This window comes from Oppia nitens, unplaced genomic scaffold, assembly GCF_028296485.1.
Source record: "Oppia nitens isolate AA-2021 unplaced genomic scaffold, nextdenovo-longstitch-racon4-pilon3 scaffold7_pilon_pilon_pilon, whole genome shotgun sequence".
Taxonomy (NCBI): Eukaryota; Metazoa; Arthropoda; class Arachnida; order Sarcoptiformes; family Oppiidae; genus Oppia; species Oppia nitens.
Genome location: NW_026533251.1, coordinates 2,631,178 through 2,868,139, shown reverse-complemented (window position 1 = coordinate 2,868,139; position 236,962 = coordinate 2,631,178). Strand labels below are relative to the sequence as shown.

Below are 236,962 nucleotides of genomic sequence, written 5' to 3'. Positions count from 1 at the left end.
TAATTAGTGACTAAATAATGATAACTACTGTAAAATATTGTATGTTTTAAATTTCATAATAATTATTTTTTTTAAACATATCAAATGATTTTATAAAACCTTCATAAAAATATAGAAAAGAAATGTTAGTTAAAATTATATTAAAAGTAATATATATATATATATATATATATATATATATATATATATATATATATATATTATAAATATTAATTTATCATTAATTATGACTGTCGTATTTGATTACTGCTGGTTAAAACAACGTTCATAACAATTAAAAGATAACTTAATGTCTGAATTTAAAATGATTTTATGATTAAGAAATATCTATTTTTGTGATAAAATTTTATGTAAAAATATAAATATATACAATTATCCACAGACATTAGGACCTTGACTTTTGAACATAAAATTTAAACAAAAAAATATAAAAATGTATTTTATGTTTAGGACAGACATTGATTTATAAACTAATAATATTTTTTAAAACTTAAATAATACATTCAATACAATACAATAAAATTCAATAGAAATTGTTAGAACATTAAATATGTCATATTAAAGAATTGAAAATAAATTGACGTAAATTCATATATTATACTAAAATACTATTGTATTGTAATATTGAATATACTGTATGTGCTTATAATGTTTTACAATTAAATAAAACACTTACTTACTATCACTTTTAATATTACGTTTTGTTATTTTTACAAATCTTTACAAATTTTGCAATAAATTAATATTCTATTTATTATAAATATATTAAATTACCTTAAATACCAAACAATTAAAAAATATCAACAAAATTATTTGTTATTTGAATTTGTAATGTGTGTCCGTTTTTAGAATTTCTAAATTTTGACTTTGGATTCAGATATTTGATAAAATGTCATAAATGTCTAACTTCTTAGCTCTTAAACATTTTCAAAATTGTCGACAAATATATATATATATATATATATATATATTATTTTTTTCATAAACTTAATTAATATTTGAATAATAAGTAAGTGTTTAAAGTGTGTGAATGTCGGTCAGTGGATAAATGTGTAACAAAGTGTGTATTCTGGAAGTAGTTGAGTCAGAAAAACAGTTAATACAACAATTTGATAAACTTTCTAGAAGTTTGTTTAGAAATGCTATATAGCTTTCTCAGTTGGTTTAGTTTTAAATATAATTTTTTGTATGATTAACGTAAAAATCCCATTAGTTTACCCTAAATAACATTAATCTTTAACACAATAATTAACGACATTATTAATGACTATTACCGTCTGAGTACAAGACATTTCATGACAGGTAATGCTATAAGTGATAGGTTTAGTCATAATTGCTATACTCCTGGAGTTTGCTTGATTTGGGGCACAAAATCCTAGACATGTTATAAGTTTTTATTGTATATCAAATTCATGTCACTCATGATTTTTTCTCAAATTTAATTTATTATTAATTAAAATTATTTATTTAATTATTTATTTTACAGTATTGATCGATCATTTATTAATTATTGATCGATCTTATGATATTAAATTATTTATTTATTGATTGATCGATCATATAATTTAATTAATTATAACTAAATTTAGACATTTAAAACATTTATAATACTGTATTTACCATTTATCACATTTACTGTCATTCGGCTATTTTAGTTATCGCATTATCTGCCAGTGTTTGGCAGGTTTAGTGATTATTAGTTGCATATCATTATGAAATTTTTTATTAAATTTTAAAATTGATGTCTAATTAAGTTGTTAAAAACGGTAGTAATAAATAAAATAAAATAAAAATTAGACTAAAATATCAATTGATATAACGGCTCATTAAGAGGTATTTTCAAAATACACCACTTATTTCAAAAATTATTAATTGAAATTTATTTTAACAATATATATCTTATATATGAATAAATGGGATTTCATATTTTAATAATTAAAATTTTTAAAATGGCACCATTTTATGGCAATAAAATTACAAAGTTGCAAGTCAATTTTTTTCGAAACTTCCAACATATTCTATAGAATATTTGTGTAGTATTTCACAAAAAAGTTATATTAAAGTATTAATATATATTTTTTAATAAAATTCTAATTTTTATTAAAAATACATTTAGTTTCTTAAACATTATTACTAAAACTAGAAAAACATTAAAATTTTAATTAATAATAAAATTTAAAATTTTGTAAATTATAATATTTTTTAAAATTCATAACTAAACTTTGGCTTATTTTTTAACAAATTTTATATATTTATCAAATAAGTATTTATATCCTTTAACACTGATATKAWAACCACAATTTTTTAAATAAAAGATTTATACTTATTTAACTTTTAGTATAATTTAAATTATGTTATGTACAGCCGCAAATTTGATTTTTTAAAATTTATTTTTTAAAAATAATAAACGCCAACTACCCCCACACCAAATCTACATTAAAATATTTTTGCTTTTATTTAAAGTATAGAAATAGCGCTATTTTTAAAAAGTTAATGTGTTTGAGTCAGTCGTTATTAAATAATAAACTAAATTATTAATAAATAAAATAATGTAAATATTTTAAATGACTGTAAGTTAATAAAAATTGGAGTTTTATTTGCAAAAATATTTAAGTTAATTAATAAATACATTGCAATTATAAAATATATACTTTGATTATAACTCATTTTAAAATTAATATTACTTAATAAGTATTATAAAATATATAATATTTAAAATAGTTTTACAATAAATATAGAAATGTTTTATACAGTATTTTTTATAATTTAATATTAATGAAAATAATYAGATTTCGAGTAAATTTCCTTTTATTCTCTAGAAATTTCCAGAAAATATATTTTCATGTTATACTATCTATTGAATCATAATTCCACACATATTATAACCAATTGAATATTGAGTGGTATTTTGTCGAATAGTATGACTAAATTTATTAAATTCATATTTATTTAAAATTATGTAAATAAAATTTTATGCATAGTATTTAAACTTAAAATTATTATAAAATATATTTATCCCTCTAAAGGGTTAGAAAATAAAAATAAAATATTTTCAGAAAAATGGAAAGAATTTGGAAACTATTCGTTGAAAATTAATAAACCAATTAAGATATGTTACTGTACTGTATAATACATAGTTATATTTATCGTAAGGGCTATCATATAATCAATTTTAATTTAATAACTTGATTTGAATGTTATATATTATATGAAAACTTAAAAAACAATATAAACAAAATAACAGTAATTTTAAAATCTCTAAACAATAATTAGAATCAAAATATTGATTGGATTAATAAAGAAATATTGCATTAATTATTTTATTAAATTTTAAAATATAATTATTGCTTAGGTGTTTGTGTTTACTTTCATAATTATTATTATTTCAATAATTGAATAAATGGTGATAAAAAATCTTGACATTAAAGATTAGGAGTAAACTTATTAAGGAATTTCATGGCCAACTCGTACCCAAAAAAACAGGCGGCGTTTGCCGGAAAAGCTCTTAACATAACAGGTGTGGCGCCCTTATAAAGAGCTCCAATACCCTCCTCTTTGAGCATTAGTCTAAATACATCCCTAATACCATTCGGGTATTTACCCTCCGGTGCTGTTTGAAGTCTAGACTTGAGTACATCTGGAGGTATGGCTACCATCCAGTTAAAAATACCGGCCATTCCTCCAGCAAATAAAGTTCGACCAGCACTCAGATCACTTCGTGATTTGCCTTCTGGTGTTAAAACTTGTTGTAACCATTCATATGTCATGAAATACATGCCACTCGCCGGTACGTCTCGCAAAAGAGTGGCTGCCGTTCCCTTATATATGCTTCTTATTCCTCCCTCGCGATACAATTGTTTGGCACAATCGACGGGTCCCTTGTATTTGATGGGTGTCTTAGAGTCTGCTGCCTGTACTTGAATTAGACATTTGATTCTCTCTCCCGGTGCCATTATGGCAGTTGTGAACACACCCGATATCATACCCGCATTAAACAATTGAATCATAGTTAACGGATCGTCTTCTTTGGTTTGCTGTAAACGCTTTCCGATACCAAATCCAAGAAAACAGACGGCAAACATAGGACTGACACCCGTGAGGGGCGCAGCCATGCCTTTGTATAGTCCGAGTGCCCCTTCTTTGACTATAATCTTCTTCGCGCAATCAAAAGTTCCCGCATATAATGGTTTCTGTCCGGCCATTGGTAGCGGCATTGTCTGCAATCGCACTTTGATTGTGTCCAATGGATGACCCGCTGATACCAAACACATACCACCAAAACCACCGGCAAAGAAGTTCTTCAACGGAGATGTCTTCTGACCCGACATTTGTGTCTTCGTCTTATAACTTGATTATTGACACAAATTTATAAATATTCAAAAATATTGAATTAAAAAGACATCAAAACTAATGATAGAAAATATATCAAAACAAATGTATAATTGATGTCAATGTATGGCAAAAGTCAGTCAATTATTCAATTAAATTCAATATAAACTAATTGACTGTTAATTCAATTAAACACTAGACGTGGACTCAAATCAAAATAAATATCATAAGTTAGCAAACAATTAATGTTACTATAAATGAATCAATTGATTGTTATTCAAAGTGTATCACAATATTAATGATTATAATGAGTGCAACCGTTCGGTTCGGTTCTTAAAAATTGTTTCAATTCATTGCTCTATAACTACAGTATAAAGTAGTTCTAATCATAGAATATACTGTAATAACTGTATATTAATATTAATATTAATATAAGTATAACATATGATAAACATCTAAATTATTAATAAATTATTTTCAAATCAAAGTATTGGTACAAATGAGTACAAATTATGTGACATTTTTGTTGACAGTTTCTATAGAAATATTATTTTTTGAAGTCAACAACAAAAGTATTGCACGTTTTGTTGGATTCTTTTGAATGCAATGTTTGTTTGCATTTCATAATCGAGTTATTAATCGATTGAATGATATGTTAAACAAAAGACAACAATTGATCCCAAAATGAGTGCAAAGTTTGAGTTAAACGTCTGGTCCGGTGATTGGGGTTTACCATCGATTGACTACAAATGTCTTCAAATGCTTGCCTTTTGCCGCTTCAGGTAATTATCTATTTTATCATTCATTTGACTCAATGATTGATCACATTATTTGATAATTTAATTATCATTAGTGGAGTTCCCGTAAAGACAGTGATTGTAAATAATCCTTTGTTGACATCGTTGCCATCGTTTAAACATAAAAATACGCGATTATGCGATATGAAGAAACTGGTGACATATCTGAAGGAACAGAACTATAGCGCAGACTTTAATCTCTCGTCAAAAGATGTGTCGGATGTGTTGGCCTACGAGTCACTACTAAAGAGTCAATTAGAGCCGGCATTACTTTACTTGTTTTGGATGGACGAACAAAATTACGTACAACTCATGAGAGGATGGTATGCAAAAAGACTGCCTTTTCCCACAAATTACTTTATACCTAATTATTACAAGAATTTGGCCGAAAAGACAGTTCGGTCGCGATTTGGTGGCCAAGCATTGAACGGTGATATTAATAATACAATGATTGCCGACTCAGTCATAGGCGAAGCACAGAAGTGCTTAACACTACTTTCAGAGCGACTTAAAGACGAGTATTTCTTTGGCAAAAATCCGAGTTCTTTTGATGCCTTAGTTTTTGGATATTTAGCTCCACTTTTCAAAGTTCCGACACATAATAAAGTTCTTCAGAATCACATCAAGTCTTGCGATAATTTAACAAAATTTGTAAATAAAATTTTACAAAAGTATTTTCCAACCGTTAAGGAAGACAATCCAAAAGCAACACAAGACTCGGACACAACCAGTGATAATACAGATGAAAATGAATTTGCAAACAAATGGACTGACATTATATTATCCGGTTTAGTCGCTACGGCCGCTATGGTTGGATACGCGCTCTTCACAGGTCTAATCAAAATAGATGTCAACGATGAAGATGACCATGAATTGGATGAAAGCTCTAAAGTTCCTGATCTGAGAGCTATTTTCAATGATAATTATGAAGAAGAGGACGAAAATAATGAAAATTAGTTTAACAAATATTTCATAAAAAGTCATTTTCGAATATTTATTAATAGAAATATAAATACTTTTTATATACAAAATAATAAATACAATAATATATCATTTTAATTATATATAAATTTATATAATTTGTAGATAATTCTAAGTCAATATAAAAGGTAATGTTTTGATTCGTATATCAAGTGATAAACATTTAGATATGCAATCTATAGATTGTCTATTTATTACTTCAAACCACGAATTAATATGTGTTTCAAACTGTTTAATATATCTTTCTGGACAACTAAATGAATATATTTGATGATTACAGTCATCCCAATGAACACTATAAGCACAAAGAGATTGAAAGGCCAAACAATTACCATTTTGGTGATCATTATTGCTATAAATTATAGGATATCCTAAAAAGGCCCCACAAATGAAACATAAGTCGATGTGATCATCGATTATATCAATTGAAATGTTTGAATCGTTTTCATGAAGTTTAAGTTGACTTAATATATATCTTATAATAGATTTTTTGGATTCAATCTGTTCCGGTGATAATACATTTGGTAAATGAAGAGTAGGAGAGACATCAATAACAGCATTGAAAGTATTATTCAATATATATGCCAAATGTTTTGCCAACAATTGATAATTGCAAATAAATATCAAATCTTTTATATAAATAACTTTTAATTCACTTAAATCAATGTCCAACTGATGGCACAAATGGATGACATGTCTATAATCACCTAAACTTAGTTCCCATAAATACGACGGCTTTAATGATAATGAAATTGCTGTTAACTGTTGTCTTAAATCAGTTATTAATTGATTATCATATTTGTTGGTCTAATAAGTGAGTGAACAATAGGTTTAGTGATATCTTAAGACTACAATCAATGGTTTAATACTTACAGAATGTTTCATTGTTTTCATTGCTTTCAAATTAGTTAAACTTATTTTAATAGACAAACAAATTGTTTGAAACAATATTTACAATACATTTACACAGAAATTTCTAATCATTATATGGTTTTGACTGCATTTCATTGAAATGTTTATTAAAAAAATTACTAATTTTACTTAAATAATAAACTATTGATAAATAATTTTTCACAAAATTAGGACAAATGTCTCCATTATTTGATACTTCTGTCAATGTATTGAATAATATTTATTGTTTACATTTATCTAACTTTTCATATAAATAGTGACTCTCTTTATGTTTGGTTTGTATTATAATTAAGACATCAATTAAAGGGGATATAAATTAATGATTATTAGAAACAATGTATTATAGAGTAGATGTATGACATGATTGATATGATATTACAGTTAAAGATATTGAATGCTATTATTATTTTAATTAGTAATTAAAATAATAATAATTTATTAAATAATTGATTGTTTTGAATAATAATTGAAACACTCATTAATATTATTATTGATTGATTGTAATTATTTGTCAATAAATATGTTTAAATTGTGTCCATTGGTAAGTCTAACTTAATTGTTTGATTAATTTGATTATCATTTTGATTGTATTATATTTTTATAGGACTGGACTGATCTCAATCCTAATGCACCCACTTTTACACCAAGAAGTGCCAAATTAGACACAACAAGTAATGTTGACAATAGTGATAAAAAGGTGATCTTAAGTCAATCATCACAACATTTGGTGGCAATACCAACAATTTCTGGAGTCAATAACAATAATAATAATAATAATAATAATTCAAAGACAAGGGGAGGGAAAAACAAATCAAAACAAAAAAGTAGTACAAAAGCGCCTAAACTAACTCTGGAACAGTTTATAACCGAAAAGTTGACAATTGATGATAAAAATAAAAAGGGATCAACTCTTGCCATATATAGAAATCAAAGCAATTCAAAGAAGACAACTACTGTTCAAACCCCTCGTAATATTCTGGACTCTTCAGCGCCATCACGAAAGAGAGGTAAAGAAAGAGAAATACCAAAGGCTAAGAAACCAACACATCTTAAGAGAATTATTCACAACGAGAGGAATGGTTTGCTTTTACCAAAAGATAATGTTATTCAAAGTGATGGACAATCTTGTGATGAGATTTATGATTTGGAGGCTTTGAACAAACGTTTGCTTCATTTTAAATCATTTCGTGAATATTGTTGTCAACAATTAACTGAAGAGATCGATAAAATTACAATTAATCTTTTAAGTGATTTAGTTTTATTTCAAGACAGACTTCACGCAAGAGATCCAATTAAGGCATCAATGAAAAGGCGTTTGATTTATGGATTTAAAGAAGTGACTAAATATGCAAAGATTAATAAATTAAAGCTTTTAATTATTACTCCGGATATTGAAAAAATTGAGAGCAGGGGTGGACTCGACGATAGTCTACATAATCTTATAACAATTGCAGAGACAAATGAAACACATATTGTTTTTGCATTAAATATGAAAAGTTTAGGTATTGTCTGCAAAAAACAAGGAATTGTTAGCTGTGTTGGAGTTTTGAATTATGACGGATCACAGGTAAACGTTATAACTAAAGATTATTAATTCATAATTGATTTTTATATATTAATTACGATTATGTTCTTAATGTAGGATAACTTTAAGCAATTAATTAATTTATCGGAAACTGCGAGAAATGATTATAAATTAATTGCTGAACAATCTTTGGATAAATTGAAATTACTTTCACAACAAGAAATCGATGAATTAGTTAAAACACCGTCAGATATACCTAATGAATGGATACAAATTAGAAATAAGTTAATTAACCTTGATAAATTTAAAACACTTGATTATATTAAATTAAAAATTAATACAAATAAGAGTTCGAAGACTTTTAAAGCTTGAATTTCAAAATAAACTTTTCAACTAATTTTTAAATGAGTTTAAATTATATTTTAAATATACATTTTATAAGTATTTTATTATTGTATATAAATTACAATATATATATATATTTGTAAATTGTTATGATAAATACAAGTTTCGGTAATTATAAAATATATTTATAAAAGTAATTCATTAAAAAATTTTGAAATTATTTTTATTTTCATTACGTATTGTATCAAAGGAGACACAGATAACGAATGTCTCCTAAGATTTTATGTGACTATTTTAGTCAAGAATTTTTTATTAATTTTGCTTCCAATGAAATTTAAAAATTTAAAAAAACGTGCTAGGTTAGTTTTCTTTATTGATATACCCGGTTGATAATGACAGATAGCATTGCCAGAACAAACTTGTAGAAAGTATATCTAATTTATGTTACTTATTAATTTAACTTTATTAGTAATTACTTAGTTACTAATCATTCATTCTATTACCCACTCACCCACTCACCCACTCACCCACTCACCCACTAATATACTTACTCTTTAAATAAATAATGAGTTTGTGATTTTGACAAAAAATATTTGTCGACTATTTTACACATTTTCTTTAAGATATTGTCATTTGGTTTCAAACATATTTCTATTATAATATTATATTTTTCATCAAAACCTTAATTTGAACTCAAAATTATAAAAATAGCTTAAAAATAGACAATTGAGATGCAGAGGCATTGCCTTAACTGCGGTGAGACATGGGAAGCTTGCGGTCAATAATTATCTCGAGAACCGGTGGTCAGATCTTGCGGTCAAACATATAAAAGTTGTTGAGCATAAAAAGTTAGGAACTAGGGTCCACTTGAAAAAATTTTAGGTCCACCAGGGGGCCCACAAAAAAAATAAATCATAAAAAATTTGTATTAAAAAAGTGGCGGTCAGGGAGTATCTCGAGAACCGTTGGTCAGATCTTGCGGTCAAACATATAAAAGTTCTAGAGAATAAAAAGTTAGGAACTAAGGTTGAAAAAATTTTAGGTCCACCAGGGGGCCCACAAAAAAAATAAAACCCATTTATTTTAATGTAAAAAAGTGGTGGTCAGGGTGTATCTCGAGAACCGTTGGTCAGATCTTGCGGTCAAACATATAAAAGTTGTGAAGAATAAAAAGATAGAAACTAGGGTTGACATTAAAAAATTTTAGGTCCACCAGGGAACCCACAAAAAAAATAAAACATTAAAATTTTGTACTAAAAAAGTGGCGGTCAGTAATTATCTCGAGAACTAGTGGTCAGATCTTGCGGTCAAACATATAAAAATTGTAGACAATAAAAAAATAAAAATTATGGTCTACTTGAAAAAATTTTAGTTCAACCAGAATTTCAACAAAAAAAAATAAAACATTTTTATTTGGCAAAATGGTATTCAGTGATTATCTATAAAACCAGTGGTCAGATCTTGCGGTCAAACATATTAAAATTATAGAAAATAAAAAGATAGAAACTATAGTTCACTTATAAAAATTCTAGGCCAACTAAGGGATTCACAAAAAAATAACTTTTTTATTAAAAAAGTTGCGGTTAGTGAGTATTTTAAAAACCAGTGGTCAGATCTTGCGATCAAAAATATAAAAGTTGTAAACATTTATAAATTAAAAAAATGGTTAATAAGAATAATTTTTGGTCTACCAGAAAACCCATAAAAATATAACATTTTTCTATTAAATAAAAATATAGGTTTTAATTTTTTGTGAGGTTCAAAAAAATTTAAATTTTTTTAATTTAAATTATTGTTTACTTTTAAAGTTTTAAAAACTTTTAAAGGTTTGACCGAAAGATCTGGCATCTAGTTTTTCAGATAAACAATGATCAATATTTTTTTAATACAAAATTTTTGTTTTATTTTTTTGTAGGTCCCCTGGTTATCCTAGAATTTTTATAAATGAACTATATTTTCTATCTTTTTATTTTCTATAATTTTTATATGTTTGACCGCAAGATCTGACCACTAGTTCTCGAGATAATTACTAACCGCCACTTTTTTAGTACAAAATTTTCATGTTTTATTTTTTTTGTGGGTTCCCTGGTGGACCTAAAATTTTTTAATGTCAACCCTAGTTTCTATCTTTTTATTCTTCACAACTTTTATATGTTTGACCGCAAGATCTGACCAATGGTTTTCCAGATATTCACTGACCGCAGCTTTTTTAGTACAAAATTTTCATGTTTTATTTATTTTGTGGGCCCCCTGGTGGACCTAAAATTTTTTCAAGTGGACCTTAGTTCCTATCTTTTTATTCTCTAGAACTTTTATATGTTTGACCGCAAGATCTGACCAACGGTTCTCGAGATAATTATTGACCGCAAGCTTCCCATGTCTCACCGCAGTTAAGGCAATGCCGATGCAGATTATCATACAGTACTGTATACAATATTATAGTCTTATTATGATATCATAACATTAGCCATAAGCTGATCAACAAATTTTACTGAACGGTATTTTTCTAAATTAAAGTCAATTTTATCCATACATTTCATTATAAGTAAATGCTTTTTATTAGATAACTTTAAACTGATTTGTATTATTGATTGCGAAGTTACCCATCAATACTAAAAAGTAATAATAATAATACATGAAAATTATTTGTCATTATTTTCTATAACTTTTGAAATATTATGAATAAATGTGTTTTTATATTATGACACACTTAATAAAAAATAGTAAAAACTAAAATTATCGAAATAATAATAAATTAAAATATAATAAACTAAAATCACTATTTATTTGAGATTAATTTGAAATCAAATTTAATTTAAAGTTTTGAATATTTAGTAAATGTGTTGATAGATGTCGTTAATGATTGAGTGATTCAATGCAATTGGTGTGCAATCAATGCAATCAATGCTTTCAGTGTTTTAATGTATTTGTTAGCCGTTGTGCTCAACACTAACACATATACTGTAATACATTATAACGTATAGTAAAGTACTGTAAGTCTCACTCAATGTGTGAATGTTTATCACATATTCATTGAGTGATGCGTTCAATGCGTTCACAACTTGAATGACTAACCATTGATTGCATTGAATTGATTGATAGATACAGACATCGATTGATTGCAAACAAGACTTGATTTGTCACTCTTTGGTATTAAATTAACCGATTGTTCAAACATTTTGGGTGTCATTACATGTGAATCGTGTTTGCAGTTGACATATCGGTCACTGATATAGTTGTCATCAGCAGTCATAATGTCATCATCGAGTGGGACGTCCAGTGGTGCCGGTGCTCATCGTCACCGATACAAGAATCAGGGTTTGGACGCAACAGAACTTAGGAGGAGAAGAGAGGAAGAAGGCGTCCAATTAAGGAAACAAAAAAGAGATACTGAACTTTGCAAACGAAGAAATTTAGCACAAACTGGTGATGAATGGTCTCAAGGATCACAACCAGACGATTCGGGTATCATTGGCAGTCAAATCACACCCGAAATGGTGGCCGCGCTTTATACGGACGACACGGAACAACAACTTATAGCTACACAAAAATTTAGGAAACTTTTGTCAAAAGGTTTGTAAATTTAGTGACATTTGAATGATTGACAGAATAATACAAATTATTCATTTTGTATCTTATATTTGATTACTAGAACCAAACCCACCGATTGATGAAGTGATCCAAACGGGAATTGTTCCGCGATTTGTTGAATTTCTTCATAGGGATGATAACTCAGTTCTTCAATTTGAGGCTTCATGGGCTCTGACCAACGTTGCGTCTGGCACTTCATTGCAGACCCGAATGGTGATCGAAGCGGGAGCTGTTCCAGTGTTTATACGACTTTTAGAGTCAACTCAAGAGGACGTACAGGAACAAGCAGTTTGGGCTTTGGGTAACATTGCTGGCGATTCCCCCGAATGTCGAGACTTTGTGCTGAATAACGGAGCTCTCATGCCTTTACTTCAGTAAGAATAGTTAACTAAAAATAATAATAAATGTTTTATTATTACCGGTAATTGTTTTTGAAACAGATTGTTAGGAAAATCTTCACGAATATCAATGACCCGGAATGCCGTTTGGGCCCTCTCTAACCTTTGTCGCGGCAAAAACCCTCCGGCAAAGTTTGAAACTGTCAGTCCATGTCTGCCTGTTTTGGCGCGACTTCTCTTTCACAATGATAGTGATGTCTTATCAGATGCGTGTTGGGCGCTATCATATCTTAGTGATGGTCCCAATGAAAAAATTCAAGCCGTAATCGACGCTGGAGTTTGTCGCCGATTAGTAGAACTATTGATGCATTCAAACCAAAGCGTTGTATCGGCCGCCTTGAGGGCCGTCGGCAATATTGTGACCGGCGATGACATGCAAACTCAAGTAATTCTTAATTGCAATGCTTTGCCGTGTCTTCTGCACCTTTTGTCATATACTAAAGAGTCGATCCGAAAGGAGTCCTGTTGGACGATATCCAACATTACCGCCGGAAATAAACAACAGATTCAGGCGGTTATTAACTCTAATATATTTCCAGTTCTCATTGAGATCTTAACTCGCGCCGAATTCAAGACCCGAAAGGAGGCGGCGTGGGCCGTGACAAATGCTACCAGTGGTGGATCACCCGAACAAATAAAGTATTTAGTAGATCAGGGATGTATACCTCCATTATGTGAACTGTTGACTGTAAATGATCCCAAAATAATTCAAGTGGCACTTAATGGCCTCGAAAATATCTTAAGATTAGGTGATGTTTTGGCTAAAGGTCCTAATGGTAGCGGAATTAACGAGTTTGCCGTTAAAATAGAAGAATGTTATGGTAAGTGTTTAGTAAGACTTATTTGAATGAATAATATTAGCCTAATTTGAATTGTAATTTCCAGGTCTCGACAAAATAGAGTATTTGCAATCACATGAAAACGTAGAGATCTATCAAAAAGCTTTTGAAATCATCGAACGATACTTTGGTACTGAAGATGAAGAGTCAGCCATTGCGCCGACAGTCGATGATAACAATGAGTTCCAATTCGGTTCAGCCGATACTACAAACAATGAATTTAAATTTTAATTTGATTTTATTAATTAAGCACTTGTTTTAGCAAAAGATGTATTGATTAGTCAGTAGTTCAGATGTTTATTATTATTCGCAGCTTTTTATTTCAATTTTAATTATAATTCAAATGATTCGATTAGTTTGAAATAGTCTCCAAATTAATGTTAATTAACTTTAATTTTTTAAACAAATTAATTTCTAATTTGGTTTCAATTAAATTGTTTAAAAACATCTTTTGCTTTTATATTTGTTATAATTGTGAGACAAAACAAGACATTAATAATACAACATTTAATGAACGCCAACAACATATTAATAATGATAATATAATAATAATAATAATAATGAAAATTATTGAATTAAACCCAATATTATATACAATTAAAATTGATAATATTATGTCTGAAATACAATGTTAAAATAACTTACAAAATAAATACACATTTTTCAAATGTACAGATTATTAAAAAATTACTAATAAAGTGTCAAATTATATTAAATATAAATAAAAAATATTTTAAAATCTCAAAGCATATTGCTATTTGTTTTTTAATGATTACAATAACGCAATTAAGTTAATTTTTAACCTAGTTTTCTATTACAATATTGTTTCATTATAGAGATTCATACATTGATTTTATCAAATACTGTATTACCTTACGTACAATTTAAGATTACCGGTAAATTAGATCATATTATCACTAACATCACTAATTAGTTAAATTAAGGTAAATCATGATCTAATATAGATCAGAATATAAATTTTTATCAATCAATATGATTAATCTTTTAATTAATTTTTTTTTAAATTTTGAGTTAACATAATATACAATAATAATAATAAATTTATAATGTTATCATACAGTATACAGTGTTGAATCATAAGATTGGGTTATGGATCAGTCAGTAAATTGCACAATAAATTAATTTAATGATTTCTTATAATAGGCCGGATTTTTGCCAAAAATTGGCAACGGATGGGCTTCTGTATTGAACACCCATTCCTCAAATGAGACTAAATCGTCGGTAGAAAATATAAGATATAAATATTTCAATGTTTCGGCCAAAAGAAAGCTTTGCTGAACGTCGTCTTTAGGACCGTTTACGTCGTAAACGTTTTTAATACCAGAATATCCCGTCTCTGTTCTGCAATATTTATAGATAGCCTGTGTCGCCTCCCACGCCCAGTCTCTATACTTGTTGTCGTGGGTTAGTCGCCACATGTAAAACCATCCCTCAATCACTTCAGGTCTTTGAATGTAATATTTCTCATTTGGTCTAATAATATAAAAATAATAATTATATATAAATTAAAATACAGTACTTTAAAAATTTCAATTCAATACCTGACAGCTTTTGCTTCAATATTATCAGTAAATCTGAACGATTCGGGACCTATTCCTGTGTCAGTTCTTGCATATGACTCGTGACATGTATGGGATAGTTGTGCCCCTAATTCCAAGTAATGATTTTTCAGTTGTGCATCAAGTGATTGACCACTGAGTGCAATAAGTCCAGTGATAAAACAGGCCAAATGATCCATTTTGTGCTCAAGTCTATCGTATTTCATTTCGGCGATATATGTTAGACCTGATCGAGACTTTTGTACTAAATTCTTGTCTATGGCTGCAATGGCCTCATCCCACATATGACGCGCTTCCATGTCTTTACCACCCGATTGGATCCATTCTTTCAAAAGATACTCATAAAAGCTATCTCCCAGAGCTCCCACTGATATATGTGCTAATATTTAAATGATAAAATTAATTATATTTTTTATAGATTATAAATATTGAATTATATTCTTTATAAATATTTAAAATATCTTTTTTGATAATCTAAAACAATTGTTATTAAAATTCAGATTAATTTTAATAATATCGATAACGTGAGTCAATATAAGTAGTAATAGTTTAAAATAATAAAAAAAACAATTAAATTACAATTTTGTTATTTAAAATTTAAGTTTAAAAAATTAATTAATTAAAATATCTGCATAAAATGAATTCATTTAATATTTGCTATGTGATATACAGTATAATAAATTTTATTGTTTATTAAGTCTATTAAATATAGACTACTGGTATATAATAATTTAGATTAAATATTTGAATTAAATTATAATGTATATACTGTATTAACTACAGTAGTGTTGATTTAATTTTTTTTTTGTAATAAAGTGCTTATCACTTATAAGTTAGAGTATTGAATACATTTAATAGTACATAAAAGTAGAGTATCATTGTATAATATAGTATTATAATATACAGTATTAATACTTAAATAAAATTAGTAAATATTAATTGTAATGATAATATGCATCTATTATTATGTTAATAATGAGGGCAGTTATGCCCTACGGGTAGAAATTATAAAAGGAGCAGAATTATAATATGCCTAAACATTATTTATTATTATATTAGAAACACTACTAATTTAATAATATATAACATTACTGTTGTTAACACACATTGCAATCAATATATTGTGATTTACATAAAATTATTATCAAATTATTGCTATAAATCAATAAATAGTAGTTTAATAAATAAAATTATAAATAAAAATCGATACATACGTTGACCAAATTGACCGGTTTTAGGACTAATATAGTTTGGATATAACCCTCCGTGAGGTTTAGGTAACTCATTGAGTCTATGCCTAATGCTTATGACTTTATCTTTATATGTATTATCGCCAGTAATATCACTTAAATATAGGAATTCCAAGTGAAGAGTACCGACTTCTGATAATATAGAGCTGGACTGTGAGGCCCAGACATAGTTCTTACTCGAACCGGTCGACGGGTTGACCAGAGCGTGAGGTAATCCCGTCGGTGTATTGAATGCGGGCAACATTCGGGCGGCTATTGAATTAGCCTTTTCTAAAAACATGTCATCTTTAGTAAAGGCATAACATGTGAGAAGTCCGCCAACGAAACGAATAACTGTCTCAAAGACTGAGACTTCACTATTGATTTCATCGAAGTTTAGATTCTGTTGAATCCAATCGCGACCTTCTTTGAACTCATCCTTCATTCCCATTATGAACAATGTGTCCAATCCATCAACAATTGTGGCCCCTTTTCATTGATAACAATCATTAACAATATCGATAATAATTGATATATCAGTACCTAATTTGGTTGTTCCAAAAATGCCGGCCGAGTGTCCCTTCTTTGAGATCGGTTTCAATTCATTCTCACCCCAGGCATAGGTCTTGTAGTGAACCCACGCCTCTCTCATCATTTCCTTAATAAAGTCTCTCTTTTTCCTCACTTCGGGATCGCTATCTTCACCATTGGGTAATACTAGAGGTTTCCAGTTATCATCGAAGTCCTCATGTTTTTCAGTCAAGTCTTGAGGCAAAGCATTTTCATTAGGTTTCGGGAGTACGGCATTCAATTGACTTAAATTATAACTAAAATGTTGACTAATTTTGGCCCGAAGTCGCTCCGCGTCTTCAAACTTAGCTCTGGCAGTGTGTGTGTCATGACCTCCCAATGCGTGACCCGACTCTATTGGCGGCACTAATCCTAAGAGATCGGGCCCTAAATTATCGGCCGGTTTGATGTATTTGTAAACATTGCTGGCCTTAAGTTCAGGAAGAAAGGCCACACCAATAACACTGAACACAATGAAGACAATCACCACTAAAACCAATAAATATTTCTCACGTATTCTTAGTATTGATCGACCATTTGGTGATAAAATCGGGAATTGAGTTGAGCTTCGGGAGTAATGAGTTGGCAAAACATTTCGACCCGACATCTCTGACCGCAGTCCTTACTATCGGTTGATTACCAAATGTTGCATAAATGTTGATAATTGTTTGATTACTTTAAAGTCTTCAATTAGATGGTTATTGATGTGTCCACTATGTTGTGGACACTCATGTGATAATTGACACAAAAACTGTAATACACTTCACTATTATAATATTAATACAGTATATCCTACAGCAGTATTGTACAGTATATACAGTGTATACTGTATGTTGTTATTATCATATATTAGTTATTAGATGTGATTTTTAATGCTTTTATATTGATTAACAGGTATTACTATACAGGTATCATATTGTATAGGCATTACATCTACAGTATAATAGGTATTCAACATTATAATAATGTACTGTAAATGTAATTATAACAGTAAATACTTTAAATAATTTCAATAACATATTAACAATAAGTATAATATATTTTATTAAATAAATGATATATTAATTAATTATGAATTTTGTTGATTATTGACATTTTTAAAAATTATTATAAATTATTATGTGAATCGAGGTTTTTAACTTTTACCGGTAAATATTTTGCAAAATAAAACTAATAAATTCAATATATTGTTTGTAGATCAGCCTAATAATTGTTTAACTGAACACTATTACCGTAATATAAAATATTAGTTTAAAAATTCATTTTAAATTACAGAATTTTTTTTATATAGATTTTAAATCTACCAAAAATATTTAATTATTTTTAAAAAGTTACCAATATCAAATTATTTTGTTAGTAAAAATTTATTAAAATTAAATGTAAAATTACAATTAAAAGCTGCATTAAATGCAAAATACAATTACCGGTAATGGCACAATTAAAGGCTTAAAAATTACAATCTTATTATTTTTAAAAAATGAGTTATAAAAAATTATTAAAATATATACATATATACTGTACTGTATATATCCGCATACATATATTGTATGATAAATTTATATTGATATACAATATATCCTAAGTTGTATATAGAAAAATATTAGCTGTCAGTAACATTAAAATAGAAAACTAAACTAATATATACTAATGTAATAAATAAATATAATATATTTGATTATTTATATTACATTAATTACTTATTGTATATTAAAAAATATATAACAAATAATAAATTATGCGTTAACTATACAATCATTAATATTTAAAGGATTGAAATTAAAAATCCATTAAAATGTATGAATTGTTTAAACACAGGTCTCGGCGTCTGATTCTGTAATTCGCGATAAATTCCAAAAACAATTAACATTTGTGTCTATTATCAAACAAATCAAATATAAATTACCGGTAATTGAAAAATAATAATAAATTATTTCAGAATGTATGACAAACCATTGCCATTGAGTTGACTTCTTTTTATGAGTAGATCCATAGATCGATGATTGGGTATTATAAGTGTAGTCCTTTCTCCTGCAGCAGAGTTATGATTGCCCACAGAATCGGTAACCAAAAGAAGTTTTTTGACGACATCTTTACCAAGAATATTGTCTATAAGTGATTGTAAGTAAAGATCACAAGAAATTGAAAGTTTGAGTTTATCTCTGTTCCAAATCATAAGACGAGATTCTTCTAAGGCAACAATTGACACTTCGTATGTTTCTTGAGTGCCGACACCAAACCATTCGGGAGAATCAAGAAACTGATGGCTATCTAAAATGTGTAGCGGTTTGCCATTTCTTATCACAGATACTCTTCCGGACAACAATAGTGTCAGTCTATCGACTCGAGTCTGACCTTCGATGGCATAGATATCGTTTGGTTTAAGTGTTTGTATTTCACGAGTGCAGTCATATATCTGTTTAAATACATTTCGCGACACTTTTAACGGCTGAAACAAATTTCGATAAACCATTTCCACGTCGTGTGGAAACCTATTGACAATTAAAGCTAAATAAATAAATAAATGAATGATAAAAATGCATTAATTATATAAAGACCTAACAAATGGATGTAATTTCCAGATAATGATAATGACATGAATGGCATTAATTGTGGTAAACAAGACATTCCAGACAATGATATCGGCCTCACAGGTCACGACCCACGCCCACAACCAAATCAATAGACAACCAATGGTAAGACAAACGCGAAGATATAATACACCGTATATACCATTGGTTGACAAGAAAGCCATCAAAAGAAATACATTTGCCGTTTGAAACAATACATCATTTGATGTCTTGAACAGAGACTCTAAACATACCGACAGCGGCCGCGACAGATATATTGTGCCAAACGTGGCCACCGTTGATATGTTACGACTCATAACATAAGCTCATTACACAATATACACACATATAATCTAATCACTCATGGGATCAAACTCTTTGGTGATAATCAAAGAGACTTTTTTGTGGATAACTTTGTTTCAAATCACATGTTATTTGTTTGACTCAATGTTTCTAATGTTTATCAATAACTTTAAAATAATTATAATTCAAACGTAACGTTATATATGAATATTTAATACATTTTATCATTGAATTGAGCGCTAAAACTGATAATAATATTAAATTAAATGTTATTTAAGTGTCAATTGATTGATGTGATCGTCATTTTCATCGATAATGTCTTTCAAATCTAATAAAAGTCATTCAAAACTCAATTCATTTGACATCAAACTCGATGACCAAATGCAACAAATGGGTCAAACAATTGGTAAATGTATTGATGAAGACCTGTCACTACTTAAACCAACTATCGATTGGTCACAATTGGCTCAACAAATGCCTGAATCCAAGAGGTGATCATTTCATACATTTATTTATCATATTTGTTATTAACTTGTGATTACATATATAGACAATTGAAGAATCAGATGATGACTTCATCAGAGATTATATCACAATTGGATAAAATCAACGATAAAATCCAAACCTTAAACAATAAATCCAAACAAATTAATGTCACCGAAAATGAATTAAATTTGCATTCATTGAGTGCTAATAATAATCAATTGAATTGTTTATTACCGACATTCAAGAAATTGGTCGACAACTTTGCCGATAAATACAATAAACAAGCAGTCGATGGAAATGATTCTTTGAATGACAAACTCATTGATGTGGAAGAAGAAAGGGTAAAGACATTGCTAAGAGTGTCACAACAAATGCAACAATTGTATCAAATGGATAAACATTTAAATACTTTCAATAAAATGTAATCAATATTTTAATAATCTATTCATAAAATATTTATTTTTTTGTAACTTTAAGTTATAATTTATAACACAAATTATATTATCTTAAAAAACAACTACAGAATAAAGTGACAAAATTTTACATAAAGTCTAAAACCTTTCAAAAGTGATGATTAGTTCGCAATGATTTGTTTGAGGGAACAGATCCACGGGTACGGCATTTATCGGCACAAAAGGTGATCCCAAGTGAGAGTTGTGTCTGTTGGATGGCACACACAAGTGTACAAAATTTCTTAAAGCATAGCCTTCCGGTTTACACGAGACATACACTATCTTTCGGATAAAATTTAATTCACGCAAAATGTTTATAACACTCGGATGAAGACCAGCTCTGGTAGGGTTTGCGACAACTACTATATTATCTGAATATAATTCATCGACAAGTTTTGGTAGTTCACGTTCAACTGTTCCGGAAATAAAAACGGCATTTTTGATACCATTAAAGGCGGCATTTTTCTTGGCATCATTAATGGCTGATTGGGATGAATCGATGCCAACGACCCGACACACATCTGATGCCATCAATATGGCCAGAGTTCCCGTACCACAACATATATCCAGAACTGTTGTTTTTTTGTTAACATTTAACTCTGACATTATAGTCTTGTATAAGACTTCAGCGGCAGTTGTATTGATTTGAAAGAATGAATCGACTGATATCTCAAATTTCTTATCAAAGAGTGATTCAGTGATAGTTTTATCACCAAAAATGTTAATAAACGGCGATTTTTCATCACTAAGTCTGGTATGTCTTGAGGCCTGAAAATAAAAGGATTTGATTCTGCAATCGTCTTCAAAGAATTGTCTCAATTGATTCATTTCATCATTGAGTTGCTCTTGTGATAGTTGTTGTGGATGGAGAATAGCGGTGACCATGTGATCACCTAAACAATTAGATCTAATGTGAAAGCGTCTCCAATGACCTCCGAGTCCATAGTTTTCACACGAATCATATTTAGTGATATATTTGAGATAACTTTGAAACTTTTCGGCAATACTTAGATGCGATTCCCGACTGACAACAATATGATAGGGCTCTACACAATACACCTGTTTATTAACAGATGGCTGGCCTACAAAAAAGCCGAGCGTCCGGTTATAACCATCAATTCCTGGCCATATACTAAACTCATCTTTGTTACGGTATCTTTCAACAATTGGTGATTCTTTGACCCGTTCCAGAGGACAGACAAGTCCATCACCCGCACAAATAACCGGTGAATTGATTTCACGCAACCGTTTGCCAAACGATTGCAAGATTTTCTTGTTTTTCGTGTATTTAATACCCAATTGTTTGTCGTATGACTTCCCATATAAAGGTGTTATAATTTGGTTAAGGATTTCAAACCTATTTTCAGGAGTTATATGATATGGAAGTGGTATGAGATCACCAACTTTTGACAACTTTCTCAATGTTGACATATTGTCATCAATTAGTCAATTGATATCTTATATTTCGATGTCAGACCACTTATCAGATCTGATGACACTTTAATTGTCTTAAAATTTGAAAATAATCACAACTTTGTTGACAACAAACACTACGTTATGTTTATTATTGTTTTATAACATCACGTGTTTTCTAAACATATGACAAATGTTTTGCTATTCAATGAAATGGCAAAAAACAGTCAAACCATTGAATGCCATTCATTATCATTAGTTGATAATCCAAAGTGTCTTATATTAAGATATTATGACAAAACAAATTTAAAGTATAGGAAACTTATTGTTCCCATCCGTGACCACATCACCGACCAGACAGTGGACAACACATGCGATCAATTGATAGCTAGACATAAGCCATATTTGGATCAAGTGTCTCGACATCACATAATAAATTTGTTAAGACATCTAATCCGTAAAGACAATAACAATGCCATTGCCATCGATGACATCAAGTCAGCCAATGAATTGTCATTTAATGAAGACGACGAAGAATTTGTTTTTTGAAAGCGATTGTATTTTGACTTTAGGCGACGGAAACTTCACTTTTTCTCGATATTTATATCAATCTTTTAAATGTAAAATAATAGCCACAGATGTTGTAGACAATCATAAATCTAATTCATTGATAAAAGACAATCGTGAATATCTTATAGATAACGGACATAATGTCTATTTGGGAGTGGATGCCACTAAACTCGAAGAATATCCGCTATTGATGTGTCGAAATGATATATCTTATATTATCTTTAATTTCCCTCATGTTTTGACTAAGAAAATGAAAATTGGATTAAATCGTCAGCTATTAAAAGAGTTCTTTGAAAGCGCTCAAAGATTTATTGGCGATAAAAGTATTAAAGTTATGGTTAGTCTCTGTAGCGGTCAAAGTGGTGTCAATGATATTGAAGAGACTGATCGCAAGTGGTCTGATTCGTGGCAATTGCCAGAAATGGCTACAAATGGTAACTTTGTTATCATTGATTACAATGATTTTATGTTTGACTACCAGTTTATTGGTTATCGATTGAATAATATTTCATTTAATACTAATTTTGCTAAAACTTTTACTTTAGAGAAAAGAGATAATATTTGTATGAATTTTGGGAAATTATCACATATTTTATTAAATAATAATAAGAATTTATTCACCAATTATTTAGTAATACAATTGCTTAATGACTTGAAAGAAAAGGTTTATGGATTACTTGAAACACAATCTACTATTGATTATAACACTAATATTTGTCCTTTTATTAAACATTGGATTGTATTTAATTATAATTTAATTATACTAAACAAACTAAGAAATTATTTTAATAAAAACCTAATTTATGAAAAAAACGTAATTAAGATAAATGAAACACAAATAGGAAGTTATGATGAATTATACATTAGATTAAATGTCGAACAATTATCTCAATTATTGTTTAAAATAACTGATTCAACAATTTTATGGTCAAAATATCTTTATTTTGATGAAAACGATAAAACTTATAAAACTGGAAACATTTTTAATAAACAACACATTCACGACATATCATTTTGGGTTAATTGCGATTCATATTATGAAAACCTATTGAAAACTATTTTAAATATTTTTGGTACTCTATTGAAGTCAATTGAATTGAAAGATTCATTTGAATTTAATTCAAAAATATCTAAATGTTATCGAATTGTTTACCAATCTATTGATTGCGGACTAAGTCGACAAAAATGTAATGAAATGCAAATTAAAGTCAGAGATTGTCTGACTGTTAACTTTGGATTTAATCTAAGATAATATTTGTTTAATTTATTGGGTTAACTGTTTTTATTAAAATTATTTAAATATTTCATAATTTTGTTATTTGATATGTCTGTTATTTAATAAATACATTAATTTTAATATTAATTAATTTCTACATAAATTTTTGGTTATGTGTTTATTTTAAATAATAATTTATGAAATTTGTTTTTTGATTTAAAAATTGATTTAATTTTAAGCCTTCAAATTATATAGTGATTAGTAATTAAAACATCTTTGTATTCGTAAATTAAGTTTATTATCTGATTTTTACTATAAATTAAATTACTATTAATTTGATTTTTTCGATAAAATATCAGAAATAAGGTTAACTTTAATTATTTTCCTTATATTTACAATACATAAGTAATTTAAAATACTTTTATACTGTAGTTATTCTTGAGCTACTCAGTAAAAATAAAATTATGTATATTTATTATTTATTTTTTTTAATTAAATTTTCATATTTGACAAAATATTTTTATTATCAAAATTTATAATATAGCTTTGAATTTTATTAGATAATTATATATAATTCAAGATATATAAGATAATAAATATTTGAATTATTATTAAAATAAGACTTACAATAAATAGTAATAAATATGTTTTATATCAGGGTTAAGTAAGGGGGGGGGGGGGTAGGGGGGGGTAAGGCCAAAATACCCCCCCTAAGATCGAGAAATTGGGATTTTACCCCCCCAGACTTTTTGACCAAATTGAAAAAATTGTCGCTTAAAAACGAGGAGAAATGACCCCCCCCCCCCTAAAATTTCGGCGCCGAAGGCGCCGAAAATTTTTTTGAAATTTATAAAAATTTTAATTTTAGTTGATACTATTTTAGTAAGTGTTTTTATGTTTTTAATATTTATAAAAATCTAATTATTGATTAAAAATAGTTAAAATAACGTTAAAAGTCTTCAAAAAATAACATTATTTTAATTAATGGGAATTTATACGGGAACTTGTGGGAATTTTATTGAATTTACATGGGAATATTCGGGAACTTAAGGAATTTTTAGGGAATTTTCTCTAGACCCCCCCCTTGATTTTGGATTTTTGAAAAAATTGCCGTTTAAAAATGCAATAAAAATCTTACCCCACCCAATACCCCCCCCCAAGATTTTTTGAGAATTTTGTAAATTTTACCCCGGTCTACCCCCCCCTAAAATCCAAAACCTTGCTTAACCCTGGTTTTATATATAATTATCAAATATGACAAACCATTTACAAAATTTCATAGAAGAATGTGGCCTTAAATTGACGGAAATAGTAATGTTATGATTGATTACAATCTGTTATCGATATTCAGTATAACATAATCTACTCGACAGGTCATACATCACAATCTATGTGCAAACCATGTCTTCAAAATTTAATAGTTTAATATTTTTGGCAAACTCTACAGCTATTTAATCCATTAAATAACTGTAATTACAATCAAAAGTTTTAACATTTAAGTTAGTTTTAAGAAAATACTTTCAAATGTTTGAAAACTAATTTAAATATCCATACATTATATTCAAATCATTGTGTGTATGACATATCATACACTGTGTGTATGTGTGTATGTGTGTATGTGTGTATGTGTGTATGTGTGTATGTGTGTATGTGTGTATGTGTGTATGTGTGTATGTGTGTATGTGTGTATGTGTGTATGTGTGTATGTGTGTATGTGTGTATGTGTGTATGTGTGTATGTGTGTATGTGTGTATGTGTGTATGTGTGTATGTGTGTATGTGTGTATGTGTGTATGTGTGTATGTGTGTATGTGTGTATGTGTGTATGTGTGTATGTGTGTATGTGTGTATGTGTGTATGTGTGTATGTGTGTATGTGTGTATGTGTGTATGTGTGTATGTGTGTATGTGTGTATGTGTGTATGTGTGTATGTGTGTATGTGTGTATGTGTGTATGTGTGTGTGTATGTGTGTATGTGTGTATGTGTGTGTGTGTGTGTATGTGTGTATGTGTGTATGTGTGTATGTGTGTATGTGTGTATGTGTGTATGTGTGTATGTGTGTGTGTGTGTGTGTGTGTGTGTGTGTGTGTGTGTGTGTGTGTGTRTGTGTGTGTGTGTGTRTGTATGTATGTATGTATGTATATATGTATGTATGTGTGTGTATGTGTCGATAATAGTAGAAATAGGATTTATTATGATATACGTTATATACAGTGTATATAAATATAGAACCGTTGAATATATGATATAAACATAACTTATATTTGAAAGCAATGCCAATCTATAGTAACCTTCAATTCTAGGAATAGAAAGTCCTTTTCTAATGACACTATGGTTACAGACTTACATATAATCTATAATATCATACATATTATATGTATAATACTGTTTAATATAATACCCTTTAACTTATAATAAATTATATTTTTTGGAAATAAATATACAAATAATATTTGATTAAACGCTTTTTTAAAAATATTTATCTAATTACAAAATAGTATATATTATTATTACTTTACAATAATTTGTTATTCTTGTAATTTGTATTTACAAAATGACAACACAAATAATACATAGATTATGACATTTTTGGGGGTATTTTAGATATTTATACCTTCATGTAAATTAATGTTAATTATTAATTATTTACATAAACTCATTTTAAAAATATAGTAATTTTATGTGAGATTTAGGTATATCATTGAATACAGTATAAGTGTATAAATAATGCTATAATAAATTTTATATAATACATTATACTGTTACTGTATTACTGTATGTAAAAAATCATAGCATTCATACCAGTGGATAAATCCGAGTGTTTTAATTGTCTAAACTTATTGGCATTATTTGACATTATAATTATAGCTATTTCTTTTAAACTACTGTCTGTAAGTGCAAATAATACCAGGGATTAAATGTGAAACTATTGGGTTAAATGTGATATTTAGTAGTACTATATTAGTACCAAACCAAATGATAATGAATTATCAAATTAGCCCCACTATTGAAATTATTAAAGTTTTTTAGTGTTTGTAATTACCCCCCATTAAAATATGTCATTTATTGATCCGTCTATTTAATGCCAAATAATGGTCTACAATAAATAATTTTTAATTTAATGGCCGGTCTGAAGCTGATTATCGTATTAATTATTATTTCTATCATTATTGCATTAATTAATTAGTTTTTAAATTATCTTTACAATAATTGCTTTTAATTGGCTTTTAATAGTTTGTGATTACAATATTACAAATGTTTTTAAAGAATACCAATAAGTTATAGACAATTAAAACACTCGGATTTATCCACTGATTCAAACCATGAATTAAATTATTGACTAAACTCGTAAATAGCATATACTGTACTATAGAATGATAGTCTACAGTAAATTTATATACAGTATTAATACTACTATACGGTATATATATCTTATAGAGATCTCAATAATTGTATCCTAAAAATATTTACTATAATATAATTTTTAAAAATATATTTGATGATAATAATAATAATAGGATTTACTAAAAATAATATTTAATTAAAAATATATTGGCATAAAAAATTGAAACATTTTAAAAACTACGCCCTAAACACATGTTTTAATTTTTTGGATTTTAAATTTTGACGAGTCATTTAAAATTATTATATTTTATAATTTATCCTCATTTTGTACACATGATTGACACCAAATTATTAACAATATTTTGTTCAACATTTTGAGACATTTGTATGAATTTTAAAAAGTATTTATAATTCTTATAATAAATTATTTTACATTATAATTAAATAATAAGATGTTAAGAAAAACAGTTATTTTTTATATTAAAAATCTAATTTTTTACAACGTCTAAAAACATTTCTAAATTATTTAGCTTAAATAGTTTATTTCAAACTATATTTAAAATAGTTAATAAAAATTATTATATATTAATAAACTTAAATAATTTTTAAAATATAATTATCAATATAAATATTTAGAAATTAGATTGAATTAAATGTTTAAAATTAATTTAGATAAGCATTAGTAAATTGTATCAAATGTTTTTATTTACATAATTTAATTTATTAATGTATACTAATTTGAATTAACTCTTTAAATATAACTGAATATATTTGAATTATTGTTTGGATGAAATGAGTTTAGATTTGCGATCAAATGTATACAATAATAAATAAATTTTAAAACTGTTAAAATATAATACTGTATATAATATATTGTAAATTATATTACATAATATCGATATATGCAGTTATTATAAAGTATAAATATAATACTGAATTTATTATAATAAAATCAAATCAAATACATTATTTTTTAATTTGGATAAAAACAGAAATTTAATAAATAATAAAATTAGTAAAATTAGTAAAATTGTTAACTTAGAAACTTAAATTTATTTAAATTGTAATATGTAAAAAAAAGTTATAACAGATAATTATTACAAAAATATAAAATTGCATAAAAATTATAAATAATAATATAACCTTGTTTGAAATATCTCACCTAAAATTAATTAGTGTTATAAATATGTTTAAATAGTAATTTTCTAAATTATGATTATTAACATTAAAATATTTGTAAAGAAAAGTGACGCCAATTGAATGTTGACTGCATTGAGAGCACTGTTAGGCAAATACCGACCTCTAAACTGAACACAGAATCGTATTCTGTGTTTAGTTTAGATTAGCATTCATTCACATTCACTGTTAGTCTGAGAGAGAAATAGATGTCTAATACTATATAACTGTATCTGAATTTTGTTAGAAAACTTGAGTATAAATTTATTTTTATTTTAATCCATAGAAAAACTTTAAAAAACTACACTATTGTCACAATTATTGACTTGACATTAATGTTATTAATATAGTTTATTTTAAACGAGTTATTTCATGTGATATTATTATTATTATTTTATAAATAAAAAAATTAATTTTCATTCATAACAATACTATTTTTTATAATAATAATAATCAAACGTCAAATTATTAATGAGTTATTCCAAAATCAATGATTTAATTGGTGTTTGAATCGCCCACATAATCAATAAATTTTATATTGTAAGAGATATAACATATAATTCAAGGTTTTTCTAAAATATCAATATTTCAAAGCCTTTACTCTTTTTTTTATCTTAAGATTTCTTCCGAAATATTCATCGATTAGTCTTTGGTTTTGAGACTTGTAATCAACGACACAATTGTCTGATCCATTATTTCTTGAAATATGGTAAACATATGCGAAAGTAACGGCAAATTAGTATCTAATGGAACTAATAGTGAGAAACAAGTGATTATGAAACAGTCAAACGGCAATCATTGTACCGATTTTGTGGCCAAAGTCAACAAATCTGATGACGTATGGGAAACAACAAATGTTGAACAAAATAAAATTGATTCATTCACTATACATACCTGTGCTATAGTGATAGCCAGTGCTACTATCAATGGTACCATATTTGGAGTGGTCAACAGTTTCGGTGTACTCTATGTATACCTATTAGAGAAGTTCAGTGCTCAACAAAAGGTTCAATTTCTCGAACCGCTAATAGGTTTGTGTTTATACTTTATTATCATTTCTTAAAATAACTTATTTTACATTAATTTTGCAAATATTTGACTAAAATATTTACTATAACTCATAGATAACTATATTGTTATGTAATCTTTAAAACTTTAGACTGTAAAGCTATTATAAATTAATTGACAGTTATTATATATAATCTAAAATATTTCTTCAAAACACTTGTTAAGTCAATCAATTCTTTATTGCAAATTATTTTTAGATCAATTATTCATTTTTATCTACAATAAAATATAATAGACTTTTAAAACTTTTAAAATTAAACTTTTATAGTAATTTAAATAATTGTTCATAAATTAATATATTTACAATACATTATATAACTAAGCTTATATTCTTTAACTCATTTACCCTCCGATTATTTTTAACAAATTTCTTGGACTTAAAGATAAGAACTTTAGTTCAAAATACTCGTTAATATCTGTTTAAAAATATTATAAATATATATAACAAGAGATCTAAAAGGTTCACCACTTTATGTGGTTTTGGCGATAATTCAAGAGCCCGTCAGTGAATATAAAGACACTCTGTTTAATGTTTTAATTGAAATCAAAAGTGATTTTTTACAATAAAAGTAATTTAAATAAACTATAATTATCATTATAAAATTGAATGAAATTTTTTGTTATGAAAGTGTGTGGTGTATTATAATTTATATTATAAACTAAATCATATACAGTATTAATTGACACATTAGAAATATAAAACAGTATATGAATTATTATCTCAAGGATAAAAACAGGCCATCATTTAAATAATTATTGATATTTTATCAAACTTTTTAAAAAAACATATTAATATAAAATAAACATTTATTTTTATTAATCCCTTATAAATCCATATCTATATTAATATATAATTAAAAAGCGTTAAATTATTCATTGTTATAATACTTCATAATCAATAAACGATTCTCAATCTATAATATCTGTAATATTAATACTTAATGTATAGTACAATACTGTATAATATACAGTGTATATACTAATTTCATTAAAATTTTTATAATTCAAATATTTGATTAAAATATATTTATTTATTCAAAAATTATTAGTTTTTTGAAAGGTATTTACACTTAAAATTATATAACATTTAAAAATAATGTAAAAAATTATTAATCATTTGCAAAAAAATGTTTACAATGAATATATATTATAATTATATATTTATATTATTTTTTATATTATCAACATTTGGATACAATATACAGTGTGATACACTGTATTATTATAATAATAGATAAATATGTACTGTATATTCAGTATATACTGTATATATAAATTGGTAAATATTTATTTAGAAATACAAATATCCAAAAATAGATCTCAATTTTAGTTGTAATCCATTATTCGAGTTGTTTTTGAAAACATTTAATTTAAAATACTTTAAATAATTGATTGTTAATAGAATCGGTTAAATGCAATAAATTTCTACACAAATCACTGATTCTATTATTTCCTATTTTAAAATTGTCTTTTGAATACTTGCCATAAATGTAATGTTTAGTTAAATATGTATTTATTTATTATATGCAAAGTTTTTTTTTGTTGATATATCATGTCGTGAACCTTTAAAAAAGTAATTTTGTATAACATTAGTCAAAAACATATAAATAAATAAAATTGCTTAAAGAATATTATTTACAATAAAAAAAATCAATTTTTAAGTTTGAATATAAAAATGGCATTATTTGGTATTAATATAATAAATTGAATGTTAATATTATATTATGTATAGTATTGCCAGAGAGACTGTCTAATAGCTTATCTTTTAGTCTAATAATCAATATTTAATATTAAATAACTTATTATTAGACGCTAAACATAACATAAATTTTTACTAAATAATAGATAAGGTTTCACAACTCGGACTCATCTCAATCAATAKAAACATTATTGAACACTATATTATTGAAAATAAATCAATTATTAAAATATAAAACATAGATTTCAATGTAAATCAATGTTTACAAATTTATTGTACAGTAATTATGATGTAATGATAATAAAAATTGCAGAATCGGAAACTTAAATTATAATCAAATTAAAAATTATCTATTAATTGATTAAATTCTAGACAAACATAAAGGGTTTCGTGTAATTATGATAGTAATTAATACCATTATATGTCAATTTATGTCAATACAAATGAAAAATTATAACAACTTATACATGTATTAATATACAGAAAATTATTTATATTTATTAGAATTTAGTAAATAATAACCAAATTTTTACAATTAGTTTTTGAAAATTACATTTAAGTAATATATATGTAGATATTTATAATGATTTGTTATAAAGTTTTTTAGAGTAATTTATAAATACTAATGGTCTGAAAACAACTACAACTATAAATAATTGGCAAATTTGGCATTTGTCTGATATGTCAAAAATAAATTATTAATCATTGAAATGAATGATTGCATTTAAACTGATATGAATGCCCAGTCTTTTTGACGACAATTTATATAACTATTTGTGATCAACTCAATGATAAAATGTCTAAAACTGATATCAAATATTTTTTATTTACATTATAGCGGGTGTCGGCTCCGTATGCGTTGGTCTCATATTTTTTTGCTCAATATTTGCCTCATTATTGACCGATCGCTTCGGTATTCAGAGGATATGCTTTGTTGGTGGCCTATTGGCCACCGTAGGCATGTATAGCAGCTCATTGTCTACTAATTTGACACAATTATACATAACATATGGCATAATATTAGGATTGGGAGCATCACTTTCATACGCTCCTTCACTTGTTATTTTAGGCCATTATTTCAAAAGACGTTTAGGTTTAGTAAATGGTTTGGTAACGGCTGGTAGTGCTGTCTTCACCGTAATTATGCCAATAATGCTTAAAATGTTAATTGAAAGCAAAGGCATTAATGGCACTCTTGAGTACTTATCATTACTGATGTCAGTGCTAATGGTATGTGCGCTTACATTCAAAGAAAATCTATCATTTAATGGCAAACCTAAAGTCACTAATGAAGAAGTAGTTAAATGCAAACGGAAGGGCTTAATGAAGAGTTCGCTTTACAAAAACAAGTTATATATTTTGTGGGCCATAACTATATTATTATCACTGTTTGGCTATTTTGTGCCGTTTTTTCATTTGGTAAAACACGCCAATGATGTGCACTCGGAGTTTAAGGGAGAAATACTGGTCACATGTATCGGTGCCTTCTCTTGTTTGGGTCGCTTCATAACCGGACCCATTGCTGACATATCAAACGTCAATCGCATTATTTTACAGCAAATAGCCTTTTGCTCGATAGGCTTATTGACGATTAGCATAACAATCGCCAATAGTTTTGGACTTTTGTTAATATGTTGTGGTTTAGGACTTTTTGACGGTTGCTTTATATCAATTCTGGGACCGATAGCTTTTGATTTAGTCGGACCTGAAAATGCCAGTCAAGCCATTGGTCTACTCTTGTGTTTCTGTTCATTGCCACTCACTGTTGGCCCACCCATAGCTGGTAAGCATATATATATATACACAAAATATATCTTATATATACCGTATACTACAATACAATTAAATAACTTAATTTCAATTATTTGCTTCAAATAATAGCTTATTTATATGATGTGAACGGCAATTATAATCTGGCTTTTGTGTTGTCCGGCATTCCTCCACTGATCGGCGCTTTCCTTATGATATTCATTCTTAAACTTCAGAGAAATATTAGACAAAAAGTCAAACTTTCCTACGAAGACACTAATGCTTATAAGTCGGTGTCGGGTAATGGACTCAAAGAGACTAATAACAAGTTATGTGTAACACTAGTCAACAATGATGTATAATATTATTCATATAATAATTAAGTAAAGGTTTATAAATTATAATCAACAATATTATCAAAAAAAATATAATATATTATTAATTTTGTTTATAAAATCTAATGATATTATATTTGAAATAAATTACTCTTAAGTGCCATAAATATAATGAGATTTATTTTAATGAAATGTCAAACAAGTGTTAAATTAAAATCAATTAAAAGACAAATAAAAGAAACTATTTTATACAAAGCAATCCTTGTATTTCAATAACAAATGTTTCAAAACGTCGTTTGAATGTTGCCCTGTGAGCTCTGACACCATCGAGTGCTAGTCCTTCCATAAGCTTTTCAAAAGCTGTTTGTAGCTGTTTTTGGATCACTTCCTCTTTGCCAGAAGTAATGATTTGTTGCGCCAACTCTTGATATCTCGAGGGAAAGCAACAGATGAGTGAAAAGAGAGCGTTGGCCACACTCTCTCTCATAGTCACATCATTACTGGTTCCGCATTCAAATAATGTGAACTCAAAGATCAGCGCCAGAAATGGTTCAACAAGTCTGACAATTGTCACGAATTTGTTTGGTTCGCGCATAGCATGAGTTCCCAACACTGAGATTATTGTCAGACAATTGCTCTTTATTTCATTACCGAACCTATTATTTAATTAATAAACATTAAGTCAATTACAATTCAATACTTAATATAATCTATTGAATAATATTTAATTATTTATATCTATTGTAAACAAAATTACTTGACTCCAATCTAATCAATTAAATAATTTGATATTTATATATATATTTATAAACTCAACTTTATATAACATAAACTGTCCTAAATCAGTGACAATCATAAGTCATATGAATTAACAAAACTGCAAAAATATCATTTTTAATGTTATCTCATATCTATGTCAATATTAAGCATAAAAAATCTATTTTTGATATATTATTACCGTAATTATTAAGTTATAATATAAATGTAATTATCTTGAAAATTAATCAAAATGCTAAATAAATACTTTAATTAATAACAAAACATCTTTTGTAAAATAATTTGATATGTCATTAACTTACGTTGATTTGAGAGCGAGTTGAACGCTCTCTACAATTGATTGCATCAGAGGATCGGGCAATCCTTGGAGTCTTTCGGGATCTTCACATAAAAAGACAATCAGCTTATAATAGCTTTGACACAATTTGGGAAATCCTAACAATTGTGCGCTCATTAATGGCATTATTATATTGAGACCAACAAAAACAATTTGAGTGGCGCTTATACTTGAGTTCTGGTCTCCCTTTACGTCGTGAAACCATTCAATAAAGTCTTTGGCCGCTAAGTCATTAAGAAAGTTTAAAATCACTAAAATGTCATTATATGCCTCTTCGTCATCAATGGATTCTCGTGAAGAACGACAAGAATTATGTTTAGCGTATTCATTAAGTATAGCTATGGATGTGTTATAAAATGTTAAGACATCGTTATCTGATAGATAACAGAGTATCCGATTTGTCAGTTGTCCCAAAAGGTTAAGAATTGCCAATACAATAGAGTTATAATTATGTAAAATTGATAACATTTTTGGTAAATCCATAAAAATAGGTGATATAAAATTGGGCCAAACATTGTTTATATTGACAGCAGTCGTACCACAAGCTATACCTTCAAGACATTCATAAAGTTCAACAATAGCTGTTCTCAATGGTTCGCCGAGACTTTGCTCTTCAATCGATGTCTGAATTTTTCGGTAGCGTTCGACTAACGGCTGGAATAATTGGTCATAAAGTTCGGGATTGTATGTAACGATATGGACAAACACTTGATATATATTTCTACGAGTAGTTATCGATAGGTTTTGTAATTCATTAGTTGAGTGTTTGGTTAATAACTTATTCATATTAACGCAATTGTATAGAGCTTTACATCTTTCAACACAATTCTTGACGAAATGGACTAATGTTTGGGACGATTCTTCAGTTACCTGAGCCTCACTCGACCAATGAATCAATTTTGTGATTATATGATCAACAATTAAATTCAGTACATTATTAGCATAGATAGAGTCGCGTCCAAAACACGTGTTGAGAGCGATACTCATTTCATTATAATCGCTCTCATTTGGCAACAAATATGTTAACATAAATCGCGATATGAATAAAGTTAGAGATAGTGATACCTGAGGACTGACCCATTGATTCATATTATTTTCACACAAGTATTTCTCCATTTGACATAATTTTAAAAATATAGTTATAATTCGTACAATAGGATCAATATTAGATGAGGAAAATGCATCCAAATTTTGCAAACATTGTAACGTTTGACTTAAATCTGATTGAATTGCTATAGAAAATGACATCACTTGTGATGGTATCATCTCCCGTTCCCCATAGTATACATAATTGGTTTGAGTCAATACATTTGCTGTTATTAAAATAAGCCAATGAATGTCTTCACTCAAAGCAGTCCATTCGTACATTTTTTCTTGTGATTGTCCATCACGTCTGAGACATGTCTCAAATTGATTGACACGAAGGGAGAGAATTTGAATCAAACAATTAATTGAATGATTGGTATCAATCCGTGCTATAGAGCCGATTGCATTCAACTGTTCGCCGTATAAAACAATATCATTGTCTTCAAACTCTTGTATGTCATCTTCAACATCATTGATAGGCTGTCTTAAACCCTCGGGTCGGCTCAAATGTATTCGAATATATGCTTCAAATATTGGTCGCGTCCAGACTGATAACGCATCTAACTTTATCACACTATTAGATCCATTGTTTGAATTATCTGATTCTTCATTACGATTAACTCTTTCAATAATGGCAATGACAGACATCCATGCGTTCAATAGATTGTCAATTGATAGCTTGTAGCGATCAAACTCTTCTTCATCTTTATTGCTCAATGAATCACAGAGTAATTTGCAGGTAATCTGTGCCATCATCTCAAGAAAAGACTTCAATAAATCCATATCAACAAAGTTTATTTGATCTCTTGATTGAAGTCGTATACAAATGCGATTGATTACAGCACTTAATGGGACCACTTCTGTGATAGTGATTGTATCGCATATTTGCTTTACTAAACCTATTGTACCCGATATTATAGCTTTTAAAAATTTAGATCTGCTTTCGGCATTTATAAGAATTGGTCCATTAAGTGATGACAATTGATTAATACATTGCAATGAATAGTGCATCAGTTTGTCGTCATTTGTCTCTCTAAGACATAAATGAATTTCCATGAAAATTGATATGACGTCTCCATCAAGCAGTACTTCCTTCCAGTCAATGGCCGGTTGAAGAACTGGATTCTCAATAGAGTCGACATGTTTTGCATATTGAGATGAGAATATAGTGATGACATCGAAATTCCACGAAAGAATAAAATCACAAATCCGTAGCAATTTTGTCGATAATTGTGTCCATTCGCCACTCGGAGGTGTTGTCCGCGATATTCTTAAATGAGTCATTAGTGTAGAGACAACACATCTAAATATACTCTTGAGATGTGTGTTTTCAAATTTTTTCTTTGACCTCAAATGTGTGGCCCACGAGAGGCCAAAATCGGACGCACGGGTTGAAGATGAGTACTCGTTAAGCACAGACAACAATGATGTACAGCATATGATTCTTGATGTGTGATCACTGTTAACATTGGATAGTGTTTCGTATAAAAATGTCAATATCTGTGCCAAAGATTGGGAATCATTTCCCTCATCGATTGCAATACGCTTTACAACAATAGCGCAAACCATTAAAAGCTGTTCGCAAACAAATGGTTCCAACGGATGACTATTAACATAATCATTGAGATATTTAAGAAGTATTTTTCTTTGATCTTCATTGAGATACTGCCAGTCTCTGATGACACCATTCTTGAGACACACGCCTGTCTGAAACTGGACGAAAGGCACGTGTGATGTCTCGAGGATATCGCGACACAAATCAAACGGACACTTTGTCTTCTGAAAGTCAATGAACACCTGTTGTGCGCCATTCCTCTGCTCTGTTGTCACACAGTTTGGCGGTGCCTAACAATCCACACAAACATATCAATTAGGTATCAATAAGTGGTCACAAAATACATACCAATAGCATTTGGGCACAACTTTCCAACTGTTGAATAATATTACCGTTCATTGTCTGGTCTGTCGTCAATCGGTGGTCACATACATCGGGTCACTGTCTCATCATATGTTTGGTCAAACAGTCCATTCATTTCAAGTTATTATCGATGCAAACAAATGTTGCGATCGGAGTGAGAGTCCACTCAGCTATACATCCAATGTTTGCCACAATATATACACTGTTTGTTACAATCCTATGGATGCCATTCATTATATTTCTATGTAAATAATGTATAAATAAATACATCAATACATTACATATACTCTATTTATGTGACACATGTTATAACAGATTTAATAAGTTATATAATATACTAATTGTAATATAAATATAATATAATATATTATAATAAATAAATATAACATATCATAAAATTAACAATTCATTTACTAAATAATGTTATATCATATTTCATTCAATTATCATTGATATTAATTTACATTTTACTTAAAATAACTGTTAACTATTGAAATAAATATCAAAAAATAGAGATCACATAATAACTTCATTTATAAATAAAATATAATAAATTGTTTTTAATTCATTTTCAATTTTTATATATCAATATTTTGAATATTTTTTTCAAGTTTTATAACATGGATTATTAATAGGATGAACGTTATGTTTTAAATAGTTATAAAATATTGCTATTTGCAAATTGCAATCTAAAAATTACATTAAATAAATTTATGGTAATATACTGTACATTAATTTAAAACAATTAGAAATTATGTATTGAATAGATTTTTAAAAAATTATGTTTGAGAATAGAGTGCAATAAATACTGTATAGTTGTTAGAAAATATAATATAACTTAAATACTTAAAACAAATGAGAATTTTTTGTAATGATAACAAAATTACCATTAAATGTGAAGTTTTATAATAATTTAACTATAAATAAATACTATACTTTACTCTAACTGTTATATAGTTTGACAATAATTGTTATTATTAGTCAATTAGTTTTTACTTATTTAAAAAAAATCATATTTTATAAAATTCATAAGCTATAGAATTTTATTTCTATTGGAAGAGTATTTATTGTAATAAATTATAATTATAAACTATTGTATATTTGTTTTTTATTTAAAATATAGACATTTAATGATACTTTTTAAATATAAATACCGGTAATTATATATGTTTTGATAACCATTTTTCAAACTGGTGTCAAACTACAGTATAATATGCAATAGCTTAGCCAAAATAATCTTTCAAACATTAAAAAATTTATAGCAAAACTATATTGATTAGTAAATTAAGCAATAAAAATGTTGACACTATAATACATGTTCACTCAACCCATGCCGACCTCCCGTATCGCGTACAGCACTGGTATCCAAAACCAGTGCATATGTGGTGACAACCGGTGACCATTGAAACGACAGCCTATTGGACACATTATTACTAGTTTAGTGATTTGCAAGTGTTTTCAACCAAAAATGAAAATAAGAAAAACTTTTAATTTAATTTATTGTATTTTTAATTTAAATGAAGAAATTTTATTTAATTGATGTTTGATATTAACGATATTGTCGTTCAATTATAATTAATTACTTAATTAAACTCAGATAAAGTTTAAATGGAAAATCTTTTATTAAAAGTTTAAATTTTAAACTCAAAATCAAATGTTTGAAACGTTATATACAGTATATTCATAATTAACAACATTGTAAGCAAAATAATAAATTTTAAACAGTAATTGTTATTTTAATTGAAAATAATTTGCTTAAAATTTTGGAAAATTTATTAGTTTTAGTTATAACTAACTATAAAATTCAGTTTTATTTAGTATGAAATGTTAATATTTTTAAAAATCTTAGTATTAGTACTAATAATTAAAGATTTGTCAAATAGTTTTTGATAATTACATTAAGTAATACTGTAGTTAACCTCAACATTGAAAGTGACCCCACTTTGGGTAAAATATTTGCATAGTTTAGTCAAATGACTAATAAATAAAATAAATAGTTTTGTATTGAATTACAACACTATTATTGAAGTGTTGAATGTTTTAGTATTAAGTGTTAGCCAATGACAGCACTCATAGCTTTCCCTTTAATAACATAACAAATGTCGCAACAAATGATTTAAAACAATATTTTTTAGTAAATGAATTGAATTTGAAGTAAATTTATGGAAACATTTGAATAATGATTAGTCTATTGAATGCTATATTTATTTCAATTCATTTACAAAATAGCATTCAATTGATGACTTGATTTGTTGTCATTAAGTGATTGTTAGACCACTTGTTATACTATTAATTGATTGTTTGACGCCATGAGTCTTGTCTTGAATTCAACGATTGATAGCCAAATTGTGGCCAAAACATCGGCAATTAGTTGCAGTCAATCGCCGAGAACTGAATTGTATAAAAATAAAGAGAAGTGTCAAAAGGTATGGAACTATTAAATTGTGATAATTATAACAAATAACTAATGATTATAACAATATATTGTCAGCAATTAAGACGAAGACGTAGTGAAACTGTTGTTGAACTGAGAAAACAAAAGAAGGAAAACATTTGCGACCAAAGAAGGAGTATTTCAGTTCTTGATTATTGGTCCGATGAAACCATTAATGATGAAGAAGACGAAGAGCTAATGGCACTAAATATAAATGAAGTGCTCATGACTTTGACTGTGGCCAACGTTTCAGACATATCACCGAAATATATAAAATATTTGCGACAATTTATACAAAATAGTAGAGAACCGCAAAACCTTGAGAGTTGTGAACAGAAAGTGGAACAGATTCTAGTCGTTACTCAAGTGATGACTGAACTGTTATCCGACAAAATGGTGACGAAATTAATTATTTGTATCAAAAGTGATGACTCTTCAATGGCTCTTCTCCAAGAAGTATTATCACTATTGGCTCTCATATGTTCCTATGGTAAGGATGAGGTGATAGTGTTGGTCAAAGCCGGTATAGTTAATGATTTACTGTCACTATTAAAATACGATAATTTTAAAGTTATCGACGAAGCAGTTTCTGCTCTGACATTCATTTGGGATTCTTGTACTGAAATGCAAGACTTGATTACTAACACGAATTTCCTTAAATCAGTAACTGATTTGATTGATTCAGAAGCGTCAGTGAGTCCATCAAAGTTAGTGAAAAATGATCCGAGAATATCGTTAATGCGGACCATTTCGTGGTCACTCTTAACTTTGTGTCAAAATCGAAATCTTAGATCATATCTATTGGCACACAATTTGATTTCCTATTTTCAGAAACTTCTTCATTATTTTGATGATAAGGTTAAGACATATGTCTTAAAAGCACTTTCAGCCACTACTGAAAGGATTGCCGCCATTAGCGATGATAATTTGTCTCCAGTTCTTAAGATTATTCATTCAATTGTTAGTAATATAACACTCTTCGAGTCGATTATACAGCTTTTATTGGCAAACGATAACAATATAGTATTTTATGCCATCCGTATAATTGGTAATATTATATCGTGGGGCGAATCATACACACAAATTGCAATTCAGGCCAAAATATTGGACAGATTTAATTGTTTACTGAATCATCAAAACTCGAAAGTGCAGAGAGAGGCCGCGTATACTGTCTCTAACATAAGTGCCGGAAATTATTGTCAAATACAAGCTATTATTGATTCAAATCTTATGCCGGCAATTGTTGAACTCCTATATATGGGTGACTACCGAACTCAAGTAGAAGCAGCACATGTATTGCTCAACATTACTTCAGTTGGATCAGCTCAACAAATTGCTTATATTATCAATATTGATAAGAAAGTTGAAAATATGGACTCAGTTGACGCAATGGCCACTTTGTTGACAGCAGTTGATGTCAAAACAATTAATAATTGTTTGAAATTTTATGATAACATTTTGACTTTTGCTAAACGAATAAATATATTAAACGAAGTGATAAAAAAATGCGAAATCTCTTCAGTTGTCTATTACATTGAAGAACTGCAAAATAACAGAAACACTGATTTGGCTAATTTGGCGACACATCTGATGGATGAATACTTCTCTAAAGATATATCACTTGAAGAAGAAATGTTATTAAATACTAGTCTCAACTCCGATGATATGATATCTGAACAGAATTTTTCATTTTGAATCTTCATTTATATCTGATTTAAAATATTAATCTTTATTTTGTTGATTGTTTTATATTTTTAATTAAAAATGAATAGAAATTAATATAATATAACATATGAATGTAAATTATGTAAAAAATATAACTAATTATTATTGTTTTATATTGTATTAAAATGTATTTTACTATATACAACATTTATTTAAAAAATAAGTAACAAATTATTTATTAATTAAAAATTATTTAGTTTTATACTTTCATTTGTATCATTGATTTCGATGCCATGATTTCCACTACTTCTCAACAATGGTGTCAACAAAGAATTATTGACTGGTTTTTGATTACCTTTAAGTTTACTTAAGATAATAGCTATGATTAAACCTATTGTGAATGTAAAGGCAGAGAACCACATGTAAGACAAGTTATATAATGAAAATGAATTGTTTTGGTTGAGAGGTTGTTGTGGCAAACTTGAGGTTAAGTTATTAAACATATTGTTTGGACATTCTTGTGTTGATCGAGATAATGGTATCGGTTTTGAAGCGAATAAAACGTTACCGATTCCGATCCAAAAGCCGACGATTAAACTAATAACAAATCCTATTAAAGTACCGAATGAATTACATCCGGGACAACACATACCGGCTGTAAAAAGCATTAATAAGGGTCCGCCAACCACTCCAAAGATTATAAGTGACGCCTGAAGTATAGCTGGCATTTGGTCGGCCAATACTGTCAGTGAAACACAAAGACATCCATAAAACATAACCAAAATCTTTGAGGCAATTATTTCAAATTTTTGTGACAATCGATCTCTAAAATGTGGTTTTATATAATCTTCTAACGAGACGGCAGCCAATGAATTAACAAATGAAGAAACCGAAGATAAAGAGCCGCTAAAAATGCCAGCAATTATAAGACCTGGAAGGCCTGGATATGTTGCCAACGACTTCATCACAAAATATGGCATCAATTGATCAGATTTTAATATTTCATTTTCAAGCAATGGATCGCATTTCCAGAAATTGGCAAAAATAACTAATCCGGTAAATGCTGTGATCAATGATAACATTGAAGTGAGAATCCAACTAATGGTAAGCGCTCTATATTGAAAAATTATTGAAATCAAATCAAATTAATTATTATTTAATAATAAATAAAATAGTTATTTATTACTTTTGAGATTTTCTTAAGCTTTTTAGTGTCAATAGTCTCTGAACTTGTGTTTGATTGACTCCATAAAGTGATACATATATAAATACCCCACCAATTGTTAGTGACCACAAACTTTGTCGAGTGAATGGGTTTGGATCTAAGCTATAATTGATTTAAGTATTGAATATTTAATTATTAATATCGCATATTAAAGAATAACATTGAATAACAAAGTTATTAATTTTTAAAAAATATATTTAATTGTTTAGAAATTAAAAGAAATGTTAAGAATGAATGTAATACTTGATTAAATTTAATCGGTTAGACACGAGAGCCCTGTGCCAGACAACATCAATCCCTCCGACATCAACAGTGCCTTTAATTATGATAGCAATTAATGCGGTAAACATAAGTATCGATTGAAAGACATCCGTCCAGATGACAGCCTTAATGCCACCAATAGTGCAATAAAGAGTACAGACAAAACCTACTGAGATAATAGCTGTCCATTTAGACAGACCTGTGACCGCACTGAGAGCCAGTGCCGGCGCGTACAACACTATTGACATATAGACTATCATTTGTGTTGTGAATACCAAAGAAGCGGTGATTCGTACGGTTCGGTTAAATCGTTTTTCTAAATACTAGAAATAAAATTAATTTTAAAAATTTAAACAATTATTTGGCTAATTTTAAAGAAAAACCTCATAAATTGAAACAACTTTGAGTTTATAGAAAACAGGCAAAAATATGAGTCCAGCGATTGGAGTACCGATAATATAAGATATGTTTATAATGATAAACTCAATGCCAAACATATATATCTCAGCGGTAACTCCTAAAAGAGTGATCGCCGACATAAAGCTGGCCATCAGTGAGAATGCCACCGGAATTACAGACATTTGTTTGTTTGCCAACAGATATTCTTCTGTTGTTTGCTGTCGACCTCCACTGAGTTTGTAATAAATACCAATCAATGCTATTTGAAAATAAAGTAAAGATTTAATAAATTATAAGAATTACATTTAACAACAACTGACCAGAAATGACAAGCATTAGTCCAAACACTGTGTAATCAATGACTGATAAGTGATTCTTCTCTAAATCCATCTTTCTTTAGACTAAAAGATACTTAAAAACTAAATGTTAAAAAATATTTTGTTTTCTAATTATATTATTTGATTTATCGTTTAATATTATGTAATACTATATCCATAATACATATATGTATAATATTCACGAAATTAAAAATATTGAATTTTGTTTGAAAATAAATTTGATTTGTAATGAAAACTACTGTTTTCTGTATATATATTATTATAATAACTCGTGTATTAAATATTCTAATGAATACACATTTTCACGCAGAAGTCGTTGCTATCATTTGAAAAGTCATTTAAAGAGTGGTTTGACAAGAATTTGAAGACCTGTTCATAGATACCACTCTTTGTGTTAAATAAAATATTCATATTTTAAGTGATGTTTAATTTGCAGAAAAGATTTTACTAAAATTTCTGAATAGATTTAATTTTATAATTTAAACTAACATTTTAAAAATTAATTTGCTTTATAAACAAAACATATTTATTTTGTAAAATTAAAATAAGTCTAATGTACTTATTTTAAATCAAATCATTAATAATTGCTATAAATATTATAATTATCAAATATTTTCTTAAATTAAACTTTATTTATTTAAGTCTTACTTAAATTGATTAATGTTTATTTAATTAATATTTTTCAAAATTTAGCTAAATATAAATACAAGATTTTCAGTAATATTATTTTTTTGTGAAATAATTAATTACTCAAATAAATATTATACCAGATTATTAAACTACCAAAAATTTTACAAAAGTATCTTAATTTAACAACTTTAAAATTAAAAAAAATACATTTATTATACTCCATAATTTAATACTGTATAAAATTATTTTATATTATTGCAATAAATAGTAACAAAAACTTAAATATTTTGCATAAAATTTCATTGAAATATTCAAAAATCAATTTGAAATCAATAAATTTAGACATACTATTTAAGAATACCTCTTAAAATATTAAAATACAGTTTAATATAACAATGTTTTTTAGGGTTCAATAGGTGGTAGCACAAGGAAATAGATTCCCTGGGAATTCCAAGGGAGCAGAAAACATAGGGAACTTTTGGTAAATAAAAAGAGGAATGCTATTTGTAGAATCATAAATATAATATAAATATATTATATGATCTAATGTATTATCATTCATAATAAGGTATTTATATTCTAATATAACTATTTAATACAGTATATAGAATGTGAAAACAAGTACAAAATGCCATATAAAACATCAAATTATATATAAATATATACAGAATATTAAATGTATTATTTAATAATATTGTTTTTTATAGTTGAAGTTAAACAATTATATACAGTCTCTCTCTCTCTCTCTCTCTCTCTCTCTCTCTCTCTCTCTCTCTCACCCATGAAATGCTCAAAAGTGATGAAAAAACTGATATCACTGTTACTGTGAATACAGTAGTGGTGTCTGACTCGGCGTTGATAATGGCCTCAGATTGAGACGGAAAACACTCGAATGTTCCGCAAATTGTGACCGTTTTTCACCGAAAACTGTCTTCAATTATAAGTTTTAAATAAAAAGTTTATAATAATCTGTTGTGAAGACAACATAAAACTTCATAAATTATTATTAATATATTATTTACATATAATATCATCAAAACTATTAGATATAATTATATTTTAAGATATAATTTTTTGATTAATCAGTGAATTCATATATTATAATAAGTATTCAATAAATAAAATAATAAAAAATATATATAATAAAATTTATTAATTTGATATATCATTACCAATAAATATAAAAATAAATAATAATTCTTTAGTACATTTGTAAGTTTATTATACAGTATATTACCTAAACATATAAAAGATTTATATTATAATCTATAAATTTAATACTGTATTATGGCTTGTAATGGTGTGATTGATAATATTACCGTAAACTATAACTTGTATAATAAAATTTCAAATACATTAGATATTAAAATATCATTAAAAACTACAATATTTTATGTACTAATAAATACTATAAAATTGACTAATTGTTTAAATTTTTTAATTTAATTACTGTTTCGATTGATAAAATTAATATTAGTATTTATTAATTTTGTAATATTTTGAGAGTAACTAAGTGTCTTAAAAAATAATTGAAATACTAAACTTATCTATACTTATTAACATACATAAGCTTAGAACTTTGCATTTATTTGCATTATATGTACCATAATTTAACAATTAATTATTATCGGGAATTTCAGATATATTCTATCTTTAGTTATAACTTTTAATTTAAAAGTTAATGCTATTTAAATATATGTTTAGTCTGTATTATTTTATCATTTCTTGTTACGATATAAAAATAATTAAAATTTAATAAACTATTTACAAGCAATGTAAGTTTAATAAAAAAAAATGGTAATACATTTTAAAAATTATTTTTAAACAATTTAATTACAATTTATTAAAAGTCGTTTAAATTTAAAATTCTATTTTTATTTGTAATATGATATTACATTAATTATATTAATAATCTACATAATTATATACAAATTTAATTTAAATATTTAAATCATTTACTAGGAAGACATCACTTAAGAATCCTTATGTTGACAATCTTGCATAACGTAATACAGTTTAAACAAATACTATTGTTTGGGAAAATACAAAAATTATTTTAAATTATAAAAATAAATGATTTTAAAAATCATGTGTAAAATTGTAACAATATTTTATTTTAAATAACTTTTTGAATTTAACCTCAAACGACAATGTAATAATTGAACGGATATTATAGCATATAATCTTTGAAAGTATTGATACTCAGGACTAGAGATGCAATATTTCACAATCTATTTAATATTAGAGTTTAAATAATATTATTAATATTTTGTAAATTCATTGTTTTATAAATATTGCATTTATTTTTTAATGTTGATTACTTAATGTTTGATAGAATTATGTAATTGAAAAAATTATTTTATTAAGTACTTAAAATTTTATTATAAATAACACATTGTTCCTATGTTCAACATAATTACATTATGAAAACGTATGATTGTATGTACAGTAGTTTACTTTTATTTTATAAAATTTAATTTTTTAAATTTAATACTTTTCTCCTAACTAACCCATTTGAGATTAAATACTTCTAAAATTTATATGTTATAATATCTCTTTTATGATTTCACAATTAAAATTAAATTTATTTTAATCTAGTTCAAATATAAAGTGAGTTATTTAAATAAATATTGATATTTCATATAATTTTCAACATGATTTTCACGATAATTCAAATTAAAGTTGAAATTGAAATTCAAATATTGTTTACAATACTAAATTCAAAAATGTTTTATATAATAATATAATAATTTGATAAATTAAAATGTCATTATGAATTGTCATGATTTGCATTAATTTTAACTGAAAACTTTTCAATGTACAACATTTTATACAAATATAGACAAAGTTATGATACACACGACATAACTGAAACAATAACATATATAATAGGTTTGACTGTAGTAATAATTAAAACATGAATCTATTTTATTAGGATTTGGACAAATTTTCATTGAAGGAAGTTCCCAATTAAAAATAGCTTATTTTTCTTTAAAATAAGTAATACATTTTTACTGACTTATCTAAAATTTTCATATAGCCTTAAATCGTAACTAATACTTATAACTTTGCTTGCTTATTTTGAAAATATTATGAATATTAAAAAATATGACTAACAATTAAATTAATTTATTTTAACATATAATAAGATAAAAATAAGAGAAATTATATAATAAATTAAGAAATTACCGGTAGATTTAAAAATGGATTAGATTTTAATAAGTGGTATCACATAGAGTTTTTGAGAACTTCCTCTGGAACTTATGGAAAATATCTTTAAAAACTAAATTAACAAAAACTTTAATTAAATAATATTGTACATAAAAAGTGTTTCCATTTTTAGCTGTTAGAATTAATTAATTTTTAATAATAATAATAATAATTATTGTTATTATTATTAATTTTACGCAATTTATAGAAGAATAAGAAATTTTTAAATGATGTATATTAACAATCATTTGCCGAAATATGCTATAATTATTATGATAATAATTTATAATGATTTAAAATTATTGTAAATTTTATATCATTTTACAATTTATTGTGTATCTGCTAATTAGTTTTATATTTAATTTTTAATTAATATTTAATATTTTTGTTGTTTTATTTTATGATTTTTAAATATGTACACATTTTAAATATTAATAATTAACATACTGTATTTGTTAATTTCATTAATTATTATGTTAATAATTGGCACCTATATATTATAATAATACTTTACATAATATATTTTATAATAAAAATGCAATTTTACAAAACATTTGTTATTTAGTGTGTTGTTGTATTAGATTTAATTTTATCTACAAATAAATATAGTTTAATACTAATTTATCTATAAATGCTTTTTAATTTTAAATTGATTTACTTGACAATGTCTAATCACAGTAATAATTATTTATAATAAACCATATCTGTTATTTGACACATATTTAAAACATTAAAGCATTTATATTAACTCAAATATTTTGTTAGTTTTTAATCACAAGATTTATATTCTGTAACAAAATTAGCAATTTATTAGAAGAACATTCTTTGCATTAATTATTTACTATAAAATATTGTTTTATATGACAGTTATTTTCTATTGTAATATTGATAATATTAACTAAACATTTGAGCAAATTTTTTACAGTAATCTATTTTTTTAGTAATTTAACTATTTTTTAAATATTAAATGTATTAATATTATAGATCATAAATCATGTCATACTCTTCACTGAATTATGTATTTTCGTCGCATTTTTATATCCTAATTAAAATACTTTCTTAACTATACATTAAATGTAATATTTTATGTTTAATTCACGCAACATTGTAATTAAATCCAATGTTGCAAATAAAAATTTTCATCAATAATAAATATAAAATAATCAATGTATATATTAAATTTAATTTTAAAAAGTTTTGAATAAAATAATTTATAATGAATATCGTTGTAACGTAATGACTTTGTATAGATTTTTCAAATATTAATCACTAATGTTTATCATAATTAAATACTTTAAAATAAAAATTTAAAACAACACTAACATACATATAAAGAAACCCTTTATACTCATAAAACTATTTGGACTACAATTTGGACTTTTATTATTAATCACTTTGTTTAAAATGTTAAAATGCTATAAAATATGTCTAAAATAAGTAAACAGAAATATGCAAAAATTTATCACATTATATTATTAATAAAATTATTTCTAATTATCTTAAAGAAAATTATAAATATTGATTTCTTTTCAAAAAATGAGAATTTTATTCAATGAATATATGTAACTATGTATCAATTGTTTTATTTTCATTAGGATGTATTAAATAATATTAAAAGTAATATTTAGTTTATAATTTACTAATGGCTTTCACAGTACGATAACTAATTTAATTTAAATTTTACTTAAAATGTTAACATTTTGTTTTTGAATTACTTATATACTATTATTAAAAATATATCTGTAACATATTTAAATTGAAAATGGTTTTCATACTAAAATTTATTTAAAGTACAATATATAATATTTTTATATAAAGTATTATAATTTATTATCTTTTATACTCATCATTCATAATAATCTAACATTTTTTATCATAACATAGTATAAATATCAATCTATTTTAATCTATTGAAAAATTGGTTTACTTTCTTTATGTTATAAATAAAATATTTAGCATTTCTATAACATAAAGGCACGCAAACTATTTTTTTAATGAACAGATTTCTCGTAATAAATAAACAAATTTTTAAATAAATAGAAAACTATTCTTTGAATAAATTTGAAAATATTTAGATCTATAGCCGATTTGTAAACAAATTACTGTATTCAACAAAACAATTACTTTAGGTCTCACTTTCTTTGTGCACTTTTTCCCTTTTTATCCACTTTTTTGCTTTAATCCAAGTGTCACTCAATCGTGAGGACAGGGATGATGAATGATTAGTTGGTTGCAAAATGTTTGGACAGATATCATCGCTTTCAACATTCTCTATGGATGATGAAGAAGATGATGAAAAAGATGCTGAAGAAGTAACTTTACTTTTAGAAGTTTCTATCGATTCATCAGTATTTGATGATAATTCTTGAAGTTCTTCAGTTTCATCAATTGGCAAAAGTAGAGAATTTGGTCGCGAAGTACCACTTCTCGAACCAGTTTTAGATGAACGCCGGTGTCGATGAAGACTTCGGCTATATTTTCGCTTACGATTGAACTCCCATTGAAATGATGTTGCATTGGATTTAGAGGAACAGTTGTCTATAGAGGAACTCAATGTATTTGGCAAACTTGAAGATGAAGAACAATTTGGTGATAATTCTGTAGATTTGGCTTTAGTAGTATTATCAATACAATGCTTATGGAGCACACAATTAGATCCACCCGATCTTGAATAGGCCTACAATTTATAGAATACATTATGTGCTAACTTCTATAAATGTAATATTTCTAACATAACTGACTTTTTTGTGACTATATCTTTCAAATATTTGGTGAAATGAATTTATAGAATATATGTGAATGTTTGACAAAATAATAACATTTGATATATTATAGTGAGTTTGGAATTTGCTATAATATATAGTATATAAATATTATACTACAGTATAAGTCAAATACAGTATTATAACTAATAATTTATAAGTCATATTACGATTGTGTAAAACATACTGTATTACCAAATCGACTTCAAACTATTTACACCAATTTTTTAAATATCTTAATAACTACATATATAATACAATTAAATTAGATTTACTTTTTAAAATATATAATAATATAAATCATTTATAATATTTCAAATTTGTTATTGTTGCAAAAGTAATATAAAAATTATGATTAATTAAATTTTCTATATTTTTAAAAACTTAATTTACTCTTTTCCTGTTAACATATACCGTATTAATAAATTTAATATAAAATATTATCATTTAATTGTAGGTTTTTATATATTTTTTATTTTAAAAAATAAAATTATATTATATTATATTATAGTATATTACTTTATTTTCGGTTATATAATACAATTTTGTAAAAATTCTTTAATTTTTACTAAATTTATAGTAAAATGCTTTGTAAATTATTATAAATTTTTTTTAGTTATTCATTAATATTTTATCATTATAATTACTATAAATATCAAAATAATTATTCAATTGATTTAATAAAATAGAGTATATAAACTCATTACACTATTGTATATAAAAATAATATAGTATATAAATTATTAATAAAAAACTATTTATAATACTTTATATTTAGTTTATTATTTAATGATAGTAAATGACAATAGCTCTAAAAGTTTATATAAATTATTAAATTATATAAAAAGTCAATCATTACCTCACAAGGACTTGACACAGGACTTTGTCCATTGGGATCGTAACCAAACTCAACGTAATGTCTAACAAAAACGGCTCTCTGTTCACGAAATACTTCAGTGACGGGTGAGACGGGACTACTGGCCGGAGAGATATAGAATGGGTTTGTATTGACATAATTACGACCAGTTCTTAACACATGTCCGGTGTTGAGACCTCCGCGAGTCGTTTGTTTAAGTCTTAATATTTTTGACCGACAAATAACACACCGTAAGGGAAGCATTCGCTGACTGACAACCATTTGAATTGTTTTAACAAAACATTTACGACAAACAACTCTATGACCACAAGGATAGGTCTGCATCGTAGCCACAGAACTGATGCATATAACACACTATATATATATATTTATACAAATAATATGTGTATTAATTAATTATAAATATTTAATTTGATTTCATTTAATATTAATTTCATTGAATAATTTTAAATGTAAATATACTCTGTATCTTTTATAATTTTATATATAACACATTAAATATATATAATTTATGCAGTATATATATCAGTTTAACTATTGAAATACAGTATAATTGAAAGTTTTATAAATACTTGTCAATACAATTTAATAAGTATTTGATTAAATTGATTGATTAAAAATTTAAATATAATGTATATAACTAAGTAACATATAATTAATTATTTTAAACATATTCCAATAGTTAATTAAGCTATTTTTAAAATACTGTAACTTTAAATATTACAACAAAATTAAATTTATAGTCCTATAATGTTAATTTTTAAAATAGTATATTTAAATTATTTTGACTATTATTTAGTTGATTAATGTAATGTTAAATTAACGTTAACAGTTATATAACACTAATAAACATATTGATAAAAAATAATAAAAAAATAAATAAAAATACAATATTCTCTATATTTTATATTTATATAACACTGAATATAAAATGTTAATCCATTATACAAATGTTTATTATGTCATATATGTACTCAATTGTCTTTATTTTTATCTTAAAATGTTAACTTGAGTACAATAATGTTGAAATATTGAGACATTCATTTATAGTGTGATTTAATATTGATTAGTCTAATAAATTAATAAAATAAAGCTATTGTACATTATTTTACTGTATTAATATTGTATAATAGTGATGCTTTTATGAGAGTATTCATTGAGTAGTTTTACATTAAAAGTGTTAATAACATATAGTATAAGTAATAGTCATATAGTAGTGTAATCACTGGCAATAATGTAAAAGCAAATATATAATTAAATATTCGCATTGCATGCTAAATAAAATATATTGTGTTATACAGAATAACTTATACTATTATTACTACTATTCAATAATAAATACAAATAAATTACTATTTGTCCTAATTTGCTGAATGACAGCAACCAAATAAAATTTTGTTTAAAATACTCTGACAAATATAACTAATTGATTGATTGATTGATTAATAATCAATATTTGAAGTAATTATTAACTGAAAATTAATACAATAAACTTAATACTTAGTTATATAAATGAAATATGATCACTAATACAAAAAAATGCCATACAAATAAATAACAGTGAAAATTAATTTAAACATTAAATAATTATTATTAATTAAAAAGAAAAATAAAAAGAAAAATATAAATATAAATAAAATATAAATATAAATAATTTATAATTTTTAGCTTGTTAAACTATCTCTATATATCACATGTCTATATTAATATAATTTCTAAAAAACAATTTAACAAATTAGCCCAAATACTGGACACCAATGTTATTACTAAATTACTAATATTAAGCAAACATTTTGTAGTATTGTATGATATTTATAGTCTATAATAAAAAACAAAATGTCATTTAATAATAACTCATTGAAAGCATAGTATATAATTTAAATGTATCATGCTAAGTTATGTTTTGATAATTTATATAAAAAAGTAGCTATTGGTCTGAAATGCGTGATATGTCATAATGGGCTGATTGTCGTAAAAATCTAATTTAAGCCTAAATTTACTCATCACTTGACAAAAGAGTTTTTCTCCATTTTTATATGTATGTATGTATGCGTGTTTGTTTGTGTGTGTGTGTGTGTGTTTGTGTGTGTGTGTTTGTGTGTGTGTGTGTTTGTGTGTGTGTGTGTGTGTTTGTGTGTGTGTGTATGTGTGTGTGTAAGAGATGTCACATTACTTAATATTGACGTTTGAAAGCTAATGCATCTTCTCATGCATTGTTTGCTTAGTGAACACAATTGTCTCAAATAATGTGCCAAAACTGTTAGCATTTATAAGAAAAGTTAGCTCTAAAAGTGAGTGCAATTATTTTTATCCATTAAAAACATATTAAAAGAGAGAGCATTTCTATTTTTAGTATTATTTCTATATATTTTTTACTCTTTAATCGATTACTGCATATATATCTCTACATTATATACCATATACTGTATACTGTATACGGTTTGTGAGCATTAGATCATTGATTGAAAGGATTGTTGTATTTCTGTGAATATTTCAGTTCAATATTTTCTATTGAATTCCCAGTGATTGTCACTCTACTGTATGTCTATATATTTGATTTGGTGTCATATGATTTGGCCGCATATTTCATTGATTTGTAAAAATGTAATAAAATTAAAATATTTACACACTAATGATTTCTATTTTATTAAACAGTATTTTCACTTTATTTAATATAATATTGACAGTTAAATAACTATACAATATCTATAGTATTTGAAAATATTAATGTTGTTTATAAAACTTTGACATTTATTGAATCTTAAATCCTTATCGATCAATAATATAATGCAACCAATAGTTGGGTCATTTGATAAGTGTCTTATAATTTAATGGCTAAACTTTTACTAAAATCTATTTTAATAGATATATAGTAAACAATATAAATGAATAGATGGTGACCTACCTCTTCATCCGGTGATGTCGCCAATTGCTGGTCCGTCTCATCTTCTAACTTAAGAAGCAATTTATCCTTTAAATCAAAGTATAGACAAAAATCAATACAAAAACTAACAGACAAACAAATATTACAATCAATAGTAGTCTAAGTAATAATATCAGCATTTCTTTGACTCAATCAATGAATTCAATGATTGTATAGATCTTATAGAGAGTATTGAGTTTATATCTAATTTTGAATCCATTTATAATGTTTAATACTGTTTTCATAAATATGACAAAAAAAATTATTATAAATTATTATATAGTAACTGAATTGATTATTTTTAAAATATAAAATATTTATTTCTTTAATTACAATTAATACCGAAAATATCGTTAAAATTATACAACAAATATTAAATAATAAAATAATTTACAATTTAAAAAATTAGTATTAAACATTCATTAGTAGTTTATTCATAAACATTCGTTGATTATCATAGTATTTATTTATACCAATATACAAGTATTTTTATACATTTGTTATTAATATATAAATAACAAATTAATATTAATTTAATTAAAAAATATTATATAAACCCGTTAAGTTCATAACATATCATATTTAATAATAATTATTAAATAAAGTATTATCATAGCCAATATAATTATTATATTAGTTTATGTAAATATATTGCATTTTTAATGTGTATCAAATTTATAAAACTTTAGTTAATAATAATCTTTTTAATAACAAAATATTAATATTTAGTAAAAACATATACTTTAATTTTCTATCAAATATAAAATCTTATTTTATAATGACATATAAAAGTTTCATTATAGTGATGTTTAGATTTTTAAATTACATAAATATATATTTTACTAACTTATTATTAATCATTTAATTTAATAATAGCAATGACAGATATTTAACTTTTTATAAATTTTGTTTTTGATATTCTATTCTTATATTTTGCTAAATTTTTATAAAATATGTGCAAATCTGTGATAAACTATAAATTATAAAAATTATAAATATATATTTTATATGAATTATATTCCAGTATATATACTGTATATATATTAAATATAATATTTGTATATTAAATATATTATAAATTTTGCAAAATTATTATAAAATATAACAAAATATACTATTAGTTTTTATAATATATTATAGTATAATGTCTAATGATAAAACAGAGTGGATTTTGTTTGAAATTCATTTATAATATTAAATTTATATATAAATCTATTACTTTAATGGAATATTTTAAGTTAAATTTAAAATATTAACCTTTGTATTCAATCAAGAATTTTGAAAAATAAAATACTATTCATATAAGTTTCAAACCATACAAAAACCCAAACACTATATTTAAGGTAAATATAAGTTTAATTAATTTCAAGCTTATAACATACTCATAGTAATAAATTTGATTATATTTAAAGTAGACACTCCACCCATTCATATATGATATCTATCATTATATTATCATTTCTGTAACACTTATTATTGAATTTATAGCTCATTAATAATCATTTGGTGACATTTCTAACGATAATATTATTAATATGATTTTTGAATTGTTTATCATTAATATATTTCATAACATTAATATTTAATAATAAGTAGTGTCATTTTTGAAACGGAAATTTGTTGACAAAAACTATAAAATTAATTAAACAATGTATCTTATTTGATATAAAATTTACTACTAGTTTACATATTTAATATAATAATCATTTACATATTTGCTACTATTGTAATATTTCTATTGTATTTTATATAAATTATGTTTTGCTTTTAATCAATTATAAAATAATGTTTACTCTAATGATTAGCTGATGTTATATTATTAGAATAATTAACATTACAATTATGTAACATTTCTAAATAAATAACCTATAATATACTCTAAAATTATTATCAACAAAAAAAACTATTTAATTAGTTGTGTAATATATTCATACTTAATTAATTTGATTATTTTAGTCAAATATTTTTAGGGCATAAAACTTTAAAATGTTAAATAAAATAATAAAAAAATTTTCTAAATATTTCGAATAAATTCAATGATATATTAAATGTACAACTATTTCAATGTATCTATATTTATGTCTTAATAAATGTCGATTTTATACACAATCCATATAAGTATTAATTCAATTCAATTGGGAAAAATTCAGTTCATAACAAATGTCATTCAAGATATATTACAGTAGAGTAGAGTACAGTATAGTATAGTACAGTACATACATGAATAAGTAGAGTACAGAAATACAGTTAAGCCGTAATACAAACTATCGTAAAAATATCAAATATACTCAATATAAATGTATAAATGTGTGGATTTTATATTTGTGTCTTAAGAAAATTTCAATTTATAATGTATTTTATATAAATAAAATGTTGCTTACTCGCTCAAAACTATATATTTACAAATTAAATAAAAAAACATTTTTTCAACTGACACATACATAACATTAAACATTTTATTAAAATTTCTATTTATAACACATTCAAGACATTTGAATTTTAAAAACAAAATCAATGAATAAAAAAATAAAAGTTAATAATATGTAGTAATAAGAGTTAGGATATATGATACAGTAGATACAACTATATTATATTAATAGTTTGTAAAAGATTAATACATTTAATCATTTTGTGTACATTATTATATAAATAAAAAATGCATTTTGAAAACATTAATAAATGAATTTACAGTAAGACAGAGATAAGCACTAAACCGTAAAAATAGGAGCAAATAATTGATATAATATTAACTATTCATACAAATGAGTTTTATTATACTGTATGCTAAATCATTATTAAGTTTAATGAGTTATTGAGAATTAATAATTAATAAATTATATAATTATCATATCATCAAATATCTCAAAGTTATATTAATTTTTTTAATAGCCCTATATTTATGTAAATGACATGTTGTTAGCCATTGATTACACAAAAAACAACAATAAAAGTCACAAATTAATATATATATAATTTATATGCAATATGTTATACAATATATAACATAAAAAGCAAAGTAAATATTTAACAAATGACAAGAATAGATAAAATTGAAGTATTTAGGGATAAATGATTGAAATATATATAAACTTACAATTTTATGGTTTAAATGTGTTAATTCTTGTTCAGTCACTCTTTTTGAATCCCTTTCCAATTCATATGGTTTAGGATCAGTTGATTTAGTTTTGAAGCCAAGAAACATAGGGGTGAATATATTAGACAGGAATTGACTAAAATTAAATGCCAGACAATTATTGTTAACAGTATTAGGCATTGAATAACTGTTAAGTGATTGCAATAATATTTTCTCAAAAATATATGAGCCTTAATGTTGACTCAAAATCTAGTAGTCTATCATTATTTGGTTGATTGGTTGTTATATATGATAAATAAATATAAGGTATGTCATTAAAAAAGACTGTTTGAATGATTAAAGTACATAGACTTGAACAGTGATGATCATAACAAATAAGCCGTGATTGCCTTCATAGGCTGACCAACATTATTAGTAGTGCCTTCCAATGTATTGCATATATCACATAACACACTATACTATCTTATATAGTGGTAACGCATGCCCACCATTGTGCCCAACATTACGGCAAAAAACAACTGTTCCCATAATCTTCTCTCTATTGATTCGTTCATCGACTTTAATGCTCTGCACTACTCTTTCATCCAAATGATTCCCTTTTCTTATATAATATATATTATAATAATAATAACTTATCACTTCTCATATAATCCTTAACATTATTCATTTTATAAATGAGAAACTCATTACTATTGAGATAAATGAGATGAAATTTATACTCAAATGTCACTATAATTTTATTCACGATATTATTATTTTTGAATTAGTTATTATATATAAGTTTTACAACTCATTAAACATTCAATTCTGTATAATTTCAACTCATTTTCTATAAATATTGTTTATATATTTAAAAAAAGATTTCTTACAGAATATTCTGCTGTTGTATTAAGTAGGTTATAAATACAGTACAATATATATACATACCGTATATACAGTATATATTATAAAGCATAGAATAAATTGTATCAATAATTTTTTTGCTTAACCAATAGAGAAATGCAAACAAAAAACTTGAAGAACATTAACAGTTGTAATGTTTATTAGCTTTTTTAATGTTTGTGTTAATGATTTTGATTTTTATATTTAGCCCTAAGATGTCACAAAAATATAGTATATTACTAAATACAGTCTATTATATTATAAATATAATATGCTTACACAAGTTGTTTGACAATTTCGCCCACAAAAAAAATATTTATTGTATTAGATTATCTCATTTAGCACTTAATAAACGCCATATTTTTATCACTCATTTCTTTGAATTAATATAAAATAATATTAGAAATTTTCATTTTAGAAATATTGAATTAATAAATTATCATATTATATTAAATAAAATATGATATAATGATTATGCCTGCATAAATCTAAATAATTAATTTTATTACTTTATAATATAAAAAATATAATTAGAAAATTTATGCTGAACTTTTAGTTAGTTATTTTATATAATAATTAACAAATAAACAATATTAATGTAGATATAGTTAATAATTTTTAATTAGTAATATTTAGTTACAGTTTGAAAATACATAGTATATACTTAAATAAACAAATCAATAATTTATTTGATTTGAAAAATAAACAAATGTATAATTTTTAATAAAAAACTTTAAAAACAATTATAATTATGAATTAATATTTAATTGCATTAATTCATTAATCAAATCTTGTTCTTTACTAATCTTTTCCATTTGATTCTTCTCTAATGTTTTTCCTGAATCTATCTGTTCCTTCAAATCTTTTATTTGTTGCAATTTTTTCTCCAAATTCTTTATTTTCTTTTCGTTTTCATTCAATGGTATAGCCTTTGACTGTGGTTTTTGTGAGTTATTATTATTATTATTATTTGACTGTTTTGTATCTTTTCTCAGATGAGGCGGAATATACTTCTTGGGTTCGACAGGTTTTGATACAGATTGTCCTTTCGGTATTACAATTTGTGGTTCACTAAATTGATTAGAGGGTTGCCATACAATATCATAAAGTTCAGTATTGGTATCAAAAATATTTTCATATTGTTTGACTCCATTATAAGTCCAAATCCGGAACCCATTTCCAACCCGAAGTCTAGGCGCTGTAGTTGCTGTTAAAATATGTTTGCCATCGGGTGACCAATCCATATGAGTAGTATCGGGTGCATTAAACTCGGAAATAAGTTGTTTTTGTTTGAAGTCCCAAACCTGAACACCACCCCTAAGATTGCCAAAACCTGCGAGTGATACCAAATTACCAAAACTATTGAAGCAAATAATGTTTCGACTTCCTTCTCCAAATTCAAACATTATTTCCGATTTATTGTTAAAAAGTGATGTTTTTGCCGGCATATAACCATAAATGACACAAAACATTGAACTATCGGGTGTCCAACAAGTATTATGAATGGGTCCGTCTTTATTAAGGCTTACTATAAATGTCTCGCCTTTTATGTTCAAATAGTGAAGAGTTTGTTGTCCGTAATAACTTTTGCCCGTTTGGTCGACTTCTGTTGAACACAACAATAGCAATGCGTTTCCTATTATATAAAAATTACATATCAATAAAAATTATCATATAATATAAATCAATTAAATAGTCAATTGTGTCCAACCCTTTTGGTTCCACTTGAAGTCCACATAATCTGCTTTATAGAAGCTTTTGTTAGCGATGGCCATACCCTCAAAACGCGGGTATTGATAAATGCGGACAAAACTTGGCTGACCCTTAGCTCCAACAGTATAACAGGCAATGTAATGACAACCCGTTTGACTGTCGGTCACCACTGAATAATTGGCCACTTTTTGTGAACACATCCGATGAACATATCGTTCAAACCTATTGTTTTCATAGATATTTAATTCCATATTCACGTGTCGGACACAAATCGATTCATCATTAGTCCAGTGCGGACACCATCGACTCGGCTTCTTCTGAGGTAAGGCTTAATATATATTGTAAAACATGTGATTTTAGTCATCAAAATATAGCAAAGAAATGATATTTGATTACCACTGCTGAGTGATTGAGTGGCGATATCATAAAGATGAAGATTATTGACATTGTTTTGATTGGATGGATGCCAAGTGGACAAAATGGTCCCTTTCGGTGATAACTTGACATAATTCATATTCTCATTCTTCTCGAAGATGGTCTGACAGTCGGGAAGTGTCACTACTTTGATACCACTATTATCAGCAAAAGCCAGATATTTGCCATCAATAGAGACATCAATACATCGGACATCATTTCGTTGACTCAAAGAGTTGATCTCTGAATAAGGTTTGTCTCCCTTTACTAAAGACAAACCCTTAGATCCTCTTAATATGACATTTGTTTCGGCCATTGATTTGTTTGTTAATTATAATTAAAATCAATTAAATGTTTAAATAAATAGTAAAACCAGTGATGAAAGCATTGATAAACTCAATCCAATTGAAGTCAATTACGTTCACAACTAATAAAACCCTTTAATGTTTAGATGTATTAAATGTCAATGTATTACACATTTTCATAATTGTTATTATATGACGTATTTTATGTTAAGAATCAAATAAAACAATTGAATATTTCCGGCATTTATTCAAAACAACATTTTTATTGTGTTTTGAATTGTAATTAAAGTGACAAACAATGGCATCAATTGATCCCATTGTCGACCATAGGATCACTCAAAGTGAAGACATAATCGATGAATGCAATCAATGCGTCGATTATATGTTGGATTTGGTCTCAATGTCACTCAGTTTTGAAAGCACTGATCCCAAGAGGTCAGACAATTTGATGGTCAATGAATCAGACGACCAATTCATGATTGAAGCCAAAGATTTAATGGATTATATGCTTGAATTGGTTTCATCTGCGGTATCGGCCAACACTGTCAACGGCCCTACTAATGGATCCATGGATGACGATAATGATATTGAGATAATAGAAGTGGACAAAGCAGATGAAGATAAAGATATTGAAGTAATTGATTTAACTGACAGTCAAACAGATGATAGTTGTGATCTTTGTTTGGTTTGCGGTCAGAACAAAGAGATCAAGTTTAAGATCAAAATGAACGATAAGATTCTTAGTTGTTGTTCAATGGATTGCGTGGAAACCGTTAAGACAACAGATAGTTGTTCCGTGTGTTCGGCTCTAATCACAGGTGGAGTACAAGGATTTCGGCCCAACTTTAAGGCCAATTCAACGCTTTGTAATGAAGAATGTCTTGTAAAGCATGACATCGATGCCCAACCAAATACTCATTGTTTTACATGTCGTAAGCCATTAGTTAAAGATAAAGTAATATATTATTGGCAAACAATGGAGTTTTGTTCGGCTGCTTGTGTTCAGACACGACAACTAGTGTTTGGCGCAAAATGTGCCAAATGTTCGACTTCTGTCAACAGGCAATCATTAGGCAAATATTCAGTTCGTTTCGGTGATGTTATCAAACAGTTCTGTGTCGGCACATGTCTTGAGGCATATAAAAAGTCATTAAAAGTGTGTGCTTTTTGTCAGAAAGATCTCAAGTTTTGTCAGACTATATGTATTGCAACGTTTGGTTTCGGAGAGAAAATGCGTATTCGAGAGTTTTGTGACCAGATTTGTAAAACCCAATACACATTAATGTTGAACTCGAGGAATGCCGCGCAAACACTCTGCTCTCAGTGCAGACGAGAGTCGGACACGAAAAATGTTACCGAATTTATGTATAAAAATAAAAAGTATACCTTATGTTCACCGATATGTGTGGCGGCATTCAAATATGACAACAAATTGAAGACTATATTTTGTGAGAACTGTCACAAATACGGCTGGACTAACACTTATAGCAAAACAACTGTACATATCCTTCACTTTACTGGTGCCACTCATGTGTTCTGTACCACAAAATGTATGTCAATGTATGTCTTAAAGAACCGTAAGATTGTTGCCTGTCTTTGCTGTAAAGTTAAGAAATATAACTTTGATTTAATTGAAAGATATGATTGGGATAGAAATGAATCCCGACTTTTCTGTTCATTGAATTGTTTGACACTCTTTGATATTGCCGAAGAAGAGACTGTCAAACTTGGACCCTATAATACCCAGAAGTTTGTATGCAATCAATGTAATAATTATCAGTGGCCACAGTTTTTCTTAAGAACAGATAATAATGTTAAACATTTCTGTTCATATCAATGTGTCTTTCAATATCAACGACAATCACTTCCAGATTCATTAATAGCTACAGATGTGAGAAATGGAAACACATTTGAAAATAACAATCCTTTAATGTCGGGTCAAAGCCGAATGTGGACGCCGTCCATATACGGCAATAAGAAACCGCAGTCATCACAAAATGTTACATTAAGTCAAATGCAACCAAATATATTGCAAAGAATAGGTCCTCAAAATGTGGTTTTTGCTAATATCAATACAACAAAGACATCAACTGAACCTGTGGTTAGCACAAGCATATCATCATCTGATTTAATAACAAGCAATACAACTACTGTAACAACAGAAGCAAATAGTGTTGCAAATGGTGTCAAAACAATTATAAAGGAAATTATCAAAGAGACTAAAGAAGTGATTGTCAAAGTTCCAGAAGCAAAGCTTGTAAGAAATAAATGCATTCAATTTCGACCACCGATGCAAACTAAAGCTACTTCTTGTCGACCATTTCAAGTGGACCAAGAAGTACAGACTGATCCCATACCTAAAGTTATTTGTCCACTTTTACTACCAGTGCCAATGTTTGTTCCCATACCAATTTCATATATGCAACCTCTGGCTTTTCCTATTCCTTTGCCGATTCCATTTTTCTTTAAACCGGATCCACCGCCTCCTCCCGTACCCGAACCCGCTTTAGAGGTTGAATCACAAAATGAAGATCAAACGCTCAACAAAGTCGACGATTTCTTTGATAATACTTTTGATAACACAGACTTAAATCAAACCGGTTCTAAAAGAAAGTCAAGAAACAATACCGAAGGAACAGCTTCTAAACGGGGAAGAAAATCTGAGGTAACGACAAGAGGTAAATCTAGAGGAAGAGGAAGGGGTCGTGGAGGATCAAGAGGACGAGGACGTGGCCGCGGTCGCAAAAAAGATGAATGGGAAACTGATTCTGAAGATGATATTGATGAAGAAGCCATTGAAGAGTCTGAAGTTGAAGATGAAAATGAATCATCAAATAGTAATAGTAATGCCTATCAGCCACAGGGTCTCGAATATCAACAAGAGTTTCAGCCAGACTTTGGTACATTAGATTTATCAGCAATTGTTGATTCAACCATTTTTGACAACAACACACCCAGAGGTCGTGGAAGAGGACGTGGCAGAGGAAGAGGAAGTGCACAAACATCAAGTGGACAAAGAGGTCGCAAGAAACAAGAAGAGGAAGATTTGGGTTCAGTTTTAGAAAGTCAATTGAGTACAAACACTTCAAATGCAGGAATAAATGCATTTAGAATATGGTTGAGACAATCACAACAATACTTTCAAACACAAAATGTTCTTCAATTACATCAAAATATATTGAGTGAAATATTTTGTAAATTTGTTGAAGAGATCTGTGAAGTTCACGGACAAGAATATTCTGCTGATTATATTTATTTGCTTTGTCTCGATCTTCAAAAATATTTGGCGGATAATAATCGTTTGGATAATATTTTTATGGATCCGGCGTACAAACAGTTCATACATGCTATACATACCAGACTTATTGGTTACAATCCACAGCTTACTTGTATTCAAGAAGAAAATCTTTGGGATTGCGGACAATTAGGCGCTCATTCGCCTACAGTATTGCTCAATACAGTCATGTATTTGTCGACCAAATACTTTCATATGACTGAACTCGACGAACACACGTCCTTCTCGTTTTCAAATCTAAGCAAACAGTGGGCCAATGATTCCTCACAATGTCTTATATACCAGTCCTCGAAACGTGGAAGAAGAAAAAGAACGTTAACCTTATATGAAAACGTTGAGAATCAGCTGAGATGTCCCGTTAAACTATTTGAGTTTTATCTATCAAAATGGTATTATTGATTGATATTAATTTGCTATTTTGTTAATAATATTTTTCTTTATTTTAGTCCAGAAAATGTCACTCAACGGCGAGATATGTTTTATTTATATCCAATTGAAGGTTGTGTTCCCGATAGTCATACCTGGTATTCATCGAATCCATTGACTAACGCATCGGTAACTAAAATGTTGCAAAGGATTCTATTTGTCAGAGAAATTGTTGCCATTTCTTCATCCAATTTATAAATTATGGTATTTTATTATCATTACTATTATCATTATTATTAATATTATTATAATTAAACTGGAATTTAATTTAATAAAACATTTACTACATTACCGTTAAATTGTGTTTTTTCTCTCTGATATGGAAATGTCTAAATCATGGGGAATAATGCGAGTTTTGTACCATATAAAAAATTTAGTTTTTTACTTTGTATAATTATTTACTTTTTAATTATTACCATAGGTGGTAAAAAATGCGAGTTTTTTACTGTATGAAAATGTTATTTTTCATTTTTTTTTTTGAATTCCATATGGGGAAAAACACGATTTTACTGTAAGTTAAATTATAAATATAAATGTTACTTATAATTAAACACCTTTTTATATGACATTTTTGTTATATCTAGGATTTAAAATATTAATTAACGAATTAAAATATTTTTATTTAACGAAAAATAAGCATTATTTAAATGACCAGTATTAATTTATATTTTTACTATTTTATTAAATTGTAAATTTTATATTCCAAAATCTGTTTAAAAATATACGGTAAATATTTTCAAAATATACCAATACTTTATATACCAATTACGATAACATATAGATAATCCATTAGATATAACCTAATATTAATAAAAATAAAATATTCAAAAGTATTTCAAAGTTTAATTGTTATTCAAACTTATAATTGTGAAAATATGTATTATAAAAAAATGCAAAAATATTTACCGTAAGCTTAAAATACAGTATAAGATAATTCCATATATTAAATAATTTTTATCATTTATGTAATAATAATCTAAATTAATTTTTTTAACAAATTCTGATTGTATAACTTATTTGATATTTTTGACAATTATTAGTATAAAATCGAAATTAATTGATTTAATGAAAACATTTGTTTAATTGCAATTTTTGAACCGACAATAAAAATATTATTGCAAAACATGCATTTTAAAGCATGTATTAAAATTTAAAGCATTAAAGCAAGCATTTACTGTATAGCATTTATTATATAATGCTAAAGACTATTACCATTACTTTATTATAATTGTAATGTTTTGATTTATAATCTAATGATATTGTTTTATTAATTGAGTACAACATCAGTCTTATGCAAAATATAATTGATATATTAATTTAATTGTTTGTTTTGAAACAATATTTTTACTGATGGTTCATAAAACTTCATTTGTTACGAAACATCTATCAATTATCGTAATATGAAATGTTTTGATTTAATTGTTTTTTTTTCATTAAGTTTGTTGACTATAATAAATAATTGATTTACCATTTGTTAAATCAATTAATTTTGATTTATAAAAATGAAATAATAATTACTAAAAAATGCTAATAAGTTTGTTTTATTTGCCAACACTTTTATAAAGATTCAATTATTTGATAAAATGTGAATTAATAGCAAACTGACTGATTGCATGTTATTATTTTGACCATGGTCAGTTTAGATACATATAATGACAAACCATAGGGGAAGTCAAACACAACCCTATAATTATTTCCTATTAAATAATAACTAATTATATCTTTGCTAAATTGTAACAATATTTTAAGTCAATATTAATTAAATGTTTTACAACTTTATTATTTTTTTTAATTATCCGACAATTTGTAATACAAATTATAATGAATATATAATAAATTTTAAATTAAAAAATAAATTGTTTTAATTTAATTAAAAGTATTTACCGGTATTTTTGTATTCAATTAGAGATCAAATGATTATGTAATCATTGTTTGCGTTATTTATTTGAAGCACACATTCATTAGGAGTTTATTAATAATATAAACACAAAAGTGATTGACTTTTCAAAACTAATGGACAACACGTGTGAAGACTTTCTGGCGTTTGAGGTTTGATTTAATTCATATGTGAGTCGAAGATCTCATTATAAATGAATGAATGGTATGTCTTGTGATAGGAGGCGCTAAAGAAAAGTCGCAAAATTGATGACAATATCATTCATTTGTTGAATACATCGATTCCTACCGACTCTTTCGCCGTCGGATCCACTAATGCAGGAAAACAGTGTCAAGAATTGTATCAACAGGTTTGACATCTTATTGTTTGCCACATTGTTATAACTATTGTCTTAAATTGGTTCATAGCTTCAGACATCATATTCACAACGAGAGAAATCAATTAAACACTGTATTAGTGTTGTCTCAGATCGGGTCAAATCTATTAAATCTCAACGACAACAAAATGAAGATGATATGGATGTCTTAAAGTCTTTACGTAAAGAACAGACTAAACTTAGACTTATGCAGAATGAGCTTAATGTAGAAGAAGTGGTTAGAGATAGGACTGTAAAGGTTTGAATTTATGTCACATCTTGTATATCACTATAACTGATCCATTATTATAATCCAAAGGTTTTTTACGATAGATGTCGATCTTTTTATAAGCCTAAAGACATGAAAATTTGACCACTATTTGCGACTATAAGAATCTTAAATTTTTATAACATATATTAGTAATAATTAAATTAGACTTAAGTTTTCAATTTGTAGTTTATTTGTAAAACTAATCATATTTTATAATTATTTTGTAACACAATTTAGAAATCATTTCAATATATTATTACTCATTAGAGTGACAATTGTTTTAACAATTGAATGGTTTGAGTAATAAATAGATTTTTGTTTTACTATAAAATTAATGTCAAATGAGTTGACAATAAAATCTAAGCAATAATTTGTAAACATTTTGTAAATATTTGTTATTTTTGTCTATAATTTTTGTGGAAGTCTTCATTGATTTTTTCAATAGATTCTCCTCTTTTGATGGCTCTCTTAGCCATAAATGAGGTGCCAATGAAGCCGACGATAGCCATTGCCATCATTAAGAGTGATCCGTGAACTCTAGCCTTATTGTGGACTTTCTTCATCATTGTTTCACTGATCAATCAATTGTTACAACATTTAGTCTAATATTTCTAACAAATGATAATTTAATTGTTGATATCATATGTCTCTCGAAGACATTATCCATAATTACTTACTTAACTGAAGGAGGAATGGCATCCTTTGACGGATACTTCTTATACCAGACTAACAATTGTCTGTCAATTAGATTAGGGATGTGTTCCTTGAAGTGAGTCATCTTGAGATGAGTCGATGTCTTCACCAATTGATCACTTGATTTACTTCTTGTGCCAAAACTGACGATAAACTCTAAATTGTTTTCAATTATTACGAAATGCACAACAAATGTGAGAGTCGTTCAGTAAAAATGTTACGAATTATTGTTTTCATAACATTTTACACATATTTTATATGTAAACAAATTTTAGGGAATATTTTTCAGTAATGATATATATGAATGACTAGAAATAAAATGATCAAAATGATCATGTTCATTTATTCATTTATTCATTTATTATATAAATAATAGTTAATAATAGTTAATAATAGTTAATAATAGTTAATAATAGTTAATAATAGTTAATAAACTGTATTTAAATGTTACTTAATGTTAACTCTATTGCGACTAACAGTGACTATAATAGTCATCAATTTATTATTGATTTTATACACCGTTTATGTCTTTTATTACAAATTCTCTGCAAATTTTCCGACAATTGCTGAGAGTGTCCAACAAAATGTACAAAATATTGATATAATTGATATTAAAAACAATAATGTCTTGAATACATCACATTTGATGACTATTGAGATTTGGTCGAAGGCCGCGATTGGTCTTTATTTATGGCAACACATACTTCGTGGCCAAATCGAGACCCGAACTGAAAACAATGCATATATATCGGGTTCAGTCAAAGTTAATGAATTTAAATTTAAGTTCAGAAGTGGTCCGCTGTTGATAACAGAATCATTGCAACACTTATCCGCACAGAATCTGATTCTTGTACTCAATGGCAGAGACAAAGATAAGATTAGATTTGCTACCGAATGGATTGAAGGCGTGAAGATAGTTAAGGACAAGATTGCTAACATAGGAATTGTTATGTTAGGCGATGAAGACTGTCATAACAATTGGATCAAACCATACATTGAATCCAACGGAGGATTTATTAAATTCTTATTCGTTGTCTACGACTGGAAAGCCATAGATAATCACGATATATATCAATGGCCATTAGGTTTGGCCACTTATCGCAATTTTCCTAATCCGGATTTCAACAAAATTAATTTTCAGGCGAGTCGTCCGTATGTTTGTAATTTTGTGGCCACTATTTATCCCGATTCTTCACGACAAGAGTTAATAAATATATTAAATAATAAATATCGAGATATTTGTATAATAAAAGTAAGATATGAATGGCAACCAAAAGAGACAACTGATTCACTTAATTATTATGTGGAAGCACTCCGTCTGAGTGACCTAACATTGAGTCCGATCGGTCGGAATCACGAATGCTATCGAATATTCGAAGCCTTGTCTTTCGGATCGGTTCCTGTCGTTGAAGAGAATATGAATCACACAAAGAAAACAAGTTGTGATAAAAATGAAGCCTATCGTCTTCTTAAAGAAGCCAATGCGCCATTGATTTATGTGTCCAATTGGACACAAGATTTACCAAATATATTATCAAACGAATTAAATTTAAGTCTTGAATACAAAATACAAAGACGTTTATATATTATTAAATGGTATTCAAAGTTTAAAACATTAATTAAATCTCAATTTCTAAAAGTAATAAATGAGAAATTTGTTTAAATGGTATTTAAAATGAAATCTTTATACAAAAATAACAAAATAATTTTATAATTTGCACTCAACTACTACTCGATCCATGAGCTGAACGAGAAGTACAATGGGATTCAAATTTATCCTCCAATACGGAGAGTCTTTGCTCGATAACCAAAACACTATCTGTAAGTGATTTCAGTTGATTTATAAAGGTTTTGGTTAAAGACTCGGTATTATCTGAATGCAAATGATCTCCACTATTATCGATGATATCTTTATTAGCGATGCTATCGATATGTCTTTGTCCACGATTTGAATTTTTATAAATATCTTCAGAATTAGATCGACGAAGAGCTGACTTGAGTGGCATTTTGTTGCCATTTGTTACCGGTGTTTGATTTCTACTCGACTTTGGTGTCGATAAAGGAGTTGATTGGTATTGATGTCTATTTGAATGACTTTTGGGAACAACTAATGGTTCGTTAATGTGTTCCTCAATATGTGAATAATCATCGGTTCTGTCTTTATCGCCACCGATTAGATTACTTTTCCAAATCATTATTTGTTTATCATTACCAGCGGTAGCAAAATAATTACCATCTCTTGTAAAGGCACAGCAATTCACAGCACCGTTGTGTGCCTTTAATGTGAATAGACCTCTGCCTTCAAGTAAATCAAATATTTTTGAAGTTTCATCAGAAGAAGCGCTAATCAGATAATTGCCAGAAGAATGAAAGTCAGTTGCATTGACAGCACCGGTATGTGCGGCGTAATACTGAATCATCTTTTCCTTTCTTAAGTCCCAAATACGAATCGATGTGTCGGCACTTGAAGACGATATAATATGTTCGCAATTTGGATGCCATTCAAGTGATATAAAATGAGTTGATTTACGTCTTGATGTCAATTGAATGACAGCTTCTTTAGTTCTCACGTCCCAAATACTGATGAGTCCGTCGTCACCACACGAGCCGATCAAATGAGGATTAAGACGTGAATATCGTGAATGTCTGACCCAATTGGTGTGTACTCCAGATAGCGATGCAATGAACTTATTTGTGGCATTTGGTGACCATATCTTAACTGTTTTGTCATCACTTGCTGTACAGAATTGTGTGTAATCAGCGTTAGTATCGACACTACGAATAGGCGATGAATGGCATCGATAGACCACCGATTCGTTCTCAGGATATCTGCCGTTAATTTTATTCATTCGCCATAAACGGACGCAACAGTCCTTTGAAGACGAAAGCAAATAATCATTTGCAAAGGCGACAGACATTACAGAGTTTGTGTGACCGACCAATCGGTAACAAATCGACTGCTTTTCGTCCACTGACCACAACATCACCGTATTATCATCTGATCCCGAAACCAATTGTTTGCCATCACTCGAGAAACTAATCCAATTAATTGCCTGTCGGTGTCCTTTGAGTGTCACCTCAACACTCGGATCCAAGAGATCGTTGTACGAGAAATCAGACATTTCGTGACCAATATTGGGATCAACTAATCACTCATCGATTCAAACATACATTGAATTGAAGCGCTCAAAACAATCTATTTTATAGAGCAATGCTTTCACACTCTTTCATACAATTTGTCTTATTTTTACACTAAATTGTTGTCAATATTATTGTATCACTTAATTAACACATTGTTTTCATTACACTGACATTTGGATCAATTGAAGACATTTGTGGATAACTGACTATCACTACAAATATCAATGACTTTTAGTGTCGGGTAATGAACGGTATTGTCAAAGTCAACACTCTATACACATATAGTTATTACATGAGTACTGTTTGAATGCATAGATGTCTCCATTGATATGATTCTAATGTATTAATAGAGTACTGTATTAGTGTTGTATTAATTGAGTAGTATATTAGTGTTGTATTAATACATTTAGATTATTATTATTATTATAAGTGAATTGTTGTAATCAATGACAATAAGAATGTGTTAACTATAGCGTTGAGTCATACATGAGATACAGTGTTTGTGATGTGAGTGAGGACTGCATTGACTGTACAGTACTGTAGACTCACTACTCTATTGATTCAATGCTATCCAATGTATGACTGTATTGAATACTATTGACTATAACTCTACTGTAAAGTTGATTAACATTAATGGTATTGAAATGATTGATACAATCAATGATTGATTGATTGCTTTCTCTATAATTGCAGTGATTATTGACTCCGAGTTATAGTTCATTGATTGTCGACTAACTGTCACTACATTTGATTGCATAGACATTGCTATGAGTGTTGTCTTTGATTATTATAAGTGATAAACAAGTGGTCCATTGATCGGACCAATTGGATGGACACATAAACAAACAAACATTTTGACAACAAATGTCTTCAACACATGTCATGACAGTTAAAGATGTCATTTGAGTGCAAATAACTACAAATAGTTTGCATTAATCAGTGGTTTATTAATAACTATAATAAAAGCAATAATTAATAGATTTGTTGTCAATAATTAGCGACAAAATCTATAGGAATTCCTGTCGACGATAACTACCAGTGCTTAACGTCATTGAAATAATTGATATCATTTACAGAACATCCATATAATAAACTAATTAGTCATTTAATAGACTTATATTGAAGATGTCTTTTTCCAATCAGTCGAGTTTTAAGCCATCGAAGATGAAAACAAAACGCTTTCGTCCCAAACACCAAAAGGCAAAACTATTTCGGGCGTCGGAACCGTTGTTATCGGTGTTCATGTGGGGCGTCAACCATACGATCCACGAGTTAACACATGTGAACGTACCGGTCGTTTTAATGCCCGATGACTTTAAAGCGCACACCAAAGTTAAAGTGGACAACCATTTGTTTAATAAGGAGAATATGGCCTCACATTTTAAAGTCAAAGAGTATTGTCCACTAGTCTTTCAGAACCTGAGAGAGCGCTTCCAAATTGATGACACCGATTATGTCAACTCACTGACCAAATACCAACCCTTTGCACATAACGGTGGCGGCAAATCTGGCGCCAAGTTTTACGAATCATACGATCATCTCTTTATTCTGAAGACACTGACCAGCGATGAGGTGGAGTCAATGCACCACTTGTTAAAAGAATATCACCCTTATATTGTCGAAAGACACGGCAAGACATTACTTCCTCAATACTGTGGAATGTATCGGTTGACAGTTGAAGGCACCGAAACATATATTGTTGTTATGAGAAATATTTGCTCTTCTGGTCTAACAGTTCACCGTAAATATGATCTCAAAGGTTCAACCGTTGATCGCGAGGCCTCAGAGAAGGAACGAGGAAAAGGTAATCCCATTTTCAAAGATAATGATTTCATGCGCGATGGCGTCCGTATATTTATGAGTGAAGAACGCAAACGCAAGTTCTTGGATATGCTCGACGCGGACACAGCCTTCTTATGCCACAAAAATATTATGGATTATTCACTTTGTGTTGCCATTCATGATATGGATAAGGCTGAACAAGAACTTATGGAATGTGCACCCAATGAAAAACATCAACAGTCAGCTGAAGAGGATGAAGGCGAGTCCAGTGGTGGCGATCAAGTGGCTGAACCACATGCCGCTGTGCCAACGCCTCCTGATTCTCCCGAAACTCACCACAAAGCATCAGATGCCAGTGAGAACGACCTGCCCCTCAGTGCCACTATCGACCCCTCCCGAGATATTTATGCTATTCAGTCAAATGCTGGTAATTAAATTGAACCAATCATTTAAAAAAAAAATTCTCTTAAAAAATTTTATTATATGTATTGTCTTTCAGAGAGTACTAAACGTGAAATATATTTCATTGGTTTGGTGGATGTGTTAACTCAGTTTGGTTTACGTAAACGTACGGCACAAGCGGCCAAAACGGTAAAACACGGACCAACTGCTGAGATCTCAACCGTACATCCGGAACAATACGCCAAACGGTTCAATGAATTCATTGCAAAAGCAATTGAATAGATTTTTAATCAAATGATGTCTTTTGATAATCGATTTAATTGTTGTATTTAGTTATATAATACGGTTGCAGACATTTCGACATTTGGCAAAAATCATATAATTCAATACAAAACCTCAATTTAGTCATCAAATTCACTGTAAAATAGTGTTTGTAATTTTGTCACACAAACACAATCATAACATTTCATTGCCTCAGTATTAGAGCAACAAATTTTAGTCAATTGGTTAAAATCAATGTTTTTATTTAATTTATAGTGTTTATATATATATATATATATATATATATATATATATATACTGTATATTTATATATGGGTATACACTGGATATAATTTATTATTTAAAATTTTGCCGGTATATACAAAGTATCAATTAATGATAAATAATCTATAGCTGTATCGTATGTAATATCCTATGCATATACCGTATATATAATTTATAAAATATCACACAATCCTAATGTTTATTAATTAACTTTTTGTATTAATTGTTGTATTGACAAAAGGGGGTGAATTTGCGTCCCTTACTGTAGACTGTGCCGACTGGACTGTCTCATTGTTATGAGTTCCGTCACAAAAGGGTCGGTGTGTGGTTTGCTTACAATTACAAAACCAGTATTCCTTAGTCTCAGTACACTCCCATCGAACGGGTCTTAAAGGGATCTTTAAGTGAAGGTTTTTATGAGTTCCGTCACAGAAGGGCTGACCAATAAAATGACAAATTATTTATTTATTAATTAATATTACATTTGATTGTTCAGACCATTCAACAAAATATCAATTTTTACTATCAAAATGCTAAATATGTAGTCATTTATATTTGTCTCAATTTTTATCTATTTATTTATATAATGACTGATTATAATGGAGTGAATAAAAAACAGTAAATCTATTGTAAAATAACTTAAATACAACTCTTTAGTGATTTATGTGAAAAATGTGTTTTCAATTACTTTGTATACTATAATAAAATCTTTTGAATGTAAATATAATTATTATAAAACAAATCAATTAAATGACTTACTTGTCGATGACTTCGACCACAACTACACCATAAGTAAGCCTTTCCTTCTTTGCAAAGATATTTGTGAGGCTTTTTGGCGTAAATACAACCCATTTCTTGCTGTGAGTACTCATTGTAACGCTGTTTGTCCTTCAAGTCTGTCAACTCTTTCTTGATTTCCACAGTTTTAGGGTCCGAGTCGTCGAAGACCTTCTTCGATAGCCATCGTTTGGTTGACAAACAGTACATCCATTTGCTCACACATCTCGATGATGACAATTGTCGCACCAGTTGTGACATTATATTTGTTTTGTGTGAAGATATCCGACAAATAATAGATTGAATTCAAGTATTAATATATAATATTAACGTTAAGTTTATTTTGAAAATGTATTTAATTTTGATTAAATAAATTCAAAACAATGTTTATATCGTATTAAACAATTGAAACATAGATTTCGCCACTCATTCAATGATTACACCAATAATAATAACACGTGTTTGAAGTCAATAGCGATAATAGTATTAAATTTATATTTCATATGATATTAAATGTAATAAATTGACTAAATTTAGTACCAATTGATGACAATTTGAAAGCAACTAAAAGATCGTTAATAACACTATTGTTTGCATTCATTGCATTTGTTATGAAAATAATATTACATTTATTGTAATACAAACTATTGTCTTATTAATAGTAATATTAATTAATTGATTTGTAATAATAATAATAAAACATTTGGACATAAGTTAAGACCAAAAAATGAAAAGCAGAAGAATTGACAGAAAAAATGCCAGAAAAGAGAAGAAACAGAAAAGACATTCTCATTATTTAAAGAAGAAATACGATATAAATATTAATATTAGTGACAATTGTGAACAATTAAGTGATGTCAAGACATTGACAAAGAATAGACAAAATAATGATAAGAAAGAGAAAGAAGTGAAAGAAATGAAGACAAATTTGAAAGTGAAGAACAAAGAGACAAATATACCAAAAATGACTTTTATTCAGAAGAAAGAGATTGAAAAAGAAGAGCGAGAAATAAAAAGATTAGAAAAGAAATTGAAATTAAATAGAAGAAGAAAGAAGAAGAATACCAATGAAAAGACAGTGACATCACTGCCAAAGTCGTTCAAAACTGAAGGTTTGGATTATATTCTTGAAGTAATTGATTCATATAAACAACAAGAGAGTAATGATGAGTTGGACTTAAACGACAAGAAAAGCCATAAAATAAGTAATGATAATATCTTAAGCGATGAATCAGACATTAGTGAGGAAAGTGATGACGAAGACAATGAAGATGAATATAGTGATAATGAAGAAGAAGAAGAAGACACAGACAATGACTTAGTGTCAAATGTCAGCGACGATTTGATAAGTGAGATAAATAGTGATAATGAATTGCAATCAGAAGAGATTCAAGTGATGACAAAATTAAAAAAGAAAACTAAGAAGAAAAATGATAATGAATTGAAAGAAGATATCTATGGGTTTCTTAGAGATAGCAAAGGAAATATTATAAAACCAGAAAAAAGTGTCAAAAAAACTATTGAAAATTCTTGCGTATCAATTGATAATCAATTAATGAGACAAATGAGAGGTGCACTCAACAGATTGACTGTTAATAATGTGCTAACAATTAGTTCACAAATTAAAGATTTTTATCAACAATTTAGTCGTCACGATGTCAATGAAGCACTTGTATTGTGTATCAAGAGTTCAATCATTGATTTGGAGTACAATTCATCACAAAAACTGACGACTGAAATATCAATATTAGTATCGATTTTGTATTTTCTTAGTGGCGATGAAGTCGGTGGACATGTTATCCATAGTTTAATAGTTAAATTCGATGAATTGTTTCACCAAATCAATACCAATGACACGAAAATAATGGATAATTTACTTTTACTTATATCTAATCTATATCTTTGTGGTTTAATTGACTCATTACTTATATATGAAATAATGATGAAATTATGTGACAATTTTAATGAGAAATGCATTGAATTAATTAATCAGATCTTAAAAGCCATCGGATTTACTCTTCGTAAAGATAATGCCATTAAAATGAAAGAATTGATTCTTCAAATACAGAATTTAGCTAAAAATGTTGATAAAAGTAGTTTAAGTGGACATCGGATTGAATTTCTATTGGAATCTTTGATTGCCATTAAAAACAATAATATGACAAAATTCAGAGGATATGGAACTGTAGTTGATTTACAACTCATAGAAAATACATTGAAGAGTACCATCAAAAAGATAAGAGTCAACAACATTATTGGTACATATGATGCCATTCTTCAAAGTTCTCACTGGTATTCATATACTATTAATTTTGAATCGACTAATTCATTGAACAATAATAAGAAACAAACAAATTTCTTAGACAACAATAAAAGCGTTTCAAATGAATTAAATGATAGACTTGTGAGAGCTTTGCGATTGAATACTCCTTTGAGAAAAACAATAGTAATGTGTTTGACTTCTGCTAATGACTTCATTGATGCCACTCATCGATTGATATCAACGACCAAAAAGCAGTTTTCAGAAGTGACTAATGTATTGATTCACATATCCATTCATGAGAAGCATTTTAATCCATTTTACTCCCATTTATTACAACACTTAGGCAAATGTGACCGAAAATATAAAGTGAGTCCAATATCTCAAAACAGACAATATTTATAAATTGATTTTCATTTATTTTATTTATAGTTAGCCCTAGACTTTGCCATTCGCGACAAGATTTCTGAATTACAATCTTTACAAACGAACCAACAGTTTGTTTTGTCACAACTAGTCTTAGATTTACTGAAGTTGAACGCACTATCCATTACTTGCTTAAAGGTAAACATTAATTGAATCATTTTTCTGACAAAATTACTGATCCCTTACAAAACAATGACAATAACTTTTGTTTGTATTGTTTAATTGGTTGGTAAACAGGTGGTCCACTTCACTGATATGAATGAAACGTTAGTCCTATTTATGAAAAACATTTTATTGCCGATTCTTGAAAGCGAAGAACTTATACAACAAATTCTTTCAAAAATTGCAAACAAAGATTCGTTTGCGACGGCTATTCGTCTTTTTATTGATTGCTTTATTGATCAAAAATATCGCACAAAATTGGATTTAAAGCGTTTTCAAATCAAATTATCATAAATTTGTAACTAAATTATTCTTTATTAATAAAACTAATTTTTATAATTAAAGTTAAGTTTAAAAAAATAAAAACAACAATTAATTTTTAAAGAAGTAGTTTTGCTACGTTTTGACGGCATTGACCTCCAGTTTCCAAGAAGTGTTTTTTGATACCTTTATATAATAATAATAACAATCATTGAGTTTATAGTTGGTATCAAAATAAATCAAATGACAAACCTTTTTAAGTGTATTTCTTCCCCCAAAGCTTTTGATTTCATTGAGCAGCTGATCCCTGACATTCATATTATTGGGTGGTTCGACATGTTTTACTTTTGGCACTTCTCCACCATTTCGGACTACTTTATCACTGTTCCATCCTTTCGTTTGATACGCTTTTGTATTGGTTTTCGGAAGTGTATTCGCTCCAAATGTTTTAATTGTTTGTGGAACTGGTGGTGGTATTGGTGGTGGTATTGGAGGCATCGATGCTATTACTGGTGATGGTATTGGAGGTGGTATTGGAGGTGGTATTGGCGCCACCGATGCCATTGCTGGTGATTGTATAGGTGGTGGTATTGGTGGCGGTACTATCACTGCTTGTGAAGGCTCTTCTTTATCATTAATTTTAGGCTTAGTTTCATTTATAGCAAACTTTACTTCTTTTAAACCACTTTTACTATCATTTATCTCATAATTTAATTTCTTTTTCAAATCATTGTTTTCTTTAATTTGTATTGAATTTTGTTTATTATCAGTCAAATTATTGTTAAATTTTTTTTGTGAAGTAAATTGTTTTGTTATAACATTATTATTATTATTAGTAGTAGTAGTAGTAGTAGTAGTAGTAGTACTCGTAGTAGTATTAGTACTATTATTGTTATAAATATCAGTAAAATTCTTGGAATTAAACCGAATGACAGACTCAGAACCGGGTTTAATAGTAATAGTTGTTCGCTCTTTGATTGATTCAGCTCTTTGTGGTGGCAATTGAGGAGAAGGAGATCTACTTTTCAATCGTTCCTCATTTTGTGCAATTAATGATTGAACTTTAAATTTAGGTGATTGTAAACCATTTTCAGATGATTTAATTGTAGTCGCATTCATATTAATTTCATCAGATTTTATAGATATCTGTGAGACATAGCGTTCCTGACTTTTAACGGGTTGTTTGACATCATTGTCTTCCAACACAGTATTCTTGTTTCCGCTCCACGAATGGATGCGATTAATCTTAGGAGCACTTGTTATCAGTGTCTGTATTTGAGGGGAACGGATAGGCTTTGTAGTGGTTGACGATGTAATTGTTGTCGAAGTCGATGTAATATTTACTTTTGACTTGTTTTGGGTGATCGAAGGTCTGATTTTTTCTTCCTTTTTTAAAGAAGGAAAAGTAGCAAATGATTCGGCCTTTGGATTAGCAACAGATGATGACATTGACTGTTCTGTTCGCTTAGTATTTAGTTTGTCTTCATAAATGTCAACTTCTCTCTTATAGGAACCAATCGAGAAGTTCGCCAAACGAACTCGTGGTTTACATAATTGTTTGACTTCATCAGTGATTGACATTTTTTCTTCAGATGTTGGACTTGGGGACGTTGAATACGAAGAAGACAACGAAGAAGACAATGGTGATAGCGGTGGCGTTGGTATTTGACTTTTAATGACTTCAACACTTGTTTTGCTATCGCTTTCTGAAATCTTTTTAAAATTATCACTTTTAATGTCTTTTTCGGTTTTATTTTTATAGTTATGTGCTGTAATTGAAAGTCTTGGTGTGGGTGATGGCGTTGGCGATGGTCTCTCACTTCTTATTGATTTTATATTTGAAATTTCATCGTCTGTTTTCGTGACAGAAATTGTAATATTTTTTTCATTTTTTGTATCAATAGTTAATTGTCTTTTATTATCACTAATATTATTATGGTTTTCAGATCTCTTACTATTATCGACTTCTTGTGTAATATTCAACTGAATAGACTGTTGACTTTCGATGTTATCACTTGACTCTAATCGATCCAATTCTTCATTAAGTGATTGTAAAGTCACTTCAATTTCTTTGTTGATTAGTTCTTCGTCACTAATATTTGACTCATTGTTTGTCGTTTGATTGTATTTTATAAGTTCTTCAAAATCTTGCGATTTTTTCTTTTCTATAGTTTCAAGTGATTCTTCATTTGTCTGTAAATAATCTGATTTGCAATCAATCAATGGTTGACTCAATATAGACTTTTCGTTAGCACTTTCATCAATAGATTCACTTAAAGAGCTGTTCTCATCATATATGCTGTTCTGAAACGGTGACGGCGGTGGCAATGGTATCGACAGCTCTGCTAAATCTATTTCGCGATTTCCTGTAAATACAGTTTATATAAATATATAATATTTAAAGATAATAAATACCACAACTATTGCTAAGTTACTAAAATTAAGTAAATATTTAAAAATGTTAACTGTTTTAATGCAATACAATGTCAAAGCTATATAATAATTGCATTCAATACTGTATCCTATATTAGATATACAGTAATATAATTTAAACACATTATAGCTATAATTTTAGAATTTGTATCAATACAGATGTAGTTTAATATAATATTTAAGCTTTTATTTAATTGTATATTATTAATATATTTTCATTAACAAAATTTCTTAATAATTTAAATTATGAAACTTATGTTAAATTAAATGTCATTTTAATATTTGTCTAAAACTATCAAATACTGTACAATAGTCTTAAACACATCTACAAAGCATTTGTATAAAAATGAGTCATAAATTGTATTCAAATTTAACATACAATACAATATTTAACTTGATTTTTATTAATAAGATTTATCTATAATACAGTATTATATAATAAACAATATTTTTATACAAATGCTCTGTATATGTGTTTAAGACTATTGTACAGTATTTGATAGTTTTAGCCAAATATTATAATGACATTTAATTTAACATACGGTAAGTTTCATAATTTATAGGTGGGTATGTGTGGTCTTAAATCTATGAATAAAATAATTAAAATAAACCAATTTTCTATTTATCGTAAAATATATTTAATATTACTAACTTTTACAAAACTAAATAACTAATAAATCATATATTTATCTTAGAGTAGATAAAAATATATGTAATAATTTATAAATATAATATAAATGAGTAAATGTACAAAAATTATTTTACAAACGTTGTATTACTAAATAAAAATTAGTATATAATTAAAAAATATTGTTATAAAGTTAATATTCATTTAATAGTTTACATGAAAAGTCAGTTATTAAGAAAATAAACTAAATATTTAGCAAACCTTCTCTGTCTTCATGCTCTTCCACCACCTGTGAAGTGCATTCATTATCATCTAAATCAAGTGCAGGTGATATATAATTGATTTCAGCTACTGATTGCTTATCCAATGATTTAAAAGATGTTTCATTGATTAATAGCTGACTATTGTCTGCTACCATCTTATTGATGGTTTCATTAATCTTTAAATTATTGTTAATATGTCCCACATTCTCATCAATGTCTTTACTATCGATAGTTCTATCAATTGAAGACAATTTAAGACTTACTTTTTCGACATCTCTCACATAGGTTTGTGTTAAATTTGACAATTGTTGTGAACTATCTTTAAGTTTACTCACATTTCTATCTTCTTTGTCATCATTTTTAATATCATTATTATTGCACTGATTTTTGTCAACTATTGACTCAATTGTGTTAATTTCTTTGTCTTGTGGTATACATTCATCAGAGTTAAAGCTAACTGTATTGTCTGAAATTGATTGTATGCTCTTATCTTCATTTGACTGATCGTAAGAGCAATTTTTAAAGTCTTGCAGAGGTGTTGATGAGCCGTTAGTTTGTGTGATAACAATAGGGGACAGACTTCTGTTATTAATTGAAGACGCGTTACCACTACTGGATGAGGAAGAAGTTGAAAGTGGAAGACTCACTTCACTCATACATTCGAGAACTGATTTACTTTCGTCTGAATTGAAATCATTATTTTTACCATTAATATCAGCTAATTGTTGAACTGATTGTTCACTTGTAATGCTTGGCGGCGGTGGAGCGCGACGTTTCTTCGCTGTTATCTTACAGTTGGTACTCGACGTTGACTTCTGTGTGACAGCACTTGCCTTTAAGCTATCTTTTGGCAGATTTGTTGATTGTTCGGGAGAGTCACTACTACTGAGAACAGATTCGTGATAACCACTTGAATCTGAACCTGAATTTTGTCTGACGTGTGAAACACCATTTGAGAGAACCTTAAGAACGGGTTTGCTTTCAATAATAGTTTGTGACAAATGATCGTCTTTTTGTTCATTTAAGTCAGTTTTCTGAATGTTTGTCTCATTTTTGTCTTTAAATGAATTCATTGCTGATGGCGACAACCTATTTGGAAGTGTAGCCGATGAAGACATAGGCGGAAGTGGTGCCTGTCTTTTCTTTTGTGGCTTAGAACCAGTTGGCGTGTGATTTACTATTGATTTTTCATCCATTGTTGTAAAGTCTGGATTTGATTGACTTATAATCAATGAATTGATAGGCTTTTTAAGTGAAGCAACGGAAGAATTATTAGACAGATCGATCTGAGAAGTGCTGTGAGCGACAAATTGCACCTCAATTTGAGATAATGCCTTATTTGAGATGAGAGTCACTTCATTGAGTGTATAATAAGCTAAAGTTTTATTGGCGTCCAAGACTTGAGGTGTTTGATTGTTGGTCACAATACGAACCAATTGATATTTATTGGCGTCCAATGATTTTTCACTACAAATTATTTGTTTTATCGCAGCAATGGTAGCATTGGGTGTAACTCTTAATACCATTAATTGATTTCGTGGCAAATTTACCTGAAGTCTAAATGTAGTTTGAAATGGTATACCAGTTGAAGGAGAGTTACTTTTTAATGAATTATTTTTAATAGGTTTAGGAGTTATTGCAATTTGGTTGACATCGAGGGAACCGATGGGTGTACTCGCTTTAAACTCACGATCACCGACACAAATGGTATAATTAGCGGCATTGAAGCGATATTGTGTCGATATGTTGACCAATAAGTCAAGCATTGGTGTCCGTCTCTCAACATTAATCACAACATTATTAGCTTTGTTTGGGAGCTTAACATTGAGGTCCATCCGACCCTCAAGAAGTTCATTGATAGCACAACTGTCATCACTAGTACAGCTCATTCTGCCATTAGATTTAGTTTGACTTTTATTACTTTCTAATTCAAAGTCAATACTTGTTATCACTCCTCCACTACCACTGTTTCGCTCACTTCCCACTGATGAGGAAGACATTGCACTTTTCATATTGGATGTGCTGTTCAAATAAAATAGATAAACAATAATAAGTCAACAGTTTTTATTTATATATAAATTTTTAAATTAATGTTTCAAATATTTATATTTAATTAATAGACTTAACATTTGAAAAACATGATCTGTCAATAAAACTATTATAAGAATGTTAATTGTTTATCATTAATATTAACAATTTAATAGTCTTATAATTTTTATTAAACATTTTATTAACATTTTATTGCAGACCAAAACCAAGATTATTATTTTATTTCATAGTAATTAAGTTATTTTTATTATATAATTTAATTTATATATACTACAGGTATAAACACTGTAAACAATCATTAACAACATTGAAGTTCATATCCTTATAATAGTGACAACCTGTGGATACACCTATTTTTTGTTAGTTTAGTATAAATTATATTTATGAAAGTTTACAACACATTTAAGTGGACCTTAATCTTTGATAATAAGATCAAAACTATTATCATATTATTTTATGACATTCTTTATGCGCTTAAAAAAAAGTAACAGTAATTTTATGATTATTTCTACTATATATTAATATATTTAATAAATATTAGTTATGATAACTCATTTTTTACTAACTATATAACGAAATAAATGTCTACATAAATATTTTTTACAGATAATTAAAACATAAAACAATTTCTATAAAGAATTTTAATAAGTATATCTAAAATTCGTTATTTTATTAATATTATTATTATTAACAAAATATTATGAAAGTTTACTATAAATACTTTAGTTTCAAATTTTTAATACAATATAATAATACAGTAATATTTGCATAACAATAATCACATCGATCTCGTTTGATATACACTATTATAAAAGGAGTGCCGCTTTTCTCAAACTTATTATTTACTATTATATTATTATTTTTAAATCATTAAAATAAGTATTCAATCACATGAAAGCATTCAAATTTTATTTATAGCATTAAATTGTTGAATATATTTATTATCTTTTAAAATAAACTCTTTTTGAGTAATTGTAGTGCGATTATCGTATATATTTACCAAAATAATAATTTAGATAAAAACAATAATTTTTATATAATAATGTATTTATAAACTATAATATTACAGATTACATAAAATTTATAAACACACAAAACTCATTTGATTTTATGATTATTATTGATTACTAGTATATCATATATTAATCTAGTTTTGATAATGAAGAAATATTTTTCACAATAATTTATAAATTATTATTACATAACATATAATAAATATAAACTTTACTATTTATGGTAGCTATAAGTAATAAATAATTATATATTGTCTAAAAAACTAAGTTTGGTTTTAGAGATATATTAAGTAAATAGAAGTTGTAATCCATAAAAGTAAATCTCATTACAAAAAAAAACATCCAAAAACAAAATATTAATTTCAATCTAATTAACATTTAGTGTTATATTATATGTGCAAAAGCTATAAATATTAATACAAGTATTTTATATTTGTTATTTACTTTTTTAATATTATATCTTAAATATTTATATTAATTTGTGTTTTACTTTTAAATTGTTATATATATATATATATATATATATAGTAACTAGACTGGGAATAATTTTTAATAAATAACTATAAATAAAAAATATTTTAACTAATAATAATAATTTTATATTAAATTAACTAACATTTATAAAATTAATGTTTATTAATGTATAAAAAGTTAAAGTTTTATATTTGAATCAATAAATTTTACATAAAACTTATCAAAATAAAAGTTATTAAATTGTATGGAAAAAATTATAATTTCAACAGACGTTTAAAAATAATAAAATGAAAATATAATATCAATATATCTATTTATGAATTGCTTGGTTACTAAAATTTTTGTAAAAATATTGAGAATAATAATACTACCGGTAATTACATTAAAATCATGATTAGACATATTTATTTACTTTTGACATTTTGAGTCAAAAACTTATATTTTACATAATTATAAATAATTATTTAAACAAATATATAATTTGTAAATATAATAGATATTTTTGATAATTCTAGTTTTGGTAAATAGTTTTAATTAAATAAAATAATTATATACTAAATATATTAAATTTTTACATAAAAATACTTTTATTTCTACACCATTTTCTAAATAAACATATTTATATAATAACTATACAAATACTAAGATATAAGTTGTTTATAAGCATAATGTAATAATTTCCACTTTTATTTATTATACAATTAACAATTATTATTCAAAAGCAAAAAAAATACAGTACTGTATAATACAAATAAGTAATGTATTAAAGGATCAACAAAACAAAGTAAACCATTTGTTTGTTTGTTTTTAATATTGACTTAAAAGGAAAACAAAGCCATAAATAAATAAATTATAAATATTTAAGGAAAATATTTAGACTAAGATTGTAACCAAAGTTATTATCTATAATAAAGTATAGTATACTTGTATGACATAAATATTTTTATTAGAGTCGAGTAACTAATAAGATATTAGTAATAACTGAATATATATTTTTTAAAATTTAGTCAAAAGATTTAAGTGTTTTGGGATTTTGGGATAATTAATACAATAAATTGTCAATAATTGTGAATTTTAAAATCAAAAGTACTCTTATAATAATAATATTTGACTTTTACTAAAATAATATTATAATTGACTTACAATTATTATTGATTAGCAGTGGATTATTATATTTAGAGACCAATTAAATTAATATTCAAATACATACAGATCTTAATCAACCATTTCTTATAACAATTGTGCACCAGTTGTGTCAATTGTCTGACAAATATGTATATTATGTAACTCTATAACAATAGTAACAATACTGTAGAAACACTACTTTATGGTAACATTTAAACGTAAAAATATAAATTACATGTATTAGAGTAAATGTTTTTAATAATTTCATATACTAGTGTTTATTAACACTTTTATTATTTAACAAAATTGATAAAAATTGATATTAAAATTATTATTTTATCATAAACGCAACAAAACTTTATGGCACATTTATTTAATTAAATTTGTTGTTTTTAAATCTATTATATATTTTTATCATAGAGTCATTCATATGACAATTGAAATCTTAAACAAAATTTTTTTGAGGAAACATTTTGCTAAAATATATAGAAATAACGTTTATATTATAAACTTTAATATTAATAAGTTTGATGTGTAAAAGTAAATGCAATTATTTTTAAGTATTGCATAAAAAATCAACAGAATATTTTGAAATCAAGTTTATAATAATTATAAAAAGTTATAATTATGTAAAAGTTATATACGGTTATAGAGTGACTGTAGAGGCGTTTGGAGCCAACAAAATCCCAATCAAATGTTTAGATTTTAACCATTAAATGCATAATTCAATTAATTGTCAGTCAGTGTGTGTTTGTATATAATATTATTGGCAATGAATACAAGTTAATAAATAAATGAATGAATCTAAGAGTGGGTTTTAAAATATAGTAAAAAGTGTATAAAATGCGTGATTTGTTTGCAATTTATTTTTCATACACAAAAACGGTTACCAAAAAAATTAAATTATAAATCTATTGTTATTAAATTAGTAATATTACCTAAAATTAAATTATTAACCACATTATACTATATGTCCTTCAAATGAAACAATAAATTTATGCTAATTATGTACCACATCTGGTACTTCTTGTAGTGGTAACTGTTATCGTGACATAACTCTATCACCTCAAACATCCCAATGCAAAACAATTGAAAGAAATTTAAGATTTTATTGTTTGTCTTCAATTATTATCAATTAAAGCCAACAAAATTCAATTAGTCATTGCATTTCTAAATTAATATGTTTTATCACTATCTGAAAAATAAGTGCCTTTTGTGTGTAGAGCCGACTATTTAGGGTTTCTGTAATTAGTTAATAACAGTTAAGCAAAGACAAGGACACGACCTCAACCTTAGACACGACCTTTCAAGGCTCAAATCATGCCATCACTTCAATACATATTTAAGGCTCGGCTTATCATTAATTTAATGCTTAACTCAAGTCTAGCATATTGTGGTCAATCCTAGTGCTCGTTGGAGCCCAACTGAGCACTGATGTTGAGGTAAATAATAATATATAAAAAGTGATTATTTTGTTTCCTAATCATAGACTCTTGTATTTAAGCAAACCTTTGAAAATCCTGTTTTTACTTTTTTTGATACTTTATTTAAGCGATGCTTCATTTGAACGATATATTCTCAACCGTCTCAAAGTCACTGAACCTCACAAACGATAGGAATGTAGTCTTTATAAAAGCTTATATATGTTGAGAGTATGTGTGTGTTATGTAATACCAAAATATTAAGTATATTATGCAGTCCTGTCAGGAAAATAGCAAACAATTTACAAAAACCCGCCAAAGGCTAGAATTATCATTAAAAACAAAACTGAGGGCAATATAAAAATTGCTTAAATATTCATTTTTTAATACTTATATATAAGTATTTACTGTATTATTCAATACTAATCCATATATTTGTTGCATGTTTTCAAAATACTAAATAATTTATTTTATATTTGCGATTCATATGAAAGTTATCAACAATTTCTCTATTTAAATATTTCATAAATAACTTAAATTATAAAAATTACATTATATTACATTAATTCATTAACCCATTCAATATTATTAGCATTTATAAATTAAAATTTGAGATACGCTTACAATTTAGTAATTTCAAAATAATTGACAACTGCTTCTTACAAATTAAAACTCTTATTAATCTCATGTAATTTTTTAAAAATATTTATTCAGTAAAAAATATGATTAATGAATTAAATTATTAAAAATGTTAAAACTATTCAAATAATTAGTTGAACAAACAATTTAGTGACGATTTAGTCCAACAAACACGTCAAAAGTTTGGGCCATTATTTATAAAGTAGTAAATATTATTGAGTAATAAATTTTAAAATATCAGACAATTTTTTAAAGGAAATACTGTATATACTATATATACTGTAAAATATTATTTAAAACATTTCCTTAAATAAATAACAAAATAAATAAAATTATAACTTAAATATAAATAACTAAAATAAATTAATAAAGTATTTTTTAATATTAAATACTTTTAAATATTTCAAAATACATTTTTAAGAAATTGTATAAAAATTGCTATTAAAAAGCAGATAATAGCTATAAATTATTGTAACTTAAATCGTCTACAATTTTTCTGGCTTTGTATCAAACAATTAACGTAAAATCAATCAATAATTTTCTACAATATAAGGATTGGTTGGGTTTTGAAGGGTTTTCTTTCAATTTATTTAAAGTTATGAATATTTTCTTAATATTCGGTATTTTCTTCAAAATTGATTATAAAAACAAATAAACGTAAAAATATTAAAATAAGAAAATTCCATATTATATGAAACATATGATACCATATCCAACAAATACATTCATATATTTACTTATAAATTTATTTAAAAATTTAATGTTATATTATGTTAATAATATATAAGTCTTATATAATAAATATTTAAAAAATGTATTTTATTTAGACTATAATTACAGCAAAATAATTTATATTAAATTGTTTTTGAAATATGGCATTTTTTAAAATTTAATATAATATTTTAACATTATTTATTGATAATCTAAAGCATTTTGAAATAATTAAGAAAATGTTTTAACATATTTTTATATTATTTTAACAATATTTAATCGATAGCTCATGTAGTTTTTGAGATAAGGCACATACCTTTTCATGCATACTATTTTTAGTGTTAAATTTATATACAGTAATAATTCATTAAATCAATTGCTAAAAAATTACCATTAATTTGATCATTGGGTCTATTTCTTGATACACTTTTATCTATTGTCAACTATAATACTTTGAAATACTTGAATACTTTATTATATTATATTGGATTTAATTAATAATCAAAATTTAATTGTAAATATTATCTTTTATTCATTTAACATATTTTTACTATAAAAATATTAAAGGTTAATACTGTAAATAGAAAATTCATTGAATATATTAAGTTTAATATTAATATATCGCATTTTCAATTATAATAATAATATTGTATTAACTGATAATAAAGTAAATATTCAATAAATATATTATAAATGCATAATAATGTTAAATTCGTGTTTTGAGAAAAAAATTAAATAACATTTAAACAATAATAATTCAATAGTTACTACAATATTTAGTTGTATCTTATAGTAAACCAATAATTTTAAAAATATTTAGCTTTTATAAATTGCTTTCAAAAAAGTTTATTATTATTTTTTACCTTACAATAAGCTGTAAGTTTATAAAGCAAATAAACTAATATTTAAAATTTAAAAATCACAATTAGTTTAACCCAATATCCAACTCACAATCAATATGTTTATCATTTAAATGTTTTAAAATATTAATACTGTATATTATGTAATAAGTTTTATATTACTTAGTATTATTTAAAAATATCAAAATGTAATAATTAAACATTAGTTTTGTGTACATACCGTAAGTTAACATAAGTGACATGTTTTTAATACTTTATATTAAATACTATACATTACGTTCACATATTTAAGTGTTAACTTATAATCAACTTCTCTGTTAGATTTTTCATTAAAATAGTGATCGTTTTTGTATTAATTGTTTTATATACATGTAGTTATTGTCTTTTATTTGTCTGATAAGTTTGAATTAATTATGTATTAATTATGTTAGCATAAAATTAAATATTTTAAATATTTATGTCACAAAACAGTCATTCAATATTAAGTTATTAAATTAAATAAATTATAAAACATAATATTAAATCAGTGAAGAATACAGCATTTTATAATGAATACAATGTACTTGTTTTATAAAATTGCATTTTAAGCTAAATAATAATATTATTATTAATTTTAAATATTATTATTATAGAAGTACGATATTTTTGCAATTAATAAAACACACTATTATACAGTAGTTAATACAATACTTAAGTTTGATTTTTGATAGCTTATCAAACTTGAACTAATTTATATTATAGGTAAATATTTTTATTAAAATGTTGTACACGTATATGAAAGATATGATTTTGCAATATTGCTATATTTATAATTCTTTTTAAACAAACAAATAACTTAAATATTATATAAATGAAATTCTTGTTATATTATATCTTATTAAGTAAATTAATGGATATCTGCTGTTTTCCATTTTTATGAAATATAACTATTAGTAATCACTAATTAATAAAATATAATATTATATATAAATTTAAATATAATATATTTTATAAAAAACAACTTATTTACAATAATTTAGAAAAATACGTCAAATTATATTTACAAACCATAAGCAAAGCACATATGATTAGACTTACCGATGAAGACAAAATGTTGGACATGAGGTGCAAACGTTACCCATACTAATCATAATTTGGTTGATTGTAAGTGTCATTCAAAATGCAATGAATGGATAATAAAATTATTTTTAAATAATATTTTTCACATCAAATGAACTCATATCTGAAAGTTGACGATAAAGTTCACAATCAATTGAATACTACTTCAGTACTGAAATGTCACACACAATCATTTCATCTCTATTTTCTTGTCATTTCTATCGTTGATTTCATATTATTTTCAATTCAAAACACTACTGTATTTCTGATATTTTGCAAATATATGAGTAAATCAATTATATATTAAATCTTATAAAACATATGAGAATACATATAATGTTGTTATTGCAATAATTAATAGGAGTGACTGTATTACTACTACTACTACTAGTATTGAATGTATTGATAAAAAAGTAATTGAGTTTCAGTTTCTTGTGAACAGATGAGGAAAACTCGACAGATTGAGGGCTTATATACAATAAGATAACAAACAATAGTTAAGGTATTTACAGCACTTGTTGTCCAATGCCAGCAATGCTCAGGGATGAGGTATGAGCGGTGAATATTAAATATATGATTGTATGAGACATTTACTGTATATACAGTACTTATATGTTATATAACAAAGTTATGGACGGTTTATAAAATAGGAACGTAAGGAATGTAATGCCATTTGTGATCATAAAAATAGATGAATACATTTGGATATACATAACATATTACACGCTATTATTCACAACTATTTGAGAGCACAGGGTCTCAATACTGAGCACTTGGAGTCAGGACATTGAGTTTAGACACGTTTTTGCTCTTTGCTTACGGCATATGTTAGGCTGTTTTGTTGCACTTATATTACTAACAAACAGATATTTACTAATAAAACCAGAGATTTTTCAAAACAACTTTTGCTTACAAACACATGTTTTTTATATTTAACTATTACTAAAGTAATATATATTAACTGAATACTATATAACCATAGATTCAATGTGGACCACATAATAGTATAAGAAAACAATACGATATGAGGTAAATAAGCAATGGTATGGCCAAACAACCGGTGCTAAAAAAGTTACCTGTTTTTCGTGTATATACAGTATATTTATCAGGTTTATTAAGCTCTCGACTCAACTCAAGGGCAATGAATGATGGATTTGAAAAAAGCAATGAATGGCAAACTCATCGATGCATTTGACGGCACAACACATATAAAACTTACAGCACTTATATTAACGGAACTACACTCTCATGAGTTACTATTTCGGGATATATTGTGTTTCACTTATAATTTCATATTATGTCAAACAGTATTTAGTTATCATAGTCTATAACTTATCTTTATTTTGGATACCATTAAACAAATTTATATGATATAAAATTAACTATTATTATAAAATATACACTACTACTTGTAAATTTATATAACTTTACTATATTTCATAATTATTATATACAGTATATTAAATAATGATGACTATCAATTTAACGTTTACATAGCAAAATATAAGTATCACATAAACTGCTGATTATTTATACTTTAAAAGTTTAATTAGTAAATATTATTTTTATTGATTATATTGATTTTGTTAATATATTGAAACAACGCTATAATATAAATCAAGGTTTATTTATCAAACTAAACTTATTTATACTTCTATATACATGAATATTATAAAAAATATACAGTAAACTAATTTTGATAATTATATCATCTCTGATTTATTCAAGTTGTTTATTATATAATTATTTTTTGATCAAAAAATTTTTTTTATGTATTAATTTTTACATTTTATATTATTTATTTACAAGTAGTATAATTATGCTAAAATAATAAATTATACTTAAATTTATTTTATTGTATATTTATTAATTATATAAAAATATATATTTCGTTTTTATATTAACATTTTTAAAATTTAAAAATTATTTTAAAGTACTTTAAAATTAATTTTAGTTAAAACTTGATTTAAATAACACATTTTTAAGATCACATAATATTATATAAGTACTGTATAATACAATATTAAACAATACATAAACTTGAATATAATTTATTCTATGTGTTGACTTAATAATTATATAGTAATCAAATAAAAATGATAAAAATGATAGTATCATCTTTTCAATTAAAAACCACAAATTATCTAAAACTCCAAAGATATTAATAAATACAATACAAATACAATGCAATGCAATGTAAAACTTGTTACTTAGTTCTCATAACTTTTTAGAAACATTTGTTATTTTGTATTGAATTTACATTCAATTGAAATCGTATATAAAGGCTAACAGTTTTATAAGAAAGACCTATTGCTTATTATAAAGCTTTAATTGTGATAATATTTACACAACAATTGTTTAAATGACCTCATATTTACTTTATTATTATTATATGATATTTGATGTAATGTAATGTATTTTAAAAGTCATTCATTATTATTATTATTTACCATTTCTACTGTACTTTTAATATTAAAATGTTATAATAAAATAGTTCATAGGATTCAAGAAATTTAAAAAAATAATCAATCAATTTAGTACTTACTTTATTTAAAACATTATATGATATGAAATACATCTTCATATTTGATAAAATTCAAGTCATTTTCCACTTGAAAAACAAGTAAAATAAAAGTTTGATTGCATAGAAAAATATGAAATATTTGATGAAATAAAAAATGTAAAGTCATTAAACGTATAAATGATGAGTTGCTTGAAAGGAATGGCTATTATTTGGTAGACATGGGGTGGTTGTAGTGGTTGTAGTGATTGGTCTGATGATGACAGAGCTCACAGAGTTGATGGCTAGTGAAGGCACTGATAGAGTGGTCGCTCAAACAACTTGTTAGTCGGTTTGCAATCAAACAATGTCTTTGATAGCACTTTTGGTTGAATGGAGACCTAAGATAATAAAGTGATTGCATGAGTGACTCTAACAATGGCTTACAAGACATTAAGTAAAGTTAAAATTGGACTTAAACTCACTTTATTGCTGACTCCCGGCTTTACATTGCAGTTATTATAATACACTCATCACTTAACAGAATAAATGTGTTGCGGACTTGTTATACGAGTTCATCCAATGCATCCCAACCCCAACCCCACCAACCCATCCAACACACAACTACATCAACACTGCATTACAGCCCAACCCTTAATATTACGAATTCTGGGACAAACACTCCAAACATATCGGTGTGAATGAGTTTGAATGAGGCCTTATATATCATAATACAGTACATGTAGTTATATATATTTATATTTATGAATATATGCTTTAAGCTATTATGAAATCAACAAAAAATTGTATTAATTATTAATTTCCCTTATTTTTCAATAGTTTGTTTGCCCACTCTATACCTCATTTTATTACAACTAACAAAACAACTTTACTTGTTGTCAATTTCAACAAATGATTGCTTATATTTTTATTACTTATTAAAACTTTATTTATTAATTGAAAGCTCAATACTTCCGAAAAGTATTTCTTAATTAAATAATTTAAACAATATATATTGTGTTTGTATTGTATTTACTAAATATAATATAATATACTCCATATACTATTTAATATATACTATATATATATAAATACTCCAATTTTTATTTGTATTAAATACAACATTTATAAATTCATTGTTTAAATGTTTTATAATAATAGTAATGTATTGTAGTTTCTGTTAAACATTTGTTTAACTAAGTCTATAGGAGTCTATTAAGTAAATCATTAATTCAAGCTATTTCAAGACATTTTTTTATTAAATTACTCCCACTATAATATTTAATGATATTAAATATCACATAACAATTATGTATATCTAAAGTTATAAATTATATATTATAAAATATGAAAATAAATAAATATCATAAAGACAAGTTGTATGAATGTTATGAATAGTATATCAATATCTTGCAAAGTGTTACAACAAAAATATATTTGCTCTCAATTTTTTCTCTATTTCTAATTTTCTGTTATTTAGTATTAAAATATTTGTATTGAAGGCTCTATAATATAAAAATTTAAATAATGGTTTGAAATGAGATCATTGGCGTCATGACTGTCATGTCTTTGCATTTGAATTAAACTCGAAATTAATTGATTTTAAGAATTCAATGTCAAAATCAAACAAAATTTATAGCTCTTTCGTGTTTAATGTCAAATATATTCAAACAATCAAACGTCTAATTTGTATTACTTAATATTTTTATTTTTTATTATATCCCATGATTAAAATAGTTAATAATTTTAAATCTACAATAATAGCAATATAATTTTGATAGATACTATATGCATATTATATTAAATAATTATAAAATATTTTAAGCATGTTACATAGATTAAATTGAGATTTAAAAGTGATTTTGATTACCTCAATAAATATCCATTATGTCAAATAGTTTTAAGTATTTGACAAATAAGTTTACTTAATAAGCAATTTACTATAGTTTATTTTAACTCATGCTATTATATTTAAATTTTCACACAATTTAAAATATTCAAAAGTGATAGTACTGTTATCATGTATTTAAAAAAGTTTATCATCTTCTATCTATATTATATGTAGTGTTGGTAATTTTTCGCAATTCAATTTTCGATTGCCGCAATTGCGGAAAATTGCATGAAATTGCTTGAAATTGCGCGCATGAGGGAATGTATAAAAATTAACTTTGACAACGTTAAAAATTTAGTTTACTATATATTAAGATAATTTACTAATTTATTATTATTTTTACATGGCTTTTAGATGGCAACATTTTATGATAAAATAATTAAAAATTATATAATTAATTTATGTTTTTATTGATATTCCTTTACCATTTAAATTTTGTTAAATTTTAAAAAATTATAAATTGTTCTATGTTACAATTGCGATTTTCGCAATCGAGCTTTTTGCAATTGCGGCAATTTCACGCAATTTCCGACCAATGCAATTGCGCATTTTGCAATCGGTACATCACTAATTATATGATATATAATATGTATTAATTTTAATATTATATTAAATTACTGTATAATTAGTATTAAGAAATACCTAATTTCTATAAATTTCTCTGACAAAGATGTCTTATTTTTAACAAAATTAGTAATTATAATAAAAAATTAAAAGATACAAATGTTAAAGTATCAGGAGCAATTTACTTAAGTTAACTACAATTCATAGAATTTTTGAAAATGTAATTTAATTAAAAATTAGATTTAAAAAATAAAATAATAACTCAGTATTATATTAATATTAACAGTTGTTAAATAAATAACTTATTAACATATTATAATTAATTAAATAAACTAAAATGAATATAATAAAAACAACTAATTTTAATAAAAATCATAAAATTCTAATACAAATTATACTTTTCTCATATTAATATATATATATATATATTCTCAATATTTTGTATAATTTGTGTAAATTTTGTGACCTTTAATGTCTTCAATAGTTTCAATAACTTAATAAATATTAATAAATAAACATCAGTAATTAATTATTTTTAATAAATAAATTATTAAAATTTAGTTAAAAATTTATTAAAAATTATTTTTATAACAAATATAAATAATTTATAGAAAGTTTACTCTTTTAATTTTTAAGTAATAAATAAATAAAAATTTATTATTTATATAATTTTCTAATAAATATTGAATACATTATATAATAGGTATCTTCAAACTAATGACATGTGTCTAAAATACTTAAGGTTTCATTATTTTCAAAAAAAATTTAAAAGTTTTGTTTTCTGAAATGCATAAAGTTCATTTTGAGTCTGTCTGTCTGTCTGTCTGTCTGTCTGTCTGTCTGTCTGTCTGTCTGTCTGTCTGTCTGTCTGTCTGTCTGTCTGTCTGTCTGTCTGTCTGTCTGTCTGTCTGTCTGTCTGTCTGTCTGTCTGTCTGTCTGTCTGTCTGTCTGTCTGTCTGTCTGTCTGTCTGTCTGTCTGTCTGTCTGTCTGTCTGTCTGTCTGTCTGTCTGTCTGTCTGTCTGTCTGTCTGTCTGTCTGTCTGTCTGTCTGTCTGTCTGTCTGTCTGTCTGTCTGTCTGTCTGTCTGTCTGTCTGTCTGTCTGTCTGTCTGTCTGTCTGTCTGTCTGTCTGTCTGTCTGTCTGTCTGTCTGTCTGTCTGTCTGTCTGTCTGTCTGTCTGTCTGTCTGTCTGTCTGTCTGTCTGTCTGTCTGTCTGTCTGTCTGTCTGTCTGTCTGTCTGTCTGTCTGTCTGTCTGTCTGTCTGTCTGTCTGTCTGTCTGTCTGTCTGTCTGTCTGTCTGTCTGTCTGTCTGTCTGTCTGTCTGTCTGTCTGTCTGTCTGTCTGTCTGTCTGTCTGTCTGTCTGTCTGTCTGTCTGTCTGTCTGTCTGTCTGTCTGTCTGTCTGTCTGTCTGTCTGTCTGTCTGTCTGTCTGTCTGTCTGTCTGTCTGTCTGTCTGTCTGTCTGTCTGTCTGTCTGTCTGTCTGTCTGTCTGTCTGTCTGTCTGTCTGTCTGTCTGTCTGTCTGTATCATTTTATTTTGCTAAGTTTGAAATTAAGATTCGGTTAGAGGACTACTTATATTGTATTGAAAAGTTGCATCAAAAATTTCTTCAGTAACATGGTCAAAATGGCGGAAAACTGAAAATTTTTCATAAAATCATAACTTTTTTACTGTTTTAGATACAAATATAGAAACTATTCTATAAAGTACAGTATATATTAATATATAGTACAAAATAGAATTTACAAGTTTAAACCTTATTGGAAAATAAGGTAAATATCCGATAAACCGATTTTATGATTGGAACAAAAAATTTTAGAAATTATAATTCAATTTAAAAAGATTCTTAAAACTAGTGACTGAAAAAAGACTTTTTTATTAATATTTCTTTATTTTTAGTCATGGATTTGGTATTAATTAAACAATTAATCGAATGTATATTTATTGCAATATTTAGTAATAAGTTAGTAATTAATAGTTTATAAGATACAGATAAGAGCTTCAGTGAAAAACTGATGTTATTATGAATATTATATATTGTGTAAACTTATGTTAAACTTATGGTTAGCACTAATTCCGTATAATTTATTATAAAATTTATTTAATTATATTAGGAGTGAGAGATCTGTTGTGAAATATGTGTCATAAATCATATAATATTATTTAAATAATAAACCAGTGAATGAATTGTCTATAATATGTATATTTTTCAAAACTGTATAACCCTTATGTCCACATTTTTCAGAATAATGATTAGTATCGTATCTATTACTGGTATATAAGTATAATACTGTAGTTATATATAACTTCTTATAAATGATAAAAAAGTATACTCAAAGATATACTGTATATAAATGTATTTAAAAACGATATATTGTTATTTAAATATTAATTAGATTAATGAACAAACAAATCGATTTAATTTATTTTATTAACTTACTGGAAAAATTTACTATAAATAAATTGTACATTTATATTTAAATAATAAAACTAAAACACTAAATATGATATAAACATTATATAAATAAAAATATAAGATTTACAATATGATAGCACATTCACGCCATAAGCAATTGCCCTTTAAATCTAATTTAGACTCTTTAATGAAGTACTGATAATTAGTAATTATAAACTAAGAAATATTGAAAATATTTTATCAACAATCTATGATTTAACAGTGAGTTGTGTAACCAATGATTATTTTTATTAAAAATTTATGATTTATAAAAGTTTTAAAATAACAATAAAATCTGTAAGATTCATATTAAAAGCAATTTGTTTTATAAAAATGAATATCACGAGTATTTTTTATAATATAATTGTGAGATCAGCTGAAAATATCAATGAATGTTATAATGAATATTATATTATACTTTCTTAATTTACTATTGTTTTTACATCTATTATATTTCTAGCTTTCATCAAATATTTTTTTTGGAAACAAATTGCATATATTTTATTAATAGTTATGTAAAATAATCTTTAAAAAAATTATGTGTATGTGTATGTGTATGTGTATGTGTATGTGTATGTGTATGTGTATGTGTATGTGTATGTGTATGTGTATGTGTATGTGTATGTGTATGTGTATGTGTATGTGTATATGTATGTGTATGTGTATGTGTATGTGTATGTGTATGTGTATGTGTATGTGTATGTGTATGTGTATGTGTATGTGTATGTGTATGTGTATGTGTATGTGTATGTGTATGTGTATGTGTATGTGTATGTGTATGTGTATGTGTATGTGTATGTGTATGTGTATGTGTATGTGTATGTGTATGTGTATGTGTATGTGTATGTGTATGTGTATGTGTATGTGTATGTGTATGTGTATGTGTATGTGTATGTGTATGTGTATGTGTATGTGTATGTGTATGTGTATGTGTATGTGTATGTGTATGTGTAGAGAGAGAGAGAGAGAGAGAGAGAGAGAGAGAGAGAGAGAGAGAGAGAGAGAGAGAGAGAGAGAGAGAGAGAGAGAGAGAGAGAGAGAGAGAGAGAGAGAGAGAGAGAGAGAGAGAGAGAGATTAGAGAGGTTTTTATTATAATAGAAAAAACAGTATTTATTTTATCACTTATTTTAATAATTGTCGGGAATTTTTTGAAAATACTTTTAATCACAAGTAATACAAAAGTCATTCATTATGTTTGAACCAAAAGAATTATAATTAAACAAACTTTGACTAAACAATATACAGTATAATATATTTTAATATTTATTATATATTATAAAAAACAATTTAAAGTTTTCTTTTTATTGATAATCAAAGTAAATACTTTATCCACAATTGAAATTGCGTTGAAAATTTTATTTTCAATATTTAATAATTATTTATAATAAATTTACATTAATTGCAAATATTATTTAAAATAAATTTTACTGATACTATGTTATTAAGTTTTTTTAATAGCAACTATTATAAACTGTTAAAATATATTTAAATTTTAATAAAATATTATCTTAATTAACATAATAAATGTCAAACCATTATACTATACTTAAATGTTGATTTTGTATAATAGTTTTATGAATCATTAGTTTATACATTTTATTACACACAAACATCAGAATATTATTATTATTGAGTATACATAAATTTATATAATAATTTCAATCTACTATTAATAGCTTAATCAAAAAAAGCAAATAACTTTATTTTTTATGTTAATATAGTTTACTTTAATAATTTAAAAGTTGTCCTCAAATAAACACGATTGTTAAGTGAAATAAAATATTTAATACAATTAAATTTAAATGTTATGTAAATTTAAAGATTTGGTTGTCATTAAAATTTGTGGGAATTGGCAAACATTATAATGTCTTTCGTGACCTCAACTTTATGTTTGAAACCAATGAAGACAAGATCTGAACTGTTTTTGAGCACATATTTTGCTATAAGAGATTGTCTATCGATTTGAATCTAATATTAATCTATTTATACTTTTTTATGACATTCAGGCTTTCATTTGATAAATAAAATTGCAAAAAGTTTTAATTATAGATTATTTTCTGGTGACACAAATCTTAATTCAAGTAATTTTTTATTTAATTTTAAATATATTTTTTGTTAGATCTCATTGAAATATAATATAAACTATAAAAAAATTGAGTATTTATTTATAACTTAATATTATAGTCATTATAATATACGGTAATTGTATTATATCACAAATTTGCTAACATCATATATTTGCTTATAATATGATTTTTTATTTACTCTATCATAACTTATGATTCATAACAAATAATTTCTTGCATATCATGATATTATACATATAAAAAATATTTAATTGACTTAAATTAATTTTCTTATAACTATCAAATAATAAATCTGCTTATCATTGAATTTATGTCAATAAATATTAAATAAAATTTGTCCAGGTCTATTGTGCTTTATAACCAATTGGCTGTATTGGTATTGTCATACTATAATACTGTATTTAATATATATAAATTTATATACTATAGTATGCTTTTATGCAATACAATATTACTGTAATATATAATGGATCAATTGGTTATATTAATACATGTACAATACTACATATATTGGTATACCTGTAATATAATATGCTATTATATGAAAAATATTATGATTTATGTACAGGTTCATTCAGGAATTGTTATTAATTACTTATTATTATAGTTATACAGTATAACATATACTGTTATTTAGATACAAAGTAATTATTTTTAACAAAAATACAATTAGAAAGTCCATCCCTTCCCAACACAACCATAAGGCCTCACAAATTAATATATGAAAAATATTAATATTTCTCTAATAATCATAAACTTTGATTATTATAATTTATATACTATGGATATACTGATAATATTCTATAATAATAATAATAATAGTGTCAAAAAACATAACAAATAACAAACAGTCCAGTCATGCAATTTTATTTTTTGTCAAATTGACCGCACTTTCCTTTTAAACTAAATTATTATTTTAAATTAATTATATATATTATATATATATATACAGTATATAGCCAAGAAAATAATTATATATTTATAAATATAATCAATTAATTTAAAATACTAATTTAATTATTTTGCTTTTTCCCTTTTTAAGCATATCATTTTAATTAATACATAGTGTAAAAATCCAACAATATTTTATTTAAAAAACATTTTATCATTTACTGTATTTTATTTGTAAAAACCCACACAAAAATATACTGTAAATGGTATGATATTGTACTACAAATGTATTGCATAACCCAATAACCACTTTCCATATCTAATCTGCTGTTTTTCAAATGCATTTTAAGTACTGTATAATATAAATCATATAACTTTACATACTGTATATAAGTTATATATTAATATAAATTTTTCACATTTACTTCTAGTATCGATATAACAATTAAATAAAAAATTTTAAACTAAATTTTCAATAAAGAGCAAAATTTAACAGTTATAATGCATTTATTATAATTCTATTAGTTATTTATATATCAAATAATAGATACAATAGAAAAATTAACATGGTTATAATAGTTGTTAAATCATATATACTGTATATTATACAGTACAGTATATATCATATATATTCAGGGTTAAGCAAAGGGTAAGATYGAGATTGTGATTGTGATTTTACCATGACACTTTTTTTGACCAAATCGGAAAAATTGTCACTAAAAAAACAAAGAGAAATGACTCCTCACTAAAATTTAGAATTTTTTCGGAATTATCTCTTAACCCCTTTCCCTGAATTTTGAAAAAAATTGTAGTTTAAAAAAAGTACACTTAACACTCTATACCCCAAAATTCTTTGAAAATTTTTTCATTTCAACCCACCCTAACCCCCCTAAAACCAAAATTTTGCTTAAACCTGAAACCAGTGATATTTTGATCTAAAACTACTAATATATATACATTTACATAAAATTATTGTTTTTAATTTTAAGTTTAATCTATATTTATTAAGATTTAAATTTTCATTCACATTAGACCTTACATTCATCTAATTTATAAATAATATAAATTTATAATAATTACATTTAATTGAAAACCCTATATACTGTAGTTATATAATAGTGTATATTATTAATATTACCTAAATTATATTGATTGTAATGTAAAAATATAAATTAAAAGCACCCACCTAAATTTCATTAGTTAACCTATTAATTATCATATCGTATATCTATTGATATAAATATTATATATAATTTTGAGAATAAATCATATAATGTTAAGAAACTATTAAATTAAATGTATTAATATTATGAGTGAATCAGTGAATCAGTCAAATCAATAGTAACAACGATATGATGCCATCTATTGTATAAAATATATGTAAACATCAATTCAAACGCGTTTGCCGTCCAAAGCAATACAACACTGAATGCATTGAATACACACTTTTGGCGACTAATAGTGTCTTACGTTTTGATTATTTGTTTAATTAATGTTATATTAATTTATTAATTACTTATTAAGTCAATCATTACGTAAATCAATGGCTTATTGTTAGCATTAATAGCCATTGATATCAACACTAATGATGACAACACCATCAATGAGTTGTCATTTCTTGAAGCGTTTGATTTGATTGAAATCAAAATTGAATTAACATTTGATTACAATTTGTATGCAATGATTGTCACTGAAATGGCATACAATCGCAGACCTAATATCTTAAGCCTCAGAGAACAGGTATTAATGACTAACCATTTGATTGTTTTATTTATGGGTTTTGTTTTTAGCCGAAGTTAATGAAAGCTATTGTTAAGAAAGACAAGTTATCAGTGACTCGTCTTATAGAGAATGAAGAAGATGTCAACAGATGTGATGTCGACAGAAGAACACCTCTTCATTTGGCTGCAGCTCTCGGTTGTTATTCAATTGTTGAACTATTGATAGAGTCGGGCGCACGAGTCAATGCCCGCGACAATGATTGGGTTAGTCCTGTCCATAGGGCCTGTCGTAACAACCGAGACGAGATCGTCTCTCTATTGTTGGCCAACGGAGCCGATGCAAACACACGCGACCGTCAATGGATTACTCCGATGCACGTGTGCGCCGCCAACAATGGTCTTGAATGCGCTCGACTCCTACTGCCACGGATTAACTCAATCGATACTTCCGATCGGTGGGTGACATAAACATTGTTTCATTAATTAGCAAATTATTTAATTATAGGATGGGATGCACTCCTTTACATCACTCGGTTTACAATTCACACTTGGATTTGACAACATTTCTGTTGACAAACAAAGCTCAGGCCAACGCTTTTGACAAATGCGAGCGAAGACCTATTCATTATGCAGCCGTTGTTGACAATACAGATGCCATTCGCTTTCTGGTTGAGAAGGGAGGGGCCGAAGTGAATGTTCACGACAAGGATCTAATGACACCATTACATATGGCTGCAGCCAAAGGATCAATTAATGCTCTTCAGTTATTATTGGATTTGGGCGCTAAAATCGATGCCATTGATGCTTACGGTAATTCAGTAGTTCATTGGGCGTCAATCTATGGACAGGACGACATACTGGATGAGCTAATTTTAAGGGGCGCTTATTTGGGTTGTGTTAATCATAACGGTATTACACCTCTTCATTTGGCTGCCGCTTCTTCATTAGGTGCCAGTGCTTTGGATGTATTAACGATTCATAAAACTCATATTGATGTCAACTCACGCGACAAATATGGTAGAACTCCGCTTCATTTTGCAGCAAAATATGGCGGACAAACCAGAATTTCTGATTTAATTCGATGCGGAGCTGATCCTAATATTGTGGATAAATGGTTGGCTACACCATTACATTATGCCTCACTTCACGGACACACATCAATTGTTGATACCTTGCTATCCATAGCCAAAGCTGATGTCAATTTAATAGACACGAACGGTATGAGTCCATTGCACTATTCGTCTTTTGCTGGTATCTCGAGTGCCACCAAACGATTGTTGGCCTCAAACGCTAATTCCCAAATTTGTGATACCTGTGGCCGAACGGCACACTTTTTGGCCGCATATTCCGGAAACATAGAATGCCTGCAATCACTTATGCCTTTACCCGAACGTCTTAAAGATGCCTCAAACCGATCGTTATTACATTACGCCTCCTCTGCTCACAACTCTGAATGTCTCGAGCTTTTGCTCAGAAATTTTAGAGAAAAATTTAATATTAATGAACGCGATATCAATGGTATGACTGCTCTTCACTTTGCTTGTGCTCAAGAAGAAGATGACAATCAATGTGTTAACCTATTGTTAGAATTTGGAGCAAAAGCTGATATTCCCGATAATAACGGTTATCTTTGTTTACATTACGCCGCAGCCAATGGCAATACCAGTGCTGTTCAATCTTTGATATTATCTTTTGACTGGAAAGATGTCAAAATGATTGTTTCGCCCACACATTGCGCTGCCTTTTATGGCCGACAAGAAGCGCTTCAATTATTAATGGAAATGTTTTATCACGACATCGGACAGGCCTTAGAGTACGCTATATTCAGAGAGCATAACATTTGTGTGAAGATTATATTAGATTTCTTAATTGATAATCCGAGCCTTAAATTTATTTCTCATATCATAAATCAGTCGCTGTTAGTGTCGGCACAGTTTGCATTTCGTGATACTCTTAACGTTTTCTTGAATTATATCAAAAATATTGATATTACTGATAACAGAGGACGAACACCATTAATGTTGGCCGCACTCAATGAGTCGGGTGCTGACTGTGTCGAGCTTTTATTGAAAAGAAATGCCAATCCAAATGCCATTGATTTTCAAAAACGATCGCCACTTTTCTATGCCATTTATGCCAACTGTGAGGAATCCGTCAAATCTTTGTTATTATATGGAGCTCTGCCTCAAAACCGATGCCTAAATGGCAAAAGTGCCTATCATTTTGCCGCATCTATTGGACACTACAATATCCTTTGGAACTTATTGAATGCAAATCCAAACCTAACCCCAGAAGCTCTTACAGATAATGAAGGTCTGACTCCAATACATTGGGCAACACTTAAATCACAGAACAGAGCGTTAAGTACTTTATTAGAGTTCGAAACATTGAAACAATTTAAGGGAAACAAAACAACACCTTTGCATTTGGCCGCGTATGTCATTCATGTCATCATTTTATGTTTAACCACAAATTTAATTGTTTTTTAATAGCTTCTCATCGAGTATTGAATGTTTTCAATCTTTGTTATCTCATTATGGAATTGAAAGTTTATTATTAATGGACAATAAAAACAGGTAAAATAAATATACCGATAAATACTGTATAATAATTATTGTAAATTTGTTAATAATGTATTTTATTAATGAATTTTAGGAGTATTTTACACTTTGCTTGTATGGCAAATGCTTACAATATGACGATATTGGACATCCTTGTTAGTAATGGTGTTGATATCGATAGTGTGGACAGCGCTGGTCAGACACCACTGATGTATGCTTCTAAACGAGGACTGATTGAAACAGTGGAGTATTTGCTATCTAAAGGCGCAAACGTGAAAGCGATAGACAATAAGCAAAACAATGCTTTGCAGTTGTCTTGTATTTATAGTCGAGAAGAATGTGGTATAAAATTGTTAAAGTCGTGCCATTCTTTGGTCAACTCAGTTAATGGTGATCTCAAAACACCTTTACATATAAGCGCTGCCAATGGCTTAGTAAAGCTGACCCAAGAGTTATTATTGACGGGCGCGTCGGTCAATGTTGTGGACGCTGAGGGACTGACGCCATCACTATGTTGTGCCAAAAATAGTGAAGTCGGCGACTGTCTGATGCTTATTGAGTCGATTATGTTGATAGAAGTGGAGCCACAAAACCTGCAACAGAGCCGAACCAAATCATTGTGTGATATGGAAAGTGCCTCAACTCTAGAGTCGCGGCAATCAATTATCAAACGAAAAAGTGCTCAAATCTCTTGTGATAACAACACTCCCGATGTCTCTCTCAATAACGTATCCGAAGCTCACAACAGCTCTGACTCTGATTTCTATTAAAACACATGTTTTACTCATTTCTAGTCACTTATGGCTTTGTTATTATTGATAATTACCATAACTTGAAGTATAATATTACGGTATTATAGTGTTATATCACAATTTACGGTAATTACAGTACTTTTATTTAGTGTTTCGTTAATTTTCTTAATCAACAATATCTATAAATACCTCAACTTTAGATCCGACACTTAATTACTATATTTCATGTTATTTTCTAATTTAAAATTAAACGATTACTGAATTTTTTAAATGACTGTAATTCCGTCGATATAATGGATAGATTTATAAATATTGTATACTATTATATAATATAATATACTATACTATATTGGATAGGTTTCAATTGATACAATTTTACATTAATATGATTTTATATAAAAATTCTAATCTAATTTATATGTTTTTAACACTTATCATACATTTTAGTAATAGCACCTTGGTTAAATTATGCATTCAAAATGTTTAATATTACTTATGAGTCGATTTATGTTATAAACTTTAATGTCATAAGATTTTGTAAGTTATATTTGTTTTAAATAAAATTAAGTATAAAGTAGTTAATTGTAACAATTTATTGATTAGTTTATTAATTTTATTTTATTGGGTATAGAAAATAGACCCATCACATATTTTTATATAATTTTAATTCAAATAATAACTATGTTTTTGATTTAGTTTTCCTTGTGTTAGATAAAGTAATCTAATAACTTAGTAATACTGTAGAGATAGGAATCCGAGCCATTTTCTCGAACCGGAACCGAGAAACTGGAATCAGAACCGAACCGTTATTTATTTAAATTATTAATTAAATTAAAAAATATTATTTTGCATGTCAATTTTAGAAGGGTACATTTAAATTTTTAAATTTATATTTACTGTATTTTAATTATAACTGTAATACAGTAAATATAAGTTTGTAATAATAAATTTAAATATTACAATATTTATTAATAAGTATTTTATTAGATTAATTAATTATAATATAAGTTAAAAACCGTATCTAAAACCGAATTGTCAATGAAACCGAACCGGAACTGTCTGACTTAAACCGAAACCATTACGGTTCCGGTTTTTAGACGGTTCCTCAAACCGAATCGTTTCGGTTCCAACCTCTACTGTACTGTACTTATTAGACTGTAATAGACTGTGTAATTGTTTGCTATACAGACAGGCATTGCCTACTCTAAGGGTTTGTTTGATTGTAATGAACACTAAATTATATTTGAAAGCAATGTTTAGGTTATATTGTTTTGTATGATATTCTCTATAATACTGTATTATATATATTATATAATAATTTATTATTAATTATATTATTAATGAATTGATTGTATAATAAATGGAATTATATCCAGAAATTAGAGACACATTGACTCAAATGATAAGTAATTATCGTTTGAATGAGTCATCCATTGAATTGTCTGAATCGTCGACCGCAGAGTTGGTCCACAAATTGTTGACCAAAATTGAAGGCAAAGACAAATGTATTGAAAGACTTTATTTGTTTTACTATTTAAGTGAAATCGTTAGACATATGAGTGATAGTGAAAGCCAAGAGTTCATCAATACTTTGTTTTGTTGGCCTCTAAACCAAAGACAATGTAATCTTATGTCTCAATTGATATCATTAGCACTCAGTCTTCACAACGAAGAACTACTCAACTGTACGGCAAAGTATGTGTTAACATGTGATCATTTGTCGCTATCAAATGACATCAAACTGGACACCTCTTTGGCCACCGATTCGCCCAAATTCTGTGCCGCACTCATCAGTAAAGGATATTTTGTAGGCAATGGTATCACAAAACGACAATTAACTCAATGGTTAAATACTTTGGTTAATCTCATTGATGACAACCAATTGGTTCTCAATGCGTGCATCCGTTTCTCACTTCTTGAGGGACCAATTGATTCTAATCTTCATTTGGCAATACTTTGTATAATAAAAGAGCGCAAATGTCAGCCACTGTCCAACCAATTGGTGATCGATTTGGCGACAGTTATCGCTCAGCGGCCGAACAACGATCAAGTGGTCGACCATTTGGCGCAAATGATTATCATTGCGTACGCAAGCAATATGTGCCACAAATCAAATCACGTCAAGAATACATTAGTTACCAAATTTCCCAATAATTTACTTATTAAAGCAATTTGTAAATAAATACATCATTTTTACATTAATAGTCTTATGAAAAAAGCATTACATTTATATAAATTTATCAAATTTAACATCAATTATATCTAAGTAGACAAAACATTACAAATAACATATAATTTATAGAATATACTTATGATTTAAATATTTATAAATATTTAACGATAAAACTTATGATATAAATACTTTTGATTAAAATATATGGATAAATATACAACAATTAATTCATAACTGGTTTCGTGATTGTAATTCATTTAACAAAATGATCTCAAACGGCGATAAATGCTCTAAATTGGGTGTTGATTGCCATCGGAGGTAAAGCATTGACCAAAAGTGCATTTGACTGATGTGTGCATTCAGTTTCAAATCATTAGATTTTGTATCAATGGGTTTATGTCTTCTGAAGACTGGATTTTTAATTAGCATTAGTTCGTTGAGAGACAAACCTTCTCTCAATTGTCCGCATTTTGGTTCAAACTCTAAACCAATTTTTGTTGACGTTTTTCTTGCATTTGGTAAAAATGGTGTCACTATTTGAATGTATTGACAATCAAAGAGGTAAATGAGATAAAATGTGCTGAACTCGAATGCATATGGATTTTGAATTATCAATTGTGACACACAATCCAAGAATAAAGTGAACAAAATGTGATTTATATTTATGGCACCCGTCTTCCTGAATGCCAATCCCGGCAAATATAGCCATTCTTTACTTATAAGTGATTCAAAGCCGGCAAATGTGCGTCTCTTGGGATCAATCATTATTTGAACTAATGATGAGATCACACAATTCCACTCTCTGTCAAATTCTTCAACCAATCCAACAGAGGATTCATTTTTGATGATATAAACGACATTCTGAACAACTTTAAGTGCACTGCAAACATAATAAATCCATTTTCCTATTTTGCTTAAACTACCGTTTGATTGACCACCAAATTGACTGGAAAAACACGTCTCTCGAAGTTTATCATAACATTGTTCAACAACAACAAGTGGTGGTAAAATGTTATCGATAGTCATTTGTCGCAATGGATTAATCATATCCTTTAACAACGAATTCAAATCTTCGTAATTGTCAAATGCAGAACTTCTTAATAATAGATTTCCATTTTTCTGGTAAATATAGGAAACTACAGGAACTCTCTGTCCTCGAGTTTGTGTTGATATTAGAGAGATCAGCATTTGATCGGTTAAAGCTTTGGGCACAACAAAAGTTTGTGATAAAGAATCACACAATTGATAGTTTTCATTACATTGAGTTAGTCTTAATTTATAACATTCACTCCAATGTCCCTCCAATTGAATCCAATCGGCTTTCAATATATAACTGTAATTATCTCTCAATGATTTAGTTAACTTTGAATACTTTCTGGCAATACTATGTGTCGTCAAACGTCTTAATTTATCGACAATACGTCGGGTTTGGTCGCAGTTCTTCATTTGAAAACGAATACTACGTAAACTCCAACAGAAGATTGTCATTGATATGAAGTTACTGTCATTCATGTCTTTAATATCATCGATGGCTAACAAATCAATCTGAAAAATAGCGTTTTTCTCATTATTAAATGGTATAAAATTATTTAAAGAATTGGTCGATGTCTTCGAGTTGTTGTCATTTGGTTCCTGCGATGTATAGCTTAAAAACATTAAACCATTTGTATTTAGTGTCAATTGACCACAAATGCCAGTTCGGTGTCGAGTATGACTATAGAAATAGTTGACGCCATCGATGGTGTCATTCATTAGTGATCCAATTGAAGACATACTGCGAGTCATAACTCTGCGATCTTTTGAGTCCAACGGAAGCCATGAGTTTCGGCGGATTTTACTTAAATCAGTGGTCACTCCGTTCTCATCTAAAGTGGTCCACATCTGTAACATTTCAAAACATCATTAGTTAAACGATAAACAATTACAGTCATCACTGACACGACCTCATCAGTGTTGACACACTCTTTGTCTTCAGAGTTATTCATGTCTTTGATATCCAAATCGATATAAGACTTGAACGAAGTCTTCTTATTTGTATTGATGTTAGCAATCATTGAACTGATGCTCGGATTGCGAGCCATCGATGCAGACAATTGATGACACTTTGATTATAATTGTATTGTCGATTGTCTTCAGTTAACAAACAATCACTTCATTTAATCCAATGATTATCTGATTATGTGATTAATTGTTAAGCGATTCATACATTCATTGCTTACACAACACGAGTCTTACATTCACTACTCATTGCACTCTATATATGACTGACACTCAATACACACATAACTAAAACATTGATTTCAAGTTAAATAACTATTTTATAATTTCTTTAATAATACAGTAATACTACAGCAATACTATGTACAGTATATTAATATATTAGGTTACAGTGTATAACAAATACTTACTAATATATTATTATTTACTAATATTTTAGATGTTTATTAAATTGTAATACTTAAATGAGATAAATATTTACTATAATTTTAAAATATAAATTAATATTTATTATACACTGTAGTATTATTGTTAATGTAATTTAATTGATACTTATAACGGGTTTAGTTATAAATAAAATATAAATACAATGCAACTTTTGATATTAATATAAAATTTAATAGTACTGTACATACAGTATATAATTATTAATACTGTAATAACTGTATGTTTGGTTATAAATTTGACTGTATTTTAATAATAGTTAACAAGTGTTGCATTACACCCACTATTCATATGATATCCATTATTATGATATTGTGTTAGTTTTTAAAAATTATTTGTTTATCTCATTTAAAATTATTTCGATAAAAACTTTTTAAACAACACTACTATAAGAAATTTATAGTTAAGGATTTGTATTTTTTAACTTTAGATTTTTCAAATAATTGTAAATTTATGTAAAAAAATTAATCAATATATTATGCATTAATATGATTTTAAAGATGTAGAATTATTTTTGAATTTTGATTTTTTTTTAAATAACTAAACAATGATTAGTGTCTCAGATCAGTGTTGGTCACCACAAATACAATAGTTTTTTTTTTTTTGTAATACCAATGCTGTAAACAACACAAAAAGTTATTATATTAACCGTTTAAATCTTAATTCACACAACAAAAATGTCAGTTAAAATAAACAACAAAATTTGAATTACAATTTATTTATGAATTTTTCTAATTACAAATACAATACATTAGATAATTTTGAAATTTATATTTATTATTAGTCACATTTTCGCAAAACTCATTAATGATAGTAAATCATTATATTTTACAGTATATGTCACGAAATACACATAATTTAATATCATATTGTCATAGAGTGGTCCACAAAAAAATTAGCAAATATTTATAGAAGATAATTGGTATTTAAACACCAAAATGATAATATTGTATCATAAAAATGGTTTTATATTTGTTAAGTAATTACCGGTAATAAGTTTTGTATAGACATTATACTGTAATAGTTATGTATAATTTATATATTATACTAAACATTTTGTTAAAAATTTATAAAAATATGTATAAATTGTTATAATAAAGAATTTATATGTTTACAAAAAAGATACAGTATTTTTATCGAATAAATTTCAAAAAAAAAATCTTATAATTGTCTACTATTTCTTCAAAGAATTTCTATTACAAACACGTAATTCAATCAAAATAACATTTTTAATAAAATATATTTTTCATTCTCTACTTAATCCGTGTCGTTATCTTCCAAACCATTATCTTCGACATCTCCCTCTGCCTCTTCATCCTCATCTTCATTTTCTTCTTCGTCCTCCTCATCATTATCTTCTTCTTCTTCATCATCTTCATCGTCATCTTCATTATCCTTGATATCAAAATAAAAATAATTTTTAGTGTAATTACAAATAAAATATTCAGAAATTTTTTATTGTAAATTTCACTATAATTTATCAGTTACCGTAAATACCAACTTAAAGCGTTACCCCAATATATAAAATGATAAGATCAAGATATTCATATTTCCCGCCACCCTCTGGCGAAAAATGTGATCACTATTATACATAGCATTTTTAATGTTAAACAATGCCTGTAATCGGTAAATACTTACGGTATGTCTATTACAGGGTTGCGAAAAGTTTTCGATTTCAGGTGGGTATAGGTTGGGGTAAAATAGCAAAAATCTAGAAGAAGCTTGGGGTATAGGGTAGGGTGAACAATTTTTATTGCATTTTTAAATGACAATTTTGCCAAATTTGAGTAAATTCCCAATAAATTCCCAATAAATTCCCAATAAATTAATTATTTACAATGTTATGTTAAAATTAATGATATTGTACTGTAATTATTATTACGTCTTAAAAAAGTAAATTATAATTTAGTTAATTAGTGATATGAGACAATTATAAAAACTAATTAAAAGTCTAAAACTAATTGTAACTCAAACGCAATGGTTTCTAAACCCACTATTCATTGACTGTAGTTCTCAATGACAAATCTGCCGGTCATTTACGGTATGATATATTCTGTATAATACTGTAGTTATGCTTTTAATTACTGTAATAACTTTTTGRCTATTTATATACACTAAATATGCAATTACCGTAATATGATTTCTTTGACTCACCGATTGGTTGCAGTGATGACAAAACCACGTATAACCCCGTTGTTTGGGTGTCTTTTTCATCGGTGGATCCAAACATTTCAAATGGTAGTTATTGTGACAATTATCACATCTATTGTTAATCAAATCATTTATAAATTCATAAAAAATAATTAAAACTACGATTACTTACTGAACCCTTTCCCGAGTAATGGCTGATTGATTGCATTCAAAACACATTTCMWCTTCATTTTCCTTTTGTTTGCGAGTGTTTGTCATTGTTTTAGTGTATGATTCCGACGAATTGCTTTTAGAAGTGTTTTCAATAATAGATTTTTTCTTTTTCTTTTTACTCGATTTTGAAGCCCTTTTCCTTTTACCGGATTGTGTTGATAATGAAAGACTAGGTAGTGGTGAATATCCTGCGTCGGGTTCAAACTTATTCGGTCCTTTCACATGTTCTCGTAGTCTTCGCGGTGCATCAGTTGTCGATTGATTGCTGGCTTCGTTATCACTTTCTTGTGATTCCAGTTCTTGTTCTGTACATTCCGAGCACTGCCAGCCACCGAATCGTGTCTTTTTGGGCATTCGAGTTAGTGGTGGATCCAAACAATACAAATGATAATAGAGTTTACATGAATCACATAAAGCCAACTGATGCTGATCTTTAGTTTGATGACAAATACCACATTCAACTATTTTGATTACAGAACATTGTTTTGACTTCGAATCATCTAAAGATGATTTATCTTTTCTGTTGGTTTCTATTACTTCCAATATCTTTGGTAATTGTAAGCTTTGATTCGATAATTGGTTCAATAAATCAATATAAGTCTTCGACTTATTTCTTAGATCATCAGCTTCTTCTTTAATTTGATCCATTTCTTGTACGCACTAATAAAAAAATTAAAAATAAAGACAAATTTAAAAAATCAATTGTCACACCTTTTCATAAGCAACACGTGTGGTCTTCTCCGCCTCTTTAAGCTGTGTATTCTGAGACACCAGTTCTTCGGATCGTTTATGAAGTGAAGACATTCTGTTATTTCGATCTGTTTTGAGTTTTAAAATAATTTACATTCAGATAAAATAGATTTTCCGAAAAAACAAACCGATATAATAGCTAATGAATTCAAGTGAGAAGGCGGGCGCCACATGCCATTTGCGACGGATATCTAACACTTCATTGGATAATATATGCGTTTGAGGACTCAAACCAAGTAATTCTGCTTTTCTGATCAGTCTTTTCATAGCTGATGGACAGGTTTGCAAACTTCGTGGTATTTTCTGAGTTGGAACTAAAATAAATTCAATAATTATAGCAATTTTTAAAAATCAAAATAATTTGTTAACAAACCCCAAACTTTTCCCTCTAATTCATTGTAATTTTCTTTAAACTTTTTTCTTTGAAAATTCAGTTTATTCTTAATTCTTTCATTTGTGATAACATTAAGTGATGCCTTAAACTTGGACTGAAGTGCCAACCAATTGCGTCGTTTACTTTTGACAGTCGACCGATCGGCATGTAGTTTACAATAAGCAATAAACGGATCCACGTCTTCAACTGAATGACTTTCTGAAAGAAGACCTTCGCGTTGAGCACATGTCACGTGAAAATATGATTTACACATTCCTGCGTCACAGCCAACGGTAATACCTGTTCGGCTCAATCTTTCGTCTTCGCATAAAATACAGGCCTATAATGCAAATCAATTGATTAAAAATATAAATCTCTTTTACTTTGATATGACATAAATACACAAATTATCTCACTTTATGTCCCCATCGAGAATATGGTAATTCAAACAATGTTAGACCAATTAGTTTAGTCACGTCTCCAAATGCCACTCCAGGTGTGTATAGAGCGCACACCATATGTACCCAACTGTTTACATATCAGTAGATGTGATGTCAATAATTTAAAAACAAATACAGAGATAATTCAAATACCATACCGGCCAACATCTGTTGCCTTAAAGATTCCGCCAGAATTTGGACACAAATCACAATACTTTTAATTAGAAAATATATATTTAATAATTAAAATATAATACAAAATACAATGGAATAAATATATTACCGGATTAGAGACACAAGCCTTACACGGATCACAAAACCACGGCTCAGTTGAGGCTGAAGATGTGTTGGAGTGAACAGATTCGGTGTCATCTGATGTAATACCATAACATCCTTCGTGAACAGATATTCCACACGAATCACATTCAACAATCTCATCATCACTTCTTGAGATATCTCCCAAACAAACACTACAGACACGAATGGATGTCGTACTATACGAGTGCTGAAGAGCTGTTCCCTGACCAACAATTGCTATAATAAATTAAAATGTTTTCATTATTTCAAAAATAATTCACAATTTATTTAAACATACATTCAGTAATAGTCTTTCGTGGAGAATCCGAATCTTCTTCACTGTCATCTTCGTCATCGTCGTCATTATCATCACTCTTCCCATCACTGGAATCGTCATTTATGTCTTCGTCGTCGTCCTGTGCGTTGTTTGGTACGTACTCTTCATCGTCATCGCTGTCATCCAAATCTGTGGCAAATAAGAGACTTTCGACGGGCTTTACCTTCCGTTTCTTGGGATCTCTTTCGACTGTAGATCACCATTACATCCATTATAATCTTATTGTTAATAAATCAAATACTGACAACACTTACTCATTGTTTTGTAAAGAAAATTAAGACCCAAATCATCGTTTGGCATAATGTCAGGTGTGGTGTGATGTCAGAGATCACCAGTTGGTCTCAAATGTGATGTATTTTCTGATTCAATGCAATCACTCGTCAATTAAATTGTTGTTTAAAATGTTTGAAAAACAAGAGTCGATTCAAATGTTTTGAATGAAAATCGATAACAAATTGTAACACAAATGATGTCTTTATTGACTTGTCTTCACTCAACCAATTGATGCTATCATTTGGTTTGAAATATCATTGATTTTGTGTATTATTAATACAAATTGACAATAATATAGTTAATTACAGTTTTAATTGTATTGATTCATATGATTGATGTAAACAAATACAAACCAATTGATGATTGATTCAAACGAGTCATCATTTATTGATGACTTGATTGTAAACACATTGTTTGAATGACTTGAATGTAATAATAATAATGTATTTAATTGACTGACAATTGATTGCTATTTGAATATCTCTTTAACCAAAAGTCTTATTTTATTTTAGTCTTTATTATCAAATCCGTGACAAATGTCTGGAGATGACAAACGTTTGAAAGCAATGGCAAACCAGGTATTTGTTTGGGTTTACATTTAAAATTAAAATGTCTTAATTGTGTCCATTTATTGATGGCAACAGAGTTTGACTGAATCCGGAGAAAAGGATCGTTTGATACAATTGTTACGAACAAGACTTCTGGAGTGCGGATGGAGGGATCAGGTGGTGATGCAGTGTAAAGATGTTGTTCGTGATGTTGGCGTTGAAAATATTACTATTGACCAACTGATCCAAGAGGTGACACCTAAAGCCCGACAATCAATTCCCGATTCTGTGAAACGAGAATTGCTTCAAAAAATTAAGACATCATTGACTAACCAACTGTCAGCCAATCATAAGTAAATTACTAATTCATTAAAAGTGCCGCATATTTGTTGATTCATTAACTTTTTAAGACAATTACTGTATTTATATTAAAAAACAATAAATTTGTTTATTTAAAATCTCATAATAAAAAACTAAAATTTTAGTATTTACAGTCGGCATCTGATTTAAAGACTCGAAGAGATTTATTTGAGGAACCGTTCATATAATGAATGCAATGACCATTGGGTTGTCATTCGATGGTTTGTCTAATGATTACAACTATTTGATTACATTTCGATTAATAAAAAAATATAAAACAATATCAAATCTATATTAGAAATGCATTATTACTGGTAGTTATTATTGTACTAGACTTTTGGTGAATATTTCTCAAATAGTAAATAAGATATATTATATGATAAAACTCAACATTAAAATACTAATTTTATCCTAATTTAAGATAATATTTGAGAATATATTCACAAACTAATCTAGTATTATAATAGTATTATAATAGTATTATAATAGTATTATAATAGACTTTTAAAAATAAATTAATAAATTATAGCAAATGCAAACATTTAAAATTATATGATTATCTGAAGCTAACATACGGTAAGTTTATATTGTATGTAATGTAGATAATAATAATAATTTTAATAAATAGTATAAATATATTTTTAATTTTTTTGTCATTCAAATAAAACTCAGATTTAAAGGATAAACATCTTTGGCACCGATGTGTCCTCAAATCAGTTCCCGACTGTATTGCTTTATATACACCAATTAGGGTAATAATATTTGGCTAATATTGTAGTTATCAAAATCTATATTTTAAATACTACTGTATTATACTATACTGTGTTTGACATTATATTTGTCCGGTTCTCAGACCGAGTGTGTCGTGAAGTCTCTGCAATCGATTGACAAACTCTTGAAGTGTTGAATCTGTTTGTCTTTCATTAGTGGCGCCCAATGAGTGAGTACTCACTGTCTTCGATATATTTGTTTTGGATTTACTTTTCAAATGAGTTCTTGAGTTCCATTTTTTTACTAATAATTTCATTCTTGATATCGCAATAACACAATAGACAACACTTCGGAATTTATTTTTGCTGCTCTGAAAGGGCGGTAATTCGTCGTCAACTGATAAGTCAGACAATATTACGGTATATTAATTAAAAGATAAATAATATAATGTTTTTAATTAATTTAATAATCAATTTATCAATACCTGTAACATTCATATTAGCTAACAGTGCAAGAGTTGCCCTTTCAGTCAACTGAAATCCGCCCAAAACGTGGAGTAAGTATTTCTTTTGATGAATTAATGCATTTTTCTGACTAATGACTCGTTTTAATTTCCACAACAATTGCGATGATATTCCGTTAGGACTATCCTTGGATGAAGTGGTAATTGTTTTGAGTCTCAATTCATCATTTTCTCGCATCAATTGACTTTTGTCTACTTCTAAAGCTCTTAACTTTTGATTAATATTATTCAATTCATCGGTTAAATGTATATTTTTAATTTGTTTGCAATCCATTTGTTGCTTTAGTGAAATCAATTCAAAATCAAAATCTTTGTTTTTCTGTTCTTCATTTAATAATTTAGTTTTCAATTCATCAAACATATGCTTCATATTAGACGTCTCAGCATTTACTTCGAGTTTAGACTTTAATATCTTTAGTTTTTGTTGTTTATCAATAAGTTTTTCTTTTAATATTTCATTAGATCTGCACATTTCTGTTAGATTTCTTTCTAAACTCTCTTTATTACTTAATTTAAGTTTTAATTCATTGTTTTCATGAATCAATTGACTTTTTTCTAATTCAATCCTCTTTAGCTGCTCTTTAAGATCATTCAATTCATCGATCAATTGCAATATCTTTTTGCTTTTTTGGTCAATTTGTTGTTTTAATAAAACTAATTCATTATCTAATCTTTTAGTTTTCTGCTCTTCAGATATGAGTTTGTGTTTTAACTCATCAAACATATACTTCAAATCGGATGAGTTGGCAGTTGACTCCAGTTTCGACTTCAATGAAGTTAATTGTTTGTGTTTACTATTGAGTTCCTCTTTAAGCAATTCATTTGATCGAAATATTTCAGTCAAATTGTTTTCTAAACTCTCTTTTGATTTTAATTTATATCTCAATTCATTTGTTTCGCGAATTAACTGAAATTTTTCATTTTCTAAAGTTTTGGACATTTGTTTAATATTGTTCAGTTCATCCATAAGTTGGACAACTTTATTGTTCTTTTCGTCCATTTGTTGTCTCAATGATATCACTTCAAAATCTAAGGCTTTTGTTTTTTGTTCTTCAGATATCAATTTGTTTTGAATTTCTTCAAACATACGTCTCATGTCTGAAGAATCAATGGCTGACTCGAGTTTGGACTTTAATGAACTCAACTGTTTGTGCTTAACATTGAGTTCTTCTTTTAATAAATCATTTGATCGACAAATTTCGGTCAAATTTCTTTCAAGACTTTGTTTTTCTTTAAACAATTCTTGAAAWTCTTTATTATTATCACATTTACTTCGCTCTAAATCGCGTTTAAGAGTATTATTTTGTGTCAAAAGCTGATCAATACATATATTTAATGAATTCAACTTTTCACTGAGTAATCTAATGTCACTAAATGAGCACTCCATTGATGATGGTTCTGATTCACTATCACCATCAATTGATCTCAATGTATTTTGCAACATTTGTGTCTTTGAAGTAATCTGTTCTAACAAATTATTGGCAAACATATCATTTTGTGATTCTTCATTGATTTTAATTTGTAGTTCAAGTGCTTCATTGAGTCCATCAATCTTAGAGCGTAATTGTCTCTCTAATTGATTGCTTTTTTCGCTCTCTTTTTCTAATCTTTTAATAGTTGTATTCAAATCATTGATGTCATTGTTAGCAAGTTTTAGTCTTGCAATGATGTCGTCTAACTGTTTATCTTTATAACACTTCTCTTCGGTTAAGCAACTGATCTGAGTATCCATTTCTTCAAAACGTGACTTTAGTTTAGATTCACTTTTCTCTTTTTCCTTAAGACGTTCAGTGAGTGCCGATAATTCTTTGTGATACTCATCCCTTTCCATTTCCCGTTCATGTGTTTGTTCTTCAATAAACTTACGATAACTTAAGATATTCTTCTCGTTGGCTTCAATTTGAGCCATAAAGTCTTCGCTTTCTTTTCCTTTATCATCGACAATATCGTCTCTTTCACTCTTTAGTTGTTCACATTCAAGAGTTAAAGCGTGAATTCGTTGCAATAGTTTGATGCGTTCCTGTTGTAGCTGAAGAACATCACCGTTAAGCGAGTCGTTGTCGTTAACCAATTCTGTATTGTTTATTCATTTTTTTGTTGAAACAATTAAATAATTAAATTTTATATAATTAAGTAATTTATAAGAAAAATTCCCATTAGATTGAATGCAATGACAAACAAACCTGTGTTTGTGAACAGTGCAGTGTTTTGTGCAGAGATATCAGTGCTATTATTAGTGACTATATCTTGTAATAAGATATGAAATTTGATATTAAATAATTAGAAACCAATCACCAAAAGTTTGACAGTAAAAGAATTAAATGTTAAAAGTATTGATAACCAGTTAATACCATCAAAAGACTTACTTTGTTGTAGTTGTGGTAATCCCTGAGCAAATGAACACTTTTCTTGTTCAAGACGTTTGCTATCATTAATCCATTTGTCTCGTTCGGACTCGAGATCATTCACTTTGATTCTCATTATTTCTAATTGTCTTTTTATTTCTTTATAATCAATCAGTTTTTCAGTTAGAGTTGTCTTTTCTATTTCAAGACTTTTGACCCGATCTTCAATTTGTAGCAATTGTGCCGTCAATTTATTTCGTCGAACACATTCTTCGTTAAGTTCTGTAAGAAGTTCTTCATTTTTCTTAAGAAGTGAATTAAAGTCGTGTTCGTGTTGTTTGGATACGATTTCACTCAACAGTTTAAGAATTCGGTCGACAGCTGTCCTGAGTCGTCGACTGGCGCCCAAAACGACATCCTCTTCCACCTCATTGTTTTGTGAAGTATGACTCGTATGAGATGTAAAATATAATGGGATTGAATTATGAGCTGATTCGGGTCCGTCTTCACACAACTCATAAGTTTCATGAAGTCTGTCATTAATGTCATCATTTAATGACATAAAACTCTGTAATAAATCTTCTTTATTAGTCGTTTTGCTTTCAATTCCCATATCTATTAAATGCTTTTGAATATCGTGTTCGGTATCAATAAATGTCTTCACCAAATCAGACAAAACATGGAGAAGCCTTGAATTTTCAATAGGTGTTTGCGCCACATATCTATTTAATCAAGTTTTTGTTAAATAATTGTATAAATAATTAATTAAATAAATACAATATAATAAATAGCATCTATACAGTGAATATGCAAAATGTCTAATCATTTTAATAATGGCTAAAATGCAAATATAATAAAGAGTCAAATTTCATGCAATTCAATACAATACAAACCAAAACCCCAATAAATAATTTATTATTAAATCAAGCAATAGGCATGTCTTGGCACAAAAAATTGTCACCAAATCAAGACTCACTCAATATTTTCAATGTCGGGTTCATTTGATTCATGTGTCGGTGCATTATATGATAGATGACTTTGCGTCCAATTATTACAACTTAATGAACAAAACATTCAAATCAAATAAAAACCAAAAAATATTAAACTAAAACTCAATATGTGATATAATTTAAATAAATAATAAACATATAGTGAAATCTAAATAAAATAGTGGTGTTTAGTAATTAAAATTATTAGTAGATATACTTCTGGATGTTTTGGAATAGTGGCGACAGTGATGTAGATCGTAAATCATTGTCCGCTTGATTTATAAGAAACTGTGAATTGGATCCAATGGGTGATGAACAATAACTGATCATATTTCTACATTTTTCACTCTCGTTGAGATCCATATCATTCAGTTTATTATCTTCACTGCCATTACTTAACTTTTTGTCTTCAATATTGCCGTTCATATTCATCAAATAAATTACTTGACTGTAATCATATAAAACAAATTAAATAAGACTAAAATTGTTTCAATTATCAAACAAATATTTATCTTCATATTTCAAGTTAAAATAAATTTAAATTCAAAATAATTACTCTCAAACTTTATAAGAAAATAATGTATATTATGCTAAGGTCTAATAAATTTGCTGAAATTTTATCCTATAAAAAATTATTATAATAACTAAAAATGCTATTTATTAATCATAGTAATTATAGTATAATAATTTGTTTTTTATGTTAAGTTTTTAAAGTTTCGACTCTATAATAAAATCTAATTATATTTTTTCATATTTTCATTTATTAATAAGTTATAAATAGCAATACAAGTCAACTATTTTATATTAAAGTGAAATAAATGTTATACTGTCTGTAAATAAATATTAAATAAAACAGAAGATGATAAATAATATGATCATGGTCATCTAAAATTAAATCATCAATAATTAGCAAATGTATTTATATTGACATTCAATTGCTATCAAAACAATTACATTTAGAGTAGTGATACCAACACCACATTTGAAAATATTTCAAAATTTTTATTTTTAATTAAAGATATCTTAAAAATTAAATAACTATATTCAATTAATTTTATAGAAAATTAATGATGATAATTAGTTAAAAATTTAATATTAGTTAATATTTCATATTTTTAAAAAACTAATTTACTTTAACTAAAAACATGATTAAAATTGCAAGTGTTTTGGTACTCAATTTGTTGAGTGTTTGGCAACACTACTTGAACTTACAATAATTATTTAATACAATTAGGTTATACAATATATGCACCGGTATTATACATCAAATAAAAAGTGTAAATCAACAATAATTAATGTTTAAAATACACAACTTGTGTCCAAACAAAACATATATTTTAAAACTACTTTTTTAATGTCTTTTTCTAAACATTTTTATATCGATACTTAAACTGATCTACTTTTCAATGTTATGATGGATTAGGTTAAGTAATATAAGGCATAACGCCTTTTAGATAACTTTTCTCAACCAAACTAAATCAAAAATATGATAAATATCATACATATATCAAAAATATCATATATTGTAGTTAATTATTAAATATCATATGTATTAATACAAATATAATTATTATTAATATTATATTTTATTAGAAATTATTTGAATAAACAAACAAATAATTTGTTTTATAATCAAATTCAATATAATAAGTGATTTGTGTTTGAATTGGTTAATAAAGTCGACATATAGTATGATATGATATAACTATAGTTATGTTTGATATGATATGAAAATTTATCGGTCATTCAAAACATGTCATATTAAAGACATACCGTTGTTGTCATGAGTATAATGGCTATCATTGATGGGTCACAACAATTATATTCATATATCAATTAAATCATTGTTTGTAAACAATAACAGCTTTAGTCAGTTATGGAGACATTCACTCATTAAATGTGTTAATCATTTGCATTGCTTTCTATGGGTATAACTGCTAACACATAACACATAGTAATAGAGTTACACTTATTTATAAACATAGAGTCAATCACAACAACAACAATACATGTGTTGGTCTTAATGTTACATAACTGACGCCAACACACAAATACATAGAGAAAGTGAGTGAATGTTTTGCTCTCAATTGACAACACTTTACAACACATATAAACCATTTGCATAAAAATCAAATCAATTTCTCTCTTAATATTAAAACATTCAATACTTTAGAGAGAACTCACTTGTCATGTACTGTACTGTCACATGACTCTAATCATAGCCAATCAGCCCATTGTATGTCTCAATAATCAGTGACGTCATAACCAATGTATTGCTTAACCAAACAAACAGTTAAATCGAATGAGTGTTCCATTGAATTTCAATTGAATTGATTTATAAATTATAATCATTGATAATAACAATACAAATCAACAAAATTAATAACAAATTATATAACAATATATTTATAGTCAATAAATGTTATGTTTTTGCAATACATTCAAACATTTATAATCACATGTAATACACAATCACTGAGTTATGTCTATATTTTCCTCGACTTTTCATTTATAGGATAATAAAGTTTTAATATTTTGTTTGCAATTATTGTTAAAATAAATTAATCGACAAAAATGTTGTCAACAAAGTCAGGCTTCAGTTATTACCGACTTTTACGGCGATATCTTGCGGTTAGAAGTGGTTGTAGACTATCGTCGACCACTTTGGTGGACGAGTGGAAGTCATTAGCGACCAAACAGATGAAAGGCAAGAGTAGTGACCAATTGATTTGGGAGACCAATGAAGGCATCAAAGTTAGACCCGTTTATTTGGGTCAAGACGTACAGCCGGACATTAGTAATGAACTTCCCGGTAAATTCCCGTTCACTCGCGGGCCATACCCGACAATGTATGCGCAGAAGCCGTGGACTATCAGACAATACGGCGGTTTCAGTACTGTTGAAGAAAGTAATAAGTTTTATAAGGAAAACATCAAAGCCGGACAACAGGGACTATCGGTTGCATTTGATTTGGCCACTCATCGGGGATATGATAGCGACGACATACGAGTTCAGGGAGACGTTGGTATGGCTGGTGTGGCCATTGATTCTATTGAAGATATGAAAGGTCTCTTTGATGGCATTGATTTAAGTAAAATATCAGTTTCAATGACAATGAATGGAGCAGTCATTCCAGTGATGGCCTTCTTTATAGTAGCCGCTGAAGAATCTGGAGTACCACAGAAATTGTTGTCGGGAACCATTCAAAATGACATTCTTAAGGAATTTATGGTTCGAAATACATACATATATCCACCAAATTATTCAATGAGAATAATTGGCGATATATTTTCATATGTATCTAAAAATATGCCTAAATTTAATTCAATTTCAATATCTGGTTATCATATGCAAGAAGCCGGCGCTACAGCTGTTCTAGAGTTAGCCTTCACTATAGCTGATGGTCTTGAATATTGTCGCACAGGTATTAAAGCCGGTCTAACTATCGATGAGTTTGCGCCACGTCTGTCATTCTTTTGGGGAATTGGTATGAATTTCTATATGGAAATCGCAAAGATGAGAGCCGCTCGTAGATTGTGGTCTCATCTCATTAAAGAACAATTCAATCCGAAAGACATGAAGTCATGTATGTTAAGAACTCACTGCCAGACATCTGGTTGGTCACAGACAGAACAGGATCCGTACAACAATATTGTGAGAACTACTGTTGAAGCAATGGCTGCTGTGTTTGGAGGCACACAATCTCTTCATACTAATTCATTTGATGAAGCTTTAGCTCTTCCATCGAGATTTAGTGCTAGAATTGCCAGAAATACCCAAATTATACTTCAAGAGGAAACTGGTATTCCAAGAGTAATTGATCCCTGGGGTGGCTCTTATATGATGGAATCACTCACTGATAACGTATATAATGAAGCTTTAAAACTCATTAATGAAGTCGAAGCCATGGGAGGTATGGCTAAGGCTGTTGCTGAAGGTATGCCTAAAATGAAGATCGAAGAGTGTGCGGCTCAAAAACAGGCAGCTATTGATTCGTGTAAAGAAGTTATTGTTGGAGTCAACAAATATCGACTCGAAAAGGAAGATCCAGTGGAAGTGCTAGTCGTTGATAATAAAGTGGTTCGTGAAAAACAAATCTCTAAAATACTTGCTATTAAAGCAAGTCGTGATAACAATAGAGTTGAGCAGAATCTACAAGAATTGACTAAAGCTGCCGAAACAGATGGAAACGTTTTGGCCAAAGCTATAGAGTGTGCCAAATCTCGGGCCACTTTAGGAGAGATTTCACTCGCTATGGAAAAAGTTTTTGGCAGATATGTGGCCGCAGACCGACTTGTGAGCGGCGCTTACTTTTCAGCTTACAGTGAAATTGAAGAATTGAAAGCAATTCAGAAAAAAATAAAAGAATTTGAAGATTTCGAAGGAAGACGTCCACGAATTTTAGTGGCAAAGATGGGTCAGGACGGACACGATAGGGGCGCTAAAGTTATTGCCACCGGATTTGCTGACGTGGGTTATGATGTCGATTTAGGACCACTTTTCCAGACTCCAGAGGAAGTGGCACAACAAGCAATTGATGCCGACGTTCATTGTGTTGGTGTCAGCAGTCAAGCAGCAGGTCATCGAACTCTTGTACCACTACTGGCCAATGCTCTCAAAAGTCACGGACGACCGTAAGTCACGATATTTTATTATTTATACTCAAGAATAATAGCATATAATAATAATAATAATAATAATAATAATAATAATAATAATAATAATAATAATAATAATAATAATAATAATAATAATAATAAATATACCGGTATTGCAACTAATTATACTGTTATACTGTATAAATAATACTATTAACAAAATTTCTTATATTCTATAACTTGTAACTTACAGTATACTGAATTAGGATAATGTGTGTGCATATACTGCTACAGTACTGTAAATTATATTAATATTTTTCATCTATATTAGTAAATCAATATTACCGGTAATACTTTTTTAGTAACTTTAATTGGATGCTCTAATAATTATTATAGATTCTAAAAAAGTATCAAATTTATAATAATTTTTATAACAAATATTTAAACTATCATTTAATACAGTGATATCAAAATAGTGGTCGGAGGAGTCATACCACCACAAGATTACACATTTTTGTATGAGATGGGCGCCGCTGCCATATTTGGACCGGGTTTGACATTATTTATATATTTATATACATTTTCACATAATATCATACTTTAATTATATTATAATATTAGGGACACGAATACCTGTTGCAGCACTTCATGTGCTCGATATTATACATAAGGATTTAAATGAAAGACAAAGTCACAAGAATTGATCCGATTATTCAATACATTGATTGCATTTACCAATAATTACAGTACTGTTATATACTGTATATTTTCTAAATCTAATAACCGGTACTATTATACTATTTTGTTGTGATAATTATGATATAAATAAGATACGGTAATTATACTGTAAATATCAAATACATTACTACAGTATAATCTATTAAGAAAATCATGTTTAAAACGAGTTTGATTTTATGATGAATTTTTAATTTTTATATACCTATATTTTTGTTATTTGTTGAAATTTAAAAATAAAAATACATATTCAACTTTTTATGATAAATAAAATATATATACATTTATTCAAATGAAACATAAAATAGTGTTATAAATTAAAGCTTTTTTAAATAGTTAAAATATATAATACAATATATATTTTTATTTATGTGTCAGTACATATTGCACTGCCAAAAACAGTTTATAAATAAAATGATAAATCTTTTATTAAAAGTTAATTAAAATATCTTCAATAAAGTAAAAAGAGTTAAAATTTCATTAAAACAATCTTACTATAAAAGAGTCGTCAATTAATTGTCGATAATATCTATTAATAAATAAATAAATATTATTAACAATTGTTTTTAACTATGATATGTGTAATAATTGATTTACCTCTACGTTGTTGAGGATTCCTAGTGACCGATCGAATCATATTATTGTTTTGAATGTTAGCATTGACTGCATTTCTATTACCGGGAACTCCTCCACCACCCGCACGGATAGGTTTAGCTGTAAAGACATTATTGTTTATTATTACAGTAATATGTAATCATAATTAAGTAGTTTATGTGATGACATACCGATTTGGGCCATATGTCCCCTTCGGGCTAAATTCTTTTGTTTGACGGCCTCTTTGATTCTGTCCACTTCGTATTGATATCTTTTCCTGTCCTTCATAGCTGACTCTTTTGCTTCTTTAAGAGCTCCTTCCAGAGCTTTAACCCTTTCCATAGTAGCGCGTAATCTCTTTTCAAGCTTTGGAAGTTCGCATCGAAGGTCAGCATTGTCTCGAACAAGCTATCAATGAAATGATAATAAATTAATCAAATAATTCAAAACAAATCTAATGTTTACTTGTTTATGAACTTTAGTTAATTGGTCTAAATTGTTCTCTAAGAACGATATCTTCTGCTTTTGTGCCACAGAACCGCCAGAATTAGCTGAGTCTTCTGTTTCTTCTCCGGCGGCAGACTTCTTAACTCTACTTTGAAGATCTGAAACAAACAATTTTCTAAGATTATGAAGTGTTTGCAATTCTTTAGCAACAGTCTCCTCGAGTCCTTTCAGATCTTGTCGGGCCTGTTCTCGTCGGTCATTCATGAGTGTCATCTCTTGCAGTTTGGCGCTCTTTACCTGTTCTTCAGACTTGAGTTTATCATATTCAAGAAGCAGTCTTTCCTGAGCTAATGTTAACTTTTGATTTGCATCTTTTAATTGATCAATTAGTGACTGTTTCTCTGCAATTTCATCTCTAAGAGCTGCCAACTGTTTTTGATGGTTTTCCCTATGTTTTTCAATTTGTTGTTCTAAAGCATTCTTCATTTTTTCGACAGAATCTCTCTCTTTTTGCTTCTCTTTGGTGGTCACGTCGTGCATCTCTTCTGCGGCCCTAAGTTTAGTACATTCTTCGTTCAATTGGTCGACTGCCTCTTCAAGCGATCGTTTTTTGTTCTCCACGTCACGCATTGACTCTTGTAATGACTTCATCTTAGCCTCGTATTGACTAATCAGAAGTCGACACTCAGCCAAATCCTTTTCTTGGGCATCAATCTTCTTATTGCATGTTTGTTGAAGACTTTCCATTTGTTGTGTTCGCTGTAAACAATTAAAACATAATTAGTTTTCTATTCAATTATAATAATAAAATAAAGGCCTTACAGAACACAAGGCCTTTACTTCGCTCTTCATTTTGCTTATATAAAGTCTCGCAACAGTAAACTCGTCCTCCATTTTATTGCTATCTCCGGCCACTTTAAGTTCGCCGATAACAGAGCTCGGGTTGGCTCCTAAAATGATGCCAACATCTCCCAAATCCTTCATAAGATTAGTGAGCATCTCATTGAGTCGTTTCCTCTGATGAAGACTTTGTTCTTTCATTTGCTGTAACTCTGATTGAGAGCTATTTAAAGCACTTAACTTAATATTCAGATCTTCACTCAAATTTTCAAATTCTCGATTTCTTGATTCAACTTCTTGTGATTTTTGGTCATAATTAACGGCCAACTCTTCCAAAGCTTGCAAAACTTCTTTGACCTCTTCTTTTGCGGATTCATTTTCCTGTTGAATTCGAGTGGTTTCTTGTTGTAATAATTCATTATCTCTTCGCGCGGCTCCAATTAGTTCTTCCTGTTCGAGCACTTGTTCTTTAATTTTCTCCAAATGCTGACTATATTTATCGATTTCATCATCTTTTTCATCTAATTGGGCGTAAAGACGGGTCCTTTCCTCTTCGAATTTCATTCTTTCCTCATTACTTAACGGTTCCGAAGAGGTAATCAATTGAGCTATGTGTGTGTCCGATGTGACCGGACCCGCCACAGCACTTATATTTTGGACAGATTCAGATAAACTAAGAGTACTGGCCTCCAAGTCTTTCATATTTGCTTGTTCTTCTATAGGCACTGTTTCTCCACTTCTCCATCGATTCACTTCACCTTCAAGTCTCTGAAGTTGAGCTCTAAGTTTGCAAACCTTTTCCTTTTCTCTTTCATAACGTCTTTTCCATTCCTCGGCAGTTAATTCTTCATTAACAACGACAACATTTTTAATAGTTTTTGCTCTCTTTCCAAACTCGAGTGTAGACTTTGTTTCCATTTCATTGAAAGAGGCCGGAGAGCAACAAATTATAATAGTTGTCCTCGAGTTTCCACCCAATGATTCTTGTAATATTCGAGTTAATTTACTATCACGATAGGGTATATGTGACTTCTGTACATCAATTAAGACAATAATTAATTACCAGTAATTCAAATATTCTAATAATAATAATAATAACAACAATAAGACCATACATTTCCATCAGCTAAGGCTGATATAACATTTCCTAAGGCCGATAATGACTTATTAATATTCTTGGCCTCGTCTAATACCATTCCTTCGGCACCCGTTTTGCTAACTTTTTCAGACCCCGCGAGATCTACTAAATATAATTTTCCCGTTAATTTCTTTTGGTTTTCTTGATTCTCTTGTTTAACATTAATTAAAAAGACTGAATGACTTCGCGATGAGTGTTCATTCATATCTGTAAATATATTTATTATTTAATTAAATCAATTGACAACTTATAAACTAGAGTTTAAATAGCATACTTGTAACTGCTATATGACGATTGGCTTTGCCTTCATCTATCACTTCCATAACTTCTTCAGGACACGTGACAAACCGTTCTGTGGCTCCCTTAACAAAAGTACATCGGTTTTTGTCTTCGTGTACAGAGAGGTTAACTTTTGATACTATAGTGACAATAATAGACATAATTAATATTAACATTATTTTGTACAGTAATTTATGATAGCTTACCGTCAAGTAAATCACGAATTTTATCCATATAAATCTCAAAATATGAAACCTAAACAATATAAATAAAATGTTATAAATAGTTATTTAATTATTTAATGATTTATTCTAACATACTTTAATGTGAAACTCAATGTTTTCATCCATTGAGTAGATATAATTGAAAATATCATTAACAATACGAGGTATAATTCCYTGTAACATACTGTCCCCGAGAACACCTTCCATGGTGTGTGTCTTACCGGACGAAGTTTGTCCGTAAGCAAAGATAGTTCCGTTATAACCGCCCAAAACATCTTTCACTATAGCTTTTGCCGCTTCGTTATATACTTTCTCTTGAGATGCATTCGGCTTAAAAACTCTGTCAAACACATAGACTTTCCCCTAAAAAAATCATAAACAAAGTTTAAAACATTAAATATAAAATATTATTCTATTGTTGTGTCTGAAAATGAATGTCATGTCATGAAAAATACTAATTATAAGTTATTGACCCGTTTTGGTACATATTATTAAAACAAGTGCTGAGGCGTGAATCTAAACTTATCTATAAAACTAACAGAGCGTTCATACACTATATGGCTATCAAACTAACCATTCTTTAACTAACCACTTAATACACATCTGATTGTGTCTAAAATTGTCATATTTAGTAAAATACGGCACATATTTTGTTTTTATATAAAACATATTTACATCATAATATAGTAGATATTATTTATATTGCATTTTCAAATTATAATTTTAATAAAAAATTTAGTTTAAATAATTTAATGGATTAAATAACAATACAAATATTAAAATATACTATTATTAATACAGGAATACAAAAGTAATCCTTAAGTCTAATGCAAAATTACATTAAAATACAGCAATAATAAAAATCTATAATAAAATGTAAATAAACTAATCATAGGTTATTAGTTCAATGTATATAAAAATTATTTGTTATTATCAAATATGCATATTTGTAGTCAAATAGGTTATAATATCAACTAAACTATAAAATGATTGCAGATTGCAATTAAATGGCAAATATTAGTTAATCTAACATATAATCAATTTATATAAAACTTATTTTCAATACTAAAATTAATATACAATTGAGAGCTCAATTAAAATGTCGTTTCAAATGACTTTTTCAAAACTATTTTGTCCACAAAATTATCCAAAAATTTCAGATATTCTTAAAATACTTGAAATTATGTCTTAATATATAACATCTTAATGAGTAAATGACATAACTATCTAAACAACAATAATAATCAGTCAATAATATATAAAAACATATGAATGATGTAATAAGTTATGATATTATATGTAATGTAATGTTATGTTATGTTATGTTATGGTGATAGTCAAAGATATACCCCAATGGACACACAGTCTTCAGTATTTTGTGGATATTTTACGATAAACTTTGATCCGGCCTTTTCTTCCGAGTCATTCAATGGTCGGAAACGACACACAACTTTGATGTTACACTCGTTGGCGTCAATTGACGACATGTCCACAACTAATCACTGGATGTCTTCACAGATGACAGACTCACACAATCAATGGTCAACACAAACAAGTGATCACTAGTGTTGACGTATTGGTCACTAAATGTCAACAAATCAATGAATCAGTCAATCAATGACTGGTTGTACTCAATGGTCGACTCGAGTCTACTAATTGTATGCAATGTATGGCTAGAAGTATGCACTCAATCATAGCATAGCACTCAACACTACACTACACTTACACTGCAATACAATTGCTTACTATTCCCACCCTTTGATTGCATACAATACAGTGAGTCATACATTGAATACAATATACAGCACTTTATATTAATATTATATACCATTAATACAATAACATTAATACAATAATACAGTAGTCGAGCAAACCATCAATAATGTCACGCCTTATGACCACAATTTGGTGTCACATCTATTGTCGACTATTTTATATTGATTTATAAATTAGTGTCATTCAAGTCATTCAAATCATTTCATTTAATTAGTCTATCATTTAAACATAATTACTATTAACTTAATATAATGTTATTCTCAGAGCAAACATTCAAATCAATAGTCAACAAACTTTTCATATGATTCAACAAAGTTATATCAAACTTACTTACAGTACTGTACTATAACTTTGATAACAATTTTATTTGTTCAAAATATAGCCCAAAAATTATATTTAATTAAGTTATTTATAGTCAATTGATATGATAATTAAGTTAAATATTGAGATATTTTAGTAATTATATAAATAAAAGTTTTTAATATAAACGGTTTGTTCAATATTTATATACAAGTGTTTCTAAGGCAACACATAGACTATCCCTCGACATAGGAATCACATAATAGACAATTGTATTCATTGAATGCATAATTGCATATAATTATCATTTATAAATTATGTACAAATTTTTTATCATTACTATAAAAACACATTACTTTTATTACATAAACTCACTTTTGATGGCTTAATGTTTTGGTATCAATCGTCAAAAGCTCTCCACTACTGTAACGATGATATTTAAATTATACTTTGAAATGATTTTAATATTAATACAAAAAACACATTAATATTAAATACAGTTAGAGTTCAATCAAGATTTACAGGRAGGGAAGTTCCCTAAAAAATTCCTCCAATTTCCCCRGAAAATATGCAAATACTTTATTTTACTTCTCTTGATTGTTAGAAAGGGATAATAAATTGTATATTATTAGAATAAATAGTTATAAAACTTAAATATTTTGCAAAAAAACATTTWWAAAAATTTAGTGATATTATTTACAGTTAAATATATTTATTTTTCAAACATTATAATAAAATGTGTTGCATGGAGGTTAATAGGTGACAGCACAATGAACTATGAGCAGATTCCCTATGAATTCCCAGGGAACATAAGGGATTTTTGGAATATTAGACGAGGGAGGGAATCTGATCTAACCCTAAATACAGTAAATACGATAATAATTACTCTGCACTCCAAATGCAATACAGTATTGTATAATAATTATTTTATAATACAGTATTATAAAAGTAGAAAAATAACATTTTATAACATAAATTGATTTACAGTATATTATTCCCTTTGTAACAATAGATGTATTCAATTATGTTTTAATTTAGTAAATGAAGTGCAATTTATTTACTAATTGAAAACATAATTAATACTTTAATCTTACAAAGAGATACAGTACTACAGTATTTATAATTTCAATGAGTATTATGAAGTAATACAAACATCTAATGAGTTATAAATTACATCTAATAATATTTGTTGTGTCTTTAATTTATTAATTATTAACATAATTAGATATATTTCTTATACTAACTAAAAATTAGTTTCAAGTTTTTATTTTAATACTATGAATACAACGATTTTTAATCATTTAAAAGTTTTATATAATATTGTTGTAATTCTAAACAACTTTTTTATGCAGTTTTTAGAAAACCTTTTCAAGAGTTTTGTAATAACATGTATTTGAAATTAAAATTAATAACTGTATGCAAACTAATTATTGTATTCAATTTTAAGCTTTAATGTACAACACATATATTCAAGACATCATATTTAATAAACATATTTAATGCAAACTTTTTATATTAACTCTAATATTTTTTTGCATTATTACACTTAATTGCCATAAATATTTTGAATACAGTTTTCCATCAATTTAACGTTAAGTTCAAATACAAGTTAAAAGTTTTGAAATACTGTAATTGTTAAAAATATTAAATAAATAAAACTGTAATAATAATTATGATTTGTATGATTAGTTAAAAAAAACTTAAGAAATATAAATTAGCACTAAATAGCAATTAGTATTATGTTAATTGATTATATTGCATAATAATATTTAGCTTAATTTTTTTATTGTGAAAAAATTGTAAAACTTATTCAATAGTTACAGAAATACATTATTTAATTAATTAATATATGAATTATGATAAAAGCAAAATATATGAACCAAACTATCGATAATTTTGTATAAATTAAATCAGTTTTAAGAAATGCAAACTTTTAGTGCAATTCATTACGTAATTAATGTTACATTTGTTTGTCAAACAAACGCCACGTTTTGCAGACATATTAGTGAATATATTGTAGTAAAGCATTGAATACTATTGTCAATCAATTGTCAATTAGTGGCCATTGATTGATGCCGTCGATTACCGATATGGACTCAAAAGTGAAGCCCTCATGGGCTGACCAGATGGATGAACATCTTGACTTAGACGCCACCGACACATTGCCGCAGCCAACGGAAGTGATTAATGGTAACAACAAAGTGGTGACTGAATACAAGATTAATGAAAACGGAAAGAAAGTGAAGATTGTTAGGTATTATAAGATTGAGAAGAGGAAAGTCCCGCCGAGTATTGCCCGACGCAAGAATTGGACAAAGTTTGGTCTGTCATCCAATGACTCTCCCGGACCCAATCCGGCCACGACTATCATTTCCGAAGATATTTTCATGCAATTTGTTGGCAATCGCGACGACCAGAATTTAGGTGCAGACGGTGAAGACGATGCGCTAAAGAAGTTGCAGAACACTGGTAAAGGAATGGTTCAATGCAGACATTGCGGAATGGATCATTGGTCACTTAAATGTCCGTATAAGGATAAGTTAGGCCAACTTAATAAAGACTTACCACAACCTGAAGCTAATGGTGCTCAGGATAGGACTACTGTAAGACATTTGATATTTTTTTATATATTGTAATATATATTATTGTCTGAATGACCAGATCGATGAAAAGGGCAAACAAGCTAAATATGTTCCGCCAAATATGAGAGAAGGCGGTAATAAACGCGGAGAAACAATGGCCAGTCGTACTAAGGATGAGGCCAACACTATTCGTGTAACAAATCTTCCCGAAGAGATTCAAGACCAAGATTTGAAGGAACTGTTCGCTCCATTCGGTCGAGTGCTCCGAATATTCTTAGCTAAAGACAAGTACACGGGTCAGTCAAAGGGCTTTGCATTTGTCAGTTATGAGCGCAAGGAAGAGGCGGCCAAAGCTATCCGAGCTGTTAATGGTTACGGTTATGCAAATCTCATACTGAATGTCGAATGGGCTAAACCTTCAAACAATTGATTTTATTGATTATAATATTTAGTAAATGTAATCATAAATAAAATAATAAATTCAATGTATACCTAATGTTATTTTATTATACCTATTATTAAATTAATTTAATGAAAATACATAAGTGTTGAATAATATACAGTATCTATATTTTGAAACCAAGATTTCTCATACATTGTTTGTGGGCTTCAATTAGATCTCTGCAATTCTCTTCTCCCCTTTCGATGATACTGTCAATAGGTTTTGGTTTAAGATAAATGATATTTCAATTATTCAGTTTAACGGGTATAACGATAATATAAAGATAGCCGTAAATAATGTATTAATTAAATATTAATTACCAATTGCTCAAACTGTGTGTTTCAACAATTGGTGCTATTATTATATCAATGATTTACGGTAACAATAATTGAATAATTGATAGTTTCTACCAATTATTACCATTAATTCAATATTAATATCATATATACTGTAAATGACAAACCATTCATCTCTTGGTCTTTTAGTCTGAGGACAGGCACAACACGGCTTCAACTTTGGTTTATCCTCCGTCTTGTTGTTGTTGTCTTTAATATTGATAGACTTGTCTTCAGGCATTATCTTTCAACTATTAATTAAATACATTAACCGTAAATAAATTTAATGTCATATAATTATATACAGTATACTATATGAGTACATATATTGTTAATTACCCGACTATTGACTTGTATTGTATTATACAACGAATTGACGGATCAGTTGTCAAGAGTACGGTATGTCTTACACAAGATTTATGTATCAATTATTATGACTTATGATTACCAATAGATTGCATAATATTTATATTATGATATAAACACGTGATTCAAGACATGCGTGACTGACTATACTTACAGTAAATAAAAGTTGATATGAGATGTCATTTATGATATTTAATTGAATCAATTGATTGCAACAAACTTTTGATGATATCGTTTGTGTCTTTTATATTAACAATAATTATTTGTTGAGATTGTATTAATTAATATTAAATATATCGCACCAATTGGTCAATGTATTCAAAATATATTTTCAGACAATTGTATTCACAAACAAATAATTTGAATATTTTTTTCAAGAGATGTTTGTCGACAAACTATGGCTTAGTTTATGAACAATACGGCAATCCTTTAGAAGTACTCAAGAAATGTGATATTTCTGACAAAACTAATCGATCGCTTAAGACAACCGAAGTATTGTTGGCATATAAAGCGAGTCCCATAAACCCTGCGGACATAAATACCATTCAAGGAGTTTATGCTATTAAACCGATTTTTCCTGCCATCGGTGGCAACGAAGGAGTGGCACAAGTTGTCGAAATAGGATCACAGGTTAAGAATCTCAAAGTTGGTGATCATGTAATCCCAAGTACTTCCTCTTCGGGCACGTGGAGGACATATGCTATATTAGAGGACAAGGATTTAATATTAATTGACAAAGAGATTGATTTGTTAATGGCTTCACAATTGACAGTCAATCCCTGTACGGCTTACAGAATGCTTAAAGATTTTGTTAATTTAAACAAAGGTTTGATTCAACAATACAAGACTGGGAATGCAATTAAAATTTTAAAAACAATGATATATATAGTATATACTGTAAATATTTATACAATTACTAAATTTAAATTTACTTTTACACCCCTCAGACCCCACCCCACAATCTAATTCAATCAATAAAACTAAATTAGTATAAAAGACACACAATTAATAAACTATTAACAATTAAAAGTTATCGCTGTATTGCGGTATATATCATATGTTGTGAATTAAATTCATTATGAATTAAATTTATTGTATATATTCTATAAAAAATTTATCAATAATTGATACAATAATTATTATTGCATTGCCCAGCCTTTGTAAGTTTGCTTATTTTAATTACTTTTAATTCAATTTAATTTAGTTTGTAATTATGTTTCATTTGTTACACTAAAAGGTGATACTGTTGTACAAAACGGTGCTAATAGTGCTGTTGGTGTGTATGCCATACAATTGGCTAAAGAATGGCAGATAAATACAGTGAATGTAGTCCGAGATAGACCTGATTTTACAGAACTTAAACAGCGATTATTATCTTTAGGAGCAACTTATGTAATAACTGAAGAAGAACTTCGACAAAAAGATGTTATGGAAGAGATATGGAAGTCTATACCAAAACCAAAATTAGCACTTAATTGTATCGGTGGTAAAAACGCTACCGATTGTATGCGTCATTTGGACCATAAAGGAGTTATGGTTACTTATGGAGGAATGTCTAAACAACCCCTTATCATACCTACTGGTGCTCCTATTTTTAAAGATAACAGATTTTTTGGATTTTGGATGACTCGTTGGTATCGAGATAATAGTGGAAATAATGAAAGACATGTTATGATGAAAAATATATGCGATTTGATTAGAGACAATAAACTGGAACCACCTAAGAGTGTGGCCATTAATTTAGATGATTATAAAGAGGCAATTGAGAAATCAATGGCTGGCTATTCAAATACAAAATATGTGTTTACAATGAATTAGATTTATATCAATAATAAACGATTTAAAAAATATTTTTGTTTTTTATATATTTGAAAATTTTATTTGTAATTAGATTAAGTAATGGTTAATGTAATTTAATGAATTTCTAATTAAGATTTGATTATAAATGTATTTTAAGTTGCAGTTGTCAAACAAATAACTAATTAACAGTTTCAAGGTTTTCGATAAATTATTATTTATTAGTTTATATGAATTTCATAATAAAATTTAAATGAACTCTATCACGAATATTTATCATATATTATTCTTATAATTTATTTTAATAATAGTATTTAAATAAATTTATTTGTTATAATTTAAAATTATATTATAAAAATCATTTCCTCTAATGAATCAATTAAAACCATTTCTATTGTATTTTAATGAAATATATATAAATAAGATTTGACTAAATTTTAAGAGCAGAATATAATTTTTATAATTTTAGTTATTTACTACAATATAAAAAAAAGTTTTATAAAATTGTTTAGCAATGTATTACTTATTATTATTCTATATAATTCTAAACATAATTCAGGTATATTACTATTAAGATTTAGTTATTAAGATTTGAAAATAATAATTTTATTTTCGATGATATTATTTGACATAAAAATGATATTTTTAGATAAAACCAATCGATGGAAGAAACGAAGTGTGTATTATGAGAGGGATATGTAATGACGCGGAGTTAACATCAGTTAACTGTTCCGCTAAAAGTGATTCAATAGCTTTAACTGAAAATCAGACAAACGTACGATTGCTGACACTATTGAAGACAATGTGTCCACATCTTTATGAAGCAAAAGAAGCCGTTTGTTGTGACGAATTTCAATTGGAAAGTATGTTCATAACTGTCTACAATTTGGCGCACCTGGGCTTCAATCACTGTCCCTCATGTCTTAAGAATTTAGAAAAGCTTTTTTGTCAAATGAATTGTTCTCCAAAACAAAATCAATTTATTAGTGTCACCAAAAACAAACAGACCAACTCTGGTGATGATTTTCGCGATCAAATTGATTATTATATAACAGATTTGTCAGCTCAAGAATTGTTTGATTCGTGCAAATATGTCAACAATTTTGAGGGCAGAGTTGTTGACTCTACTTGTGGTGGACTTAAAGGTGATGATTGCAAAGCTAGTGATTGGCTTAACTTTTTGGGTAATAGTATTGAAGTGAGTGGTGTTTCTCCATTTAAAATTAATTTTCATTTAACAAATCAAAAGATTATAACTCTCGATAATAAGTCATTTGAACCTTTAAATCAAACATTTGTCAAATGTTCAGAAAAAGCCACAAAAGATTTAGAGGCCTGTGATTGTCATAATTGTCATCAGTCTTGTAGTGGTAATGCTCTCAAAAGAGATGTAAGCTTTGAACGCTCTAAAAGAGATACAGAAAAATGTCTAATGAAAGGTATTTGTGGTGAAACAGCATTTGGTGCCATTCCTTGTGTTGTCGATGAAGAGCCCACTTCCATATCAAATCCAATCGCTTTGGAAGAATTAAAAGAAATGTGTCCACATTTGGCTACTAGTGATAGTCCCAGTGTTTGTTGTAGTGAACAACAGGTTATAAGATTAAATCAAACATTTGAAATGCTATCCATGTTTTTAAAGGAGTGTCCGACATGTGTGCGAAACTTTGAAAAAATTATCTGTCATTTGTCTTGTGGTAGAGATCAGCATAACTTTATGAAAGTCACCGAAACAAAGACCAATGAAGATGGAAAACAAATGGTTTCTGAAGTTCAATACTTTGTAAATGACGATTGGGTTAAAGGTATATATGATTCATGTAAAGAAGTACATCGTTTGGGATTTAATGTATTGGATCACTACTGCAAACCATTTAAAGCCGTTGATTGTAATCATCAAAGATTTTTGCAGTTCATCGGTGGTAATGCAGAACATTTCGGTCACAGCCCTTTTGAAATGTACGTCATTTTTATCTTTGTTATAATGTATAACTAAATTTCTATAAATTTTATTATCAATAATTATAAAACAAAATTAATTTTATAGCAATTTTATCTTCACTAACGATGATTCAGTTGTTTCCGATGGCGTCACTTATATTCCAGCAAAACAACCGTTTTATAAATGTTGGGATAAACTGCATACCAATGAAGATGTCTGTCCGTGTATTCATTGTCAAGAGTCGTGTAAAGCGGGAGAAGTCAGAGAAATTAAAAAACAATTGCCTAAAGCTATATCCAAAACTAAGAGATCAACTAATTATCAACAAAATAATATTTTCAATAATTATTTGGAGACAATTGTCTACAATCTAACAGATTATCATTTATACTTAAATGATGATAAAGATGATAATGATAATTGGTGTATTGTCGACAATAATTGCAGGTTATTTATATTTTATTATTTTAATTAATTCATACTTTTAATTACAGTAGAAATAAATTAAATATGAATTTAAATACAATATATCATTATTTGTTTGTTACCTATATATAGATATTCTACAATAGGAAATATTTCATGCGTTAATATAAGAAAACCATTTAAATTAAATGATAAAAAGTCATTAAATTTATTTAAAACAATTTGTCCGGATTTAGCAAAAGCTGATCACTTGTTGACCTGTTGTCAACCCAGTTATATACGATATATGCATTCAATATTCAAAGCAATGGACAAATTAGGTTTCGGTGAGTGTCCCTCTTGTATGCATAACTTAAGACAAATTGTATGTCAGTTCTCGTGTTCACCAAAACAAAACCGTATGATCAGAGTATTGGACACAACAAAGTTGGATTCAATTGATGTGATCGATCACTTGGAGCTTTACGTTGACTCTAATTTTGCACAAACCTTATATGATTCGTGTAAATCACTATTCAATGGCACTTTAATCAACTCTGTGTGTGGAAAGTGGGGTCATATAAATAAATGTTCGGTTCGTAAATGGTTTGACTTTATAGGACTGTCCTATAAAAAGGGAGGATATTCACCGTTTCAATTGGATATTAAGATGACTAAAACAAATAATATAATCATAGATAACTATGTTTACCAACCCATCAATCAAACAGTATTTGAATGCAATGAATCGCCTATTATTGGCACCAAATCATGTTCCTGTCATCACTGTCCACAGGCCTGTCTTTAATTTGCTTATTATTATTATTACCGTAAATATTGATTATATTTAATATATATCAATATAAGCATACATACAGTATTTAAATGATGAAAAATACAATAACCCTCTACAATATAAATTTATCCTACCGGTAGTATTACTAAAACTATTAAAGTATACATAAATTATCAATATATTTTCAATTTACTAAATAAAATATATAAATACAGTTTCATAATAATAAATTTAAAAATAAAATTGTTAAAATTAATTTAATAAATAATACAACAAAATATTAATTAAATAATAACAATTAAATAATAATTTCATGCATAAAAAATCAATCAACAAATAAAATATTCTTAAACTGTTTACACGTCAATGCATTGACAGTATCGGAGGCTTCAATTAAATTAGCATTTTTATGGTTAAGCATAGAGAAGAGTGTCCTGTCATCCGAGTGATGGACTATAAGCCACGAATCGTTTGTTGTTTTACTAATTATTTCACAGACGTTATGACTTTTGATAACTGTTTGTAAGTCTGAATCGATATCAACTACTAGTTTAACAAACTCTGATTCAGTGATCTTTCTTTGATCAAAGAGAGCCGATATGTTGGCTTTGAAAGCATTATTACTTGAATTAAAATAAACAAATTTGAACGTCTCTTTGGCCACGGGATCAGTGCTGGTATTAGTGGTACCATTGATTTTGATGGCTATTTCAGCTAATTTTGTAGTTAAGCTTACAATACGTGAGACCATTAGAGCTTCGCATTTGGTTAGTAACAGTTGGTTTGGTTGACTTAATAATAACACAAAAGTGGATCCATTTATAGACCGGTATAAACTCATTTGATACCATTGTTGATCACAATCTTGTAAATAAACTTTTAAGTCTTTTAAAATCCAACGAGTCTTTGCTGACTGTTGACCACTTATTTCTTCACAGACGGCATCGGGAATGATAACACTGACTAAATAATTGTACAAAGTTTTCGTGTCGTTGAGCGGTAAAGAACTACAAACTAATTGATCATTATATAAGAACATTGTGTGTCGGATCAGCTGACAATCAATGCATTTCAGGTGATTTACAAAACTTTGTGTTGACATAAATGTTAGCGAATCTAATGGTAAGTATTGAATAGCAGAATATACTTCAATCAAACTAATTGGAGATAATCTTATATTTGGTATTATATTGTCATAAAATACTTTGCAAACGGAGAGGAATTGATCTCTATTTTCATTGCATGTTTGCCACAGTTTATCAATGGGTCCGTTGATGAGTCGGAAGTATTGGTAAATGTTTTGCAAAATTAATTTAATAAAAGAGTCATTAATCTCTTCGTTATGGTATTCAATGATTTGATTTGAGTCTTCGTTGGATTTCAGTACAGAATAGGGAACCGATAGTACAATAACAGACCAGAAATTAGTCTCCATCTCGTAAAAGATAAGTCTATTTTTGATACCATGAAGTGCTTCACACGAGTCCTTATCTGTGGTAAAGTTGTTGACAAAAGTGATGACCGCCTGTGCGAGTCCACACTCACTGATCATTTCATCGGTCAACACATCTACACAATTGGCTTTATAAAAGTAGACAATCTTCAAGTGTTCACTGCCTTCATCTGAACCCCAATCACTGTTGAAGACAAAGTATTTCAGAAGATTTGATGAATATTTTACCCGATTTTGAGACATTGTTTTCATTTCTATAGTTATGTCAATCAAACCATTAATATTGAGTTCACTATAAGTGTTGCGAAATCACGTTATTATTGAACATCACTTTAAATACCATTTGTTTTCAATCAGTTGTCAACACGTGTTATCATTTAATTGCATTTAATATTAATTTATATGATATTTAATACACAATTTATTTAACACATAGTTTGTCAAAATTATTATAATATATTATATATGATATGAATTAATATTTACAATCAATTAGAGAAATGAATGAAACGTTTGAATCGTTAGGTTTGAGTAATTGGTTACTGAAATCATTGAAAAGATTAGGTATTGAAAACCCGTCGACCATTCAAAGTGCGGCCATTCCGTTGATATTATCACCGAAACGATTGGATGTTTTTGGTTGTAGTCGTACTGGAAGTGGAAAAACTCTGGCGTTTTTGTTGCCCATTATTGAGCTCTTGGTTCGTGACCCCCGACCGTACTTTGCATTGATACTGTCGCCGACCCGCGAGTTGGCCCATCAGATAAACCAAATGATTTTAGCACTCACGGCATCCACTTATGCCGTCAAGAGTTTGCTAGTAATCGGCGGCGAAGACCATGAAGAGATACAGGGTTTATGGTTTGGTAAACCAAACATTGTTGTGGCCACACCGGGACGTCTTGTCGACCAATTTTACAACAGAAACTTTTTGGATGTTTGCGGACAAAAGACATCCATCAGATTTGATTGTCTGGTTCTCGATGAGGCCGACCAACTCATTAGCTCTGGATTTGCACAACAAATTAAGGATATCTTGTCATTCATGGATGGAATGTCAGCAAAGGTTAATCATAAGAGACAGACACTTCTGTTTAGTGCTTCTTTGACTACAGCTCTTGAAGAGTTACAAAAATTGATTGCAAAGAAATCAACTGATGAAAAGCCAGTAGTTATCAACCTTTTACCGACCATTGATGACGTTAAACGTGAATTGGCTACAAATGAAGAACTGGATCAACGATACATATTATGTCCCGAATCTGTTAAATTTGTTTATTTGATTGAATGCATTCTTGATTTATTATTTCGACAAATGATTATATTTTGTTCGACGAAGAAGGAGGCAAAACTCATCCACAAAGTATTGATATCTTTAGGCTTTGATGGACCAGATTTTAATCTCAATCCAGTCATACTTAATGCAGATATGAAACAACACTTGAGATTTGCAGCCTTTGAAAAGTTTCGTTCATTGAAATCAAGAATACTAGTGACCACTGATATAGCCAATCGTGGTCTTGATTTACCACAAGTAGACCTTATTATTAACTATAACTGTCCAAAGTCTGCCACTGTTTATGTTCATAGAGTAGGGCGAACCTGTCGTAAGCCTGACTTCAAACCTGTTGCTAATAGTCGACAACTTTTAGACGAAATCGATGAAACATACGATACTAAAAAAGATGAGAAAAGATATAAGAAATACAAAAGAGAGGGAACTAATCAATTGAAGCCTAAGAAAACACAGACACAACTGGCGACCAAATATTCAGGAAAATCAGTTACTTTTGTTACACAATATGATATCGATTTGTTTAAAAGTATTGAAAGCTTTATAGAAACCAAAATGAAAGTTCAAGAAATCGATGAAAAGAGTGTTTTATCAATCATGAAACAGGTCTCAGTTGCCATCAAAGATGCAGAGATTAGACTTGAACACGAAGAACAAGAGTCACAACATATCGAAAATAAAAATAGATTTAAAAAACATAAAAATAAAAAACTAAAAATTTAATTAATTAAACAAATTAATCATTTATATTGTAATTGTTGTATAAATTTTAAATAAAATTATTATGGTAAAATATAATATGCATTAATTATTTACATTTAGTAATAAGCAAATAATATACAGAATATTATTATTAGGGTATTTAATCCAATCATTACCACTATTTATTATATACAGTAGATAATGAATTTTCAATATAAATATATTTTTGAATATTTGAATAAAATTTACACACTTTTTACTCTAAATTTACTATAAATTACTCTAAAAATTAATACAATTTAAATTTATAAAATAATAGTTTGGTATAACAAATAAGTTACAGTACAGTACCATAATATTATAAAAATTGTATCATATCATTAGCATATATATTTGAAAAATGACAGTATTATCAATACTATTATTTGATAATTGATAATACTGTACATTATTTTATTAACAAAATGATTAATTTTAGTAAAATACAGAAAATAAAATTTAAATTGTATTCATATAACAATACTATTGTATGTAAAGTACAGAATGTAATGTACTTTACTGTACTGTATTGTATAGTTGTGTATCATTTTATTACAGTATAACATATTTTCTGATTAAATATGGAGTCAAATACAGTATTTATTAAGCTATTTGTTAATCAATTAGTGTATAATTATAATAATAATAATAATAATAATATATAGATTATAATATGAAGTATATATTAAATTATATTGAAATTATTAAACATTATGTGATAATCAACTGATTAAATGACATATCAATAGCACTGATGTATTGAATTACAGTTATTACTAATACTAGCAGTGATTGACTAACAGCTGAATGTAAGCGATAGTGACTGTCATTAATAAAACAATTAAATAGTAATTGAAATGAAATGTCAATTATAAGGCCAAACATGTGTTGATAATAATTAACATTTGAATTATCATTTGAATTATCATTTGATCAATTAATTGATGTCCACTTACGATGAAGGCATCCGATTGGTTATGGATTGCGTTGACAGTGATCCTCATGAGTACAACTTTCTCACCACAATTGCTTTTCTTGACTATGACTTGCATTATATTTATGATAATAGGGTTTATAAATATTATATAATTAAAAAACTTATTAATGATATTTATAATAATAAATATTAATTTGAATTTTTATTTGCCTTCAGATGTCTGACATATCTGTATTTAAAGAGCGCATCCGTTGAAAGCGATTACCAAATATTCAAATCTTGTCATTCAATTGAAATGATTGATTCAAACAATGAGTGGACAAACTTTTTGAATCAATTAAATAAAGACTTAGTTGTGGCCACTTTGCCAAAGTCAGACATCTTTACCGGTCATCAACTAATTGATGATCAACTAAACGATGTGTTGCGGTTGACATTTCGTGATTACATAAATTCATGGTATGCTTATATATCACCAAATCAACAGTTCACTTGTCATCTCTATAGTATCGCTCAAATGGCTATCAAATCAGTTACACAAAGGTATCATTCAATTAATTGCTAATAATTTTTTTTAATATACTGTAGTATTTTATAAACTATTTAATATACAGTATATGATATTTATATATTATACAGATTACAGTCAATGGATATCGTCTCATATATGACCACTAAATTAGTCGACGATTTTGCATCTCATTTAAGACTTTATCGTTTATCACAAAACAAACTTAAAGAGCTTAAAGTCAATGGTATTTTTAGTGACTTTTGTTAAGACAATTTATTTTACAACTGATATTTTATTACAATTAGATCCAAACGCCAATTTGCTATCGATATTCTTTGATTTTGAAGTATCGATGGAAAAAAATATTTGTCGAGATCTAGTCAGTGAAGACGTTGACAGTTGTACTGAATATTTGTCTCAAATCTGTGATATTCTTCAGTATTTATTACTACCAATTGATAGCTTTAAGAATCGCACCTTTCGTTTGTTATTTAGAGTAAGTAAACTTTAATACAACTATTAGACTGATTATCAATTGAATAATATTTTTAGGGTTTAGTTGTAAAGTCTGTTTTATATCCATTGCTTGAGATGTTATCGGATCCAGACTTTATAAATCAGACTATTGTTTGGCTCTATAAATCATATGCTGTTTCAAGCGATACATTTATAAGTGTATTGCGTTTGACCGATAAAATCGATGAGTTGGATGCTGTCCGACAAATGGTTAATCACGAAATAGCTTTTCTAAGATCTAAGGTTTGGCTTAAAATAAATAAATTGTTTGAAAAAATTATTTATTTGTCTCAATCTAGGATATGGGTGGTGACGACGATTTTGAAATTAAACAACAATTAAATAGTTTGCTATTTGTGAAGGATTTAATTGAATGTCGACTCAAATCTATAAATGAGGGAAGTTTTGATTCAGACTCTACTGATTTGCCGACAGTAAGTGATAATTAGCCTATATTTAAGAGCAAATTATTAATATATAAAATATATTTCTTGTAATTATAGCAAATAGATTGGAGTCAAACAAAGCTATATTCATTACCCTTCGAAGTGGTCCTCAAGAATAATATTGGTCTCTCATATTTCATAGAATTCATGTCCAGTATCGGAGCTCAGGGATACATATACTTCTATCTTAATGTCGAAGGTTTCAAAGTATCTGCTGAACAACAAATATCAGAGGCAGAGCTAATACGACTCGGAAAATCCAATTCACATAATAGTATTGATTTGGATAGTCTTAAAGAGGCTGCTATTAATATATATGATACTTATTTATCTGAAAAGGCATCGCATAAACTTAAAATTGATGAAACAATTTGTAAAACAATTCATTCAAGAATAATGACAGAAAAGTTATCAGAGAATTGGTTTGATTCCTCTCTCCATAAGGTCTATGATATTATGATGAATAATGATAACTATTTTTCTGCTTTTAAAAAAAGTAATCATTACATCAAACTATTAGCAGAATTGGATCTATTAAAAGAAGTAAATAATAAACAAGATGAAGAATATGATCGTTCGACTAAATCAGATGATAATGATAGCAATTCATTAAATCTCGATGATTGTGATAGTCTAAACTCATTAGAAGACATTGCATTTACATCTGATAATATATCGATAACTAGTGAAGGATCGGCTAAATCTAACTCTACTTCTGGATATAATACTACAAATACGACAACAAATGAAGAAATGGAAATCACTGCTGAAATCATTAAGACGGGTGTCGTTCGCGAGTTTGGTAACGCATACGCGGCTTATGTAATAAATGTAACCAAAAGGTCAAACCGAGCGACTGATGAAAAATGGGTTGTTCTCAGACGTTATTCAGACTTTTATGCATTTCATAAGCATCTTAGTGACAAATTTCCAAATCTAAAAGGCTTAGCACTTCCAGGAAAAAGAACTTTTAATAACATGAATAAAGAATTTGTTGAACAGCGAAGACATCTTTTGAATACTTATTTAAATCAATTACTTAAGACATCTACTATACGATCAGATCTTAGAGAAAGTGTAATCAACTTTTTTAAACCCGGAAATTACGAAAAAGAAAAATTTCAATTTTCAAAAACAGTACAAAACTCTATTTTCAATCCTTTAAAGACATCCGTTATAAATGTTGGTAATGCTGTTAAAAGCAGTTCCGGTAATTTTTTGGATGGATTGCAAAAGTTAGGTCGATTGAGTTCAATCACATCTATCAATACATCACAAACATCACAGATATCAAGAAGTGGTAGCTTTAAATTGAATCTACAAAATGAATCGCAAAATACTAATCAAAGACTTGAATCTATGACACCCATTGAAAATTCAAAAGTGTCCGCAAATCTTGATATTGAAAGTGAAGATAATATTCCTCTAAGAATTATGTTGTTATTAATGGATGAAGTGTTTGATTTAAAACATAAAAATTTATGGCTTAGGAGAAGAATTGTTACATTTTTAAGACAAATCATTCATATGACATATGGAGATGCAATCAATAAGAAAATTATTGATTACGTCGAAGACTCAATTAGTCCTTCATCTGTTGCTGAATATATCAAAGCATTTAAGTAATTGTTTTAATAGAGTACTTAAGTATTTATATAAAAATAATTGATATTAATAGAGATTATCTATATCTAGGAACTCATTTTGGCCAACCGGTCATTTAGCTCAACCCATTCCTGCCCGAAGTCAAGCCACAAAAATGCGGACTCGAGTTGCGGCCAAAATGCTTTTGTTGACCAGTGTTTCGGATGACTTGAAACGTATAATTGGTAGCGAAACGAGTCGTAAGGGAATGATGTGTGTCTTCGAGATGTTTCAACACGAAAACCTTAACCGAAGGCTTGTATTAGTACTATTCGAAGGTATTCTTCAACAACTCTTTCCAGACAATCATTTCGAACAAGTCTTTCAAAAACTACATTCAAAGTCAAATCGAATTCCCGAATCGGAAAAGTTGACCAGCAATTGGCCGCCATATCTCTACAAGTTCTTAGGTATAGACAAATCTTCTGTAAAGTCGCCGTCAAAGTCACCTCTTTATAGACGTAAAAAGACATAACATTTAATTGATTAATCATTTAATATTGAGTACTACTGTATAACAACATGACCTATGACCTACAGTGCATTGTATATTGTTTGTCAAATATTTATATACTTTATTTAACACTAAATACTGCTTATTTAATGTGTTAATATACATAATATTATGTTAAAATAATACTAAATTAATATTTATCGACTAAATGTTTATGTGTTGTGTTTCACAATTTTAATAGATTTTATAATTTATAAATTAATGTTATACTATAATATGTTTATTATGTTTTTATTTTATTGTAATAATAGTTTATTTTTGGGATCATAAATATTTTATAAAAAATAAATGTTGATATTTTTGTTAACTAATAAAATTAGTTAATTTTTTACCGTCTTATAAATACAATTGTATTTAACGTGTAATCAGTACTCGTATACTAGAAATGTGTGACAACTGGTTATTTCTAAACCCATTTTTATAATAATTTATAAATTATAATTTGTTGATATAATTTAATTATTTAAATGACAAAAATTCATATTTTATAACTTAATTGATAAGCTTTTGTTTATCCAATCAAACTGACGGATATTAAACTGTATTTTAAGTGATTGATAAATAGTATTAATAAGTTTCTTGAACTTATTGAATTTGGTAATAAAAATTTATTTTTAAATATTTTAATAAAATTTTAAGCAAAATATTTCAGTTTTGGTACTATTTATTATATTAATTAATTTTTATATTAATATAATAAACAGTGAATGGAAAGAAAATAAATTATTTTCTATATTTTTCCGAAAAATTAGAGGGATTTTAATAGAGAACTTCCTTTYCTCGGAAAGTTTTCCGAACTCTAATTATCAGTAATTTAATCATCAAATGTTATTTAAATCTAAATTATCATTTACTGCATAAATACAATTTAATATTTAATTATAAATAGTTTTAATACATTGTCGTCACTCATCATTCAGACCTCGTTAGCCATAATAATAATTTTATTTACCAATGATATACACATAACAAGTTGTATTCATAACTTTAAACATAAAAATTGATAATAAAAACAATGTAATGGAGAATGTATTTCCAATTAAACAGTTATTTTAAAGGTTATTTAAAATCTTTATTTAAAATTGTTGTTAATATTGTTAAGTAACTAAAGCTAACTAAAATTATAAATACATTACAACTATTTTTCTGATTATAACATTTTTAATCATCTTAAATAATAGCAATTTTAATTATAAATTCATATCTTTAGGTAATTATAAGAAATAAAAATATTTTATAGAGAAAATAATTTAAGTACAAATAGTTTAAAATATTAATAATTTATAAAATAAATATTTTTTAAAAATATAGTTTTTATATAATTGCAATATAGATGTTATGAGTAATAAATGGACTTATTTTTTTAAAAAAATCATTATTATTTCCGTAAGATTTTTGTAATTTCATATCTGATAAAACATGTTTACTGGTATATCAAATAATTTGTTAAATTTTCAAATAAATTATATTAAATTAATATCAATTTTAAGGCACAAATTATTTGATTTATTTGGAGATTCACTTGAGATTTATACACAAGAAGTCACAGCTTTACGGACCATATCTCTGGCGTATGGTATGTATGACAGGGAATACCTAATGAAAAGAACCGGCAATTAGTAAAACCATCTTTTGATGAAAACATTGTTTTAATTCATACCACGTGAACGCCAAGAATTGTAAAATACAAAATATAACAGAAAGGAGGGCTTTGTGCCACCAAAGAGCTGACATCAGTGTTAATATCATAAATACAAAGACTCCGAGTGTGGCCACTACTCGGGTCTCGTTAAACATCTTTTTGATTTGTTTGATTGGACCCATTAAAAACATTGTACTAAACAGACATTACATTTGTTTAGCATTTGTCAAAATACCACTTAATCCATGACATACCTGGCCATTGATGTGATGTTACCCAACGTATAAAACATGGCAAACAATATCAATCCTCTGGGAAGTGCTAACAAAGCAGTTCCCAAAATGGAAAAAACAAAGCCTAAAACAAAACAAATGGCAAATCCCTGAATACGTGTCGACCAACTCAGGGTTGTGGCGGAATTGATCTGAAGACACATACAATACATATGATAGTAATGAGACAATTGTTGGTAAATTCAAATCAAGACATACTGTCAGTGACATACCTGAGCGGCTAATCCCTGTTCTTCATCGTCACCGCTAATTACAGAGTCATCTCCACTCAAAGCGCGACGCAATTTGTCCATCACTTGTGTTGTACTTCTGGTCAATGATTGTCTTCAATGTCTTAAAACAACTCAATTGATGACAAAATTGATTACAATATTAATATTTAATAACAAATTAATCATTTCATATGATATGTCACTCAATATTGTAATGTTTAGTCTATTAGTCACTTAAGTGTACAATAGATAGCAGTTTTGAGATCTTAAAACTTAAACTTATTTATAAACAATTTATAAATAAGTTTAATATTAATATTAATCAATCATTGTATCCAATAATACATTAGAAATAGTTATTACTTTAAATAATTATTATATTATTGTGTATAATATAAATAATTAAGTATTATATGTTTTTTGGGTAAATATTTCAACAATTTTATTAAATTTGTCTAAAACACAGAATTATACATAAATTCATATTTATAAAAGATCTTGGTGCTTTTTTGAGAAATAAATTAAATAAATTACAATACACAAACAGGGTAGTTAGTACATGTATATTATAGCCCCTATGTAAATTGATTAGTTTTAGCATGGGTTAGTTAACACTAAATTGACCATGATCAGATGATCATCAATTGACGGAGATATCAAATTTTGATCTCTCAGTCATTTTTTTGCAAACTGACAGATATTATATGAATGTAACAAACAATTAGTTTTGAAATGTAATAGTTTTGCAATTATATGAAAATAAATGAACTTTTAAAAAAAATACATTTAGTATTATATATTAAATTAACATTCAATTGGTCTCAACATTGAYTGAATTTAAATAATACATAAAATTATTGTACTGTAAAATGATATGTATAAATACAAATGTATTACTGTATTACTACTGTATAATAATAATAATCTTTATTTCATATACTTGTCATAAATCAATTGAAAATTTTTTCTACATTTTATCCAATTTCTAGTTGTTTGGTAAAATTAATTAAAATCATATTACGATATTTTAATAATTATTGTTTAGATTTTATAATATAATACAAGAGTAATTATCAAGTTTTCAAGATTTTTACTTTTCTATTAAATTTTTAACATATTTTAAAATAGTTTTTTTTTATAAATATTAATAATTGAATTTTATAATAATAATTATTATATACACTTTGAATCTATACTATCTCAGACTCTTTGAGGCTTAATATCTCTAAAACTATAATTGAAAATCACATGAAATTTGCTTAAAACATGGGGTGGGGTGACGTGGGGTGGGGTTATAAAACGAGAAAGGGAATCTGATCTAACACTACTTGTAACAACTACTTTATTGGACAAATAATTCATTTTTAAATTTTTAATTATATAATTTTATTAAAATAATGTTATATTTGGCTTAATTTTAACGTAAATTAAACTATTTTACTGTTTTAGTAAATAATTAAATTTTAATATATTTTAAGAACAGAATCAGTTAAGAAATAAAACTTAATTAAATTATTATTTTTTTTAATTAAAAAAATTGGCTTTAAATTATAWGGGGAGTCATTTTTCCTAATTTTAAGCGATTTGGTCAAAAAGTGTGGGTAAAATATGGATCTTAGAGGTGAGTATTTTTGCCACACCCTTCCTAACACTCCTAACACTATCACTTTGCTTAACCCTGATATATATAATATGATTAAAATAATGTTTTAGTTCAAACATATGTTTATAGATAATTAGATACCCATGGTTAATTTATTATATTAAATATATTGATTGTCATTTATCTTAATAATTCTAAAGAACTCAAGTTTTGTCAATAAGTTCATAGTATGGGAAACATATTTTTATGTATAATGTTGTCAAAAGTGTATATATTATATGTTTACTTTAATTATATATATATTAGTTGTTTTTAATATTTAATATAATTAATATATACATTAAGTACTTTTGATTTAGGTGTATAAAACTGAAAACAATTTTTATTAATATTATCTATCATTTAAAAGTTATATCAATTTGAAATATATTTGTATCGAATTGTATTATTTTCTGTTACACAATAAAAAACTTTTTATATTAATATAAACTTTTAATTGTCTTTTAAATAATATATACCGTATGTAATAGTATGTAATATTTATTAAAATCAAAGATAACTTTTTCCAATGCACTTAAGTATTAATATTTAAGGTTTAAATTTATATTTTCTAAATAAATAACATATTTTTTATTTTGTTATAAAATTTTATTTCTATAATAAAATTTTATAAATTCTATAAATTCAAAATAAATACACTTGTTTTATAATAATAATAATTTTACAGAATTGATAAATATGAAAAATATAAACTTTGTTATAATTATTTTAATTGAATTTTATATACAATTGTGTCAATCATATGAAAAAAGAAATTTATTATTTAATGAATATAATAATAAAAGCAAATTTTTGGAAAATCTTGACGTTTGGAAAAATAATATCAGACAAGAATTTAAAGAAAATTTACTTAAACTTTCAAAAAATGTTATCAATAATATAGTTGAAAGAGGGGACAGTCGACTCAACACTAGTTGGTCAGCACTGTTAGTCTCCACTCAATTAGAATACATACAAATAGGAGATCGTTATCATTATCAGGGATTTCTAAATGAAAGAAGAAAAAAATTAATGGATTTGGTTTTGGCTGAAATGGTTACTCAAAGCGGCAAATATATCAAAGAGATTGCAAATGGAGTTTGGCTTCTACTGGAAGAAAGTTCGTGGATATGGCCGGCGCACCTATACCTACAAAAGGCTGGACTCGGACTACCTGATCCACAACAAATTGTTATAGACTTAGGAGCCGGTCAGACATCAGCATACATTGCTTGGACACAACTTTTGATAGGTTTGACTATAATTTTATAAATAAATTTAGACATTTAAAGTTGAATTATATTTTAATTTACATTTAAATATTAGGCCAAAAATTATCACAAATATCTCCAATAATCTCTAAGCGTATAGATTATGAACTAAATCGCCGAATAGTACGTCCATTTCTGGACGACCCACACATGCCATGGATGGGCTTTGATAGCTATCGCTTCGTTGATAGCAATGTTGGCAACAACTGGAATGTTTGGATTAATAGTAATATATTAATGACAGCTTTGTTATGTTTGCCTAATACATACCGGATCCAAGTTATTGATAGATTAGTAAATAGTTCAGATATTTTTGTTAATCGTTATCCTAATGATGGCAGTGACAATGAGGGACCCCATTATTGGGTGGCAGCGGGCGGTCGACTCATACAAATTATAAGCCTTTTGTCTTCTGCATCTAAAAACACAATCAACTGGTCATCTAATAAATTGCTGAAACAAACCGGTGATTACATTTGGAAAGTGCATATCAATGAAAACCATTTCTTTAATTATGGAGACTCTGGGGCTAATGAGATACCGGATTCCTCAGTTGTTTTTGAATACGGAAAGGTGTTTAATGACCAAACTATGAAAGAGTTTGCCTCATATTTAACTCAATTATCAGGAAAAGACAAAATCATTTTAGACCGTCTCTCAAGTGGTGAACTAAATCAAATTGGTATTCAAATGTCTGCAAATGTTTTATTGGAAAATATTCCTCCAAAAGCTCCTTTGCCATTAGAAAGTTGGTTTCCAGATCTCCAATTGGTTACATTGAGAACAACACAAGAATCAGCTAAAGGCATCTTTTTGGGTATAAAAGCGGGAATAAATGGTAAGATTTTTTTTAATTAAAAAAATAATGGATTACCGGTAAATTATAATTTACTGTAGACGACACTCAGCATAATCACAATGATGTGGGAAGTTTTATCTTGTATGTCGATGGACGACCCGCTTTGATTGATGTCGGTTCGGGTACCTATACTATTAAGACATTTAGTCCCGAGAGATACAGCATATGGAACTTCCAGTCTCAGTGGCACAACATTCCTACAATCAATGGCATACAACAGGGATGTGGACCTAAATTCATGGCTAACAGTGTTAAGTATAGTCATGAGGCAAATATTTCAATATTTGAAGCGGACATATCTGGTGCTTATCCTTATGAAGCACAGGTAGATAAGTGGAACAGAAAATGGACTTTTAATAGGACTACAAATGTTGTGAAACTCACCGAAACATATAAATTGACGCAATTTATTAAATTTTCAAAAATTCATTTTATAACACACTTATCGATAAATAAAATAACAAATGAGACCATTATATTAGGTGACAATAAAACAAAATTATACATTGATTTTAGCGAAAATCAAGTAAATGTTGAAATGGATTGTCATCTTAATGATGACCCAACTATTGAACAGGTTTGGGGAAAAACTATCAATAGATTGTCATTTGTTATCAAACAAAAAACACTTGAAAATCAAATTAACATAAATTTTAGATTATCTTAGATTTAATATTCATTTAACAATTATTAATCACTGTTTGAATAATATTAGAGTAACTCCTACTGTATAACTAAATAAAGTTAAAGTTATTGTAAAAATAATAAATTTCTTTTGTTAAATGTTTTTAACTTTGGTTATTCAATAATTGAATTTAATTGTTGCTTATAAATAAGACAAAATCACAAAATAGTTAATATATAAAAGTAATGATAACAATAATTAAGTAAAATGTGCAAAAATTTTAAAGTTAGATAAATACATTCATTAAATTATAATTTATTAATTAAATTCGGATTAGTAAAGTTAGCTTAAATAAAATTATAGAAATTGTAAGTAAATAATTAGCAAAAAACAAAATTATATTTTGAATTGATTTACTTAAAAATAATATTTAAGTATGTGTTTGATATTTATATTTTTATTCAGTTGTTTAGTCAAAACTCTAATATGTTTCAACTATTTATAAGTATAAAAATATTTCCAATAATAAAATGTATGGAAAATAATTTATAAAAATTATAAACTTATGAATCCATAAGTTCTAACAAATCATTTTCATTTGAATTTTTATCGTTATTTTCATCGATATTTAAATCATTTATAATATTCTCTAAATTTGTGTTTATTTTATGATTGTTTTCAGTTATATTGAGTTCATTAATATTTGAGACATTTTCTTGATTTTCTAAAATTGAGTCTTCAGTTCCCAAATGAATGTAAAATTCGAGTTCTGTTTCATTAGGTTTTTGTCGTCCAATAAGTTTTGCTAATAAATCCAATTCATGTTTTGCCGATTCATTTGTTTCATTCAAATGATTGCTCTGTTGTTCATCACTTTGCGATTCATTTTTAAAGCGATTATAAGATAATTCTTTTAAAGAATATTCTTTAGAATATCTATAAAAATATAATTTGATTTGATTTTTAAATTATAATCATTTATGCATATAATGTATTATTACTACAACTTACATATTTAAGCCCAATATAGTCCTCTCATTTGAGACAATGTACTGACCGGACGACACAAAATTGTCAATTTGTTTGATTGCATCGTTTTGATCAAAGTATTTGATAGTTCCGGGCAATTGACAATCACAAGACACGACACCAACCGGTTTGATGACAAATTTGCCGTCATTTTCTTGTATACCATCTCTAAGGAAAATAGAAACTCTGGTTTGTATGTCCTGAAGAAATGTCAGAATAGTTTGGCGAATGTGTTGTAATTTCTTGCAATTCATGTCACTATAAGTTGTTATAAACTTGTCTTTTGAGCTCTCAATTAGTTTCAATGTATTCTCATATCGACTCATTTGACATATACTCTCAAAATGATTTAACGTTATGTGTATTAAATCAATGGGAGAATTACAGAATACCACTTGATATTTGGTCACCATTACCATCAAATCAAATAGCTTTRCAAACAATTTTGTCAGATATATAGTATAAAATACAATACTTTATTATATTATTTATTATTTTTAAGTATTAATCATTTTAAATAATAGCTTTATAATAAAGCAATAATTTAAATAAAGTTATGGTTATAATGTGAAAATTGTAATTACAAAAGAGTTTATAAATAATAATTGATTACAATTTCACATAAATGTGATATATATATAGTATATACAGTATATATTGATAAAATTGAGATCAAATTCAAGTGATAATAGGACATACCTTATTCATACTCTGCTCATTGAGTTTCATAATGGAAGAGTGGGCCAACTTTTCAAACATTTGTCTCAATGCATATATTGTCGACAACTTCTGCTTTTTGAATACTTCTTCAATTAAATTGGGAYTAAATATTGCCATTAAAATATCGTTTATTACTATAAAATTTAATAATCACAAAATCATGATTAGTTACAAATAATTATTGAAATAAATTGTCATAAAATTAAATAAACATTAGAAACCTTTATCAGCCTTTGATATATCAATACTCTGAGCAGTCAAACGTTGTTCAACAATATAAATCATTTCTCCCGAAAGATTAAAGTAAAGCACTGGAAACGCTTCCCAAGACATGATCTCTTAAATTATCACAATTTGATATTTTAATATCAATTTATATTAATATCTATGTTTTGTTGCCAACTATTTGGTTGTTATAGCAATGTTTTCACAAAAAAAATTAATTTAATATTCAATTGTATATTTTATTGATTTATTGATTCATTTAATGTGTCAATTTTATTTACTTTTAATTATTACAAAAACATATTTTTATAATAACTTATACACGTAATATATTAATTATATATATTTAAATAAATGTTAATTATTTTCTAATGTAAATTCAATAAATTAATTATTTAAAGTTTCAAAGAGAATTAATTTGACAATAACTATTATTAAACTATTATATATTCAAGTTTTATATTTTATACTTTAATTGTTATAAAATCTTTAAGTTTTAATTATTTTATGATATATACCGTACTTATTGATTAAATTTAAATTAATAGTAAAAATGTAATTATAATTAACAAGGAATTTGTTGATAAAATAATCGAAAGCCCTTTTGACTGTAGAGTGGAGCTCCGGGTTGGGTATTGGGGTTTAATAATGGATTGGGATCCGAGTGCACAAATAAAACAAATGGTTTCATATATGCTATAAAATAAATAAAAAATATAATATATTTTCATATTTAATATAAATATATTTAGAAATTAAAAACAAGACTTACAAATGACATCTTCATTGATAGTACTTCCCTGTGAATTGATTTCAGGAGTCAAACGTTGTCCACAAAATCGATTGACTAAAAATGTTTTGCCATTTCGAGAACTGCCGGGAATTGTAATATAATCGCCTCTGTCTTCATCAATGTTAACAAATATACAACTGTTTGTTTCAGTGAAACCCGTTCCCACATTTTCGCCACCAAAATCCATGGTATCAGCTGACCAGCGGATACCACACATTTTAGGCTGTTTGGCTATAGTTATGCCGTAATGCATATTATTGTAATAGTTGGGTGACGGCAATTGACTCGATGATTGTAAACCACCGATACCAACGTTAGGGTATATAGGTTGGAAAAATTGACCCGGAGGCAGAATGGGTGATGCTTTGGTTATGCCTCTATAGTTGAAACTTTCTATAGTTCCGGAAGGGGTTGTATAATATTGTAGACTACCGGGTGGTGCTGTTAAGTCAATATTAAAAACATTTTATTTGCTTTATAAACAATAGTTATTAAATTGATGACTACCTCTAAAGGGTGATTGACACGGGATTTGTTGGATACGAATACTCCATTTCCTGTTATATTGTTGTTCATTAGCCGTATTAATCACAAGCAATAACGGATCGTTTATATTATTGGAATCGACATCTAAATACACTAATCAATAAAATTAAAGTTATTTTTAACCTATAATTTTGAGTATAAAATAATAAATATAAAAATAATACTGTGTTGTCCCGTCAATTCTCCGCACACGCCGTCTACAGGTAGTCCCGATTGATTGAAAGTGGAGGCACCGGACACTATAAATGAGTCGGTCGTGCCGTTACCACACGAACCCATTACAGGAGGCGCCAAACTAAACTCTTCAAAATCAAGTCTAACTTGACATACGGGCCATTTGATAAATGGGGAATTCCGTTGTAATGTAAATATACAATAAGGAGGGTCCAGGCGCTCGGTATGCAGGGCTGGATATTGCGGTGATACAAAGTATGTCTCATTTGCTGTAATCACTGACCTACAGGTTCCCTGATCTATGGATTCAATTAAATTTGATTTAAATAAAATACATAAAAATAAACTATAAATACTTACAAATGCAACATGATAATACAAAATTACATGTATTGGCAACGTATCCGCCGGAACTTTTAATCAAAATTATATTAGATTACAATACATTGAATAGAGCTTATCATTACCTAAGACAGGCTGCTTTTGGCATACATAAGCCGGTCCTACTGTCAGCAGTGGCCACGCACTCACTTCTCACAGGATATAATGCCGGAGTTAATAATGAATTGATGACTAGTTTTTATTTTTAAATTTAATTTATTAAAATCATTTAATAAATTGTATATAAATCTTGAGAAACTTACTGCTTTGAGGTTCATATCCGGGTCGAAAAAGTTGAGCACCGGTAGATTCAATAATAATTAAACCAATTAATAAATTTGATAATAATGTTGAGATATGCATTTTTATGGATATTATCATTAGAACTATCGCTAATAAATTGAGTCCTTTAATGTCAAGTTATATAAAGTTATCTCTAAAAATATAGTTATTTGTAGTCAACAGGAATTCACAAAACAATGTCAAGTTTTCGGTAAATATTTACTTAACATTAGTTTGTTTTTGTGAATTCAAAAATAGATTTCCTAAATTCAAGTTTTTTGGTAATGAATTGGTATTAAAATATTGTATATTGTATACTGTATATAATGATTTATTTATTAGACAGTAATTTATATATAAATATAAATAATTTTATAATTTATTAATATGATTATTTTAAATTATGTAAAAATTAATTAGTAATATATATATTTATTTTCATAAATCATAATTAATTTTAGTTAACTTTAATTGAYAAATCATTTTTATGAATAAAATATTGATTTATAAAAATCAGTATATAATTTAAATATTAATTGATTTGAGTAAAGAGATGGTATGACTGAATTGTTGGTCATTTCTATTTTTGAGAACTTCTGCCGCTTCTGAAAACATGCGAATAGAAGTCAAACATTTGGCCGCACCCTCAGTGTCGCCGCACTTCAAACGATAAGTCGCCCATTCATTCATTATATATCTAACAACTTCTTCACTTTCTAATCTGGTTTTGGCGACAATAAGTGATTCTCGGAATAAGTGATTGGATATCAATAAATCAATAGCTCCTCTGACATTGTTTTGTGATAACAACAAAATGGCTGACATTTCAATTCTATACATTGAATAAACGTTTGGATCATATTCTGGACGAAGTAATTCTTGTGCTAAAAGATTTGATAATTCTTTCCAATGATTTCTGGAAACAAGTGATGAAAGCGATACTAAATATGGATTCGTTTGATTTTGTTGAATGGACTCTTCAATTGTCAATTTTATATCATATAATAGACTTACAATATCTTTTTGTTCTTTGTTTTCTTGTTTTATATGATAAGATATTTCATTACTAATAAATTGTTTGATATCATCGCAGTCTCCATACAATAATATCCTCGATTTCTGATCAGAAGAAATTTGTTTACCATTAAGTTTGTTAAAAAGACTTTCTATATCTTCAAGATTTTGACATTTTGTGGAACAGTTCTCTATTGTATTACTCATAGGAAATAATGAACTTTTCTTTACTTCTTTGTTTATCTTCTTTTTCTTATTTTTTTGTTTATTTCTTTTACAATCATTAAAATTTTTATATCCATCCGCTGAAAGATTACCTTCATTTAAAACAACTCTATTTATTAATTCTTTGAGTACATCTTCAACACAATTATCATCGTTTTGTTCGCTCTTTTCAATGYGAGGCCGATTGTTGAGTTCATTTGTACCATTAGTACCATTGTATTCAATTTGTTTGGAAGGACGCCATACATGCAAATAGTTATCTTCACCGCCACTGAAGACTAGATTGCTGTCAAATGGACTCCAATGAACGCAATATAATAGTCCCTTATGAGCGGTAAACTTAGTTAACAAACTTTGTGATAACACGTCCCAAATGTAAGTTTTCATATCATATGAGACGGAAACCAATTTATTTGAATCATACGGACACCAATCCATTGAAGACACTCGTTCACAATGTCCTCTTAAGATGCAATTGGGTTTTGAAACTGTGACAACAGATTTTATATCTGACTCTTCAATAATTTGGTTACCAATTAAATAGTTGTTGAGTGAAAAGCAGTGAATATTATTGTCATATGAACTGACGGCCAACCAATTGGATGTTTCTTCATCTTTATTTGAATTCCATCGAAGACAAAGAATGGATCTTTTAAATGAATTGATTTTTACTTTAAGAAGTAATTTCTTATTAACATTTTCAAACACATCAACGGTTCCGTTATCATTGCCAACACATAAGTGCTTAAAGTTTGCTTTCCATCTTAAATCAGTCCTTTTTATATCATCATTAATATAATGTGTAAACGGATACACTTTATTACTAGTGATATAATGCAAATACAATCTTCCGCTTTGATGGACACTATATAGTGTTGATTCTTCATTATCTTCAAAAGATGGTCCCCATAATAATGCATATACTTTTGTATTGTCAAATGATGTCCGTTTGGTACTATATTTGGGTGCCTTTTGTGATGAATTCAAATCAATTACAACAATATCTCCGAGCGATGAGCCGTAAGCCAAACGATTTTCATATATAGGATGCCAAACAATAGCCAATGTTTTTATATCTTTAGTTCTGTTAACTAATTGATATCTGCGTTGATTCACAACATTTAATTGTTCATCAAATCTAATAATCTGATAACACTCGCCAATAGCAATGGCCACTCTATAGGGAGCTATTGGTGAAAATGAAATGTCATGCACTCCATGACTAAATGTATTGAATAAGTTAACGGATTTTCTTTCAATGAGATCCCAAATAACTATATTGTGATCCAATGATGTGGTTATTGCAGTCATTGTTCTCGAGTCTACAGATATGCTAAATATGACTGAATTATGACAATAAGTTTTACTTCTGCTAAAATTTAAAGGTTTAAAAACACGTATTTTGCTGTCGGGAGGTTTGGTCGGTATTTCAATATAGAGGACGTCTCCATTTCCCGAACCAATCAATATTTCAAATTTTGTTGAACTCTTGTTTCCTTCATTTGCTTTCATAGGAATAACAGCTAAAGAAAACCAATTCTTTTGCTTTAATTTGTTTGCATCTAATTTAAGGTCTGCAATGTTGTGTCTGTTGTAAACGTCCCACACTTTGACGAATCCGTCCCGTGAGGCTGAACTCAAAATGCCCTCTTCGTAGTGACCTTTAGACCAACTGAACGCTAGAGAACATATGTCATCGTTATGACCGCTAAGAACATGTTCAGTGTTTTGGGACATATTTTCAAGAGTTATGATAATTATATCTCCGTTCATATATCTGATAAAAAATTTTAGTGTTAGTCAATGTAATACATTTTCGCATCAAATATAAGACATACCCGATGGCCAACTTTTGTTGACCACAATGAGAGGCGACAATACAAGAAATGGCAATCTTGTTCTCATAATTTTCTCCTATTTTTAACTTATTAACAGTTTTTGTGTTAAGATTCCAACAAATAACCAAAGAATGTATTGAGTAATAGACAATAGAGTTGTCATTAAAGACACACCAATCTGCAGACAACACCTTCTTCGATGGTAATGAAAAATCATTGATTGTCTCTTTTTGGTAAATAACTTGTCGTGTATTACATTCAAGAACAGCTGCCTCACCATCATTGGAACCAATGAAAAGAAAGGGTTCGTGTGATCTTTTGTTGAATTTATTACAAGAAATGATAGATTTATTGTTGTTGAAGACATTTAAACTATCGTAACATTTAAGAGCTTTGGTCTCAGTTATAGACATCAAACAAACCATAGATCGGGCGCCATATGAACACAACACCTGTTGACCATCACGTGATGACCAGATATCGAGACACGACGGAAGAAACCAATTACAAAAGGGTCCCAAAGAGTACTCGACATTCATTATCATTTAGTCTTCAATTAAACCATTCATTCAATTGATTGAAAAAACGTTTTGTATTTGTGTTATGAAATGCCAAACACGTGGTTGTGTTGTCTTTACAAAACATTTAACATTAAGACCTTTTCTAACATCAACTCTATTAGAATCTGTAACTTAAAGGACTAATTATACGATTGCAATATATTAGCGGTGAATAACATTGTGTTTATACAGAGATTTGCTTTTAATTTAAGATAATTTAAAGAATATGTTAATTCATTGTTTAGTTTGGAGTATAAATAGATTAGATTAAAGACATGGATGACTTGGATGACWTGGATGACAGTCATAATAGTGACAATACAAGTCATAAGAGTGGCTCTAAGGCTACTAATAATAATAATAACAATGAGTGGACTCTTGTATTTCAAGGCGCAGAGTCTCGTCTTTGGGTTGGAGTTTATAACGGAAGAAATGTAGTGAAGAAGGAGAGGTTTGTTAAGAATTACAGAATTAAAGAATTGGACTCAAAGATAACCAAAGAAAGAATTAGAGCTGAAGTTAAAGCTCTTAAAAAAATTAAAGAAAAGTCACAAGAATTGGGTTTATTGGTCCCAACCGTTGAATTTGTCGACGAAAATAACATAATACTGACCCGAATCGAGAACTCAGTCAATGTTTCCAAATATCTATCTGAAGAACATAGCGATGAAATGATAGATAAATTGATGGCAAATATGGGACAAACAATATCGTGGATACATAATTGTGGTGTAATTCACGGCGATTTAACCACTTCTAACTTTATGATCACAAAAGACAATCAGTTGATTCCTATAGACTTTGGTTTGTCGTCATTCTCTACAACAGCTGAGGACAGAGCCGTTGATCTCTATGTTTTGGAAAGAGTTATTCAAAATTCTTATCCAAACATTAATTTTGTGAAACTTCTGGACGAATACGATAAGAGTATCGTTAAAGCAAAAGCAAAAGACGATGTCTTAAAAAGACTGGAAGCGGTTCGAGTCAGAGGAAGGAAAAAACTTTGTATCGGTTAAACTTCAAGTCTCATCTCTAAATTGTTTTAATAAATTTGTAAATAAAATAAATATAATTTATTATTATTTAATAATTACAGTTACGGTAATTAGTTTTGTGATAACATTCGTTTAAATAAATCTCTTTTGTGCGAATGTGAGTGACCTGTTGTTGCCGTCGGTGCTGTACTTTCCTGCATAATAGAGCTGTAAATATTAAAGGCCACAAACAGACAACATAAAAGAATAGGTCCAATAAGTGCCCCTTCAAAACCCAAGTAGAAAACTCCACCCGCAATGGCCAGACCTGTTAGGTATGGATGTCCTGCACTGAAATATCATAAAAGTTATGAACTAATCAATCAAATAACAAAAACTAATTGACTTACCTTTTAATCTCACTATATATGGTTGAGTCGACAAAGAATGAGGGCGTATAGGCAACTATTAACAATAAAACAGCTTTTGTTGTCTCATTTTGAACAAAGAATAGATCCAAAAAAGCAGGAAAAGAGGCCCAAAAGGCACTGAGGAATGGTATGGCACCGAATGTGGCCGCCATTACTGTCATTATTTGAAATAAWGTTAAAAATAATGTTTCAGTATTTTTTAATCTAAATTACCTGAAGGTATATAAACAATATTTGCATCAAATAATCTGTGTGTCAGCCAAGTGTAAAGTCCATAAAATGCGGACATTTTAAGAGATGCGGTAAAAACTCCATTTATAGCTTCTTCAACCGCACGACCCAACTTGTTGTTGGAACTAACACTCACTTCTTGTGAAGTCACTTCTGAAGGAAATATACGATTTACCAGTTCTACCGGTTTATAGTACTCTCCACTTGCAGACAATAAATAGAAGAGAGCAGTCGTGAAGATTATCTGTTTTATAAGTAAATGTTATTTCTATAAATAAATTTTATTAATTACAAGTAAAATAAACTCACAAAACTTAAGACTAAATTCATGAGACCTAATCCGCCGCCTAATAATGTGGAGAAAACGGCGGCCAAAGCTGTAAATAATAATGAGATATTGCCTTTTAGGAGAAGCCATACGGATTCAAATATTGAGATCAATGTATCGATATTTTCTTTGACTATATTGAAGACAAGATTTAAATTCAATGTCTTGAATGCGTTGTATAGCTTATCAAATTCATACGGGCCCTTCTTAGGCACCGAATTGGTCTCATTTGTGTTACGGATAAGCCATAAATGGTAAGCCCTGTCCCATATCTAAATAAGTATTACCGTCACATATAAATAATTTACATTATCGGTAATTAAAATTTAAAAATATAAATATAATAAATTTTAAGATATATTTTGGGTTTAAAACTCTTACTTCAAGTATTTGTTTTTCAACGGCTTTACTTTGTGTGACATTAGAGTCGACGTCTAATGTATTTCTTATGGAATTTTTAATATATTGTCGCCCGTATTCATAACCATTTTTGACCATCTGATCCAACATGCCGTCCACTCCTTTTATACTTTCGGGTAACAATTGGGTGGCTTCTGGGTAATAGCTAATTGTTTTATTAAATATATTTCCCATCAAATTAACTAATTGCAAGCTTTCTCCATAAATCTTTTATAAAAAAATACAGTAAAAATTGTATGCATTGCAAATAAATAATACGTTAGTTAGATATTAAGTAATTTATTATTAAWTTATTTTTGARAATATATTATTGAATTAATTTATATTTAATAATACCTGAATTGATATGAATATTCCGATAAATAAAATTGAGATAACAGTCAGACATATAACTGATAAACTGGTYAAACTGTTCAACGATGCCTCTATCAGATCCATTATCTTTTTAAAAATGTTATTTTAATGAATATAATAAATATATTGAATTACGGTATAAATTAAATTGATTACCAGTTTATCACCAATTTTGAAGTAATTCCAAAGTCTTTGTATAAATGGTGTGAAAATAACTTCACTTTTTTTCTCAATATATCTAATGAGTCGATCTTTTTCTTCAAATAAAAGACTTGATAAATAAGATGAGAATATAATCAATGATTTAAATACAATGGGAATCAAAACCAAATAAATGATACTTCGATGAGACCAAAGTTGGACAAAAACAACAGCCCATAAAACAGTACATAAATAAGTATTGCTTTGGTTTTTAGTATAAGATTTATTTGAGACATTACTACTCCTCCGACTAATAGATTCATTGCTAACTTCAGACCAGTTCTGTGGACTCGTGGCAACAGATTTATACATTTTTATCTCATCATTGCTAACATTTTCGCCACTTTTATCTTCTATTTCTTCATTTGGTTCTTCAGTATCCTTATAACGAATAAAATTATTGAATGACACGATCATAGAATTAAATATATTCTTGAGTTTAATCGACATATCAACTAAACCATCTGTTTGATCGTTAGAACCAGAAATAGATTGACCAGTAATTAAAGTCTTTAAAAGACCGATAATTATAATTGAAATAAATAATAAAAATAAAATTTGTCCGGAAGTACCAAATAGTGATATCACATGAATTAACACTATTAGCCAAACAAGTGATGACAACATTGAGAAAATAATTTTTGTTGAATCAAACAAACCAAATGATAAAATAGTAAAATAAACTATTATTAATGTTATTATGTAAACTGTATTATTAGTGTTAGTTAAACAAAATAATAATAAAGTGATTAAATTGATGGCATTGATGGCCAACTTATAACTCATATCATAAAACATATCAAAAATTAATGAATTGATAGATAAGTGATGAAAACATATGAATATAGCAATGGATAAGAATATTCTCCAATATTTAACAATAAAACCAATTATCACATCGAGTCCACTGTTGATAATAATCAATGGTAGACATAGTGTACCCAATGTTATGGGTTTGCCATCACTTTTCAGATCTGTTATCCACTTTTGCGAACATAGTTGTAGTTGTCGTTTAAACGGATGAAGAGCTGATCCGCAAAGTATTGCCCATACAAGAGGTCTAAGAAATGGCTGAAGAATCCAATAGCAGTTATAGATGACAATCACCACAAACATCAAGAATATCAATGCAATGGAGTTATAAAAGCCATCCTTCAGTCCCTTCTCGTGATTTGTAATGAATGTATGAAACACTTCGGGTGTGGACAGAGAGGACACCAAAGGTGATCGATATAATGGTCGCTCAGATGAACTCATCTGTATTATCAATTGATTTAACTTCTTTGACAGTCAACTGTTGCTACCATTTGAGTATACTTTTCAAAATTAAAACAATAATACAATCATTTAGTTATAACTTAATGTTTAAATAATTTAAAAGTTTGTAAAAAACAAATCAAATATCAGATCATTGAGTCATATGTTGTGTGAAAACACTTTTATGTCAACCAATGGTTTATTCATTCAAATACATCACATGTTTAGTGATTACATATCATTAGAAATCAGTAGAGTTTTTAACATTAATTACTCTGACTATCGATCAAAATGATCACATATTTTATCAATCAATTAAATATTATATTAATAACTCAATTAAATTAAATTTAAAATAAAATTAAAAGTTTAATAACAAATTCAACTAAAAAGTCGTGATTTATGTGAGATATTGAGTGTAAATGTTTGTGATATTAATATTTAATAATAGAAAACATTAGTGAAAACAAAACAATGTATTTATTATTATGTTTTGTATTGTTATTGTTGTGACAAAACTTGTGTGAAAAACCAATTGTATTGTTGACCACATATCGGCAAAATCACTCATCGGAACAATTAGTGGTTGCATTTGGACAATGAGCGGCAACACTGTGATCGACAGTGGCGTCACATTTGTGGCCACCCGTCGGAACGGTCGGGCCTTATGTTTGGGCGGTTTCTTCTATCATATAAACAAAAGTGTGGACGAAAGGTCATACTGGAAGTGCCGAACCAAAGGATGTAAGGCCACTATTGTTACCATTAATGACATTATCAGTTCCACTGCCGGATATCATCTGCACCATCCAAATGACTCGAGACTGTCCATTGATGTCGGATCTCAAGGCGTGCGGCCAATGGGTGTCACAAATGTATCAAAAAATGTTAATCACAAAGGATTGTCTCTAATTCACAATCAATTACCAAATGGTCATAAAAAACATAAATCAATTGATTTGTCCACTAATGCATTGCCAATCAAAAAGATTAAAACAATCGGTAACAACATTAAGATTAAGACTAACATTTGTGATGTTGAAAGTGTTGACAATAATATTAATAATAATGAAGTAATTGTTGCAAATGATGAGTATAGCAATGATGTCGAAGAAGAAGTAGAAGAAATTGATAATTTCTGTGATCATCTTAATGTTGAGTTAGAAGTGGATGAAACAGGAAAAGTCATATTAGAAGCAGAAGATGTCGATAACAATGAGGTTAGCATTGAATCCACAGAAATGACTCAAAATATGGCTAACAGTTGTCATCAAATAGATATTAAGCCAAACAATATTTATATTACAAATAATTACAAAAGTATTGATTATTTTGACATTGAAATGAATAATTTGTTTGAAATGGTCGGACAAATGGGTTGTAATAGTCTAGACATCGAACAAATATCTCGTGATTGGAATCTCTGGAAAAAGAGATATTTAGAGCTCAAGAGAGTCAACACCAAAACAAAACAGTTGTCTAATGGGTTGACTGATAAAGATAAGGATAATTTGAAATTGAAATTAGAAATGGCTATCAATGCCAAACAAAATGCCGAAAGAGAGCTTAAAAAAGTCCAAAACAGACTTAAAGAGTCACAAAACAATGTGTCAGCTCTGCGGTCGTCTCTCAAGAAAAACTTTTTGAATACTTCTCAAAATCAATGCATAGCTCTGGTCAATGAAATTAATGATTTGAAAAGGAGAGTCAGCGCTAAGGTTGAGAGTCATCAGTCAGACATCAATCAAATGAAAAGACTTCTTTGTCTCGACGATAATGACTTGAGAGCTGAGTTCGATCAGTTGGCTCAGGAAAGGGATGACGCTCTCAAAGATAACTTTGAATTGAGACAACAACTTATTGTACTCAAAAATAAAGTGTCCACTTATGAGACCAATTGTGGAAAATAACATTAATGATTATATATGATTTAATATTAACTATACGGCATGATTTGAAAAATAGATGATAATTTATGAGATTTCATATATTTGAGATATAATATATCATGAAATATTGTTTTCAATGTATTTAGATTTAATAATAATGAATTGTAGATTACTTACTACTTAATTTAACAAACTTAAAAACTACAGTAGTTTAATGGTTAGTAAATTTAAGATTAAAAATAACCATTATGTTTTCAATAAATCAATGCAATATATTAGTATTTGTATATAATATAGCCATTATTATTGGATTTTATTTACTTTTAAAATCAATGATAGAAAATAGGATGATTTCCATATATTTATATATTTATCTGGTTAACCACATAAATATAGCCTTATTATTGAAAGTTGATTGTTTTGTAATTGACTGAAACTTATATATTGTATTATTAAGTAAAAATCAATTCAATTGTATATATAATATAATACACTTTATAGTAACTCTTGAACTCATATGAAATGATTTTTACTTTGAGTATAAATATAAATGGTTTGCCTAAAACACGATTTTTGCCATTTATTTATAATTGATATTTTATTAAAATAGTTCATTACTCATTATTTGTTACAACATTTATTATTTGCGATAAATTGGTTTTTATTGTAACAATTGAATTGACATTGATGTCATTTTTACTAAATTAACTATTTGAGTATTTTATTTATAAAAATAATTTGCATTATTATAATTTAATTGTCAAATGATTATAAAATTATATATACAATATTTAAATACATAATAAACTGTTTTGCTAATACATATTAATTTGAAATATTATATTTATATTATAAAATAGATGAGAGATTTTATATAAAATGATTTCTATATAACTAATACAGTATTACTACAGTTATAAAGTCTTATATTAATATATTTACTATTTTTTGGAAAGTCTGCGTATTTTTTACTCAAATTGTATGGACTTACRGAACGCAAGGACTTATGGAAAAACTAATTATTGTGTTTTTATGAAAAAATGATAAATTAATTAATCGCGAAATTTTGATTTAAGTGAAGCCGGAAGTGGGACTATATATATGATAGTATTAAATAAATACATAGCGATTACAAAAATGTAAATAAAAGCAAAGTTTTTCCAATGAATTATAGACCACTCCTGTATATCCTTAACATCCCGGAGACGTTGGTCCAAAAAGTGATTKCCACTCAAGAAAACACATTTACCGGGTATTATATTAGCCAAACATGACTCCATTGTTGAGTTGTCTGTTATGAATGGTGTCCTTACAAGTGCTTCATTGTATTGAAATTCATTGAAATGTAATGTCCAACTGGACCAGTAGTAGATGTTACCAAAGTTAATATAATAKAGCCAATCGGGTGCCGCCAACATAGACCTTAAAGTAGTACTTCCCAATACTAAATAAAAGCATAGTAAGTATATAGAGGTGACGGTAGACATAAAGGGTGATTTGATAAAACACATGATAGCAATGGTGTGATGTTCTGTAAATGAATATATAGCCCAAAGTATAGCACAAAATATACTCCATCTCTCAATCCAGTAGTCGTCATAGCGTAACGGTGTGCACAGGTAGACAATGGTTGCGGCCAAGCATACAGAGAGTAGAGTTAGTGGTAAATTAGAAATGATTTGTGTGATTATAAACATAGGACCCCTATATAAGGCCAAACGCGACGATTCTTCATAAAAACGGTTTCGATGTGAAGCAACTGAATCGAGTAATGCCTCAAATGTTATTCAATTCAATCGTTTTAATCATTTTCTCAATAAATTTAATAAAAAGTTGTTTTTATAAGAATTATTGATACTTACAATTGTATGCTGTGATCGCCGGACCGATAAAAGTGATGGCAGACAACACATTCAATATAAGACCAGTTCGTGACTGCAATGAGTTCTGTGTGTTGTCTAATACCGGAGCTATGAAGCAGTAAAGCAATGCACAGAACATTGGTATCACTAATATACGGATGAATAGCTTCTTCATAGTGAACATTGATGTGAATTGTCGAGAGATTAATGATGTCATTACTTTACACGACGAGGCCTTTCCGTATGCCGTCAAAGGAATATTTACTGGACTTTGCAAAGGAGTTGCCATATATTTGCGGTATTCGTGTCCTTCAACTTTAAATTTGTCGACCAGTGCCGCGATCTGGGCTGAAGACTCAATAAATCTATCTCTACTTCTGCGGTCAACTGTTGACAAACACACTGAAAAAATTATATAATTAGTTAAATTTAAAACAAATATCAAAACTATGAAAAGTTTACATTATATTAATGCTTACAATAATACATTAATGGGTTCTCCAATTCTGGACAGGGAAAGCCGATATTTCTGAAGTAGTCCATCATCATTCTAGTACTTCCAGTATAGACAACATCTCCCAGACATAAATAGGTGACCCGATCAAGAAATGGGAATATATCAGAGCGCGGCTTATCCATAGTTAGGATAACTATTCTCTGGTATTTCTTAGCGTGATTTGATAAAATTGAAACAACAAAATAAGTGTTAAGCGGATCTAAATTTTTGGTCGGATCGTCTAAAATCAGAAGTAATGGATCTCTAATGATCTGTAAGCCAATTGCCAGACGTTTTTGTTCCGATACATTCAATTCTATGACATCTCTTTTGGCGACACTTGTTAGGGCCAGATCTGCCAACACTTGCTTAACCCGACCCCGTTTCAGAGCACCTTTACCTCTAATAGTCATATGAGAGGCATAAGTCAGTGTTTGTCTTACACTTAAACCGTCAATGAGTTGCGTTCGTTTCGATACAAAACCGCACTGTTCTTGAAATAGCCGTAGAGTAAGAGGAACGTCGTTTAATAGGATCTGACCTCTAGTGCTACCTTGATTTACTCGATGACCCATCACATCAATCAATGTTTTCTTACCCGAACCTTTACTTCCTAAAATAGCCATTACTTCACCCGAAGGAATCTAAAAGTATAGTTCATTTTTAAAATATTATTAAATTAATAAATTATTATAAATTGTATTTTTGTATTATTGTAATATACTTTATGATACCTCACATGATATATCTTTAAGTATTAGTCCCGATGCTATAGATCCGGTCAATTTAGACCAAAACGATGTCTTGTTGGGCACAATTGGTCCGCTATGAGATACTCCTATAAGTTCAAGCATATGTGGAATTGTTAGTGTTTCCACACCAGCAGGTGCTCCAAAACTCATCCTAATTTCAATAAAGTCATATTAGTTAACATAAGTAATATTACCAAAAAAATAAAATAAATAAAAATCATGATAAAGTTTAAACAATTTTCTAACATAAATCTATATTGCATTTAAGTTTTTTATATGAAATTGACACTAAGTTAATATATACTGTAAAACAATATGTTTATCAATGTAGTTTTCAAGTTATCTCACTTTTAATYYATATACCGTATATATAATTTTAAAAAATCTATTTTAATTATTATTTTTACCTATTTAAAACCACAAAAATTATATAATTAATATTAAATAAAATTATTATTACTTATTAGTTTTTCACGTTTATTACTATCTCTATCTACTTATCATTTAAATATATAAAAATTTTAAAAATATTATAGATAAAGAATTAAAAACTAAAATACAATAATTATCCATCTACTRTACATAAAAATTGTAAATATTTTATCATCTAGGTTAAAATTTTAAGCCTTCATAAATGTATTTAAAAAATTCTAGTATTTCATTGATTTAAATTTTAACAGACATTATATTAAATAATATATAAAAATAAAAACAATAAACTAAGTTAAGAAAACTGTTAAAACTTAATAATTTGTTATTAAGTACAATACGTTGTTTAATCACTGATTTAATCATAAAAATAACAATTAAGTAATTTTTAAATAAATTTTACTTTTTTACCCTAACTTTAATCTACAAACTTTACATGAAAATAAAGTAATTTAATTAATTACAAAAAATATATGTGTTTAAAAAAATAATACATTAGAAAACTCTTACCTAAAGCTTTAATAAAATGATAAAATCACAATCAAATTAAAATAGGTTATGACAACAATATATAGTGTCCATCGAAAAATTAAATGCTTTTAAAAAAATTAAATCCGTATAAAATGTTTTGTAAATCAATTGGTTGATTGTTTGGTATTAAAACCGATTTTAATGTATCGAAGCGTAACTCTCAATGCTATTGTTATTCTCTAAAACAAAACACAATATCGATTATTATTAATATTAATAATAAATAATTATTTAATATTTGCTGCAAATCTCTAATATTGACAAATTTAATTAATATAAATTATTAAGAAATTGATGTAAACTATGAATTGAATGTTGGTTTTACAATAAACATAAATATTTTTACATAATGTTGTCAAACAATTGAATAAAAGTTGAATTAGAAATGGAGAGAACGCCTCATTTGTATTGATAGATATTAGAGAACAGGTTTGCTTATGGAGGTCGACGACGTTCGGGCTATAATTAGGTCGGAGATGGGGTAATCCTATTGGTAAGTTGGGGTAATCCTATTGGTAAGTTCACACAACTATGCACTCGCAATATCTACCTGTTGTGTAAACTCTTGATGAACAGCTCATACCTTTTACCTAACAAAACATACGTATAATATAATGGTTTAGAAGTACCTGTAGTTAGAAGAGAGTGAGAAAAATTTGAGAGACACTCGTCTCCTACCTGTGCCTACCTGTGCCCATACAACTGTCTGTACAACTGAGGCAAGGCTTACATGAGTCAAAAATTCCTTTCATTTTGTTTTTCTCCTTTTAAAACACCGAAAGCCATTAAAATTTGAATTATATTCACAGATAAAAGTTTATATCAAAGTTTTGTTATAAATCGTTGTAGCGATACATCAGACCCTATGTTCTTATAGTTTATATTATGTTATAATTGATTCAATCTAATAGACATCTCACTCATCATAACAATACTTTTAAATATTTGTTATTATATTTGTTTAATATCACAGCATTTTCAATGAGGTTTGTCATCCATATCTTTGTTTTAATAATTTATTATATTTCTTAATACTATTATTATATATTCATTATTACAAATAAATATTTTTAAATTATAAATTTACTTTATATAAATATTTGACAGTATATTAAAAATAATTTTATAGATTTATATGAATACTTACTTTTATAACGTTTTTATTTTGTAACGTTAAATATAAATTAAACCTATTAATCAATGTGACATTATCTTTATTGTCAATTAAACTTGATCTTCAAATTTAACAGCTTTTATAAAAATTAATTATAAGTGTAAATAAAATATGACACTTAGTTTAGTATGGGAATTATTTATCCTAAAAATAACTTTTACTTTTATGTAATTTAATATATTTATAATTGCTTTTGAATTACATTATTAACGATTAAAAACTACTTTTATTAATATTATTTGTATAAATATTCTTTTTTATTTAAAATTATTAATAGATATTTTTATTGTAGTGTATTTGCTACAATGAATATATACAGTATAAACTTACATAAAAATCGGCTAATTTTAGTATAACTTAATTTAAAAAATGACAATTTTTTTCAATTTGCAAAATTATATGTTATTGCGTTGCTATTTATAACATTATATGAAACAAACAACCAGTTGTTGTCTGGAATAATGTATTTATAAATTAAAAATATAACATTTTTAAAATATATATGATATATACAGTATATAAACCAAAAAAACTAGAGTTTGGACGATGTATTGTATTATTTTTATGAAAAATATTTCCCATAGTTTACCTAAAATTACTACCGGTATTCTGATTTATTATCCTATTGAACAAACTATACACTCAGTTATCAATAATGCCAAACAAGTGGTTAAATTAAAAAGTTGTTAGATTACTATTACTACATTATTATATGATTTTTGTTGTTTTTGTTTTTTTGTTTAGTATACAATAATATTGAAAATTTATGTTTAAAAATAATCACTAGTTATTTATGTTTAGTCGAAATAATCCAGGTTTGCATTTTGATTAGAATTACATTTTTTTCATGTAAAACAAACTATTTTTAACCATGAATTACACACAAACACACACACAGTATATTAGATAATTGATATAAAAATTATTAGTTATGTCAACAAATGTAAGATCATAATCATGTAATAWATGATAATATTATGTTTAATTAACCGTTAAATAACATATTCAATTTATGCTAACAGTAATAAACATTTTTGTAATAAAATTAGCATTAAAACCAACCATTTTTAAAATATTTATATTCATTACAGCTTACAAATAATCCTATATTATTAATATAACATTTATTAAAATAAAACTATTGGGAGTATATTTTTATTATATTTAAAATTTTTATTCAAAGAAAATTTATATAACAAGACTTTGTAAAAATATTTTCAATAAAAAATTATTAGTTGTATTAAAGATTTTGAAATGTAATTAAACTGGATTTCAGAACTTAATTTCAATTCAAATTGTTTTGAAAACATGAATTTCAAAGTAAATGATCCAATTGTTTAGTGAAAGTCTTAATATTTTAAGGATTGTTTATCTGATGTTAAGTTACAATATTATACATATGTTTTGCATGTTTTCAAATAACTTTTTATTTTTTAATTTCATTATTTTGTTTGTTGTATTAAATAGTAAGAAATATTATGTGGGATTTAGAGGGCCATAGAAAATACTCAATGCCTTACACCGGAGGAAACGTTGGTTTTAATACATCTGAAGATCTTCATGCGTGGTCTATATATAGACAGAATCTAAACGCAGACTTCAGTGAGAGTGCCCTCGGAGTCAATAAAAGCTCAAACTCTGAGCGACCGTTTGGTAACTTTCAACTAAAAGAGTCGACGGCCAACAATATATTAAATCACCCGAAATATGGCCCCCGAATCAAGAATCAGGACGCCTATACATATCTCAGGTTTGGCTTACCTCGAGTTAAAGCTACACAAAGTGAGATCGGAGTCATCAGAAAGGCTGATGGCATGAGTACTACCGCACAAACAACTGAACACATCAATAGTCACATTAAACCTATTGGTCAGACATTCACTGACTCAAGCAATGCCTCTGAATCTCCATATATGCAACACAAAGAAGCCAAAAGAATTTGGAAGAGTGATCCGGATCTGTTGAGAGCACAGACAGAGTCAACACTCATGAATGGACATTACGAGCGCAACCATCGACACCATCAAAGACCAGAACCCAAGCATATAACGAGTCAATCATTGATTAATGGCTACAATAAGTCTCAAAGTGAGACTGATGTCAGATTTAATAGCAAATTAAATGGTATAAAAAACGATGGCATTTCCATCTCTCAATTCGATATGACCGGTGCTATGCCAGCAAAACATCCTCATCTTATTGTAAGAAACCTGTACTACGAGGTGGACAAGTCGTCTAATTGGCGCCGACTATGTGGTGTCCGCCGACAGAAACTCAAAATTCTCGATAATTTAAGTTTTGATGTCAGAGCCGGCGAAATGCTCGCACTTATGACTACTTGTGGTAAGTCTTAAATCATTTATTTGTTGAATGAATCATATGTTTTACTACAAACACTAAATTATATATACATGTATTAAATTATATTATATAACAAGTGGTCAATCTTTATAATATATATATGATATGAATATTAATTGTGGGAATTGTTTGCAAATTATAAGTTTCCTCACTTTTTATTATAATKTGAACTCATTTCTCAATGAATTAGCATTTTTGGTGTCATATTTGCTATGAGTTCATATAACGAGTGAATGTACTCAACACATGTTAAATATTATAAATTTTCTATGAGAAATTTTCCTAAAAATTTACTTAAAAACTTTCTAAACAGTTATTGTTAATGCATTAATTGATTATTTTTATTATACATTAAAATTTATAATATTTACAGTATATTTACACATAGTTACAGTAGATTATTTATTTTAACTCCAAGACAACAAAAGTTAATTACTATTTCAACATTTAAATTGTGGCTTCTTTTTTAAGTTCACAAATATATAACAAAGTTTATAAAACAAAACAAAATAAAAGAAACTTTATTAAAATTTTCAGAAATTTTTAAATTACTTTCTACTTCACTTACAACTGTATAGCAAAACAATTATATGTTGTTTTTATAGTTAAATTTATATAACTTTTTATAATTATCATACTATGATGAATWAACTTTTGGTATTAAATTTTTAGTTTTAAAATTAATAAAAAGATTAATAAAATCATTTTCCTATGTGTTTTGTCACAGCTTTTATACGGTAGTAAAATTCTCACTAAAAAATTTAATTTTATGTAATTTATATGGTTTTTATTTGTTATGCAAACTATGGTTACGCTGGTTTGATCAGGGTATAGACATAATTTAAGGTTATGATTTTGTTTATTTTTTAAAACTATTTAATTATAAAATTTGTGTTTATCTAGAAATTTTAATAAAAATAAATATTATTTTTATAGTTTTAAATTCCTATAGCGTATAATTATTTTTAATTATTTTTGTATACTTAATAATAATAAAAAATGTTTTATTTATTATAAATATAATATACTTAATCTTATATAAATCTTATTAAATACATATACAGTATTTACCGATTTATTTATAATTTATATATACTGTATATAATATACATGTATTTAATTAACTACTATTAATATTTTAACTACAGTATTGATATACAATTTAACAATAAATTATTATTTATCGTGAAGTAATTTAGTTATTAAGGAAATAATCACATTAAAAATATATTAAATAATTAATGTAAATAAATATATAGATAATTATTTTCACATAACAATTAATAGATAATATATAAATATTTATATTTAAAAGAATAACAATCTTGACTAAAATCTTTAAAAATATTATTGATATCTATAGGGAATAAAATTTTGTAATTGATTTTGATAACTAGTTTAAACATTTCATCAAAATAATTATTAAGATAAATTTTTAAATTACTAAAAAGATATTATTTTTATTATATCTCATTTTTTATTTATAAAAGATAATATTTATAATTTTTACTTATTAAATATTTTATTTATTTTTAATAACTATTTATAATAATTAAAAATACATTATCAACAATCTACATATAAATTCGTTGTTTAGTTAATACATTTAATGAATGCTTTTTGCAATTTTATTTTTATATCATTTATTGAAAAATATTTTATCAATCATTTTCTATATATTAAAAAGTTATTTTTTTGCAATGACTTAATTTATTAATAAAAAAAATAGAATACAAGGTTAGCAATTGATAGCGTATAAGGATATAGTTGTTATTAATTTATATTATTTTAAAAATAAAATTAGTATTATTGCTATTTTACTTTTTTTTAATAAAAATAATAAAAAATAGAACACAATTCAAAATATTTCTTAAATATAAGATATTTATAATTCACTAATGCTTTCAACAAATAATTTAATAGAAAACGCCTTTTAATTTCTAAGCTTTCAAAGATTACTACAAAATCTAGTTTTTTATAATAATAGTTTAAAATCAAGATATACTAATAAAATAATAATAAAGTGTTTGTGTTTTGTTTTAATCAGTTTAGGAATAAATATAAYTATGTATTTCATTTACTGTTTAGCCTACATATAAATTGGTGACAATTGTGTCACTATTTTGCAATTATTGTTTTAACCGCTAAAATCTAATTTGGCACTTATTTTAATTTGCTTAATGAGAAATAAATTATATTTAAAAAAGACAATTACAGGACCAGCCCTTTCATTAAACGACGATTAAATTAATGTTATGGAAATTTTATGCTTTTATTAATATAATATTTAACATTTTGATATATTGTTTCTATATATTGATATATTCAATATATACAGTATAAATATATATTGATATACTGAATGATTGATGAATAGATTATTTATAAAATAATAATATTTTTCATGACAAACAAATATAATTGTTTAGTATTATTATAATTATAATGATTTTTGTTGTGTTATTGTAAATATTTATTAATTATATAGAATCGGAGGGAACGGCAATATTGGATATTCTATCGAACCGTTTCGACAAATTTCGGGGTAAAGTTAAGGCAGAATTTATTTTAAATGGTGTGACTGTCAGTGGCCAACGTCTCTCACAATTGTTGGCGTATGTGAGTCAAGACACATGTATGTGTCCCAACATGTCTACACGTCAGGCACTGTTATTTACCTCATTAGTCCAAAAACCAACCAAAAAGAGCTCATTTGATACCAAAAAGCGAACCAATGCTCTGTTAGAAGAGTTAGGTCTGAGCGAAGTTCGTCACACATGTATTAGTGATCTAACAGACGCTGAGAAAAAGCGTCTTCTTATAGCTATAAATCTATTGTTAGACACAGATATTTTGCTTTTGGATCAGCCAACCAAAGGAATGGATATATTCGACACATTCTTCTTAATTGAATATTTAAGACAATGGGCACTAATAAGCGGCAGATGTGTTATTATGACAATCAGTCCGTCTACTTATGAGATCTTCACAATGCTTTCGAGGATTGCATTGATATCTTCGGGAAGAATTGTATATTTTGGTAAAAGGAGTGAATTGTTGACATATTTTTCGCAAATAGACTTTCCTTGTCCTGCATTTAAAAATCCGAGTGACTATTATCTTGATTTGGTTACACTCGACAACTTGAGCTCAGAAGCAATGCTTGAGTCGAGTCAAAGAATCGAGAGCTTAGTTGAATTATATGCGCGCAAACCTAATACTGCAATATCACCTCCCGGTCCTCCATCTATAACACCTCCTTCTATAAAAAGAGCAAATATTTTCATACAATTTCTTGCCATTTGGATGTAAGTTTTATAAAGTTATAGTTATGATAATAAATAATTGCAAATAAYTATCTTATTTTAAATAGTCGGGCAATGATATTCACGTTTCCTTATAATGTCATAAATATATTTTTCAATATATTATTTGCATTATGTCTATCAGTTATGTGTGGTGTCATATATTGGCACGTAAGGGGTGGTCGGGAACAGGAGTACATATGGGATCGCATTGGCTTTTACACAGCAATCTTAACTATATTTTCAGTTCCTCTAATGTTAATTGAACTTAAAGATGGTATTTATATAATTTAAATATTTGATAACTTAATTATGACTAATGAATATGTATTAACCAATAGTTCATAAAGAAAAGCAATACGTGTTGAGTGAAGTGAAGCATCGATTTTATGGCAAAACAGCATATCTTATGTCAAAATTGATATATTCATTGCCTCAGAGTGTGATAGTGTACATAGCGTTTGCATTACCCGCCTGTTCAATGGCTGGTCTCCAACAAAACCTATCATTTTATCTCCTATTAATCATATCTTATTTGCTAACACTAAGAATCATTACAATAGCTATAGTTTGGACTTTTGATAAGCAATCGACCGGTGCTATAGTATTGGCATTCATAATGTCAATCATTTTCTTGAGTTCAGGCCTAACGTTTCATTATAAGGATCTGTCATTAGGCACTCGTTGGCTTAATTACCTGTCACCGACCCGATGGGCACACGAGGCACTCATAAACTGGGAGTTTGACAACAACTCGACATTATCGCCGCCATACCTGTGCAGCCGTAACCCTATAGTTCAACAGCCAAACGCCATTCTTGTGAGGGCTGACTGTGGCATACAATCAAAGGTCAATATATTAAAATGGTTTCGATATAAAGGTATAACAGATGATAGACAACGTTAACCATTCGTGTCTTATATAATAAAAACAAATATAATTGTTATTCAGTTTTAGGCACAAGTATTCAACAGACGACGAGTCCATTAATCCGTGCCATTTGGCACCCGTTTGTTGCCTTCGCTGCTATTTTTGGTTTATTCCTAATTATCGGATGTGTTTTGTTTTGTATTTCAGCAAAAAGAAAAACAGTCAATCAATTAAATAAATCGTGAATACATTCATTTTCAATCACTAATGTCTTACATTTAGAAAAAGCTTTATTTATCGCTTTTGGTGTTACAATCAAATAACAATCAAATATTTTTTTTATTAATAAGAGGCGCACACTTTTGTAAAGTTGTAGATTATATTAATAGTACAGTATATACAGTAGTATATACCGGTATAATATAAACATATATATTGTATTTATAAATTTATTATTAATTGATGTCTAAAATATCTTTCAATGACAGGCTTTGTGCCATAATTGCTATTATTATATAATAATTTCAGTTAATATAATTATCATTATAATTGTKTACAATTATTTAATATATCATATTCAATTTTTCTGTTATCATAATATTTATACAAGTTTTATAAATAATAATTATTATCATCAGACATTATTTTTTATCATTATTCTTATAAATTTTTGTATTAATATTTTTATATAAAAATGAATATTTTTTTAAATAATCATATTATAAAAACTAAATAAAAGCTATTTTAAATTGATAAATATTTATTTTATTATAATCTGTTAACTATGGATAAATTACTTTGAATATAAAATAAAAATTTATTATTTTTAGTCTTTACATTTTAAAATATTATTTACAGTATTGTAACCTAAATAAGTAATAAATAATAAATATAGATCATAAATAAATTAATATTACAATAAAATTTTAATATGTTTAGAAAATTTTATAATTTTATATATAAATTTATTATATATAAATTTATTATATATATACCGTATGAAACAGCTATCAAATGAAAAAGCGTTTTAAATGACAATTGAATCACTCAAAGAAAGCCGACAATAATGTGACCTCAAATAAAAGTTATTTAAATATACTGTAAGAATATTTTAAGTACTGTATAATAATGTTATTTTTAAAATGTGTTTTTATTTAATTGAAAAAATCAATGGTTTATTGTTCTCTTAGTTATAGGTTATAGAAAAATATTGATATAAGAGGTTTGAACTAATCAGCAGTAATTTAACGTCAAATAGATTTATACACCAAATTATATACAGTAACAGTAACTATACAATTATAATAAAATGAATAATCATTATAATCTTATTTATTATCAAATAACCAATAATTTTATGACAAATTATATTATTATTATTGCTTTTATATTATATGCCAAAAATTAAAACTATTTTTGTAAATTTGATGAGACAATTATTTTATTATTTATATATATTTAATGTACAGTATTATTACATTTTATTATTTATTAAGCAATTTTATATCCATTTTATAAATAAAATAGTTTTTAGTTTCTTATTATAACTAAAATAAATCAAAATAATTGTAGAAATGTATAATTGAAATATAGGTGATAATAAAGTCATAACATAAAGGTTATATATAGACATTTAAAAAATAAAATATAATAATTTTTAATTAAGCAATTTAAGTTATTGACAGCAATTTTATAGTTTAAAATTGCACAACTACTATTAATAGTTAAATTATATATTGTTATTATTATATATATTTTTTTAATTCCTCAAACATTCAAATATAACTGTAAAATAATTATTTTAAATATCGTTACTGCTAATACAATATATAAATAATTTTGTAAATTTTGTAAATAAATTTATAATAATAGGAAGCGATTAAATTGAATATGGGTTATATAATTAAGTGTTATGATTATTTGCGATTTTATTTCATTAAATAGTCAAAACTATATAAAATACATTTATATAAATTTAATAATTATTATTATTGTTTTTAATTGCGTAATAGTATTACTTAAAAGTTTAAAATAATGATAAATCATAAAAATATATCCACTATAAACTTTGACAAATTCAATTCAAATTAATAGAATAATCTTAAATACTAATAAGTATAACTAATTTTCCTTTATATTTAATTATAGTTTACAAATTAGTTGAATAATATAGAAAAGGTAAGGATTTATTTAAATAACTATTACTATACATATTATTATTCATTTAAAGAGTAATTGAATCTAAAATATAACAGATAATATACTGTATATTTATTAAGATATTATTTATTTAGATATTTTGATAATTGTGAAAATATTTAATTTAATATTAATCTAACTTTTAAAATATCATTTATTTAATAATTATTGAAATTAAAGTATGCTAATGTTAAGTTCACACGATATTATAAAGTACAACAATATTATTTATTAATAATTAAACTAAATAGAAAAATATTGTTTAAAATTAACTTAATGTTTTTATTGACTAAAATGGTATTTTAATACCTAATAATTAAAGTTTTATAATTAATAGATTTATTAATTTAAATTATAACAAAGTTTTATTGCAATAAAATTTTTTAAATATTTTAATACAACAATATTAGATATTTGAAAGTAGAACAAAAGCATGACATTATATTTTGTTATCAATTTTGTTGTTTAATCAAAACTTTTATAACTTAAACTTAAAAAACAATATAAATATATATATACTAGTTTTACCCGCGCAACATGTATAGTATTGCATACTCTTACTAATTGCTTAACAAAATTCTTTATAATGAGACCTATAGATATACATATACAATAGTCAACTACAATTATAATTCTGATTATAAATGACTATTTTGCTATATTTATGCTATCCATATAAACGTCTATAAAAAAGTTCGCGCTATTAAAAATTGATGATTTTTTTGCTATAATGTTGTATACATGTACAGTTACAATATATGTAAAAATAAATTTACGCAATCAAGAGAAACGTCTTTGAAACTGTTAAGCAATATTAAAATTTTTTAGTTAAAATGTAGAATACATATGTAGTTAAAATCTAAGTAAAAATAAATTTATGCTATCCATATAAACGTCTATAAAAAAAGTTCGCGCTATTAAAAATTAATGATTTTTTTGTATAATGTTGTATACATGTAAAGTTACAATATATGTAAAAATAAATTTACGCAATCATAAAAAACGTCTTTGAAACTGTAATATTAGAATTTTTATTTTTTTAGTTAGATTGTAGAATACATATGTAGTTAAAATCTAAGTAAAAATAAATTTACGCAATCAAGAGAAACGTCTTTGAAACTGTTAAGCAATATTAGAATTTTTTAGTTAAAATGTAGAATACATATGTAGTTAAAATCTAAGTAAAAATAAATTTATGCTATCCATATAAACGTCTATAAAAAAAGTTCGCGCTATTAAAAATTAATGATTTTTTTGTATAATGTATACATGTAAAGTTACAATATATGTAAAAATAAATTTACGCAATCATAAAAAACGTCTTTGAAACTGTTAAGCAATATTAGAATTTTTATTTTTTTAGTTAGATTGTAGAATACATATGTAGTTAAAATCTAAGTAAAAATAAATTTATGCTATCCATATAAACGTCTATAAAAAAAGTTCGCGCTATTAAAAATTAATGATTTTTTGGTATAATGTTGTATACATGTAAAGTTACAATATATGTAAAAATAAATTTACGCAATCATAAAAAACGTCTTTGAAACTGTTAAGCAATATTAGAATTTTTATTTTTTTAGTTAGATTGTAGAATACATATGTAGTTAAAATCTAAGTAAAAATAAATTTATACTATCCATAAAAACATCTATAAAAAAAGTTCGCGCTATTAAAAATTGATGATTTTTTGGTATAATGTTGTTTACATATACAGTTACAATATATGTAAAAATAAATTTACGCAATCAAGAGAAACGTCTTTAAAACTGCTTATCAATATTTATAATTTTTTATTTTTAGTTATATTGTATAATTCTTATGTAGTTACAATATAATGGAAAATAAATTTATGCTATCAATAAAATCGTCAATAAAAAAAGTTCGCGCTATTAAAATTTGATGATTTTTTAGTATAATGTTGTTTACATATACAGTTACAATATATGTAAAAATAAATTTACGCAATCAAGAGAAACGTCTTTAAAACTGTTATCAATATTTTTAATTTTTTATTTTTAGTTATATTGTATAATTCATATGTAGTTACAATATAATGGAAAATAAATTTATGCTATCAAAAGAAACGTCTTTAAAACTGCTTATCAATATTTAAAATTTTATTTTTTTAATTATTTTAAATTTATATTTCACGCGTTTATTAAATATTTATTAAATTACGCGATTATTAAATATTTATTAAATCACGCGATTTATTAAAATTGTTATGTATTTAATGATAAATAATAAATAAACAAATTATTTTTCTCGTGCAATAATTAAATTAATACAATTTAAAAAATATATAATTTTTGAAAAAATTGAAAATTTTAATACAAATTGAAAATTTTTGCATTTGAGAAAATTTTACAAAAATTTAGCACAGGTAGCTAACCTCCCGGTGCCCTATGACTCATATAATATAGTAAAATGTAATTCACAATACCTGCTTCTTTGTCCTCAAAATCTATTGACCTAATAATCATTTAAAATTTCCCATAGAAATAACATTGCTTTCAATAAAAAATGAAAATAAAACAATACATTTTTACATTTGAATTAAAATATGGTTGTTGATGAAATGTGCACGCATACAGACAGACAGACAGACAAACAAACAGACAAAACAAATGTCTTAAAATGTTATCTTGATATATATAAATTCATATAACAGTTATATACAGTACATATAGTTTTATAATAAAATTAATAGTTTAAACTATGGTTTAACATTAAGGTATTATAATTTATACTTATATTATAAAGTGAATAGTTTGTGGATTTGATATCCGACCTAAAATACAAACCAGTGCTTACAATTGAGAGCACCCGTTGGTCCAGTTTTATAGATATCCGGTGTTCTGACCGATCCTAACTCACAGACCAATAATTGTATTATAAAATAAATTACAATATTTAGCTATAAATTTAAATAACTTATAATATATAAAATATTTAAATGAATGCAAAATTATTATTATAGAATTAATAGTCATATATATATATATATATATATATATATATATATATATACAGTATACAGTATTATATACTTATGTATATCAACGAGTTGTATAATTTATATGATATAAATAATTAGAATGTCATATATATATATATATATATATATATATATATATATATATATATATATTACTAGTAATTGAATAAAAAAATAGTCTTAAATTATTTTGCAATAAATCTATTTTATTGATTTATAAACAAATAATATATATTTTTATAAATATAAAAGAGTATAAATTAAAATATTACAATATATAATACAAAATAAATATACTTTCAATGAGAATCCATGTATTGAATGTCAGATAAAAGTAATATAGAGTTAACTGGAAGTGGTCTTTGTTGAGGTGATAAAAGGGTAACCATTTGGCGCTCGACATCAATATTAGTAACACAAACAAAGCCATAGACATTAGACTCTAGAACTTGAAGGTTATCTTCAATTGAAGTGGCCGTTGAAACAGCCAGTATGTGATTGAGAAGTGTTTGAGGAGTGGGCACAACAGCGACCAGTTTTGTTAGGTTATCCTCTGTCCGCATACCTATTGGCATACAAGAATCGGGCAAATTTGGTGCACCGACTTTGTATACTTTTAGTTGACTAAATGGTACATCAAATGAATATGGATAGAGACCAGCTTTGAGAGTGCCGTAGAAATACCACCGAACTCTGGCATCTCTCGATTCAATTCGGTATTCTCGCGGTCGCGGGACAACTCCGCCACTTTTCGGGGTAAATATAACCTAAATTTTAGTTAATAACAAATTTAATTACAACTTTTAATATAAAATTATTATTAAATATTATCATACATTAACTGAATTGTTTGCCACATCTTTAACTAAATTATTGTAAAGCCTTTCCTGATCTAAGACTGATATAATGTTGACTTTAAAATCTTTGATTGCTTGAAGAATGGCATTATATCCGCCATCCTTAACCCAACCACACGTATTGATCACAACTCCAGAGTATTTAGTTTTCAAATCGGTTTCCATCTTAAGATCAACAGCTTTGGCCAGACTTTTCATTAAAATGTTATAAAGATTTATATTTGCGCCGGGAGATGTGTGGCCAAAATGATAAACAATAGGCGCCACCAATGAATATCCTTCTTCAATATCGGCTAGTCTTTCAACAGTAACGGCACCGATAGTGCCGGCAATGCTAACACTTCCCTGACCGGGATCGAGATCAACAAAAAGTGGTTTCCGACCGAGTCTGACGCCATAATTCAATAATATGCGACATAGAGTAGACTTTCCACAATCAGACGGACCAACAATCATGACTTTGGGTCCAATTRTATCTTCTTCTTGAGCCTTCATTCTTAACGATTCCAAAGCGGCGCTCAAATTGACATAAAAAGTCATTTGATGTTCACGTGAGGTATATTGACTTTTATGGACACCCTGTGTGTTAGCAGTCAATTCAATGATACATCCGTGGTATGTAAATATGGCTACTTTGGATCCGCTGCCGAAACTGTATTTGTGGCCTTTCATAAGTTCGGTGCCAAACATTTCGGCCAAACCYGACTTGAGTTCACAGACCACAACTTCTTCATCCGCTTCAAATCGCAGCTCATTATCGGCCGGTATTTTGTATTCAATAGTTTCGGAGGTCATGTCTTCGTGAGTAAATCAGTCGGTCGTCACAAACAAATCGTTAAGTTATCGTTCAAATGGTCTGACATTTGAAACAACACTACAATCACTACATCTGTCGACAAATGGTTGCTTAATGTCAGTCAAAAACATGTCTTATGTTTTCAATGTTTGTCACAATTGGCGCTAATGTTGTGCCGAAAGACATAAAACAAATGAATGACAACACAAACCACGTCTTTTGCTTTGATGTTATGGTCAGCACGTGTTCAGTGATTATCAATATTTTAAGATATCATATGTTATATTCAAATAATAATGAGTTCCGACAAATCTGAAGATTTTCCACAGGAAATGGTGCGACCGATTCGGGATCTGCACGAGTCGTTAGCCGATCTCAAACAATGTCTGACCACTTTTAACAGCAAATATACTGCTATCAAAAGTCAAGCATCGGATCCATTAATGAAAGCTAAGATTGAGCTGACCATCGCTTACGCWATGAATTCACTGTTTTGGATATATTTGACCACAAAAGGAGTCAATCCTCATGAAGAGCCCATCAAGAATGAGATCACTCGACTTAAAGGTTATGCACAGAGAATACAAGATATTGAAGACAAAAGAAAGGCATCAAAGCTGGACACAGAAGCAGCCAAAAGATTCATCAAATCAGCCCTTTGGGAGCCAAAGACTGAGTCCATCATCAATGAGACAAATAAGGATAACATTTGTCATAAAMGCAAACTCGAAGATCAGTCTTATAGTGAAACCAAAGAAACTAATGATATTTCTTCGAAAGAGATGTCAACCAATCAAAAGTCACGAAAGAAATTTAAAAAATAGTTCTTTGATTGTCATTAAATGTAAATATTTGTTATAATAAAACTAATTGTTTTTATTAACTGATAATTATTTATTTAAAAATAAAAATCTGACCTTGGTACTACTGTATATCAAATATATACAGTACATAATAACAATATATATGACAATTATAAAACTATTTATAAAATTTAAACATTAAATAATGAATACAATTAGTTAACATTAAAATAACACATACAATGATACAAATTAATTATAATATTTATTTATATTAAGAAAATTATATAAATAAAAAATAAGTAAAGCTTTTACAGGGATTTATTTATAGAGTAGTTAATTGACTTTATAGTTGATTACTGAGGTTTGGTTTGTGTGATGTTTTGAAAGTAAAGTTTTATGGAAATTAACTGTTGATAATTTATTTGATATATTTATATATTTTTGGTAATATGATAATTAGTTGATAAATTAGTTGATAAATCAACAATATGGAAAAATATAAACTATAAAATAAAATATGTGCGTACATTGTGCTGTACTTTGATATTATTTTTTTGTACATAAAATGCAAAACATTAATAATATTTGTACGGGTAATAAACATATTGTATTTTTTAATAAAGTAATTACCGATAATTACAATATCTACTGTACAATAATATATGTTTTATAATATAAATGTTTTATAATGATTCATAACTATAAAATATAAAATTTATATTATAGAAGGTATTGATAGAAATGATATTTTCACTATAGTTTAGTATATTCTTAACAAATTAGTTTTTACTGTATAAATATACTGAATTATAGTTAAAACAAAACAATTGATATATTGTATATTTATGACTATATTTAAAATACAATATATTAACTTTTTAAATATGAAAATAATTAATCAAAATTATAATTATAATCATATTCACAATGTTCAGTGGATTGTGTTTGACAGTCAAATACATTTTCAGCGCAAACACCTTCCAGTGTAAAGACAGGTCCGGCACCGCATGAATTATATGCCCATCCATTAAAACAGTATGTCTTACCCGGAGTCAACTTTTCGATAACTATTGTATCCTCTATAATACAGTATAATTAAAGCAATAATATAAATATAATTTTAGGTAGTATTGTAGTATATGTGACATTACGTGGTAGAAATCGCTTAAGTATACCATAACCGACAACCCATATCTGAAAGCCTCCGATTTCATCATCACATAAGATATTTCCCCAAACTTTAGTGCTTGAGTTGTATCCGTGCTGTGAGTGAGGATATGTTAGGTTTAGGACTACGCGATCGCATTTAGCTTCCCATACAGTGGCGTATGGCTTGCATTTTGGTGGCAAACATCGCTTACGAATATCTCAACAAATAAATTAGTTTTTCAATATATTATGCTTTTATATATCGGTATAGTTTTACTGTATTTATAATTATTTTATTTAAATATATCAATAGATTAAGCAAACAAACCTCTCTGTCGTTTAGGAAGTCGATCGACATATAGTTTGTATGATTTAATTAAATAATTGCCAGAATATTCAGTAGTAATACATTTATACAGAATAGTCGACACTTTATTTTCATTTACTAATAAATATTGTTCATTATATGGGATCCGCTGTTCAGGTGACTCCTCATTAAACCAATTTTTCTCTTTGCGAAACCATTCAAAACTTTTGGTATTATTACTTTGATCACACTCAAGAAGAATATCTTCATCGATGTCCACAATTAGGTCCGAATAGTTGCCGAGTAGTAAACTCTTTGGTGACTTTGAATTGATTACATGTGTGAATGTATGAGTTGTGATAATATATGTGATGAACAAATATGAGATTACGAGTAATATATATAATATTGACATTTCATTTAATTTACGTAATGATGAACACAATTAAAGTTATTTTGTAGTTCAAGGATGTGATGACTATTGTATCCATAAACAAGTTCACAATAAATTGATACAAATTTATTTGAGAACATATTCTTTAAATTTAAATTCATTCCTCATATACAAAGACATAACAAAATTATTGASAGATTTTTATAACTGTATATCTATTTGAAAACTTTTAGACCAGTCTTTCGTCCGATTTCTTAGTTCAACAGTTAATGAAGAGTAATCTAAAGTAACATTCAGTTTATACCTAATATTTTAATATTTTGTTTGATTGCCAACTGAAAGAGTTCTACATTTTAGAGAGAGAACAATTGAAAGTGATATACCAGTGATGATGATATGCGGAAGTGATCTTCACTTAATCACACAATCCCTGACCTAATTTTCAATGTTTTGTTTATATTTCTTCTGTCAATCAAAATACCATCAGATTTGAAATGTTGTGCACAAACCAGAGATCTAATACACAGATTTAGTTCATAATCTATTTTAATAAAACCTATTTATTATATAAACTCTTGTATAACACAAATCAGTTTTATAGTCACGACTTCATAGCACTAAAAGTCATTTATTGATAATACCTTCAATTTTTCTAAAAAAACTTGAAACCCATAAATGTATTCATCATTTTATTTTTATAAGTAATTTATTAGTTAAATGATCTATTATTTAGCGATTGTGTAGTTTTATATTTATTATCAATATTAACAATATTTTTTGAATGTAACACAACACAATGTTTTAAAAATTATTATAATAAATTGTTAATTAGAATTGAATTTTAATTTTGTCGTATAAAAATTAAACACTTGTATAATAAATAAATATATATATTATTTATATAATATTTACAGTGATTCTGTTGCATTTATATATTATAAATTATACTGTAATAAACGATATTATAATTTATTAGCTTATAAAATATTACAAAGTTTATAACACATAAAATTTTTTAGTATTTAACATTTTAAAGTAGAGCTTTTGCTTTTTTAAAAGTTGCTTATATTAATTCACAACTAATAATTAGCATTTTAATAGATAGTGTTGACTTACATCACATTCAAATAGCAGCTCAATCTTATAAATATATTCAATGGTTAAAAATTTATTTAATAAAATACATTTTGTTTATAATGGGAGGTAAAATTGGGACTTTGATAGTAATAAAGCACTCATCCCTGAGATTCACCAAAATTTTTAGATGAAATTATGTTTTGTATGACATATTGTATATGTTTTTATTAGAGTATGGAAATACCACTCGAAAATGAAATACCATAAAAATAATAGTAAAAAAACAAAATTTGTTAGTATAATAGTAATAGTACAGTACATACACAGTCTAACTTTTTTTTATGGATATTTATCCATTTTTTTATTATTGTTATATAATTTATTGTAAATTAATTATTATTTTTTCAATAATGGAGTTTAATCTGTTGTTTTTATTAAAACTGTCTGATTAATAGCATACTAATATTAAACTAATATTAAAAGTGATATATATTTGTATACTATAATTTTTTCTAATTTATTATATAATTTTTATCTGATAATATTTARTTAAAGTTAAATTGATTTATATTAATATTTTAAAATATTAATAAATTAAACAAATAAAAAATTATGTACTCAATTAACAAAATTTATTAATTTAACAGAGTTAATACATTATGTTATATACATATAAATTTATATTTATTTTAAATTAAATTTTGACATAATCTTAAATAGACTAAACATCGGACGGTAATCACAAAACATTATTTATATAATAATTGTCATATACTGTACTGTATATTGTATTATTCAATATTATAATTTCAGTACATGTTATAGCTTTTTAGAAAGTAATAATTGTTATATAATACATATGTACAATACATACTGTAATGTTTTGACGATATAAATCATCTCATGATTTAAAAATAAAGATAAAAGATTGAGAACTTCAATGAATGGATTATTATAGATATATATAATAAATTAATACTGTATATAAAAAATAGGTTTTGAACTAAAAATATCAGTTTATGAATTATATGACTTGAATTTAACGCCCTGAGCTGTTGATGTATTTTTATTATTGTTATCGATATCCGTTTCTTCAGTAATAATATCTTTCAATTCAATAAAATCCTTTTTTGGTGACAATTTTAGAGCACTAGCCCGTGTGGTCACACGTGGTGATGGACTTACAGCCAAACCCAAACTATTAGTTTGCAAACTTCTACTTCGGGCCCCTTTATAGACAGCAGTTGGTGAAACAATTTGATCCTTTTCACGCAATGGTGTCCTGGAAGTAATCGGTGATTCATTTTGTTGATCAACACTTGAGACTGAATTGCATAAAGAAGTTATTATAATCGGCAAACGTATGTCCAACTGAGATCCCTTATCAGCCACTATCTGATTTTATTAAAAAAAATAAACAAAAATTATATTTAATCTAATTTTATGATAATATGATAATAAGTTATTACTACCTTTTCATTCATGGCATAGAGTTTATTAGTTATATCACGCGATAATATAAGACTTAAAATATTTGCTAAATATTGTTGTTTGAATAACAGAAATTCAAGTGATTCTCTTTGCCAGAAGATATACCGACAAGAAGTGGCCGCAATCAGTGATACTTTAAATTTGTCATCACTTCCTAACTTACTGGACTCAAATTCAGGCGAATCCAAAAATTGTTTACTTTCAATACAATGCAGAAAATGATTACCAGATATCACATTAACTCTTAAATAAAAATATTTAATTAATACAAATAATATTCTATACAATAAATATGTATAAATATTGACGAATGTCTTACTTTCCACTAATAAGAAGTCCCAATCTATCAGTTTTGGTTAGACTTTCCATAGCATATGCTTCTCCCGCATGTAATATCATGATCTGTCCGATTGCGGCCAACTTTTTAAATATAGTCCTCGATATCATCACCGGTTCAAACAAACTTTGGTATATTTCTTCTAATTCTTTAGAAAATTTGATTTGTCTCATAGTATATAATAAGTAAAATGTTTGGATCAGATTGATGAACATAAATGTCATATTCCATGTCATTACTCCCGAACCACAGATCAAATTCCAGGCCCACACAGACATCAACAGTGATGCCAATGCCAACACTGAATGCATTATTAAAATACAATATTTGCTATTTGGTAGAGTATATGACAGTACAAAACAAATGTTTGCCATTTGAAACAGTATGTGATGTGCAGGAACTTCATTACAATTATTTGTTGTATTCATACTAATCTCAGATATATTTTTATTCATCACTGGATTATCATATAATTGATCCGACATTTTCATTAGTCATTCAAAATCTATTTAATTCTATTAGTAAATTCTTTGCTAATAATTTCTGCCATATTTTTATAAGTGTATCAATGAATGTATCAAATAAAAGAGTTTATGAGTTAAAAATCAATACAAATGATACGGTTTGCGCATTTGCGGCACAAAATTCTTTCAAATTTTATATAAACAATAATTTTAGTTCAAATCATTTTATTTGAAATGTTTTTCAAAATTTTATATATTAATGTATGACAATTGAGTATTAAATTAGTAAGTAGTAGTAGTAGTAGTGTTTTTGTAACAAGAAATGTCAAATAAATAAAATATATTTTTGAAAATTTAAACGATTAAATATAAAGCACTTGAAATTCTTATAAAGATCTGGAAAATTTCTATTTCTACTTATAATAACACGTGTTTACTTTACTTTAGTTTAGTACATACCGATATCGAAATTTTTAAATAATACATATTTAAATAAAATTTTATTAATAAACTAAAAATATAAAAATAGTAATTCTTAAACAACAACATGTTTTTCGACAATATGTATCAATTGTATTATATTATATTACAGTATTAATAACAAATAAACGCATGGAAATATTCTTAGAAATGTCCACTAAAATATTATCAGTAGAATTCGAGAAAATTTCCCAGGTAGGAAAGTTTACTAATAAAATCCATCCAATTTTTCCGGAAAATATTTTATTCTCCTCCTTCATAGTTAGAAATGAAAAATACATTTTAATTAAAATTAATAGTACAAAAACTTAAATATTTTGCAAAAATATATATTGAAATATTTAAAAATAAGTTTCAATATAATAAACTTAGTGATGGTGTTTATCAATAGCACTCAAAATACAGTTTAATATAATATTTGTTTTTAAACATCATAATAAAACATGTTGTTTAAGGTTCAATAGGTGGTAACACAAAAAAATAAATTCACTAGAAATTCCCAGGGAATATAAGAAACGTTTAGTTAATAAAAAAAGAGGGAATTTTATCGAACCCTAATTATCAGTGCTTTGTTTATATTTTGTTGAATTTTCTTTGTTCAAAATCTTTTAGAATAATTGAATTGAAAAAAATCTTAACAATTTTATTTTAACTTAAAATTAATATATTTTTATAGAAATTATATCTTTCATTTCTTACACTGCGATAAAAATCAATGTATATTTCCGAACATATTTTTTAACATTTTCCAAATAAACTACAGTATAACTGTATGTTCACTATATAAATAATTGTATTATTATAATGTTAAAGTATAATCGGAAATTTGTCAAATTAACTTAAATCAAAATTTATAGATTTTATTATACATATACATTGATTTTTATCGACGTGAATATAATTTATAGAATAATTTTAATGTTACTATAATTTCAATTATATTATCTAAATTTGAGTAAATACAGTACTACATATACAGTACATTTTAAAATTTTAAATCGTTTATTTAATTATATAATATAATTATAAAACAATAAATATTAAATAAATTACTTCTAATAAGTCATAATTCTGTAATTATAATACAGTATAATATTAGATTTTAATTATAGCATATTGCGTTAATTAGATATAAATATATATATATATATATATATATATATATATATTTAGTAAATATTTATTAAAGTTTTATCAATTTATTTTTGTTATATTTTTAATTAAATTATCTTCTATTTATGCTCTAATTTATAAATATATATGAATATATATGATAATTTAATAAAAATATAATTGCAGTATTCTTAGTAATCAAAGTATTTTACTTTTATAAATAATAAATTATTATTTAAACATAATGTGAATATTAATTAGATATCAATATATTTGTTGTCTATATTTAATACACACTTGTCTAAAGTTTATTACTTGCAAAAAAATTATTAAAACTAACAAAAACTTGGAAATAATTCAAAATGATAACACATTTCAGTACTTTATATAAAATAGACTCCGTATTTATACATTACATTAGAGTACATTATTATGAATAATTTAATCTTAATATTAAATAATTAAGTATGAATTAATATATACACAAATTCATTCAATTTTATCAAATTTATAAACTCATATCTCACGCCATAATAAATTGCAATAATTTGATAAATTTAATATAAACTTTTGTATTATCACATAAACTAAATAAACATAAGAGTATGTAATTATAGAAACATTGTCAATAAATTTCATTAATACTTATAATACATAAAAACAAAAAATAAACACATCAATGACAAAAAATAATTAAATTTAAATGTAGTAAATAAATATTATTACTACAGTGTAGTATAAGCTATACTAATCTATATTTTGATATTATAGTATTTATTTAGTACTAGTAATAATATTTATTTTTAAAAATAATTCACAATAAAAATAATATGATAAAATTTAGGGGAATGAAATTATAAAATACTCAAAATAATGTAAATGCTATTTAATTATAAAATTTTTATCAATTGATAATTAGTACATGTATGATAGTTATAATTAGAAATATTATTAATAATCAAACACTTAGAAAAATATAAATCAATTTATTTAAAAAATGCAACTATTGATCAAAATTATATGAACACATTTAGTGCCATAAATATCATGTTTTTTGAACATCACTTGAGTTAATGATATATAATTAGAGAATATTCTTAAGTGTTTTACAGTAGAAAGTGATGTCAATTGTTGTCAACGTTATTGACATTGAAATGTAATGCAATGTATTGTAATGTAATGTTTGTAACAAACATACAGTTAATAATTAAGTGAAATATTTAAAACCTGTTTTAATGTTTCATTAAATATCATTAAAATTATATTTTGTTTTCAATTCATTTACAAGTGTTGACTCGATTTTATTATTATTTATTAAATTATTTCAAATTATGATTAACTTATTTGCCAAACGATTGCTATTATCGGTTCAGTCACCTCACGAGTTGGCCAAACATTTGATGTCATCGTCGACTACTTTCAGTCAGTTTTCACCCGAAATTTCGACAATATTGAAGTCGACTGCTGTTGAGTGTCCGGCCGAAGACCAGAACTCAGTGCCACAATTGACTCCTATATCAGCCATGTCTTCATTGATCACAAGCGAAGAGATCCGAGAGAGACACCAAAACCTCATGAAATTGATTGACAAGAATTCATATGTTGGACACAAACCGAGCATAATATTGGTGAGCGCTTCCAGTCGTCCACATTTGGCCGACACGAGGATCCCGTGCACTCATTTCAAACAAAACTCAGATTTTATTTATTTAACGGGACTAACGACCAGTCAATCGGCTGATTGTGTTTTAGCCTTAATTGGAGGTCACGGCGAACCACTTGAGTCTATAATGTTTGCGCCTTTCGGTGAACAGATGAAGCAACTATGGGACGGAAGTGACCTCAGAGAGCAGTCTCCGTGGATTAATAGTATTTGCAATGACTTCAGAGATATATCCAAATTGAAAGACTTGATGTCTACTCATAGCCCTTCTCGACAATTGTTTGTCTCAAAGTCAGGTTTCAATCAAACAAATGGCAACACAAATAGCAGTGAAAGTTGTGATAAATTAAACCCAATTTTGAGAAACTTATTGAATCTCAATTCAAAAACAGCTATACTTAAAATGTCACCACTTTTGGAACAGTTAAGACTTAGCAAATCCAAAGCTGAGTGTAATGCTATGCGAAGAGTGTGTAGTATAGGTAGTCTAGCGATGGCTAATACAATGGGATGGACCAATTCATTATCACAAAACACGATTGTCAATGAGGCACATATAGCGGCCAAATTTGAGTTTGAATGCCGTTTTAATGGCGCCCGAAATATATCTTTCCCTATAGTTTGTGGTTCGGGTCAGAGATCAACAATTATTCACTACGGAAATAATAATCAATTCTGTTCTCCAAATGACTGGGTTATGATAGATGGTGGTTGTGAAGATGTTGATGGCTATAATAGTGATATAACGAGGTCGTGGCCAATCAATGGTGACTTTGGTGTCTCACGATTACGACGCGATCTTCACGAAGCTCTGTGTGAAGTGCAATCAGAGTTAATATCTGCCGTCTCTAATGACTCAATGATGACATTGGATCTCCTCTTCAAACTGATGTGTACTTTACTTTCAAAGGTTTTACTTGACTTTAATGCTTTCAATATAACTGTTTCACCACAAGAGGCCATATCTTTGGCCTACCGATTGTGTCCACATCACGTCTCTCACTATTTAGGTATGTATTTGAAATAATATTTATTATTGATATTGTTTATAAATATATAGTAAATAGTGATATAATTTTAATTATTTTAATGATTATTTAGGGCTTGATGTTCACGACTGTCCATCAATTCCTAGAAATTTTACCCTAAAACCCGGTTATTGTTTTACAGTAGAGCCCGGACTCTATTTTCATAAAAGTCATGCAATGATTAAACCAGAGTTTCAAGGAATAGGAATGAGAGTTGAAGACGACGTTCTGATGAACCATTCGGGTCGCGTCGAGATATTGACCACTGGATGTCCACATAAACCTAATCTCATCTAATTTTAACATTACATTATTAAATGCACTGTTTGTTTGTTTAGTATTAATATAACTATTTACCGGTAAAAGTATTTTATGTTTGTTATTTACCGTAATATTTATAAAATATTTAAATTATATAATTTTAAATATTTGTTATGTACTGTATATTATATATTGACAGAGATTTTATTAAATGCTGTTTTAGTATTGACTGAATTTTTATAGTTTTCTTTATTTGTTACACTATATCTGTACATAAATATAATACATTATACTGTAATAAGTAACCGGTGCTGATAATACAATTTGTGATAATAAATAGTTACCATTGATTGTATTTAAACAATGCTTACCTTATGGCTTAAAATCTATAGTTACCAAACACTTTAGATATTAATCTAAGTGTCAATAACTACTGTAGTTAAAAAATAAGTATTAAATTTTCTAACATTGAAGTAAATTAAATTTAATTCAATTAAAGTATATATACTGTATATCGACAATTAACTTCCTGTTTAATGCATCGCTTTATAAATTATATGATACAAGATTTTATACTATTTATGCCATATGTTTTTAATTAATATAAATTAACTCTTAAAAATTATTATTGAAAAATTTACATTTTTATTATATTAATGATGATATTTAAATTTTGATTACTTTAAGAATGATAATAATTTTGCATCATAACGTTTTAGTAATTATACTATAATACTATTAATATTATTATTTTGTTTTTTATTATATTGTACTTTAAATATTCAAGTTAACAATGTGTGCTAACTTTTATTAAACTTTTAAATGTTTAAAAACAGTAAAACAATTTTATTGATACATTTGATGTGAACTAAAATCAGATATTTAATGACAAATATTAATTAAAAAAGTATTATTTGACATTAATTAATGTTTACTATTAAATGAATAGTTTATTGTAATAAATGAATGATTATCTCAATGACTGACATGAGAACTAAAGACATCAATTGGTCTCAAATGATGTTTAGATTGACTTACATTCCGGTCGTTATATTAGTCATATTATTAATTTGTCTCTTCGTTGGTGTTATCGTTGATGTAGTGATTCCGGTGATAAAGACAAACAGTGATCACATAATACCAATTGTCATAATGATTGAGTCGTTGTGTTTTCTTATATTATGTTTTATCACCAAAAGTACCATCGATGGTAAATTTTCAAATATGGACATCACTTACTTCATCACAACATATCTTTTACTGATCACTCAATTTTGTGTCTTTTTATTGCAAACACAATTAGATTGATTAATAATTACAATTAAATAAATTTCTTTTATTTAAATATATATTTATTTTAAAGTATTAAAAACTGGTCATTACATCAATAAGTATCTCAAGATATCTACCAATTGTTTATACTTTAATATTAATGTTATATAACTATAAATGAAATGAAATTATAAATAATGATATGATATATGGATTACAATTTATATGTGACAATGATATTTAAGATACATATGATATACGATATAATGGTATTAATCATATAAATGTTTAATAAATTTCATACATTACTCGTAAATGTGTACTACTTTTCTAACAAATGGGTGATCTGTTTAGCTATGGTTTGAAAGTTTGGTTTAAAAGAAGAGACTTTGAATAAATTTGATGAGATTGTAATTAATGAGAAGAGTGGTCGGAATAGCTGAACATAAGAAGCCAAATGTACGACGTTTGGGGTAACCGAAGAAGAATGCAATTCTTCCAGTTATGAACAATACGTTAATCAATGGGATCAGCTTAATTAGGATACTCTTGTCGATGAAACTGATGGAAATGATCTGAGCGAAGACCGACAACAAGAACTGCTCAAATGAGTTACGAAACATTTGGTTGGCCTCTTGTACTTTCGGGTCCCGACTTGCTTCCAATGGGTCGGGGTTTTGAGTTTTACAGCGCCGGGAGATTACGTAAAACATGTTAAATAGAAGCCATGCAGTGCTCAGTGATTGGTAGCATAAGACGAGCTCAAGTTTGTGCCAATAGGATGACACCTGAACTCCTGAAGCATTGCCACCAATGTTAAGGTTAAGGTAAGAAGTGTCGAGAAAGATGAATGATAAGAGACCAATGAAGACAATACATCCCAACGAATCAATTCTTGAGCGTCTTTTAAACTCTTGAAGCGGATCTTTGGGAGTTTCTGGTGCTTTAGTTATGGTTTCTTCTTTCTTTGTGGTCTCAGTTGATTTCGGATCTTTTGTAGCCATTTCTTCGAGTTTTTCTCATGTAATCTTTGTTATAAAATAATGGAAAATAACATAATTAGATAATTTTATCATTTTTTAATTTAATAATTAAATAAAGTTTTGTAAGATTTGTTGCAAAATATAGAATAAACAATAAATACAATGCATTGACACTTTCAATGACAGATAATATAACAATCAATTGATGGATTTGTTTGCAATGAAACTAACATTTACTTTGATTGAAGCAATCAATTAGTCTTTGAACGAAAGCTTTCAGAGTAAACACAAATGCAATCAATAATTAAGCAAATTATAAACAACTTTACATATAATTAACGATTGCTTTAAATGTATTTTTATAGACAAAAGCGATGGTTTTGAAAATGTCTGAAAATGGTATAAACCATGGTTTGGGTGTTTGTATTGCTATAACTGTTTTGTGGTAAACAAGAGTTCCTATTGGATCAAACCATTCAAAACACTTACTAATAATTTGTAGGCTTTGGTCATATGGCGCGCATCTGTCTCCTCCACTACCCATCCCTAACCTACAACTCCCTATCCATTCATTCATCCATTCCTTCCATGTATAATAGTATCTTAATCTCTCTCTAACTCAACCGTCTCTCTCTCTCTATATATATATATATATATATATATATAACAGTCACTACAGGATAAGCTTTTATTTAAATGATATACCTTTAAAATATAATACCTTTTTAAAAGCTACTGTATTTATAAATACTTAATCATTAAAGCTTTAAAAATAAAAATAGGATATTTAAATACAGTATAATAAAATGTGTTGTCTGTCTCAACTAATAATTACTAAAATACATAATGTATTTTTCAATAATGGCATTTCAATAGGTCTTATTAATATTGTATTCAAAATTTTTAATAAGATTTAACAAAAAACTTTTAGCAGACATTAAATAGTTTATATGTATTAATATTAATTTTATAAATGATTTGAAATGTACAAAATTATAATAATAGTATTTAATCTATTATTAATATTAAATACTATTTATTATGATATACTACAGTATATATGATATTGATATATTGTAATTTTATTATTTTTAAATACCTTATAAGGAATACAATAGATATGTAATTATAACAAATATTTTAAGTAAAGATGCTTTAAAAACAACAACAAATGTCATTGAAATTAGTTATGCAGTTTACAGTTAGTTAGGTATGAATTTTAGAAAATAATTTTAATTATAAAATGCAATTTACACTACTGGTAATACTTACCGTAATTTAAATAACAAAAATATTAAATTACAATTAATTTTTAGGTACATATAATAAATAATTACCAATTAAATGAGTGTTGATTGAATTTTGCGCAAAAAATAATTAATTTAAAATTAGTTGTAAGTTATCGGGAATTTGGACTTCAGGTTCATTTAAATGAGTTTCGCGGGCAAAGAGAGTCAATGATTTATTAGGTCTTTGTTTTGCGATATCAATCATACAATCAATCAATTTGTTGGTCACTTGTTTGCAGCCTTCTATCTCAACGGTCAATATATTTGGACAATCAGTTATCACTTGAATCAGTTTATCACCAATTTTAGTGTATTGTAAATCCAAATGTTGTAAATTATTAAGTTTAGCCAATGATTCGCAACAATTATCACTAATTTTATTATTGATAATCAATTCTTCAAATGCAATCGATAGGTATTCAAGATGTGGACAAAATTGTGGCAAAAACTGAATCGAGTAATCGGTAACAATAGCGCCGTCAAGACTTAGTTTTTTTAGATAATAATTATTTTTCAAAATATCACACAATATATAATCAAATTTAATTGATGGTAAAAAAAGATTCAATTCCTCCAAATGTCTTAAATTGGATAACTTATGTAAAGTATGTTTGTCTTCAATGTTTGAACAGTCGATCTCCAAAATCTGTAAATTAAATAAATTTTCACAAATTTCAGACACAATCTTGTTGTCGATGAACTCTCCATTGATCTCTAAATTCGTTAGACATTTAGCACTTCCAGTGACAATACACTTAATTGCTTCAAGACTTAGATTCCAACAGTTATTTAAAACAAGTCTTTTGATAGATTGTGGTAAAAGTCCAAAACAAAGACCAGTAATCCTAACATTTTTACTGACGTTTAAAACCTCAAGTTTTGGACAGTTTTTCAAAATAAATTCAAGAGTTGATTCACTAATATCGCTATCATTAAGAATGATGTGTTGAAGTGTCTGACCGGTAGTGATAACAATGAAACGGATCACCTCATCGATCAAACCCTGAGAATTGGAAAAGTCTATGTGTTGGACACCTTTGGGACAATTGTCGCGGAAGTGTTGCCAAACATTTCTGTCAATAATTGTCGACTCAAGACTCAGAGCTTTGATATTAGGACAAAATGTGAACAATTGGATCAATTGATTGTCGTTTAAAACATACAAAGTTCTTGAGCCGTCTTTCACTTGTCGACAGCTCTTATATAAGCAATCATTTGTTGTGAACCGATGTCTGTAATCATTGCAATCACATTTCGAGTCATATTCATCATCGTCTTCATCATTAGTATTGTCATCACATCCAATATTGATGGCTATGGCGATACATCTTCTAAAAGTCAACTGATAATCAACTAATCGTTTGAATCTTTGACAAACAAGTCTTAGATTAAACAGTTGTGTTATGGGAATCAACTCTAAGACATTAAGAAACAAATGATCGTTAAGATAGTGATTAATAAGATCTTTGTTATCATTGATTGAATCCATGGATAACTGGATGACAGTTACTCACAGATATTACTGTATAATAATGTCATTCATAACAATAAACACGTGTTTAGAGCACTTCATTCAAAAACAACGACATATTATAACAGACATTACATTCAAATTATAGTATAATTAATGAATTAGTTATCAAATTAAACAAATTATTATTTAATTTTATGTTAATTTAATGAACAAAAAAAATGCAAATTAATTGACAAATGTGTGATAATTTAGTGTTAAATGATAGCAATTTATGTGGGAATCGGTAAGTTGTGTGCCGTTTGCTCTAATATTTCATCGATTTTAAGCCTCCAGTTGTAGATATTTTTGGAAACCTTACACCAGTTGTCTCCATGTCTGGGCTCTGCTGCCACACATCGCTTCTTGAGCTCTTCCTGTTGTTCCTAAAAAATCATTCAATAAATTGATTTGTAAACAATATAAATGTAAGTTTATTTCGTAAATTCAAATAGCGATACCTTAGTTCCGTGAAGAAGTTCAAACTTGTAAGCGTAAGCCCAAGAATCGCCTAAATCTGGATCTAATTTAAGTGTTCTGGTAAACCATTGTCGCGCTTTGTTTAGTTTTCTTTCGGTCCAAAATAGTAAAGAACAGGTAAGCAAAACGTGTGGGTCGTGTTCACAACGTTTCAATGCGTCTACACTTTTGCTTTTCCTTTGCGGCCGATTCTCCATAAATATTGCTTCAGACCACAGAAGACCACTTTGTGGACATTCTTGAAGTGCTTTAGCCATCATAGGAATAGCCGCTTCCTTATTAACATTTCTCTCAATACGAATCGATTCAATCCATAACTCTTGACACTTGGGATTTCGTAGCCGAGCCCTCTCTAATACAGACCGAGCCTTTTCGAGTCGTGATTTGGCCTCCAATCGGGCCAATAGTATCCATAGAGGAACAGATGTCTGATTATTTTTGATACCATTATTATAAGCTTCTTTGGCGTCATCTATTCGATTCTCTTGTTCAGCAATTTGTCCGGACATCATCCAAAGTTTAGGATAATTTGGATAATCTTGAAGACCTGATACAAGAAGTTTTTTGGCGGATTCTATATTTCCCAATTGCCACTCAAGTTTAACAGACTTCATGAGGACACGAGCAGTGGGTGCACTTTGTCTTGCCTTTTCTAATAGTTTCTTCGCTCTATTGTATTCTTCATTTTCTGATTCAAGCTTAACGGCCGCCAACCAAATCTCTTCACTGTTTGGATTGGCTTTGAATGCAAGCGCTAGTATTTCTCGAGCAGAGTTGACATTACCGGCCAACCATTCAGACTTAGCTCCCATAAGCCATAAGACTTCTGCTTGTGGACAGCTTTGAACGGCTGATTGTAATAATTGTCTTAAACTTTGATATGTTCCGTGATTTTTCTCAAAATATGCAGCCCTTAACCAAACAGACTTCTTATTAGGAAATGCCTTAATAGCGATACCATAGACAGCTCGGGAGCACTCATATGCCTCCTGATTAGCAAAATTTTCGGCGTCATCGAGCCAAGTGTGCTTACGGTCCTCATCATCGATACCATAACCAATAACAGCACCAACAATGGCCTGACAGGTCAATACTGAACCTGATTTTTCAGTTTCCATCGCATCTTTAAGCCATTGTTCGCGATTTATTTCAACACCATTAGTGGCGAGTGAAGAGATAGCTCTGTCGATAATTTTTTGAACCATAATAATGTTTCCCTGAGCTTCTTCCAGTTTTGCAGCTGTTATCCAAATTTGTCGATCTGTTGGAATATTTTCTCGGGCTTTGTTTAGTACTCTTCGAGCATTTTCATAAGTTTCAAGTCTTGCCAAAGCCAGCCATAACTCGACACTTGTTGGACAACACTCGACGGCTCGACTCAACAGAATACGTGCATCTTCTGGTTCTTCCAGCTCAACGGCCTCTTTCCACAATCGAACAGAATTGGGAATGTGTTCCAAAGCTTTTCGGAAAATTCGTTTCTTTGCTTTTATTTCTTGTTCTAATTCTGAGGCTTTGATCCATAAGCGAACTGATGATGGAATCTGACGGACAGCCTGTGCTATAACTGATTTCGCTAAGTCTTGCGGTTGAAGTCGTGCCGCCTCTAACCAGACATCCTCTGAATTCGGACACATTTCGCAGCCTTTCATCACAAGATTACGAGCCGTTTGTAATTTTCCGGTAACTTCTTCAAGTCGTGCTGAAGCAATCCATGCGGGAGAATGATTGGGATTCGTTTCGCGAACCGATTTCAGAAGCAAACGAGCCTTTTTAATATCACTGATATCTGCTCCGTGAGCCGGAATCATGGACTGCAAGTCTGTTAAATAACCTTTCGGGTCAACAACAGTCTGTCCATTAACAGAATCTGATGCCTGATTCAACTTGATGTCCATCAATGTATTTCTCGCCTGACCAATTTTGCGAAGATCTAGATTTCCAGGCGTCAAAAAACCTCCCGGAGTCATCAAACCAGTGGACGTTCCGCCTGTAAATGGAGTTTTAAGACCAGTTCGGGGATCAATTGATACAACAGTCTCTCCACTGGCCATCGCTGAGTTGTGGGCCAGAATGGAATCGGGAACCGGAGTAAACTTTTCTGCTCTCGGGTTTCTCATCTTCTTATTCCTAGAGTCGCCCACTTCTGGAATATTTAGCCATTCATCTTCAGAGACAGCATTGAGATCTCTTTTAAGATCGGAAAACTGTTGTTGTATTTTAGGTCTTTCCTGACGATATCTTTCCAATTCTCGCCTCAATTTGTTTTCGCGATACTCTTTGCGCTTCTCATCCATTCGTTTATCAATTGACTCATAAATTTGATCCGCTTCTTCATCATCCTTATCATACGGATCTTTACTAAAAAGACTTCCGCCGTAACCATTGAATTCGTCATAATTTGAATCATTTAAGTCTTCCTCTTCGTCTTCTTCTTCGTCACCTTTTTTAGACTTTTTGACGATCTGAGCCTTAGTAGGCGCGTGTCTATCATCGGGAACATCACTGGCATCACGTGCCGGACCGATATCGCTTCGAGTGGTAAAACCGGTGGCTCCACGACCAGCACCGGCCACATAACCCAACGGTGCCGGCAATCCTATGAATGCCTTTTTCTTTTTGCTTACAAGAGCTCCGGGATGTGGGACGTTGGCTAAAGAGTTCATCATTGGATCTGATTTTTAAAACATTTAATGATTACAATCAGATGAAAGTCAAAACAAAACGAAATGAAAACATTGAAAGTCTTTAGCAAAGTATAAACACAGCGACGACTTGAATGACGACTGCAATGCAATCTATGGACTAATACTTATGTAAAAGATTTTCTCATTTTTATTGTCCGTATTGTATATAATGTGTATTTAAAGGACCAACTGATTGATAATATTATTAACCACTGATTATCACATGGTTTAGGACAACGTATGTCACTCTTGTTGATCACTGCAACCTGTTTTGAGACCAGTCTTAAGTGATTTAAGTGGACTTAACTGTTGTGTTAAATGTTGTATTTAATGAGTACAACACTTAATAGACATTAGAGACCACTAAAAGTCTATTTAAACGACTGATTATCACCTTTACTGCCATCAGTTGATGTCAATCATAATAGCAAACATTGAACTGATTGTATTAGATTAACAATTGATTAAATTGATTGAATTGATTGTCTTGTAGACAAAGATGTGCTGAGAGGTGCTATCAGGTGATGTCCCACAAACACATGACATCCTTATTGCAGTCAATGGTCTTGCAATTGGTTACGCAGTGAACAACTTAATAGCATATGATTTAATGGTCTAATTTTGATTAATTATTATATGATATTTGCTTTATTTTACAGAATGGGGAAAAATAGGCAAAAGTTAAGGAAAACACAAACAGCATTCAAGTTATTAGTTCCACAAAACAAGAAACTAAATACACAATTAACTAATAAGACAACAGACAACACATATTGTCCGTCAAAGATATTAAAACCAGTGTTAAGTACTGGTTCTTTGAAAGTCAATAGTGATGGAGAAGCAGTTCACGATAGCGTATCAAATGATGATCGCTATGATGATAATATTGACCATTCACTCACTCGGGAACCAATTAATTTGGGTGTCAAAAATGTCCGACAGATTCTTAATTGTATTAAAGATTCTTCAGTTGAAGTGAAAGATCTTATATTAAATGAATGTAATATCATATATGAATGCAAGATCTGTACAAATCTCTTCAGAAGTTTAGCCAACTTTATATCACACAAAAGGTTTTATTGTAAAAACCATTATTGCGAACGAATGCTTCTCTTTGATTCCACACAAATACACTTCAATGATGAAGAAGAAGAAATGGAAGATAATTGTGATGATAATGATGTGGTCGAGACAGTCATACATACACAACAAACGCCTGAACCTGAAGAAGCTATTAGTGGCAATACATCTTTAGATATCATTTCTCCTATGTCTTCGAGTTCGGCGACAAACAGTTGTGTTGAAAATGTCAATCCAAATGATAATCAACTTGTTATACAAAAGTGTCAATTTATTGACAAATGTCTTAATAAAGTTAATGACGAAAAACAGCGACACGAAGAGTCACCACAATTGGAGCTTCAATTGTCGACAATTAAATCCAATTCTAACGCCGTGTTTCAAAGTCTTCAAGATTTTGAAAACAATTCTGATTGTAATGAAAATAACACGAATTGCGATAAAAAACAAATTATCAATAATTTATTCAAAGAAATGAAGAATTTTAGGCAAATGAGTGAAAAACTGAAAAGACAAAGAGTTGAGGAAATACTTCCACCGGTGGACAACAAAATAGAAGTGAATGATAATATTAATCAAAATCAGTTGAATCAGACATTGAGTTTAAAGTGTGATCTCTGTCCACATCTCTCAGCGACCACTTTCTCGTCGACCAAAACATTGAGAGTACATATGAAGACTATTCATTCAACTCGTCGTATTGTATATCCCTGTCCATTGTGTTCACTTGCATTCAAACAATTATCAAACGCTACGAGACATTTGATCCAAATCCATAAGCGGACCAAAACTCAAGCAATTACTTTAAAAGAAGTTATGAAAAGAAGGGCTTATTCGACAAATAGCAGTGGAAACAGTTCTGAAATTGAAGAAGTAAGTGATGAAAGCAAAGATGGCACCAATCAATCTGTTATTTTAAAAAGTAATATTAGCAACGAATCAACTATGGGATCAGCTAAGAGAAGTACAAGTAATCAAAATTCTATTTCTAATAAATGTAAAACTCGTTTGTCATCAAATGTTAAACCATCGGCTTCGAGAATAAATGCTGAATGTATTTACAAATGTGGTGTTGTCTTTGATTGGGCACCGGCTAAGAGAAGTCATGAGAAAAGTTGTCGAAAACGATTGATTGTCAAAAAACAAATTCGAAACCATCAGATTAATGGTAATTCATCGAAGTCTAAGGCTGTCAATAATGTGGTCAAAAGTGTTAAAAGTAAATACAAGAGTCAATCAAAGTTGAAAAGCGCGTCAAAAATTAAGTCATCTTCAGTTCCTAACTATAAGAGACAAATGACAATAAGCACAACATTAGCTCACAATTTAACCACAAATTTTGTACTTCCGAATAGTATTGAAGAAAAGATTAAAGAATTTACAGATCTTAAGTCATTACAATGCAGTCATTGTCCAAATCAAGACTTTATGAGTTTGAATCAATTACTACAACATGCGGTCACTCACTTAGGATATAATATCCTTAAATGTCACGGATGTTCATACCATTCAATTTATGAAAATGACATGAAATATCATTTAATAAACACTCATAACATAAATGAGCAAATGATTGGCAAACATTACCAAACACTGCCTAATCTTATTCAACCACGACTTGTAATTTTACCGATTAAATCAACTATAGATTGTGATGACAATTGCAATCAAATGAAAAAAGGTTTGCATTAAATAAAGTATTAAATGTGATATTATTTATTTATTTTTATAAAATTTATATTATCATCATTTAGAAGCTGAAAGTCCTGAAAAAAACTCAAAACTTAAAATTCATTTGAGAACCAGTGCTTCAAAGTTAGGAAATAAAACCAAAAAGTGCTACGAAATTGTCGATAAATAATATGATATATCATTTATACGATATTTTGTTAATTGTTGTATATTTTGAGGTAAATGTTTAAATTTATATTCAGTATTTTGTTAACTTATTAAAATATTTATCTAATATACAGTATAATAATTTATGGATAAAATGTAAATATAAAATAAATTTTTTATAAAATCAAGATATTATACAATATAATTTTATTTGATATTATTGTACAGAAAATTAGTTTAGTTTTTTTTTTGATCTATAAATATAAAATAAATTAAAATTATTGCTATTGTATTATATATTTAATTTATTCACTTAATTCAATACACAATTCAATTTGTATTAATATCTAAACCGGTAACAAATATTTCTTTTGATAGACTTCATAAAGGTAAAAAATGTGTACATTTTGTTCAAGGTAGATTTATATGATTTTGATGATACAATCAAATAAAAATTTATTTATTTTATTTGATTTAAAAAATTATTAATTTTATAGTTACATTGTTATAACTAGTCTATCCATTTGAAGTTATTTAACTATTTTTACCGATATCGGAGAATGAGCTCATATTAAATATATGAGTATATCATTTATAAATAAGCGATTATACAAAATTTTATATCACTTACAAATAACTTTTTAAGTCGTTATTAAATTTTATCAACTTTTAGTTAACTTTTGCTTAATAATTAAAAATTATTTTTGACTAAAATCCTTTAATTTAACACAATTTTAGTGATAAAAATGAAAAATAATAATAATATATAAAATTTGTAAAGCAATTGTATAAAAAAAGAAGAGAAATAAATCATAGTTTAGAGAAATAGTGACTACAAAACATTTAACGTTTATTAATATGATTTGTCAAACAAACAATTTTTTATTACAGTTGCTGACAATTAACGTAGTTTTTTCATATTATAAATAATTTTAAATTAAAACAAATTACATTTTTATAAAATATTAGATCAAAAAAATAAAGTATGCATTATAATGCAGTAATAAATGTTTTAAAAAAAATTAAATACAAAAAATTGCTTGAAAATAAATACTTTTAAGTAACTATTTGCCAATTTTTACTAACTTTTATAGTGACTTAAAACTATTATCACTACTTCAGGCAATGGAAGCCTAATTATTAAAAAAATGTTTATGTAATTATCAACTTTAAAGTACGACTACATTATATACCTGTATAACAGTATAATTTGATTTAATAAAATATGACAATAATTTCAATAAGTTTAGAGGTATTACACCACCCATTGCTAGCATACCTAAGCTGTTTAAAAGTTGTATAAATTCTTACTGTACAATCAATATATAATAATTTTTATTTCATTAATTTAAGACAAATAAAATATATACAAATATTTATTAATAAACTTTAATAATTAAATAAATACAATTTTTATTGTAGTGATATACATAGTAATACATTTGATAAATTACAGTATTATAAATAAATATTGTTGATAATAACGATCATTATTATTTCATGTCAATCTGTTTAAATATTGCAAATCACAATAAAACTAGTTATTAGTTAATTAACAGTATATAAATCTAATGCTGAAATATCATACAATTATCATTAACCGCATAATATCATAGTTATTAGAGATCGAAAATATTCGGTAAATCGATTAAATATAAAATAAATAGTTGTTTTAAAGAATATAAATCATTATATTTTACAATTGGCCGCTAAATGCACTTCAATGGCTTCTTAATTATATTTTATTCACACTATTTTTATAAAATTAAATAAATGCTATTTTAATTAAATAAAGATATTGCAGTGAGTCTAGAGTTTATGTTATAAATTAAAAAAATAGCAGTTAATATTGTTTGAAAATGATATTTTATAAATCTAATAATAATAATAAATTAAAATAATAACTTGAATATGGAAGACAATCTAAATTATATTTGTTAAATAAATTATAAAATAAGTTTATAAAACCAAAACCATATAATTATTAAACTCATTCCTGAGTCCATATAAAAAATAATTTATCTCTTAATTAAATTTTAATAAACATAAAGTTTTTATGTCTGAAAATTTGCAATATATATATTGATAATTTTCAGACATAATAATTTCAAATAAAACCATGTGTTAAAAAATATTTAACTATTAAATTAATGATCAATTTTCAAAATATTAACAAATATTGTCACTAAAATACCGGTAATTGTAAATTAGATTCACATCAAAACTGAGTGACAATAAGATTTACAATCAAAGCTGTAATTAGTTAATAACAAAAATGTTTATCATATCAACAAATTTGTTATAAAAAAATTTCATTAGAGTTTAGTGAAGAGATTCGGTGATTGTGGTGGTTGTGGTCAAAGGCTGTCATCAACTAAAGTGATGGACATAATGGGTAATAAAAGCCAATGCAAATACAAATCATGGTTTCATCGGTCATGTCGTGTGTTTGATCCGTGTCTGACCTCCAACTCATCGGTTAATAGACTTGATTCCGGGTCTTCGAGCCAACGCTTAAGACAATTAGATAATAATTACAATTAAAGTTTAATTTTCATATTATATATATCTATATATCATATATGTCTAAAATATTATAACAATTGCTACAAAAAAATAGTCAATAAATGGTTAATCAATGAATGTTCACCTTCTGGTCAATGACCCGATTGGTCGGCTTTACGATAAATTTTTGGCCAATTTTTTTAATGACAATCATTGTGCTATTGAAGCAAAATATACGGAAAATAAGCCATAATATCGATGACATGATTATCAATGATATTATGATAACAATAGAGTTGAAGACCGTTTGGTTGACATAATCGCAGCACTGGTTGTCTCCACAACAATATTGTGAACTATGGACACAATAATTATGATCACAATAGTAACCAAACACTACATCCACAACACATATCCACAATACCAACGACTGTGCCATCAATTGACAAACATATCTTTTGTACCAATTGATCACCATTTCATCAAATATGACATATTATCATCTAATGGGTCATTAATATTGTCAATCGGTTTTGACATAGCATTCAAAAACACATAAACATAGAAACAACTAATAATAGAGACAGCAATTGATAGCAGTATTTAATGTTAATGTTTACGTATGAATGCTATGAATGCTATGAATGCTATTCATAACATTGTTTTCAGACATCCATTCATTTAAAGCATAAGTCAATGCCTTTGAGCGCATAAACGCTATAATAAGTGTAATTTAGTGTACAATTTGATGTAATACAGTGTCGACTAACTTCAAGTGTTTTATTTAATCTATACATTTGATGATATTATAGAAAATTAAAATATTTATATTTTTAAATATACTTATGATATAACATTAATCAAAATAATATATTAAATTACAATCTGTCATAAGTTAATCTAACTTCAATCTGATTTAAATTGTATTTCAAATTTTTGTCTTAAAAATCAATTACAATTAAATATCAGTAAACGTGAGTTTATGCGAAATAATATAAATAAAAAATCTACTGAAATCAATTATTAATTATGTTAAAATTAAAAATATAGATAATAACAAAAATGTAGGTATATTTTATAATAAAAACTTTAATTTTAACATACTATAAACTTTTAAAACACGTATACAACAAATGTATTAATAAAATTATAGTAAATTATATATATTTATTTTATTACACAATTTATACTTTATTCTAAAATGTCTAAAAATTTATATTATTACATTTAGTTTTTTTTTAATAATTTAATAATTTTATTCTAATAAAAATATTGGACATTATCATACATGCGATATAATAAATGTTAATATAGTGTAATATAATAAAGCATACAATAAATTATTATTTTGTACTTTATTTAATAGTAATAAATATATAATTCTTAATTTCAATGTTAATCCATATACAGTACTTGTATTACAATAAAGTGATACAATAAAATAACTATAGATTATAAAGTAAAGATAAATTATTATTATTAGACTAAATTGTTTTAATACCCAATTTAATAAACCAGATCTTAATATATTATATATAATAAATAGATTTAAATAATTTCAATAGAAATAAAATATGATCACAAGTTTTGACAAAAAAATTAATTCAGTGAAAATGTAAGTTTCCATTGATAGATGTGATCACGAATTTCATAAATATTATATTATAGCAAAACATGCCCTAATTTAATAATAATGTAAGTATTTTTGTTATTTTAAGTTTGGTTTTAATTGTAATTATTTAAAGGCAACTTTTAAATATATTCAAAACATTGAAATTAAAACATATTTTGAGGTAAAACTTCTGTAAATGGTTTGATTAAGTAAAGCCATATAAAGCGAGTACCGCTCTGCCCACTCATATTTTATTACACATACATATATACACTCAATATTTCTTGATTTTTGAGGTCATCCTCACCAACAAAAAAAATAAAAGTTTTTTATTATTCAATTATCAAACATAGCATACAATTGATATATGAAATTGAAGTTTAAAAACAAATCAAAAATGAGTGAAAGTCATCGTCAAGTAATTTGTGAAAAACATTAACATAATGTTTAAAGACTACAGTATTAACTGTCATAATAACGAACAGTCTTTCTAATAGACAATAATTAAGTTTTCATTAAAATAAATGACAATCATTTGTGACATAAAATATAAATATACTATATATTGATGTTAACAATATTTGTAGTAAATTTGATCACAATATAGTATGTATAGGTTTTAATAATTATAATTATTATTAATTTTTTGGTAAAATAATCATTAAAAGTGATAATAATATATTTTTTTTGGTAAATTTTACCTGACTCTGCATTAATCAGTTTGTTTCAAAACTTTGTTTTGTTTGTTTCGAAAGCTATTTTTACATGAATTTTTTATTTTACACGTACTGTATATGAAATAATTAATTAATTGTAAATTTATCTTTATTTTTATTTATTTTGCAAACTCTAAACGCATTATTAATAAATTTAATAAACAGTTAATTTACACTTTATATTGTGCTAACTATATGTATATAATTATATCCTTCAGAATTGTATTTTACAACTATTTTTAAATGGAAATGTCTTCAAACAAAAGTTTACATCAAGAATATGTTCGGAAAATTTTGGTCAAAATATCGGGAAATGTTGACTATGAGAGACATTTTCTTAATATATTACAACATTTACTTGATATCGATTATAATGTCAATGATTTACCAGCAATTGTTTGGGATTGTGTTGAAGCACTTATTAACAGTGCTGTCACTTCAATCAAATGCAAAGATGATGCCCAACGGCTCTTACGATTACTTCATATAAAGAAATCATTAGACAATAATAGAGTTGAATCAAACAACGTTGTATCGGCTGTTCCACCGCCACCACCACCTCCTCCACCCCCTCCCCCGATAAACCAATTTCAATTAATACCAGTGCCACCACCACTACCACCTCCTCCGTTACCAATATCACAAACATCCACTTCATCGTTATCTACTTCATCGGTTAATACCTCAGATGTAACATTACTTTCATGTAAAAACATAAGCAAAACAAATAATAATGAAATTTCAAAACAAACATCTTTACTAAGATCTAAAAACTGGAAAAATGAATCAAATTGTGATGAATCAGAAGAAAATGGCCGAAAATTGCCACAACAAGAAATCCCAAAACCAAAATCCAAAATGAAATCAATTAATTGGTCTAAAATTCCATCACTAAAAGTAATTTCATCCGAGAAACCAAATCTATGGAGTCTTGTGGCGGAAAACCACGAATCAGACTCACCTAATAATCTTGATTTTAATGAACTCGAAGAGTTGTTTTGTCAGCCGATCAACAATTCTGCTCCCAATTCACGTCACGGCTCACCTCATCTGCAAAGAAGACGTCCGCACTCTTCAGAAATCGTTGGCTCGCCTTTTAATAGTCTCGAACGTAAAGGTATTAAACGGCTTAGCGGTGAATATCAAATGCCAGCGGAGTTACAGTTATTAGACAACAAAAAGACATTAAATGTCAACATTTTTCTTAAACAATGTCGAGGCAGTACTGATGATCTAATTAATAAAATTTCTTATGGAAATCATGAAGAATTGGGAACAGAAAAGCTAAAGAATTTGCTTAAAATACTTCCCGAAGCAAATGAAACTGATTTGCTTAAGAATAATGAAACTGATTTACATCGCTTACCAATTGCTGAAAAATTTTTATTAAAATTAATACAAATACCAAATTATAAATTGAAAATTGAAGGAATGCTTCTAAAAGAGGAATTCCATTCAAATATGACTTACTTGGAACCGGCCGTTAAAGCCATACGAAATGCGGCTCAAGAAATCAAAGACAACAAAGCACTTCACGAAGTCTTGTATTTGATATTAGTTTTTGGAAATTTCTTAAATTCGGTTATTATCTCTATTTTAAATGCAGTAAAATAAACATTAATGTAATTTTAATTATTAATTATAGGGGGGTTATGCTGGAAATGCTGCCGGATTTAAGATGATGTCTTTACTTAAATTACCAGAAATCAGAGCAAATAAGCCGGGAATCAATTTAATACATTATGTGGCAATGGTTGGTTAAATTTAATTTTTAATTTTATAATGTATTTTTAATATTAATATATAATAAAATTTTGTTGATTAGCAAGCAGAGAAAAAAGGCATAAATAATTTAATTGATGTGATGCCCAGTCTAGAGGAGGCTTCAAAGTAAATATATATCAATTTATTGTTTTATCTCAAAATAAATTTTATTTACTATATTATACACTCTATTATTAGGATTTCTATTGAAAATCTTTGTACTGAAGCCAATACATTATTAGACAAAATTAAAAAACTTAAAGAGTATATCAATAAACCAGAAGTTGATTCAGTTTTTCACAAAGAAATGGTTTCATTTCTTAAGAAAAGTGAAAAAGAAATTAAGAAATTGTCACAAATTATTGAATCACAATTGAAATCAATTCGTATAGAAATGGCTGAGTTCTTGTGCGAAGATTTAGATAATTTCAAACTCGAAGAATGCTTCAAAATATTTTTATCGTTTTGCCAAAGATTTAAATTAGCCATCGATGAGAATGAAAGACGACGTGAGAATGAACTGAAACTTGAGGCACGAAAATCTAATTCACATTTAAGACGTCTACAAAATAATGTCGATTCTGATATATCATCGACAGAAAACAGTTTAACGCCATCGACTTCAAGCAATTGTTTAACAAGTTTGACAACTAATGACAATAAATTAAAACACAGATCGCGAAGATTTTCACAAGAAGACGAATTACATAACGGACTCATGGAGTTCCTGACAGCCAGTGATGTCGGAAGTACTGATTTGCCTATATTTGGTGGTAGTTTAAGACGGGTTGGTAGCGGAAGAAGAATTCGTTCAGCGATTCCCATTTCAGATCTTAACTTAAACAGTAGAGATAGAAATGTCAATGATTTTAAAAGTAGAGAAACTATTAATGAATTAGAAATTGAAAATTCATGTAAAGATAAAACTAAATTGAAAAACAATAGTTTTATTAAAAAAAGTTGTTATTTATCAGATGGAGAATCTGATGACGAAACCAACAAAAAGAAATCTTTTGACAGATTTTCTCCTTTAAGAAAAACATTAAGTTGTAAACCATCAGAATTGGAGACACGGCTTGCAAAGCGTTTAACTAAATTAGATGAAAATCAAAATATTATAAACAATATTAACGATAAAGAAATAGTAAATTCAGAAATAATAAAAACAAAACAAACAAAGAGTGGAGATATTAGTGAAAATCAAAACCGAATCGTTAGTCCTATTGAATTGAAAAACTATTGGACACTCAAAGAAAATAATATTAAAGATTTCAATACAAGTATAGTCCGTCCGTCAACACTTCAAGTGACAAATCCATACAATAGTCAACAGCCGACAGCTATCATAACGCCTACAAAAGTGGTCAGAAATGATATAATTGAAAATTCGACGTTTCAAACGCCTGTAATTGTCATTGAAAATGAACGCATCAACCGATCCGGATGTCTGCCTCGTCGCACAAGTATATCATCGCCATCCACTGCAACTGCAGCTGCAATAGTCACACCCATACAAATCAATGAGAAACCGATTGAAGAAAAACCTGTTTCATCAACAACTTTGAGATCAAAGCTTCCGATAAGAAAAGCTCCAATAACTTCATTACCACTTCACGATAAAAATGTATTAAATGAGATGAAACCAAAAGTTGGTATTCCAGTGTCTATTCAAGTGTCTACCCGATCACCAATTAATCGATACACAACTATCAGTAGTAATCGGACAATAAGTCAGAATCCAAATATGAGGACCTATCGGACGCCATCAACAGTGAGCCGAACAAACATGACATCAGATGTCGGATCTTTAACTTCAATGAGGCGATCGTCACAACTCTTGTCTCCGAACCGATCATTTATGAAACAAACGTCCTCTTCGGCTGCCAAAAGTCGATCAGTTGCTAAATATTAATGAAATGTTGAAATGTTTCAATTTCTTATATTTTTTAATTTTCATAATTTTTGTGTAGTTTATTATTTAAAAAATAATTATGACATTTTTAAAAATTAGGTGATTTATATAAATGAATTTTAATAGTAATTTTTTTTAAAAATATTTATCTTTAAAGTTTGAAGATTTAGTTTATTAGATTTTTTATTATATAAAACAAAAATAATTTATGGATATAAGTGAATCTAAAGTTTATAAGGTCAACAATAAAAATAATAAATTTATTTTATAAAATATTTATTTATTTGTACTGTATTTTGTAGTGAATTTTTTGTAATTGAATCTATAATGATATAAATAATGATCTAAATTTTATACAAAGCAGAGGAAGGGTTTGTCATCTATATATTATCGATATATTAATACATATTTGTTTACTATTATATATTTGACAAATTATGTCAAGTTTTAGATCTATTATGTTTTTAAATTATCATAAATTTTTCAATTGACATATTTTTATAGATCATTAGATAGTTTAATATAAATTAATAAACTATTTTAAAAATAATTTAAAAGCATTTTTTATCTACTTTATACAAAATTTGTTTTTATATCATTAAACAATTGTGAGAGTCTATAATATTTCAGATTAATACTACTGTATTTAGTTTTATAATTTTATTATGGATTTCTATAAAGTTTTAATAATCTTTTTAATTCTAAATATTTATGGAATTTATTGTCTAAATAGACAAAAAAGATGTAAGAATATATATTTTTTCTTAATAAAAAAATAGTAAATTAATTTTTTAATAAAAATAATTTATAATCAATAAAAGTTTGGACTTTTGGTGCTAATAATGGTTTAAACAACGTATTAAGTTCTGGCGGTTTTGGTAGTGGATTGGGTTACTTACCTGGACTGGGAGGTAGAGATATGTATAATATAGATGCAAAAGTTAGCGATTGTGCCACAAGTGATGGCAATCGCACAGGAATTTGCGTCCGAACTACTTCCGAGTGCACTAATCGTGGCGGACGACCATTAGGTACCTGTTTTGCTACACCACAATATGGATCTAATCAAGGTAATATTAAACTATATTTTATTTTTTATATTATAAAATGTAATATAATTATATGTAAAACTACAACACAATAAAAATTTAGGTTCCAATTCGGGATCAATTAACTCATTAAACGGTTGGCCACAACAACCAGGAATTCCAGTCGGAATTTGTTGTTTTTGTAAGTTTTATTTGAATTCAATTTTCTATTAAATATCTAATATTAAATTAAACAAATAGTCCAGGTCACATGTGGTGGAACAATTGTAAACAATGGCACTTAGTATGTTAATCGACATTTTTCATGTTTATTACTTAATTAATAAAGCAATTAATAACTTAATACTAATTACAGTTTCCGTAATCCAAACGCTCCGTCGCCTTACACCGATTCGAGGGCCTGTTCGGTGACAGTTCAACGAATCAGACCAGATATTTGTCAAATAAGACTTGATTTTCTTGTATTTGATTTGAGTCGTCCGCGTGAAGGCACCTGTGATTCGGACAGATTTGTTGTCAACGGACAGACACAGAATAATATTATTCCTCCAATTTGTGGCTATAATACTGGACAACACAGTATGTTGTAAATTGATTTTATATCATTAGTCTAAAAAATTAAATGATTTTTAGTTTATATCGATATGTCTGCGACTAACAGTCCGGTGACTCTTAATGTCCTAACAATGGCTAACAGAAATAGACTTTTCGATATAAGAGTCTCTCAAATTCATTGCTCCAGTATTTATAGAGGTATTATATTTTAAATCAATTGAATTAAATAAATAAAATATTAAAAACTTCTTAATAAAACCATCTAATATAGCACCGCCTAATTGTCTACAGTATCACATTGGTGTCCAGGGCTCTATTCGCTCATTTAATTATGATGAACCTACTGTTCCTTCATTGGGAGGGTATCTAAATAATTTAGATTATACTATTTGCTTTAAAAAAGAGCCTGGATTTTGCACAGTTACCTATTCAGTACCTACAGTCTATGTACACATAACCGATCAGAATCAGCCTCAAGAGGGACCTACAACTATACCTCCCGGTAGATACTTTAATATAGTTCCCGATACGGCTACACAAAATCCAGTCGGCAGTAATGAGGGCGGAGCCGGACCTTATGATTGTCCATTTGATTACCTATTTATAGCTGGAAGAAGACTATGTGGATACAGATTTAATGGACAGTTATACCCACCGACACCAAACCCAATGACTAACTCTGAAGTTACCGGTAATTAGATAACTAATAATTTTAACACTAGTTTAACAATTTCTATACTAAATGTATTAATAAATATATTAATAGATAATAGCACTGGACCTATATATGCTCGCTTTGTTAGCAATCATCAAGAAGTAGGAAGAGGTTTTAATTTAAATTATAGGATGAATCCATGTCTTATTGGAGGATAAATTAATCACATTTAACATAAGTTACACTAAAATATAATATTTAAAAACTATATATTTATATATATTAAAAGTTAATTTAAATAAAATATAATTGCAATAAAAGATTTATTATTGACAACATACCGGTTATTATTATAAATTGTAAATATATTAATATAAATATATTAAGCAATTATTTATTCGCATTAATTAGCATTTAGTTTATAACTGAAATACACTACCAGTTGATAATTAATGTGAATAAATAATTGATTGTATATTGAAATCAAAGCAAAAAAGTAAAGTCCTATTCATTGCTGTCAACTAATGCTGTATTTAACCGATAATTAAATATTCATCAATTTATTGGTGTCTATTGATGTCAACTATTATTTGATTAAAATAATATAACAAAATCTGTTTTGTATGCAAATTGCAATAAAAGAGGTTAGATTGCAATATAATATTGAAAACCTGTAGGTTATGTTAGACGGGTAGGTTTGGGTGGACGGGTAGGTTTGGGTGGACGGGTAGGTTTGGGTGGACGGGTAGGTTTGGTTGGACGGGTAGGTTTGGTTGGACGGGTAGGTTTGGTTGGTCAGGTAGGCTTGGTTGGACGGGTAGGTTTGGTTGGACGGGTAGGTTTGGTTGGACGGGTAGGTTTGGTTGGACGGGTAGGTTTGGTTGGACGGGTAGGTTTGGTTGGACGGGTAGGTTTGGTTGGACAGGTATACCTATAGGTTTGGTTAGACAGGTATACCTATAGGTTTTGTATATGATTTGTGATCATATGTTTTGGTGATTTGTTTAAGTTTCCAAATGTTTGCAATTAATCATAAAGTAATTGTAAATTTCATTAGTTATAAAGTATATAATTTATTGCATTAATTAATTATTAATTAACATAATATTCAATAGAGTTAACTATCAAATGGTTTTACAAAACTATTGAATATATTTGTTATTTCAATACATTTATTGCATTAAATGTTTTGATGGAAACATACAATGCTTTCAATGATTATGAATGTAATCACTGATAGAATGAGCGATCATTTGGAGTCACGTGACGTAAATTGAGTGACAGATTGTCACGAGTTTGACAACAATTGATGTAACGGTCGATACATTGACACTGTTATGACTGTCACCACATCTGATACCATATTGTCTATAATTGAAATTATTATTGAAGACAATCTATTATGAGTTCAATGACATCATTATCGCCGATATCTCCGATATCTGTCAAATCGTCGGACAATTGGTACAAATCGTATGCTTTTGTAACTCTGGTCATGAAGAGTGACAAATACATTGCCGGCGCTCTTGTATTGGCTGAAAGTTTGCGTCGGACGCGAACCATGTGTTCATTGGTCTGTATGGTTACCAGTGATGTAAGTTGTTGTGCCGTCAAAGCGCTCAAGAAGTGGTACGACTATGTGTGGACAGTGCCGTATATCCGTCACCGATGCGTACGGTTCCGGACACGCCGTCAAAGAGATTTGTATGAAGAATGGATTGAGTCGTCGTTCACTAAATGGAATTGTCTTAACCAACAAATGTTTGGTCGATTTGATAAAGTCTTGTTCATTGACGCAGATATGATGACAATCGTCAACTGTGATCAACAAATATTTAGTTTAGAGCCGCCGGCCATGACTTTTTCGCTTCCGTGGGCTAAGCCATATAGTCCTCATGGTATTGACAATCCATACGGAGAGTTAAAACATGGATCAGATGTTGATATTGAGTTATTGAAACGGGGTTTCCATTCTTTCTTAGGCATTGGATCTTTAGTTTTGGTCAGACTTTTAATAATTTATTTTCAATTGACTGTTAAATATGTGAAATTTTACAGAAATTTATAATTTATTTATCAAATTTGTAAACTTATTTTGATTGCAATTTATTATTATTAATCTTCAGCTAAGACCAGATCAACGAATGTTTCATCAAATGCTAAATATTTTACGTAAAGACTTTTATTTTGGTTCTAATGATTGTTTTAGTGGTTTTGATGAACAGTTAATATGTGGGACTTATTTGTCACAAAAGCAGACCTTTCGTCACATTCATCAGTGCTATAACTGGTGTGTCAGCAAATGGGAGTGGCTTTCGGCCGCCGGTGAAGGAGACACTCAACCAAAGATTGTTCATTTTTATGGCGACCAAAAGCCATGGTTTACAAGTCGTGATTATCAATGGAGTGATACGAGTCAGTGGTGGACATTCGCAGACCATATCATTACTATTGACCACTCCGTCAGAGTATTCTTTGAAATAGACTTTTAATTGATTTACTATTTGTTATTATAATTAATTCATTTTTTTAATTTAATTAATTTCTTTATAACTTTAATATTGTTATTATAATTAATTTTTACACTTTTTATCAATAAATAATCAATAATTTGACCAAATTTTTTGGATTCCGACAACAATTTCATAATTCAATCCAAGACTAAATTTATATAAGAAATGATAGATTTGAATATACACTCTATTAATACAAATAGATGTTATTTAACAAATAATTAATTAGTAAACTCGAGTTTTTTTACATTTCCAAAACAATAAACTTTATTACTTATCACATAATTATATAAATTTTATATTAAATATAATTTATAATAATTTAACAATTCCCATAATTTATTCAAAATATTTACAGTATATAAAATAAATATGAAATAAATAACTAATATAAGATCATCAAAATATATAAAATATTTAAATACTGTATTAAAAAAGTGAGTCTTAAACAGCGGCGCCGACGACGACAGCGGCGATGCTTTTAATTTCAAATATCTGGTCAACAATACTTTGGACTTAAAAGTGACCATGGGCAATGTTGTAGATAATTTTAATCTTGATAAGATTGTAATTGGTCATTTTTTAATTAATTGCATCATTGGGCAGATAATTGCAGTCGACTATCATTTTTACAATTTTTTAACAGTCGACTGTATATTATCTGCCCAATCATATAATTAATTAAAAAATGACCAATTACAATCTCATCCAGTTTAAAATTATCTACAACATTGTCCATGGTCACTTTTAAGTCCAACGTATTGTTGACCAGATATTTGAAATTAAAAGCATCGCCGCTGTCGTCGTCGGCGCCGCTGTTTATGACTCTCTTTTAAAAAATGCCAAACTTGTGATCACAAATTGAATTATACTGTAATACCGGTAGTTTAAAGTTGTATCACCTTATTGTTAAATACATTGGTTGTCTTATAAGTTATTGGAGTATTATTTTGACTGTCATATCAATATTTGTAATTAGAAAATATATTTAAAAATTTGTATTAATTATTATCAGATTGTTATCGACTGTTAATTAGTAAAAACAAAACAAAAAATTGTCAAATAATCACATTTAAGAAATCAATTAATATTCCAATCATTTGCTGACCAAAGAATAGAATGAAGACCTCTTTGAGTTACAGTTTTGGTTTTATCTAAATTTAGAAAACGATTCAAAAGACTTCGATAACCTTTACCAATGGTAGCGATGGCACGGCTGCCACCAGTTGTCTCATCCAAAGACTCAATAGAACCAATAGATGACTTGCAAATAGGTTTATATGGTTTAAAGCTAATTATTGCCTTAACTTCCTCTTCATAGGGTCTAAACACAGTTATTGGTCGCATAGTCTTTGCCTCAACTATTATAATACATCCCCAAGTGGTGCCTAAATATAACTCATAGCGATCTTCATCTATTGTCATTGCACTCACTCGACAACTTCCAGCTGTTTTTAATTATATTTACGTAAAACATAATATTTTCTATATTTATTAAAACAAAAAAACTTACGATTTAGATGTTCTTCAATACTAATGGACATCAAGCTCTCAGAACAGGGCGCCAGTTTGGAACAGTCAAGTTTGGTCAGAATAGACCGCTTATGGACATCCCATTGCCATATAATACAACCTTTGGGTATAATTTTTTATGTAATAATTACTGCATTTAAATAATAAAATTCTATACCTGGATATAAATAGGTCCAAACATAACGACTCATTGCTATAATTTGAAAGACATCATAACGTTCACTAATGGGTATTCTACAGTCGGTGCTATCGTCGTCATAATGACTGACCACATGAAATGATTTTACGTGAGATTCTGATAATGTAATTATAGCGATATTGCCTTCAGACTGTCCACACCATAGCTCACAATCATTTGATTCATTATAATCATTATAATCAACATTAGTCACACACAAAAACGCTATGCCATTATTGCCGATCTCTTTAAATCGATGTTCATCAACAGTACATAACCAGAGTCGGCCACTGCTGCTGGAAATGGCTACTTGTCTAATGTCATTCACATAACACATGCATCGGATAGCGGTTGGTGTATTGTCTTCCAGTTCTAACTTAATTTGAGTTTTTTGTTCAAATGTGTCGATTGAATAGATATAAATAGTAGTCTTTGAATCACCGAACCAGAGTTGATCGTTAACCAGACATACACTCATAACTGTTATACTTTCCAATGATTTGATTGTCTGGTATTGAGTCCAACACAAACCGTTACTCGATATAAGATCTGTTTGTTTTCCAATTCTCGATAATATAACTTGTAATTGATTACAATTGTCGACTCCATTGGCACTCAAAACAGCATAATTCTCATTCAAAGCTATTACATCCAATAAGTGAGTAAATTCTGGGGCGGATATTATCGATACAATTTGACTGATTGATGGTCTATCTCTAGGTTGTTGTGCCCAACACAACGTCATTAAATCAATGAAATAACTGGGATATAATAAGTCTCTTTGTGTAAGTGATGGTCGTCCACCTTCAAGGATGTGCTCTTTAACACACTCATGGTTCTCAAAAGGTAATCGAAGTGTAAGCAATTCATATAAAAACATTGCAAATGAAAAGCAATCAACTTTTTCAGTATATTCCTCTTCACCATTATATCGCATAATTTCTGGTGCCTTTAATTAGTTAAATTTAGTTAATTGTAATAAATAATAACAATAATAATTTTTATTATTTCTAACCATAAATCCTTCGGTTCCACCAAAGCCTTTAGTTCCAGTAGGAAGTGATGGCCTACTAATGCCATAATCAGCGAGTTTTATATCAACTTTTGGACCTTCAAAGGGATGAATTTGTTCAAAAGGTTGGGGTATTTCCCAAACCAAAACATTCTCTGATTTAAGATCACGATATATAATATGCTGTCGATGTAAATATTCCAAAGCTTTTGCGATTTGAAGTATTATTTTTTGGACAACTATTACATTAAATTGAGTCCCTGAGCGCCGATAGTTCTTAATTATATCATCAAGTGATCCCATGGCAGCCAAATGAAGAATAAGAGACAAAGGTTTAGTACACAATCCAACTAATGGTACAATATTTGGATGTTTTAAATTCATAAGGATATGGAGTTCTTGTCGAGCAGTACAGTAAGCTTTACAGGCATATTGCATGGGATCCCTTTCCCATCGGCTATTTGCTGCTTTAAAAGCTGCCAAATGAGAATTACGTGCTCCATATCCCGGATCAATTGGTTGTAACATTTTCATTGCCACACATATTACTTGATTATTATCTGTATCTTTAATTCCGGCTCTAAAGACAAAACCGAAAGCTCCCCGTCCTAACAGTTTTCCGTGTCTTATTTTATCGGGTTTTATTAGATAGTGATCTCCAAGATCAGAAAAGACTGTGTCGGGTGCTATGGTTTGCATCACGAGTTTGGAATGAATCGGACAAATGACTGTCTTTTGTTGATAAACAGCTAAAATGCATTCTTCAACAAGAAATGCATAAACAACTTGTTGTTCACAAATACTAGCATTTTTATCACAGCTTTGAATATCTTTTTGGAAACATTCAACTGAAGAGAATTGACTTGAATCACGTGAATCACAATCCATACCACTATCCGGTGAATCGGAAGATATACTTCTTTTGGTACCATCATTAGGTAAATCAATCTTTTGCCATTCAGTATCAATAGGAGATTGTAAGTGATTTAAAGATAAATTTGAACGATGTTTTGGTGAATTTTTATTCTGATTTAAAGATGAATTATGACTTATAAGACATGAAGTACACGGAACTAATCGGGTGACTAAAAATTTGCCTTCTGATGTGTGAACAAAACGTGTGCCAAGTGTTGGATACCAGTCTTCAAGTAAAGTATCCATGTGTTCAACTATTATCACCAATAATTTTGCTACCATTTCTTGATTCGGTTCTATTGTATAGAATTTACTGACGCCCTCAACATCACAGGTCTCAACAAGTAAGCTATGGTTCGGTAAATATATTTCAAGTAATGATGATTTAATAATCTGAATGTCTCTCCACTGGCCATCCATTCTAATCAAAAATTTCATGTTATAGTAATCATATGGACTCAGAGGCAGATGCGAGAAGACTTCTTTGACACGAACCAAATATGTATTGAAATGTTTTAAAGCCATTCCTGTTTGCCAACAAAGCCATTCGGCTTTTGTATTCAAAAATGAAAGTAAAATGGGATCTGTTTGTGCAGTTGAAGGTATCCTAAAATATGATCTAATTATCTCTATAATTGATTCATCGCCTAAAATACGTGCCATAAGTCTTGACCAAAATCCACTCGGAAAATACGTCATCACAAGAAGTCTATGTATTGAATGTGTTGGTCGACTAAATACATTAACATTGCATTGAATTTGATGATTGGCAGACAATTCAGTATCTTCTGATACATTCACTTTGATGTCATCAACAGATACTAAAGAACATGATTTTGGTGTTTCAAACAGTGATTGCGGTTGAAAATGAAATTTTATGGCATTTGGAGACAAAACATCTTTATTTCTTAGAGCCCAACCTCGAGACCGAACAGGAATCTAAGTATTAGTAGAAATAATTACCGGTAATGAATATATCGGTAATTACTGTAATACATGATAAACATTACTTACTCTGACATCACAACCGGAAAGTCCAGCGCGAAGTTGTTCTTCTCCGTGTAATAGAGAAGGGATGAGTAGATTACGAGTATCCCACGTGACGGCCACTTCAAACTTGTTTAATAAATTTAATAGATATGTTTGAGCATCACTTGGAGCACAATTAGATAATTTCAACAAATGTTTCAAGTCTTCAATCTTCATGAGACCGTTTTGAGCGTATGGATTAATCTCACGAATGGTCACTACATGTGCTAATACATCGAAAAGCCATTGAGGGTCCAAAAAATATATGTCTTTAAGATTTGAATCATCATAATGAAGAAGAACTCCATTTTCATGTAGAAAAATAGTGGCCGAATGCAGTTCAGACATATCACGGAATGTCATACCATATCTATTCATCATTTCTCCGATAACAGCTGTCTTGTATTGTTCTGATCGCAGTACTGGATCTTTTCCTTCTTGTTTTCTTTCATAAGCTAAATAAGAGACGACATCCTCGAGAGCCAAATAAGTGGCCGGAATTTTCTGCTCGAGTAGTCGTTCTTTACTTCCGGGACAACGCAATTCAAATACAGTATCATATATGAGAGTTCGCAAAATTTTAATATTATGTTTGGTTTTGATACTGATTTCAATTGAATCAATCACTCGAGGAAGACCACACTTATCCGGGTCGACGACATTAATAAATCGTTGTCTTATATTCTGTTGAAGCTCTTCGGCATAAAATGGAGGGAAATATTCTTTAATCAAATCATAATGAGTGCCAACAATAATGACGGGTGAATTAGGAGCTCGGGCTTGAATGTTGACCAACCATTGGAATATACCGTCAATACCTCTCTCTCCGTCTATTATTTTCCAAACGACTAAATATAAAGATCTTTTAGAAAGAAAATACTGATGAGTTGCATAATATTCTCTTTGACCGCCAAAATCCCAGGTCCTGAATGATACCGAACCAAATGATGGCTGTCCGCGGATTCTCTTCTCATAAGTCCAGTCACACACATCCACACCAACTGTTGATATGGTGACTCCTCGTGGAGTTTTCATATTAAAGTTCTTATTGCCCATTCTTTTACCCCAATGCTCGGGAGGCTTCCGTTTATAAGTACCGGTTCCCTCTTGTCTTAACAGTTCTATCAGAGATGTCTTACCAATTCCTTGAAAGCCGACAATCATTAACTTCATTCTGGCGTAAGGTTTGGAACTGATTTAAATAAAATAAATTAGAAATCCTATCATTTAAATTACGGTAATTAAAAAATTACAAACTTTTCTAGAATTGATTTTAAATATCCAATTATATCCATTGTTTTATACTTTTTACTCTCAATCATAGTCTTTAATGGTTCGCTTAAATTACAACCTTTTGTATTTAAATTCCATAATTTACTTAATAATCCCATTTCTGGCGGTAAATAACAAATATCTTTATTTCCCGAAATGTTTAAAACCGACAAATTAGACAAATCACTGATATGAGTGCATATCTCAGTTATATAATTATTTGACACATCAAGCATTGAAAGATTGGCAAAAAGCAATTTATTATATCTGAGACCTTTAATTAAATGATTATTTTCGTCTAAATTTTCAAATTCATCATTTATTGCATCTTTGTCTTCACAATTGATCACAATTTGAGTTAATTTATTGTTTGATAATATAAGAGTTCTTAAATTATCTAAACGATTGTGTTGTCTGTGAACACAAAAATAATTTGTTTTGAGTGATGTGACACTTGATTTAAGTGATGTAATACTTGATTTCATTGAACTCGGAGGTGAATCCAAATCACAGTAACACGAAATTAATTCACAACTATTACAGTCATTATCTGAATGATGAAACCATTCAGATATTTGATTATGAGATAAATCTAAGTGTTTTATATTAACTGGATATGACTTAATTGAATCAAGTGATTGAAGACAATTATAACTCATGTTAAGTCTCGTTAGGCTTATGGCCAGACAGGAGAGCATCGGTGGGATTCGTTGAAAACCATTATGAGATAAATTAAGTGAAACTAAATTACAAATTTGTCGATTGTCTGATTCTTCATCATTATGTGCCACAGCCATCACTTCAATAGACTTACTCCAGAGATTCACATGACTCAACTCCTTTTCAACTAATGTTTCGCTAATAACACAATTAGTTTCAGACATTTGTTTACTAATATCTTTGGTTTTCTCTTTTATTATTTGGCTTTCAATAGGATTAAAATTTCGATGTTTTGGAGATAAACTGATAGGACTTGTATTGACACGAATAGGAAGATCACGTAATAAGTTGAGTGAGAGATTGATTTCACGTAATTTAGAGGCCGTCCAAAAGGCATACGGAAGTGAATGAAGTTTATTGTTTGACAGATCTATGATATGGTTTGTAAAACACTATTAGTTATATAAAAATAAATAAATTATTTATGCGTTTATCTTATTAATTACCAATCAATACAAGTGATGGCAATTCAAACACACACTTCGGGATGCATTCCAAGCAATTATCCTGAAGATGTAATTCTTGCAATGACGGCAGTGACCAACCTATTAATCAATCAATTTTTGTAATTAAATTATATTAATGGATACTAATCTGTCAAACCATTGATTGAACAGTTGTGAGACGTAAGAGACGAAGAATAGCTTCGAGATTTTCTAAGACGATTTGCACCCAATTTGGTTTCAAGTGGTGACAGCAGTTGGTCATCAGTTTCGGGAAGTGTTTGCAACTGGTTTTGTGATAAATTCATGACTACTAGTGATGGCATTTGAAACAAACAAAACGGTATTTGTTTTAAATGATTGTTTGAGATATCGATTCGTGTGATTGCAGTCATAGCTGTCAAATGGTTTTGTAAATTAAGCTTAAGTTTAACGTTATGAGTGACCACTGCATCGATTAACCATTGCTTCTTCATTTGTGTCAACCCGTTCACCGAATGCCAGTTAATCATAACGGCCTGAGTCGGGAATATTGAACTGAACGTAATGTTGCCCATAAAGCCGTGTTGGCCACCACTCGGCGACAATAAATTCAATTCAAACGCCTTTTTGTTGATTTTGTACTCCGGGTCCGGGTATGACTTGGCCACCAATGTCTTAACCAAGTCCTCCATCATTATCACAGTTATCAACGATCTGATCCAAACCACAATTACTCGTAACACTCGTCACGGATCACATCAATACATATCATATGAATCAATGAATACAACATTTATTTACTAATTTCTATCACAATATTATTAATACATTTAAAGCATACAAACAAACATTAATAACGTTTGTATAGAAAATCATTGATTTGAATGAAAGGGCAGTAAATGTCAACATTTAATACAAATTGTTTTAAGCAATGATTGCATCATAAGTTTACTCACTTTTTACTCAAACATTAAATACTTTATAATTACTTTATTTAATAATTGTTTTAAATTTCAATTTATAAATTAATGAAAACATTGTGAAACAAATTATTTTATTTTTGTAAACGATTTTTTATTTACTAATTAAGTTATAAGTTTTTAAAAAACATTTAACAATTAAACACATATAACATTGTCATTTGATAATTTAAGTGTTATAAAATTGAAATAATAAGTAATATAAGTGTTTATGAATGATATTTAAATATTAATAGCAATTAAAAATAAATAAATGTTGACAACAGATATGAATAAATATAGTTAAGTATAGCGCCTAAAATACAGTCATATATACGATATATACGATTATTTAGATATTGACTTTAATTACAATTTTGAGTACTTTATTATTTATATATAATTATTTATATTCAATGGATTTTAGTTACATTAATAAAATTGTTATAATTTATATGTAAAATATTAATAATATAATTGTTTCAATCGTCGACCCGATTCATATTGATGTCAATATTTGGCGAATGAGATCCAGAATCCGAGTCATACTCGTTATGAGACATACTATTATCTGAACCATCGATTTCATCCATTAACTCATTGTCGAAGTTTTTGTTGTCATTAATGAATGGATTGGTGTTTGTCATGTCATGAGCTTCCAAAACATTTTGACTGTTATTATCCTTATACCTAAATTCAACATTAAATCTATTAAAATATAAACCATTAATAAACAAATTGACTAAAAAAACAGACCACAAGTTTCTCATCTCTTGACGTCTACTTTTCATAAGTTGTTTATATTCTGATATTCTTAACTTCTTTCCGTCAACAATACACGTGCGTTTAGGTCGGGGTCGGTACCGATAGTCCGGGTGCTGTTCCATATGTGTTTTGGACAGTCGTGACTGTTCCTCATAATAGGGCTGCTTCTCTGAATTGGACATTGATTTCCAACGAGCGCCTAATTCATTCAACAAACTATAATAATTGTTTGAATTTTTTGTTTAATATTAAAAATACCTAAAATTTTGGAAATGTTAGAGTTATGCATATCAGGACAGGCTTTTAGTATTTTTCTTCTTTCATCTTTAGCCCAAACCATGAATGCATTCATTGGTCTTTTAACATGAGGTTTGCCGTCGGCATCTTTTTTAACCTGACGTATAATTTTTGCTCCCAAGAGTTTGCCTTAAAATATGAAGTAATATTCAGTTTAAATATTATTTTTTAAAGATATTTAAAAGTTATAAATACTTTGACACGTTATGACTGATTCACTTTTTCGGTCGCCATTTTCTGATGAGGAATGATAGCCAGTACTGTCACTCTTATGCTGTTGTGTTTCGGGAATTATCATTGATTGAGTGTTGTTAGCATTAGCCAAATACATGTTTATGCTATCCATTTGAGGCATAAACTCGAGTCCAGTGGCGTGAATGGCCATTGAAGTGAAAGGATTTTTATTGAGAGCTGTGGGAAGTGATAATGAATTCCAGTAGGGGTTGTCTGCAAACATAGCCATTGATGGTGTTTCATGTGCTGAAAGAGGTAGTGATTGTGAGAAAGACGACTGATGTGTTAGTCTTGATATAACGTCAGTCGATGACGATGAGGACAAACAGTTGTTTTTGAGTTTAGGTTTACTTAGATTGAGCGGTGCGTTAGAGCTATACTTTTCATTATCACCGTTCATGTCATCAAAGATTCGGTGATTTTCTAAATCTGTCATTTGTTTAGATTCTTTCATATGAGTCGGCGATGAAGGATGTGGTGATGTCTTGACGTTATTATATATTGAGTTATGGTTTGGACTTAATGACGAAAATTTGTCAATTGTTTGGGTGTTGGGGTAGTTGAAGCCATTAGTAGGAATGGTTGGAAAAGATTTCATTGCATTGCCGTTAAAAAATGGTAAAAACATCAGTTGTGCTGCAGATGAAGGCAATGCTGCCATCGATGTCATTGACAAATGTGGCAAAGAACTGGTGGCAGCTATATATTGACCACTCAATTGTTGCTTTAATATCGTAGAAAATATATATAATATTACAGTATTATAATGTATATAATAGTATAATAATAATTTTGTTTTAATTAAGTTTAGAAAATTATAATAATAATAATAATAATATTATTATTATTGATTTAATTTATATAAGATATATTGATTTAATACTATAAATGATATAAACCTGTAATTCATAGATTCTGTGTTGTTGTTCAACAATCTGTTCTCTTTGTCTTTTCATTTGGCTTTCCTCTGCTTGCGATTCAGTCGATAAAGACGAGCCCTATAATCATGTGTTAATAAATACAAATGTCTTACAAATTGATCGACAAAATTATGTTACAATAAAATTTATAGTACGATATTATTTTATATAAAAAGCAATCCTCTTATATAATAGATAATTAAAAATATTAAAAGTAATTTTTTACAAAAAATCTGACCCTGGCTATTTTATTATCAAAATCTAATTAATGTAAAAATTTAAATACTATACTCTATTTTGTATTAATTATTATACCGATAAACTCTAAATGAATTCTTAGTCAATATAATTTGTAAACTAAAATATAAAATTAAAATAAATTATCAAATTTATTGTTTAAATAGATGTCAATATGTTTAAATAGATTAGATAATTCAAAGATTGTTAAAAACTTTTATTTAGTCAATACAATAGATTTTTTTAATCTATTATGAACTTTGCTTTATTTGCATTATTAATGTTTCAATTGTCAATATATTATCATATTTTGCTTTTAATGCAATGAATAATAAATTGTTTTCCTAACTTATAGTTTTCACAATAATTTTCAAGTCAAGGTATTTATTTAATTAAATTTTAATCTAACAAAATAATATAAAATATCATTTTGTTTAAATAAACAGTTTTATGAGTCTTGAATATAAGTAAATATAAGTATCAATAAGAAATTTTCGCATATATTGAAATAATTTAAGTAAAAATAAAAGCAATCTAATTATTGTCATAAAAATAAAAAATATAATATTAATAAAACATAAAATTGTGAAACATCTATAATATTGTTTAATAAAATTATAGGAGATTTTAGTCGCTCTGAAAGCATAGCTATAATTGTATTGATTTTTTGTTATAAATTGTGTTAAAGACAATAGAGTCTACATCTTATCCAATGGCGGACAACATTATTGTTTATTGGATCAAATTGTGTGGACTTTATAAGTAAACGTCTGCGCAAAGCTATTACTTAAGAAACTATTGTTATAAAAAATAATTTCTGAATACCAGTTGTTGATGGCTAACCAATTTGTGTCTTAAGTGCTGCAACTGTTCAATCATAGCCGTCAGCTTCTGATCTGTTTCACCAATACTGGTGTTGTCATTGGAGTTGGCGGCCAATCGGGCTAAGTCTAGGGCACTGGTCAACAAATTAGGGCTTTTGGTGTCCAATATTTGATCCGTATCTATATTATTGAATTTATTGATCCGTTTGAGTACATCATCCATAGTCGTCCGTTTTGATGAAATTTTGTCCGATTTGTCTTTCTTTAAGTGTTTGGTATTATTATTATTTTGATGAACTACTTGTTGATTATAACCATTGTTAAGACAATCATTTGGTTTAATTCTTTTATTTTGCTTAAGAGTTGACTTGATTTCATCATCGCTTTCACTGGAGATACCGGTGCTCTCACTAGTCATGCCGTTATTGTTACAAATCTTGTCATTTGTTTGATGCAACTCCTGATGATTCATAGCTAAGCATTAAACAAATCTTATTGAAACTTTAGCTGCACTTTGAATGTCTGTTTTCATGAGTTAATTGAATACTACTTAGTACTGGCAATCACTCAAAACAGAGATCAAAAAGTCCTGTAATTAAACAGAAATAAAAGATTTAAATGATTTGTTGTATGCTTTGATTGTATGACAACACTAGAGATTGTGATATTAACTTATTATTTATTATTAATATATATATATATATATATATATAGTATAAATATATTTGACTTTTAGATTCTTGTGTTTACAATAGTTTGTGTGTTAATAATAAATGTCATAAAAATATCTGAAAGACAATCGATATTCAAAATGACAAATCCTTTAATACTAATTGGAATGAATGTCAAGAATTTTGTTTCACTAAATAATATTATATAATCTGTTAATTTTTAGACACAAGTATTACAAAGAAAATGTTGAAAGAATTACTGTTCACTATATAAACCACAGAATTATTATACAAGAATCGACTCTAAAAACAATTAAAAAAACTATTATTATATATTATTTGCAAATACAAAGTAATCCCTTTTGTGTCTAAATATAAATTATGCAAACAATTTGTAGCGAATTAGTCATTCATTGTATGATTGTGTGGCAAACAAAATGAGTAATTAAATTATACTTTATTTTTAACTCTCATTTTCACAAACACCACAATATATATACAGTTTATAAGTTAACAAAAGACACTCATTTCTATAAATGGGTGCCAATACTGTTGTTTAGTCCTTAAGATTTTTTTTTGATAATTTTGTGTACTCTAATGTAATCTTTAGCTTATTGTTCATAGAAAAACCAGAGAAAACAAGAGAAAGAGAGAGAGAGAGAGAGAGAGAGAGAGAGAGAGAGAGAGAGAGAAAAAGTATGTATTGTTTGTGATTAACAATTATCTGAAAAACATAGTCATCACTCAGTCTTACTGATAACTAATGTACAGCTAATGTATAGCAGTTAATGTTTTGTGTATTTTACAGTATATATGCATTACGCATATATTTGCGGATAATGTTTTGTTTCAACTTTAAAAATAATACCGAATTAACATATGTTAATATTGTTAATATTTTTTGTTGTTATTTTAATAAAATAGTCGTCATAAGACAAAACACATTTTCAAACACTGAAAACAATAGAAACATACTATCATTTGTAGATATTTTTTAAAATAAAATATTGTAAGAAATATTAGAAAATAACAAAAATTCATATAATACGAGTTAATCAAACAAATGAGATGCATATTATTATAATTGAAATAATTGAAATACATGATACCATTGTTTTATATGCACCTCTTAAAGCAATTTTGATTACGTTTCTTGTAATACCTTTATTAATATAATTAACACCACAATAGTTCATAAATATTTGCCAACATATTGTTATTATTCATTATAATGAAATTTTATATAAGTTTTGAAAAGAAATGAATATAAAACTTAAACAATAAGCTATATATAAAATATTTTATTTTAAGCTCAAAGCAATTTCTAAACATTTGTTTCATTGTATTTCACAAACAATTTTGTTAAAACTAAAAATAAAAGTTAATATATTTTTATTCAAAATAACAAACTAAATATAATAATATTTATAACATTAAATTGAAAGTTTAATTTTAATAATATAAATAATATATCATAATTTGCCAAATATTAACAGTAGAAAATATGTTAAATATATGGATATAAACTGAGTTAATTTTCTATTTAAAAAATCTATACAAGAAAATAATTAATTAACGTTATATTAGCGATGAATGTGATTAATTAGAGATGCAATCTAAGTGTTGTTAAAAAGGGAGTCAATGTATGTTAAAAATGCTAAATTTTTTCTGAAAAATGACTACTTTTTTACAATAGTAAAATATATATTAAATCTAAAACAATTTGGATTCTTTTTAAATTAATATTAAATTTTTGAGTTAAAAAATCAAGTTATAATTTACAAATATTATTTTTAATAGACTAATTATTATTCAAAATACAATAAAAATTTTAAAATCTAAATAAACTTTTTCGTTAGGATTTGACATCACATTGAAGTCGGCCTTCAAATGATTGTTGTCTTCGAAGTAAAAATTATTTACAATTATTTGCATAATAAGTAAATATATGATAATTAATACTGTTGTATACAGTATACTATATTTATCAGCTATATATATATACGCATATATTTATTTAATAAAAAAATAATTAAAATTAAAAATAACTAACAAAAATTAAAATAAATATATGTATCATTTATTTAAAATTTATTTTTAAAACTACAAGTATAACGTTTTATTATTAAATATTCAAAATATTGTTTAGTAATTTATTTATATAATAATAAAGATTTTTAAAAACTAAATAAACTAATTATTATATTATACAAAAATGAATGTATTGTAATAATTGTTATTCTAGTTATAATGATATAAAGGAAAGCGTATTAAGTAATTGTTAATAAATTTTTGTTGAATATAAAGTTAAACAAATATGAACAAGGCAAGTTTAGTATATAGTACTAGTATATGGTACAGTATATACAATATATGAAATTAATACAATAAATACAATGTCTTTGGAAAACAATGGAAATGAGTTGTGATTTGTCTAAAGTTTAGTCAAAACTTGTTTCCAATCATTTACTATAATTACCAACAAATGCAATACAATATATAGTACTATACATTAACAACACTAATACATTAGATTGAATATTATATTTATATAATTGCTTTAATATAGACTCTTAACAGGAAAAAAATTACGATAAGATAGTGTAATCTCTTTGAATCATTTTATTCAATATCAATATTTTTACTTTTTTGTAAATCAAAGGAAACAATCACTAAATGACTGAAAAACAAACAATAAATTATGAAAACTATATTTACATCTCTCTCTCTCTCTCTCTCTCTCTCTCTCTCTCTCTCTCTCTCTCTCTCTCTCTCTCTCAAACACACACACACACAC

The 236,962-nt window shown here is 27.7% G+C and overlaps 59 protein-coding genes across 66 annotated transcripts; 27 read left to right on the top strand and 32 right to left on the bottom strand.

Annotated features, from left to right (window-relative positions):
* Positions 1-3,351: 3,351 nt before the first annotated feature.
* LOC128963805 (mitochondrial carnitine/acylcarnitine carrier protein-like) lies at positions 3,352-4,728 on the bottom strand. Its single transcript, XM_054310336.1, has one exon. The coding sequence runs from the start codon at positions 4,326-4,328 to the stop codon at positions 3,423-3,425; it is 906 nt and encodes a 301-aa protein (XP_054166311.1). The 5' UTR covers positions 4,329-4,728; the 3' UTR covers positions 3,352-3,422.
* Positions 4,729-4,901: 173 nt separating this feature from the next.
* Positions 4,902-6,083, top strand: LOC128963627 (metaxin-1-like). The gene is made up of 2 exons (XM_054310141.1): positions 4,902-5,111; positions 5,183-6,083. The coding sequence occupies exons 1-2, from the start codon at positions 5,014-5,016 to the stop codon at positions 6,081-6,083; spliced, it is 999 nt and encodes a 332-aa protein (XP_054166116.1). The 5' UTR covers positions 4,902-5,013.
* Positions 6,084-7,511: 1,428 nt separating this feature from the next.
* LOC128963626 (selenocysteine insertion sequence-binding protein 2-like) lies at positions 7,512-9,314 on the top strand. The gene is made up of 4 exons (XM_054310140.1): positions 7,512-7,560; positions 7,624-8,586; positions 8,662-8,854; positions 9,289-9,314. Exons 1-4 carry the CDS (start codon positions 7,540-7,542, stop codon positions 9,312-9,314), a joined length of 1,203 nt encoding a protein of 400 aa, XP_054166115.1. The 5' UTR covers positions 7,512-7,539.
* A 2,474-nt stretch (positions 9,315-11,788) lies between these two features.
* LOC128963409 (importin subunit alpha-7-like) lies at positions 11,789-14,297 on the top strand. Its single transcript, XM_054309914.1, has 4 exons — positions 11,789-12,462; positions 12,542-12,854; positions 12,921-13,699; positions 13,764-14,297. Exons 1-4 carry the CDS (start codon positions 12,144-12,146, stop codon positions 13,946-13,948), a joined length of 1,596 nt encoding a protein of 531 aa, XP_054165889.1. The 5' UTR covers positions 11,789-12,143; the 3' UTR covers positions 13,949-14,297.
* Positions 14,298-14,833: 536 nt separating this feature from the next.
* LOC128963408 (mannosyl-oligosaccharide 1,2-alpha-mannosidase IA-like) lies at positions 14,834-17,899 on the bottom strand. The gene is made up of 4 exons (XM_054309913.1): positions 17,070-17,899; positions 16,512-17,015; positions 15,280-15,676; positions 14,834-15,211 (listed from the first exon to the last, which is right to left on the bottom strand). Exons 1-4 carry the CDS (start codon positions 17,701-17,703, stop codon positions 14,857-14,859), a joined length of 1,890 nt encoding a protein of 629 aa, XP_054165888.1. The 5' UTR covers positions 17,704-17,899; the 3' UTR covers positions 14,834-14,856.
* A 940-nt stretch (positions 17,900-18,839) lies between these two features.
* On the bottom strand, positions 18,840-20,124 carry LOC128963412 (popeye domain-containing protein 2-like). Its single transcript, XM_054309916.1, has 3 exons — positions 19,652-20,124; positions 19,047-19,585; positions 18,840-18,969 (listed from the first exon to the last, which is right to left on the bottom strand). The coding sequence occupies exons 1-3, from the start codon at positions 19,978-19,980 to the stop codon at positions 18,902-18,904; spliced, it is 936 nt and encodes a 311-aa protein (XP_054165891.1). The 5' UTR covers positions 19,981-20,124; the 3' UTR covers positions 18,840-18,901.
* An 879-nt stretch (positions 20,125-21,003) lies between these two features.
* LOC128963411 (tRNA (uracil-5-)-methyltransferase homolog B-like) lies at positions 21,004-22,477 on the bottom strand. Its single transcript, XM_054309915.1, has one exon. It carries the CDS (start codon positions 22,333-22,335, stop codon positions 21,004-21,006), a length of 1,332 nt encoding a protein of 443 aa, XP_054165890.1. The 5' UTR covers positions 22,336-22,477.
* Positions 22,478-22,518: 41 nt separating this feature from the next.
* LOC128963625 (uncharacterized) lies at positions 22,519-23,445 on the top strand. Its single transcript, XM_054310139.1, has 2 exons — positions 22,519-23,355; positions 23,433-23,445. Exons 1-2 carry the CDS (start codon positions 22,790-22,792, stop codon positions 23,443-23,445), a joined length of 579 nt encoding a protein of 192 aa, XP_054166114.1. The 5' UTR covers positions 22,519-22,789.
* Positions 23,446-29,093: 5,648 nt separating this feature from the next.
* Positions 29,094-33,502, top strand: LOC128963624 (monocarboxylate transporter 10-like). Its single transcript, XM_054310137.1, has 4 exons — positions 29,094-29,164; positions 29,244-29,655; positions 32,230-33,174; positions 33,273-33,502. Exons 2-4 carry the CDS (start codon positions 29,331-29,333, stop codon positions 33,500-33,502), a joined length of 1,500 nt encoding a protein of 499 aa, XP_054166112.1. The 5' UTR covers positions 29,094-29,164; positions 29,244-29,330.
* A 214-nt stretch (positions 33,503-33,716) lies between these two features.
* On the bottom strand, positions 33,717-39,154 carry LOC128963623 (exportin-4-like). Its single transcript, XM_054310136.1, has 4 exons — positions 38,748-39,154; positions 37,579-37,834; positions 34,555-37,520; positions 33,717-34,131 (listed from the first exon to the last, which is right to left on the bottom strand). Exons 2-4 carry the CDS (start codon positions 37,627-37,629, stop codon positions 33,717-33,719), a joined length of 3,432 nt encoding a protein of 1,143 aa, XP_054166111.1. The 5' UTR covers positions 37,630-37,834; positions 38,748-39,154.
* A 568-nt stretch (positions 39,155-39,722) lies between these two features.
* Positions 39,723-41,722, top strand: LOC128963622 (importin subunit alpha-3-like). The gene is made up of 2 exons (XM_054310135.1): positions 39,723-40,019; positions 40,085-41,722. The coding sequence occupies exons 1-2, from the start codon at positions 39,903-39,905 to the stop codon at positions 41,720-41,722; spliced, it is 1,755 nt and encodes a 584-aa protein (XP_054166110.1). The 5' UTR covers positions 39,723-39,902.
* Positions 41,723-41,934: 212 nt separating this feature from the next.
* Positions 41,935-43,967, bottom strand: LOC128963620 (putative sodium-dependent multivitamin transporter). Its single transcript, XM_054310134.1, has 5 exons — positions 43,898-43,967; positions 43,562-43,836; positions 43,161-43,501; positions 42,879-43,019; positions 41,935-42,805 (listed from the first exon to the last, which is right to left on the bottom strand). Exons 1-5 carry the CDS (start codon positions 43,965-43,967, stop codon positions 41,935-41,937), a joined length of 1,698 nt encoding a protein of 565 aa, XP_054166109.1.
* Positions 43,968-49,880: 5,913 nt separating this feature from the next.
* On the bottom strand, positions 49,881-57,589 carry LOC128963619 (uncharacterized). The gene is made up of 4 exons (XM_054310133.1): positions 57,412-57,589; positions 54,300-54,365; positions 51,377-51,748; positions 49,881-50,432 (listed from the first exon to the last, which is right to left on the bottom strand). Exons 1-4 carry the CDS (start codon positions 57,517-57,519, stop codon positions 49,881-49,883), a joined length of 1,098 nt encoding a protein of 365 aa, XP_054166108.1. The 5' UTR covers positions 57,520-57,589.
* A 1,468-nt stretch (positions 57,590-59,057) lies between these two features.
* Positions 59,058-60,843, bottom strand: LOC128963087 (eukaryotic translation initiation factor 2A-like; the record flags this gene model as incomplete). The annotated part of the gene is made up of 3 exons (XM_054309556.1): positions 60,403-60,843; positions 60,005-60,334; positions 59,058-59,929 (listed from the first exon to the last, which is right to left on the bottom strand). Coding segments are annotated over exons 1-3 (1,536 nt in total), but the record flags the coding sequence as incomplete, so codon positions are not given.
* Positions 60,844-60,948: 105 nt separating this feature from the next.
* On the top strand, positions 60,949-64,644 carry LOC128963618 (zinc finger MYM-type protein 4-like). Its single transcript, XM_054310132.1, has 2 exons — positions 60,949-64,409; positions 64,467-64,644. Exons 1-2 carry the CDS (start codon positions 61,024-61,026, stop codon positions 64,642-64,644), a joined length of 3,564 nt encoding a protein of 1,187 aa, XP_054166107.1. The 5' UTR covers positions 60,949-61,023.
* A 1,749-nt stretch (positions 64,645-66,393) lies between these two features.
* On the top strand, positions 66,394-67,081 carry LOC128963143 (protein MIX23-like). The gene is made up of 4 exons (XM_054309630.1): positions 66,394-66,495; positions 66,564-66,692; positions 66,751-66,957; positions 67,018-67,081. Exons 1-4 carry the CDS (start codon positions 66,460-66,462, stop codon positions 67,069-67,071), a joined length of 426 nt encoding a protein of 141 aa, XP_054165605.1. The 5' UTR covers positions 66,394-66,459; the 3' UTR covers positions 67,072-67,081.
* A 162-nt stretch (positions 67,082-67,243) lies between these two features.
* LOC128963375 (UPF0389 protein CG9231-like) lies at positions 67,244-67,872 on the bottom strand. The gene is made up of 2 exons (XM_054309878.1): positions 67,647-67,872; positions 67,244-67,542 (listed from the first exon to the last, which is right to left on the bottom strand). Exons 1-2 carry the CDS (start codon positions 67,745-67,747, stop codon positions 67,365-67,367), a joined length of 279 nt encoding a protein of 92 aa, XP_054165853.1. The 5' UTR covers positions 67,748-67,872; the 3' UTR covers positions 67,244-67,364.
* Positions 67,873-68,116: 244 nt separating this feature from the next.
* Positions 68,117-69,325, top strand: LOC128963617 (ribitol-5-phosphate xylosyltransferase 1-like). Its single transcript, XM_054310131.1, has one exon. The coding sequence runs from the start codon at positions 68,117-68,119 to the stop codon at positions 69,323-69,325; it is 1,209 nt and encodes a 402-aa protein (XP_054166106.1).
* A 58-nt stretch (positions 69,326-69,383) lies between these two features.
* Positions 69,384-71,174, bottom strand: LOC128963788 (POC1 centriolar protein homolog A-like). Its single transcript, XM_054310318.1, has one exon. It carries the CDS (start codon positions 70,782-70,784, stop codon positions 69,384-69,386), a length of 1,401 nt encoding a protein of 466 aa, XP_054166293.1. The 5' UTR covers positions 70,785-71,174.
* Positions 71,175-71,307: 133 nt separating this feature from the next.
* LOC128963790 (phosphatidylinositol 5-phosphate 4-kinase type-2 alpha-like) lies at positions 71,308-73,548 on the top strand. Its single transcript, XM_054310321.1, has 2 exons — positions 71,308-73,012; positions 73,085-73,548. Exons 1-2 carry the CDS (start codon positions 71,929-71,931, stop codon positions 73,267-73,269), a joined length of 1,269 nt encoding a protein of 422 aa, XP_054166296.1. The 5' UTR covers positions 71,308-71,928; the 3' UTR covers positions 73,270-73,548.
* Positions 73,549-73,701: 153 nt separating this feature from the next.
* LOC128963794 (uncharacterized) lies at positions 73,702-74,703 on the bottom strand. The gene is made up of 2 exons (XM_054310325.1): positions 74,293-74,703; positions 73,702-73,970 (listed from the first exon to the last, which is right to left on the bottom strand). The coding sequence occupies exons 1-2, from the start codon at positions 74,569-74,571 to the stop codon at positions 73,740-73,742; spliced, it is 510 nt and encodes a 169-aa protein (XP_054166300.1). The 5' UTR covers positions 74,572-74,703; the 3' UTR covers positions 73,702-73,739.
* Positions 74,704-74,835: 132 nt separating this feature from the next.
* LOC128963785 (nucleolar MIF4G domain-containing protein 1-like) lies at positions 74,836-77,469 on the top strand. Its single transcript, XM_054310316.1, has 3 exons — positions 74,836-76,939; positions 77,003-77,134; positions 77,234-77,469. Exons 1-3 carry the CDS (start codon positions 75,038-75,040, stop codon positions 77,450-77,452), a joined length of 2,253 nt encoding a protein of 750 aa, XP_054166291.1. The 5' UTR covers positions 74,836-75,037; the 3' UTR covers positions 77,453-77,469.
* A 79-nt stretch (positions 77,470-77,548) lies between these two features.
* Positions 77,549-90,396, bottom strand: LOC128963616 (serine-rich adhesin for platelets-like). Its single transcript, XM_054310130.1, has 5 exons — positions 90,113-90,396; positions 80,742-82,765; positions 79,375-79,785; positions 77,672-79,272; positions 77,549-77,605 (listed from the first exon to the last, which is right to left on the bottom strand). Exons 1-5 carry the CDS (start codon positions 90,187-90,189, stop codon positions 77,555-77,557), a joined length of 4,164 nt encoding a protein of 1,387 aa, XP_054166105.1. The 5' UTR covers positions 90,190-90,396; the 3' UTR covers positions 77,549-77,554.
* An 11,547-nt stretch (positions 90,397-101,943) lies between these two features.
* LOC128963780 (serine/threonine-protein phosphatase 6 regulatory ankyrin repeat subunit A-like) lies at positions 101,944-105,892 on the top strand. The gene is made up of 5 exons (XM_054310310.1): positions 101,944-102,261; positions 102,312-102,697; positions 102,748-104,676; positions 104,735-104,818; positions 104,898-105,892. The coding sequence occupies exons 1-5, from the start codon at positions 102,202-102,204 to the stop codon at positions 105,571-105,573; spliced, it is 3,135 nt and encodes a 1,044-aa protein (XP_054166285.1). The 5' UTR covers positions 101,944-102,201; the 3' UTR covers positions 105,574-105,892.
* Positions 105,893-107,956: 2,064 nt separating this feature from the next.
* On the bottom strand, positions 107,957-110,013 carry LOC128963615 (myotubularin-related protein 12-like). The gene is made up of 2 exons (XM_054310129.1): positions 109,672-110,013; positions 107,957-109,609 (listed from the first exon to the last, which is right to left on the bottom strand). The coding sequence occupies exons 1-2, from the start codon at positions 109,807-109,809 to the stop codon at positions 107,957-107,959; spliced, it is 1,791 nt and encodes a 596-aa protein (XP_054166104.1). The 5' UTR covers positions 109,810-110,013.
* A 1,312-nt stretch (positions 110,014-111,325) lies between these two features.
* Positions 111,326-115,210, bottom strand: LOC128963784 (PHD finger protein 14-like). Of its 2 annotated transcripts, none has more exons than XM_054310314.1 (11): positions 114,986-115,210; positions 114,693-114,920; positions 114,381-114,631; positions 114,256-114,311; positions 114,074-114,185; positions 113,658-113,997; positions 113,413-113,598; positions 113,246-113,352; positions 112,494-113,194; positions 112,301-112,433; positions 111,326-111,565 (listed from the first exon to the last, which is right to left on the bottom strand). In XM_054310314.1, the coding sequence occupies exons 1-11, from the start codon at positions 115,029-115,031 to the stop codon at positions 111,428-111,430; spliced, it is 2,298 nt and encodes a 765-aa protein (XP_054166289.1). In that variant the 5' UTR covers positions 115,032-115,210; the 3' UTR covers positions 111,326-111,427. The 2 variants fall into 2 exon arrangements, with proteins under 2 accessions (XP_054166289.1, XP_054166290.1); XM_054310315.1 differs by having other exon boundaries at positions 111,328-111,565; positions 112,325-112,433.
* Positions 115,211-115,370: 160 nt separating this feature from the next.
* LOC128963796 (transcription and mRNA export factor ENY2-like) lies at positions 115,371-116,233 on the top strand. 2 transcript variants are annotated; one of them, XM_054310328.1, is made up of 3 exons: positions 115,371-115,433; positions 115,517-115,582; positions 115,649-116,233. In XM_054310328.1, the coding sequence occupies exons 2-3, from the start codon at positions 115,541-115,543 to the stop codon at positions 115,907-115,909; spliced, it is 303 nt and encodes a 100-aa protein (XP_054166303.1). In that variant the 5' UTR covers positions 115,371-115,433; positions 115,517-115,540; the 3' UTR covers positions 115,910-116,233. The 2 variants fall into 2 exon arrangements, with proteins under 2 accessions (XP_054166303.1, XP_054166302.1); XM_054310327.1 differs by lacking the exon at positions 115,371-115,433 and having other exon boundaries at positions 115,442-115,582.
* Positions 116,234-116,516: 283 nt separating this feature from the next.
* LOC128963779 (A-kinase anchor protein 9-like) lies at positions 116,517-122,598 on the bottom strand. 4 transcript variants are annotated; one of them, XM_054310305.1, is made up of 7 exons: positions 122,254-122,598; positions 120,698-120,928; positions 120,468-120,548; positions 119,513-120,213; positions 119,330-119,392; positions 117,108-119,219; positions 116,517-117,019 (listed from the first exon to the last, which is right to left on the bottom strand). In XM_054310305.1, the coding sequence occupies exons 2-7, from the start codon at positions 120,910-120,912 to the stop codon at positions 116,745-116,747; spliced, it is 3,447 nt and encodes a 1,148-aa protein (XP_054166280.1). In that variant the 5' UTR covers positions 120,913-120,928; positions 122,254-122,598; the 3' UTR covers positions 116,517-116,744. The 4 variants fall into 4 exon arrangements, with proteins under 4 accessions (XP_054166280.1, XP_054166281.1, XP_054166282.1 ...); XM_054310306.1 differs by having other exon boundaries at positions 119,330-119,386; XM_054310307.1 differs by lacking the exon at positions 119,330-119,392.
* Positions 122,599-122,765: 167 nt separating this feature from the next.
* Positions 122,766-125,910, top strand: LOC128963787 (methylmalonyl-CoA mutase, mitochondrial-like). The gene is made up of 3 exons (XM_054310317.1): positions 122,766-125,114; positions 125,541-125,629; positions 125,700-125,910. Exons 1-3 carry the CDS (start codon positions 123,055-123,057, stop codon positions 125,780-125,782), a joined length of 2,232 nt encoding a protein of 743 aa, XP_054166292.1. The 5' UTR covers positions 122,766-123,054; the 3' UTR covers positions 125,783-125,910.
* Positions 125,911-126,300: 390 nt separating this feature from the next.
* LOC128963782 (kinesin heavy chain-like) lies at positions 126,301-131,214 on the bottom strand. The gene is made up of 10 exons (XM_054310313.1): positions 130,685-131,214; positions 129,432-129,698; positions 129,318-129,366; positions 129,107-129,250; positions 128,810-129,039; positions 127,677-128,726; positions 126,873-127,613; positions 126,599-126,815; positions 126,411-126,527; positions 126,301-126,342 (listed from the first exon to the last, which is right to left on the bottom strand). The coding sequence occupies exons 1-10, from the start codon at positions 130,820-130,822 to the stop codon at positions 126,326-126,328; spliced, it is 2,970 nt and encodes a 989-aa protein (XP_054166288.1). The 5' UTR covers positions 130,823-131,214; the 3' UTR covers positions 126,301-126,325.
* A 2,135-nt stretch (positions 131,215-133,349) lies between these two features.
* Positions 133,350-134,493, top strand: LOC128963792 (eukaryotic translation initiation factor 3 subunit G-like). Its single transcript, XM_054310323.1, has 2 exons — positions 133,350-134,014; positions 134,073-134,493. The coding sequence occupies exons 1-2, from the start codon at positions 133,484-133,486 to the stop codon at positions 134,421-134,423; spliced, it is 882 nt and encodes a 293-aa protein (XP_054166298.1). The 5' UTR covers positions 133,350-133,483; the 3' UTR covers positions 134,424-134,493.
* Positions 134,488-135,234, bottom strand: LOC128963798 (cytochrome c oxidase copper chaperone-like). The gene is made up of 3 exons (XM_054310329.1): positions 135,110-135,234; positions 134,899-135,021; positions 134,488-134,644 (listed from the first exon to the last, which is right to left on the bottom strand). Exons 2-3 carry the CDS (start codon positions 135,009-135,011, stop codon positions 134,560-134,562), a joined length of 198 nt encoding a protein of 65 aa, XP_054166304.1. The 5' UTR covers positions 135,012-135,021; positions 135,110-135,234; the 3' UTR covers positions 134,488-134,559.
* Positions 135,235-135,274: 40 nt separating this feature from the next.
* Positions 135,275-136,954, top strand: LOC128963791 (enoyl-[acyl-carrier-protein] reductase, mitochondrial-like). The gene is made up of 2 exons (XM_054310322.1): positions 135,275-135,962; positions 136,374-136,954. The coding sequence occupies exons 1-2, from the start codon at positions 135,449-135,451 to the stop codon at positions 136,952-136,954; spliced, it is 1,095 nt and encodes a 364-aa protein (XP_054166297.1). The 5' UTR covers positions 135,275-135,448.
* Positions 136,955-137,618: 664 nt separating this feature from the next.
* Positions 137,619-143,552, top strand: LOC128963614 (uncharacterized). Its single transcript, XM_054310128.1, has 4 exons — positions 137,619-138,892; positions 138,981-139,300; positions 139,538-140,080; positions 142,010-143,552. The coding sequence occupies exons 1-4, from the start codon at positions 137,619-137,621 to the stop codon at positions 143,545-143,547; spliced, it is 3,675 nt and encodes a 1,224-aa protein (XP_054166103.1). The 3' UTR covers positions 143,548-143,552.
* Positions 140,380-142,022, bottom strand: LOC128963789 (vacuolar fusion protein CCZ1 homolog). Its single transcript, XM_054310319.1, has one exon. It carries the CDS (start codon positions 141,779-141,781, stop codon positions 140,402-140,404), a length of 1,380 nt encoding a protein of 459 aa, XP_054166294.1. The 5' UTR covers positions 141,782-142,022; the 3' UTR covers positions 140,380-140,401.
* A 761-nt stretch (positions 143,553-144,313) lies between the features above and the next one.
* Positions 144,314-148,248, top strand: LOC128963781 (sorting nexin-13-like). Of its 2 annotated transcripts, none has more exons than XM_054310312.1 (8): positions 144,314-144,571; positions 144,719-145,045; positions 145,142-145,257; positions 145,319-145,509; positions 145,566-145,772; positions 145,829-145,963; positions 146,033-147,597; positions 147,671-148,248. In XM_054310312.1, exons 1-8 carry the CDS (start codon positions 144,510-144,512, stop codon positions 148,092-148,094), a joined length of 3,027 nt encoding a protein of 1,008 aa, XP_054166287.1. In that variant the 5' UTR covers positions 144,314-144,509; the 3' UTR covers positions 148,095-148,248. The 2 variants fall into 2 exon arrangements, with proteins under 2 accessions (XP_054166287.1, XP_054166286.1); XM_054310311.1 differs by having other exon boundaries at positions 144,314-144,635.
* A 1,238-nt stretch (positions 148,249-149,486) lies between these two features.
* LOC128963795 (vesicle transport protein SFT2A-like) lies at positions 149,487-150,499 on the bottom strand. Its single transcript, XM_054310326.1, has 4 exons — positions 150,281-150,499; positions 150,030-150,199; positions 149,794-149,970; positions 149,487-149,729 (listed from the first exon to the last, which is right to left on the bottom strand). Exons 1-4 carry the CDS (start codon positions 150,359-150,361, stop codon positions 149,663-149,665), a joined length of 495 nt encoding a protein of 164 aa, XP_054166301.1. The 5' UTR covers positions 150,362-150,499; the 3' UTR covers positions 149,487-149,662.
* A 1,389-nt stretch (positions 150,500-151,888) lies between these two features.
* On the top strand, positions 151,889-154,794 carry LOC128963613 (uncharacterized). Its single transcript, XM_054310126.1, has 5 exons — positions 151,889-151,901; positions 152,827-153,174; positions 153,249-154,031; positions 154,091-154,629; positions 154,768-154,794. The coding sequence occupies exons 1-5, from the start codon at positions 151,889-151,891 to the stop codon at positions 154,792-154,794; spliced, it is 1,710 nt and encodes a 569-aa protein (XP_054166101.1).
* Positions 154,795-154,850: 56 nt separating this feature from the next.
* Positions 154,851-156,759, bottom strand: LOC128963612 (protein OSCP1-like). Its single transcript, XM_054310125.1, has 5 exons — positions 156,648-156,759; positions 156,406-156,560; positions 155,735-156,137; positions 155,388-155,587; positions 154,851-154,877 (listed from the first exon to the last, which is right to left on the bottom strand). The coding sequence occupies exons 1-5, from the start codon at positions 156,757-156,759 to the stop codon at positions 154,851-154,853; spliced, it is 897 nt and encodes a 298-aa protein (XP_054166100.1).
* A 52-nt stretch (positions 156,760-156,811) lies between these two features.
* On the bottom strand, positions 156,812-158,908 carry LOC128963611 (uncharacterized). The gene is made up of 8 exons (XM_054310124.1): positions 158,809-158,908; positions 158,632-158,737; positions 158,525-158,577; positions 158,155-158,463; positions 157,952-158,083; positions 157,424-157,885; positions 157,222-157,347; positions 156,812-156,828 (listed from the first exon to the last, which is right to left on the bottom strand). The coding sequence occupies exons 1-8, from the start codon at positions 158,906-158,908 to the stop codon at positions 156,812-156,814; spliced, it is 1,305 nt and encodes a 434-aa protein (XP_054166099.1).
* A 444-nt stretch (positions 158,909-159,352) lies between these two features.
* On the bottom strand, positions 159,353-162,558 carry LOC128963609 (gem-associated protein 5-like). Its single transcript, XM_054310122.1, has 2 exons — positions 161,905-162,558; positions 159,353-161,843 (listed from the first exon to the last, which is right to left on the bottom strand). The coding sequence occupies exons 1-2, from the start codon at positions 162,447-162,449 to the stop codon at positions 159,353-159,355; spliced, it is 3,036 nt and encodes a 1,011-aa protein (XP_054166097.1). The 5' UTR covers positions 162,450-162,558.
* A 61-nt stretch (positions 162,559-162,619) lies between these two features.
* On the top strand, positions 162,620-163,527 carry LOC128963793 (EKC/KEOPS complex subunit bud32-like). The gene has a single exon (XM_054310324.1). The coding sequence runs from the start codon at positions 162,740-162,742 to the stop codon at positions 163,478-163,480; it is 741 nt and encodes a 246-aa protein (XP_054166299.1). The 5' UTR covers positions 162,620-162,739; the 3' UTR covers positions 163,481-163,527.
* A 42-nt stretch (positions 163,528-163,569) lies between these two features.
* Positions 163,570-166,719, bottom strand: LOC128963608 (transmembrane protein 245-like). The gene is made up of 8 exons (XM_054310121.1): positions 166,291-166,719; positions 165,359-166,002; positions 165,185-165,289; positions 164,810-165,055; positions 164,410-164,700; positions 164,083-164,344; positions 163,849-164,023; positions 163,570-163,789 (listed from the first exon to the last, which is right to left on the bottom strand). Exons 1-8 carry the CDS (start codon positions 166,658-166,660, stop codon positions 163,570-163,572), a joined length of 2,313 nt encoding a protein of 770 aa, XP_054166096.1. The 5' UTR covers positions 166,661-166,719.
* Positions 166,720-167,838: 1,119 nt separating this feature from the next.
* On the top strand, positions 167,839-180,681 carry LOC128963059 (ATP-binding cassette sub-family G member 8-like). 2 transcript variants are annotated; one of them, XM_054309516.1, is made up of 6 exons: positions 167,839-167,880; positions 175,261-176,136; positions 178,643-179,462; positions 179,528-179,736; positions 179,801-180,340; positions 180,412-180,681. In XM_054309516.1, exons 2-6 carry the CDS (start codon positions 175,272-175,274, stop codon positions 180,573-180,575), a joined length of 2,598 nt encoding a protein of 865 aa, XP_054165491.1. In that variant the 5' UTR covers positions 167,839-167,880; positions 175,261-175,271; the 3' UTR covers positions 180,576-180,681. The 2 variants fall into 2 exon arrangements, with proteins under 2 accessions (XP_054165491.1, XP_054165490.1); XM_054309515.1 differs by lacking the exon at positions 167,839-167,880 and adding an exon at positions 173,575-173,605.
* Positions 169,568-172,770, bottom strand: LOC128963060 (ATP-binding cassette sub-family G member 5-like). The gene is made up of 5 exons (XM_054309518.1): positions 172,599-172,770; positions 171,642-171,810; positions 170,891-171,551; positions 170,412-170,813; positions 169,568-170,308 (listed from the first exon to the last, which is right to left on the bottom strand). The coding sequence occupies exons 2-5, from the start codon at positions 171,807-171,809 to the stop codon at positions 169,602-169,604; spliced, it is 1,938 nt and encodes a 645-aa protein (XP_054165493.1). The 5' UTR covers position 171,810; positions 172,599-172,770; the 3' UTR covers positions 169,568-169,601.
* A 5,148-nt stretch (positions 180,682-185,829) lies between the features above and the next one.
* LOC128963439 (protein CLP1 homolog) lies at positions 185,830-187,298 on the bottom strand. Its single transcript, XM_054309945.1, has 2 exons — positions 186,367-187,298; positions 185,830-186,297 (listed from the first exon to the last, which is right to left on the bottom strand). The coding sequence occupies exons 1-2, from the start codon at positions 187,180-187,182 to the stop codon at positions 185,830-185,832; spliced, it is 1,284 nt and encodes a 427-aa protein (XP_054165920.1). The 5' UTR covers positions 187,183-187,298.
* A 117-nt stretch (positions 187,299-187,415) lies between these two features.
* Positions 187,416-188,007, top strand: LOC128963607 (nuclear nucleic acid-binding protein C1D-like). The gene has a single exon (XM_054310120.1). It carries the CDS (start codon positions 187,480-187,482, stop codon positions 188,005-188,007), a length of 528 nt encoding a protein of 175 aa, XP_054166095.1. The 5' UTR covers positions 187,416-187,479.
* Positions 188,008-188,895: 888 nt separating this feature from the next.
* On the bottom strand, positions 188,896-189,860 carry LOC128963606 (uncharacterized; the record flags this gene model as incomplete). Its single annotated transcript, XM_054310119.1, has 3 exons — positions 189,467-189,860; positions 189,141-189,356; positions 188,896-189,068 (listed from the first exon to the last, which is right to left on the bottom strand). Coding segments are annotated over exons 1-3 (783 nt in total), but the record flags the coding sequence as incomplete, so codon positions are not given.
* Positions 189,861-191,933: 2,073 nt separating this feature from the next.
* Positions 191,934-193,300, bottom strand: LOC128963605 (popeye domain-containing protein 3-like). Its single transcript, XM_054310118.1, has 3 exons — positions 192,727-193,300; positions 192,389-192,650; positions 191,934-192,311 (listed from the first exon to the last, which is right to left on the bottom strand). The coding sequence occupies exons 1-3, from the start codon at positions 193,233-193,235 to the stop codon at positions 191,934-191,936; spliced, it is 1,149 nt and encodes a 382-aa protein (XP_054166093.1). The 5' UTR covers positions 193,236-193,300.
* A 2,670-nt stretch (positions 193,301-195,970) lies between these two features.
* Positions 195,971-197,900, top strand: LOC128963470 (xaa-Pro aminopeptidase 3-like). The gene is made up of 2 exons (XM_054309979.1): positions 195,971-197,474; positions 197,566-197,900. The coding sequence occupies exons 1-2, from the start codon at positions 196,133-196,135 to the stop codon at positions 197,787-197,789; spliced, it is 1,566 nt and encodes a 521-aa protein (XP_054165954.1). The 5' UTR covers positions 195,971-196,132; the 3' UTR covers positions 197,790-197,900.
* Positions 197,901-199,337: 1,437 nt separating this feature from the next.
* On the bottom strand, positions 199,338-202,837 carry LOC128963471 (uncharacterized). Its single transcript, XM_054309980.1, has 2 exons — positions 201,346-202,837; positions 199,338-200,053 (listed from the first exon to the last, which is right to left on the bottom strand). Exon 1 carries the CDS (start codon positions 202,784-202,786, stop codon positions 201,386-201,388), a length of 1,401 nt encoding a protein of 466 aa, XP_054165955.1. The 5' UTR covers positions 202,787-202,837; the 3' UTR covers positions 199,338-200,053; positions 201,346-201,385.
* A 169-nt stretch (positions 202,838-203,006) lies between these two features.
* LOC128963768 (pre-mRNA-processing factor 6-like) lies at positions 203,007-206,192 on the bottom strand. Its single transcript, XM_054310292.1, has 2 exons — positions 203,269-206,192; positions 203,007-203,193 (listed from the first exon to the last, which is right to left on the bottom strand). Exons 1-2 carry the CDS (start codon positions 205,954-205,956, stop codon positions 203,041-203,043), a joined length of 2,841 nt encoding a protein of 946 aa, XP_054166267.1. The 5' UTR covers positions 205,957-206,192; the 3' UTR covers positions 203,007-203,040.
* Positions 206,145-208,915, top strand: LOC128963604 (zinc finger protein 800-like). Its single transcript, XM_054310117.1, has 3 exons — positions 206,145-206,212; positions 206,634-208,735; positions 208,809-208,915. The coding sequence occupies exons 2-3, from the start codon at positions 206,635-206,637 to the stop codon at positions 208,913-208,915; spliced, it is 2,208 nt and encodes a 735-aa protein (XP_054166092.1). The 5' UTR covers positions 206,145-206,212; position 206,634.
* A 2,244-nt stretch (positions 208,916-211,159) lies between these two features.
* On the bottom strand, positions 211,160-212,041 carry LOC128963770 (uncharacterized). Its single transcript, XM_054310293.1, has 2 exons — positions 211,544-212,041; positions 211,160-211,406 (listed from the first exon to the last, which is right to left on the bottom strand). The coding sequence occupies exons 1-2, from the start codon at positions 211,874-211,876 to the stop codon at positions 211,323-211,325; spliced, it is 417 nt and encodes a 138-aa protein (XP_054166268.1). The 5' UTR covers positions 211,877-212,041; the 3' UTR covers positions 211,160-211,322.
* Positions 212,042-213,975: 1,934 nt separating this feature from the next.
* LOC128963603 (uncharacterized) lies at positions 213,976-217,402 on the top strand. Its single transcript, XM_054310116.1, has 4 exons — positions 213,976-215,307; positions 215,372-215,479; positions 215,552-215,616; positions 215,689-217,402. The coding sequence occupies exons 1-4, from the start codon at positions 213,976-213,978 to the stop codon at positions 217,400-217,402; spliced, it is 3,219 nt and encodes a 1,072-aa protein (XP_054166091.1).
* A 437-nt stretch (positions 217,403-217,839) lies between these two features.
* Positions 217,840-219,879, top strand: LOC128963602 (uncharacterized). Its single transcript, XM_054310114.1, has 8 exons — positions 217,840-217,846; positions 218,224-218,472; positions 218,555-218,632; positions 218,692-218,734; positions 218,807-219,030; positions 219,085-219,204; positions 219,278-219,697; positions 219,773-219,879. The coding sequence occupies exons 1-8, from the start codon at positions 217,840-217,842 to the stop codon at positions 219,877-219,879; spliced, it is 1,248 nt and encodes a 415-aa protein (XP_054166089.1).
* A 997-nt stretch (positions 219,880-220,876) lies between these two features.
* Positions 220,877-222,200, top strand: LOC128963174 (glycogenin-1-like). The gene is made up of 2 exons (XM_054309668.1): positions 220,877-221,663; positions 221,788-222,200. The coding sequence occupies exons 1-2, from the start codon at positions 221,064-221,066 to the stop codon at positions 222,151-222,153; spliced, it is 966 nt and encodes a 321-aa protein (XP_054165643.1). The 5' UTR covers positions 220,877-221,063; the 3' UTR covers positions 222,154-222,200.
* Positions 222,201-223,220: 1,020 nt separating this feature from the next.
* On the bottom strand, positions 223,221-230,101 carry LOC128963080 (leucine-rich repeat serine/threonine-protein kinase 1-like). The gene is made up of 8 exons (XM_054309547.1): positions 229,437-230,101; positions 229,280-229,378; positions 228,099-229,203; positions 226,827-228,033; positions 224,901-226,751; positions 223,865-224,834; positions 223,688-223,807; positions 223,221-223,622 (listed from the first exon to the last, which is right to left on the bottom strand). The coding sequence occupies exons 1-8, from the start codon at positions 229,951-229,953 to the stop codon at positions 223,255-223,257; spliced, it is 6,237 nt and encodes a 2,078-aa protein (XP_054165522.1). The 5' UTR covers positions 229,954-230,101; the 3' UTR covers positions 223,221-223,254.
* Positions 230,102-230,699: 598 nt separating this feature from the next.
* LOC128963601 (transcription factor Sox-6-like) lies at positions 230,700-234,069 on the bottom strand. Its single transcript, XM_054310113.1, has 6 exons — positions 233,496-234,069; positions 232,413-232,511; positions 231,475-232,237; positions 231,241-231,408; positions 230,974-231,181; positions 230,700-230,907 (listed from the first exon to the last, which is right to left on the bottom strand). Exons 1-6 carry the CDS (start codon positions 233,964-233,966, stop codon positions 230,700-230,702), a joined length of 1,917 nt encoding a protein of 638 aa, XP_054166088.1. The 5' UTR covers positions 233,967-234,069.
* Positions 234,070-236,962: the final 2,893 nt, after the last annotated feature.

What these genes read in the sequence shown, in the direction of transcription:
- LOC128963805 (XM_054310336.1), bottom strand. Translation starts at nt 4,328, where the DNA reads ATGTCGGGTCAGAAGACATCTCCGTTGAAGAACTTCTTTGCCGGTGGT.
- LOC128963627 (XM_054310141.1), top strand. Translation starts at nt 5,014, where the DNA reads ATGAGTGCAAAGTTTGAGTTAAACGTCTGGTCCGGTGATTGGGGTTTA. An exon ending in CTTGCCTTTTGCCGCTTCAG is followed by an intron (nt 5,112 to 5,182) that starts GTAATTATCTAT and finishes AATTATCATTAG; the next exon opens with TGGAGTTCCCGTAAAGACAG.
- LOC128963626 (XM_054310140.1), top strand. Translation starts at nt 7,540, where the DNA reads ATGTTTAAATTGTGTCCATTG. An exon ending in TGTTTAAATTGTGTCCATTG is followed by an intron (nt 7,561 to 7,623) that starts GTAAGTCTAACT and finishes ATATTTTTATAG; the next exon opens with GACTGGACTGATCTCAATCC. An exon ending in TGAATTATGACGGATCACAG is followed by an intron (nt 8,587 to 8,661) that starts GTAAACGTTATA and finishes TTCTTAATGTAG; the next exon opens with GATAACTTTAAGCAATTAAT.
- LOC128963409 (XM_054309914.1), top strand. Translation starts at nt 12,144, where the DNA reads ATGTCATCATCGAGTGGGACGTCCAGTGGTGCCGGTGCTCATCGTCAC. An exon ending in GCTCTCATGCCTTTACTTCA is followed by an intron (nt 12,855 to 12,920) that starts GTAAGAATAGTT and finishes TTTTTGAAACAG; the next exon opens with ATTGTTAGGAAAATCTTCAC. An exon ending in TAAAATAGAAGAATGTTATG is followed by an intron (nt 13,700 to 13,763) that starts GTAAGTGTTTAG and finishes TGTAATTTCCAG; the next exon opens with GTCTCGACAAAATAGAGTAT.
- LOC128963408 (XM_054309913.1), bottom strand. Translation starts at nt 17,703, where the DNA reads ATGTCGGGTCGAAATGTTTTGCCAACTCATTACTCCCGAAGCTCAACT. An exon ending in TTTTGGAACAACCAAATTAG is followed by an intron (nt 17,016 to 17,069) that starts GTACTGATATAT and finishes ATCAATGAAAAG; the next exon opens with GGGCCACAATTGTTGATGGA. An exon ending in AACCGGTCAATTTGGTCAAC is followed by an intron (nt 15,677 to 16,511) that starts GTATGTATCGAT and finishes TTTAAATATTAG; the next exon opens with CACATATATCAGTGGGAGCT.
- LOC128963412 (XM_054309916.1), bottom strand. Translation starts at nt 19,980, where the DNA reads ATGAGTCGTAACATATCAACGGTGGCCACGTTTGGCACAATATATCTG. An exon ending in AAATTACATCCATTTGTTAG is followed by an intron (nt 19,586 to 19,651) that starts GTCTTTATATAA and finishes AATTGTCAATAG; the next exon opens with GTTTCCACACGACGTGGAAA. An exon ending in AAGTCAACTCAATGGCAATG is followed by an intron (nt 18,970 to 19,046) that starts GTTTGTCATACA and finishes GTTTGATAATAG; the next exon opens with ACACAAATGTTAATTGTTTT.
- LOC128963411 (XM_054309915.1), bottom strand. Translation starts at nt 22,335, where the DNA reads ATGTCAACATTGAGAAAGTTGTCAAAAGTTGGTGATCTCATACCACTT.
- LOC128963625 (XM_054310139.1), top strand. Translation starts at nt 22,790, where the DNA reads ATGCCATTGCCATCGATGACATCAAGTCAGCCAATGAATTGTCATTTA.
- LOC128963624 (XM_054310137.1), top strand. Translation starts at nt 29,331, where the DNA reads ATGGTAAACATATGCGAAAGTAACGGCAAATTAGTATCTAATGGAACT. An exon ending in ATTTCTCGAACCGCTAATAG is followed by an intron (nt 29,656 to 32,229) that starts GTTTGTGTTTAT and finishes TTTACATTATAG; the next exon opens with CGGGTGTCGGCTCCGTATGC. An exon ending in TGTTGGCCCACCCATAGCTG is followed by an intron (nt 33,175 to 33,272) that starts GTAAGCATATAT and finishes TTCAAATAATAG; the next exon opens with CTTATTTATATGATGTGAAC.
- LOC128963623 (XM_054310136.1), bottom strand. Translation starts at nt 37,629, where the DNA reads ATGAACGGTAATATTATTCAACAGTTGGAAAGTTGTGCCCAAATGCTA. An exon ending in GTTGTGCCCAAATGCTATTG is followed by an intron (nt 37,521 to 37,578) that starts GTATGTATTTTG and finishes GTGGATTGTTAG; the next exon opens with GCACCGCCAAACTGTGTGAC. An exon ending in CAACTCGCTCTCAAATCAAC is followed by an intron (nt 34,132 to 34,554) that starts GTAAGTTAATGA and finishes ATTAAATAATAG; the next exon opens with GTTCGGTAATGAAATAAAGA.
- LOC128963622 (XM_054310135.1), top strand. Translation starts at nt 39,903, where the DNA reads ATGAGTCTTGTCTTGAATTCAACGATTGATAGCCAAATTGTGGCCAAA. An exon ending in ATAAAGAGAAGTGTCAAAAG is followed by an intron (nt 40,020 to 40,084) that starts GTATGGAACTAT and finishes ATATATTGTCAG; the next exon opens with CAATTAAGACGAAGACGTAG.
- LOC128963620 (XM_054310134.1), bottom strand. Translation starts at nt 43,967, where the DNA reads ATGGATTTAGAGAAGAATCACTTATCAGTCATTGATTACACAGTGTTT. An exon ending in ACTAATGCTTGTCATTTCTG is followed by an intron (nt 43,837 to 43,897) that starts GTCAGTTGTTGT and finishes ATTTTCAAATAG; the next exon opens with CATTGATTGGTATTTATTAC. An exon ending in AGCTTAAGAAAATCTCAAAA is followed by an intron (nt 42,806 to 42,878) that starts GTAATAAATAAC and finishes TTTTCAATATAG; the next exon opens with AGCGCTTACCATTAGTTGGA.
- LOC128963619 (XM_054310133.1), bottom strand. Translation starts at nt 57,519, where the DNA reads ATGTTTCTTGGCTTCAAAACTAAATCAACTGATCCTAAACCATATGAA. An exon ending in CACATTTAAACCATAAAATT is followed by an intron (nt 54,366 to 57,411) that starts GTAAGTTTATAT and finishes TTTGATTTAAAG; the next exon opens with GATAAATTGCTTCTTAAGTT. An exon ending in CTGTGTCAAGTCCTTGTGAG is followed by an intron (nt 50,433 to 51,376) that starts GTAATGATTGAC and finishes TATAAATTGTAG; the next exon opens with GCCTATTCAAGATCGGGTGG.
- LOC128963618 (XM_054310132.1), top strand. Translation starts at nt 61,024, where the DNA reads ATGGCATCAATTGATCCCATTGTCGACCATAGGATCACTCAAAGTGAA. An exon ending in GAGTTTTATCTATCAAAATG is followed by an intron (nt 64,410 to 64,466) that starts GTATTATTGATT and finishes TCTTTATTTTAG; the next exon opens with TCCAGAAAATGTCACTCAAC.
- LOC128963143 (XM_054309630.1), top strand. Translation starts at nt 66,460, where the DNA reads ATGGACAACACGTGTGAAGACTTTCTGGCGTTTGAG. An exon ending in AAGACTTTCTGGCGTTTGAG is followed by an intron (nt 66,496 to 66,563) that starts GTTTGATTTAAT and finishes GTCTTGTGATAG; the next exon opens with GAGGCGCTAAAGAAAAGTCG. An exon ending in GTCAAGAATTGTATCAACAG is followed by an intron (nt 66,693 to 66,750) that starts GTTTGACATCTT and finishes ATTGGTTCATAG; the next exon opens with CTTCAGACATCATATTCACA.
- LOC128963375 (XM_054309878.1), bottom strand. Translation starts at nt 67,747, where the DNA reads ATGACTCACTTCAAGGAACACATCCCTAATCTAATTGACAGACAATTG. An exon ending in GCCATTCCTCCTTCAGTTAA is followed by an intron (nt 67,543 to 67,646) that starts GTAAGTAATTAT and finishes TTGATTGATCAG; the next exon opens with TGAAACAATGATGAAGAAAG.
- LOC128963617 (XM_054310131.1), top strand. Translation starts at nt 68,117, where the DNA reads ATGTTAACTCTATTGCGACTAACAGTGACTATAATAGTCATCAATTTA.
- LOC128963788 (XM_054310318.1), bottom strand. Translation starts at nt 70,784, where the DNA reads ATGTCTGATTTCTCGTACAACGATCTCTTGGATCCGAGTGTTGAGGTG.
- LOC128963790 (XM_054310321.1), top strand. Translation starts at nt 71,929, where the DNA reads ATGTCTTTTTCCAATCAGTCGAGTTTTAAGCCATCGAAGATGAAAACA. An exon ending in TGCTATTCAGTCAAATGCTG is followed by an intron (nt 73,013 to 73,084) that starts GTAATTAAATTG and finishes ATTGTCTTTCAG; the next exon opens with AGAGTACTAAACGTGAAATA.
- LOC128963794 (XM_054310325.1), bottom strand. Translation starts at nt 74,571, where the DNA reads ATGTCACAACTGGTGCGACAATTGTCATCATCGAGATGTGTGAGCAAA. An exon ending in GTGGTCGAAGTCATCGACAA is followed by an intron (nt 73,971 to 74,292) that starts GTAAGTCATTTA and finishes TTTATTGGTCAG; the next exon opens with CCCTTCTGTGACGGAACTCA.
- LOC128963785 (XM_054310316.1), top strand. Translation starts at nt 75,038, where the DNA reads ATGAAAAGCAGAAGAATTGACAGAAAAAATGCCAGAAAAGAGAAGAAA. An exon ending in AATGTGACCGAAAATATAAA is followed by an intron (nt 76,940 to 77,002) that starts GTGAGTCCAATA and finishes TTTTATTTATAG; the next exon opens with TTAGCCCTAGACTTTGCCAT. An exon ending in TATCCATTACTTGCTTAAAG is followed by an intron (nt 77,135 to 77,233) that starts GTAAACATTAAT and finishes GTTGGTAAACAG; the next exon opens with GTGGTCCACTTCACTGATAT.
- LOC128963616 (XM_054310130.1), bottom strand. Translation starts at nt 90,189, where the DNA reads ATGACACTTACAATCAACCAAATTATGATTAGTATGGGTAACGTTTGC. An exon ending in TACACAAGAAGTCGATAATA is followed by an intron (nt 79,273 to 79,374) that starts GTAAGAGATCTG and finishes TCACGAAAACAG; the next exon opens with ACGATGAAATTTCAAATATA. An exon ending in GAAGAAATACACTTAAAAAG is followed by an intron (nt 77,606 to 77,671) that starts GTTTGTCATTTG and finishes TATTATATAAAG; the next exon opens with GTATCAAAAAACACTTCTTG.
- LOC128963780 (XM_054310310.1), top strand. Translation starts at nt 102,202, where the DNA reads ATGATTGTCACTGAAATGGCATACAATCGCAGACCTAATATCTTAAGC. An exon ending in ACACCTTTGCATTTGGCCGC is followed by an intron (nt 104,677 to 104,734) that starts GTATGTCATTCA and finishes GTTTTTTAATAG; the next exon opens with CTTCTCATCGAGTATTGAAT. An exon ending in TTAATGGACAATAAAAACAG is followed by an intron (nt 104,819 to 104,897) that starts GTAAAATAAATA and finishes AATGAATTTTAG; the next exon opens with GAGTATTTTACACTTTGCTT.
- LOC128963615 (XM_054310129.1), bottom strand. Translation starts at nt 109,809, where the DNA reads ATGGCTCGCAATCCGAGCATCAGTTCAATGATTGCTAACATCAATACA. An exon ending in AGTGTGTCAACACTGATGAG is followed by an intron (nt 109,610 to 109,671) that starts GTCGTGTCAGTG and finishes GAAATGTTACAG; the next exon opens with ATGTGGACCACTTTAGATGA.
- LOC128963796 (XM_054310328.1), top strand. Translation starts at nt 115,541, where the DNA reads ATGTCTGGAGATGACAAACGTTTGAAAGCAATGGCAAACCAG. An exon ending in TGAAAGCAATGGCAAACCAG is followed by an intron (nt 115,583 to 115,648) that starts GTATTTGTTTGG and finishes TGATGGCAACAG; the next exon opens with AGTTTGACTGAATCCGGAGA.
- LOC128963787 (XM_054310317.1), top strand. Translation starts at nt 123,055, where the DNA reads ATGTTGTCAACAAAGTCAGGCTTCAGTTATTACCGACTTTTACGGCGA. An exon ending in CTCAAAAGTCACGGACGACC is followed by an intron (nt 125,115 to 125,540) that starts GTAAGTCACGAT and finishes CATTTAATACAG; the next exon opens with TGATATCAAAATAGTGGTCG. An exon ending in CGCTGCCATATTTGGACCGG is followed by an intron (nt 125,630 to 125,699) that starts GTTTGACATTAT and finishes TTATAATATTAG; the next exon opens with GGACACGAATACCTGTTGCA.
- LOC128963792 (XM_054310323.1), top strand. Translation starts at nt 133,484, where the DNA reads ATGCCGTCGATTACCGATATGGACTCAAAAGTGAAGCCCTCATGGGCT. An exon ending in GTGCTCAGGATAGGACTACT is followed by an intron (nt 134,015 to 134,072) that starts GTAAGACATTTG and finishes CTGAATGACCAG; the next exon opens with ATCGATGAAAAGGGCAAACA.
- LOC128963798 (XM_054310329.1), bottom strand. Translation starts at nt 135,011, where the DNA reads ATGCCTGAAGACAAGTCTATCAATATTAAAGACAACAACAACAAGACG. An exon ending in AAAAGACCAAGAGATGAATG is followed by an intron (nt 134,645 to 134,898) that starts GTTTGTCATTTA and finishes ACCTATTGACAG; the next exon opens with TATCATCGAAAGGGGAGAAG.
- LOC128963791 (XM_054310322.1), top strand. Translation starts at nt 135,449, where the DNA reads ATGTATTCAAAATATATTTTCAGACAATTGTATTCACAAACAAATAAT. An exon ending in TTTTGTTAATTTAAACAAAG is followed by an intron (nt 135,963 to 136,373) that starts GTTTGATTCAAC and finishes TTACACTAAAAG; the next exon opens with GTGATACTGTTGTACAAAAC.
- LOC128963614 (XM_054310128.1), top strand. Translation starts at nt 137,619, where the DNA reads ATGAGAGGGATATGTAATGACGCGGAGTTAACATCAGTTAACTGTTCC. An exon ending in GGTCACAGCCCTTTTGAAAT is followed by an intron (nt 138,893 to 138,980) that starts GTACGTCATTTT and finishes TTAATTTTATAG; the next exon opens with CAATTTTATCTTCACTAACG. An exon ending in TCATCACTGTCCACAGGCCT is followed by an intron (nt 140,081 to 142,009) that starts GTCTTTAATTTG and finishes ATATGAATTAAT; the next exon opens with ATTTACAATCAATTAGAGAA.
- LOC128963789 (XM_054310319.1), bottom strand. Translation starts at nt 141,781, where the DNA reads ATGAAAACAATGTCTCAAAATCGGGTAAAATATTCATCAAATCTTCTG.
- LOC128963781 (XM_054310311.1), top strand. Translation starts at nt 144,523, where the DNA reads ATGAAGGCATCCGATTGGTTATGGATTGCGTTGACAGTGATCCTCATG. An exon ending in TAAAGAGCTTAAAGTCAATG is followed by an intron (nt 145,258 to 145,318) that starts GTATTTTTAGTG and finishes TATTACAATTAG; the next exon opens with ATCCAAACGCCAATTTGCTA. An exon ending in ACTCTACTGATTTGCCGACA is followed by an intron (nt 145,964 to 146,032) that starts GTAAGTGATAAT and finishes TTGTAATTATAG; the next exon opens with CAAATAGATTGGAGTCAAAC.
- LOC128963795 (XM_054310326.1), bottom strand. Translation starts at nt 150,361, where the DNA reads ATGGACAAATTGCGTCGCGCTTTGAGTGGAGATGACTCTGTAATTAGC. An exon ending in AACAGGGATTAGCCGCTCAG is followed by an intron (nt 150,200 to 150,280) that starts GTATGTCACTGA and finishes ATGTGTCTTCAG; the next exon opens with ATCAATTCCGCCACAACCCT. An exon ending in AACATCACATCAATGGCCAG is followed by an intron (nt 149,971 to 150,029) that starts GTATGTCATGGA and finishes ATGTCTGTTTAG; the next exon opens with TACAATGTTTTTAATGGGTC.
- LOC128963613 (XM_054310126.1), top strand. An exon ending in TTGGACACAACTTTTGATAG is followed by an intron (nt 153,175 to 153,248) that starts GTTTGACTATAA and finishes TTTAAATATTAG; the next exon opens with GCCAAAAATTATCACAAATA. An exon ending in TATAAAAGCGGGAATAAATG is followed by an intron (nt 154,032 to 154,090) that starts GTAAGATTTTTT and finishes AATTTACTGTAG; the next exon opens with ACGACACTCAGCATAATCAC.
- LOC128963611 (XM_054310124.1), bottom strand. Translation starts at nt 158,908, where the DNA reads ATGCATATCTCAACATTATTATCAAATTTATTAATTGGTTTAATTATT. An exon ending in CGGATATGAACCTCAAAGCA is followed by an intron (nt 158,738 to 158,808) that starts GTAAGTTTCTCA and finishes AATAAAAACTAG; the next exon opens with TCATCAATTCATTATTAACT. An exon ending in TGTATTATCATGTTGCATTT is followed by an intron (nt 158,464 to 158,524) that starts GTAAGTATTTAT and finishes TTGAATCCATAG; the next exon opens with ATCAGGGAACCTGTAGGTCA.
- LOC128963059 (XM_054309516.1), top strand. Translation starts at nt 175,272, where the DNA reads ATGTGGGATTTAGAGGGCCATAGAAAATACTCAATGCCTTACACCGGA. An exon ending in CGCACTTATGACTACTTGTG is followed by an intron (nt 176,137 to 178,642) that starts GTAAGTCTTAAA and finishes TTAATTATATAG; the next exon opens with AATCGGAGGGAACGGCAATA. An exon ending in CAATTTCTTGCCATTTGGAT is followed by an intron (nt 179,463 to 179,527) that starts GTAAGTTTTATA and finishes TATTTTAAATAG; the next exon opens with TCGGGCAATGATATTCACGT.
- LOC128963605 (XM_054310118.1), bottom strand. Translation starts at nt 193,235, where the DNA reads ATGAAAATGTCGGATCAATTATATGATAATCCAGTGATGAATAAAAAT. An exon ending in GGACTTCTTATTAGTGGAAA is followed by an intron (nt 192,651 to 192,726) that starts GTAAGACATTCG and finishes TTTTTATTTAAG; the next exon opens with AGTTAATGTGATATCTGGTA. An exon ending in TCTATGCCATGAATGAAAAG is followed by an intron (nt 192,312 to 192,388) that starts GTAGTAATAACT and finishes TAATAAAATCAG; the next exon opens with ATAGTGGCTGATAAGGGATC.
- LOC128963470 (XM_054309979.1), top strand. Translation starts at nt 196,133, where the DNA reads ATGATTAACTTATTTGCCAAACGATTGCTATTATCGGTTCAGTCACCT. An exon ending in TCACGTCTCTCACTATTTAG is followed by an intron (nt 197,475 to 197,565) that starts GTATGTATTTGA and finishes ATGATTATTTAG; the next exon opens with GGCTTGATGTTCACGACTGT.
- LOC128963471 (XM_054309980.1), bottom strand. Translation starts at nt 202,786, where the DNA reads ATGGATTCAATCAATGATAACAAAGATCTTATTAATCACTATCTTAAC.
- LOC128963768 (XM_054310292.1), bottom strand. Translation starts at nt 205,956, where the DNA reads ATGATGAACTCTTTAGCCAACGTCCCACATCCCGGAGCTCTTGTAAGC. An exon ending in AACTTCTTCACGGAACTAAG is followed by an intron (nt 203,194 to 203,268) that starts GTATCGCTATTT and finishes ATGATTTTTTAG; the next exon opens with GAACAACAGGAAGAGCTCAA.
- LOC128963604 (XM_054310117.1), top strand. Translation starts at nt 206,635, where the DNA reads ATGGGGAAAAATAGGCAAAAGTTAAGGAAAACACAAACAGCATTCAAG. An exon ending in TTGCAATCAAATGAAAAAAG is followed by an intron (nt 208,736 to 208,808) that starts GTTTGCATTAAA and finishes ATCATCATTTAG; the next exon opens with AAGCTGAAAGTCCTGAAAAA.
- LOC128963770 (XM_054310293.1), bottom strand. Translation starts at nt 211,876, where the DNA reads ATGGTGATCAATTGGTACAAAAGATATGTTTGTCAATTGATGGCACAG. An exon ending in ATCGGGTCATTGACCAGAAG is followed by an intron (nt 211,407 to 211,543) that starts GTGAACATTCAT and finishes AATTGTCTTAAG; the next exon opens with CGTTGGCTCGAAGACCCGGA.
- LOC128963603 (XM_054310116.1), top strand. Translation starts at nt 213,976, where the DNA reads ATGTCTTCAAACAAAAGTTTACATCAAGAATATGTTCGGAAAATTTTG. An exon ending in TAATACATTATGTGGCAATG is followed by an intron (nt 215,480 to 215,551) that starts GTTGGTTAAATT and finishes TTTGTTGATTAG; the next exon opens with CAAGCAGAGAAAAAAGGCAT. An exon ending in AGTCTAGAGGAGGCTTCAAA is followed by an intron (nt 215,617 to 215,688) that starts GTAAATATATAT and finishes CTCTATTATTAG; the next exon opens with GATTTCTATTGAAAATCTTT.
- LOC128963602 (XM_054310114.1), top strand. An exon ending in ACAATATGGATCTAATCAAG is followed by an intron (nt 218,473 to 218,554) that starts GTAATATTAAAC and finishes ATAAAAATTTAG; the next exon opens with GTTCCAATTCGGGATCAATT. An exon ending in ATTGTAAACAATGGCACTTA is followed by an intron (nt 218,735 to 218,806) that starts GTATGTTAATCG and finishes TACTAATTACAG; the next exon opens with TTTCCGTAATCCAAACGCTC.
- LOC128963174 (XM_054309668.1), top strand. Translation starts at nt 221,064, where the DNA reads ATGAGTTCAATGACATCATTATCGCCGATATCTCCGATATCTGTCAAA. An exon ending in GCATTGGATCTTTAGTTTTG is followed by an intron (nt 221,664 to 221,787) that starts GTCAGACTTTTA and finishes ATTAATCTTCAG; the next exon opens with CTAAGACCAGATCAACGAAT.
- LOC128963080 (XM_054309547.1), bottom strand. Translation starts at nt 229,953, where the DNA reads ATGATGGAGGACTTGGTTAAGACATTGGTGGCCAAGTCATACCCGGAC. An exon ending in GCCATCACTTGTATTGATTG is followed by an intron (nt 229,204 to 229,279) that starts GTAATTAATAAG and finishes ACCATATCATAG; the next exon opens with ATCTGTCAAACAATAAACTT. An exon ending in GTGGAACCGAAGGATTTATG is followed by an intron (nt 224,835 to 224,900) that starts GTTAGAAATAAT and finishes AACTAATTAAAG; the next exon opens with GCACCAGAAATTATGCGATA.
- LOC128963601 (XM_054310113.1), bottom strand. Translation starts at nt 233,966, where the DNA reads ATGAATCATCAGGAGTTGCATCAAACAAATGACAAGATTTGTAACAAT. An exon ending in TAACATTTCCAAAATTTTAG is followed by an intron (nt 231,182 to 231,240) that starts GTATTTTTAATA and finishes TGAATGAATTAG; the next exon opens with GCGCTCGTTGGAAATCAATG. An exon ending in CAAGAGATGAGAAACTTGTG is followed by an intron (nt 230,908 to 230,973) that starts GTCTGTTTTTTT and finishes TGTTGAATTTAG; the next exon opens with GTATAAGGATAATAACAGTC.